Source organism: Rana temporaria, chromosome 4 (assembly GCF_905171775.1).
Source record: "Rana temporaria chromosome 4, aRanTem1.1, whole genome shotgun sequence".
Classification (NCBI taxonomy): domain Eukaryota; kingdom Metazoa; phylum Chordata; class Amphibia; order Anura; family Ranidae; genus Rana; species Rana temporaria.
The window spans coordinates 44,565,671-44,854,028 of NC_053492.1; the positions used below are offsets into that span (position 1 = coordinate 44,565,671).

The window sequence follows — 288,358 nt, forward strand, 5'->3', positions numbered from 1 at the left end:
CGACATACTTTTGATTTATTATGTTTTCAATTGGTTAACATTCATTCACATGCAGGAAGATGGAACCCTTTAGGTTCAGTAAAGCCTTGTACACACGGTTGGACTTTCCAGTCTTTTTGTGCCGGAATTTCCAACGGACTTAGATAGAGAGCAGGTTCTCTATTTTTCCGTTGGAAATTCCGACTGGGTTTTTCCTGTTGGAAAGTCCGGCCGTGTGTAGGCGGCATTATATTTCACTTATTAGTGGATGCTAGTGGCTCCCACTGTTTCTGAAAGATACTAAAATATACTGGCTGGTTTAACCTCTCTAGTGTCCACTCATAACTAAAATATATTGGTTGAGAAGCTTAACCCTTGAAGACAAATACCTTGACCATATTGGTAAAACATTCACAGAGAAAATGTCCGTGTGTATTTTATCCTGTGTATGCTGTTCTGTTACTTAACCACCATGAAAGGTTTAGGTTATCAAAATGTAAATATATGAGAGAGAAACCATGTTTCGATCATCCACAAGATAATCCACACTTTTTGCCAATGTGGACCTCTAATGTCAGCAACACATGGCAGCTCCTGGTAGATTACTGAACCAATTAAAGAAATGTAAAGCATTAAGGTCTTTCTCCAGTTTTCTGACAGATCTGATATTGGGAGCCTAGACAGTGAGATAGCAGTATTAACTGCTCCACAGATGAACTATCAAATCTGTTCCTGCAATTTGTTTCACAGGGTTGAATTTTTGCCATCTGCCTCTACAGATTAAGCTAGTGTGTGATGTATTAGACTATTAGTGGACATGTAGACATGCCATTGCCCATCATTCTTGGTGAGACACCGGTCTATAAGCTCCCAAACAGTCTGTTGTTAAATACTATCCTTAGATTTCCTCTATAAACATTATTACAGTATTTTCCTACTGTCCCGTCTTTACAGTATTATCTTACTGTCCCATCTTTACAGTATGTTCTGTCAAAAAGTGGGACAAGGTAGAATTACATGATCAGAATTTTGCGTGCACCAAATATATATATATATATATATATATATATATATATATATATATATATATATATATATATATATATATACTGTATAGAGCTAGCGAGTTGTTGTTTTTTTGTTTTTTTTGTATGTGGTAGCCTCATTGCATCTAGGCTATGTGTTCCAGTGCTGCCTAGAAGACTCAGCCAACCTCATTTTATACTGTCATTTTTAAAACTTTCAATATACATAAACATGTAAGAGGCATCTTCTGCCAGCACCAGTTTACCGTTTGTTAAGACAATTTGCGAATAAAATAGGCTACTTAAAACTTTAAAGAGTAAATGGAAAGCTTGAAGTCTTGGATCCACTGTTGAAAGTAAATGTGTATATATTGCCTCACAGCAACCAATCAGATTAAAATGTATCTAAGGCCAATATTTTTTCTTAGTTTTGGATAGAATGGTGAAGGAATAGAGTGTCCCCATTACGGAGACTCAATCTCTCTCTCTATTGGCCTTGTTGACCATTGTCACCATAGCTAAAAGTGAAGGAAAGTCCAAAAGTTTCAGATGCCACCACAACAGGAATAGAGGGTAAGTGCTACAATGGACATACTTGTTGACGTGGCAACTAAAAGGGGATTTACCCCATTTCATATTGTGTCTACAGGACAGGAAGTGATGGTAAATCTCCAAAATAGGACAAGAGTAAAAAATTAAAGAAAAAAAAAACTGACAGAGGTTGTAACCATTTTCTAGTCTATCCAAAACTAAAAAAAGTTTTGACTTTAGATATACCTTAACATTTTCATATTCCAAAAGCCATTTTACTTTGAAAGTAGAGCCACAAGAAGCCCTATAGTGATTACTAGGGTAATGGTGGAAACATTCCCAGTGCATTCCAAACAAAATTCATAAGCCTTTATAAATACAGCCACAGGTGCAGAATATATTTTGGGCTAAACTTGTAACGTATTTGAAAATTGTTAGTGACACGTCAGTCAATCTATGGATTAGGTTTTGACAAAAACCAAATGAATAAGGATTTAAGCTGGTCTTAAAAATGCCCGTATATTTGGTCATGTATGGCTAGCCTTAACCACTGCACCGAGCACCTCCCCACGTTTCTAATCTGCAGAAGTTGTGTGGCGTTGTGTGTTCTTTGCATTTGAAGAAATATGTTTTGCCTAAGATTACCTTCTTTAAATATGCTAACATTTTACTGGGAAAAATAAACAAGCCTTGGCAACCTATAATACCCATAATTAAAATAAAAGTGCATTAAATGTTTCCTTCAATAATGTTCAAGTTGTACTTTCTCACAAAAGTCACTTACTAGAAAAACTGTTTTAGGCAGCAAAAGAATCAAATTCAATTTTACATCCAAAACTTACTATTTGAGGAGTAAATAAATTAGTATCCCCTACATTATTAAATATAAGAAACATTTGAATAATTGAATTCTAGAAAGTTTATCATGTTCATTATAAGTCTTTCTTTTCCAATCTCTGCTTGATCCTTTCCCGGAGAAACACTGCAGTGATAGCACTGCATAGAATGAGAGCAAAGAACGAGACACAGGATACTTGGGTCAATTCTGGATTGTACCGTGTCAGGAAATGTTCTTGCCTGGTTTTAAAGTCCAGAAGCACAGCTTCAAGCTGGCAGAGAGTGCACAGGCCCAGAAACACGTGGAATATTTGATGGCCATGGCCAACTATGTCACAACCGCCTGGAAAAAATTTCTCTGGGACTGGGCAAGAGAAGAAGTAGGCACTGATAACAAAGAAAATTATTTGTAGACAGTGGAACCAAACAGCCCCGTCTGAGCAATCTTCTGCATGGCAGACAAGGATACGGTGTACAACTGGACTGATGTCCAACATATAGGCAAGGCCAGCTGGAAAAACCTGCCAGATCTTCCTCATGACTGGATAAGGTCTTTGGTAATGGTATTTAGCATAGCAGCAACCAAAACAGGACATCCAACCTAGAAAAGCAGCTCCTGGTAGGAAGTAGTACCAGGCATGATCATACCAGGCTTGGCTGGAACTGTAATAGTAGTGGGCAAGGGCACTGCCGTACTGATAAGTGCTAACTCCAACATAGTCAATGAAGTAGAATGTATAATGAGCCAACTCAGATTTGGACTGTAGGAGGTGTGCAAGCATACTGCATATGAGATAAGTCAATGACGCTATTATGTATATGACCAGTGGCATGGAAAGCACATCCCAAGAGAAGCTTTCTGTCTCCACAAATGCTCTGAACCTCAGAAGAACAGCAAAGGCCACCAGAAGATGTGTCCAGACATTAAGCGACTCGTTATGCTTCTGAAAAAGGCTTAGGAAATAATATTTCCAGTTCTGGTCAATAGGTCTATATCCACCCTCAATATATGGTTCCCTGAAAAGATTAGGAACATCAGAGTCCTTGACTGTAGAAGGCATCTTCGGAAGGCCACCCTCTAGAAGCTTCGGGAGGCGACGTAATTGCTGTGCACTGATGGACAATGTGCTGATACATTCCAGAATGGCCGTCGTCATTGTAGGACCAAGCTGATGATTACATTTGATGACTTTGCTTCGACCTATGGCATAGAAAATAAACACGTCAGGCAAGAAAACAGAGACATACCTCTAACTGAGCTCATGGCAAGAATTTTTCTTCCATTATTTCTTTATAGTAATCTGATTTATGACCATTGACTGTTATAGGATAACCCTAACAAAGACAAATGTCAAACAACAAAACCAATCATCTTATTTAATCGGATCTTAGATTTGTCTCCTGGCCTCAATCAATGTTTCTTATTATATTAATCCATAGATGGCTAATTCATCAAGGCAGTCTAGAATGGACACGTATCATTCAATTTCTTTGCTGGAACATCATGTGAAAAGTTATGAAAAATAAGATGCTACAAAGACCTAGTCACATAGCATTAGAGATAAAGATGTGCCTGGCCATTTTTGTTTGAGTTTTATTCCTTGAAAAGAACATTAGGCAGTGACCAAATAAGTGCAAGCATGTCATTGTTGAGGTCAAGTTCATCAATTAGATGTTGTACGAGTTAGCAGAGGATTGTGAACAGTGAGGCCGCGTACACACGGCCGGACATGTCCGCTGAAACTGGTCCGCGGACCAGTTTCCGCGGACATGTCTGACCGTGTGTACGGCCTAGCGGACAGGTTTCCAGCGGACAAAAGTTTCTTAGCATGCTAAGAAACTTGTCCGGTGGAAACCTGTCCGTCGGACATGTCCCATGGTTAGTACACCTAACCATCGGACCGAAATCCCCAGCATGCGTCGAAGTGATTCGACACATGCGTGGAAGCATTGAACTTCCTGGTTCGCGCACGTCGCTGCGTCATCGTCGCCGCCACGTCACCGCATTTTCTGTCCGCGGGGAATTTGGTCTGATGGTGTGTACACACATCAGACCAAAAGCTCCCAGCAGACATGTCCGATGAAAACGGTCCGCGGACCGTTTTCATCGGACATGTCTGATCGTGTGTACAGGGCCTGACAGGTAGTCACTCCCAATGAGGGATCGTCTCCAGACAGTATTTTGTTTTGTTTTGCCGATATTGTTTTAAAGGGTTGAAAAATGTAATCAACAATCACTGTCCTTCTATTACCATATTTAAAAAAAAATTCCAGGCAGAATCTCATAAGGTATCTGAGAAATAAAATCTAAGGAAAAACAAAATCTAGAGGATCAACTGCATGTACAAGTAATATCCCTTTCACTCTCATACCACTGTATAGGCAACACAAAGTTTTGGACCTGAACTGCTTTTTCTCACCTTGTCGTAGTTTTGTACTTCACCGCGTTCTTAACGCTTGAAAGTTCAGAGAACTTTGGTGTGACCTTGTGTATGCAAGCCAATCTTGAGCGGAATTCCATGGGAAAAACCATCCAACTTTTTTCCGACGGAAATTCCGCTCGTGTGTACAGGGCATAAGATATATAAGACATTAATCAAAGACTTGGCTCTCCATTACTTAACCACTTGCTGATTGCACGGCTTCCAGAGTTCTGTTCCTCTCTAATTGTTCTTGTACCAAGTTTTATTTTAAGTTCACCATTTCTTATGAGGTCATCTAAAAATAATTTTGGCAGCCCTACCTTTAGATTACACACCCAGCTTTTTACAATGCGAATGAATAGTAGGCTGTCAATAAATCAAATACAACTGGCTGAACAGGATGATCCTGAGGGTCTTGTCTGCAGCACTATGTAAAAGCAATCCTGTACATGTATCTCTGGCAAGCTGTACTCTTCACAACCCCGGCTTCACCGCAATGTCTTTACATTACATGTTCTCTGGTATGGCTCTGGAATTTGTAAACTATGTAAGATTCGATAAGATAAATTTATTCATAGAACAATTGCATTTTCTGATTTCCAGTCCGTCTGGAAATAACACAATGAAAGCTTCTAGGTTTCTCTAATAAAATGTTTCGTGGTTGATGGACACAATACAAAATCAAAGAGAGAACCCCAGGAAATGTGTAACATTAAAGTGGATGTAAACCCCCCCAAAAAAAAAAAAAAATTATGTCACAATGTAGAGTATAAGATTTCCTATCATCTGTGCCCAGTCTTGCCACACAGAGTTAATCCAGCTCTGAGCAATCCTCTTTTATTGTTCAGTGAAAATTAACAGACTTCCAGATTAAACCTGTCTAAATAAAAAGTCTTTTCTTCTCTCCTTGCTTTGAGTGACAGGTTATTTACATATCTAGCTTGGATGGTTTATCAGATGTTATGTTATGTTTATCATAATATGAGGTGATTCACAGTACATTGTATATTACCAGGATGTGTTATGTGGGAGAGGGGTGGATTTCTCACTTTTTTTTACTGTGGATCACCTCATATTATGATAAACATAACATAACATATGATAAACATGTCCAATATAACTTTATCCAAAATTTAAAACATGTTCTATTTTTTACACCGATGGAAAAAAGACCGATGGGGCCCATACACGATCGGTTTGTTCGATGGAAAAAGTCCATCGGACTGTTTTCATCGGATAAACCGATCGTGTGTACACGGCATTAGAGTCTACAAAAGATTTGAGACTGGGTTGAAGTACAGCTTTCAGCAGGACAACGACCCTAAACATACAGCCAGATCTACAATGGAATGGTTCAGATCAAAGCATATTCATGTGATAGAATGGTCCAGTCAAAGTCCAGACCTAAATCCAATTGAGAATCTGTGGCAAGATTTGAAAATTGCTGTTCACAGATGCTCACATGTTTATGCAGGACACCTGATTGTCTTCAAGTTCTACCCCTCCCTTTGCCAGTAGGAGTGTTGCTATAAAGAGGATCACAAAAGTTTCCAATCAATTTGAATTCAGATACTAAAGCAGGCTATAGTCGAGTTGAAAACCGAACAAAGATTCATGGTCGGTTGTAGATGAAGTTTTCTAGGTTGTGACCTTGAGGTTAATACTCCTCTTTGACCTCTTCCTTTTCCCCCCTCCCCTTTTCCCTCCCTGGTGGAGGTGGGACTACTGTTAGGTCGCCTTAATATAAGGAAATTAAACGTGTCAGCTGGTTTTATCATCTATTTGAACCTGAGGAGTTCCTAGATGGGCTTGCTCGTGGTTTCTGGGTTATACAACGCTGTTATTCGCAATGGTTGTTCTCTAATGTTTATGTAGCTACAAGATTCCTCAATCTCAAGAGGTGCGTCCATAAGGGGCTCATGGGCGCCACCCCCTCTTTCCTGGTACCGCTCTATCACCATAGATAGATTCATGCATTGCATAAATATATCTTTGGTCGCCGCTGACACCCCCTATTCAGGTGTATCCCCTTTTCGGGTGACGGCCACCTGAATTACAGCGGCGGGGGTGTTTTTTGGAAGCACCTGATTAGAGCCATGCTAGGCGCTCGCTGTTCACGCAGCGTTGTGTTAGGAAAGTGAAGTAATTTGCTTTGCTAAAACTAAACCGCCTCTCAGCCAATCAAGTGCTCGGGTTTGTTACCTGTCACCTGATTGGCTGAAACGACAGGCGCTGTGATTGGATGCCTGATAGAGAGGACGGGAGAAGACATCGAGGAAGAGTGGAGGACACCATCATGACCCGCTGCGAGACATGTAAGTACCGGGCGATGCGCACTGGCAGCATTTGATGGGCACAGTAGCAGCAATTGATGGGCACACTGGCAGAAATTGATGGGTACAGTAGCTGTGTTTAATGGCACAGTGGCGGCCATTTATGGGAACAGTAACTGCGTTTGATGGCACAGTAGCTGCATTTGATGGGCACAGTGGCTGTGCTTGATGGGCACAGTGGCTGTGTTTGATGGACACAGTGGCTGCGCTTGATGGGCACAGTGGCTGTGCTTGATGGGCACAGTGGCTGCGTTTGATGGACACAGTGGCTTCAGTTTATGGCACAGTGACGGCAATTGATGGTCACAATAGATGTGTTTGATGGGCACAGTGGCTGCAATTGATGTTTCTTTTTTTTTCCAGTTTGTTTGAGCCCCCCTAAAAATTTGGAGCACCAGCCACCACTGGCACCAATGCCTAGATCATCCAATCCAGGTTGCATAAAGCTTATCAATTTCAGAAGCATAGTGTGTACAGCTTCTCTGGGAGTTTTTAGCTCTATGGTGCCAAGTGTATATTTCTTACAACACTGAGAACACAGGTCAGCCTACAGAGCTATTTTCAGTTCGGAACCTTCATATGTTTCCTTACTAATTTCCAGTTGTTCCCCCAAGCACAACCTTTACTCTACATATGGCCTTCTCTGCTATTGTTATCTCATCAAACTCTCACCCTTCATCGTTGAACTATAAACTCAACTACTACATTCATTAAAACTTTATGTGCTAAATATGTCTTCACCCAATCCTGAGCAATTGTAGCACTGACCCCCTAAGGAGTTGCTGTAAATGTTGGGTTCTCTTATCACTATCCCCAACAATACACCAACAAACCAATATTGATATAATGGCCTTTATTTTTAGGCTGAAGTAAACCCTGTATTGAAGAAACTGATCAGACAGGTTTGGCATTAACAAGTTTAACACATTATCAACCACCAGGATATGCCACAATGCGGTAGCTATGGAAGACATTCCTTTCTGTTAGTTGTCCATGAATGGCTCTGTCAGAATGCACTGCAGTGAAGCAATAAACAACAGTAAATATCTCTGAACTATATTATAAATTGTAGCATGCTCCTAGTGTGGGATTCTAGGCAAATTTCGTTTTGGGCTCCTTTTGTAGTCAAGAGAGCAGTGATTGTTTGGTCTGGTCTGTTCGGGATTTCACAGGCTGGGAATTTGACGGCTTCCTCCTGCCTTTGGTAGAATCTTCCAGGATATAGGAAGGGAGATTCAAATGACCAAACCAGCCTGAATATTTATCATGTCCTAGCCAACTTCTTCAGCATTTCTAGAGCCATTTCATATTCTGTAAGGCTGCATTCACACCTGAGCGTCGGTCGTTGGGGCGTTTTTTCCGGCGTTTTGTCGCGCGTATTCATGCTTATTTGCGCGTTTGCATACAGCGTCGTCCGACGTTTTTGTACTTCGAAGTTTTTTATTTTAGCCAATAGGAAAAATGATCATCTTTTCATCACTTGTTGCTATGTTGGTAGATATTTTATGCCTGGGTGAAAAGTTCTATTGATTAAAGCGACAAAACGCCCATAGCAAACGCTCGTTGTCGCGCAAGTAGCTTGAATCGAGCGTTTCCATTACTTTCTATGGGAAATGGAAAAGCTCAAATACGCCCAAACCGCCCGATACGCGCGACAAAAAAGGGTCCGGGAACTTGTTTGAGCTTCAGTCGTTCGGCGTTAGGCGTATCGGCGTGCAGATGTGAACCATCTCCATAGGGTATAATGTATTTTTTCCCCTCTAGCGTATTTGAGCGTCGCGCTTCAGGCGACAAAACGCTCAGGTGTGAATGCAGCCTAAGCGAGTGAAAAGTTTTGAGGAGATGAAGTCAAAAACAGAACTGACAATTGCACTTTTCCTGAAGCCTCGTACACACGACCGAGGAACTCGACGGGCGAAACACATCGTTTTCCTCGTCGAGTTCCTTGTTAGGCTGTCGAGGAACTCGGAAAGCCAATTTTCTCCATTCCCGTCAAGGAAATAGAGAACTTGCTCTCTTTTTTGCTCGTCGAGTTTCTCGACAGTTTCCTCGACGAAAATGTACACACGACCGGTTTCCTCGGCAAAAAAATATCTCCCAGCAAGTTTCTTGCTGTTTTTTGCCGAGAAACTCGGTCGTGTGTACGAGGCCTGAGAGTGTCTAAAGCCCTGTACACACGATCGGTTTGTCCGATGAAAACAGGCCCATGGACTGTTTTCATCAGACAAACCGATCGTGTGTGGGCCCCATTGGTTTGTTTTCTATCGGTGAAAAAAAATAGAACATGTTTTAAATTTTTCCTATGGATAGAAAAATGATAGAAAAATCCGATCGTCTGTCCATCGGTCAAAAATCCACGCATGCTCAGAATCAAGTCGACGCATGCTCGGAACTTCATTTTTCTCAGCACGTCGTAGTGTTTTACGTCACCGCCTTTTGGCACGGTCGGATTTTTGACTGGTGTGTAGGCAAGACTGATGAAAGTCAGCTTCATCGGATATCTGATAAAAAAATCCATCGGATTAGATTTCATCAGATATCCGATCGTGTGTACAGGGCTTTAGAGAAGTATATTGGCTGCGATTGCTAGGCTATTTATGAAAATGCTAGTAGGCTGGCTGTTTTTGACTCTGTACTTCTCAGACCTGAAGCAATCATGCAACAAATAATCATCCGAGAAAATCATCAATCTGGTTCCTATGTTTTTTCTTAGGTCAGTGTCTTAAAGTGTAATCAAATGTAAAAATGAAATACTCCTAAAATAGTAGATGGCCCTTCACTTGTATCAATTGTGTCATCTGTTCTTGGGGGGTTTTCGTCAACCTTTTTGTTTTTAACCTGATTCTTATACCAGTGTCTTATCCTCTAGCCCTGGGATGGCAATGCTTCCTAAGCAGAAGCAGCGTTGTCACCCTAGCCTACACATTTCCTGTGGAAAGTACGTACAGCTCGGAGTCCACTAAGAGCACAGGACATCAAGGGACATCACATGTATACGACACAGGTGTACAAAGCTGAAGTCACTGAGAGGAAAGGTCTGGCTGCTTGTATTTTTAAAGCCAAAAAAGTAAGTGTTGTGAAAAAAAAAAGACTAAAGAATGTTTATGGGAGGTGTGTCAGGTAAATCTGTGGGTGTTGTCACAGACGGGACATACATTTCTGCCTTGTTTAGATAATACACCAATTGTTATTAGGCATCGGCTGAAAACGTAGCCAGAGAAGGTCTAAGGGCGTTGGAAGACTTTAGCTGTTCAGAATGAGGCAATTAAGGCCTCTATAAGTAGTCCAGAGGATTACCACTAATTTGCTGCATGCTGAGGCTTTCTGAGTGAAAGAGAGCAGTACTGAAAGTCTTCTGAGGAGGTGAGGAGAGGATTGATTTTTCTGTGTGATAAAAATAAAAAGACTATTGTTTTTCTGCTGTATGACCAGCAGTGTCTACCCAGCAGGAGGCTGTGCTAGACTCCATAGATAGGTTCCTATGTGGAAGGTAGACGCCCAAAGTGGCCAGGGTTTATTTTATGTTTGATTTTGTTTATGCTGTTTGGATGCTTGCACTTGTTTCCAGCAAGATGGACGAATAAACTAAAATCTTTGTTTTCAATCGTCTTCGACTGCCTGTCTGTATAAATTCAGTGTGTAGTGAACCCATCCAGGGGGTCACACATCCCGCTACCGAGCTAACCCCTTACAGAGGGTATAGTTATACGTTAAGCATTTGTCAAGACAAAATAATAAATAAAATACAAATATTTAGGACATCTCTGGAATGCATACACATTTTCCCATGCTGCAAGTACAGAAAAAGAACTGTGAATGTGCCAGAAATATAGTATGCTCATGCTTTCTCTTTGACATGACAACACAGCTCTGACTTCCACGGCATGTATTGTCAGCCCTGCCTACCTCCTTTCTGATACATTACAAATAACATAGGACTCTCCTAATCACCTTCCCCCTCTTCACTTCCATAAACCCTCCTGTTCTCCTCTCTCCTCCTCATCGACACCTCTCTTTACATCTCCAATTTCAATCCTCATCTCCATAGTCTCTCCTCATCTCCTTCTCATCTCCACTCCCCTTCTCATCTCCTCTCCCTCCTTTCCCCTTCTCATCTTCATAACCCCCATCACCTCCTACTCTAGAGCACCTGTTGCTATTTTTCTACACCCCAGTTCGACCCTAAACATACAGACGATGTCATTGGGAACTATCTTCAGCGCAAGGAAGAACAAGGCATCCTGAAATGGTGATGGTTTGGTCCCCACAGAGCCCTGATCTCAACATCATTGACACTGTCTGGGATTACATGAAGAGACAGAAGGATTTGAGGCAGCCTGCATCCACAGAAGATCTGTGGTTAGTTCTCCAAGATGTTTGGAACAGCCTATGCCGAGTTCCTTCAAAAACTGCAAGTGTATCTAGAAAAATGTATGCTGTTTTTAAGGCAAAGGGTGGTCACACCAAATATTGATTTGGGTTTCTCTTCTGTTCATTTACCTTCCATTTTATTAATTGATATACATAAACTATTTCTGAAAGCATTCTTAATTTACAGTATTTTCTTACACCTGCCTAATGCTGCGTACACACGATCGGAAATTCCGCCAAGAAAACCAAGGATTTTTTTCCGACGGAATTTTGGCTCAAACTTGTGTTGCATACACACGGTCACACAAAATTCCGACCGTCAAGAACGCGGTGACGAACAACACTACAACGAGCCGAGGAAAATGAAGTTCAATCTTTCCGAGCATGCGTGTTTTTTTTTGCACGTGAGAATTGCATACAGACGATCGGAATTTCCGACAAGAACTTTTCCCGTCTGAGAAATTGAGAACCAGCTCTCAAATTTTTGCTGTCGAAATTCCGATCAAAAGCTCACATCGAACTTTTCCTGACGGAAAATCGTGTGTATGCGGCATAAGACTTTTGCACTGTACTGTATAGCTAAACACTTTTAATGGTACACTCGGAAGACCAGATGGAAGAAAATAAGAGAAGTTCATGGTTGGGGATTAAATAGACTTTAAAGCATTGAAGATAACACTCCAGAAATGACAGCCAACACTCTAGCATTTGCAGACGGAGAGATAAGCAATGGCAGCCTACATATTTCCCTCTTGAACGGTGTACTTTAAAATGGAACTCCTGTTGAGACCTTTTGGATTTGGAAAACATTGAAAACATCTATAAAGTAGATATAATGTAGATATATAGCAGACGTTGGCAGCCTACATACAAGTGTAGGCTTCATGTTGTTCTAAGAACACGTATACGAATACGTATTGCACCTGCCCACCGCAATACGTACATACACGTTGTGGTTTGCAAGTGTTTTCCTGGGATTCTGGCTGAAGATATCAGCCATAACCCTGGTATAGTTTTTTGCTGCCAGCAACTGTTTTTTTCATGAAAGTGATCCGAGTGGCTCATTAGCTGCTGGAACGGTTTCCGAAGCAGCGATAGGGAACACCACCCATCCACTCTGTCACACCCTCCCTCCCATCGGTTTTTCTCTGGCTTACCGTTTTGGCTGGTCCTCCTGAGAGACTATCCAACAGTGCAGCTGGCTGCTCCCATAGGCAATCAAAGAGTAGATATTCTATGATCGCCTCTATGGCCTTGGAGGACAGGAGCGACGCCATGACCCCAGATCTCTCCATAAAGAGGACTTGTCATCCCTTCTTTCTATTGCAAGGATGTTTACATTCCTTGTAATAGGAATAAAAGTGATCAAAAAATGAAAATGGACAGTGTAAAAATAAAAAAAGCAAAGGCATACGTAGGTCGTGCACACATGTGAGGTATTGCCACGATAGAGCAAGAGCAATAATTGTAGCGCTAGACCTCCTCTGTAACTCTAAACAGGTAACCTGTAAAGGCGTTTAAAACATCGCCTATGGAGATGTTTAAGCACCGTATGTTCTCGCCTTTCCACGAGCGTGCGCCATTTTTAAATCGTGACATGTTAGGTATGTATTTACTTGGCGTAACATCATCTGTCACATTTTACAAAAAAATTGGGTATACATTTTTTTTTTAATTCATAAAAATGTATTTTTTCCCAAAAAATTGCATTTCAAAGCCACTGCACAAATACCGTGTACAATATAAAAATGCAACAATAACCATTTTTTTCCATAGGGCAGTGGTTCTTAACCTGGGTTCGTTCGGTGAGTGAGTCTCGGGGGTTCGGCGGAGGTCACACAGGGCCGCCGGTACAAGGCAGGGGCGGACGGGTGCCCTGGGCGATACCATTTCGTATAGGAGGGGGGGCGCAGCCGCAGGTGAAGCTCTGCCACGACCGCCAGCGCGGCCAGCGGCACTGTACAAATTGTGTGCCGAGTGCACTCCTGCATCCGGGACCGTCACCTCCCGGCTCCCTTTCCTGTCTGCTGCAGCCTGTTTACTCCCCCTATGAAGGAGTCTCTTGGTCCCTTCCAGCGGCGTGACGTCACTCCACTCACAGCCGGAAGGGGGGGACTCGGAGCGCTGCACAGAGAAAGCTGTGTGTCGGCGCTGCCTGTGACGAGCTAGAGAGGCAAGGACTAGTCTCGAGGAGCCTGCCTGACTAGTGGAATTTGAACCCAGCAGACAGTGTGCTAAAAAATATATACACATATTCGCCAGCACACCAAGGATCATTTAATGCATGTTAGCGATACATAAAAAGCAAAGTTTCGAGGTCGCGCAGGACCTCTTCGTCAGGCAAAAGATGAAGTGTGCTAAAAAGACTACTGAACTTGTTTAAAAGTAAGTAGAACCTGTTAAGAGCATACAATTAAATGGCTGGATTGGGGGGAGGGGAGGAGGCTGACTGAGGTGACCAGCACTTTTTTAATATAAAATGGCAGATAAAAAAAATGTTTTTGTGTTATTTTAAATGAGCCTTCTCTGACTAGCAAAAAAAATAAAATATATATACAGTATATATATAAATTGCAGCCTCACTATGCCATCACATGCAGCCTCTGTGCCATCAATTGTCGCCACTGTGCCCATCACACGCAGCCCCTGTGCCCATTACATGCAGCCACTGTGCCCATCACACGCAGCCCCTGTGCCCATCACACGCAGCCCCTGTGCCCATCAAACGCAGCCACTGTGCCCATCACACGCAGCCCCTGTGCCCATCACACGCAGCCCCTGTGCCCATCAAACGCAGCCACTGTGCCCATCACACGCAGCCACTGTGCCCATCACACGCAGCCACTGTGCCCATCACACGCAAAATCATATTTTATTTTTCCAATTAAGAAGGGTTCGGTGAATGCGCATATGAAACTGGTGGGGTTCAGTACCTCCAACAAGGTTAAGAACCACTGCCATAGGGTCTCTGATAAAAAAAAAAAGGGATAATGTTTGAGGGTTCTAAGTAATTTCCTAGCAAAAATGAATACTGATTTAATCTTCTAAACAAAAAGTGCCAGAAAAAGCCTGGTAGTCAAGTGGGTAGTTACTAACAACATGCTGTACACTAAATACAAGGGAGGACCATTCTGGCATCACCAAGACACCAGCCAAAGATTTCTGGAACTTGGTTGATAAAAGGGTCCTACAAAAACCTGAAACATGGATAATACTGTCTACCTCGTCTTGCAGTTATTGCTTGAAGTGTGAAATAGTCAAGATTCCAGGGACAAACATTTCTAGGGACCAATCATTAGCATAGGAGCTGTACCTGGAAATTACCTGGTAATCAGGTGTGAATGACAAGCCTATTCCTCAGATCCTAACCCTTTTAGAAATGCTCTGTGTCCTCCTCACCTTTGCTTGGCAGAGTTCATCTCCACAGCGGCAGCCAGCACCAGCCTGTCCCAAACCAGCCCGACTAGTGTACTGGGAAGACACGGCAGCCCTCCCCACCTTATCATTACCTCTGTTGTTACTAGGCAGGTCTGCAGTGTAGGCGTCCTAAACAATGAGTGACACATTATGTAAATCTGTCAGGTCACTAGAAGCCTCTACCATCACCTTGTTCCCAAGTTCCAGTCTTTCGACTATACAGTAAAACCTTGGCTTGCGAGTAACTTGGTTTGAGAGCGTTTTGCAAGACAAGCAAAATGTTTTAATACATTTTGCCTTGATATACAAGTGATGTCACAACAGAGTATAATGCCCTGCACACACAATCGGAATTTCCATCGGGATAAACTCCGACGGATTTTTTCGACGGGATTCCTTTCAAGCTGTCTTGCATACACACTGTCACACCAAATTCCGACCGCCAAGAACGCGGTGATGTACAACACTACGATGAGCCGAGAAAAAAGAAATTCAATGCTTCAGAGCATGCGTCGACTTGATTCTGAGCATGATACGCCTGAAATGTGGCTTCATCCGACCAACGTAAGTCTCCTACGCCGTCGTATCTTGGGCGCATATTTACGCTGGCCGCAAGGGGCGCTTCCATTGATTTACGTGTCGAATATGCAAATGACCGAGATACGCTGATTCACGAACGTACTTGCGCCCGTCACATGAGTATACGCCGTTTACGTAAGGCGTACGTCCGGCGTAAAGTTAAAACACCTATAGGGAGGCGCAACCCATGCAAAGGTATGGACGACGGAACAGCCGTCGTATTTTACTTTGTTTACGTAAGTCGTAAGTGAATGGGGCTGGGCGTAGGTTACGTTCAGTTCGTAGGCATCGAGCCGTCGTATCTTAGGGAGTAAATTCAACGTGATTCTGAGCATGCGCACGCATGCGCCGTTCGTTCGGCCCATCATTTGCATGGGGTCAAGCTTCATTTAAATACTTCCTTCCTACTTTGAATTAGGCGGGCTTACGCCGGACAATTTACGTTACGCCGGCGCAACGTTGGGAGCGAGTGCTTTGTGAATACTGTTCTTGCCTCACTGAGTTACGTCGGCGTAGCGCATATGAGATGCGCTACGCCGGTATAAAGATGTGCCGAGCTACGTGAATCCAGCCCAATATGTTCTCTTTCTAAGTCCGCCGGAATTTCTGACGCAAAAACTCAGATGGGGCACACACACGGTCAGAATATCCGATGAAAAAATTCCGTCAGACTTTTTTCCAATTGTTTATTTATATCGAGAGTGGGGTCCACAGTGACCACATTGACAGAACAAAGAGTAGGCAACGTGTTACATACAGCAAAGTTACATAGTTTATGCATAGATGGTATAACTATAGGATGTAATTATAGGCTATGGTGGCGCCCATTCAAAAACGTGTGAGTTACGGCATTGTTCCAGGTGAAATCAACCGGACTGGTCCTTCCTACTATATACCGTTGAGGGTTTCTGTAACAGTCCGGTTACTCCAGGCGGCCAACCGTCAGACTTTTTTCATTGGAAATTCCGATCGTGTGTACGCGGCATTAGTGTAGCAATATGGTTACATTTAATGAAGGTACAACATTTAGCAACTTATTGCTACACTTAGAGGTGCCTCTCTTCTCTTTTATACCCTGTAAAAAAAATGCTTTGATATACAAGTGCTTTGGATTACAAGCATGTTTCTGAAATGAATTATGCTTGCAAACCAAGGTTTTACTATACTTTCTTCAGCAGGTTGATCATACTAGCAACAAAAAGAGATGCTTCTGATTCAAGTTTGGCATCACCATTCCTAGACCTTCCTGATGGAAGTATCAGGTGCAGGCACAGGAAGAAAAGATAAATATATGCAAATATCATTTTTTTTTTTACTCATGTGAAACAGTACGAGCCGGTTCACACTTAGGCGGCACGACTTCGGGGGCGACTCCGCAAGGCGTCCTGAAGACGACTTCAGAGGCGACCTGCAAAATGACCTCTGTATAGAAGTCAATGCAGGTCACCCCGAGCCGCCCCCGAGGTCGTGCAAGAACCTTTTTCTAAGTCGGAGCGACTTGCGTCGCTGTTATTAGAACGGTTCTATTGCATAGAATGGGACACGACTCGTCAGGCGGAAGGAGAAAAAATAAAAAATAAAGCAGGAGGGGGAGAAGTGAGAAGTCCTGCAGATTGGGGGATTTACATGGCGGACCATAGGAGTAGGGTGACTACGTGTCCCGGATTGCCCAGGACAGTCCCGCATTTTGCAGGTCTGTCCCGGGTCTCTGGCACCTTCATTCTAGGACAATACAGTGTCTCGGAATGCAACTGACACAGCCACCCGATGAGTCGATGATGGAAACTGTCTGTTTCCCAGCCCAGGGTGTCCGCCCCGCCAAATGCACTGTGCACTGCGCCCAACCAGGGCACAGTAAAAGCTGGTTGTTAAGGAGCGGGGCAGAGAAGCCAGGGTCTTTATTAACTGATGAGTCGTCGGCTATCATCGGGCTTCCCCGCTGACAGCTGAATACAAAAAAAAGCTGCCAATAAAAAAAATAAAAAAAAAAAAACGCGTGGGGTTCCCCCTCCCCTAGTCCATTCTAGACCGTTTGGGTCCTTTGGGGGCTTCCAGATTCTGATAACTCCTCTGCCTGCATTCCACCACAACCACCGGCCAGGGTAAGATGGGCACAAGGTGCTTTGGGGTGGGGGGGTAGAGACCGAAGGGTCTGGTATGGACTGGGGGGGGCCACTACATTTTTGCTTTTTTATTTTTTTCCAATAGCCGGGTGCCATCAATTGCAACTGTGAGTCAATTTAAATGTGATTTGACTTGTTTTTTTTTCTTTAGGAATTTATTTTTGCTGCAGCATGTTCTATATATGGTACAGATGTGCCATTTTAAAGGCAGACTAAGGGGACCCCCTAGGCACTATATTTAGAGGAATTGTTCAGTTTTACTGTTGCACTTTAAGCATAATTATAATCACTGCTCCTGAAAAAAACTATCATTTTTAAAAACATTTTTTGCATTGATACATGTCCCCCAAGGCAGTACCCGGACTCCCATACCCCTATTATGGCCATTTACTTGCATATAAGCCTTTAAGATTGGCATTTTTTTGTGAAGGGGGGGTGTCCCTGAATGGCAGTTTGGAAATGTGGTCACCCTACTTAGGAGAGACCCAAACTGTCTGGACGCAGGGTTGGGAGAGCATAAGACCACCAAGGCGAGTATACTTAAAGGGGTTTTCCACCCATTTTTTAAGTTTATTAAAAGTCAGCAGCTACAAAAAGGAGAGGAGATTGCCCGGCAATCTCCTCGTCTGAGTCTGTCACTCAGCCAAAGTGGCCGAATGGGGTACGGCCGCTTGGGCCGCTCTGTCTTCTATCTGAGCGACAGGGAAATGTGATGGCATCCTCGCCAGGGAATACTAGTCTGTGCAAGGTGGTCAGGCTGCATTTCATGGGACTGTTAAGGATGCATTTTATGGGACTGGTAAGGCTGTATTTTTTGGGACTGTTAAGGCTGCATTTTATGGGACTGGTAAGTCTGTATTTTATGGGACTGGTAAGTCTGTATTTTATGGGACTGGTAAGTCTGTATTTTATGGGACTGGTAAGTCTGTATTTTATGGGACTGGTAAGGCTGTATTTTATGGGACTGGTAAGGCTGTATTTTATGGGACTGGTAAGGCTGTATTTTAGGGGACTGGTAAGGCTGCATTTTATTGGCACAGGTCAGGCTGCATTTCATGGGACTGGTAAGGCTGCATTTAATTGGCACTGGTAAGGCTGCATTTAATTGGCACTGGTCATGCTGCATTTCATGGGCACTGGTAAATATTTTAGTACATTCAGTAAAAAGTGTTTAAAAAAATAAATAAAAAATGTAGTACACCATTTGGCTCAGAATATTTTTGTTCTTGCTTTCCCCCAGGGCCCCGGATGGCAACCCCCCCCCCCTTTTTTATATAAAAAAATATATATATTTTTTAATATATTTTTATTTTATTTTTTATTAGGGACAATTTTTTTGGGGGGGTCCAGAGGTCCCCAGGGGCCCGGAGATCCCCCCCCCTCCCCCGGTTCTCTGCTCCAGGAGGGCCCATGCCTGAAGCTGTGTAAGGGGCCCCATAATTCCTGATGGCGGCCCTGCACTGATCTCTCAGTGTAACATACAGGGAGTAAAGGCAAGAAGGGTAACAGGGCAGCCATTGTCAGATTGCTGACCTCAGATCCCCTGACACTCAAGCTGAGTATCAGACTCAGGCTGGGCAAGTAAAGCTAAAAAAAGGAGAAAACATTTTTTTTTTACATATGTAAAGCAGCACCGTTATAATAATTTTATATTGAATATTCAGTTTCTTGCATAAGCCCAATCATGACCGGTTGTCTTTTAACCTGCTAGAGAGTATACGCAATAGCGTAACACAGATAACAATCAAAGAAGTTGATAAAAGTACAAGAAATCTATTTACAGACAGGATAAGCGATAATAAATCTGGGCTGGGCTCACACTCTATTTTCAGAACAAGGCGCTGTCATAAAAAGCTTAGCGAGAGGCGACAACCTACGGTCAGTTATTAGGTCAGATTTATGGTGCCTAAAACGGAAGTGATACTCCAGTTGAAGTCTCGTAGACGAAACGCATCGGTTTCCATGCCATTGTGCCTTTTTATATTTTATTCTTTTGTGATCACAGAGAAGATTTTTTACTTGATGCAGTACATCTTGGAATCTAAAGCCTTTTTATTCGAAATAAACCTGTAACCATATGGTTTTTCACTATGTGGTGGCTTTCTGTTGTTTTTTATGAATGCTGTTCACCATAAACCTACCAAACGGTTCTGTGGTGCAAGGAAGTTTTTTACCATCTGGGACATTGCCATCCTGATCCATATTCTCACATGCTGGGTCGAGGTTGCTTAAAGCGGAGTTCCACCTAAAAATGGAACTTCCGCTTAATCCACTCCTTGCCCCCTTACATGCCACATTTGGCATGTAATTTTTTTGGGGGGGGGGAGTGGGGGCTTCAGCAAGAGTGGGACTTCCTGTCCCACTTCCTCCTTCCGCCGAGGGGCTGGTAGGGTGAATAGCTTAATAGCCTTATTGCAGCCCCTCCCTGTAGGCGAGCGCCTGTCCAATCGGACGGCGCCGCGCCTGTTTTGTTAAAAAATTAACAAAACAGTAAAGTTAGCACAATTTTTTTTTAAAGTATGAAAGATGATGTTACACTGAGTAAATAGATACCTAACATGTCACGCTTTAAAATTGCGCACACTTATGGAATGGCGCCAAACTTCGGTACTTAAAAATCTCCATAGGCAACGCTTTGAATTTTTTTACAGGTTACCAGTTTAGATTTACAGAGGAGATCTAGTGCTAGAATTGTTGCTGGCACTCTAATGCACGTGGCGATACCTCACATGTGTGGTTTAAACGGCGTTTACATATGTCGGCGGGACTTACGTGTGCGTTCGCTTCTGCGCGCGAGCTACCGGGGACAGGGGCGTTTTAATTTTTTTTTTTTTACACTTTTTTAAAAAATATTTTTTTTTTTTCACTTTTATTCCTATTACAAGGAATGTAAACGTCCCTTGTAATAGGAAATTGTGTGACAGGTCCTCTTTATGGAGAGATGCGGGGTCAATAAGACCCCACATCTCTCCTCCGGGCTGGAAAGCATGAGATCGGTGAAAAAAAATTCACCGATCTCATGCTTAGTATTGCTTACTAGACGCAATCGCAGCTTTGTTTACTTACGGGTACCCGGGCGTGACGTCATCACATCTCGCCCGGGCCTCCGATGGTCACAGAGATGACTGGTGACCATCTGGCAGAAGAGAAGGATATCTGAATGATGCCTCTAGCTGCAGGCATCACTCAGATATCCCCCCACAAAGCCCGGGACGTCATAAGACGTCCACCCAGGATGGGAGATCCCATCTGTGGACGTCAAATGACTATGGGCCGGTATTGAAGTGGTTAAAGTGATAGTAAAGTTTTTTTTTTTTTTAAATAAAAAATATGTCATATGTGTGGCCCTGATCCTTGTGTTCTGGGGTCCCTCAGCTGCTGTCTCGGCTACTCCCCACTTCTGATAACCCCCTCTGGGAAGCGCTCTCCCAAGGGGGTTACCTTGCGGAACAAAAAAACGAAGCAAAGGTATGCGCTAGTATTACCACCTAGTGAAGTGTGTAATTATTTCATAAATAGATATGTGACTACACCCTTAAATTCCTAAAGGAAGAAAAAAGTATGCACAAATAAATAAATGAATAAATAAATTAATTTAGATGTCAATGTCCCAATCGGGCCAAGGCTGGCACACCTGGAGCAATTGCCAAATATAAATTATAAATTTATATATATATATATATATATATATATATATATATATATATATATATATATATATATATATATAAATCCTGTGTGAACAGGAATCAATATCACACCAAAGGCGTTAACCTTGTGCAACCGTGTGAAAGCAATCTGCAATAAAATTAATGTGACATCAAGTAAATCACAATAGTAAGCAAAGTGACATGTGTTTTTTTATAATAATTAAAGGACGTCTGTGAATCGGATAAGGAGTCCCAAAGACCACATATGTGGTGAAAAAACATATATAAAAGTCCTGATCCAACTGACATCCACTGCAGCAGGACGATTAGCAGAAGTAGAAATCCACCACTGATTAAAATTGAAGTTGGTATAGGAAAAAGGAAGGAATCCCAAAGATCACACCGACAGGACAAAGGTAAGTATATGCTCTTACCAGATCACCATGAGTTTTAGGCGTATCGATCCACCGATCGGATGTACCAGGAACTGTAAACTCCCACGCTTCCAGCTGCTTCTTGCAAGGTAACCAAACACCACCTCTCTCCACTCCACTCAAAGTCTCAACTCACAGGCTCCATCTTCCAATGGGGTACCCAGGAGGAAAAAATGAGGGCTCGAGATCGTGAGGTACCGTTAGGCAATTTTATTAAAAAATTTGTTGACAGAACACACTAAATGCATTTAAAAATTGCCGGCATAAAAACATATAAAACAGAGAACAAAGTAGAGCAAAATCGTGCTTCCGGGTCACGTACAGCGCAGTGACGTCAGTGCGTAGCTCCGCCCTGACATGTTTCGACGTAAAAGTCGGTATCAAAGGGCACCTTGCGGGCACGCTCCCGAGTCCTGTATTTGGCATCCATAGCTGCCAACTACAGGACTTGGCCCCGCCCCCGACAGCATCGATCCAATGAAGAGCCGAGAAGTCTGGGCCAAGAAGCCAGCGCGTTCACGACGCAGCACTTTTGAGGGCTCAGGTAAGTAAATAGTCCCACCCACCAGGGCTTAGTCAGCCACACCCTCTGACATGTTTCACCCCACCCACTGGGGCTTAGTCATTGAGGTAAGAACTCTATGACTAAGCCCCAGTGGGTGGGGCAAAACATGTCAATTGGTATGGCTGACTAAGCCCCCGGTGGGTGGGGTGAAACATGTCAGAGGGTATCAGATGATGTGGCTGTCAGATGGTGTGGCTTGTGAAGTGGTGCAAAGCTGAGGCCACCTTACAAATGTTAACCACATAGACTGGATAGGGTTGAGCGGCGATATTTCCAAGTATGCAACACACTACTGGATGCTGATATTTTAGTACCAGCAGAACTATTTACACTATCCTTCTTTGCTAAAAGTGGCACTACAAGCGTTAGTAGGTTACATGCAAGTGGGAATCCACCCACGGCCAATCACTGACAACCTACACAGGATCTCCTGCATGCAATTGCTAATGGCCCCATTCGCAAGTGTGAGTGGGGCCTAAGAGATAAGCTCTTGTGGCCCAGAAAGGTTTAATTCTACTTTAAAGCTGAACATCAGGAATTAACTTCTTTTGGTCCAGCTGGGTTATTTTTTTACATAGTTACATAGTTAGTCAGGTTGAAAAAAGACACCAGTCCATCCAGTTCAACCATAAAAAAATAAAAAATAAATAATAATAATATCATATGTAGGGCTCACCCCCAAAGGAGCCGCTGATTAGTTTGGGATGGGCTTACTGAGTTACCTTCCTGACTTGGTCTAGGGGTGATTTTTGTAAGTGTTAGTAAAGAGCAAGTGTCCAGACATCAATTCAGTTTTCAATGCTTTATTCCAAGGCCCAACACGGCCAACATCAACATGGCACATGACAGAAAAAGGTTGATGAGCGTAAGGAAACTCTAGTATCAGGCCATGGATATGAAGAGAGAGCAAGCCTTCTCTCAGCAATGATATAACTCAATTCGTCGCCACCCCACTCAGGGTGGGTAAAGTGCCCCCGGACAGGCAGTTATCTCAGGCCTGGCAGCCGAGGCGTCACTTGCGGATCACTGGGAGGAAACAGACCTCTGCCACAGGCCTTACTCATGGCCTCTGCCACAGGCCGGAAAACTTGGGATTTGTGAGATCAATTTGAGCAAATCCTCCCAGTTAGTTTAATCAGTGTCACCCACTGACAGCTGAGCATACCTGTCATATGGTGTGGTGACCGGATCCCCGATGGTTCGTCTAGGCCTCCTGGACAACCTCTAGTTCTAGGTTCCCCTGATTTGATCCCCCATCGCACAGCCTCCAGCTTAGGATCCTCTCAACAGAAGGCTGGGACCCAGCAAGTCGCTGGGGCACCTCTCAATGTCAGGAAAAGGCTCTGCATGGTGCACAACCTCAGCGAAGCAGGCCCATGGATGCGCGCACCCTGAAGGTGGGTACTGCACCTGGAACTCGGGCCCCGCATAGAACAACCCGCCAAAAGCGGCTGCCCCAGATATACCCTCCTCCCAGCATGCCCATTGAGGGAAGAACTCCTCTTATTGGCTGCTGGGAGAAGGTGGGTCTGTCAGAACCCCTCTAGCGCCAACTGCCGCCCAGGGGTGATAACATACCCCTGCAGTGCAGACTGACCTACAGGACCGATTCTGAAGTGGGCAGCAGCCTGAGTTTCCATAAATCACGAATGGAAGTAAAACTAACCCTTTCAAGGGGGGTGCTACATATACAACCTCATATACCCAATTCTATACCCACAGTTGATCCAGAGGAAGGCGAAAACCCCCAGCAAAGCATGATCCAATTTGCTACAGCAGGGGAAAAAATTCCTTCAACTTTACCTATAAATGTTAGTACAGTACCCAGTTATATTATGTACATTTAGGAAAGAATCCAGGCCTTTCTTAAAGCGGAGGTTCCATTACAAAAAAAAAAAAAAATTTAAGGTCAGCAGCTTCTAACACTGTAGCTGCTGACTTTTAATAAGGACACTTACCTGTCCTAGCCGCCAGCGATGTTGGCCCCCGCCAAGGCCGATCCTCGATCCTGGCAGCTCCAAGCGCCGCCATCCACAGTAAGGGAAACAGGCAGTGAAGCCGTACGGCTTCACTGCCCGTTTCCTACTGCGCATGCCCGAGCAGCACAGCGCTTTGTGAATGAGCCGGCTGCTTTCTGGGACACACACAGTTCCCAGAATGCAGCGCGCCCCATTCACAAGAAGACACCGAGTGTAGGAGGAGGAAGAGAATCCACCGCGGAGGATGAAGAGGTAGATTCGGCACTTCCGCATAGCAACAGCTATTTAGGGTAAGTAAAACACATTTTTTTTCATTTTTTTGGTGGAATTTTATTTTTTCAGGTGGAACCTCCACTTTAAAACAATCTACTTAGCTGTCCAGAACCACCTCTGGAGGGAGTCTATTCAACAGCTCTTACTGTGAAGAAATCTTTCCATATTTGGAGAGGAAATCTCTTTTCCTCTAGACGTTAAGGGCCAGATTCACAAAGAGATACGACGGTGTATCTACAGATACACTATTGTATCTCTGACTTAAACTGGTCCTATCTATGCACCTGATTCATAGAATCAGTTACGCATAGATAGGGCTTAGATCCGACAGTGTTACAATGTGTTACACTGTCGGATCTTATTTTCGATTTAAAAATGGCGCCGGGGGCGTTCCCGCTGATTTACGATAAATAATATGTAAATCAGCGAGATACGCAAATTCACGAATGTACGCGGACCCGACGCAGTCTTCTTACGACGTTTCCGTAGCGGCTTTCCCGTCGTATACTTACCCCTGCTTTTATCAGGCGCAGCCAATGTTAAGTATAGCCGGCGTTCCCGCGTCGAATTTGAATTTTCTAACGTCGTTTGCGTACGCCGATTCACAAACACGCGCGTCGCAAGTCACGCTCACGTCGAAACCACTGACGTCCTAGTGACGTCAGTGGGAGCAATGCACACCGGGAAATTCCCCGGACGGCGCATGCGCATTTAAATCGGCGCGGGAACGCGCCTGATTTAAATAGTACACTCCCCCTAGCCGCGGAATTTGAATTCCGCCGGGGGATTAACTCAACACCAAGTTCATTATATGAACCCCTTATATATTTGTACATGTTGATCATATCCTCCCTTAATCTCCTCTTCTCAAGAGTGAATAAATTCAGCTCCTCTAATCTTTCCTCATAGCTGAGCTCCTCCATGCCTCTTATCAGTTTGGTTGCCCTTCTCTGCACTTTCTCCAGTTCCCCGATATCCTTTTTTGAGAAATTTCTTCATATCCCACATCTGGAGGGCTGTTGGCAATGCAAAAATTTCCCATAGTGGTCTGTGCTACATACAGTCAGCACTGCTCAAGCGACTTGCCTTCTGTATAATGAACATAGGGGGTCACTCGCTTGGCACCTCTGCCATTCACAGAATGTTTTTTTTTTTTTTTCAATTAATACAAAAGAATTCTCTCATTGGATGCGGAAAATGTTGGATTTGCCTTCACTTTCTGTACCAGAGACATTAGTCACCAGTACCAGTAGTGTGCCTGACTCTCTCCAGTAGGGATACAGAGAGCAAATAAAAATCCTGAGAGAGAGTGTATTCTTCCACATTCTATCCAAACCCCCAAAAAAGGTTGGGCTGTACATACCTCTACAAAAATGTTAGGGTGCCCTACAAAGGGCATCATAGGCTGGATGGACATGCTGGGACATATAGGTGCTCTAAAAGTGCTGTTGGATTGTGCTGGGATTTGTAGTTCCTCTACTGGCTGTAACTTCTCTTAAATAACTCCTAGTTCATGCTGGGACTTTTAGTTCCTGTACAGATATAAAGCAGGAAATCTTATTAGTTCCCTATACAATCCTGAGGATAAGTGGAAGCCAAAGACACATTAACTCCTAGGCACACAGACAACACAACACTGATGTTACACAACAGCCTTTGGGTGTGACAGCACATTCCTGAAAAGAGTTTATATTGGAACACAACGTGAAGTGACCCAATAGATAGCCAAACACTACCGCTGAGGTTAAGAAAACGTCTGTGCTCTTCCAGAGAAAATATGGTTTATTTCGAAACAAAACCTTTTTTCTTGGCTGTCATGCTTGTAAAAAACCTCTGGAGAATAGCTAGTACTAAGTAAGTTCAGGAAAACAATGAACATTATCATTTATTACAACCCAAAAAAATCTGATTGTCAAAATACAATTTCCAGTTAGCAAAGTCCTTACAGTCTTGAAATAAAGAAAAGCTGTGTTCCCAGGTCTTCTTTCTCTGCATTGCATGAAGGTAAAAAAACGGATTGCGATTCAGCGATGTACACAAGAGCAGAAGCTCTCCCGGGTCTCTGCCTCCTCATTGGCTGAGACACGGCAGCGGGAGATATTGGCTGTCAATCACAGCCAGTGAGGAGGGAGCGGGGGCATGGCCGAGCCGTGCTTTGTGTGTCTTGGCTCGGGAGCGAGCATGCACGAGTACCCCAGAGAAAACAGTTTGCTATGGGGGCATTCAACAGGGCCAAGAGCGAAGGCAGGGGACCCAGGAAGAGGAGGATCTGGGCTGCTCAGTACAATAACATGTTTGTTATTTAGAAAAACTTTACAAACACTTTAACCACTTGACCTCCAGAAGGTTTTACCCCCTTCCTGACCAGAGCATTTTTTTGCTATTCGGCATGTGATAGATCTGGATAAAATTTATATTTAAAAAGTTGAGCTTATTCTTTTATTAGAACCACTGCATGTTTCTCGGTTTATATTCTTTTAATTTATTTTTATATATGCATATGTATGTATGAGAATGATCAATACTGCTTATTTTCCTAGATAAGTTTTGTCAAATATGTTTTTAGAGTATATTTCAACTTGGATGGACATACAGAGAGAGAACTATTGAAATCAAGAAGCAGCTCCATTCCCCTCACTCCTAAATTCCTCATGCCAAAACCCCCTTCTCTTCACCCCCACCAAAGGAATTCTATGTAAAATGCCGAATGAGTCTGAAAAAAGACACGAGGGGACTTTATGCCACATGACAAGAAGGGTGTGTGCAGCTAGTCTGGAATGAACTTGTGAGGAGAAACCACCCTTCTATATGAACTGACCAATGACAGACTCACGGGGGGCGTGTAATAAGAGACTGAATGGGAGTAATCAGTGGGTGTGAAATGTATAGGTTGACCAATGAGAATGCATTTTGTGATCTTGTGCTGATAATAAAACCAACTGCCCAGTTGGCAGCCATTCTCTCTGCTGGCTGAACGTTGGAAGGTGAGATGTAGATTCTGTGCCTGGATTGTACATGTCACCTTATATATATATTAATTTGGGTCAGTATCAGGAAATCAATTAATTAATGAGTCCTCATCAGGCACTGTGGTACTGTAACTGGCAGTTGCATGGTCATGCAACACTGTACGCAAATTACATTTATATACATTTTTTTCATACAAAGAGAGCTTTATTTTTGTGGTATTCCGCCATTTTGTTTTTTTGCTATACAAATTAAATAATAACAGAAATTTTGGGGAAAAATATTGTTTTTCTTGGTTTCTGGTATAAAATTTTGCAAACAAATGATCTTTCTTCATAAATTTAGGCCAAATGTATACTTTGGTAAAAAAAATAAAAAAATAACCCAAATTGGTGTATATTATTTAGTCTGTGTGAAAATTGTAGTCTGCAAACTATGGTATATTTGAAGATTGATCAATCCTGATGTACTGATGGCCGATGACAGTACAAATACCCCCCAAATGACCCCTTTTTGGAAAGTAGACAGTCTAAGTTATTAGTCAGAGGTTTGCGTCGCTCCTATTAGAATGGTTCCATTCACTACTGCGGACCGCAACTTGTCAGGCGGCTAAGTCGCTTGACAGGTCGCCCCTTTGTGAACCAGCTCCTAGGTGGGTGGGAACTCATAACTTGAGTGATTTGGAGACATCTGAGCAGACCACTAAGCCATTGTGCTAAGTACACTGAGACCTACATAATAGTGTAGTATGATTAAAGAATGAAGATAAATAATTACTGCTTTGAACTCTTATTTACCTGAAATGGGAGCTATTAGATGTAGAGAGCCCAGTACTTCCCGGACTCTTAGTAAATGAGTGAGTAGTAAAGGTGACACTTTTGACACTTTTTTGGAAACCAGTGACACTAATACAGTGATCAAAGCTAATAATATGCACTGTCACTGTACTAATGACACTGGCTGGGAGGGTGTTAACATCAGGGGTGATCAACAGGTTAACTGTAAGAATAGATGGTGTATTAGTGTAGTGGGGGAGTTGCTTTTAATAGGGGAAGGCATGGATCCATGTCCTTGCTTTGCAGGAACACAGGATTTATGGCTTCTGTACTTCTGTAACGGCAGACTGCTGTTCTGCCTGAGTGTCGAACGATCGGCGGGCGCTGGCGGACATCAGTCCGCGGGACCCGCTAATCAGCTTCCGCTGTGTAGCGGGAGTGAGCCACCGGTGGCGCACGCTCGCGTCCACTACCCGGAAGTGCGCAGCGTGGCTACCCTATAGCAGTAAAACTGCTATAGGGAGGTCGGCAAGTGGTTAATGATTACAGAGCTGCATTCATTTGTGTCTTATATTCTGGCTGGGGTTGAGCTTTAACACTTTGGTGACTCAGTCATGAAAAAAACAGATATTCTTCTTCCCTCCATATAAAATTGACCTTCTACTGACAGCCGTATTAAAGTTTAACTTGCTAATAATGACAATGAAATCACAGAGTAGTTGGCTCATTATAACAATATACCTAATCGCATATAATTAAAGGGATTGACAATGCAGGACTAAGCGAGGTCTGCGTTTCCTGTTCATCATATAAGCAAACAAGTAAAAATGTTTTGTAGCCTCACCTCCTGGGCATCTCAGGATAGCTTTTGTTACCAACTGCCATTTATTGGTGTTACATTGTGCTCTGGTAATAGACTATTGTTTAGGGGATCTGCATAGTTGCAAAGTGTGATAGACTCACTCTGGACAGAGGCTTTTGAAGGGGACTGAATAACAGAAGGCTTATGTGAGTACACATTCAGGCCCGGATTCTCGTACGAGTTACGCCGGCGTATCTCCAGTAACTCTGAGTCCGATCCGTCGTATCTATGCGCCTGATTCTTAGAATCAGTTACGCATAGATTTGTATTAGATCCGACCGGCGTAAGTCTCTTACGCCGTCGGATCTTAACGGCATATTTACGCTGGCCGCTAGGGGCGTGTACGCTGATTTACGCCTAGAAATATGTAAATCAGCTAGATACGCAAATTCACGAACGTACGCCCGGCCGACGCAGTACAGATACGCTGTTTACGTTAGGCTGTTCCCGGGTAAAGTTACCCCTGCCAATGTTAAGTATGGATGTCGTTCCCCCGTCGAATTTTAAAATTTTTATGTCGTTTGCGTAAGTCATTCGCGAATAGGGCTGGGCATCATTTACGTTCACGTCGAAAGCATTGGCTTCTTGCGGGTTAATTTGGAGCATGCACACTGGGATACTTTCACGGACGGCGCATGCGCCGTTCGTAAAAAAGAGTCATTTACGTGGGGTCACCTAAAATTTACATAACACACGCCCACATCTATCACATTTGAATTAGGCGGGCTTACGCCGGCCTATTTACGCTTCGCCGCCGCAACTTTCATTTGAGAATACGGCACTTGCCTGTAAAAGTTGCGGAGGCCTAACGTAAATAGGATACGTTACGCCGGCACAAAGATACGCGATTCTACGTGAATCTGGGCCTCAGTTTTTATACCACTTTTACATAATGTTGCACTTTCAGTGAAAACATAGTAGGATTAAACAATGCTTTTATTTTTACATAAAGCGACCCTTTCCCAACAATGTGACAATATATGTATTTAACATTTTGTGCGTGTCATTTACCAGTAAAAGCCTCCCTTATGTAAACTTCCAAAATGTCAAAGACTGCTGCTGAGTGCCGACATATTAGTTATGATGTCAGCAGCCCCAGCAGATTAAGAGCTGTCAGATTTGTCAGCAAGTTATTTATGATTGGAGCTTTCTAATAGTGGCCATACACGTTGCGATAAAACTGTTGATCAAGCAATGAATCACCAATCGTATCGGTTTAGATTGACCTAAGTCGTACAGGGTTGATTAATGGCATTTTTTGGTCCTGGGGGAAAGGGAATAAGGGACATATTTAGTAACACGTAGATCCAATTGTAAGGCATGAAAAAAAAAGGCATTGATCGACCTTGTACGATCAATTTTTTTCCCCACCATAATTAGCTTGGGTCCATCAAAGTTGTCACTATCTGTTGACCAGGCCAGACTTCAGTTGACATTTGGTACCTGTTAAGATAATTACATGTTACACATCAAAATTGGCTTGTCGATTGTCAATATGCAAAGGTCCAGGATAAGTCTATTTTCCACATCAAACCTGTAATTACATGTTACCAGGGCTTTTTTTCTCAGACAATAGGTGCAGGAACCCCCCCCTTTCCGAGTCACCCCCTTTCTCCGCCCCCTACCCACCTCCGAGCACTGTCCTTTGGTTCCATCCACCTACCCATCTCCCAGTGCCACCCCTTTTAGACAATACAGAACCAAGTATCATTTTTTTTAAGTAATTTGTATGGAATTTGGTAATGATATCAAGAAAAGCCGTATACCCGGCAGCCAGCAACAATACAATAGACCCTGCTAACAGCAAAGGATCAACACACAGTAAAATCCCCCCCCCCCCCAGCAACAATAGACTCCCGGCAGCATCAACAGATCTCTGCACAGCCAGCATTAATAGACTCTCCGGCAGCCATCAGCCAACAATAGACCCCTCCCCCCAACAGTAGATCTCTTTCAGCAACAACTGACCCCCCCCCAGCAACTTAAGATCTCCCACCAGCAACAATAGACCACCCCCTGCAAAAATAGATGCCTTCCAGCTAGAATAGATGCCCCAGCAGTGATCATCAATACCCTGCAGCACACCCCAGCACCCCTTGTCATTACATACAGTCAGTCCAGGAGGTGCCGGAACTGCGTTCCCCCGCATTTCTGCTGAAAAAAAGCCCTGCATGTTACACATCAAAAGACGCTTGTCAATTGTCAATAGGCAAAGAGACAGGATGAGTCTATTTTACACATCAAACCATTACTCAGGCCACATGTAATCTAATTACATATTAGAGGAAGCTTATTAGTATGCAAGAATGGAAAATTAGGAATAGGTGATGATTGAAGCCGTCTCCGGCTGGGGTCATTATCTGTCAAGACAGGATGTAGATCAAAGACGGCCAATCAAATTGCTCAGCTATTCAATGGATAGGGAATATAATTCTGGAGATCAATCTTGTTACTCAGAATATTCTCTGTATGAATATGGCACAGGTCTAGAAGTGAAGAGAATGTTCTCTGTGTATTCTCTGGGTATGGCACAGGTCTAGAGCTGATCTAGTCAGATGGGACTTTGAATTACTCTGTTGGATTTGTATCATCTGTGGAATGTGGACTTTATTCTGTATTGGAAGTCAAATAAATGCACTCTCTGGAGATCCTGGTGTGTTGCTGCGGAACAACATAATTTATAGTCATCATACTAATACCTAAATATCAATTACTGTATCTAACCGGACTCCAATATACATTATATCACTACAACATTTAGCGGGTGATACCAGAACTGAACAAGACCAATGGAAGTGTATAGGGCCATGCCATACCCGTGCATGTGACTGTGAGGCACCAGCCCTTTAGAAGGCACTACGTGTGTGAACAAACCCTTAGTTGTTAGGGGCCTCATGATGACAAGATGTATAGTATGAGTTGTCAATGCTTGTTTTCCCCTTTGTGGAGGAAGCTGGAACACAGCCGGTCCTCTAGATAAGGAAGAAAGTGGTAATAATTGCAAAAACGAAAGCGATGAGCTATACTAAAGCTAAAGCTAGAGGTCTGTGTTGTGTTCTTGGCTATATTATTGGAAGAAAACTATGGATGAAAATGACTGTCTGCTAAATGTTTAAAATGAAGCAAAGAAAGTCAGTAAACTATCTGCATTAATAAGTTCAGCTTGGTGTGGATCTACATGCAACCATAAAAACATTAATGTATTTTATTGGGATTTTATGTGATAGTCCAACACAAAGTGGCACATTATTGTGAAGTGGAAGGAAAATGATAAATGGTTTTCAACATTTTTTACAAATACAAATAAATGTCTGAAAAGTGTGGATTGCATTTGTATTCAGCCCCCTTTACTCTGATACCCCTAACTAAAATCTTGTGGAACCAATTGCCTTCAGAAGTCACCTAATTAGTAAATAGAGTTCACCTGTGTGTAGAGTTGAGCGAACCCGAACTGTAAAGTTCGGGTTCGGTACGAACTTTGGGTTTTTCCCGAACCCGAATAATTGCTGAAAGTTCGGGTTCGGAGGGAAAAAAAAATGCGCGGAGGTCCCCCAAATTCAATAACCAGACCCTTTAGGTCTGGTATGGATATTAAGGGGAAACCCGCCGTCAATTAAAAAAAAAAATGACGTGGGGTTCCCCCTAAATATCCATTCCAGACCCCTTATCCAAGCACGTTGACTTGGGGTAACCTTTGTTAAAGGGGTCTTCCAGATTCTGATAAGCCCCCTGCCCGCATACCCCCACAACCACCGGGCAAGGGTTGTGGGGATGAGACCCTTGTCCCCATCAACATGGGGACAAGGTGCTTTGGGGGGCACCCCAAAGCACCCTCCCAATGTTGAGGGCATGTGGCCTGGTGTGGTTCAAGAGAGGGGGGGGCCGTACTCTGTCCCCCCTCTTTTCTGCGGCCGGCCAGGTCAACGTGCTCAGATAAGGGGTCTGGTTATGGATATTTAGGGGGAACCCCACGTCATTTTTTTTTTAAATTGACGGCGGGGTTCCCCTTAATATCCATACCAGACCTAAAGGGTCTGGTTATTGAATTTGGGGGGACCTCCGCGCATTTTTATTTTTTTACTAAAAGTCTGTGTCCCTTTGACTTCATCCAGGTAATTTTGGCATTCATACATTAAAGGGAAAGCTTTATAATGCTGCTATAACTGCTGGGCTGGTCTCCTATTCTTTCTGAGAAGATAGCAGTGTAGCCAAAACATGGGGTGGTATAGCCAGGTGTTCAGCAAGACCCCCAAAGAAAATAGTCTGTAACAACCGGGGTCCCTTAAAAGTTTGTGAAGTATTTGTTTCCCATCATGGCCCATTTGTAGGCAGGTGCAGTCTGTACTCCCCACTGCAAGTGGCACTCGACCAAAGTGGGAGTGTAGGAGGGGTGTGCCTACCCGCCGGGCCTGAATAAGTTGCGATGAACCTTTCTACAATATAAATTCATTGCCTGACTTGTACTCTCGCTGCACCTTGTCACGTTGTCCAGGGAACATGCAGTCGGATGTTAGAATCATGCTTTTCAGACCTCCATTTCTTAGAATTTATGAACCATGGACCTTGGTGTGGGAACTGGTTTAACCACCCCTCTGTAACGGGGTACCACAACCGCTGTATAGGAGCATTATTTCTTCTGCCCACCATTGTAAGGAGCATTCCCCCCTCTGATCCCCAATAAATTGGTTTTAATAGAGGTTCCCTAAGATCTGAAAATTATTTTAATGGTTACTCTGGGGTAAAAAGGTTGAGAAGACAAATAAGTAAGCATTTGAAATCAGTGGCGGTGCATCCATAAAGGGCGCAGGAGCGCCGCCCCCCTCCTGTCTTTCTCTCTCTCACCATAGATAGATTCAGCTTTTGATAGCACAGTGGCAGCGTTTGAGGGCACAGTAGCAGCTTTTGATGGCACAGGGGCAGCGTTTTATGGCACAGTGGCAGCATTTGATGGCACAGTGGCAGCAATTGATGGCACAGTGGCTGCAATTGATGGCACAGTGGCTGCAATTGATGGCACAGTGGCTGCAATTGATGGCACAGTGGCAGCGTTTGATGGGCACAGTCGCAGCATTTAATGGGCACAGTCGCAGCATTTGATGGGCACAGTCACAGCATTTGATGGGCACAGTCGCAGCATTTGATGGTTTTTGTTTTCATTTTTTTTAGTTTGTTTGCGACCCCCCAAATTTTTTTTACCACCAGCCGCCACTGTTTGAAATACTTGATTTTCATGTGTTTAACTTGCATTTTTTTAAGTTTTCGACGGAGTCTCCTTAAGCTAATATTTATCCTTATCTTATCTTATTGAGATGTAAATGATGCCATCTTAAACTACTTTCACTGGTTTGCTGAAACTGACATTGGCATGTGGGATGTGGACTGAACTTGGTTTATTATTTCTATGCTCAGTATCAGCATAGCCCAGTGGAGCACAGTACAGGGCAGGGGAAGAATCTGAAGAATAAGCAGATACAAGGTGTGGTGTGTTTGTGTTACAGTGAAGTTTTCTGATAAGGAAGAGAAGGAATGTGTAGGAAATCTCTGCTCCTGTGTTTTATTCACCCAGCTTACATCACAGTAACAAACTTGTGCAGGCTCCAACAACACTAACACACCTTAATACAACCCCCTTATTACACAAAGCTAGTTACAAATTAAACCATATGAAAACCCAGTCACTAAAATATCACAACGTGTTACTGTAATTTCAAATGTTATTAATCCTGTTACAACAACCATAACAATTTGATAGAATTAACATAAATAAATAGATAAATATATCTCATAGTTTGTAGACACTGTGGGGCAGATCCTCATACAGCAGCGCAGCTGTACGCCGGGCGCAGCGTATCTAAGATACACTACGCCGCCGTAACTTATTTTTTTTATTTCGAATCCACAAAGAATTTGCGCTGTAAGTTACAGCGGCGTAGTGTATCTTGGGCGGCGTAAGGGCGCGGAATTCAAATGGTTGTAATGGGGGCGTGTTTTATGTAAATACGTTGTGACCCGACGTAAACAACGTTTTTTTTTAACTGCGCATGCGCCGTCCCTGGGGGCATCCCAGTGCGCATGCTCGAAATTTAACCGGAACAAGCCAATGCTTACGACGGTGACGTCATTCTACGCAAATTCCTATTCGCGAACGACTTACGCAAACGACGTAAAAAATTCAAAATTGTACACGGGAAGAACGGCCATACTTAACATTGAGTACGCTACCATATAGCAGCTTTAACTATACGCCGGAAAAAGCCGAACGCAAACGACGTAAAAAAATGCGCCGGCCGGACGTACATTCGTGGATCGCCGTAACTAGCTAATTTGCATACTCGACGCGGAATTCCACGGAAACGCCACCTAGCGGCCGGCGGAAAAAATGCACTTAAGATCCAACGGCGTACTAAGACGTACGCCTGTCGGATCGACCCGAGATGCCGTTGTATCTTGTTTTGTAGATACAAAACAAAGATACGACTCGGGAATTTTAAAATTACGCCGGCGTATCAAGAGATACGCCGGCGTAATCCTTTTGTGGATCTGCCCCTGTAACTTTTGCGCAAACCAATCAATATACACTTATTGTGGTTTTTTTTTTACCAAAAACATGTAGTAAAATACAAAAAAACGGGATAGGGAATTGGGATTATAACGGTGCCTAAACAATAGAAATTACAAATAATATTTAAAAAAAAATATTATATTTTACTACAGAGAAATTTGCAGCATACAATACATTCATAGTAACCACTATTGTATAAATGGCCATTTATACAATAGTGGTTACTACTATTTCACCTGAGGAAGCCAACGTTTGGCGAAACATGTAGGGATTGTTGACTTGTAACCTCAGTAGGCCTTAAATACCTTTCAAAATTGCCAGTCTTTTTTTGTTTATAGCGCAAAAAATAAAACACACAAAGGTGATCAAAATCACCGAAAGAAAGCTCTATTTGTGTGAAAAAAAAGGACACAAATTTTATTTGGGTACAGCGTTGCACGACCACGCAATTGTCAGTTAAAATAATGCAGTCCCGTAAAGTATGAGTGAGTGGTTCAAGTGGTTAAGGACCTAATACAGAGCCTTGAAGAAGTATTCATAACCCTTGAAATTTTCCACATTTTGTCACAACCAAAAACGTAAATGTATTTTATTGGGATTTTATGCGATAGACCAACACAAAGTGGCACATAATTGTGAAGTGGAAGGAAAATGCTAAATGGTTTTCAACATTTTTTACAAATACAAATAAATGTCTGAAAAGTGTGGCGTGCATTTGTATTCAGACCCTTTTACTCTGATACCCCTAACTAAAATCTAGTGGAACCATTTGTCTTCAGAAGTCACCTAATTAGTAAATAGAGTTCCCCTGTGTGTAATTTAATCACAGTATAAATACAGCTGTTCTGTGAAGACCTCAGAAGTTTGTTAGAGAACCTTAGTGAATGAACAGCATCATGAAGGCCAAGGAACACACCAGACAGGCCAGGGATAAAGTTGTGAAGTTTCAGGCTGGGTTCACACTAGTGCGTATTGAATGTGGGGTTCCTCCGCATCCAATTCGGATGACAGGAGATTGTGACCGGCTCTCAATGGAGTCTGTTCATACATCTCAGTGGCAGCCGCGGAACGAATTGCACAGGGGTCCTGTGCGTCTTTGGCTCAGTTTCAGGTCCAAATTCAGGTAAAAATTTGGTAATTTGTCACTGAAATGGAGAACAGGGACTCACTGGACCCCTGCTGTCAGCCGCATCAATTTTGAGCGTGAACCCAGCCTAAAACAGGGTTAGGTTATAAAAATATATCCTAAGCTTTGAACATCTCACGGTGCACTGTTCAATCCATCATGTGTTAGATAGACTAACAGATTTATAACTGGTTTCAGGTAGGGCGGCTCACTTTTGAAGCGGCGTAGCGTATCGCATATACGTTACGCCGCTGTAAGTCAGCGAGGCAAGTGCTGTATTCACAAAGCACTTGCCTCCTAAGTTACGGCGGCGTAGCGTAAATGGGCCGGCGTAAGCGTGCCTAATTCAAATGAGGATGAGGGGGGCGTGTCTTATGTAAATTATTCGTGACCCGACGTGATTGACGGTTTTTACGAACGCCGCATGCGCCGTCCGTGGACAAATCCCAGTGTGCATTGCTCCAAAGTACGCCGCAAGGACGTATTGGTTTCGACGTGAACGTAAATTACGTCCAGCCCCATTCACGGACGACTTACGCAAACAACGTAAATTTTTCAAATTTCGACGCGGGAACGACGGCCATACTTAACATTGACTAGTCCAGCTATTTGTTTGACTAACTTTACGCTGGGAATCGCCTTACGTAAATGGAGTATCTTTACTGCGACGGGCAAGCGTACGTTCGTGAATCGGCGTATCTCGCTGATTTACGCATTCTAGGCGTAAATCAGCGTTCACGCCCCTAGCGGCCGGCGGAACTAGACAGCTAAGATACGACGGCGCAGGCCGTCGTATCTTAGCCAGGTTTAAGTGTATGTCAGTTTGAGAATACACTTAAATGTACGACGGCTTAGATTCCGAGTTACGACGGCGTATCTACTGATACGCCAGCGTAACTCTTTGTGAATCTAGCTATTAAAGTATAACTATATAACTAAAGACAAAACTTTTTTTAAGTTTTGGATGGAGTGGAGAGGGATTGGAATGCTTGTTAGTTTTAATTGCTGTCTGTGCCCCCGTCAGGGACATTCACCCTCTCTGTTTGCCCTGTTTACCATCATTATTGAAAGGAAAAACAATTTTGGGTTGTCCCCAGAAAAGTAATAGAGGGGAAATCTTTCGATGGGGACACTAGTTCCAGTAACCTGGGGGGACCCCAAGGATATCCCTTAAATGGCAGGGATTTCCAATCAACTTCCTGTTTGACTATGGGACAGGAAGTGAAGGGAAATCTCCACAATAAGACACAAATTGGCGGAAAAAAAAAATCTGACAGATGAAAAAAAATAAAGTTTTGCCTATAGTTCTACTTTAAATGCAATAACCAATTGAAGCCAAACTCCAGCTCACACATTATAATCAGTTACAGCACCAGTTTTGATTTCCTTTTGGGATAAAGGTTTTACATACAGTAAATAAATAAAAGCTGGCCATTGTAAGCATCCCTGCCAGTGTCAAATAGTTTTTTTTTTTTTAACTGTGCAACTAATACATTCTACTAGGGAGCTTGCACTTTTGCAAATAAACAGAGGGCTAGATTCAGGTACCTTTTGCGTTTTTTTTACGGAGGCGCAGGGCAATGTTTTTGCCCTGCGCCCCCGCAAATTTTCTGCGCTAGCCACGATTCACGGAGCAGTAGCTCCGTAAATTGCGTGTGAGCTCCAGCAAAATGCCCGGCGTAAGCGCGCGCAATTTAAATGATCCCGTAGGGGGCGGGAATCATTTAAATTAGGCGCGTTCCCGCGCCGAGCGTAGAGCGCATGCTCCGTCAGGAAACTTTCCCGACGTGCATTGCGGTAAATGACGTCGCAAGGACGTCATTTGCTTCAAAGTGAACGTGAATGGCGTCCAGCGCCATTCACGATTCACTTATGCAAACTACGTAAATTTTAAATTTTGCGACGCGGGAACGACGGGTATACGTAACATTGGCTGCCCCTGCTAATAGCAGGGGCAGCCTTACGTGAAAACCGCCGTACGCAAACGACGTAAACTGCGTACGCAGGGCTCGCGTAATGTTGTGAATCGGCGTTAGTATGCAATTTGCATACTATACGCAGAGCACAACGGGAACGCCACCTAGCGGCCATCGCAAGAATGCAGCCTAAGATATGCGGGTATAAGAGCCTTATGCCACGCATATCTTAGGCTGCAGTCGGCGTAACGAGGTTCCTGAATCAGGAGCATTCGTTACGCCGGCGCAAGTAAGCAATTGCGCTGCGTAACTATGGTTACGCAGGCGCAATTGCTCTCTGAATCTGGGCCAGACTTACTGGCCAAATGAAAATAGAAGAAAGAAAGCCTAAAAAAGAAAATGAATGCAGCCAGCACATCTAAGAAACGATAAGCTACAATATAATAAATGTTTGCTTTTGGGTTTAATACAGCTGCATTGAAATATCACAAATGTCAGCTTTATGTTGCAACCCGTCCTGCATTTGTCAGCGCACACCATCATACTGAACTGAAGCAAAAGAACATAAGGCACATTGCCTTCTCTATACTTCGGAGGTCTGATGGACATCCCTTTTAGGAATAGGAAGCTGCTGACAAGAAGGGAACTTTCTCTAGAAGTATTCAGCGCGCTCTAAGGAAACTCACCCGTCCCCAGTAATGTGATCAGCAGGGCGGAGGACAATGGAATTTCTAGAAAGAAGTTTGTTTTAGCGGTGGAGGTAGTTGCTAGGAGACCATTGTTTGTCACTGTGACAGTGAACTTGATTGGGACCACAATGAAATCCAATCAACCGTTCTAGAACCATTTAACCCTTAGGCTCCATTTACACCAATGCGTTTTTTTTTTCCTGTTTTATGCTTTTTGAAGAAATGCAGGACTTTTTTTTTTTTAACATGGGTTCCTATGGAACACGTTCACATCAATGCAATTTTGTGCCTCTGCATTTTTGGAAAGGGTCAGGGACTTTTTTTCCTGCAGCATTCATCATTTACATCAAATAAACTTCAATAGACCCGCATTCAAAAAGTACTGCATTTTTACCGCGACTTTGCCCGCGATTTGCTGTTTGTTTTTTCTCATTACATTCACTTTATATAGACGGTTGCTAAGGAGCGGCCCGGGAAGCTGGCCACTGCGTCCTTAACAACTGATGAGTAATCATCTGTCAGTGGGGTTCCCTGCTGACAGCTGAATGTATAATAAAATACTGTATTTGCTGGCGTATAAGACTACCTTTTACACTTAAAAAAACTGGCCAAAAAGCAGGGGTCGTCTTATACGCCGGGTCAGCTGCTCGGATGCCTGCTGGATGTGCGGTAATACTGTGTGTAGCTTCGGCTACATACAGTATATACCGCTTAGCCAATCCCGGTGAACGATGTATTCAAATGAATACAGAGCCTGCTCGGATTGGAGTAACAACCTCTGCCAATCCGAGCAGGCTACATACAGTAGCCTGCTCAGAATTGGCTTTGTGAGTCAGAGAGGCGTGGGCTGATGATGTTACAGCCTCTGCCAATCCAAGCAGTCTTTGTATTCATTAATAGAATACATCGCTTGCCGTGATTGGCTCCAGCAAGAATGAAGAAGAATATGGCTCCAGAAGGAATAAATATGAAGCATCGGAAGCCTAGGAAGGGGGGTCGTCTTATACGGTGAGTACAGGCAAAAAATCTTAAAAAACTGTAAAGTTAGGGGGTCGTCTTATACGCCAGGTCGCCTTATACACCGGCAAATACGGTAAATAACGGAAAAAAAATTATTGTGAAAGAAATGGCTTGGAGTGTGCCCCCCCAAGCCCTTCGGGTCTGGTATTGATTTGGGGGGGATACCCCCATGCCAAAATGTAAGAAAAAAATGGCGTGGGGTCCCCCCAAAATCTATACCAGACCCACATGACGTCACAGGGGTGGGGTCTCTGGGTGACATCACCGAATGGCCATGCCCCATGGCTATATAAGAAATGTCAGACAACGAGAGGCGACACAACAGAGACAGCCAGCGTCGGAGGAAGATCATATTTTTAGCGGGCAGCGGCAGCAGAAGAAGAAGACATCACCGAAGAGCTAAGAGGAGGAAGAAACCAGCGAAGGGAGAAGAGAGAGAGAGAAAATGGAAAAGAAACAACAGAGGGAGGAAGAAGGCACAATTTTTAAAGCGGAGCTCCACCCAAAAGGGGAAGTTCCGCTTTAAGGCTGCATTCACGCCTAGGCGTTTTGTCGCCTGAAGGGCGACGCTACTAAACGCTGGAGGGGAAAAATAACATTATACCCTATGGAGATGGTTCACATCTGCACGCCGAATGCCGAAACGCCGAACGCCTGAAGCTCAAACAAGTTCCGGACCCTTTTTTGTCGCGCGTATCGGGCGGTTTGGGCGTATTTGAGCGTTTCCATTTCCCATAGAAAGTAATGGAAACGATCGATTCAAGCGACTTGAGCGACAACGAGCGTTTGCTACGGGCGTTTTGTCGCTTTAATCAATAGAACTTTTCACCCAGGCAGAAGATTAAACAAATCTACCAACATAGCAACAAGTGATGAAAAGATGATAATTTTTCCTATTGGCTAAAATAAAAAACGTCAAAGTACAAAAACGTCGGACGACGATGTATGCAAACGCGCAAATAAGCATGAATACGCGCAACAAAACGCCGGGAAAAAACGGCCAAAAAAAAGACCGACGCTCAGGTGTGAATGCAGCCTAAGTACTCCTCCTCCTAGTTTTGACAGGTACCTGCTCCGATTTTCCATTTGAGCCGTCTAGGCAGCTCGAGCGGAAGATCTCATCTTCCCCTCCCTCCTTGAAATCTTCTGAGACACGTCACAGGTCCCAGAAGATTACTTGACCAATGGGGAGGCTCTGCAGTGTGCACCCGGATGTCAGGTGCCCACACTTGCGATGCCGGTGCGGCGGAGAGGCGAGGGAGATGTGAATGTGTGTTTATTAAAAGTCAGCAGATACACTTTTTGTAGCTGCTGACTTTTAATAAACACAAACATTTGTGGAACTCTGCTTTAATGAAGGACTTGTGTTTTGTAACACTTTTTTTTTTTGGTGAATGGGTAGGGGCACAATGTTCCCTTATACTCATTCACAAGGGGGGGGGGGCGGGATCTGGGGGTCCCCTTGTTAAAGGAGGCTTCCGAATTCCAATAAGCCCCTTGTCCGCAGGCCCCCACAACCACCGCCCAGGGATGTCTGGAACAGCCCTTGTCCCCATCAACTTGGGGACAAGGTGCTTTGGGGCAGGGGGCAGAGCCCTTTCTGCCCCAAAGCACCCCCCATGTTGAGGGCATGTGGCCTGGTATGGTTTGGGGGGGGGGAGGGTGTGTGCTCGCCCATCCCTCCCTTTCCTGTAATACTGGGCTGCATGCTTGGATAAGGGTCTGGTATGGATTTTGGGGCTGCATACTCGGATAAGGGTCTGGTATGGATTTTGGGGGTGTCCCCTCGGTGTTTTCATTATTATTTTTTTGTCTGCAATTCTTTTTTGTTTTACATTCAGCTGACAGCTGGGAACCCCGTTGACAGCTGATGATTCATCGGTTGTTAAGGAGGCAGCGGCCAGCTTCCCGGCCCACTCCTTATCAACCGGCTATATAAAGTGAATGTAAAGCAAAAAAGAAAAACAAATCTTGGTAAAAAAAGAAATGCAGAAAGCACAGCAAAAAGCACTGCAGAAATGCTCAAAAGCAACAAGCATGGATGTGGGTCGAGCTTTAAGCCTGGTACACACTACATTTTTTTTTTGCGCATCTCTGGTCAGGAGCCGCTGTACTAACCATCCAAGGTTAGTCCAGCGATCTCCCCTGCTGAGCTGTTGTGTTCTCCCCCTGCCAGAACACTCTGATCAGCGCTCTCTGCCTTCGGCTGATTTTCCAACTGTGCATTATTTTTACCACTGATCACTGTATTAGTGTCACTGGTTCCCAAAAAGTGTCAGTTAGTGTCGTAGGGCCATATTCTGAGTAAAGTTACGATGGAGTATCTCAGGATACTCCATCGTATCTCTCTTTTTTGGCCAGTGTATCTATGCGAGTGATTCTTAGAATCATTTTCGCATAGATACACTGAAGATCCGACATGTGTAAGTCACTTACACTGTCGGATCTTAAATGTAATTACTCCGCCGGCCGCTAGGTGGCGTTTACGTTTAGGTCTCATTTGTTTATGCAAATGAGACTGAAACGCCGATTCCCGAACGAATTCGCGTTGCGTAACAGTCGCTTACGTCGTTTGCGTAGGCGTAAGGTTACCCCTGCTATATGAGGGGTAACCTTACGCCAGTCCCACATAGGCCATGTTAAGTATGGCGTCGGGTCCGCGTCGTGTTTTCCCGTCGGGTACGTCGTTTTACTAAGTCGTTCTTGAATACGACTTTACGTCAATGACGCACACGTCGGCGTCATTGACGTTTTACGCCGAGAACTGGAGCATGCGCACTGGGCTATTTTAAGCCCGGCGCATGCGCAGTTCGTTAGAATCGGGGGCGCGCTTCATTTAAATAGAAGCCGCCCCCTTGGAGATACGCGGGGATACGCCGGGCCAAATACACTCCGCCGCCCCAAACTACGGAGCAAGTGTTTGGGGAATACAGCACTTGCTCCTGTAGGTTGGGGCGGCGGAGTGTAAATGGCTTACGCGCCGCCCGCCGGAAATATACGATAATATGGCCCAGAATGTCCACCACAATATCGCAGTCCCGCTATAAGTCGCTGATCGCTGCCATTACTAGTAAAATTAAAAATATACTATAGTTTGTTGTTTCACCCTATAGAAAATGATGAAAAGTCTGCAAAATTAGATACAGACCTAAATAAAAACCTGACAGGGCTTTTAGCCCTTCCCTACACTGCTAAAAATAGAGTTCCCCTAGATTCCTGCCTTGTAAAATGTTTTCAGCAGGACGGGAAGTGAGAGTAAATGTTTCTAGTAGAGGCCCAGGTAGCAGTAAAAATCGAATAGAAAATCCCCCAGATGTATGCTTTTATTTTCTAACACACACTTGCAAACTGATAGACAAAAAAAATAACTGATTTTGTAAAATGTGGTCCAAAAGTACCCAACATATTCTTTTTGCATGTGACTGTATCAGCTGCATAACTTTGAGATTTTTGCAATGATCAAAGAGAGATACAGGAAGGAAAGGCATGCCGCAGAGAACATACTGAGATAAAAGACTGTTTTATGAAACTTTGCAGGACGGTCCCTAGACTAAGGGAGTATAAAACAGTGGTAGGCAACCCTGGAGAGGTGGAGATCTACCTGAACGCTATCAGAATCAAAGATTGCCTGGAAAAGATTAAAGATCACCAAGGTGCATTTTTTTTTTAAAGGAGATAACCTAGCAAAGCCTCATTAAAGAGTAAATAGGGTTTGAAGAGTTCAGGGGTCGGTAGTAAGTAATGCAGATTTTTAGGGCTCAGTAGTAATGCAGAGTTCAGAAGTATGTAATCCAGAGTGCAGAGGTCAGGAGTAACACAGAGTTCAGGGGTCAGTAAAAGGCAATGCAGAGTTCAGCGGTCAGTAGATGGCAATGCAGAGTTCAGGGGTCAGTAAAAGGCAATGCAGAGTTTGGGGGTCAGTAGAAGGCAATGCCGAGTTCAGGGGTCAGTAGAAGGCAATGCCGAGTTCAGGGGTCAGTAGAAGGCAATGCAGAGTTCGGGGGTTAGTAGAAGGCAATGCAGAGTTCAGGGGTCAGTAGAAGGCAATGCAGAGTTCGGGGGTCAGTAGAAGGCAATGCACAGTTCAGGGGTCAGTAGAAGGCAATGCAGAGTTCAGGGGTCAGTAGAAGGCAATGCAGAGTTCGGGGGTCAGTAGAAGGCAATGCAGAGTTCGGGGGTCAGTAGAAGGCAATGCAGAGTTCGGAGGTCAGTAGATGGCAATGCAGAGTTCGGGGGTCAGTAGATGGCAATGCAGAGTTCGGGGGTCAGTAGATGGCAATGCAGAGTTCAGGGGTCAGTAAAAGGCAATGCAGAGTTTGGGGGCAATGCAGAGTTCGGGGGTCAGTAGAAGGCAATGCACAGTTCAGGGGTCAGTAGAAGGCAATGCAGAGTTCAGGGGTCAGTAGAAGGCAATGCAGAGTTCGGGGGTCAGTAGAAGGCAATGCAGCGTTCAGGGGTCAGTAGAAGGCAATACAGAGTTCGGGGGTCAGTAGAAGGCAATGCAGAGTTTGGGGGTCAGTAGAAGGCAATGCAGAGTTCAGGGGTCAGTAGAAGGCAATACAGAATTCAGGGGTCAGTAGAAGACAATGCAGAGTTCGGGGGTCAGTAGATGGCAATGCAGAGTTCGGGGGTCAGTAGATGGCAATGCAGAGTTCGGGGGTCAGTAGATGGCAATGCAGAGTTCGGGGGTCAGTAGATGGCAATGCAGAGTTCGGGGGTCAGTAGATGGCAATGCAGAGTTCGGGGGTCAGTAGAAGGCAATGCAGAGTTCGGGGGTCAGTAGAAGGCAATGCAGAGTTCAGGGGTCAGTAGAAGGAATGCAGAGTTCAGGGGTCAGTAGAAGGAATGCAGAGTTCGGGGGTCAATAGATGGCAATGCAGAGTTCGGGGGTCAGTAGTTGGCAATGCAGAGTTCAGGGGTCAGTAGAAGTCAATGCAGAGTTCAGGGGTCAGTAGAAGTCAATGCAGAGTTCGGGGGTCAGTAGAAGGCAATGCAGAGTTCAGGGGTCAGTAGAAGGCAATGCAGAGTTCGGGGTCAGTAGAAGGCAATGCAGAGTTCGGGGGTCAGTAGATGGCAATGCAGAGTTCAGGGGTCAGTAGAAGGCAATGCAGAGTTCGGGGGTCAGTAGATGGCAATGCAGAGTTTGGGGGTCAGTAGATGGCAATGCAGAGTTCAGGGGTCAGTAGATGGCAATGCAGAGTTCGGGGGTCAGTAGAAGGCAATGCACAGTTCAGAGGTCAGTAGATGGCAATGCAGAGTTCAGGGGTCAGTAGAAGGCAATGCACAGTTCAAGGGTCAGTAGAAGGCAATGCAGAGTTCGGGGGTCAGTAGATGGCAATGCAGAGTTTGGGTGTCAGTAGAAGGCAATGCACAGTTCAGGGGTCAGTAGTATGTAACATCAAATGCAAAGGTCAGGAGTAAGTTATGAAGAGTGCAGGGATCAGGAGTAAGTAACTAATATTTCAGAGGTCATTAGTATGTAACAGAGTGCAGCGGTCATGAGTATGTAGATGTGAAGAAGTCAGTAGTACATATAACAGACTGCATGGGTCAGGAATACGTAATGCAGAGTGAAGGAGTCAGGAGTAAGTAATGCATCGCTCAGAGGTCATTAGTATGTAACATAGAGTGCAGTGGTCAGGGAAAAAAAAGTTTAGGGGTCATGAGTAAGTAGACAGTGTAGAAGTCAGTAGTACCTATAACAGACTGTATGGGTTAGGAATAGGTCATGTAGAGTGAAGGAGTCAGGAATAAGTAAAGCATAACTCAGAGGTCACTAGTATGTAACAGAGTGCAGCGGTCAGGAATAACAAAGTTCAGGAGTCAGGAGTAAGTAGACAGTGTGTAGAAGTCAGTAGTACATAACACAGACCGCAAGAGTCAGGAGTAAGTAATGTAGAGTGAAGGAGTCAGGAGTGACACAGAGTGCAAAGGTCAGGAGTATGTAACACAGTGCAGAGGTCAGGAGTAACTATTATACATCTCCCCATTCTCCCCCAACATGAAAACGGACTCTCCTTCTAATAGAAATATCCACCTCCTAAGCTAAATTTGCCCACAGCACAAATTTCCCTCTGCAAATAAATGTGAGGAGCTGGCCACTCCTAACATCCGTGTTCAAATGTGTATTTACTACAAGGTGATGACAGAGAAAAGCAACTTACGCGTTTCGCCCAATGGCCTTAGGTCAGAGACGATTACATTTTAGTTTTCCTTAGTCAGAGATGAGTACATTTTAGTTCTCCTTAGTCAGAGAGACAAATTCCCCCTACCTCTGTAAAATTACCTCAGATGCAGTGACACCTGGCATAGTGAGGGAAGTCCTCCCAGGTCTCCCCTTTTCTATGTCAAATGACCGATCCAAGGTTAGATATAGCCTAAATTCTGGCTCTTGGCTCTGCAATGCCTGTATCCACTCTGATCAGAGGTTTGAGGTCAAGATCTACCCATCACATAGCCACCAATCAATGGGTAGATCACAATTGACCCCCTGGGTTAACAACAAAATCTATGAACAAAAATAAAGGTCAGAATAGTGGGGTTACCTCTCTTCTATGGCTGAACTTATGCAGCCACTTTGGCATCTTTATCTAGGTCAGTGGTCTCCCAACTGTGACCCAGGGGCCAGATGTGGCCCTTTGCTTGCCTTTATCAGGCCCCTGAGACACTATTCCTCCCAGTGGTACAAGGCACTATTCCTTTGAGTGTATTGGATCCGTATTTTTATGTACTGCTGCTTTAAAAATGTTATTTTACTTTTTTTTTATATCTTTTTTACGTTTTTGGGGTAAAAAAATGTAAGATACGAGGACTAAACAGGAGCCTTTTTTGGAACAGGTCCAAGATAAATGGAAAGAACTTCTGTGATCCTCAAGGACCATTTAAAAACACATTGCACCCTCAAAAAAACACCAAAAAACACTTTGGCCCAGATTCTCAAAGGGCTTACGACGGCGCAGTGCCATGTTCGCCGTCGTAAGTCCTAATCTGGGCCGTCGTATCAATGCGACTGATTCTTAGAATCAGTTACGCATAGATATCCATTAGATCCGACAGGCGTAAGTCTCTTACGCCGTCGGATCTGAACTGCAATTTTTTTTTTGCCCGCTAGGTGGTGCTTCCGTCGATTTCCCCGTCGAGTATGCAAATTAGCTAGATACGCGAATTCCCGAACGTACGCGCGCCGACGCAGTAAAGTTACAACGTTTGCGTTAAGCTTTTCCCGGCGTAAAGTTGCCCCTGGGTCTATGAGGCGCAGCCAATGTTAAGTATGGCCGTCGTTCCCGTGTCGAAATTTGAAAAGTTACGTCGTTTGCGTAAGTCGTCCGTGAATGGGGCTGGACGCCATTTACGTTCACGTCGAAACCAATGACGTCCTTGCGACGTCATTAGGAGCAATGCACCCTGGGATATTTTACGGACGGCGCATGCGCAGTTCGTTCGGCGCGGAAACGTGCTTCATTTAAATGCTACACGCCCCCTACCCGCCGAATTTGAATTCCGCCGGGTGATTTACGCTACACCGCCGCAACTTTTCACGCAAGTGCTTTGTGAATAAAGCACTTGCCTGAAAAACCTGCGGTGGCGTAACGTAAATCAGATACGTTACGCCCACCCATTTTTACGCCGATCTACGAGAATCTGCCCCCAAAACTTCACTTTTCTTGTTGAATCCAATGCATTTTAACAACATTTTCCAACATTTGCTAACATTTCGGCAATATCTCTCATCCCTACTCTCCAGTAGTGATGAGCAATGTTTGGCTACCTGGATTTTTTCTGAACAACTGAAAACATTTTAGATCCCCTAACATAGCACCCAGACCCCACTATAGGTGACGAATCTGGGTGCTTTCATAGTAACGAGTATAGCATGCATACATTTATTATATTTGTACATTCCCTACGCTATACTTATTAGCTCAAGCACTGGCCTGTACCCAAATACAGCTGTGCACAGCCATTTATGTCAATGGACAGCTACACTGTCAAAGACATAATAAATGTAGTAATAATCACATAGGCATATTTAATATTCAAAATCCAGGACATGACTAATAAAAGCAATCACAATAAATTGACATACAGATACAGTGAACATGATTATCCAAAAAAATATGTAAAAGAGAACAGTTTGATGAAATACATGATTGGGCAAGCTTACAGGTAACCAATGATTCCTATATTAGGACCCATACTACACATGCCTTCCCTTCCCTTTAGCACACACATCCTCTCCTTTACACCCATTTCTTTCCCACCAGTATTCCCACCATTGCTGGAAAATACACTGGATCTCCATTCATTCATTTACCAGCCCAGGGATGGACTGGCCATTGGGACCACAGGGAGTTTCCCGGTGGGCCGATGTCTCAGTGGGCCGGCTTCAGTGACAGCGGACTGCTGCCCCCCTCCACTCCTCTGTCTCTCCCTCCCCGCAGCGCTCACCTGGGGGGGGGAACAAAGAAGGAGGGGGACGACAGAGGAGCATGGGGGAAGAGGACAGACAGCTGACTCAACAGCTATGGCCTGGGAGTTTCTCACTTCTGCCTAATCTTGTCCCATAAGGGGGGGGCACCGAACTGATTCTTTGCCCTGGGTGAATTAATGTCTAGCTTCCCCACTGGTACTGCCAATAAGAGTACCAGTACCAGCCATTCTACTCTAATAAAGTAGAATGGCTAGTGGCTAGTGAAGGGGGAGAGGGGGCTTGGGTGGCCGGGGGGGGGGGGGTGCGGGAGTTGTCTGGCCGCCATGGGAGAGACCTGTCAAAGTGGGCCAGTCTGGATGAAGTCCAGTCCATCCCTGCACCAGCCCCACTGCCATTTTTTGGCACAATTCCCACACTCACTTGATCACAGGCACTCACACGGCCCATTTAATTCTCCCCCCCCCCTTTTTTTCTCATTAACACTTTTGTTGGGCTCACAGCGATTGATATATTAATTTCTTATTCACCTTTTTTCTTTTACCAGCACCTAAATGTGTGTCGCATGTGTGCCCACCTCACCTTTTGGTATTGTGTTGTGGCTGTCCGACATTTTCCTTGGCTGATGTCCCACGCCATCCTATCTTTGGCTTTCCTCATGATTGGAGAGTCCTTGGATTGTGGGGGATCCATCCCGCCAATAGTAGTAAAAAAAAAAAAAATTTATAAAAATGCAATAAAACTATCCCCTATTTTGTAAACGCTATAAATTTTGCGCAAACCAATCGATAAACGCTTATTGCAATTTTTTTTACCAAAAATAGGTAGAAGAATACGTATCGGCCTAAACTGAGGATTTTTTTTTTTTATATATATATGTTTTTGGGGGATATTTATTATAGCAAAAAGTAAAAAATATTGCATTTTTTTCAAAATGGTCGCTCTATTTTTGTTTATAGCACAAAAAATAAAACCTGCAGAGGTGATCAAATACCACCAAAAGAAAGCTCTATTTGTGGGGAAAAAAGGACGCCAATTTTGTTTGGGAGCCACGTCGCATGACCGCGCAATTGTCTGTTAAAGCGACGCAGTGCCGAATCGCAAAACCTGGCCTGGGCATTTAGCTGCAAAATGGTCCGGGGCTTAAGTGGTTAAACGCCAAGAAACGCGTTGAGTCTATGCTCAGGGATGCCAAGTTAAGCTTGCCCAATCATGTATTTCATCAAACTGTTCTCTTTTACATATTTTTTTGGATAATCGTGTTCACTGTATCTGTATGTCAATTTATTGTGATTGCTTTTATTAGTCATGTCCTGGATTTTGAATATTAAATATGCCAATGTGATTATTACTACATTTATTATGTCTTTGTCTGCATGATCTTTGTATTATATATTATGATACATATTACATTATGAATTTTATATTTTACTCTTTGATTTTCATTTTTTGGATTGATTACTCAGCAATTCTTTTTGGCCACAGAGATTTCCCTGACGGGACGGTGACAGTTAACCTACCCTTGATATCCTAAAAAATTCTATACGCCCGTCCATGCCTCACTTAAAGCGGGGGTTCACCCAAAAAAAAAAATGTAACATTACATTCAGCCGAGTTGTCAGAATGACAATCGGCTGTTTTTTTTATTTTATCCCCGTACATACCGTATTTTCACCGCCGCTTCCGGGTATGTCTTCAGCGGGACTGGGCGTTCCTAATTGATTGACAGGCTTCCGACCGTCGCATACAGCGCGTCACGAGTTGCTGAAAGAAGCCGGACTGCGCGTCGGCTCTATACGGCGCCTGCGCACCAACGTTCGGCTTCTTTCGGCAACTCGTGACGCGCAGTATGCAACGGTCAAAAGCCTGTCAATCAATTAGGAACGCCCAGTCCCGCAGAAGACATACCCGGAAGCGGTGGTAAAAATACGGTATGTACGGGGATAAAATAAAAAAAAAAACAGCCGATTGTCATTCTGACAACTCGGCTGAATGTAATGTTAAAATTTTTTTTTTTTGGGTGAACCCCCGCTTTAAAGTCCCATGGCCCATTTCTTTTATTTTTTACTATAATAGGGATGGAGGCATGGTCCAGGTATTTATGGTTTCCAACAGGTCACTTGCTTCTTTTAAAACGGAAGTATTACTTCTTACCGTAGATAATTTTTTATAAAGCATGGGCTAGTAGGATAATATATACCTGTGTGTGTGTATATATATATATATATATATATATATATATATATATATATATATATATATATATATAGTTTTAGTTGTAGATTTTTTAGTAACAAATTTTAAAACCCATATTATTAAACCCATATTTTCAGCAAAAAAAGATGCAAAAGATGACACCTCACATATTTCCTTCCTGGTAGGTATATGTTAAATTGACTCGGCCTACCTAGTCAGTGAAAACAAACACACCACAATCTAGAGTAGGAACTAATGACTCACTGTAGGCAATATCAGTTCAATCTTCGGTATGTTACGAGGGCTTCCTGGCAACCTGAGAAGTTTTGTTTACACCCTCTGCACCCGCTTGAAGCTTTGTTGGGTGTCCCCTTTATAGAGGTGACACGCAAACATCAGCTAGGACAACGCAAGGCCTTACTGCAGCCCAGCTCTGATTCAAGGTTCATTATTAAACATTGTGCACCACACAGGTGGGTGGATTACAGGAACACAGGGGGTTATCCTCAAAAGAGATACTCCGACTTAACTGCTGTTCAGTCTGTGTGTAACTTTGGAAACGATCCTCAAAAGGCTTTTTCCAAAGTTACACAGAAGATCCGGCATGTGTAATTGAATTACACTGCCTAATTTTAGGATGCAGTACCGCATCCGCCGCTGGGGGCATTTCGAGTCGAAATGCCGTTGCTAGTATGCAAATTAGCACTTAAGGCGATCCACAAAGCTTTCTAGCTTCCTTTTTGCGCCGTAAGTGTTATTTTGCAAGTGTAAAATTAGGGCTCGTTCTACAAAGTGTAAAGTTAGTCACACCTTGTAAAGGCCCATTCCAGCGACGGCATTTGGTATGCTTTCCCGAGGGAGAACACCACGGCAATTTGTAAAAAACAAAACCGGCATGGGTTCCCCCCCAGGAGCATACCAGGCCCTTAGGTCTGGTATGGGTTGTAAGGGGACCCCCCCTACGCCGAAAAATTGACGTAGGGGGTCCCCCTACAATCCATACCAGACCCGTATCCAAAGCACGCTACCCGGCCGGCCAGGAAGGGAGTGGGGACGAGCGAGCGCCCCCCCCCCCTCCTGAGCCGTGCCAGGCCGCATGCCCTCAACATGGGGGGGTTGGGTGCTCTGGGGCAGGGGGGCGCACTGCGGGCCCCCCCACCCCAGAGCACCCTGTCCCCATGTTGATGAGGACAGGACCTCTTCCCGACAACCCTTGCCATTGGTTGTCGGGGTCTGCGGGCGGAGGCTTATCGGAATCTGGGAGTCCCCTTTAATAAGGGGCCCCCCAGATACCGCCCCCCCCCCCCTAAGTGAATGGATATGGGGTACATCGTACCCCTATCCATTCACCTGGAGGCAAAAAGTAAAATGTAGTAAACACACAACACAAGGCTTTTTAAAATATTTTATTATTCTGCTCCGGACGCCCCCCCTGTCTTCGTTATTAGCTCAATTACCAGGGGGGGCTTCTTCTTCCGCTCTCCGGGGGTCTTCTCCGCTCTCCGGGGGGGGGTTTCTTCTCCGCTCTCCGGGGGGGGGCTTCTCCGGACTCCGGGGGGCTTCTTCCATCTTCTCCCCTCTTCCGCTCTTGACTCGGCGAACCCCGGTTCTTCTGCAGCTCTCCGGTGCCTTCTTCTTCAGCGCTGGCTGCCTGCTATGTTTGTGTGTTAGCTCGATTTCAAACAGGCAGCCGGCGCGGTCTTCTGTGACGCCAGGGTCTTCTGGTCTTCTGTTCTTCCGATGTTGCCTCGTCGCCTCTTGTCGCTGCAATGATGGAAGCGCGCCTTGCATCACATTTATATAGGCATCACTGTCCCATCATGCTCCGGCAGGTACCCACGTGGTGGGTGCCTACCCACGTGCACCCACCACGTGGGTACCTACCGGAGCATGATGGGACGGTGATGCCTATATAAATGGGATGCAAGGCGCGCTTCCATCATTGCAGCGACAAGAGGCGACGAGGCAACATCGGAAGAAAGGAAGAGAAGACCCTGGCGTCACAGAAGACCGCGCCGGCTGCCTGTTTGAAATCGAGCTAACACACAAACATAGCAGGCAGCCAGCGCTGAAGAAGAAGGCACCGGAGAGCTGCAGAAGAACCGGGGTTCGCCGAGTCAAGAGCGGAAGAGGGGAGAAGATGGAAGAAGCCCCCCGGAGTCCGGAGAAGCCCCCCCCCGGAGAGCGGAGAAGAAACCCCCCCCCCGGAGAGCGGAGAAGACCCCCGGAGAGCGGAAGAAGAAGCCCCCCCTGGTAATTGAGCTAATAACGAAGACAGGGGGGGCGTCCGGAGCAGAATAATAAAATATTTTAAAAAGCCTTGTGTTGTGTGTTTATTAACTTTTACTTTTTGCCTCCAGGTGAATGGATAGGGGTACGATGTACCCCATATCCATTCACTTAGGGTGGGGGGCCGGTATCTGGGGGCCCCCTTATTAAAGGGGACTCCCAGATTCCGATAAGCCTCCGCCCGCAGACCCCGACAACCAATGGCAAGGGTTGTCGGGAAGAGGTCCTGTCCTCATCAACATGGGGACAGGGTGCTCTGGGGTGGGGGGGCCCGCAGTGCGCCCCCCTGCCCCAGAGCACCCAACCCCCCCATGTTGAGGGCACGCGGCCTGGCACGGCTCAGGAGGGGGGGGCGCTCGCTCGTCCCCACTCCCTTCCTGGCCAGCCGGGTAGCGTGCTTTGGATACGGGTCTGGTATGGATTGTAGGGGGACCCCCTACGTCAATTTTTCGGCGTGGGGGGGTCTCCTTACAACCCATGCCAGACCTAAGGGCCTGGTATGCTCCTGGGGGGGGAACCCATGCCGTTTTTTTCTTTGAAAATGGGCATGGAGTTCTCCCTCAGGAATGCATGCCGCTGTCATTTTTTTTATCCCCGACGCAACTTTAAGCCGTCGCGATCCTCAAAACTCGGCGTAACGTAACTTCGCGCATGCGCAGTACGGCCGGCGCGCATGCGCAGTACGGCCGGCGCGGGAGCGCGCCTCATTTAAATGGGACTCGCCCCATTTGAATAGGAACGCCTTGTGCCGGCGGAATTTTAGTTACACAGCCTGAAATTTCTAGATAAGTGCTTTGTGGATCAGGCACTTAGGTAGAAACTTTAAGGCAGTGTAACTTAAATTGGATTTTTTAAGTTACGTCAGGTTTTTGTGGATCTGGCCCACAGCTCCATGGCAAAACAGGCTTAGTACACACAAGATGGGGATACTGTTCTAAGCATTTTACTTCTGACTGCTGGTCATACTTAACCACTTTACACCCAGACCAATTCTGATCATTACCCCCAAACATTTTATATTTTTTAAGCAGAGGCACTAAGATTTTTTACCTTAAAGTGGAGCTCCACCCTAAAAAAAAAATAGCCAAAAAGGCTAAAAAAATTTTTTTTTATACTTACCAGAAATGGCTGTTACTAGGCAGATCTTCCTAATCTGCCCCTTCCTTGTCCGTGGTGCTCCTCGGTCTCGTCCTCCTCGCGGTGTCTTCTGGAGAATAGGGAGCGCTGACTTCTGGGAACTATGTGTTTCCCAGAAGTCAGCCGCCCATTCACAAAGCGATGCGCTACTTGTGCATGCGCAGTAGGAAACGGACAGTGAATCCGCAAGTCTCCACTGCCTGTTTCCCTTTAGTGAGGATGGCGATGCCGGGACCAGCCACGATCGACGGATCGGACTCGGGCGGCCGACATCGCGGCAACCTGGACAGGTAAGTGTGCTTATTAAAAGTCAGCAGCTACAGTGTTTGTAGCTGCTGACTTTTATTTTTATTTATTTTTAAAGCTGCACCTCCGCTTTAAACACTTCAGCTCCGGAAGATTTATCCCCTTCATGACCTGGCCATTTTTTGCAATAAATCACTGCATTACTTTAACTGACAATTGCACGTCGTGCAACGCTGTACCCAAATAAAATCTTTGTCTTTTTTTTTCCCCACAAATAGAGCTCTCTTTTGGTGGTATTTGATCAGCTCTTCAATTTTTATTTTGTTGTGCTAAAAACAGAAAAAGACTGGCAATTTGTTTTTTGTTTTTTTAAAGCAATATTTTTTACATTCTGCTATAAAACACATCCAATAAATAAATAAATAAAAAATGTAATTTCTTCATCAGTTTGGGCCAATATGTATTCTGCTACATATTTTTTGTCAATAAAATCTCAATAAGCGTATATTGATTGATTGGTCAGGCATCTCCTGCAACAAAAATGTCATTTTTGGTGAGATACTCCCAATAGGAACACATCTAAAGGGATGCAGACCCTGCAGCTTTCCCCATTAGTGCTCTGCAAGGTGCACAGCTGATTGATAATTATAGAACCACTCCCATTAGATTCACTTTCCCACATGGACACAAACCTACAGGGGTTTCTTCAGAATAACAGAAGGTAGAGATCTGCAACAAAGTTGGTAAAATTCTTGCAAAGAACGCCCCGGAGGAAAGGGAACCTAGGAGGAGGGGCCACATGACTGAGGGGGGGGGGGGGGACACTGTGTAGGTTGCACCAGGGAAGTGATGTAGGATGGGTGCAGTATTTTCTGTGCACAGGGCGGGCTGGCTAGCATTAGTATTTAGAGCATAAAATGTTAATGTGTTAATATATATATTTATTAAAAGATATATATATATATTATTAAAATGGTTATTTTTATAAGTTATTTTTTATATGTTATCTTTTGGATTTAATAACGGGGACTTTGTTGGCCATTTAATCCAGAAGGTGTCATGTTTTTAATCTAGTAAGCAATATTATGTATGGGGTGCTGTAGGGTGGTATATGATAGCAACCACACTAGCAGTACACCAGTCATGTATATAGATCACCCAGGGATTTGTTTTTTTCAACAAAAGTGGAGTTTCGCTTTAAGCACTTAAACAATAAAACAAAAAACTCTAAAAAACAGTATGGAGCATGCACTTTACTTTTGGTTCACACAGGGGCAACACGACTTCCAGCTTGACTTTGAGAGACAACTTCAGCGCGACTTCAGCGTGACTTGGAGCGACTTACAACGCGACTTCAAGTCACCTCCAGGACAGGCGAATTTGTAAGTGGCCAATCAAACAATAATCAGCTCTGTGGGAGGGAGGGGTTTGCCTGAGAAAACGATTTTCTCTTCTTGTAAAGTTGCTTCAGTTAAGACAGTTATCCGACTTTGGAGGCAACTTCCATTGAAATCAATGGGTACAAGTTGCCTACAAGTTGCCTAGAAGTCGCCTTGAAGTAGTACAGGAACCTTTTCTGAAGTCGGAGCGACTTCAGTAGTGTACATTAAGACGGCTCTCATTCACTGGGGTTATTTGAAACATACTCTCGCCAAATTTGGATTCCAAGGCAACATCATTTCAGCCTTTCTAGCACTATATTCCAACCCCACCACTCAAGTCCTCTCAGTTGGGGTCTTTTCAGACCCTTTTACTATCACTAACGGAACAAGGCAAGGATGTCCCCTGTCTCCCTTGAGTTTTACGCTAATGATGGAACCCCTTGCTCAAAAAATGTGTTCTTCAAATTCCATATCAGGAATCAAATTAGCAGATGACATAATTCTCACTTTGACTGATCCGGCTTCTGCTTGTTACTAAACCTACCAAATCTAGCATACAAACCAAAGTGCCCTTTCATGGGTATCTTAATCAATGTCCTATTTAGGCATATCTCTGACATCTCCATATTCAAACTTATATATTTGCAACTACCTTCCATTTCTCCAAACTTGCAGGAAAGACCTCCAAGAAATAGGCAAACACTACCTTTCATGGGCCGGTAGAGCAGCAGCTTTCAAAATGATCACCCTTCTGAAACTCCTGTACCTATACAGAGCCTTACCAATACAGATCCCCAAATCCTTTTTCAGCACCCTTAAAAGATTACTGTGTTCTTACGTATGGCTGGGTCGGAAACCTCGTTGTTCCTATACCACTATCGTAAAACACAAACTTGCAGGAGGCATGAGTTTCCCGGACACAAAAGATTATTATATGGCAGTGTTACTGGACCAAATCGGGTTTACGCCTTTGCTCAATAAACAATGGCAATTCATTGAACAACCATTTGTAACTAGGAATAGAGCTGGGCTAATGAAATGGACTTTAGACGGTACAGGTAGATATAGTAAAAATACTATGGGTATATTTATTCATAAAAGTAGAAAATTTACAGAACAAGAAATATACAAAACTTTGTGAACATGATACTATAATATCGGCATATTATTCACAGTACATGCATAGGAGAAATTTCATAAAAGTTGATACTAGTGCATGTATGTTAATGGAACAGAAATCATACAGCACCCGAAATTATATAAAAACTTTTAGATCCTTGGAACTGTATTGAATATGCGGAGTGATGGGGGTTGCTTTTACTCAACATGTTTCGCGTTGAAGAAACGCTTCATCAGGAGCATAACGGTAAGTACGATAAGTCTTCGCAGGAATGTGTGAAACAAACCATCGAGAATAGTCATATGGCATATATAATGATGTTCGCTGGCCTGCCTTGTAGGCTAATGACCGGTTGTTTAAAACATCAGGATATATGCGTGTAAAAAACTTTGGGCTAATGCACAAAAATATAAGATTAGAAAATGGTTTATGTCAGGCGACAGAAAATACCCCAAAAGTGGTCCCAATAGAAGTGGTCAAACAAGCGCCCAGAGGCGATTCAGTTCGCATGTGTAGCGCTATATAAATTTTTCACTCACTCACTCAATAGCGAGTCCGGAACTAGTAGCCAGCAAATCTGGATAGCTTGTAGGCTAAATATCCAGCAGGGCATGGGAAACCGGTCCGAGCGGGAACCAACTGGTGTATGCGGTGTCAATGTCGCACCAGACATGTGCATCTGCACTTTTTATAGCAAGACCCATCTATATGAACAATCATTTGTACCTGAAGGCAATTTAAGCTCCATTTTGCTAGCCCAGAATAATCTCTTGAGACCCCAAAAAAAAAATCACTCAATTATATCGGCCGCAGTTGAGGCATGATACTTCCTATTCCGAAACACGTCCCTGTCAGAACACACCTAAACTGTATCTCCCCCTGTGGAAGTATTCAAATTCATACTCCCAAAACTGTCATTCAAACACTGGTCAAAAAGTCTCCCACTGACATAAATAATACATAACAACCTACTTCTCCAATTCCAAACCATAAGATCTAGACACCTAATTTCATTGCAAGGTGCATACACATACAGGCGTATAGCCTCCTACTTGCAAAAAAATCCTACCTCAATAGTCACTATTGGTGACTAGTGGTCCTTCTAGACTTCCAACTCCCCCAAAACAAAAGGAATAACCCTTATGTACAACCTATTACAAAACAGACTTATTTATTAAGACATCTACATACAAGATATAGGAGAGGGATCTTCAGGCCACTTTCTCGGATTCCCAATGGCGTTCAGCCATACAATACAACCACAAAGCTTCCAACTGTATTAAAGTGGAGTTCCACCCTAAAAATTAACTTTCTATTAACAGCTTGCCTTTAATGTAAAAAATAAATACAAATTTACTCACTTCTATCTGGCTGTTACTAGGCAGATTTTGTAATCTGCCTAGTTCCTGGTCCTAGGTGATTCAACTTCCTGTCCTAAGACCCCATTGCCTCCTGGGAAATGATAACACTTATTTCCCAGGAGTCTCTGGGCATTACTGTGCCTAAAAATTGCCCAGCATGCACCTCTCCCTGAAAACCAGGAAGAAAAAGGAACTGGGCTTCACATTCCCACACATATTATGGATACGGCCACAACATGAGCTGGAAGATATAAGTCAAGTGTTTGCAATGATTTCTGGAATGATTGGGGAGCTATTATTATGTTTTAGGGACTATTTAAGGTGATTAATTTTAGCTTGCCAAAAAAAATGTATGCCCGGAAACCCGCTTTAACTATTGGGAACTGTCGAAACTATTGGGAACTGTCTTTGGTCACATATCCATCTATTGGGTTGCCTTTTTGGCTTAGTATGCTGCTCCTGTCTCTTTGACTTGCCATGTGTGCCTTATTAACAGTATACTACCAGAGTATTTGCTATGTTTATTTAGTCTGATGACCCCCTTTTTTCTTTCTGTATGACCGCTACTGAATGTTGATGCTGTATGTATTTTGTACCGGAAAATGAAAAGAAACTGCGTTAAAAAATACCAAAAAGATAAGAAAAAGGGGGGGAAAGATAACTGCAACGTGGTGACAGTCTAATCCCTCCAGGTGCTACGATTATCATGTAAACAATAACTACAAGAAATAAACATAAGAAAAATATAAATCGCGCTACCTCAACCACCCTTCTTGCCAGACACAAGCGTATGCAAGTGGGTGATCTATAGTGATATAAGTGAAAGGCTGGCTGCTATGTCGGGAGCGACCTATATTGGCCACTAGGGTGCAGCATGCAGCCACCCTTAAAATCCCACACCAGTGATGGTGATGGTGATTTACAAATGAAAACCAAAAACAGACGAAAAACACTTGGATCAAAAAGACATCAGCTAAATATAAACTTTGGCTATGAATGAGTTAATAGTCCAAAATATTAAAAGCAGAAAGTCCATTAGATAGCAGGTAGTGTGTCAAACACCCGTGCATCTGTCCCACATTACAGATTGATTATAAACGTGTCCAAAGGAAAACGTGATATCTCCTCCACCAGACTTATAGATTGGCCTCTGGCAAGAAGGGTGGTTGAGGTAGCGCGATTTATATTTTTTCTTATGTATTTTGTACCGGTTGTTAGCCGTACTATTTTTTCGTTTGGAAAATAAAGGAATTACAAAAAAAAAATATATGAATACACCTCTGCTTTAAAAAACAATACTCTTGCAAAATTTGCCAACGCCTGGAAGTATTGGCTGAGTCCACAAGTGTGATTAAAGCGGGGGTTCACCCTAAAAAAAAAAAAAAAATTGTCTACTATGCCATCCAGCATACTAGCGTTAGCAACAGTATGCCTTTATTTTTATTTTTTTCGCTGTACTCACAGTTTAATCCATTCAGACTCCCGCGGGGAGTAGGCGTTCCTATGGCGCGTCACGCTTCCCGAAAATAGCCGAAATAGGACTTGGCTCTTCACGGCGCCTGTGCAGTCAGCTCCTAGTCTGTGCGCAGGCGCCGTATATCGCCGTGAAGAGCCGAGTCCTACTCCGGCTATTTTCGGGAAGCGTGACGCGCCATAGCCGTCCGTCAATCATGTTCCCCTCTTCATAGGAACGCCTACTCCCCGCGGGAGTCAGAAACAAAACTAATGGATTAAACTGTGAGTACAGCACAAAAAAATAAAAATAAAGGCATACTTTAGCTGACGCTAGTATGCTGGATGGCATGGTAGAAAGTTGATTTTTAGGGTGAACCTCCGCTTTAAATATTGTAATTCATTGTTTTTTATTATTATTTATTTTCTTCAGAATTTTACCCAGCTTAGACTGACGGACTGTAACCCACTGTTTATTATCGTATGTACACGTTAGGCCCCTTTTACACGGGCGGACCGTGTACAGATGAAAAAGGGACATACATTGGTCCCTATGAGATTGCGGGTGTCAGCGGATGAACATCCGCTGACACCCAATCTCGCCCGCTTTCGCATTCCTCCGATTCTGCAGACATAGGAAAACCGTATTTTTCCTTCTGTCTGCGGATCGGATCGAGTGAACATGGACAGACGGACCGTGTTCATCCAATCCCCCCATAGGGAAGAGAGGAAAAAAGACAGGGCGGACCGCTGGCTCAGCTGGGATCTACAGAGCGATCCCCCCTGAGCAAGCCGAGGTTCACGGGTGGAACATTACTGATCCGCCCCGGGTGAAAGGGCCCTTACTCGTTTTCCAACACTGTGTTTCTTTGCCTGTATATGGAACATTTAATAAAAAAATATATTGGATTTTTTTTTTGCTGTGCGCCGCTAAAATGTTCGGGTTTGACTTTCAGAAAAGGTGGCAACCCTACATCCCAGGAGTGTTCAGGAGGGGAGAAAAGGAGGAGCAGTTCACTCAGCTAAGCACACCCTCTCCTGCATACATGCTTGAGCTAAGTGCAGATGGATTCCAGGAAGTAAATGCTACATGAATCATCTCAGTTGGTCATGGCTAGAAATGCTAGGGGGTGTTTTTCAAAGAGATTTCTCACCAAAATAAAGCACAGAGACATGGATGGATGGATGGGGGAGTTTGCTTTGAATATTAAACATGAATTAAATCATTTTTTTGGTTTGTTGCACTCAGATGCAGCGAAGATCCTCTTTAACCCCCGCACACCTGACCGCCTTCCAGTATCACCTAATAACTGCAGCAAGGGGATGCAGCAATGGGTTAAGCTACAGTAATGGGTAGCTGTGAGGTTCCCTAGGAGCAGAGTATGTTATTACAGAAGCTGTCCCTGGAGGCCGTCTGTCCCCATAGCTCCTCACACAAACACTGTTTACATTCAGCCTAAACAGATTGCTCTGTTATTCTGCACTCTTGTACATTGCACATCACAAACCACAAGCGGTTACCACAACAAATTACACAAACCTCCATGTCAGCTTGACCCACACACAGGAAGCAACGCGGGCTGACACTTTCTGGCTGTTCCAAATCCACCCAATACTGATGGGGGTTTAGATCATCCACTGGATCTTCCTGGAGATGATTTCCCTGTAGTTCCAGTATAGTCATTGCAGGCTGCTGGTGTTTTTTTCATGTAAAGTACACTATATAGCAGGGGTCTCCAAACTGCGGCCCTTTGCTTCCTTTTTTCCATCCCTTGGGGCACTACTGATACCAACAATGGGGCATAATTTCCCCTACTGTTACTAATGAAGGGGTTACATTTCCTCCCAAATACACAAATGATGGGGGACAATTCCTCTCACTGACACCAACAATGGGGCTTAATGACATCGACGATGGGGCATAAGTCCTCTCAATGATACCAACGATGGGTCCCAATGACATCAACAATGGGGCATAATTCCTCCCACTTACACCAATAATGAGGCTCAATTACTCTCACTGAAACAACAACGACGCTCTGACCTTTTCTACTCCCACTGGCCACAGTGCGGCCCTTCTAAAGTCTGAAGGACAGTTAACTGGTCCTTTGTAAAGTGTGAAAGTGTCTGCGCTGTAGGAAACCTGGACTGGGGGGGGTGGCAAGGAGAGGGGTGTGGGGTGAGTGATCGGAAATCCGTGGGTCAGTGGGATAATAAGTATATAAACACAGTAAGGGTGACCCACAATAAAAAGAAAATAGGTGTGGTCTGGCCTGACAGGTGTGGCGAAAAACACATAAAAAACTCTTGTCACTGATAAGTGAATATTACAAACAAATGAACTTGTGAGGTGAGTGGAGAAAATCAACAAATAGAGTGGGCGAAGCCCAAATGATAGTGGTAGAATCCAATGAGCAATGGTGAGAAACAGTCAAAAAACAAGGAAAATGGAGATTGACTGATGAGTAGGTAAGTGGTTAAGTGTGGGGGGATACCAAACTCCAGTGAGTCGTGGTGTGTGATCAGGTAGGTCCACACACCGTGCACCCTTCACCAGTAGTGAATCAAATGGCTTACCTCTCTACTCACGTATAAGCTCAAATCAGTCACTGTACCAGCTAGTTGTTGAATGTATATTTGCTTGTTATAGTCTCGGTGCATACATATAAAGACAGCGATACAAATGTTGTTGCTTGGACTTCTTGCAAACAGCAAGGAGACAGAATTTCCACAGTCAGGGGTGGCTAATTGTCCACTTACACAACTTACAGTGATGTATAAGGGGCGTGTGCCTATCTCCACGAGCGCCGAACTCGTATTCCAATCTTCCTACTACTGCCAGTTTCCTCTCAGCATCGAATGGAACCGTCCGCTCGTGATGAGACAAATAGGCAGGGATAGAAAGGAGAGGGGGGGCACATCGCGTGAACCAGGCAAAAAATGAATTTATTAAAACAAGTGTTAAAAATAAAAGACTCACATAGGGCAGTTTACAGGCGGTTCCGTAGCTACGAGCGCCGCGCTCGTCCACTGTCCGTCAGGTACTGCTCCCAATAAAGATCTTGTGATCCGGCCTTCAGACAAAGGTGGAGGAATAGTATTACTGACCACGGAACAATATCATATAGGGATGCTTAAACTCCTTAACGACACAGAGACCTACAGTCCAATGTTAAGTAATCCGATGTTCAAATGGAGAAAAGAACTTGAACAAGTTATACATCTGGGTCTTAAAAAAGGAGTCCTGGATAAGAAAGAGGCCAAATATTTGATCCCCGAAGCTTGCAGGACCCCCATCATCTACGCCCTACCGAAGATCCACAAAGATAAAGTAAACCCTCCTTTCAGACCCATTGTCAATGGCATAGATTCAATAACAGCTAGACTTGGCCAATACATAGACCGTTACCTACAACAGGCCGTGCAGCATACACGCGCATATCTAAAGGACACAAAAGAAATGCTGCAACTGTTAGCCGGACTGAATGACAGCGGACCTTTACTAATGGCCACGGCCGATGTCTCTTCATTGTATTCAATCATTCCTCACCACCTAGCCTGTGACGCCACCAAATGGGGACTTCGGAATTTCACCGACCTTCCCTGTGTACAAAGGAAGTACATCATCAAATGTTTAGACTTTTGTCTAAAACATAGTCACCTATGGTACAACGACCAGTTTTACCAACAACGGACTGGAGTGGCGATGGGGGCAAAATTTGCCCCGAGCGTGGCAGGACTTTTCATGTCCCAATGGGAGGAAGAAGGGGTATTTACACATCAATCTACAGATCTTTTGCTATATAAAAGATATATTGATGACATTTTCATCCTGTGGAGAGGCGACCACCAATCATTGGTGACCTTCCTGGAGAATTTAAATAAAAATACCAGAAATATCAAACTTACGTGGCAAATTGAAGAACAAAACATAGCCTTTCTAGATCTAGAAATATCCAGGAACAATGCAACCTTCGATACCAAAACCTTTTTCAAGAGTGTGGACAGAAACAGCTACCTCCCCCTCACCAGCTGCCATCATAAGAACTGGCTTTTTAATATTCCGAAAGGTCAACTAATGCGCCTACGACGCAATTGCACCAAGCAGGATGTTTTCCAGGAACAAGCGAAACAGCTAGGTGATAGATTCGTGCAGAAGGGGTACAATAAGACACACATCGAGCAAAAGATAGAAGAGGTATCCAGAATTCCCAGAGGAAAACTTTTGGAAAACAAAATTCCTACAAGCAGACAAGATGTAGTACCTATTGTATTGGACTATAATATACAACACAAGAAAATTGAAAAAGTTATTCAAAGACATTGGCATATCCTCAAAGGTGACAAAGACCTACGAGATGTATTACCTGACAAACCAAGGTTTATATACAAGAGAGCCCCCACTTTGAGGGACCAACTAGTGAAGAGCGTCATTAACCCACCCAAGAAACAGTTCACATTTTTCACTGGAAAAGGTTTCTTCCCATGCAAGAGATGTTATGCTTGCATGCATACTAAACGTCCAAATAAAAAGGTGTCTACTTTTAAGTCTAATAGCAATAACACGGAGTATGAAATAAGAGACTTCATTGGCTGCAACACAGAAGGTGCAGTATATGTACTCGAATGCAGCTGCGGACTTCAATATATAGGCCGCACGAAGAGACTCCTACGGATACGTATTAAAGAACACGTGAAAAATATAGAAAAAGGGTTCGCCAATCACAGTGTATCTCGCCACTTTGCCAAAGTTCATCATAAAGACCCCTCACATCTGAAATTTTGGGGGATAGTCCCATATTCTAGACCATGGCGGGGGGGCCATAAAGTTAGGGCACTCAGCCAACTAGAATCGAAATACATCTACAATATGGATACTTTCACACCCAGAGGCCTCAATATCGAGTTCGATCTGAACTGCTTCCTAAGTGACTTCTAGATCCTTTGCTCTATCCTACATTATTCTGTTCATGTTGGGTTAACCTTATGCACTTATCTATCCTACCTAGACCTGCTGTGCGTCATGTGCTGCTCCTATGGTTATTATACCATTACAGCCCCTTTCACACCAGGTGTCACACATTCTGTGCCTCACCGAATACATCATCCCACATACACCGGTTGTGTGTCAGGTACAGATCCATCTAGTTGTTACAGCATCAAAGCCCCTTTCACACCAGATGTTATATACTCCGGACTTTAACATCTGGATTTCTCCGACCACTTCACCATTCCCTATTTGGGTTCCTATTGTCCACCCCCTTTTATATGTTCGTTAACATATATTATATATGTATTTTAAACAATATATTTTTTTTTTATGTTCCTTAAACACTCTGCACAGCACATCTGCCACCGTGCCGCCGGCCAATGCGGTGTTTTGGCTTTGCGGCCTGATGGCACTCTGCAACACCATGCACGATAGCACATCATTTTTTGCAATATGTGTCCCCATTTCGACCGCCCCTATGGGCGTTCCATTGGACTCCCACTCTCAGAGTGTTGGGATCGTGCACATATAACAATTACTCTTCCCAGTAATTTATTTTAAAAGCTTCCCTCTCCGCTCTATTTGAAACCAATCGGTTTTTTATACATTTATATTTTCCATTTTTTATACTTTTATTATCTTCCCTTGTGGACACTTGCCCATGTCACTTGCCAACCGATGCCTGCTCCGGCTCAACACCCCTGATTACCCCGTCTCTGTCCCGTCTGTTCCACTGAGCGGAGACTAATACAAGAGAGGAGACTCAGGGAAAATGGCGCCGGCGCGGCACTCGCCAATATATGGCATAGACTTCAATAAAATGGCCGCTGCCAGTCCTATTACCCAGACGTTATTTAAACAGGACCCAGTACTCTAGTTAACCATCCCCTGATGAAGTCACGTGATGTGACGAATACGCGTCGGGAATACAGAGTACACACCAGGAGCAGTACCTGACGGACAGTGGACGAGCGCGGCGCTCGTAGCTACGGAACCGCCTGTAAACTGCCCTATGTGAGTCTTTTATTTTTAACACTTGTTTTAATAAATTCATTTTTTGCCTGGTTCACGCGATGTGCCCCCCCTCTCCTTTCTATCCCTGCCTATTTGTCTCATCACGAGCGGACGGTTCCATTCGATGCTGAGAGGAAACTGGCAGTAGTAGGAAGATTGGAATACGAGTTCGGCGCTCGTGGAGATAGGCACACGCCCCTTATACATCACTGTAAGTTGTGTAAGTGGACAATTAGCCACCCCTGACTGTGGAAATTCTGTCTCCTTGCTGTTTGCAAGAAGTCCAAGCAACAACATTTGTATCGCTGTCTTTATATGTATGCACCGAGACTATAACAAGCAAATATACATTCAACAACTAGCTGGTACAGTGACTGATTTGAGCTTATACGTGAGTAGAGAGGTAAGCCATTTGATTCACTACTGGTGAAGGGTGCACGGTGTGTGGACCTACCTGATCACACACCACGACTCACTGGAGTTTGGTATCCCCCACACTTAACCACTTACCTACTCATCAGTCAATCTCCATTTTCCTTGTTTTTTGACTGTTTCTCACCATTGCTCATTGGATTCTACCACTATCATTTGGGCTTCGCCCACTCTATTTGTTGATTTTCTCCACTCACCTCACAAGTTCATTTGTTTGTAATATTCACTTATCAGTGACAAGAGTTTTTTATGTGTTTTTCGCCACACCTGTCAGGCCAGACCACACCTATTTTCTTTTTATTGTGGGTCACCCTTACTGTGTTTATATACTTATTATCCCACTGACCCACGGATTTCCGATCACTCACCCCACACCCCTCTCCTTGCCACCCCCCCCAGTCCAGGTTTCCTACAGCGCAGACACTTTCACACTTTACACATTCAATTTTGCCTGTCTTGAGAGGACAACACCCCTGTTGTTTGCTGCAGTATCCACGTCCATCCACCCCATCGCCATCCATCTGGCCCACTCTCCCTCACCCATATCCTACACAGCGCAGGAGTCCACCCAACACATTTATTACGTAAATCTTTCTTTACTCCAGCAGCAGTAATGGATATTTTCACGTTTATCGAACAACGCGAGGTTAACCTCGACTTGGTCTTTAATAGCGATGACCCCAAAACAGACAGTAATGTGGAACACCTCACACGGAAATTAGGGCATGGCCTTGAGAAGAAAATTAACCTTTGGTGGGATATTCATACGTTTGAGCGTTACATCAAAGCCAATCTAGTCCCTAGACGACTTAGATGGGATGTACCCCCCAATGACGGTATTGGAGACCAGGAATCCAACGAAGAGTGGTTTAGATTCTTTAATGGTAAAGGCATTGAACTCCTACAGTTCCTTATTAAAAGGAAACAGAAAAAACTCAAGAAAACCGAACAGGCTCTAGCCGAACTTAAATTAAGATTAGACATACATAAAGACACAGAGGAATTCAAGCGCCTCACTGCCCTACTTAATAAAGACCTGGTAAAAAAGGATCTTGAAGTACAGTTAAGGAAAAGTAAAAAGTTTGCCAGAGACATTGGTGATTATAAAAACGAAGTAGTGTACAGATGGCAGGTCAATAAAGGCCCCCCTGACCCCATCTCTACATTCTCAACACCTGAAAAACTGGCGTGCCATGTCTCTCCATCTATGGAAGACATGACAACCAATATTCCTCCAGGAGCGACTGACACACATATAGAAACTAGACAAGACCCTCCTCAAAAGGATCAATCTAGAAAAACAGACCGAGATAAGAAACAGAAACATCCCAGTGGTCAGACTCCACGCAACTCATGGAGGAAACACTCTGAGGCAGTGGCCACTCCCCAACAAGGTTGGAAGAAAACAAAAAATCGGAAAAATAAAAGACCACATAGCAACTGGAATAAAAATAACCAAGGACATAAAGATGCAAGAGATCCACAATACGAACGAGGAAGAAGTCCTGAATACCCTGACAGACAATATGACAATCGAGACTATAGAGGAGACCAGCCATACTACCCTGGAACGTATAGAAGGAGCCCAGGACGGGACCACTATTACGAACAAAGAGAAAGACATGGCCCGCCACCTCTACTACCTAGACCAAGAGATAGGAGTCCAGTGTACTATTACAGTCAATACGTTCCCCCAAGAGAGTCTCGAGATTGGTATAGAGAAGATAGAAGGGCCCCGGAGTATCGCTATGAGGAAGGATATAGCAGATCTTTTTTAGATCGGGACAAAATCTACCACCCCCCAAGAAAAGCAGAGGAAATGAAGCAGAGAAGCCCCCCAAGAAAAGAGGATGCAGGGCAGGAAAAAGAAAACAAGAAAGAAACAGAGAGAAACTGAGAATAATAGGAGAAGGGATTTTTAATCTGACTGATATACCACTGACCCAAGAAGAAATTTCAGTATTAGATAAAGGACTAAAATACGCACCAGTCAGGAACTTGGATAAATTTCAGACCTACATAAACATTGAAAAATATGTTAGGAAACTGAACATTAAAAAATATATGACTGGCAAGACCTTTAAACCTGCTGGAAGAGAAAACGACACAGTGGTTCATAGTCAACTAAGAAACAAATCCACCTTCAACCCAAAAGTAAAAGATGGGAAACATATAGAAGTTTTTAGAAATATGGTGACAAATGAAATCAAACAACTAGTGATCAAGAAAATCGAGGAACCCAAATCCATGAAGATTGGCATCAAGAAACTTAGAGCCAATAAAGATCTTGTGATCCGGCCTTCAGACAAAGGTGGAGGAATAGTATTACTGACCACGGAACAATATCATATAGGGATGCTTAAACTCCTTAACGACACAGAGACCTACAGTCCAATGTTAAGTAATCCGATGTTCAAATGGAGAAAAGAACTTGAACAAGTTATACATCTGGGTCTTAAAAAAGGAGTCCTGGATAAGAAAGAGGCCAAATATTTGATCCCCGAAGCTTGCAGGACCCCCATCATCTACGCCCTACCGAAGATCCACAAAGATAAAGTAAACCCTCCTTTCAGACCCATTGTCAATGGCATAGATTCAATAACAGCTAGACTTGGCCAATACATAGACCGTTACCTACAACAGGCCGTGCAGCATACACGCGCATATCTAAAGGACACAAAAGAAATGCTGCAACTGTTAGCCGGACTGAATGACAGCGGACCTTTACTAATGGCCACGGCCGATGTCTCTTCATTGTATTCAATCATTCCTCACCACCTAGCCTGTGACGCCACCAAATGGGGACTTCGGAATTTCACCGACCTTCCCTGTGTACAAAGGAAGTACATCATCAAATGTTTAGACTTTTGTCTAAAACATAGTCACCTATGGTACAACGACCAGTTTTACCAACAACGGACTGGAGTGGCGATGGGGGCAAAATTTGCCCCGAGCGTGGCAGGACTTTTCATGTCCCAATGGGAGGAAGAAGGGGTATTTACACATCAATCTACAGATCTTTTGCTATATAAAAGATATATTGATGACATTTTCATCCTGTGGAGAGGCGACCACCAATCATTGGTGACCTTCCTGGAGAATTTAAATAAAAATACCAGAAATATCAAACTTACGTGGCAAATTGAAGAACAAAACATAGCCTTTCTAGATCTAGAAATATCCAGGAACAATGCAACCTTCGATACCAAAACCTTTTTCAAGAGTGTGGACAGAAACAGCTACCTCCCCCTCACCAGCTGCCATCATAAGAACTGGCTTTTTAATATTCCGAAAGGTCAACTAATGCGCCTACGACGCAATTGCACCAAGCAGGATGTTTTCCAGGAACAAGCGAAACAGCTAGGTGATAGATTCGTGCAGAAGGGGTACAATAAGACACACATCGAGCAAAAGATAGAAGAGGTATCCAGAATTCCCAGAGGAAAACTTTTGGAAAACAAAATTCCTACAAGCAGACAAGATGTAGTACCTATTGTATTGGACTATAATATACAACACAAGAAAATTGAAAAAGTTATTCAAAGACATTGGCATATCCTCAAAGGTGACAAAGACCTACGAGATGTATTACCTGACAAACCAAGGTTTATATACAAGAGAGCCCCCACTTTGAGGGACCAACTAGTGAAGAGCGTCATTAACCCACCCAAGAAACAGTTCACATTTTTCACTGGAAAAGGTTTCTTCCCATGCAAGAGATGTTATGCTTGCATGCATACTAAACGTCCAAATAAAAAGGTGTCTACTTTTAAGTCTAATAGCAATAACACGGAGTATGAAATAAGAGACTTCATTGGCTGCAACACAGAAGGTGCAGTATATGTACTCGAATGCAGCTGCGGACTTCAATATATAGGCCGCACGAAGAGACTCCTACGGATACGTATTAAAGAACACGTGAAAAATATAGAAAAAGGGTTCGCCAATCACAGTGTATCTCGCCACTTTGCCAAAGTTCATCATAAAGACCCCTCACATCTGAAATTTTGGGGGATAGTCCCATATTCTAGACCATGGCGGGGGGGCCATAAAGTTAGGGCACTCAGCCAACTAGAATCGAAATACATCTACAATATGGATACTTTCACACCCAGAGGCCTCAATATCGAGTTCGATCTGAACTGCTTCCTAAGTGACTTCTAGATCCTTTGCTCTATCCTACATTATTCTGTTCATGTTGGGTTAACCTTATGCACTTATCTATCCTACCTAGACCTGCTGTGCGTCATGTGCTGCTCCTATGGTTATTATACCATTACAGCCCCTTTCACACCAGGTGTCACACATTCTGTGCCTCACCGAATACATCATCCCACATACACCGGTTGTGTGTCAGGTACAGATCCATCTAGTTGTTACAGCATCAAAGCCCCTTTCACACCAGATGTTATATACTCCGGACTTTAACATCTGGATTTCTCCGACTACTTCACCATTCCCTATTTGGGTTCCTATTGTCCACCCCCTTTTATATGTTCGTTAACATATATTATATATGTATTTTAAACAATATATTTTTTTTTTATGTTCCTTAAACACTCTGCACAGCACATCTGCCACCGTGCCGCCGGCCAATGCGGTGTTTTGGCTTTGCGGCCTGATGGCACTCTGCAACACCATGCACGATAGCACATCATTTTTTGCAATATGTGTCCCCATTTCGACCGCCCCTATGGGCGTTCCATTGGACTCCCACTCTCAGAGTGTTGGGATCGTGCACATATAACAATTACTCTTCCCAGTAATTTATTTTAAAAGCTTCCCTCTCCGCTCTATTTGAAACCAATCGGTTTTTTATACATTTATATTTTCCATTTTTTATACTTTTATTATCTTCCCTTGTGGACACTTGCCCATGTCACTTGCCAACCGATGCCTGCTCCGGCTCAACACCCCTGATTACCCCGTCTCTGTCCCGTCTGTTCCACTGAGCGGAGACTAATACAAGAGAGGAGACTCAGGGAAAATGGCGCCGGCGCGGCACTCGCCAATATATGGCATAGACTTCAATAAAATGGCCGCTGCCAGTCCTATTACCCAGACGTTATTTAAACAGGACCCAGTACTCTAGTTAACCATCCCCTGATGAAGTCACGTGATGTGACGAATACGCGTCGGGAATACAGAGTACACACCAGGAGCAGTACCTGACGGACAGTGGACGAGCGCGGCGCTCGTAGCTACGGAACCGCCTGTAAACTGCCCTATGTGAGTCTTTTATTTTTAACACTTGTTTTAATAAATTCATTTTTTGCCTGGTTCACGCGATGTGCCCCCCCTCTCCTTTCTATCCCTGCCTATTTGTCTCATCACGAGCGGACGGTTCCATTCGATGCTGAGAGGAAACTGGCAGTAGTAGGAAGATTGGAATACGAGTTCGGCGCTCGTGGAGATAGGCACACGCCCCTTATACATCACTGTAAGTTGTGTAAGTGGACAATTAGCCACCCCTGACTGTGGAAATTCTGTCTCCTTGCTGTTTGCAAGAAGTCCAAGCAACAACATTTGTATCGCTGTCTTTATATGTATGCACCGAGACTATAACAAGCAAATATACATTCAACAACTAGCTGGTACAGTGACTGATTTGAGCTTATACGTGAGTAGAGAGGTAAGCCATTTGATTCACTACTGGTGAAGGGTGCACGGTGTGTGGACCTACCTGATCACACACCACGACTCACTGGAGTTTGGTATCCCCCACACTTAACCACTTACCTACTCATCAGTCAATCTCCATTTTCCTTGTTTTTTGACTGTTTCTCACCATTGCTCATTGGATTCTACCACTATCATTTGGGCTTCGCCCACTCTATTTGTTGATTTTCTCCACTCACCTCACAAGTTCATTTGTTTGTAATATTCACTTATCAGTGACAAGAGTTTTTTATGTGTTTTTCGCCACACCTGTCAGGCCAGACCACACCTATTTTCTTTTTATTGTGGGTCACCCTTACTGTGTTTATATACTTATTATCCCACTGACCCACGGATTTCCGATCACTCACCCCACACCCCTCTCCTTGCCACCCCCCCCAGTCCAGGTTTCCTACAGCGCAGACACTTTCACACTTTACACATTCAATTTTGCCTGTCTTGAGAGGACAACACCCCTGTTGTTTGCTGCAGTATCCACGTCCATCCACCCCATCGCCATCCATCTGGCCCACTCTCCCTCACCCATATCCTACACAGCGCAGGAGTCCACCCAACACATTAACTGGTCCTTTGTTTAGAAAGTTTGGAGACCCCCTGCTATATGGCTCTTGCTGCCCCTCTGAAAAGAAATCTATGATGGTTTACTTTTCAGGGGGCAATAGAGCATTGGCTGCCAGGCATCCAGGAAGCGATACTGCCATCTCCTGAATTCACCTTTTTTTTTTACAGTTGAATGGGCATTTTATATATTATTACCACCCACAACTGTGAGCTAAGCATTTGGCTTGTGTTTTTTGGCGCAGCCCCATTCACTTGAATGGGTCATGTTTAGCTGCGGTACTGCCATTGAACGCGACAGGGGTGTCATGTTTGCCACAGTCATGGCCTATGTACAGCCTTAAAGCGGGAGTTCACCCAAAAATCAACTTTCTGCAGTTAGATCCAGCATCCTGCTGACATCTGCAGTATGCTGGTCTTTTTTTTTTTTGGTACTTATCGTTTCAGCAGTAATTCTTCTATGCCTCAGAGCGGGGATTACTTCCTGGTATAGGCGTTCCCTTCAAGACAAGCAAGTTGATTGACAGCCTTCGATAGCGCATCACGGCTTCCGAAGATACACGAGTGACGCTCGTCAATTTACGGCGCCTGCGCAGTCAGCTCTACATGGCAGGCGCCGTAAACAGCCAAGTGTCACCTCGGCTGTTTTCGGAAGCCGCAACGCGCTATCGAAGGCCGCCAATCAACTTGCTTGCCTTCGGGAACGCCCATTCCCCGAAGGATTCCCAGCTCGGAGCCATAGAAGAAATACGGCTATAACGATAAGTACCAAAATAAAAAAAACAAGACCAGCATACTGCAGATGTCAGCAGTATGCTGGATCTAACTGCAGAAAGTTGATTTTTGGGTGAACTCCCGCTTTAAATAACTGCAGGTTATGATTTAGGTGGGTGCTCAGGGGGTGCAAAAACCACAGCTTAAAAGATTGTTTTTACCACTCCTCACCCACCCATATCAGCGGGGCCTATGGTTAAATGTTTGTTGATGCCTGATCATCAAGCCTAATGTAGTGACTGGACTACCCTTACTAGAAAGCTGGTAACCGAGAAGGACATTGGGAAAGGAGATAAATTTCACTGCTAATGGCGGGATCTTTCTCTTGAGACACCGGACCTGAGGCTACAGGAGTAAGAGGCTAGGCTCCTCTGGTCGGTGTGAGTGGAAGCTGTGGCCTGGTCGGTGCGTGGCCTGGTGAGCAGGTTTACAGCAAGGAGAAGTTAAAGTAGATGAGTGGATGTATGGAGTGGGCTGGAAGGTGGAGTAGATGAGCCGGTGTATAGCAAGGAAAGGGTAAAAAAAGATGAGCATTTATATACCGTATTTTCCGGCGTATAAGACGACTTTCTGGATGCAAAAAAATGCATCCAAAGTCGGGGGTCGTCTTATACGCCGGGGATGGTCTCCGTGCTGCCAGCGTCAATGATTTAAAAGACGCTCCTTCTCTTCAGAGTGTTCTGTGATAGGCGGAACACAAATCTTCCCAGCAGCGCCTCTGTTCTGTGTTCCTCCTATCACAGATGCCTTCTCATCCTCGGACAAGATGAGAAGACGTCTGTGATAGGCAGAACACAGAACAGAGGCGCTGCTGGGAAAATTTGTGTTCCGCCTATCACAGAACACTCTGAAGAGAAGGCGCGGCTTTAAAATCATTGACGCTCGCAACACGGAGACTGTCACCGCCTGCAGGTCTATTAAGAAAAAAGTGAGTGATTGCAGTGATTGCACTGGGGGGAAAGTTCAGGCACATTGGGGGCAAGTGATGACACAGTGAGGGGCAAGTGATGGCACAGTGAGGGGCAAGTGATGGCACAGTGGGGGCAAGTGATGGCATAGTGGGGCAAGTGATGGCACAGTGAGGGGCAAGTGATGGCACAGTGAGGGGCAAGTGATGGCACAGTGGGGGCAAGTGATGGCACAGTGAGAGGCAAGTGATGGCACAGTGAGGGGCAAGTGATGGTACAGTGAGGGGCAAGTGATGGCACAGTGAGGGGCAAGTGATGGCACAGTGGGGGCAAGTGATGGCACAGTGCGGGCATGTAATGTAATGGCACAGTGAGGAATGTAATGTAATGGCACAGTGAGATTTGAAAAATCCTGTTTCTGTCAGCAGTTCTGGCTACCCCTCAGCTTCCAGAAAGACTAATAAGAAGGGGGTAAATTTTTCCAGGAAAATTAGGGGGTCGTCTTATACGCCCAGTCGTCTTATACGCCGGAAAATACGATAGTAAGGGAGAAGGTGGAGGAGTTTAAAAGATGTATATTGAGGGGGAAGATGGAGGGGATGAGCAGATGTATAGTAAGGTAGGGTGACCAGACATCCCCGATTTCCGGGGACAGTCCCCGGATTGGATTTGGACAGGGACTGGGGCAATTTCAAAGACAGTCTGTGCAAAATTAAAAAAACGAAATCAGAATTACACAACCCAGGCCTACTAGCTTAGGGGATGTTTTGTTTTCTATTATCTGTGCCCCTTTCTGATGATCATGTGCTGGTCGGAGTAGAGTCGAAGTGGAGGGAATATTTCTTCCCGGCCAGCCGTCTGCCTGCTTATCTCCTTGCCTTCCCTGGTGAAGTGATCTTCCTCCGCTCCCCACCCAGTAGTAGCCAGGGCCCAGAGAGTGAGACTTGACAGGCTGTGAGGCGGGCGGCGACAGACAGAGAGTCGCTGATTGCCGCCATTATTAGTAAAAATAAAATAAGTCCCCGAATTTAATTTAAAAAAATCTGGTTACCTTATAGTAAGGACAAGGTGAATGAGATGAGCTGATGTATGATGTGGGGTGGAAGGTGGAGGAGATAAGCAGGTGTATAGAAAAGAGAAGTTGAAGGAAATGAGCAGATGTACAGTATAGTGAGGCGGAAGGTGGAGGAGAATAGCAGGTTTAATGCAAAAAGAAGGTGAAGAAGATGATGACGAGAGACGAGGTGAAGGAGATGAGTAGGCATATAGCATTGAGAAGGTGTTCCAAGAGGAGGAGAGTGGGTTAGGATAGATCTGCAGATAGGGCAAAAAGGGTAAGCACACTTTGTTTTAAAATGCATTTACCATTTAATTCTGCCTCTGCCCTTGATTCCAAGTAACCAAACTCCCAAAATTTTGAAATGAAAATTCGAATTTTCGACCATCCTACTAGATAACATGCAAGGGCATTGGTGAGCGGAAGCTGTGAAAGAATTAGAGATCTGTCTGCTTTGACAACCTCTGTGAAAAGACAATTGAGTTTTGTTCATTTTAATTTATTTGCTTTGGTACGGATAACAAACTGAACCGACACCTCAGCAAGAACATGAGGTCACCCTCCATTTACATAGAGACAATAGATTATTTTGTATTGCTGTTTAGCAAAGCTTCACTGCCAACGTAACCTTGTGTGCAAACACAGAAAAGGGAACAAACAGCATCATGGGTACAAAAGGCTATTTTTTTTACATGTAAAATCAAATTTAAATATGTCTAAAGCCAAAATCTATTTTGTATAGAGTAGGGAATAGTTAAAAACCGTATCAGGATTTTTTGCCAACTGTGTCCCAATCAGTGTTAATTTCGTCGACTAAAACATTTTAGTTGACTAAATAAAAAAATTTTTAGTCGACTAAATGAGAATTATTTTAGTCGACTAAAATGTGACTAAAACTAAAATGCCATTTTAGTCAAAAGACTAAAATGGGACTAAAACTAAAATGCCATTTTAGTCAAAAGACTAAGCCTAAAACTAAATTAAAATTTGACTTCAAAATTAACACTGGTCTGTAGTGCATGTTCATACCGCAATACCATAAGTAATAACATATTCGATTGTTCACTCCAGCAGTATATAATGAGTTTGGAAATTGTAGAGAAATGTTAACAAATGCATTACAATTTAATTACACCCATTCGATTTTAGACTACTAAAATTAGTTTTTGTCAACTAAAATGTACTGGAGATTCTTTCGACTAATACGATTAAAATTAAAACAATTGCAGAAGACTAAAATGGGACTAAAACCAAAATGCCATTTTAGTCCTAAGACTAATGCCTTGTACACATGACCGAGATTCCCGACGGGAAAAGATCCATCGGAAATCCCCGGGGGAAAACAGAAACTGCTCGGTAACTTTTCCCCCGTACATAGGAGAGGTTTTCCCGTTGGGAAAACTCAGATGAGAGCTTTGGTCGGGAATCCTGGCCTTGTGTATGCTCCATCGCAGTTTTTCCCATAGGAGCTGCTTCTCTTTTTTTGTCCTGCAATTTTTGGGCAGTTTTCCCATCGGAAAAACTGCGACGAGCATACACAGGGCTGGGATTTCCGGCCCAAAAGCTCTCCTCGCAGATTTCCTCTTGGGAAACCCGGTCGTGTGTACGAGGCATAAGACTAAAACGAATTTGAAATTTGCTGCCAAAATTAACACTGGTCCCAATTAAGAGATTTTTCTTCACTCTCTGTTCTGTACACACAACAAGAAGTGAAATGAAATGTATCCAAAGTGAAGTTAATCTACGCTTAGACAATAGTCACTGGAACAAGTGTCCCCCACCAAAAGATTTTCCCTCTATTCCTTTTCTGGTGACAACTCAAAATGTTGGAATTTCCCTCACACTTAAAGGGGTTGTAAAGGTATTTTTTTTTTTTTTATATAACAGACATACCATACTTACCTCTACTGTGCAGTTTGTTTTGCACAGAGTGGCCCCGATCCTCGTCTTCTGGGGTCCCTCTGCGACTGTTTCAGCTCCTCCCCGCAAGAGCTAACCCCCTTTTGGGAAGCACTCTCCCAAGGGGGTTAGCTTGCGGGCGCGCTCCCATGTGATACAGTGGCGGACATAGCCGCCAGGTGTATCACTCTGCCCGCCCCCCGGCACGCCTCGTCATTGATTTGATTGACAGCAGCAGGAGCCAATGGCTGTGCTGCTATCAATCTCCAATGAAGAGCCGCCTCAAGCTGGGGGAAACCATCGCGGGATCGCGCCAAGGAGTTTCGTGGCTGAGGTAAGTAAAACGAGAGGGCTGGGGGGCCCGAGAGTGCAAGGTGTTTTTTCACCTTAATGCATAGGATGCATTAAGGTGAAAACACTCGAAGCTTTACAATCCATTTAATGGTAATGGTCATCAGGTCAAAAACAGATGATCTCCCAATAGCATACACAGACAGCCATATACTGTACATACACAAACATAAAAAAAAAGGTTTTTCCTTTACATAAACTTTCAATAATGATTGTATGTATGTACTACATTCATGTAACAATTTACTCCTCAGGTCTGAGGTGGCCTGCCTTCTTCCTTTGCTACGCGAAGGCTTTGGATAAGTTCTTCAATGCAGAGGTTGTGAGACGCCCCGTACACAAGAGAATTCATTGGCATTTAAACAAAGACATTATAAGAACCCCTGTGGAATTACATCAATTCCACATACCTGTAAGGACGTCCTATTCCCCAAAGGTTCAAAGTTTATGTTGTGCTATCCGTGCAGGCGCTGCTGAATAGAATGGGTCCTCTCTTCTTTGCCCTGACCTTCCCAAGGGCATCAGCTCCTCAGAAACACCAGGTTGAATGTAAAAGCAAGTAAACACAGTGAAGCATGATAACTAATTCCGATTACCCAGTAATAGTGCTATATCAAAAGTAAAGTTGATAACCAAGAAAATGCCAATAAATTATAAATGGCGATAACACACATCAGCATACAAAATGGCTAACAGTTAGGCTAAGCATGAATTGACACATAGGCCCGGATTCACAAAGCACTTGCGCCGACGTATCTCAAGATACGCCGACGTAAGTACAAATGTGCGCTGTCGTATCTATGCGCCGACCCACATACTAAGATACGCCTGAAAATAGGCTTCCTACGACCAACGTAACTTGCCTACCCCGTTGTATCGTGGGCGCATATTTACGATGGGCGCATTTGACGCTCCCATTGATTTTCTATGCAAATATGCAAATGAGGGAGATACGCCGATTCACGAACGTACTTGCGCCCGGCGCATAATATACGCGGTTTGCGTAAGTCGTACGTCCGGCGTAAAGTTATTCCCCATATATGAGGCGCAACCCATGCAAAGGTATGGACCAGGGAACACAAGCCGTCGTATCTTTTGTCGTTTACGTTGTACGTGAATATGACTAGGCGTAGGTTACGTTCACGTCGTAGGCAGTGATCCGTCGTATCTTAGGGAGTAGTTCCGACGTGATTCTGAGCATGCGCACTGGATGCGTCCACAGGACGGCACATGCGCTGTTCGTTATTCGTATCTTTATGGCGCTCGGCCCATCATTTGCATGGGGTCACGCCTCATTTGCATGGCTCACGCCCACTTCCACTCACGAGGACTTACGCCTAAGAAACCCAGCGCAGATTTGGTGGCAAGTGCTTTGTGAATCCAGTGCTTGCTTCTCTGCGCTGCGTCGGCGTAGCGTAAAGAAGATATGCTACGGCGGCATATATATGCGCCGATGTATGTGAATCCGGGCCATAACGTCCAAGTTAGCTTAAGCAGTAGCAGCGCCACCTAAAGTGCAACAATGAGCAGCAATGAAACTTGATCTAATAAATTGTTGGGACTATACTTCTAGGCTATTCCTAAACTGACTGGGTAGGCAATGTCCATAGAAATTAAGGAAATAGAAGAAGGGAACAAAGGGGACATGCTAGGTGATTTTTAAGGGAGGGGCAATCCTTTGTTTGGTTCTGCTGGCTATCGTTGGGGCCCTTTAAAAAATGCTTGTGCACTTAATAACAGTTTTAGTAAACCAGCTTGTAGTACAAGTGTGGTACGCCCAGCCCCATTCACGTACGACTTACGTAAACGACATAAAATACGACGGCTTTTCTGACGTTTCAGACGTCCATACCTTAACATGACTTACCCCTGCTTTATGAGGGGTAAACTTACGCCGGACGTACGCCTTACGTAAACGGCGTAGCTTACTGCGACGGGCGCAAGTACGTTCGTGAATCGGCGTATCTAGCTCATTTACATATTCGACACGTAAATCAACGGAAGCGCCCCTAGCGGCCAGCGTAAATATGCACCCAAGATACGACGGTGTAGGAGACTTACGTCGGTCGTATCTTGCCAAAATTCAGGCGTTTCTGCTTTTCTGAATAAGCGTATAGATACGACGGCGCACATTTGGACTTACGACGGCGTATCTGGAGATACGTTGTCGTAAGTCCTTTCTGAATCCCGGCCAATGGGGGCAGGGTATGACATGTAGTTTGATGAAGGAATCACCTCCCTGTTTGTAAGAGAAGTGTCAGTGCGCTCCGGGCACACAGGTGCACGCACATGCGCACAAGGAACTCAGTAGTTCGCAGACACGCCCACGCTTTCCTTTGGCGCCAGATGGCCTATTTAAGGGGCACACCGACCCCAGTCTAATGCTGATGGATTTCAGCTGTTCCTGTACCTGTATCCTGTTGTTTACCTGCCTGTCACCTGTTACTGAACCTTGGCTGTCCCTGACCCTGCTGCTGGACTTCGCTACACTTCTGATTATCGGTTCCTGATCTCGGCTCCCTACTTTGACCTTGCTCCTGCCTGATGACTTTGTAACTTGCTGCCCGTCTGTTACCAAACCTGGCTATCCGTGTGACTACGCTCCTGTCTCCTGTTTGGCTCTACTCTACTTCCCGGGTATCTGCAACTTCATGTATCATGAATCAGATGTGATCAGAACTGCATGGACTGCAACAGAGGGAACCCAGACGTGTTTTAAGTGAAAATATGATTTATTAAGGATGGTGAAATAATATATTAAAATAACAACCTCCAAAACACTCCAACCAACACCAACAGAAACCACAAATAATAACAGTAATAGGGACAAACCGGAATCACAACAGGGCCAGGCCAGGATCGTCAACGGGAGGTCAGCAGCTGGGGAAAGGGAGCACAAACAGGACAAGGAGGGGATGGATGGATCACAGGGGGAACAGGTATAGGTACAGAGCACAGGGTACAGGATCACAGGATACCAGGTTCAGGTACAGGTTTCAGGTTAGGGCGCAAGAAAGATATCAAGGCAAGGTCTCATTGTCACTGCCAGGTATTTATACACATCTCCTGCAATCAGGCTTAGGTGACGCCTGATCGCAGGAGATGTAGGCCCCACACTGCCAAGAACCCCCCGCTGGTGGACGCCAGCACTGCAGCCCAAGGATCACGTAATACCACCAGGGGAGAGCTCCCCTGGCAGTTCCAGACTGCCAGGAGACACCTGGTGGTGGACCACAGTACTGCACGCCAAATACCAGGCAGTATCACCAGCAGGAGGAACCTTTCTTGACATCGTGCCTGCAACCTCCTGTGACTTGCTGCCTTCCAAGAGTCATCTGCTTCAGGCCATCAGGGCTACATCTGCAGGCACTCTTGTTCCTCTGGTCCCTTGGTTTCTCCTGTCTCCACTCTCAGTGGGACCAGGGCTGGAGATACAAGAGAGGCTGACCTCGTCACTTCAGACTCCGTCCAGGTACGTGACACTGTTATTCTAAGACACAGGATGGAGGGGCGTGACACCGCCAGGGGCTGGCGGAAATCCGACCACACCATGTTATTTCCACAAACTCATAAAGATTTGATTGCAAAGATTTATTTGTACGACAATTTAAAACAGTTTATTGATATTATTTATTTTGTTTTACTCAGTATTCCAAAGGCTGTTTTTTTTTTTTTTTTTTTTTTTTATCCCTGACCTGTCTGGTGTGTTCCTTGACTAGGACTAGAAGCTCCTCCTGCTTATGTTTCCCTGCAGACAGGCTGGGAAATATCTGGGTCATGTGACAGTTGTATATTTATCAGGAAGACGATACTTCGATTTTTTTTTTATATTAAGATAATTACAATGCCATCATCCATATACAAAAATGGACAATGTAAATTAAACAGCGTGTGTTTAGTATCACTCTAGGGGCCCAAAGCTCTAAAACATGCTGCTCACTGCTATCTGGATTGACAATATTGATTATTTTACTGGCCACAAATGAAGAAGAATTTGGCTCAGCTAAGGAAGGCAAAGGAATTATATGTCGCTTCTTCACTGCATGATAAAACCGTAGCTCAACCGCCTGGTATTACCACCCCCTGGCCATAGGTGTGAACTGAGCCGTAGGTTTTACATACTGTATACTTTAAGAGGTTATGTATGTTAACTGTTGTTCTCAGGATACAGATTGGAGTTAAGGTTAAGAGGTACTTTAAGGCCCCGTACACACGACCGAACATGTCTGCTGAAACTGGTCCGACGGACCAGTTTCAGCAGACATGTTCAGTCGTGTGTACGGCCGACCGGACAATTTTCCGGCGGATCGGACAGTTTCCAGCGGACAAATGTTTCTTAGCATGCTAAGAAACATGTCCGCTGGAAGCCTGTCCGTCGGACATGTTCGGTCGTCTGTACAGACTCACCGGACATGTCCGCTCAGCCCCAAGCCCTCGCATGCGTCAAAGTGATTTGACGCATGCGTGGAAGCATTTAACCTTCCAGGGCCGCACACGTCGCCGCGTCATCGTCGCGGCGACGGCGCGGCACGTCACAGCGTATCGTGTCCGGCCGGGTTTCTGTATGATGGTGTGTACAACCATCATACAGAAATCTCCGAGCGGACATGTCCGCTGAAAACGGTCTGGCGGACCATTTTCAGTGGACTGTTCGGTCTTCTGTACGCCGCCTAAGAGGTTAGTCTAAGGCAGCCTTTTTTAACCAGGGTGCTCAGGCACCCTGGGGTGCCTTCAGGTTTCTTCAGGGGTGCCTTCAGGTTTCTTCTGGGGTGCCTTCAGGTTTTTTCAGGGGTGCCCTGGCAAAATGCCTAAAAAATGCCCACAATTGTAAGCAAGCAGCAAGTTGATGAAGCCTGCCTTTTAGTTACATACACAAAGGCACAGGTTTTCATTGTGCACCATTGCAACCTTCCAGCCGCCAGGGTCCTAGCAACCATTGATGCCATCAGCTAATAAGAAGAACATAGGCACTTGCACAACATCCTTATGTGTCCCTCCCCTCCCCCTCTGTCAGTACTGGGATCACATTAGCTGAGTGAGGGAGAAGAGAAACATTGAATTTCTAGTCAGTACCAGTGGGAAAAGGTGTATTTGCTTTGGAAGAAGTCTCCTTTAATGCTGGGTGTCCTATGTGTGTTGATGTTGCTGTGTTATGTAAAACTATTTAGTTTAGTTTTTCACATTATAGAATGAGGTGCCTCGAGAGTGTGCATCATTTTAAAGGGTGAACAAAAAAAAAACGTTGAAAAACACTGGTCCTACGTCAAGGATGAATGTAATTGGCTGGTTTGATGAATGCACCATAATAACACGCACTGCATAAAAGAGCCAATGACAACTATCAACTTTATTAAGACAGAAGCATACCAGACACATAATGATAACTGTCAGTCAGTTTGAGATGATTCAGCAGTTGGGTTAATTATTGTGTTTAGTTACCTCAAGCCTAACTTCAGCCGAACTTTATTTTCATGTTGGATAGACTGAAAAAGGAGTAAACTCTGAGCACAAAAATGTTCATTTAAATACTGCAAGTACAGGGTGGGTCATTTATATGGATACACCTTAATAAAATGGGAATGGTTGGTGATATTAACTTCCTGTTTGTGGCACATTAGTATATGTGAGGGGGGAAACTTTTCAAGATGGGTGGTGACCATGGCAGCCATTTTGAAGTCGGCCATTTTGAATCCAACTTTTGTTTTTTCAATAGGAAGAGGGTCATGTGACACATAAAAAATAATTAGGAATTTCACAAGAAAAACAATGGTGTGCTTGGTTTTAACGTAACTTTATTCTTTCATGAGTTATTCAACTAGTTTCTGACCACTTACAAAATGTGTTCAATGTGCTCTCCAGTGATAATGCGGCGAGTGCTACGCTGTGGGCTCTTGCTGAATGAAGTTAGGACAGCCACTGATGTTTCTTCATTAGACCCCTTTCACACTGGATACGCCTATAGCGGAGCGTTAAAATCGCGATAAATTCACAGTAAAACACCGCTATTTTACCACGAATTTACCGCGATTTTAACACTCCGCTATAGGCGTATCCAGTGTGAAAGGGGTCTAATGAAGAAACATCAGTGGCTGTCCTACCTTCATTCAGCAAGAGCCCACAGCGTAGCACTCGCCGCATGTCACTGGAGAGCACATTGAACACATTTTGTAAGTGGTCAGAAACTTGTAAATAACTCATGAAAGAATAAAGTTACGTTAAAACCAAGCACACCATTGTTGTTCTTGTGAAATTCCCAATAAGTTTGATGTGTCACATGACCTTCTTCCTATTGAAAAAAACAAAAGTTGGATTCAAAATGGCCGACTTCAAAATGGCCGCCATGGTCACCACCTATCTTGAAAAGTTTTCCCCCTCACATATACTAATGTGCCACAAACAGGAAGTTAATATCACCAACCATTCCCATTTTATTAAGGTGTATCCATATAAATGGCCCACCCTGTACAATGCCTTGAAAAAGTATTTGTACCCCTTGAAATTTTCCACATTTTGTTACAACCAAAAACGTAAATTTATTTTATTCGGATTTTATGTGATAGACCAACACAAAGTGGCACATAGTTGTGAAGTGGTTTTTAAAATTGTTTACAAATAAAAGTGTGGCGTGAATTTGTATTCAGCGCCCTTTACTCTGATACCCCTAACTAAAACCTAGTGGAACCAATTGCCTTCAGAAGTCACCTAATTAGTAAATAGAGTCCAATTTAACCTCAGTATAAATACAGCTGTTAGGTGAAGCCCTTAGAGGTTGGTTAGAGAACCTTAGTTTTGTAAATTAAAAGCACAGGTCAGGGGTAAAGTTGTGGGGAAGTTTAAAGCAGGGTTAGGTTATAAAAAGATATCCCAAGTTTTGAACATCTCACAGAGCTCTGTTCAATCCATCATCCGAAAATGGAAAGAGTATGGCACAACTGCAAACCTATCAAAACATGGCCGTCCACCTAAACTGACAAGAAGAGCATTAATCAGAGAAGCAGGCAAGAGGCCCATGGTAACTCTGGAGGAGCTGCAGAGATCCACAGTTCAGGTGGGAGAATCTGTCCACAGGACAACTATTAGTCGTGCACTCCACAAATCTGGCCTTTATGGAAGAGTGGCAAGAAGAAAGCCAATGTTGAAAAAAAGCCATAAAAAAGTCCAGTTTTCGAGTCCAGTCAGTCCAGTTTGCAGTGTGGGGGACACACCAAACACGTGGAAGAAGGTGCTCTGGTCAGATGAGAATGTAAATTTTGGCCTAAAAGCAAATTGCTATGTGTGGTGGAAAATTAACAATGCATATCACCCTGAACACACCATCCCCACCGTGAAACATAGTGGTGGCAGCATCATGGTATGGGGATGATTTTCTTCAGCAGGGACAGGAAAGCTGGTCAGAGTTGATGGGTAGATGAAGCCAAATACAGGGCAATCTTAGAAGAAAACCTGTTAGAGTCTGCAAAAGACTTAAGACTGGTGCAGAGGTTCACCTTCCAGCAGGGAAATGACCCTAAACATACAGCCAGAGCTACAATGTAATGGCTTAAATCAAAGCATATTCGTGTGTTAGAATGGCCCAGTCAAAAATCCAGACCTAAATCCAATAGAAAATCTGTGGCAAGACTTGAAAATTGCTGTTCACAGACGCTCTCCGTCCAATCTGACAGAGCTTGAGCTATGTTGCAAAGAAGAATGGGCAAAAATGCCACTCTCTAGATGTGCAAAGCTAGCAGAGACAACCCCAAAAAGACTAGCAGCTGTAATTGCAGCGAAAGGTGGTTCTAGTATTTGCTCAAGGGGGAGGGCTAAATACAAATGCACGCCACACTTTTCAGATTTGTATTTGTAAAGAATTTTGAAAAACATTTATAATTTTCCTTCCATTTTCACAATTATGTGCCACTTTTGTTGCTCTATCTCATAAAAACCCGATAAAATACATTTACATTTTTGGTTGTAACATGACAAAATGTGGAAAATTTCAAGGGGTATGAATACTTTTTCAAGGCACTGTAATCGGAGTTCCATAGAATGGGAGAGGCTTGGGAAAAGTCCTGGAGGCGAGCATGGGAGGAGGTGACACGGGAGCTATAGAGCAGGAGGTCTTGGGCGGAACTAAGACAATGATCTGGTTGGTATTTTGAGGCTAGGTTAGTGATGTAGCTCGGGGCTGAGTTGTCCGTGGCTTTGTAAGTTCTCGTTATTATTTTGAATTTAATTTGTTGGGTGAGTGGAAGCCAATGGTGGAATTGGCAGAGAGGGGTAGCAGACACTGAGCTGCTGGTAAGATGGATGAGCCTGGTGACAGCAAGATTCATAATGGACTGACGGGAAGATAGTCTATGTAAGGGTAAATCAATGAGAAGTGAGTTGCAGTAGTCGAGATGAGAAATGACCAGAAAGTGAACTAGGAGTTTTGTGGTGCCATTGGTTAGAAAGGGGCGTATTTTGGAGATGTTGTGGAGGTTGAAGTGGCAAGATTTGAAAAGTGATTTTAATGTGGGGCCTAAAGGATAATTTAGAGTCCAGGATTACACCTAGAATCTTGGCATGCGGGGATGGGCTGAAAGTAGTGCCATCAATCTTGACAGAGAAATCAGGAGAAGGAGAACATGGGGAAGGGGCAATATATTACATATAAAATACTCATATCAGGAATTCAACTTTAAATGCTCTTAGAGGGCTAATGTGTTATACTTACTGTATTCTTCACTCTTTCCTTTTCTCCAATGATCTGGGTTGTGGTTGGGCCCTCACGTACACTGCCGGGCTATTGGTTCTGCATCGTCTTTGAAGATGAAAGCGTGTGACCTCTGGCCGGAGAGGAGCATTCAGCATGGAGGAAGCCTGTTGGAGAGAGGAATAAGGTAAGTATTTAACCCTTGCAGTCATTTTTTTCGGCCCTTTTAATGAACAGTGCCTTGAAAAAGTATTCATACCCCTTGACATTTTCCACATTTTGTCAGGTTACAACCAAAAACATGAATGTATTTTATTGGGTTTTTATGTGATAGACCAACACAAAGTGGAAGAAAAATGATAAATGGTTTTCAAAATGTTTTCAAATAAATGTGTGAAAAGTGTGGCGTGCATTTGTATTCAGCCCTCTTTACTCTGATACCGATAACTAAAATCTAATGGAACCAATTGCCTTCAGAAGTACCCTAATTAGTAAATAGAGTCCACCTGTGTGTAATTTAATCTCAGTATCAATACAGCTGTTCTGTGAAGCCCTCAGGTTTGTTAGAGAACCTTAGAGAACCAACAGCATCGTGAAGGCCAAGGAATACACCAGACAGGTTAGGGATAAAGTCATGGAAAAGTTTAAAGCAGGGTTAGGTGATAAAAAAAACATCCCAAGCTTTGAACATCTCATGGAGCACTGTTCAATCAATCATCTGAAAATTTAAAGAGTATGGCACAACTGCCAACCTACCAAGAGATGGCCATCCACCTAAACCAACAGGCCGGGAAAGGAGAGCATTAATCAGAGAAGCAGCCAAGAGGCCCATGGTAACTCTGGAGGAGCTGCATAGATTCACAGCTCGGGTGGGAGAATCTGTCCACAGGACAACTATTATGCCGCGTACACACGATCGGTCAAACCGATGAGAACGATCTGATGGACCGTTTTCATCGGACCAAACCGATCGTGTGTGGGCCCCTTCGGTTATTTATCCATAGGTTAAAAAAAGCAATCTTGTTTTAAATTTAACTGATGGATACCTAACCGATAGAAAAAAAACAATCGTTTGTAGGCACGTCCATCGGTTAAAAATCCAGGCAGGCTCAGAATCAAGTCGAAGCATGCTTGGAAGCATTGAACTTCGTTTTTTTCAGCACGTCATTGTGTTTTACGTCACCGCGTTCTGACACGATCGTTTTTTCAACCGATGGTGTGTAGGCACGACTGACCATCAGTCAGCTTCATCGGTTAACCGATGAAAACGGTCCATCAGACCGTTCTCATCGGATGGACCGATCGTGTGTACGTGGCATAAGTCGTGCTCTCCACAAATCTGGTCTTTATGGAAGAGTGGCAAGAAAAAAGACATTGTTGAAAGAAAGTCATAAGAAGTCCAATTTGCAGTTTGCAAGAAGCCATGTGGAGGCCACAGCAAATATGTGGAAGAAGGTGCTTTGGTCAGATGAGACCAAAACTGAACTTTTTGGCTTAAAAGCAAAACGCTACATGTGACAGAAAAGTAACACTTCACATCACCCTGAACACACCATCCCCACCGTGAAACACGGTGGTGGCAGCATCATGTTGTGGGGATGCTGTTCTTCAGCAGGGAGGGACAGGGAAACTAGTCAGAGCTGAAGAAAAGATGGATGGAGCCAAATACAGGGACATTTTTAAAGAAAAACTGTTATGCCTCGTACACACGTCTGTGTTTTCCGACGGGAAAACTGCAAGGAGAGCATTTGGCCGGGCCCTAGCAGTTTTTCCGACAGGAAAACTGACAAAATCTGCCAGCAAAAAAAAAAGAGAACCAGCTCTCTTTTTTCCCGTCGGTATTCCCGACTGACTTTTCCCGTCGGAAATCCCGAGCGTGTGTACGAGGCATCAGAGTCTGCAAAAGACTTGAGACTGGGGTAGAGGTTTGCCTTCCAACAGGACAACGGCCATAAACATACAGCCAGAGCTACAATGGAATGGTTTAGATCAAAGCATATTCATGTGTTAGAATGTCCCAGTCAAAGTCCAGACCTAAATCCAATTGAGAATCTGTGGCAAGACTTGAAAATTGACGCTCTCCATCCAATCTGATAGAGCTTGAGCTATTTTGTGAAGAAGAATGGGCAAGAATGTCACTCTCTAGATATGCAAAGCTCGTAGAGACATCCCCAAAAAGACTGTAATTGCAGCGAAAGATGGTTCTACAAAGTATTGACTCGGGGGGGGGGGGACTCTATTTACTAATTAGGTGACTTCTTAAGGCAATTGATTCCACTAGATTTTAGTTAGGGGTATCAGAGTAAAGGGGGCTGAATACAAATGCACGCCACACTTTTCACATATTTATTTGTAAAAAAATTGAAAACCATTTATCATTTTCCCTCCACTTCACAATTATGTGCCACTTTGTGTTGGTCTATCACATAAAATCCCAATAAAATACATTTATGTTTTTGGTTGTAACATGACAAAATGTGGAACATTTCTAGGGGTCTGAATACTTTTTCAAGGCACTGTACATTTATAATGGAAGGCTGATAAAATGTTGTTGCTCTGATTTCTCTGACATAACACGAAGCTCAATCCAATAAGACAGAAGTTGAAATTAGTCTTCATTAAGGTCCGGCCTGGTTCTCTAGGCCTGCTACCTCTGACTGCTAACATCATTCCTCTCATCTAGCAGTGCAGGATTAATTGCCACAATCACTTCAGCTTTTCCATGCACGTGGCAGCTGTAATCCACACGAGCAGCCTAAAACACGAGTCACCGCTGCAGAAAAGCACAGCAATCTCCTCATAAAAACATAAATATGAATTAGATCTAATTAGTTTTCCTCCGGCTGTGTTGGTGGTTTAGCTGATCGGTTGCTCAAAGAATGCCACTCCGAATGACAGAACGGATTTGACAGAAGAACATGGAGCTTAGCTGGAAAGAAACGTCTTTTGTTTTGGCTTTTTTTTTTTTTACAATTTTGTCTATTTTTCACGTTCCCCTCATACGAGCGGTGAGCAAAATTAATTAGTCTTATTTACCCCCAAATTTCACCATTTTGGCAAAATGCATGAAAGTCTACAGAGAAGATACAATTTAAGTAAATGTAATTTCATCCTCTTTCATTGTTTTTTTCTTTCATCTCAGTGTTAATGATCTTCTCCACCCTCTTTCTGCCACTTCCTGTCAACCTCTACTGGATTTTCTGGACATCATTGCTCTGGACCAGCTTCCTGCCACTGATGATGATGGACCATGTCAACACAATATGTGGCAGCATGGCCGCTTGTAGTCTCTGCCAGGGGGCACGTGTGACAGGGTGACAACACAGGAGCACATTTGGTAGATATAAATAAATAAATGTGCTAAGCTGCAAATGGTAACAACATCTAAGTGCAACCCAAACCAAACAATCAACATGGTGTATCTATTAACCACTACAGATCCGTGCTATAGACAAAAGACGTCTGCAGCGCGGACCTGAAGTGCCGAGTGGACGTCTTTAGAAGTCCTATTGTTTACATTACCCGCGCGCGCCGCTGGGGGGCGCACAGCGGGTAAACACTGTCCCGGCGCATCGTTGGGAAGCCGATGCATGTACCTGGCGGCCGCGATGTCCGCCGGGTACACGCGATCGGCGGGAACACAGCAGGGACGTGGAGCTCTGTGTGTAAACACAGAGCTCCACGTGCTGTCAGAGGAGAGGAGACCGATCTGTGTCCCTTGTACATAGGGACACAGAATCGGTCACCTCCCCCAGTCACCCCCCTACCCCCACACAGTTAGAACACACCCAGGGAATACATTTAACCCCTTCCTCACCCCCTAGTGTTAACCCCTTCCCTACCAGTCACATTTATACAGTAATTAATGCATTTTTATAGCACTGATCGCTGTATAAATGTGAATGGTCCCAAAATTGTGTCAAAAGTGTCCGATATGTCAGGCCTGACAAAAAAAATCGCAGATCGCCGCCATTACTAGTAAAAAATTAAAAATAAATCATAAATCTATACCCTATTTTGTAGGCGCTAAAACTTTTGCGCAAACCAATCAATAAACGCTTATTGTGATTTTTTTTAACAAAAATATGTAGAAGAATACGTATTGGCCTAAACCGAGGAAAACATTTATTTATTTATTTTTTTAAATGGGGTATTATTATAGCAAAAAGTAAAAAATATTGTTTTTTTTTTTTTTTTTTTGTCTTTTTCTGTTTATAGCGCAAAAAATAAAAATCGCAGAGATGATCAAATACCACCAAAAGAAAGCTCTATGTGTGGGTAAAAAATGATAAAAATATAATTTGGGTACAGTGTTGTATGACCGCGCAATTGTCATTCAAAATGCATCAGCGCTGAAAGCTGAACATTGGTCTGGACACGAAGGGGGTTTAAGTGCCCAGTAATGAAGTGGTTAAACGCCAAATCTATTAACCTATATAGCGATCAACAAGTAGTACCAACAATATGGCAAAAAATACATTAACAATGCATTCTGTACATAAAAAGTGAATACAAATGGTACTCAATGTTCATCACATATAGGGGTACAACGGATCCTCATTGATCCGTGATCCGTACGGATCAACACCTTCGGGTCAGTGCACACGCAATCTGCGGGCCTCCCGGTCCGGCATTGGCCATGGGAAGGGCCGCGGCTTCGGCCTAGCTCCCGGAGCGGCGCCCATCCAACCAGCGCCAACCACTGTCTCGTCACATCATTGCAGCCATCTTGCTTCACCCCACACTCCTGCACAGTAATGATAGAGTGAGAAGGGGGCAAGCGGACATCTTGTTACACCCACCGGAGTTTTAGATTTAATAGTTATAACACAAAACTGAGCTTATATGCTTAAATACAGTATTTGGAAATCCGACGGACTGTTTAAATGTGAAAATCAGAGGTGTTCTGTCACATCGGCAACCATTTAAGGTCAGCAGGTTTGCTGCTGCTTTTAAAATTTAACATCTAAACAGTCCGTCGAATTTACAAATACTGTATTTATTATTATTTTGCTGATCCAAAAAATTATCCGATCCGTGACTCTGATCCGAGGAACGATCCGAACCGTGAGTCTTTTGATCCGTTGCACCCCTAATCACATATAACTAGTGCTTCTGTGTGCTGAGAATCCCATACCTTTATACAGGGGTCAAGTCCTGGTGAAAAAAGTGTGAGAACTCCCACCCAAGATCCACTCCCCCACCAAAAAAAAAAAAAAATGATACGCTCATATGCATAATTACTAAACCGCATGTTTTTTTCCCCCGATCTACTGTACCTTAGTAATCCTTTATGTTACTGGCCGCTTCCTGTATATGGATTAATCGGGTAGTGTGCGGGTATTCCGTCACTTCCTTGATGTCGCAATGTCTCCTGGGAACAATGACAAAAGCTCCCAGGAGACATTGCGGCATCGAGGAAGTGACCGAATACCCGCACACTACCCAATTAATCCATATACAGGAAGCGGCCAGTAACATAAAGGATTACTAAGGTTCGCCTGCCCCTGACAGTGACTCGAGCTGGTCATCGCCGCTTAGTGAAGGATTGGCTCGGGCGGCTCGGCTGCTCTCTGCTGCTCTAGTCCTGCAAAGGGAACTGCGTTCCTGCTGTGAAAAAAGTGCAGGGACTCCCTTCCCACGCATTCCCACAGGATTTGAGCCCTGCCTTTATATCAATCACAGTGCTTCTGAAATAAATCCACTCATGCCACCTCAGTGCTCCCTAAACTCCCACCTTCCTGCTTATAGTAAGCGCAGAGCAACACTCATTCATCTGATTGAGGTTGTGATAGATGGTATGGATCTCCTGTCCACCTGGGACCCCCAAATGTCACTACTGATAATCCCAATATCAGTGGCGGTAGTCCCTTTAGGATCTCAAAATCTAGTGTAGATGTTATGCATGTGGGAAAGAAAGGTATAGATAGCTTCCTATAGTGTAGTATGATCAATTTGCTAATTTTATTTAGGTAACAATATGCATTTACAGGATAAAATGTGTAAAAACAACTTTAAACATTAAGAAACATCGGGATTAACACCCACCTACATCACTTTGAGTCTGGGACTGCCTCTGCCATACCCTACGCATTACGTCACCATCACGTGACTTCATCAGGGTAACCAGATTGGCAGCCAATGAAATAGATACACCAAGTTGATTGTTTGGTTTAGGTTGCACTAAAGCCTAGTACACACGACCGAGGAACTCGATGGGCGAAACACATCGTTTTGCTTGTCAAGTTCCTTGTTAGGCTGTCGAGGATCTCGGCGAGCAAATTTTCTCCATTCCCGTCTAGGAAAAAGAAGACATGCTCTCTTTTTGGCTCGACGAGATCCTCGACAGTTTCCTCATCGAAAATTGTACACACGACCGGTTTCCTCGGCAAAAAAAAACAAAACAGCAAGTTTCTTGCTGGTTTTTGCAGAGAAACTTAGTCGTGTGTACGAGGCCTTAGATGTTACAATTTGCAGCACAGCACATTTATTTATTTCTTTGTATCACACTGTGGGAACACATTTGTGTTTGCAGCAGCACTAGTTAACTATTAGCCCATACATACATAGGAATACACACTGGGCAGCGCAGGAGGACACCTATTTACTATTACAATTGGTATATAGTTGTCACCCCATAACAGGAAATGCCTGAACAAAGACCTTTTAAGCGGAATCACCAGATATTCTATTAAAGAAAGTTGCAGATTTAGGCTGGGTCCACACCTCCGATGGATTCGTCTTACAGCAGGGGTCCAGTGCGTTCCCGTTCTCCAGGGAGTTTTTTTGCCTAATTTTGTCCATGAAACTGAGCCAGACACGTACAGCGCTCCTGTGCAAGCCGCTCCGCAGCCGCACTGGAGATATGTGAACCAGCTCCATAGAGAGCCAGTCACAATCTCCTGTCATGCGAATTGGATGCTGGGAAACCCACATTCACTTTGCATAGGTGTGAACCCAGCCTCAAAATGGTTGAACACAATGGAGGAGATTTACTAACACTGATGCACACAGAATCTGGTGCAGCTGTGCATAGTGAACTCTGAACTCCCACGATTTTAAATCCGCATTTCAGTCTGACTCTGGGGGCGACCTGAAAGACATTTGTGCGGGTTCATGCACGGATGTCTATTGAAATCGCCCCAGACGTCGCCAAAGGTAGTGCAGGAACTACTTTAGGAAATCTGTGCGGCGCCGCAGTCGGCGTCGCACCGTTTTGGACGCTCCTATTGCCGGAAATAGTTTCCGATTTGACATGTCAAATCACGCTGATGTGAACAGGGGCTAAAACCCAGAAGCTGATTGGTTATGATGTACAGCTGCAACTAGATTCTGTGTGCCCCAGTTTTAGTAAATCTCCCCACATTGTTTAAAATAAGTAGAGTGTCATGAATCTGCACTATTAGGCCCTGTACACACGGGCGGATATCCGATGAAAACGGTCCGCCGGACCGTTTCCATCGGACATTTCTCCTCCGGATTTTGATCTGATGGCTGTACACACCATCAGATCAAAATCCCCACGGAAAACATACGCGGTGACGTGGCCGCGCCGTCGCCGCGGCGACGTGCGCGACCCTGGAAGGTAAATACTTCCACGCATGCGTCGAATCACTTCGACGCATGTGAGGGATGGGGATCGGTCGGACTTATCCGGTGAGTCTGTACAGACGACCGGATAAGTCCGACGGACAGGTTTCCAGCGGATAGATTTCTTAGCATGCTAAGAAATTTTTATCCGCTGGAAAAACGGTCGGCTGGACAAATGTCCGCCGAAAAATGTCCGCTAGGCCGTACACACGACCGGATTTGTCTGCTGGAACTGATCCGCGGATAAATCCCAGCTGACAGATCCGGTCGTGTGTACGGGGCCCAGTTAAGCCACACTTTTACTGCCCCTCAACTGCAACCCCTTTAGCTGCAGAGGCAGCAGCTAGGGGGGTGTACACATGTGGCAGGAATTAACCCCCCTATTGATTTTGGCACGCATAGCGTCTGTCATGTGTTTGGTACTCTTTCGGCAGGTTTGTAGTGTTGGCCCTATTTAGGCTGCATTCACACCTGAATGCGGCGTATTGTACCGCGATTTGCCGCGACAAATTGCGGTGTGTTGTCCCGAGATTTGATGCGACAATACGCGTCGTTTTTTAGCCTAAAATACGCCAGAGGGGTGATTTAACATTGTCGGCTATGCCGAACGCCGAAGCCGCCTGAAAAAAAGAGTCCGGGACTTGTTTTGAGCTTCAGGCGTACAGCGTTTCGGCGTTCGGCGTGGAGATGTGAACCATCTCCATAGCCGACAATGTTAAACCACCCCTCCAGCGTATTTCAGGCTGCAATAGCGTCGGGCGTAAAAACGCCTAGGTGTGAATGGAGCCTAAGTGACAAACTGTGACTCTCTGGGTGTGCCACTGTATCAACCTTAGTTACATGAGCATTTCTCAGTCTATAAAGAGATCACTTCATCCAAGTTATTTATGATCTATTATATGTGACAGCTTATAACTCATGCGGCATGCTTCTGTATAAACCTGTTTCACATGAGTCTCGTTCACATCATGAACTGGACTGTTTACTAGCATTATTGCATTCAAGCCATTTTTACAGGTGTGGTGGTCCTACCAAGGTTGGGGTGCCACCAGGGTTGCCAACTTTCGGTAAATTTACAAACAGTTTGTAAAACCTGTACTTTTTGCATCTGTCCTTGAATGTCTATTACGGACATGTAGGCTGCATGTCCGTAACTGACATTCGTGGACAGATGCAACAATTATGGATTTTACAAACTGTAAATTTACTGAAAGTTGGCAACCCTGGGTGCCACTATTCCAAATTCAGTGGACAGTTAGGCTGTAGCCAGCCTGAGCTCTGATTGTTATTGTTTTCTGCATTCAATTAGCCAGATTCACATACATGGCCGCAACTTTAAGGCGGCGTAGCTTAAGGCATTTAAGCTACGCCGCCGTAAGTTAGCGAGGCAAGTACATGATTCACAATGTACTTGCCTGCTAAGTTACGGTGGCGTAGCCTAAAGCGGGCGGGCGTAATGGCGCCTAATTCAAATTTAGCTAAGGGGGCGTGTTTTATGTTAATGGGGCTTGACCTGACGTTTTTGATGGTTTTTTTTAACTGCGCATGCGCCGTGCGCCTACATTTCCCAGTGTGCATTGCGGCTACGTCCGCCGCATGGGCCTATTGATTTCGACGTGGACGTAAACAACGTAAATCCCTATTCACGGACGACTTACGCAAACAACGTAAAATTTTCGAATTTCGAAGAGGGGAACGGCGGCCATACTTAACATTACTATTCCATCTATTTGATGGAATAACTTTAGGCGGCCTATCTCTTACGTAAATGACGTAAATGTACTGCGGCGGCAGGGCGTACGTTCGAGAATAGGCGTATCTACTGATTTGCATATTCTACACCGACCGCAATGGAAGCGCCACCTAGCGGCCAGCAGAAATATTGCAACCTAAGATAGGACGGCGCAAGCCGTCGTATCTTAAATATGTTTAAGCGTATCTCTGTTTGAGAATACACTTAAACATAGGTCGGCGCAGATTCTGAGTTAGGTCGGCGTATCTACTGATAAGCCGGCCTAACTCTTTCTGAATCTGGCTAAATGTGTTTTAACTAAAGCCTAGTACACATGGGCCGAATTTCCGCTGGCATCAGCCAGTTCAATAGAAAATGGCCGACATTTGGCCCGTGTGTATAGCAGCCAGTCCGACAGAAGCCGGCCAGGAGGCTCATGACTGAAAAAGGTCATCCAATGGCTGAGAGCGTTGGTCGGAGTGTTCTGGTGGGTGGGGGGGGCGATCCCCCTGTCAGAACACAATAGCTCAGTGGGGAAGATCGCTGTACTCACATTGGATTATTAGTACAGTGGCTCCGATCTGAGCTGTCTGTTTTTTTCCATTCAACACAGCGGTAAAAAAACTAGTGATGTGTACCAGGCTTAAAGTGGTTGTAAAGCTTTAAATTGAAACGCTTCTGGTAACCCCCCTGGGAAGTGCTCTCCCAAGGGGGTTACCTTGCGGGCGCGCTCCCGAGTCCTGTATTCGGCGTCCATAGCCGCCAACTACAGGACTTGGCCCAGCCCCCACGTCATTGGAGTTGATTTACAGCAGCGCAAGCCAATGGCTACGCTGCTATCAATCTATCCAATGGAGAGCAGAGAATACTGGGCCGAGATTAAGCGCGTTCTTGATGCGGGACTTTTGAGCGCTCACAAACCGGGGGGCCAGAAAACATCGGATGTTTTTTCACCTTAATGCATAGGAAGCATTAAGGTGAAAATACATGAACCTTTACAACCCCTTTAAGCCTAGGACATCGTGTAGTTTTAAATGCTTTTGGGGAGTATTCTTCAACAGACAGAGTAAGAAAATACGTTGTCATGGGTTATGAATATTTATTTAACCCTATTCAATCCCTAGAATTTTTTTTGCCAGTAATGCAGGCCAAAGAAGGAGATACATATTTGGGGAACCCTTACAGAAGGGTCGAGAGGGTATCATAGAGATAATGTGAGTTGAAGAACCCAGTTTTTGTCTCTCATGCCTACTGTCTGGGGAATCCAGTCCCAAGGAACTGAAAATGGGTCCATGTTAGGGCCTGGAAGATAGAAAGGTGGTGGCTAGAAAAGGAGATCGCCTTCAGAAAGCTTGCTCAAATGCTCACTCAACAGAGAAGCCCGGAGCATGGAAAGTAGTGGAATAGGCAGAGGGCGGGCATGACCAGCGTGCTTGGGACACAGGGGGTTAACCAGGCTGTGAGGAGAGGGGGGTAGGCGGTGCTGCAGGCAGTTTCCCGGGCTCTGGGAGTTTATTTAAGGGAGGGGCGGAGCTACGGGGCTCAGCAGCGTGTAGGGAGACAACAGAAGGAGGCAGATTTTTGCTCTGCGCCTTCAAAGCAACGGCTATGGCACAGGTAGACCTTTTATTAGCAAGGCTTAGGGCCAGGGCGGCGGAGCGAGGTCCGGAGTGGCTGGAGTGTCAGATAGGGGGGCTCATCGAGGACCAAGCGGGGGGGTCGCAGGAACCGCCGTCGCGCGCACGGCAATCGCGGCCGCCGGTGCGTTACTCGCCCGAGATGTCGGGGCGACTGAGGAGAGCAGCCAGGAGCCCAGTGGATGACCCGTCGCCCCCGCCGGCCAAGCGGTCGCAGCTTGCGGCCGGGGGGGAGTCCGGACGGTACCCTCGCACGCGGAGGAGCTCGGGAGGCGGGGCCTACGGCCGGGATGGAGCCCGGTCCTCACCGGGAAGAGGGAGACAGGTGCAGAGGCCAGCAACACCCAGCGCTAGTGTGGGTTCCAGTGGAGAGGCCCGGCGGGGGAATAGTGGGGCCAGGAACAGCGGGCCGTCCAGCCACACGGCAGCTGCATCAGGGGGTCGGGGGCAGCAGGCCCAGGACTGTGTGGAGGATCAGCAGGTGGCTAGGCCGCAGAACACGGGGGGGAAGGGGGGCCAAGCCAAGAAGAAGACTGCAGAAGTGCGATCCAGGCGTCCCCTGGGGTCTGCGGCTCCCAGATCTGCTTCGCCTGGGGGGCCACAAGTGCCGTGCGGTGCAGCAGAAGACCGATCGGAGGGCGAGGTGTCCGAAGACGAGGAGGAGGATGTGAGACTACCATCGGTGGATGTAGCGGCGGCGGCTGGTGGTGCGGTTCCCAGGCAGCCAGGTAGGACTACCTCCTTACCTACTCTTGATTTTACTAATGCTTTGTGTACCTTATTGGGGGTGGGGGGGGTTAACCCGGGGGCTGCTGGTGCGGTCACACAGGGACCGGTGGCGCCTGGGGCTGCGGGGGCGGTTCCCGCCGCTCCGGGGGTCCCGGGCCAGTTGCAGGACCTGCTGGGGGGGCTGCGGGACCTGTTACAGCGTTTTGCTGGGGGTCCTGCGGTGCCGCCGCAGGTTGCACCATAGGTGGGGGGGGCTGGGGAAAATGGGGGGGCAGCGGCTGCTCCTGCGGCGGTGGTGGTCGCCCCCCTCGTCAGCGCGGCAGCGGCTGTTCCGGCAGGCAGCGAAGCAGGGGACACCACAAAAGATAAAACAGCGGCTACCAGAGCAGATATAGTTAGGATTGCAGATGCAGCAAAATGTGAGGTATATGTATGTTTTGAGGGTCCCCTAGGTTCGCATCTGAAGCCGGAAGTGAGGGAGAAAATCGTAAAAGGTGAGTATGTGGAGATTTTTTCCTTGCTTCCTCTTGAGAAATTTAATTTAGATAGGGTTAAGCCCGATGATTCAAAAAAAGAGGACGAGGAGAAGAGGCGTTACCGCCTCATCCCTCGCACATTTGGAAATTGGCTGCAGGCCTATGCAATACTGGCCAGTGTTATTGGCGATAAGAAGCCAGAACACTGTGCAGCATTGTTCTGTTACATGGATGCGATCGGGGAAGCGCACCGAGTTTATGGTGGTACGGGGTGGCTGCGTTACGACGAGCAATTCCGGCAGCGTATGGCGGTACGGCCATCCATTAGGTGGGACCACAAGGATATCACCTTGTGGATGCGACTTATGTCTGCGCCGCGGGCGCCGGGTCAGTTTTTTCAGGGGGGGGGCCGGGGGGGCCGCAGCCTCGGGACCGTCGGCCGGAAAAAAGTGGGGAGTTTGCTGGCAATTTAACGAGGGGTCCTGCAAGTTTGGAGGATCTTGTCGTTTCAAACACGAGTGCTCGGGTTGCGGGGGTAACCACCCTCTGTCCAAGTGCTTTAAGCGTAGCAAGCGGGGTGGCGAGTCTGCGGGAAAAGGGGGTGACGCCGGTGAAAGTGGAAAGGATGCGTCCTTTTCTAGGTAGGTATCCCGACATCGCGGCCGCGCAATTGCTAACTTCGGGTTTTACGGAGGGGTTTCGCATACCGTGTACCTTGTCGACAGCGCCTCCGCTGGCAAGGAATTTGCGATCCGCTTTGGAACACCCGGAGGTAGTTACGGAAAAATTGAGAAAGGAGGTGTTGCTGGGGCGGATGGGGGGGCCATTTAAGGAACAACCGATACGGGATTTGGTGGTTTCCCCGCTGGGGGTGGTACCCAAGAAGGAACCCAACAAATTCCGCCTCATTCACCACCTCTCTTTTCCAAAAGGGGGGTCGGTGAACGATGCCATTGACCCGGAAGCATGTACGGTGTCATACACGTCATTTGATGCTGCGGTGAGCTGGGTGCGGAGGTATGGAAAAGGGGCACTTATGGCAAAATCGGACATTGAAGCCGCTTTCCGATTGTTGCCGGTACACCCAGACAGTTTTCGCCTGTTGGGCTGCCGGTGGCAGGAGGAATTTTATGTGGATCGGTGTTTGCCCATGGGTTGCTCCATTTCATGTGCGTTTTTTGAAACGTTCAGTTCCTTCTTGGAATGGGTGGTCCGGGATGTGGCTAGGGTGGACTCTGTGGTCCACTATTTGGATGACTTCTTGTGCGTGGGACCCCCTTCCTCCAGGGTGTGTGCGATTCTATTGGCGACATTGCAGCACATTGCGGGAAGATTTGGGGTCCCCTTGGCGGCGGACAAGACGGAAGGCCCTTCTACGGAGCTCAGTTTTCTGGGGATTGTGATCGATTCCCAGGCAATGGAGTGCCGGTTGCCGCCGGACAAGGTGGAGAATCTTAGGCTGGCGATTCGGGATTTTTTGGGGCGCAACAAGGTCACACTAAGGGAATTGCAATCATTACTGGGAAAATTCAATTTTGCGTGTCGGATCATACCCATGGGGAGGGTGTTTTGCCGACGGCTGTCGGCAGCCACCGCAGGGGTGAAATCGCCTAGGCATTTCATAAGATTGACCAGGGAACTGAAGGAGGACTTGAGAGTATGGCACACGTTTCTGGAAACGTTTAATGGGCGGTCGGTTTGGATGGAGGGGCCTGTTAGTAATTTCGACTTGGACTTAGTCACGGACGCGGCTGGGTCGACGGGGTACGGGGCCTTTTTTCGGGGCCGTTGGAGTGCGGAACCTTGGCCTGATTCATGGAGGAAGGCGGGTTTCCTCAAGAACTTAGTACTGCTGGAGTTGTTTCCGGTGGTTCTGGCAATGGAATTGTGGGGGGAAGAGTGGAAAAATTTGAAGGTGAGGCTAAATTGCGACAATATGGGGGTAGTGCAGGTCATCAACCGGATCTCCGCTTCCTCATTGCCGGTGGTCCGGTTGCTGAGACATTTGGTACTACGGTGTCTGCAGTTTAATGTATTTCTATATGCGGTGCACATACCGGGGGTAGACAACACGCTCGCTGACTCTCTGTCTCGTTTTCAGTGGGGCAGGTTCAGGGAGTTGGCTCCTACGGCAGAGCGGACCGGGGTGCCTTGCCCGGCGTGGCTTTGGGACACTGCTTTGGACTTGCCGCGCGTTGGATCCAACGGTCGGTGAGTGGGGCGACGTGGACGGCGTACTCCAGAGTCTGGGTGGAGTGGTTCGATTTCCTGCGACAGGTTGGGGTTGATTTGGGGGGTGGGGGGAAGGAAGGCAGTTGGTTAGTGCTGTATTTCGTTTCTAGGCACATGGAAGATGGGGGGTCTGTTTCCGCCATTGAACGCAAGCTGGCGGGGCTCGCATTCCTCTTTAAATTACAGGGGTTGCAAGATTTTACAAAGAATTTTTGGGTTAAACAAACGGTAAAAGGATACTGGCGGGGTAAGGTGCGGAGGGATTTGCGTAGACCGGTGTCGTTCGCAGTGCTTCAAGCGATCTGCGGCAAGCTGGGGGAGGTGTGTTCGTCGGGTTATGAGGGGATCCTTTTTCGGGCGGTTTTTGCGGTGGCGTTTTTTGGGGCTTTTCGGTTGGGTGAATTGGTTAGCCCGTCAAAATCGGTGGAGGGTGGATTCGGTTTTCAAGATGTGCGAGTGGAGGGGGACAGGGTGGTGATCATGTTGCGCCGGTCCAAGACGGACCAGGTGGGGAGGGGAACACGGGTGGTGCTTTATGCATTACCGGGTTCCGAGGTGTGTCCGGTTAGAACTGTTGGGGAGTTTGTGTGCGTTCGCCCGATAGGGCTGGGGGCATTTTTTACACACAGGGATGGGACGTTTTTATCAAAATTTCAGTTTGTACAGGTGTTCAGAAAATGCTTGTGTGCAGCGGGGTATGACGGAAAACGGTATGCTTCGCACTCCTTCCGCATCGGGGCGGCCACCGAGGCTGCGCGGTGCGGGTTGGATGAGGCGGCCGTTAGAAAAATAGGCAGGTGGGAATCTAGGAGATTCCGCTCCTATGTGCGTCCACATTTGCTGAATGATTAAGGGTGATGCGTGGGGAAGGGTAAGGTTAAGACGAAGGTTGGTGTTATATAGCTACAAAAAATTGTTTTTATTACAGATGACAGCTTCCCGTGCCTCGTATGGATTTTGGGGCACTCCTACGTGTTCTGGGGTGCCAGGAGAGCCGACGCCCGTCCGGATGGCAGGCAACTGGGCATTTCTAGGCGGGAGGCATGGGTTCGCTGGCTGGGTTTTCGGGGGATGGAATGGAGCAGGGTGGTTCCTGAAGTCGGCCATTACGCCCGGCTCGATCGCCCCCCGGATGTGCTGGTTTTGCATGTGGGGGGTAATGATTTGGGTGTCCGGCCGATGGGGGAGCTGATACTGGCAATTAAGGCGGACTTTATGTCCCTGAGAATGTCATTCCCAGGGTTAATCGTAGTATGGTCAGATATGGTAGTTAGGACGGCTTGGCGGACGGCTAGATCAGTGGATAGGCTGAACAAGGCTAGGATAAAGGTCAATCAAGTGGTGGGGAGGTTCGTGGCACGTAACGGAGGAATAGTTATTCGGCACTCTGAGTTGGAGAGGGATGTGGGTTTGTTTCACAGGGGAGACGGAGTTCACCTATCTGACATAGGGATTGATCTATGGACCTTGGGGTTGGAGGATGGAATCCGTAGGGCCCTGCGGGTGTGGGGTGGCCCTCGAGGATAAGGGGTTAACCTCTCAGGCTGTGGCGGTGTCAGGTGGTCCAGGAGGTCAAAGAAAGGAACAATTAAGACGGAAGTGTGGGGGTCCAGCGGTTATGGACCCCCTCCGTATTCCACCGGAATGGTGTCCGCTGGAACACGGGAATTGGTGTACTGCGGGATAAGGGGTGTTGCTATGCCTTTAAGGCTGGCGGCTGGGGTTTGTTTTTGTCCCGCAGGAGAATGGTGTAAAATGGTGTAAAATGTTAGGTGTGTTACTTCCTTGGACCACATGTCTGTGTATGGTTGCCATTTTTTATATGGCTGTTTGGAAATGTATTATATTTATATATTTTAAAATAATGAAAAGTTAACAAAATTCTTGTTATGTAAAATGTGTTAATAAAAGTTACGGCTGCTATGGCCAATTATTCTCCAATCTCAGGTGTTGCCTCAGTTTCTTTAATTTAGCATAAGAGGGGGTGGTATGGGTTAGTGTCGTTAATGGTCCAATTCAGGGTATCCAGGCTACCTGAGTCAAGAGAAGCCCGGAGCATGGAAAGTAGTGGAATAGGCAGAGGGCGGGCATGACCAGCGTGCTTGGGACACAGGGGGTTAACCAGGCTGTGAGGAGAGGGGGGTAGGCGGTGCTGCAGGCAGTTTCCCGGGCTCTGGGAGTTTATTTAAGGGAGGGGCGGAGCTACGGGGCTCAGCAGCGTGTAGGGAGACAACAGAAGGAGGCAGATTTTCCCACCCACCCTCCCCTGTTTTTGTCTCTTTTGTGTGTTGTGCGTGTGTGTTCTTCTTTTTCAGGTCACGGATGTGGGTCGTCATGGCAGCAGTAGTGGTGGCGGTGTCAGGTGGTCCAGGAGGTCAAAGAAAGGAACAATTAAGACGGAAGTGTGGGGGTCCAGCGGTTATGGACCCCCTCCGTATTCCACCGGAATGGTGTCCGCTGGAACACGGGAATTGGTGTACTGCGGGATAAGGGGTGTTGCTATGCCTTTAAGGCTGGCGGCTGGGGTTTGTTTTTGTCCCGCAGGAGAATGGTGTAAAATGGTGTAAAATGTTAGGTGTGTTACTTCCTTGGACCACATGTCTGTGTATGGTTGCCATTTTTTATATGGCTGTTTGGAAATGTATTATATTTATATATTTTAAAATAATGAAAAGTTAACAAAATTCTTGTTATGTAAAATGTGTTAATAAAAGTTACGGCTGCTATGGCCAATTATTCTCCAATATCAGGTGTTGCCTCAGTTTCTTTAATTTAGCATAAGAGGGGGTGGTATGGGTTAGTGTCGTTAATGGTCCAATTCAGGGTATCCAGGCTACCTGAGTCATGCTTTTTCTCGAGAGTGGGGCTGAAGTTATTAGCATTTCAGCAGAGAAACCTCTAAACTTCTGTCCCCTGGACACTAAGCCAAAGAAACTTGCAAACAAAGCTTTACAGCATGGATGTTGGTCATTTGGTCACTGTTGGTGGATCATTGAGGGCAATGGGGCAGCTGTAGGCCAGATCACCAATAGCAAGTGTCAAGAATCTGTTGTAGTGAGCTAATGTGGGAGCAGGTGACCTGGGATTCAGAGGCGCAGAGTGCAAGATTCAGTTGGCTTTCACCGGAGTTCCTGATGGTGGAGACAGATTGCACTGCGACTCCCAATTTGCACCCTCCTGCATAAATAGAGGCAAGCCATGCGAGAGGACGTGGGAGGAAGCAGTAGTACAGGAAGGCAGAGCAGGGCTGATCCTAAGGTCACAGACGCCTGGGTGCGGAAATATTTCTGGTGTCCCCACATGGGCGTGGTCATGTTACTAACTCCTCCCCTTTACACATGTTTCTATGACTATGACTCAAACACAGAGATGCTCCCCTAAGAAGTCTTCATTAGTGTCCCCTATCAGAGTCCCCCGCACAGCAGGTGTCCCCCATCAGAGCCCCTCAGCAGTTGCCCCCCATCAGTTTCCCCCCATCAGAGCCCCCCACAGCATGTGTTCCCCATCAGAGCCCCCCCACAGCAGGTGTCCCCATCAGAGCCCCTCACATCAGGTGTCCCCATAGATCAGTACTTGTCCAATAGATCCCTGTAGCTCGGGCGCGCTGGGAGCAGAAGCACATTACAGGGAGCGGGGCAGACGTGACATCTTTGGTTACTTGGAGGGTGGCACTCGGAGAGCATTTCTGGGAGTGCACGGGATGTTTGGCAGCAGTTCCAGCCAATCCAGAAGCCTCTCATCACACCGCCTATGGGAGAAGAGCCGATACACGCAGCGGGGGTGGGGCAGACAGAAGACTGCTTCATGCACACCGGACAGAATTAATTAGTGGAGCCCAGTGCCAAAACGTGTTCTGGGGACAACGGGAGATATGTGCTCTTGTCAGTTGCCAGCGGAGAGAGCAAGCGGGTTGGGGAACCGCAGCACCCGCTAGATGAGCTCTGCCTCTGGACACAGACAAGGAGGAGGGAGGGGAGAACTTTGAAGCTTCGGCGCCCCCACCTCTACGGCGCCTGGGTGCACCCTGCCTAGGATCGGCCCTGAGGCAGAGACAAAATAATTCAGGGTAGGCAACAGACAAGCAAATCTAACGAAGCTGGGGGTGGTACAATCAATCCAAAGAAATATTATATTGTTACTTTTATTTATTTTTATAATAATTTATAAAATTGTACACAGGTTATTATAGCTGCATGTGTCTCCATTAGAAAGAATTACTTTATTTTGCTGGTGACCACTGGCGGAGGACTAAAAACATAGGGAAACCAAAAATATTGGCCTGGATTCACAAAGCACTTGCGCCGACGTATCTCGAGATACGCTGCGTAAGTGCAAATATGCGCCGTCGTATCTATGCGCCGGACTGAGAAACTAAGATACGCCTGAAAATAGGCTTCATCCGACCGACGTAACTTGCCTACGCCGGCGTAGAGTGGGCGCATATTTACGCTGGACGTATTTGGCGCTCCCATTGATTTTCTATTCACATATGCAAATGAGGGAGATACGCCGATTCACGAACGTAAGTCAATCCGACACAGTGCGCGTAAAGTCATACGTCCGGCGTAAAGTTATGCCCCATAAAGGAGGACGGGAATATGACTAGGCGTAGGTTATGTTCACGCCATAGGCAGTGATCCGACGTATCGTAGGCAGTTGTTACGACGTGATTGTGAGCATGCGCACTGAGATGCGCCCACGGGACGGCGCATGCGCAGTTGGCGATTCGTATCTGTCTGGCGCTCGGCCCATCATTTGCATGGGGTCACGCCTCATTAGCAAGGCTCACGCCCACTTCCACTTACGCCGACCTACGCCTGAGAAACCCAGTGCAGATTTGTGAGGAAGTGCTTTGTGAATTCAGTGCTTGCCTCTCTGCGCTGCGTCGGCGTAGCGTAAAGGAGATACGCTGCGGCGGCATAAATATGCGCCAGTGTCTGTGAATCCGGGCCTTTGAGTTTACAGGATGATTAATTTTAAGACTAACTGGACTTTACGTCAAGTTATAATTTACCTGACCCCATATCCCTTTTACCACCCCCAAATCTCTACTCATTACTAGAGATAGTCCTTCTATTATGGATCCCAATGATGGATGGCCTTTCCATAGGAAAGCAAGTGCAGAAGAAGAAGTTGGCCAGCTTTGCATTTCATTTTCCTCAAGGTCTCAGAATTATGTTCTAGCCTCCAGTTGGTTTATAGCCTGTTAAATGTTAACCTGGCTAAAGGCCTGATGATAGTACAGATTAAAAAGAAAGGGCAACAGGTCCATGTGCTGCAGTATATGCCTTGAGCTGAACTTTTGTGCGTTGTGAAATACTTTGGGAATGATGTAGATCAGGAGTAATTGTCATTCTTGGTGAAGTTAATCCGTGATTGTTTAAACATTCAATCATGTGGAGTAAGTTCCTGCTATTTTTACATTCTCGTACATACAACAGGATGTTTGAAGTAAACACCTAGGATCCATTCATCAGTACTGGAAATGACTCCCTTGCATGTCCTCACTTTGATGTCTAGGGTGTGGAGTCCTGTGCTTCTTAAAGATTACAACTACCTAGAGCCACTTATAGCAGACCTTTACCCTCATTTTTGCCTGATCCCACTGTTGACTCCCTCCGTTATCCAAATTATAAATAATTTTAAAAAAAAATTCTATTCTAGGTTGCCATTTGCTTTCTCAATTCTCGCCTAGGTGGGAATGACGTTGGCTAGTGCAAATCCTTTGGCGCTTACGTTACAGACATTATGGCAATCTGTAAACTGAATGATTCCTTGGCAGACAAAATAGGAAAAGTCAGCAACTCCATATCCAAATGTAAAAGTTTATTGGTACATGTAAAAAGACACAAGTACTGACGCGTTTCGGCACACCACCTTGCTGTGCTGTGACCAAAGCGGTGTGCCGAAACACACCCCCCTTGTATCTTTTTACATGTACCAATAAACGTTTACATTTAAATATATGGACAGGGAGTTGTCGGCTTTTCCTATTTTGACTGTTGTCTAAGGCCCTGTACACACGATCAGTCAAACCGGTGAGAACGGTCTGATGGACCGTTTTCATCGGTTAACCGATGAAGCTGACTGATGGTCAGTCGTGCCTACACACCATCGGTTAAAAAAACGATTGTGTCAGAACACGGTGACGTAAAACACAACGACATGCTGAAAAAAAGGAAGTTCAATGCTTCCAAGCATGCGTCGACTTGATTCTGAGCATGCCTGGATTTTTAACCGATGGACGTGCCTACAAACGATCAGTTTTGTTCTATCGGTTAGGTATCCATCGGTTAAATTTAAAACAAGTTGGCTTTTTTTTAACCTATGGATAAATAACCGATGGGGCCCACACACGATCGGTTTGGTCCGATAAAAACAGTCCATCAGACCGTTCTCATCGGTTTGACAGATCGTGTGTACGCGGCATAAGTGTTGTCTGGAGGACACAACAGCCTGAGCACCTTATCGTGGACTCTACTTCCTTTTCATTTATCAAGCAATTCCTTGGCAGAGGTCTGATTGCGCATGTGCAGGATTACCATAGCAATGTATGTGCCTCGCCAATCCCATGTATGCGCCAAAGGTGCTCCAGTGTGGGTCATTTCATTTACGTGTTGCCACTATGACGATGTGTAAACCAAATCCATGAACAATAAACATTGTAAGGTTTTGTCCTTTAGATCAAAGAAATTAACTTTGGTGTGTAAATGAGGGAAGTTTAACCACTTAAAGACTAAACCTTTTTTCTGACCTTTGTTAGTTTCAAGTCAAAATCATTATTTTTTGCTATAAAATTACTTAGAACCCCCAAACATTTTATATATATATATATATATATATATATATATATATATATATATATATATATATTGGCAGAGACCCTAGACTAGAGGATAAAATGGTGATTGTTGCAATATTTTATGTCACACTGTATTCGCACAGCGTTCTTTCACATGCAATTTTTTGGGAAAAAAATACACGTTAACCACTTAAGGACCGCCTCCTGCACATATACGTTGGCAGAATTGCACGGCTGGACACAAGCACGTATCAGGAAGGTCACCTTTAAGTGCCCAGCCGTGGGTCGCGGGCGTGCACCCGCGACCCGGTCCGAAGCTCCGTGACCGTGGCTGCGGGACCCGCGGACCAGATCGCCACTGGAGTCCCGCGATCGGTCCCCGGAGCTGAAGAACGAGGAGAGCTGTGGTAAACACAGCTTCCCTGTTCTTCACTGTGGCGCTGTCATTGATCGTGTGTTCCCTGATATAGGGAAACACGATCAATGATGTCACACGTCCAGCTCGGCCCCCCTACAGTTAGAAATACATATGAGGTCACACTTAACCCCTTCAGCGCCCCCTGTGGTTAACTCCCAAACTGAAATTGTAATTTTCACAGTAAACAATGCATTTTTATAGCATTTTTTGCTGTGAAAATTACAATTGTCCCAAAAATGTGTCAAAATTGTCCGATGTGTCCGCCATAATGTCGCGGTCACGAAAAAAATCACTGATCGCCGCCATTAGTAGTGAAAAAAAATATATTAATAAAAATGCAATAAAACTATCCCCTATTTTGTAAACACTATAAATTTTGCACAAACCAATCGATAAACGCTTATTGCAATTTTTTTTTTACCAAAAATATGTAGAAGAATACGTATCGGCCTAAACTGAGGGAAAAAATCGTTTTTTTAATATATTTTTGGGGGATATTTATTATAGCAAAAAGGAAAAAATATTGAATTTTTTTCAAAATTGTCGCTCTATTTTTGTTTATAGCGCAAAAAAAAAAAAAAACGCAGAGGTGATCAAATACCACCAAAAGAAAGCTATATTTGTGGGGAAAAAAAGGACGCCAATTTTGTTTGGGAGCCACGTCGCACGACTGCGCAATTGTCAGTTAAAGCGACGCAGTGCCGAATCGCAAAAACTGGCCGGGTCCTTTAGCTGCCTAAAGGTCCGGGTCTTAAGTGGTTAAAAGTCCTCCATAGTTTGAGGACCCCTGCCCTAGAGAATAAAATGGTGATTGTTGCAATATTTTATGTCACACTGTATTCGCACAGCGTTCTTTCAAATGCAATTTTTGGTGAAAAAAATACACGTTAATGGATTTAAAAAAGGAAAACATTTTTTGTTGTATAATGTGAAAGATGATGTTACGCCACAAGAATTGTGAGAGCTTCGTGATCTTTATTCTAAGCTAAAAAATTGTGATTCTCATTTTTCCCAAAATGTGCAGTTCTAACCGGACCCCTGCTGTCAGCCGCATTCGTTTTTAGTGTGAACCCAGCCGCAAACGGCTGGTGTCAAAAATGATCACATGTGCAGCACCATGGCAGTTGAAGATCAAACATAGGCAAAGATGGCAGCTTCCTTGGCTGAAGAGGATAGGAGGGTTTAGATCCACTTTAACTATGACCAGAATGCTTGTTCCAGGTAGATGCATCAGAAAGAACTAAATCCACTGGATCAGCATGATAGCCAGGCAACTGGAATTTTCTGAAGTCAGCACAAGTTTCCGTTAACTTCTGGGGGTTTCAGAAATCTCTTGCCTACAGTAAACCCTTGTGTGAGCGGAATGCCCAATGATTACAGATACCCGCCGTCTCCTTCGTGCGCTCCCCCAGCCTGGGTTGTCACAGCAACTTCACAACTGTCACTTCAAAGGTGGTTGGTGCAGGAGATCCGGAGGAGAACTCCGGTGGAGATAATTAGGAGCAGAACAGGGACCTGTTGATGCTGATCTGTCTACACACCGCTGACAAGACCGAGCCGTGTTTAAAGAGACTCTGCCAACCTTTCATCTTAATATATACAAAAATAAAATCCTAAGGCCGGGAAATAGAAGCATAAACCTTTTATTTATGTGGCAGGATTGGTGCCCTCACCTATCACCAGAAATAGGTATTTCACTCTGTAAAAGGACTTTTATTTCTCTCTGGTCTCATTTCTCTTTCCATTCTTAATACTGGAGGTCAGAGTCAGGGGGGGCAGATATACAGGCTTAAAGAGAAGCTATTTCATCATCAGCAATGATGTGCTTCCTCATGGGTAAGGGCAGGGTCGTGTGAAGGAATTTGGGGGCCCCAAGCAAAATAGGGGCCCCAAAGCACCCCCCCCGCCCGCAAGCAAAGCCTACGTTAGCGCTACACTAATTTTTTTACACCCATGTTCTTACTCCCCCCCCCCCCTAGTCCCTGTGTTTTTCTATTCCTACACCCCCTTATTCCCTGTAGGCTGCCTGTAGCGTAGCCGATCTCCTCTTCCTCCTGTCAGTCCGGTGTTCTATCATTATGAGTCCCCCAGTCCCCTATCAGATAGTGCCCGGGCCGGGCACCGCGCGGTACAGGAGATTCAGTTTCCTGTGTTCCCGGCCGGACTGAAAGGAAGTGAGCACTCAGTGTGCACTTCCTGTCAGTCCAGCCGGGAACAGGAAACTGAATCTCCTGTACTGCGCGCGGTACCCGGCCGGACTGACAGGACTCCAGGAGGAAGGAGGAGGAGCTCGACCACGCTACAGCCTGGGAAGGGGAAGTTGGGGGCCCCAGGCCAGCTCGGGCCCCAAGCAATTGTTTGTTTTGCCTGACCTGTAGCGACAGGCCTGGGTAAGGGTTGGCATTGACGGGTGACAGAAGCAAGGGAAATGCATTTACAAGAACGCACACTTTCATGTACAGTCAGAAAAACAATAAATTTGATTTAAAGTAGAACTAAGGGCAAAATAAAACAAGACACAAATGTGCAGCCTGTCACTAGCATTATCATAGCAGTTTTTGTAACATGACTATGGTATTAAATACGGCTTGTTACCCGCTATACCAACAACCCCACCCTTTCATCTAATGACCACACCACCCAGAATTGGAGTAAATTGGCCATTTTATTAACCAAAATATAAATATCCAATAATTAACACATCAATAACATATCAAAACATAACATCCAGTATATTAACCACTTCAATACCGGGCTTTTATACCCACCTCAATATCGGGCCTATTCTGGCACTTCTCTCCTACATGTACAAATCATCATTCTTTTGCTAGAAAATTATGCAGAACCCCCGAACATTATATATGTTTTTTTTAGCAGACACCCTAGGGAATAAAACGACGGTCATTGCAACGTTTTAGCTTGCACGGTATTTGTGCAATAATTTTTCAAATGCCTTTTTTTTGGAAAAAAATGGTTTCATGAATTAAAAAATAACAAAACAGTAAAGTTAACCCAATTTTTTTGTAAAATATGAAAGATTATGTTACACCGAGTAAATAGATACCTAACATGTCACGCTTTAAAATTGCGCACACTCATAGAATGGCGCCAAACTTCGGTACTTAAATATCTCCATAGGCAACGCTTTGAGATTTTTTACAGGTTACCAGTTTAGATTTACAGAGGAGGTCTAGTGCGATAATTGTTGCTGGTACTCTAACGCACGTGGCAATACCTCACATATGTGGTTTTAACGGCCTTTACATATGTGGGCAGGACTTGTGTGTGCGTTCGTTTTTGCGCGCAAGCTACCGGGGACAGGGGCGTTTACATTTTTTTTTTTTTTTAATATTTTTTTTATTTTACTTATTTATTTATTTTTTTACACTTTTTTTTTTTTAACACTTTTATTCCTATTACAAGGAATGTAAACATCCCTTGTAATAGGAAATGTGTGTGACAGGTCCTCTTTATGGAGAGATGCGGGGTCAATAAGACCTCACATCTCTCCTCCAGGCTGGAAAGCATAAGATCTCATGATTAGTATTGCTTACTAGCAGCAATCACGGCTTTGTTTACTTTAGGGTAGCCGGGCGTGATGTCATCACATTGCGCCCAGACCTCCGACGGTCATAGAGATGACTGGTGACCAGACTTTCGCTTAAAACCCCCCAAGGTGGCACATTTGGCACCATTTAAGGGGAGGGGGGGAACGGGTACCTGTTTTTTACAGGTCCCCCTTCCCCACTTCCGGAGACGGCACCGCGGAAGTTCAGCCCCCTTCTCCCTCCTTCGCTACCGGGCCAATTAGAAAGCGCAGTGCGCTTCGCACATGCGCAGTTGGGAACCAGAAATGGCAGCGGCAGCACCCGACAGCCGAACAAAACATTGTGGGACCCCTGGACAGGTAAGTGTTCTAATTTTAAAAGTCAGCAGCCACAGTATTTGTAGCTACTGACTTTACATTTTTTTGTGGGGGGGCCGTAACACCTCTTTAACTACTTCAGCCCCGGAGGATTTGGCTGCCAAATGACCGGGCCACTTTTTGCGATTTGCCACTGCGTCGCCGATGTGGCTCCGAAAAAAATTTTACGTCCTTTTTTCCCCACAAATAGAGCTTTATTTTGGTGGTATTTGATCACCTCTGCGGTTTTTATTTGTTTGCGCTATAAATAAAAATAGAGCGACAATTTTGAAAAAAAAGCTATATTTTTTACTTTTTGCTATAATAAATATCCCCCAAAAATCTATAAAACTATTTTTTTTTTCCTGAGTTTAGGCCGATACGTATTCTTCTACATATGTTTGCTAACAAAAAAATGTTTATTGATTGGTTCGCGCAAAAGTTATAGCGTCTAAAAAATAAGGGATAGTTTTATGGCATTTTTATTAATAATTTATTTTTTTACTAGTAATGGCGGCGATCAACGATTTTTATCATGACTGCGACATTATGGCGGACACATCGGACACTTTTGACGCTATTTTGGAACTTTTCACATTTATACAGCGATCAATGCTATAAAAATGCACTGATTACTGTATAAATGTGACAGGCAGGGAAAGGCTTAACCACTAGGGTGCGATGAAGGGGTTAAGTGTGTCCTAAGGAGTGATTCGAACTGTGTGAGGGTGGGGCTTACTGTGACACGACACTAATCGCTGCTCCCGATTTACAGGGAGCAAACAATCAGTGTCCTGTCACTAGGCAGAACAGGGAGATGCTTTGTTTACACAGGCATCCCCCCATTCTGCAACTTTGTGAAACGATCGCGGGACACCGACGGACATCGAGTCCGCAGGTCCCGCGGCCACGGGCACGAAGCTCGCGGCCGGGGCACGCATGCCTCGAAATTCAAAGTGATGTAAATATACGTTACTTTGCGCAGCCGTACCATTCTGCAAATGGTAAAAGCGGAGTTCCACCCAAAAGTGGAACTTCTACTTATTCGTCTCCTCCCACCCTCCGGTGCCATATTTGGGAGGGGGAGGGGCAAATGGGGATCTGTTTTTGACAAGTGTAAAAAAAAACGTTTTTGAAAAATACCCTGCAAGATAAAAAGTTGCAATGACCACCATATTATTCTCGGGGGTCTCTGGTTAAAAAATATATATAATGTTTGGGTGTTCTGTGTAATTTTATTGCAAAAAAAAAATATGATTTTTACATGTAGAAGAGAAATGTCAGAATTGGCCTGGGTGGCAAGGGGTTAACTGACCAAAAAGAAATGAATAAGTTAGTTCCATTGGTAGCGTTTGCATCTACTTTCTGTATTTTGTAACTTTCGCTCCTTCTGCTTCCTGTATCTTCGGTCACATTCACACTTCTAGGGTAAGTCCGTGTTTGATAGGTGACTGTGATAAGTTTCTAAGAAAGGTTTTTACGCCAGTTTCTATATGAGAAACTGCAAGAAAACTACAGTATAAACCCAATGGAGTTAGGGCTGATCAAATGGTCTATCTAATTCTAGTCTATCACCTTTTATTTTTTTTTATTATTTTTTCATTTAAACCTTTTATGTAAGTTCAGATCTCCTTTCTCCGTTCTCTTCACAAATGTATTCTTTGGGCCAGATTCTCAAAGGCGTTACGACGGCGCAAAGCCATTTGCGCCGTCGTAAGTCCTAATCTGGCCCGGCCTATCTATGCGACTGATTCTTAGAATCAGTTACGCATAGATATCCCTTAGATCTGACAAGCGTAAGGCTCTTACGCTGTCAGATCTTAAATGCATTTTTTTTTTCCCGCCGACGTCGTTCTCCCCGTCGCTTATGTAAATTAGCAATTTACGACGATTCCCGAACTTAAGCGCGAACGACGCAGAGAATTTACAACGTTTACGTAAGCGTAAACTTGCCCCTGCTAATATGAGGGGCAAGTTTACGCCAGTCCGCTGTATGCCATGTTAAGTATGGCATCGGGTCAGCGTCGGCTTGTTCCGTCGGTTACGTAGTTTTCCTAAGTCGTCCGCGAATACGACTTTACGTCAATGACGCCCACGTCGGCGTCATTGACGTTTTCCGTCGAGAACTGGAGCATGCGCACTGGGCTATTTTAAGCCCGGCGCGGGGGCGCACTTAATTTAAATACAAGCCGCCCCCTTTGAATTACGCGGCCTTACGCCGGGCCAATTACACTACGCCGATGCAAATTACGGAGCAAGTGCTTGGAGAATACGGCACTTGCTCCAGAAAGTTGCGGCGGCGTAGTGTAAATGGCTTACGCGACACCGCCGCAGATTCTACAAGAATCTGGCCCTTTTTACTCAATATTACTCAATATTACCAGAATACTGGAAAGGAATAGGGTAGACTTGTGCACTCCATAACTTCAGCTGTGTAGGTGGGATGTGCTCCATATGTATTAATTTCAAGGTATGATTTTCAATTTCTACTGGAATATTTTATTAACGCAGAGGGTTAAAGTGTCTTTTTTTTCTGTTGACTATACTCATTCAGCAGGCCCGTCGCTACAGGACAGGCAAAACAAACAATTGCTTGGGGCCCCGAGCTGGCCTGGGGCCCCCAACTTCCCGTTCCCAGGCTGTAGCGTGGCCGAGCTCCTCTTTCTTCCTCCTGGAGTCCTGTCAGTCCGGCCTGGTACCACGCGTGGTACAGGAGATTTTGTTTCCTGTTCCCGGCCGGACTGACAGGAAGTGCACACTGAGTGCTTACTTCCTTTCAGTCCGGCCGGGAACACAGGAAACTGAATCTCCTGTACCGCATGGTACCTGGCCTGGCCCAGGCACTATCTGATAGGGGGTTGGGGACCCATAATGATAGAACACCGGACTGACAGGAGGAAGAAGGGCTCGGCCACGCTACAGCGGTAGCCTACAGGGAAGATGTGGAGGTGAGATTAGAAAAACATAGGGACAAGGGAGGGGGGGTAAGAACATGGGTTTAAAAAATTAGTGTAGCGCTAACGTAGGCTTTCATGCGGGGGGAGGTGTTTGGCGGCCCCCATTTTGCTTGGGGCCCCCAAATTCCTTCAAACGGCCCTGCTTATAGGGGGCCCATAGCATTACTTTGCCCAGGGGCCCATGATGCTATTAAGATGGCCCTGAGTGTTGTCAATCAAAGCCAGTGACGAGGGAGCAGGGGGCGGGGACGAGTCCTGCTGTCTGTGTCAATGGATGCAGCAGTGGGGCTCGGGTGCAAACACACACGAGTGCCCCCATGGAAATCAGTTTTCATTGGGAGCACTGGACAGAGGGGAGGGGCTAGGAGCACCGGCGCATTCAGTCACTATTTGTTTTCTGTATTCTGCAAAAAAAACTGTTCCTTTTTCCTGTCCATGTCCCTACTGCAGCTATGAATTTTGCAGAGCAGTGTTGGCAGCTCTGCACATGCTCAGTTTTCAGGGAGTTTCTATACTGAGCATTTCCCCTCTATTACAACTGAGCAGCCAATGTGACTACATAGTTGTCAACATTGTAAAAAAAATTATAGGGACACTTTTTTGTCTGTAGGCGGGGGTCTTATTATAATTAGAGAAAAATGGGCATGGTTTAAATGAATTGCGGGTGTGGCTTAATAGGGTGTGGCCCAATGGGGTGTGGTCCGAGTCTGAAATGAACGAGGGATGGAGGGAGAAAGAAAGAAAGAGATGGCGAGGGAAGGAGAGAGAAGGAAGGAAAGAAAGAGGGATGGACGGGTTAGCAGGCCCAGATCCTACACCACAATACAAATAACTGTATGCCAGAAAGTTTAACAATCAGCAGATAAAGATACTCCAAACACCTGGGGCCAGATTCAGATAGGTCAGCGGATCTTTAGATCCGCGTAACCTATCTGATTTACGTTACGCCGCCGCAAGTTTTTGAGGCAAGTTCTTTATTCAGAAAGCACTTGCCTCTAAAGTTGCGGCGGTGTATCGTAAATCCCGTGGCGGAATTCAAATTCCGCGGCTAGGGGCCGATCGAACAGCGCATGCGCCGTCCGCAAATTTTCCCAGCGTGCATTGCTCCAAATGACGTCGCAAGGATGTCATTGGTTTCGACGTTAACGTAAATTACGTCCGGCCATATTCGCGAACGACTTACGCAAACAACGTAAAAAATTCAAAACTCGGCGCGGGAACGACGGCCATACTTAACATAGGATACGCCGCACTTACCCCTCCTATAGCAGGGGTAACTTTCCGCCGGAAAAAGCCGAATGCAAACGACGTAAAAAAAATGCTCATTCGCATATTCGACGCGTAAAAGATACGGAAGCGCCACCTAGCGGCCGGCCTGGAATTGCAGCCTAAGATCCGACGGTGTAAGTCACTTACACCTGTCGGATCTTAGGCATATCTATGCGTAACCTGATTCTATGAATCAGGCGCATAGATACGACGGCCGGACTCAGAGATACGACGGCGTAACAGGAGATACGCCGTAGTATCTTCTTTCTGAATCCGTGTCACTTGTCACGTCCCCTGCCACCAGAAGGTGATTCCTGGGATATGTAGTCCTGGTGCCTAGTCATATGCCTCGTAAACACGACCGAGAATGTCGTCGTAAAAGAAACATTGTTTTCCTCGACGAGATTCTTGTCAAGCTTTCCTTGCATACACACAGTCAAGACAAAATCTCGTCATTCTCAAACGCGGTGATGTACAACACGTACGACGGCACTATAAAGGGGAAGTTCCATTCCACTGGCGCTATCCTTGGGGCTGCTTTTGCTGATCTCATGTTACCGCGTGTTAAGTAAAAGTTTGGTGAGAGACGATTCGCGCTTTTCAGTCTGTTACAGCGTGACGGATGTGCTATCTCCATTATGAACGCTACTTTTACCGAAGGTGCGCTCCCGTCTCATACTTTTTTCCGCAAAGTTTTGTTGTCGGAAAATTTGAGAACCAGCTCTCAAATTTTTGTTGGAAATTTCGGCAGCAAATGTCCGATGGAGCCTACACACGGTCAGAATTTCCGACAACAAGCTCCCATCGAACATTTGTTGTCGTAAATTCCGAGCGTGTGTACACGGCATTAAGGTGTCAGCATACCAAGATATTTGGTCAATTTCATGTTCCCAACTTTGTGGGAACAGTTTGGGGATATTCCAACATGACTGCGCACCAGTGCATAAAGCAAGCTCCATAAAGACACGCATGAGTGAGTTTGCTGTGGAGGAACTTGACTGACCACTGGTCCTGACCTCAACACGATAGAACACCTTTGGGTGGAGACTGCGAGCCAGGCCTTCTCATCCAACATCAGTGCCTGACTTCACAAATGTTCTTCTGGAAGAATTGTCAAACATTCCCATAGACACACTCCTAAACCTTGTGGACAGCCTTCCTAGAAGAGATGAAGCTTTTATATTACAACGCGTGGGCCAACTCAATGTTTAACCCTACAGACTACGAATAGGATGCCATTAAAGTTCATGTGCGTGTAACGGCAGGTGCCCCAATTAGTGTAGGTGCATTCATAGTGGGCACAGAAGCGCCACCCCCTCTCTCCTGCACATAGGTGTGCACCACAAAGCCCAAGCACTACCGATCGATCACTCACGATGTTCATTCAGAAAGGGAAGAGGCCGGTAAATAACATATTTACCGGTCCCTTCCCCCACTCCTAAAACATACCAGCAGCAACAGCCAATAGGAGAGGAGGGAAACTGGCAGCGCTGCAGGGAGGAAAGATGGTAGCCAGGGCAATAGGGGGAATCTGTGCTGCACAGGGTGATTAGGGTGTGCCTGGGCACACCCTGTGCGCACACCTATGCTCCTGCACCCGTCAATCAACAATAGATACGTTGGTGGCATTTGATGGGGCAAGCTGTCAGCACACTGGTGGCATTTGATGGGGAAAACTGGCAGCACACTTGCAGGAATTGATGGGCACACTGGCAGAACACTGGTGGTAATTGATGGGTCACACTGGCGGCAATTGATGGGGCACACTGGCAGCACAATGGCAGCAATTGATGGGCACACTGGCAGCATACTGGCGGCAATTGATGGGGCACACTGGCAGCAATTGATTGGGCATACTGGCAGCACACTGGTGGCAATTGATGGGGCACACTGGTGGCAATTAATGGGGCACTCTGGCAGCACACTGGCGGCAATTGATGGAGCACACTGGCGGCAATTGATGGGGCACACTGGCAGCAGTTGATGGGCACACTGGCAGCACACTGGCGGCAATTGATGGGGCACACTGGCAGAACACTGGCAGCAATTGATGGGCACACTGGCAGCACACTGGTGGCAATTGACGGGGCACACTGGTGGCAATTAATGGGGCACACTGGCAGCATACTGGCGGCAATTGATGGGGCACACTGGCAGCAGTTGATGGGCACACTGGTGGCAATTGATGGGGCACACTGGCAGCAATTGATTGGCACACTGGCAGCACACTGGTGGCAATTGATGGGGCACACTGGCAGTAATTGATTAGCACACTGGCAGCACACTGGTGGCAATTGATGGGGCACACTGGTGGCAATTAATGGGGCACACTGGCATCACACTGGTGGCAATTGATGGGCACACTGGCAGCACACTGGGGGAAATTGATGGGGCACACTGGCAGCACACTGGCAGCAATTGATGGGCACACTGGCAGCACACTGGTGGCAATTGATGGGGCACACTGGTGGCAATTAATGGGGCACACTGGCAGCACACTGGCGGCAATTGATGGAGCACACTGGCGGCAATTGATGGGGCACACTGGCAGCAATTGATGGGCACACTGGCAGCACACTGGCGGCAATTGATGAGGCACACTGGCAGCACACTGGCAGCAATTGATGGGAACACTGGCAGCACATTGGTGGCAATTGATGGGGCACACTGGCAGCAATTAATGGGGCACACCGGCAACAATTGATGGTTACAGTAGCTGCGTTGATGGCACAGTGGCTGCTTTTTTATTTTCAGTTTGTTTGATAATATAGTGTAAGTAATAGATTCCTTCATCCATACAAAGGGCACAGATGGACAAATCCCTTATTGTATTCTGACAGCCGCGGGTGCCATCGCACTGAGTGCCTACAGGCACTGTTTTGCTAACAATTTTTGGCCCAGCTCCTTTGACAAACGTTGTTTGCGGAGCCCACAGGACCACCCAACGTTCTTTAGACTAAACACAAGCACTACACAGCTTGACAAAACAAGCAGCACAGCATGCAAAAAAAAAAAAGTCAGCAAGTGAAATTGTCCCTTGTAAATAATAATCGCCTTCACTCTGACATCGTTATCTTGTTATATTTAATTCATCTGATCCATTGACGTGAGTTAGGTTATATGAAGTAAACTTGTCGTGAGGGAAACATGAAAGGCTGGCATTGCTGACCTTCCCCTGAACATGCTAGCTGCCCGGCTGTTATTCTCATCCTCTGGCTTCATTCTGAGTCACTGCCCTGGAACAAGCAGGCCTACAAGGAAAGTCGGGAGTCATTATCTACGTACTTGTTCCAGGTCAGTGACTCCAAGCAGTGAAGCAAGGGGATCACCATGACAGCCAGGCCCCTAGCATTTCCAGAAGACGAGGTCAGCCATGGCGGCCTCCAGTTCTCTCCGATGACAGGCACACATTCAATTATTTCAATAAAGTAGTCATCTAAAAACTGGAAAACAAAGAAATGCTGTATTTATCGGCGTATAACACGCACAGGCGTATAACACGCACCCTCACGTTAAGAGGGAATTTTCAGGAAAAACTTTCCTCAGCCCCCTGCGTATAACACGCAGGCACAGTTTATTTTATTTTCAGGGTAAAAAAGTGAGTGTTATACGCCAATAAATACAGTACATCACAAAGCCATAAATAAAACAGCAGGTAAAACATGCCCGGTGTGCAGAGACAATAATCAGCCCCCTTAGAACTTCTAGGGAGAGGCTGGCAAGTAAGGTGGCATTAAGCTTAAAAAACTCACATTGGATTCCGGGAAGCGAAGGCTTCAGATCCTCGGGAGTTTACTTCTCGGATCCTCGACCTGGGCTTGATTGACAGCTTAGCGGGCGAGGATGTTGTGGCAGTTGTGTAAGATGCTGGCAAGTCTTGATTGGATGAGGTCCTGGAGGATTACCAAAATGGGATGGGTTCATCTCTTTAAAAAAACTGTGAGTTATGGAGGTAATGAGATGTATGGGGTAACAAACAGGGTGCCTTTGGCAGCAGGCTGGGCTGATTCCCCCCCCCCCCCCCTCCCCCTTTTTTTTTTTTCTCTTTGCCTTTTCTTTGTTTCTTCTTATTTGATTATTGTTTATCTGCCTTGTATTTTTATCAGGCTTGTATTGCCTACAGAAGGAATACCAGGTTCATGGAAACACTGTTTTAGCACCGTCATCAGGAATGTGTATCATCCATAGGCTATGGGTTTGATTAGTTATATATTGTGAAGGTGCTTATCTTCTTTGTATTGTTTATCCGGGTTGTACATCCCTGGTATTCTGTACTGCTACTGTATCTTTTTTATTTTTTCAAAATAAAAACTTTTCTGATTAAAAAAAAAAAGATGCTGGCAAGTCACAAAAGTGACAGCAGAGGAGCAGAGCCAGGGGAAGCTGAGCTGGATCTCTTTCTTAGTGAGAGTGTTAGATAACAGCGAGAGTGTCACCATCAGATGTCAGAGTAACACAGAGGTATAGTACCTACCTGATCAGGGTGTCCCCGGAGTCAGGGTGTCCCCGGAGTCAGGCTATCCCTCCCTCTCTTCCTCGCCTCTCACACTGGGAAGAGCACAAGAGGCTGCTGAGTGTGCAGCCAAAGAGATCACAAACAGGGTGTGTTTATGAGAACAGAGACGAGGAGGAGGAGGAGGAAGGAGGCAGCACAGATCACATCGCTGCTACATACAATGTAACACAATACACAACTTCCATACTGCAACATCACTGCTACATACAATGTAACACAATACACAACTTCCATACTGCAACATCACTGCTACATACAATGTAACACAATACACAACTTCCATACTGCAACATACAATGTAACACAATACACAACTTCCATACTGCAACATCACTGCTACATACAATGTAACACAATACACAACTTCCATGCTGCAACATCACTGCTACATACAATGTAACACAATACACAACTTCCATACTGCAACATCACTGCTACATACAATGCAACACAATACACAACTTCCATACTGCAACATCACTGCTACATGCAATTCAACACAATACACAACTTCCATGCTGCAACATCACTGCTACATACAGTGTAACACAATACACAACTTCAATACTGCAACATCACTGCTACATACAATGTAACACAATACATAACTTTCATGCTGCAACACCAATGCTATATACAATGTAATGCAATACACATTTTCCATACTGCAACATCACTGCTACATACAATGTAACATAATACACAACGTCCATGCTACATACTGTGACATGAAGTCAGGTAAATCTGTGGGTGTTGTCACAGACGGGACATACATTTCTGCCTTGTTTAGACAATGCACCAATTGTTATTAGGCGTCGGCTGCAAAAGTAGCCGGAAAAGGTCTAAGGGCGTTGGAAAACTTCAGCTGTTCAGAATGAGGCAATTAAGGCCTCTATAAGTAATCCAGAGGATTACCACTGATTTGCTGCATACTGAGGCTTTCTGAGTGAAGGAGAGCAGTAGCTGAAAGTCTTCTGAGGAGGTGAGGAGGTGATTGATTTTTCTGTGTGATAAAAATCAAAAAGAGACTATTGTTTTTCTGCTGTATGACCAGCAGTGTCTGCCCAGCACTAGGCTGTGCCAGACTCCATAGATTCCTGTGTGGTGAAGGTAGACACCCCAAGGGGCCAGGGCTTATTTTATGTTTGATTTTTTTTATGCTGTTTGGATGCTTGCACTTGTTTCCAGCAAGATGGAAGAATAAACCAAGATCTTTGTTTTCAACCGTCTTCGACTGCCTTTCTGTATAAATTCAGTGTGTAGTGAACCCATTCAGGGGGTCACACACCCCGCTACCGAGCTAACCCCTTACACATGGTGGAGAATGCGGGCAGTTAAAGTAAACCCAAAATGGAGGAGATACTGAAACAGCTGGCTATAGCAAATGCAAATAAACAGCAGACGAATGCAGGTTTGCAGCGGAGCCTTGCAGCTCAACAACAGGCTCACCAAGAGGGCATGGCAGCTCAACAACAGGTTTACCAAGAGAGCATGGCAGCTCAACAACAGGTTCACCAAGAGAGCCTTGCAGCTCACCTGAGGGAGCATTGCAGGCTTGGAACAGAGACACCAGCAGCAAATGGAGGCCATCGTGACACAGCTTCAGAGACAGCAGACCGAGGCTGGGAGTCAGGCCAGTAACATACCGACTTTTCAGGTACGACACTTATTGCCAAAGATGACTACAGATGAGGACCCTGAGATGTTTCTGACCACGTTTGAGAGAGCAGCGGAAAGAGAGAGTTGGCCTAAAGCACAGTGGGCTGGACTAGTGGCCCCCCTATTATCTGGAGAAGCCCAAAAGACATATTTTGATTTGGAGCTGGCAGACGCAAAAAACTATGATCGATTAAAGGAGGAAATATTGGCATGTTTCGGTGTAACCCTGGATGTCAGTGCTCAGCAGGTCCACAATTGGAGTTATCAGCAGAGGAAGCCACCTCGGTTGCAGATGTATGGCCTCATCCATTTGGCTAGGAAATGGCTGCAGCCAGAAACTCTGTCCGGACCAAAGATTTTGGAGCGAGTAGTCATGGACAAATTTCTTAGGTCTCTTCCTAACACCCTGCAGAAATGGGTGAACCATGGTGGTCTGGAAACCGCAGACAAACTTGTAAACCTGGTCGAAAGGTACCTAACAACGGATAATTTGTCCTCTTCCACCAGAGACGCACAGACTTTTCACCCCAAGACCAGACCCTCCCCACCTATAGGCAAGGCTGCATCAAGGGATGGGGGTGGAGAGAGGGACCAAGGAGCAACTAGAGAAATTATCGGGACTACTGCTAATGTTTGGCGAGAGCGGCCTGGAAGACCCATCCCACAGGAGAGGACCAGAAGGTTGATTTGTTACCGTTGCCGGGAAGAGGGACATGTAGCAGCGGTTTGCCCAGCGGGTGATGAACCCATGTAGTGTGACTTTCTGACAGAGAGACGACAGTCCCTTTTTGCAACCACATGCACTGCAGTAAAGGAAAATGAGAAACCTTTATATAGAATGTGCTTAGATGGTAAAAATGTTGTGGTATTGTTGGATTCAGGTAGCCTGGTCACCTTAGTGAAAAGTGATCTAGTGGTGGGAAAAACCTTACATCCTAGGAAAATGGCTGTAGTTTGTGTACATGGGGACACTCGAGAATATCCGGTGACTACGGTCACCTCCCTCGGTAACTTGTGTCACCAGGTGGGTTTAGTTCCCAAACTGCCACATGACACCATTGTGGGAAGGGATTTCCCAAAATTCTGGGAACTCTGGGACTGCCCACATTCCTTAGTAGGTGGTTCTTCTAAGTCTGAACCATCTACTCCAGAAACCTCTAACTGTGAGGATTCTCCTGAGTTTACATTCTCAGTATTAGCAGGGGAAACACCAGTCCCTAGGGAGGAGTCTGCTACCTCAGAAGAGGAACAGCGGCCGATAGGGTTTGATGACCTTGAGGTGCACAGAGAAAATGTTGTCACTGAGCAATTGAGGGACCCCACATTGTTAAGAGCCCGGGAGAATGTAGTGAAGATAGATGGGGAGTTAGTTAACCCTGACGAGAGGGTTGCCCTCCCTTACTTCATTATTGAAAGGGACCTGTTATATTGAGTGTCACAGAGGATAGAGGACACCATTGAGCAACTGGTAGTGCCTTAACCGTACCGCAAGATGGTTTTGGAACTGGCCCATGGGCACATTCTTGGGGGACATTTGGGAGTGGAAAAAACCCGGGAGAGGATCACCCAGAGGTTTTATTGGCCTGGGATCACTAAGGAAGTTGAATTATACTGCTCTTCCTGTCCAGTGTGTCAGATTACTGCACCCATGCCACATCTCCGCAGTCCGTTGGTACCCCTGCCCATTATCGAGGTCCCTTTTGAGAGGATCGCCATGGACTTGGTTGGCCCCTTACTGAAGTCCACTAGAGGGCACCAGCACATCTTGGTAATAATGGACTATGCCACCCGGTACCCAGAAGCGATTCCTCTCAGAAACACCTCTGCTAAAACCATTGCCAAAGAGTTGTTTCAGGTTTTCAGCCGTGTGGGTCTTCCTAAGGAAGTCCTAACTGACCAGGGCACCCCGTTTATGTCTAGGGTGACCAAAGAACTTTGTAAACTCCTGAAAGTGACCCAATTACGTACATCAGTATATCACCCTCAGACAGACGGGTTAGTGGAAAGGTTTAATAAAACCTTAAAACAAATGTTGAGGAAGGTGGTGGATAAAGACAGAAAGAATTGGGATTATCCCCTCCCTTATCTGATGTTTGCAATAAGAGAGGTTCTCCAATCGTCCACAGGGTTCTCTCCATTTGAGCTACTGTATGGGAGGCACCCCCGGGGGCCTACTGGACATTGCCAGGGAAACATGGGAGAGTGAGAGTTCCCCTCATTGAAGTGTGATTGAACATGTGGCCCAAATGCAAGATAGAATTGCCCAAGTGATGCCGATTGTGAAGGAACATTTAGCCCAAGCCCAATTGGCTCAAGAAAGAATTTACAATCGTGGCGCCCAGGTCCGTTCCTTTGCACCTGGTGATAGGGTGTTGGTGCTGGTCCCCACAGTCGAAAGTAAATTCCTAGCCAAATGGCAGGGTCCATATGAAGTGTTGGAAAAAATGGGAGTGGTGAATTATAAAATTAGCCAACCGGGAAGACGAAAACCTGAGCAGCTCTATCACGTGAACTTGCTGAAACCATGGAAGGATAGAGAGTCCTCGGTCGCTAAGACTACCTGATTTTCTGCTCCATTTAACCTGGCTGTCCCTGAAGTTGGGATAGCGGAGACTCTATCCAAAACTCAGAAACAGGAGGTTAAAGAATTTAATAAGGAGAAGTTTTCAGACCTGCCAGGTTGGGTCTCCGGAGTTGAACATGACATTATCACCACACCAGGGGATAAGGTCAAGTTGAAGCCTTATAGAATTCCAGAAGCCCGGCAAGAGGCAATTCGCCAGGAAGTAAAAAAAATGCTTGAGCTGGGGGTGATAGAAGAGTCAAATAGTGATTGGTCCAGTCCCATTGTCTTAGTGCCCAAACCAGATGGAAGTTGGCGGTTTTGTAATGACTTTCGCCGCCTGAATCAAATCACTAAGTTTGACACCTATCCTATGCCCCGCATAGATGAACTGATTGATCGCCTAGGCACTGCCTGGTACATGGAGACGTTAGACCTGACCATGGGTTATTGGCAAATTCCTCTCTCGGAGTCGGCCAGCGAAAAAACTGCATTTGTAACTCTAGACGGATCTTTCCAATATCGGAGGATGCCTTTTGGGTTACAGAATTCTCCCGCCACATTTCAATGCACCATGGATAAGACCCTTCGGCCTCATCGAGTCTATGCTGCTGCATACCTCAATGATATTGTCATCCACAGTGAGGATTGGGAATCACACTTGCCAAAAGTTCAGGCTGTGTTGGATTCCATCTGGAAAGCCGGGTTTACAGCCAATCCAAAAAAATGTACCCTTGGGCTAGAAGAGGCGAAGTATCTGGGGTATACCATTGGAATATGTCTAATCAAGCCCCAAATAAACAAAGTTGAGGCTATTCAGGATTGGCCACGTCCCACCAACAAGAAACAGGTTCGTGCATTTTTGGGGATCGCGGGCTATTATTGTCGCTTTATCCCCCATTTTGCCTCACAGGCTGCTCCCCTGACCAATTTGACCAAAGGGAAGAAGTCTGTCATGACCAAATGGACTCCCGAAGCAGAAACAGCTTTTCAGGCTTTAAAACAGGCCTTATGTAGTCAGCCAGTTTTAAATTCGCCTGATTTTTCACAGTACTTTGTGGTTCAGACAGATGCGTCAAATGTGGGCTTAGGAGCTGTACTGTCTCAGATTATCAAGGGGGAGGAACACCCTGTTATGTACCTCAGCCAAAAGTTGAAGGCCCATGAGGAGAATTATGCCACCATTGAGAAAGAATGTTTGGCGGTGAAATGGGCTTTGGATTCTCTCCGGTACTACCACGTGGGTAGACAGCTTGAACTGGTGACGGATCATGCCCCATTGAAGTGGATGGCACAGAACAAAGAGACCAATAGGAGAATAAATAGGTGGTTCCTGGCCCTCCAGGAATTTAGTTTTGTGGTAACGCATCGCCCCGGTGCTAAAATGGGGAATGCAGATGGGTTGTCCTGAGTGCATGCCTGGCAACCTGTGTCCCAACCCTAGGGTTGAAACAAGAGGGGGGGGGGGGGTATGTGACAGGAAGTCAGGTAAATCTGTGGGTGTTGTCACAGACGGGACATACATTTCTGCCTTGTTTAGACACTACACCAATTGTTATTAGGCGTCGGCTTTAAAAGTAGCCAGAAAAGGTCTAAGGGCGTTGGAAAACTTCAGCTGTTCAGAATGAGGCAATTAAGGCCTCTATAAGTAATCCAGAAGATTACCACTGATTTGCTGCATCCTGAGGCTTTCTGAGTGAAGGAGAGCAGTAGCTGAAAGTCTTCTGAGGAGGTGAGGAGGTGATTGATTTTTCTGTGTGATAAAAATCAAAAAGAGACTATTGTTTTTCTGCTGTATGACCAGCAGTGTCTGCCCAGCACTAGGCTGTGCCAGTCTCCCTAGATAGGTTCCTGTGTGGTGAAGGTAGACGCCCCAAGTGGCCAGGGTTTATTTTATGTTTGATTTTGTTTATGCTGTTTGGATGCTTGCACTTGTTTCCAGCAAGATGGAAGAATAAACCAAAATCTTTGTTTTTTAACCGTCTTCGACTGCCTGTCTGTATAAATTCAGTGTGTAGTGCACCCATCCAGGGGGTCACACACCCCGCTACCGAGCTAACCCCTTACAGTCCAATGTAACACAATACACAACTTCCATACTGCAACATTACTACTACATACAATGTAACACAATACAATACACAACTTTCATGCTGCAACATAATCGCTACATGCAATGTAACACAATACACAACTTCCATGCTGCAACATCACTGCTACATACATTATAACACAATACACAACTGCAATACTGCAACATTACTGCTACATACAATGTAACACAGTACACAACTTCCATGCTGCAACATCACTGCTACATACAATGTAACACAATACACAACTTCCATACTGCAACATCACTGCTACATACAATGCAACACAATACACAACTTCCATACTGCTACATACAATGTAACACAATACACAACTTCCATACTGCAACATCACTGCTACATACAATGTAACACAATACACAACTTCCATGCTGTAACATCACTGCTACATGCAATGTAACACAATACACAACTTCCATGCTGCAACATCATGGCTACATACAGTGTAACACAATACACAACTTTCATGCTGCAACATCACTGCTACATACAATGCAACACAATACACAACTTCCATACTGCAACATCACTGCTACATGCAATGTAACACAATACACAACTTCCATGCTGCAAAATCATGGCTACATACAATGTAACACAATACACAACTTCCATGCTACATACAATGTAACACAATACACAACTTCCATACTGCAATATCACTGATACCGTAAATACAGTGTAATACAATACAAACCTTTCATGCTGCAACATCATCACTACATACAGTGCAACACAAAACAGAACTTTTAAACTGCAACATCAACCTTAGGTACAATGTAACACAATACACAACTTCCTAGTGCAACATTACCTCTAGGTACAATGTTACCCAATTGACAACATCCATGCTACAACATCATTAAAAGATACAGTGTAACACAATACACAAGATCTTCTCACATCATTGCTAGATACAATGTAACACAATAGACAACTTTCATTTCAGTTACTTCACCACAAGCTACAGTGTAACACAATACATAATATCTTATCACAATATCATTGCTAGATACACTGTAACACAATAAACACTTTTCATACAGCTGCTTCACCACAAGCTACAGTGTAACACAATATTCATCTTTTAAACTGCAACATCACCTCTAGATACAATGTAACACAATACACAACTTCCATGCTACAACATCATGGCTATAAACAGTGTAACACAATGTGCAACATCCTACTGCAATATCTCCTCTAGATACAATGTAACACAATGCACAACTTCCTACTAAAACGTCATCACAAGATACAATGTAACACAATCTTCATACAGCAACACATCATTGCTTGATACAGTGTAACACAGTCAACAATTTCCTATCTCAGCACACCATTGCTATCGCAACATCACATGATCTTTTCAGGAGGACAAACCACATGACCACAGTGGTGATTTACTTCTGCATTCCCCACCATAATTCATTGTAATTACAAACATGTGGATTGATGTAATAATGTTGTTCAAGCTACAATGAATTATCAGAATGTGCTCACTGCAACCAGAGATCTCCTCTTCTCTTCTGTCTCAGTGTTGTGAATACTCTATTCTGATACACCACCCTCCTACCAGTACCTGCTGGTGATATGTGGGCATGTTATTGTAGCCAGGAGCTGGCTAATATTGCCTGCATATTCAGAAGACACTCTGCAATATTGCTACATGGCAGCTGTTTTCTCCTAGTGCCCAGCCTGGACTCAGTGGGCTAGATTCACATAGATTAGCGGATCTTTAGATCCGCGTAATCTATGTGATTTACGATCCGCCGGTGCAATTTTGCGAGGCTAGTGCAGTATTTACAAAGCACTTACCTCGAAACTTGCACTGGCGGATCGTAACTCCCCCGGCGGAATTCAAATTCCGTGGCTAGGGGGAGTGTACAATTTAAATCAGGCGCGTTCCCACGCCGATTTAACTGCGCATGCTCCAAATGACGTCGCTAGGACGTCATTGTTTTCGGCGGCAATGTCAATTGCGGCCATCTGTATTCCAGAGCGACTTACGCAAACGATGTAAAAATGTGAAACTCGGCGTGGGAACGACGGCCATACTTAACATTAGCTACCCCTCATATAGCAGGGGTAACTATCCGCCGGAAAAAGCCGAACGCAAACGACGTAAAAAAAAAGCGGCGGGCGGGCGTTCGTTTCTGAATCGGCGGTTCTCCTCATTTGCATATCCGGCGTGTAAAAGACCGAGGCGACACCTAGTGGCCGGCGGGAGATTGCAGCCTAAGATCCGACGGTGTAAGTCACTTACACCAGTCGGATCTAAGGGAGATCTATGCGGAACTGATTCTTATGAATCAGTCGCATAGATCCGACCGTCGGATCTCAGAGATACGACGGCGGATCAGGAGATCCGCCGTCGTATCTCTTGATGAATCTGGCCCAGTGTCATCATATCCTGCAGTCAGGGTGAATGAGAATTAAGAATGGAGCAAAGTATCTTGGGACATGTAGTCCAAAGATCCAAGTTCTATACTCAGTCAGACTGTCATGGACTACAAATCCCAGCCGGCTAGGGAAGTAGAACAGAATACTGGGAGAGGATATAAAAAACTCTACGTAGGGACAGAATCACTGTCTTGGTACTACAGCCTGGATCTGCAAGCAGTGACTTGTTGACAGACAGGCCTGTGCAACAACGAGAAAGATAGTCATCGCGAGCAGGTGCAGCAGCATTCACTGCCAGCCACTTCTGGTCATTCAGCGGCACCTTGGAGGCCTCTCTCATCACAAAACCAGATACAGCCAGGCTGCAGCATGGTGTGACATGGGGTCAAGCGCCATCCCTCAAGCCAGACTCTGCGGAGGCCTGCTGCAGAACCCTCACACCGCTCTTCAATATTGCTGGGATTGGTGAGCGGGCACTTGCCCAACCTCATATGACAAAGGACACTGCATGCAGACATCGTTACCTTGTTTCTCTTACCAAACCTGTAGGACTTTGTGCTATACTTATTCTTTGCTGAGCAGCGAAAGGGTTCCCCTTGCTTGCCAGAACCTCACAAGCATACTTTGCATCACCCTGCTTTGCCAGGACACCTTAAAGGAGTTGTAAATAAAAAAAATATTTTTGCTGAAATGACTGTTTACAGGGTGTAGCGTATCTTTTTTACGCTACGCCGGCGCAGCGCGGAGAGGCATGCACTGCATTCAGCAAGCCATTGCTCACCAAGATGAGCCAGCGTAGCGTATTTTCGAAGGCGCAGGCCAGCGTAAGTGTAAGTGGGCGTGACCCCATGCAAATGATGGTCCGAGCGTGTCGCAGTGGTTTTCGTCTGGCGTATCTTAAACGGCGTATGCGCCGTGACGTGAACGTATGTCCCGCACCCCTCTGCGCATGCTCACAACTACGCCCGGCGTAACCCCTAAGATACGCCGGCCCACTGTTTACGCCCAGAGCATAAATACGCCCAGACATGCGCGCGTTCTGAGCAATGTCTGCTCCAGAGACTGAGAGGGAGAGGAGGGAAAAAAAATTCAGCTGGGGAGAAGGCAATCCTGATCTCTGCCATCTCAAGGTATGATGTGTACCTCCATGGGGCACAGAGTTGCATGACCAGCAAGGTCAGGAAAGAGGAGATCCTCCGGGAGGTCACCCTGGAGGTCAATGCCATTGGACATGAGCGAAGGACCTCGAAGGACATTGGTAAAAAAATCAATGACCTGCGTCGTCTGGTCAGAGATAAGCTGGCCAGGATGAAGAGGCACACCAGGGGAACGGGAGGCGGACCAGCCAGTACTATCAGGCTCGCTGCCGATGAGGAGGTGATTGCCAGATGTCTGGAGCGGGAGCAAGTGGAGGGCCTGGAGGGCTTTGACTCCGGTGACCAGGCCTTGAGGACAGGTAAGTGTGTTTTATCCCCTATCCGGTGTGTAGCATGTGAGGGGGTGGAAGCAGGGGTGTATTTAGGTTTTGTGCTGCCCTAGGCCTGACTAAACTTGTACACCCCCTAATTTAAATATGACCCACCCTTCCTGTCAAGGCCACACCCCTTGAATTTTAAGGCCCACCCTGAAATTTTCAAGTGGATACACTAGTTCTGATGGTCTGGGGGCAATGGATTACCTTAATTTGCATAGATTTCCTCTCACTTCTTGTTTGGCTATGGGACAGGAAGTGAAGGGAAATCTCTACAATGGGACAGAGATGGTAAAAAATTAGAAGAGACGCCCCCCCCCCCCCCCCACAGTTGCAGAATGCCAACCGCCCACATACTGGAAGCAGTGCGGCCGATTTATAGGGGCGCTAAACTAATTTGCCCAACAGTGTAGCGCAAGTCGGCGGGGACACTGTCTGTGCTGCCCCCCTGCAAAGTGCTGCCCTAGGCCTGGCCTTGTTGGCCTAGGCCAGGATACAGCATTGGGTGGAAGGGAACATGTGACAAGTGTGTGGGTCCACCAACATGTGAATGCTTTGTGTCATCCACAGGTGTGCTGGAGGGAGCTGGGCCATCGTCAGCTGCTGGACGACTCACGCTATCCCCGGAGGAGAGTGCGCACACCTCTCTAGAGGTAGTTGAGGAGGAGCATGTGGATTTTAAGGGATGTGTCTACCTCAAGAAGGATAACATCATCCCTGGACCCTCCCAAACCTCCTCCCCCATCAGGGAAAGCCCCTCAAGGGCCTCCCCGTACAGACTGGCCCAAGCCTCTCCATCCCCCAGGAAGGCTTTGCGTAAGACAAGGGGTGTTCCTGAATCCCTACAGAAAGGGCTTGCGAGGGCACAGGCCCGCCAGACGCGCCGCATGGGTGCTATTGCCTGTGACCTGCGCCGTGTGGCAGACAGCCTGGCCTCTTCAGCCAAGACCCAGGCTGAATGCACAGTGGCTGTGCAGGGCACCGCAGCCACTGTGCAGCAGTGCCTCACACAGCAAGCTGAGCAGAGCACCTCAATCTCTGACAGCCCGCAGGATGTGAGTGCTAACTGCGCTGCTATGGTGACCTGCATTGGGGAGCTGCAGGCCACAACAGCAGGCCTCGTGGCAGAGGTGAAGAGCCTGGGAGTGGCTATACAGGCCAACACTACTGCCATCAAGGCGGAGGGACGGCAGACCAGGCGCCACCAGCGACACACCACTACCCGCCAGCTGCGGATGCAGGCGCAGGGAACGCTGTCCTCACCCGCATTGCCCTTGCGTTGGAGGGCAGGCATCCAGCATCTGCCAGGAGTGACAGACCAGGGGATGATCCTCCTCCTGATGCCCCACCCCCCCACTCGAGGCTTCCCCCAGACAACTGAGGAGCCGGAGCCGTGGCACCATGCCTGGCCCACGACAGGGCAAATGAGTGCTTTTTTTTTTTAGGAGAGACGTGCATAGATGTATGTGCCGTCCTCCAGTAAGGGCATGCCATGTCGGCCAATGGCATGATCCCTTTTATTTTTATTTTTAGTGACTGCACACGGTCGGTAGTGCAGGCTACAGTGTGACTGGTGTGTGAATGTGGGTGACATTCCTGCCAGCAAGGTGTGTCACCTTGGGTCGTCAGGGAGAGGTTATTCCCACGACCGTGTGAATGTGGTATGAATGGACAGCAACACCATTGGGGCCTTGGTGTGGCGTTGCTGCTCCCAAGTCCTGCATGGTGGACTTGGGCTAAACCAATGTGAAGTGGATGTGGTGTGTGTGAGCACAGGACCCCAGATGGCAAGTCACCTTTTTTTTTACAGCTACGACGGCGCATATTTGAACTTACGCGGCGTATCTTGAGATACGTCGGCGCAAGTGCTTTGTGAATCCGGGCCTATTAGATTATCATTAAAATTATGAATTTCAAAAAAAATTCAATTTCTAATCGTTCACGGGGTCAAATCGACCTTCAATTTTGACCACAGTGACTTGTAAATTGGAAGGAGCAGGATAGAAATTTTTTTCTTAAATGAACACATTTCTAATAGTGAATGTGGCCTTTTGAATAACATTCGCCCATTCATCGAATATATAAAAACATTTTGTACAAATGTTCGTTTGAAAATCTACTAGTCTATAGCCAGCTTTACTATCCTGATGACAATTGTACAAGTTTGGATTCTCTATCACATAGGTCAGTGGCAGGGCCATCTTAATGCAAGGGCACTCCTGGGCACTGCCCAGGGGCCCCAGGTACATGGGGGGCCCCACAATAATCTTGCATTTCATCAAACTTGCCAAGTGCCCAGGATTTGCTGGGACTGTCATGCTTTTTACCAAACTGTCCCGATATGGTTGTGCCCTCCTCCCCCCCCCCCCCTCCATTGTACTGTGCCCTTTGTGTTAACTAGTCATTGATTTATGGAATGTTTTCCTTTTGTAAAAATAAATTTTATTAAAAGTACTAGATAATATATGTTTAATTCTATCAACTATTTATACTTAATTTCTAGAACGTGGGTGCGTAAATTGGGGCAATCTGGTAGGGGCCCCAGTGCATTACTTTGACCAAGGGCCCATGATGCTTTTAAGATGGCCCTGGTCAGTATTCCTCTAACTGCTGCCTGGGGGCTGGATATGCCCTTTGCACTGCCTTTATCCAGCTGTTAGGGCACTATTCCTTCAACTGATGCCAGTAATGGGGTACCATTTCTCCCACTGAAACCAACAATGGGGCACTATTCCTCCCACTATGATGAGGCATTGTTTGCTCTGACTTATTTTTTTCTAAGCTCCCCAGTGCCGTGTGTACATTTAAAACTAACACCAGGTGCAAAAAAAAGTAAAAACACAAAAAGTGAAGCCTACAAAAGTGTGCACAGGGTGTACACATGGTCCTCCTCCAAAGGACCATGGCCCTGATCCCCCAGGTTCGCAAGACTCCTGGCGGAGACTGGGTTACTCGTGGTCCACGTAGGCAAAGCCAGGAGAACCCAATTTTTTTGGGGGACCTGCTCAAGCAGGTACTTGGTGGCGATCCCCCAAAGAGAGGCCACGTTCCCTCCCCCATAAGACTTTTAGGGCAAGTCCGAGGACCTACACCCTACTAAGCAGGAGTGAATAACTAGCCACAGTCAGGCCGCTGTAAAGCCTGAAGGATAGTAAAGTGGCCCTTTAGAAAGTTCAGAGACCCCTGACATAGGTCATCAAGTCTAATAGAGAAGATGAATCTCCACAGTGAGTACCATAATGGTTCCCTGTTCTATCCAGAACCAATAAAAAAAACTTGGGGCTATATTCAGAGAGAAATGCCTATCTTTAGGCGGACGTAGCGTATCTCATATACGCTACGCCGCCGTAACTTTGACAGGCAAGTCCCGTATTCAGAAGGAATTTGCGCCCGAAGTTACGGCGGCGTAGCATATGTGGGCCGGCGTAAGCCCGCCTAATTCAAAATAGGCTGGTAGGGGGCGTGTTGTATGCTAATTACTCGTGACCCCACGTATTTGACGCTTCTAACGAACGGCGCATGCGCCGTCCGTGAAAGTATCCCAGTGCGCATTCTCTAAATTACGCCGCAAATAGTCAATGCTTTCAACGTGAACGTAACTTACGCACAGTCCTATTCGCGTACGACTTACGCAAACGACGTAAACGATGGAAAATTCGACGCTGTCCCGATGTCCATACTTAACATTGGCTACGCCTCATATAGCAGGGGTAACTTTACGCCGAAAAAAGCCTTACGTAAACTACGTAAATCAATGCCCCAGGCGGACGTACGTTTCTGAATTGGCGTATCTAGCTCATTTGCATATTCTACGTGGAAATCAACGGAAGCGCCACCTAGTGGCCAGCGTAAATATGCAACCTAAGATACGACGGCGTAGGAGACTTACGCCGCTCGTATCTAGGCAACAGTGAGGCGTATCTGATTCTATGAATCAGGCGCCGAGATGCGACGGCCCTCATTCGGAGTTACGACGGCGTATCTGGAGATACGCCGACATAACTCCTTTCTGAATCTGGCCCTTGAACTTTAGCTACACCTTGGATATCCAATGTACTGGTAAACCGTTATCTGTGAGTTCCACTTTTCTCTGACTAGAAAGTGACGGCACCTTACTGTAAGCTTTGTATACCGTTTCCTCATTTACACATCTATCGTATGTATTGTGAAGACACTTCCTATGGTTACCATAGAGATATCCTGTGTAGCAGGCACTTTGAACTTCCCTTTGTGATCTGGTAACCAATCGGAGAAGACACTGAACACACAAGTGGGCCCCATTTATTAAGCAATAATGAACTTCCCTCTCTCTTTTTGGTTTCTCTCTGAGGCAACAAAAAGGGTAAAATCCAGGTTTTAACTGTTTTTTTTTATGTGACCAGCAAACTGCACATATCCGTATTAGTTTTAAGCCATATTGGCTAATTACATATTTCGGCATTGCCTGTGCTCACCAGTGCAATCTATTGGCCTGCAGGGCCGGACTGGGAATGAACACCAGCGACTGGAAATAATTTCATACCAGCCCCAAAGCATTATTATACCAGCCCAACATCATACCGTCATGCGCTTTGCCGGCGGTATAGCTGCGGTGCCCATTCATTTCAATGGGCAGGAGCGGTGGAGGAGTGGGAGGAGGGGCCTTTTTCAGGGCGCTTTGCAGGCGCTATCTTTAGCGTTATAGCGCCTGCAAAGCATCTCAGTGTAAAAGGGGTCGAACTCTGATATAAACTGGTGACCAGAGACCCCAATTAGAGAATCCACTGCATTCCCCTTTACATCAGAGTGTCCCCTTGCACTGTAAGGTTGAATCCTGCAGACTATGATGTAAAGGGGAACTCTGGGAATGTGGGGAGGACTCTGGTGACCAGAGATCACCTTTCGCAGAAAGTGAACACTAAAGTAAGGGGGTTTACTGATATAAGGGGGAAACCTTTAGATCAGTGCCCCCTTACAATATTGTATTGACCCCCCCCCCCCCCTCAGACTGGCCTGGCGGTGCTGTCACTAACCTCCTCTCAGGTGCACCGTGCGGGGCTCAGTCAGTCGTCTCCAGCTTGGTGGCTCTGGTTTTATCCCATAGTTTCCTCTCCACAGTCCATACATGTCTGACTTCTCCCATGACCCTCATCCTGGCAGCACTCCCACTCTCGACTCCTCTCCAGACCTGATATAAGACAAGAGATGGTCAGAGGCTGCAGATGGTACAGGAGAGGTCAGAGGCTGCGGATGGTACAGGGGAGGTCAGAGGATTCGGATGGTACAGGGGAGGTCAGAGCATTCGGATGGTACAGGGGAGGTCAAAGGCTGCGGATGGTACAGGGGAGGTTAGAGGATTCGGATGGTACAGGGGAGGTCAGAGGATTCAGATGGTACAGGGGAGGTCAGAGGATTCGGATGGTACAGGGGAGGTCAGAGGCTGCAGATGGTACAGGGGAGGTCAGAGGCTGCGGACGGTACAGGGGAGGTCAGAGGCTGCGGACGGTACAGGGGAGGTCAGAGGCTGCGGACGGTACAGGGGAGGTCAGAGGCTGCGGACGGTACAGGGGAGGTCAGAGACTGTGGATGGTACAGGGGAGGTCAGAGGCTGCGGAGGGGGGACAGGAGGTCAGAGGTTGCAGAGGTCAGAGGCTGCGGAGGGGGGGCAGGAGGTCAGAGGCTGCGGGGAGGGGACAGGTCAGAGGCTGCGGAGGGGGGGCAGGAGGTCAGAGGCTGCGTGGAAGGGACAGGTCAGAGGCTGCGGAGGGGGGAACAGGAGGGCAGAGGTCAGAGGCTGAGGAGGGGGACAGGAGGTCAGAGGCTGCGGAGGGGGAACAGGAGGTCAGAGGCTGCAGAGGTCAGAGGCTGCAGAGGGGGGGGGGGCAGGAGGTCAGAGGCTGCGGAGGGGGAACAGGAGGTCAGAGGCTGCAGAGGTCAGAGGCTGCAGAGGGGGGGGCAGGAGGTCAGAGGCTGTGGGGAGGGGACAGGTCAGAGGCTGTGGCCCCTCCACAGCCTCTGACCTGTCCCCTCCCCACAGCCTCTGAGGTCAAAGGCTGCGGAGGGGGGAACAGGAGGGCAGAGGTCAGAGGCTGAGGAGGGGGACAGGAGGTCAGAGGCTGCGGAGGGGGAACAGGAGGTCAGAGGCTGCAGAGGTCAGAGGCTGCAGAGGGGGGGGCAGGAGGTCAGAGGCTGTGGGGAGGGGACAGGTCAGAGGCTGTGGAGGGGGGGCAGGAGGTCAAAGGCTGCAGAGGGGGGAACAGGCAGTCAGAGGCTGCAGAGGGGGGGCAGGAGGTCAGAGGCTGCGGGGAGGGGACAGGTCAGAGGCTGCGGAGGGGGGAAAAGGAGGTCAGAAGCTGCGGAGGGGGCAGGGGGTCAGAGGCTGCGGAGGGGGGGGACAGGAGGTCAGAGGCTGCAGAGGTCAGAGGCTGCGGGGGGGGGGGGCAGGAGGTCAGAGGCTGCGGGGAGGGGACAGGTCAGAGGCTGCAGAGGGGGGAACAGGAGGTCAGAGGCTGCAGAGGTCAGAGGCTGCGGAGAGGGGGACAGGAGGTCAGAGGCTGCAGAGGTCAGAGGATGCGGAGGGGGGGCAGGAAGTCAGAGGCTGCGTAGGGGGGGCAGGAAGTCAGAGGCTGCGTGGAGGGCACAGGTCAGAGGCTGCGGAGGGGGGGAACAGGAGGTCAGAGGCTGCAGGGGTGGCAGGAGGTCAGAGGCTGAGGAGGGGGGCAGGAGCTCAGAGGCTGCGGGGGGGGGACGTAGGAAGAGGCACGCACCAGACGAGACCTCACCTCACTGAGCGGCGCGCTATTGCTTCATTTTTTTTAAATGGCGCCGCTCCGCGCCAGCGTGTCACTGCGCATGTGCCCGCCTTTCCGAAAATTGACGAGCATGCACAGGCTTTCCCGAGCTGGGCTAACTTCGGAACTGCGCTGGCGCATGCGCAGCTGCATGTAGGCTGGCCCGGCCGCAGCCATATTTTTTTCAGGCGCCGCTGTGAGGCCTCCAGGAGTAGCCAGGCAGCCGGCCCACCAGGAGTTTTCCCGGGAACCCGGTGGGCCAGTCCGGCCCTGTTGGTCTGCCTAGGTGCGCAGTGATACTATACCATGCGGAAAAATTCAGGTAACTGTACCTACTCCACCCTAAAGTGGAACTCCCGCTGATCGGAACCCTCCCCCCCTCCGGTGTCAAATGTGGGGGGAAGAGTTAATACCGCCCGCCCACCGGCCGACAAAGGGTTAATACCGCCCGCAATGCGCCTCTGCAGAGGCGCATTGCGGGCGGTATTGCCGCGGTTTCCCATTGTTTTAAATGAGAAGGAGCGCTATACACGCCGCTCCTCTCACCGCTCCGAAGATGCTGCTTGCAGGAGATTTTTTTCTCTCTCGCCAGCGCATCGCCTCAGTGTGAAAGCCCTCGGGCTTTCACATTGAGTATGCAGTGCAGGAGTTTTTAAGGCAGTATAGCAGCGCTATGTTTAGCGCTGTACCGCCTGAAAAACTCCTCAGTGTGAAAGGGGTCTTAGTTTGGCCTTGTTGCACAAATCCCAATAAAATCCATTAATGTTTTTGGTTGTAACATGACAAAATGTGAAAAATTTCAAGGGGTACGAATACTTTTTCAAGGCACTGTAAGTGGTAGTGGTGATAGAGCTGCTGGTGTGAAGGAGCAGGAGGCACTGCAAAAACGCCCTAAAACGTTAGGGTCTTAGCGGTGCTTACCAGCACATTGGGATTGCAGATGAGGCTTCGCTCAAATATTGCTTGAAAAACGCTCGAAAAACGCTTGAATAATGCTCGAAAAATGCCCCAGTGTGAAAGGGGCCTAAGGGTTAAAAGGGTATGACCAAAGTTTGAAGGTAAGCAGAATCTTACCCAGGGGTCCCTGATGTTATGGAAAGTGGTCAGTCTGTCTGACTATAAAGCCATGAGCTTTTGCTAGTACATACAGCTGTTAGGGATGAGCCAAACACCCCCCTGTTCGGTTCGCACCAGAACCTACGAACACACCAAATGTTCATGTGAACTTTAGAACCCTGTTAAAGCCTATGGGACTCAAACGTTTGAAATCTAAATTGCTAATTTTAAAGGCTAATATGCAAGTTATTGTCCTAAAAAGTGTTTGGGGACCCGGGTCCTGCCCCAGGGGACATGTATCAATGCAAAAAAAACGGGGCCAGGGTTGTGGGGATGAGGCCCTTGTCCCCATCAACATGGGGACATCCTCCCCATGTTGAGGGCATGTGGCCTGGTACGGTTCAGGAGGGGGGGGGGGCGCTCTCTGTCCCCCCCTCTTTTCTGCAGCCGGCCAGGTTGCGTGCTTGGATAAGGGGTCTGGTGTGGATTTTTGGGGGAACTCCACGCCATTTTTTTTAAAATTTGGGGTGGAGTTCCCCTTAAAATCTACACCAGACCTGAAGGGTCTGGAATGGATAATTGGGGGGAACCCCACGTAATTTTTTTTTTAAATTGACGGCGGGGTTCCTGTCATGAATTACCTCTGCCACCAGATGGCGCTAGCGGCGCATCGGTGCGCGGGGCACGCGCAATCGCGGCAATGGCGCTCGTGCACGCGCGTTCACGGTACCACGGCGGGCGCGCGCACCGGCGGCAACGGCGCGCGGGCACAAGCAAACGTCAATCTGGCGCCAAAACGGGGTACTTAAAGTGTCCTGGGAGCCTGGCCTCTTGCTGTCCAGTCTATAGCGTTTCCTGAGTCTTCCAGTACCAGTTACCCCTGCTTGATCCAGATCCTGATACCCGGCTTGTTCCTGTTGACCCTGTCTTCCGCCTGCCCTGACCTCGGCTTGCTCTGACCATCCCTTTGCCTCATCCCTGGTACTCTGCCGCCCGCCTGTTACCGACCCGGCTTGACGACCTCCCTACCATCTTGGCCTTCCTGTGCCTGATCGGCTGGTCCAGCTTCTCACTGTCTTCTGGGACTCTTCACTGTCTTCTGGGACTTGTTGCTGCCTGATCTACGGGACACCTTCCCTCCGGTCTGTTACCTGCCAGCTTGCACCTGTCTTCCAGAGACTCTCTCAGATCCTTCAGAAGCATCAACCAGCCCCTGCATCAGCGTCACTCCTGGCGCTTGTGCGACTCTGTATTCCCGTTCCCCCTGTCCACTCTACCAGGGGTCCCGGGATCAGAGGAGTAACGGCTGCCACTTCCTGCACGACGGGCTCATCCTCCAGGTACGTGACAGTACCGGACAGACAAGTCCGAGCCCGCGCAGGGAGTGGATCCTATGCAGGAACTCTGCCGCCATCTTGAAGGATTGACCCAGGCCGTCCGAACCCTGCAAGAAGGCTACACGCGTTTGGAGAATCGTGTCCAGGCTCTATCCACTCCTGCCTCCACTTCAGCGGCTTCTGGGGTGTCCGCTTCTCCATCCGTGATCATGCTGCCACCCGAACCTCAAGTTCCTATGCCTGAGAGGTTCTCGGGAGAGCGTGGTAAATACCGAGCCTTCCACAATGCTTGCGAACTGTACTTTGCTCTCCAACCACGGACCTTTTCATTAGAAGTCACTAAAGTGGGCTTCGTCATCTCGCTGCTGTCTGGCGAACCGCAAGCTTGGGCCCATCGCCTCATGGAAAACAAGGACCCATCACTAGATAACTTAACTACCTTCCTCCAAGCCATGTCTCTGCTGTATGAGGACCCTCACCAGACCGCCACCGCTGAAGCTGCTTTGCACGCCCTGCAACAGGGTCGCAGACCAGCAGAGGATTATGTGACTGAATTTCGTAGGTGAATGAATGAATGAAAAACTTATAAAGCGCGGCGCATGCGAACTGAATCGCTTCTGGGCGCTAGTTGTTCGGGTCTCATGACATCAAAAGAGCAGAGTTTTGATCTGTCTTCTGAAAGTCAGGTGGTTTTCCTCCAAGCGAATGCTGGTTGGTAAAGCGTTCCATAGTCTAGGACCCTGAAAAGCAAACCTTCTTTCTCCTTTGGACTTGTATTTGGTTTTTGGTACCCTGACCAGATTTTGGTCGGTGGATCGCAGAACGCGATTCGAATTGTGAGGTTCTATCTTGTCGCAAAGATATTGCGCAGCCTTCCCATGGATGCACTTATGTGTCAGGCAGAGTGCTTTAAATGCAATTCTGTCTTTTACTGGCAGCCAGTGAAGGGTTCTCAACGAAGGTGAGATTGATTCCCATTTTTTTTTCCCAGTCACCAGTCTGGCGGCCGTATTCTGAACGACTTGCAGACAGGAGATTTGGTACTTTGGGAGTCCGAGGTACAGGGCGTTAGCATAGTCCAGTCTGGAATTCACGATTGTTCCCACCACGACTGCTACGTCTTCTTTGGGGATAAATGGAATAAGTCTGCGTAGTAGGCGCAACAGATGGTGCGCTCCGCTGACTACTGACCCTATTTGTGCGTCCATTGTCATGAAGGTGTCGAAGATGACCCAGAGACTTTTGACTTTGGAGCTAGGGGTGATGATTTGGCCCAGAATGGGCGGGGGTGTCCAGGTTGTTGCCAGTTGACTCTTTCGGCTGGCGTGAAACATAAGGAGTTCTGTTTTTGAACTGTTGAGTTTAAAGCGGATGTGCCACGGGAAAAATATATTAAAAGCCAGCAGCTACAAATACTGCAGCTGCTGACTTTTAATATAAGGACACTTACCTGTCCTGGAGTCCAGCGGTGATCGCAGCAGATGACGAGCCGATCGCTCGTCACCCTGCTGCTCCCCCCTCCATCCTCGGTGAGGGAACCAGGAAGTGAAGCGCTCCGGCTTCACTGCCCGGTTCCCTACGGCGCATGCGCGAGTCGCGCTGCGCCCGCCGATTGGCTCCCGCTGTGTGCTGGGAGCCGAGTGTTCCCAGCATACAACGGGGGGACGGACGGGAAGGAAGGAAAAAACCCGTCCTTTGCCCGTATCGTAGGGCCGGAAGTGGGTGCAGATACCTGTCTGTAGACAGGTATCTGCACCCCCCTCCCCCCTAAAAAAGGTGTCAAATGTGACACCGGAGGGGGGGAGGGTTCCGATCAGCGGGACTCCACTTTAGAGTGGAGATCCGCTTTAAGATAACTCTTTGTCATCCAGTTTTCTATCAAAGAGAGACATTTCTCTAAACTGGGATGATGATCCTTTTTGTTGCATATGCGAAAATACAGTTGCGTATCGTCTGCATAAGAGTGATAGAGTAGTTCTTGGCTACTGATAATATCAAAGAGAGGGCGAAGATAGATGTTGAAAAGCACCGGTGACAGGGGGGATCCTTGGGGGACTCCACATGACACCGTGCGCTTTTCCGACGTGAAAGAACCCAATTTAACTGTTTGTGATCGGTTTTCAAGAAAGGAAGAAAACCATGGTAAATCACCTTCTGCGACTTCTGCTACCTTGGCTAGTCGCATCAGTAACAGTTTGTGGTCTACCGTGTCAAAGGCTGCGCTTAGGTCCAGCAGAACCAGGAGACAAGATTCTCCTTCGTCTGCGGCCTCGAGGGCATCGTCCCATATTTTGAGTAAGGCCGTTTCTGTCCCGTGTCCGGGACGGAAGCCTGATTGTAATGGATCCAGTAGATTGTGGGTATCTAGATGCTGTTGCAGCTGTTGTACCACTACTTTCTCCATTATCTTGGAGAGAACATTTAGGCCTGTTATGGGACGGCGGTGAGTTGGGTCCTTGGGATCCAGGTTAGGTTTTTTCAAGATGGGCTGGATTGTGCCCTCTTTCAACAGGGATGGCACTGTGCCTTCCTTAAATGACTGGTTTATAAGCTGTGTGATGGGTGGTGCCAGGATGTCGGCACATTCCTTCAGCAGCTCTAACACAAGTTGGAATGACTCGGCCCTCTGCTACCAGTTTCGCCTTGGCCTTTCTGAACCGCTTAAAGACGAACTGGCCCGGGTAGGGGTCCCAGGGACTTTGGGTGCATTAATTAACCTGACCATCCAGATCGATCGTCGCCTGAGGGAGCGCAGAACTGAAAGGGCCAATGCCCCATCTCGTCCGGTCTGGATGATGCCACGGGTGCCTCCCGTTTCCAGTACAGCTCCACCGGTTCCCTCAACCTCGTCTGTTCCTGACACCTCAGAACCTATGCAGCTAGGTCTTCTCCGCCCTTCCCTTACGCCCGAGGAACGACAACACCGCAGGGCCAACAACTTATGCCTGTATTGCGGGGAGGCCGGGCACTACGTGAGGACCTGTCCTGCGAAGCTTCGTAAGTGTCTGTCCATGTCTTCTGTCCACTTACCTGTTCTGCCAAGCAATTCTACTCACCTGGCTATCCCTATTTTCTTCCAGCTTCCAGGAGGGACTATCCAAGTCAGCGCTATAATTGACTCAGGGGCGTGCAGCTGCTTTTTGGATCAGTCCTTTGCCACCAGACATCAGATCCCTCTTCGCCCTAGGACTATTGGACTTTCTGTTTATTTAACTGATGGCTCGGTGTTAAGATCTGGACCAGTCACCCAAGAAACCCAGCCTCTTGCTACCACCATTGCTGTTAACCATCATGAACTGCTGTGCCTGGATGTGATTTACTCTCCCCTGTTTCCTGTCATACTAGGGGTACCATGGCTTCAGGTTCACAACCCACAGATCGACTGGGCCACGGGCAAGGTCAGCTTCAGTTCTCCGTTCTGCCGACAGCACTGCTTGCAGGTGCCACCTCCACCTCTGCCTTTGCTTTGCATGGACTCCGATGTTGAGGCCCGTCAATCTGTTCCAGAAGCCTACCACAACTATCTGGATGTTTTCAGCAAAAAGGGGGCTGAGACCCTTCCACCACACAGGGCCTACGATTGCCCCATTGAACTCCTTCCAGGTGCCGAAGTCCCCTTCGGTAGGATCTTCCCCTTAACAGGACTTGAACTGGAAACTTTAAAAACATACATCGATGACAGCCTGAGGAAGGGGTTCATCCGTCCATCCACGTCACCCGCGGGAGCAGGCATCTTTTTTGTTGAAAAGAAAGACCATTCCCTTCGCCCCTGTGTGGACTATCGGGAACTCAATAAAATAACTATTAAGAACCGGTACCCTCTTCCCTTAGTACCTGAACTGTTTCAACGTCTTGGGTCCGCGGTTATCTTTACCAAATTAGACATCCGTGGGGCCTATAACTTAGTCCGCATACGTGAAGGGGATGAGTGGAAGACCGCTTTTCGTACCCGCTTCGGGCACTTTGAGTATTTAGTCATGCCCTTCGGGCTCTGCAACGCCCCAGCAACATTCCAACACTTCGTGAATGACATTTTTAGAGACTTTCTGGACCTCTTTGTCATCATTTATCTGGACGATATCCTAATCTTCTCCCCTTCTCTGGAAAAACACCGGGTACACGTCAGGAATGTGCTTGAGCGACTACGAACTCACGGACTGTATGCCAAACCCGATAAATGCGAGTTCGAGCGCTCAAGTATACAGTTCCTGGGACTTATAATTTCTGTACAGGGCGTTGAGATGGACCCCCAGAAGGTTTCCGCAATTCTTGACTGGCCAGCACCTACAGACAGAAAGGGCGTTCAGCGATTCGTCGGTTTCGCAAATTTTTATAGGAAATTCATCAGAGCCTTCTCCAACATCATTGCTCCTATAACGGATTTGACCAAACAGTCTGCTCGGTTCCGTTGGACACCAGAAGCCCAAACAGCCTTTGAAACCCTGAAGGACTTGTTCACTTCGGCATCCATTCTCAGACACCCCGACGCAAGCTTGCCCTACATTCTCGAGGTGGATGCATCTGAAACCGCGGTTGGGGCAGTTCTCTCTCAACGACAGGGTCCCAAGGCTCTGTTACATCCCGTTGCTTACTTTTCCCGTAAGTTATCCGAAGCTGAAAAGAACTATGACGTTGGGGACCGAGAGCTGTTGGCAATAAAGGTCGCTCTGGAGGAGTGGCGGTACCTCCTGGAGGGCGCAGCGCACCCAATTTTGATTTACACGGACCACAAAAACCTTGAGTACCTAAAGGTGGCTAAGAGACTTAAACCACGCCAGGCCAGGTGGGCACTTTTTTTTACGCGATTCTCTTTTCACATCACATACAGGCCAGGGTCAAAAAACACCAAGCCGGACGCTCTCTCCCACGTAGTTCGGAGTCTCTCAATCCCCTGGATACCATCTTGTCATCAGGGAACTTTTTGCTATTACAAAGGGACTTATTACCCCAAATCAAGCAAGCCTCTGCTGGAATTTCCCCTTCATCTGGATCGGAGCTGCAGTCCAGGGACGGTTTGCTATGGCATCAGGACAAGATCTTTGTGCCTGAGGGTTTACGAATTAATGTCCTGGGATCTTGTCACGATCACAAGCTGGCTGGTCACTTTGGGGTACAAAAAACTTCAGAACTTTTGCAACGCACCTTTTGGTGGCCTCAACTTTTGAAAGATTGCAAGGACTATGTGGAATCGTGCACCACGTGCATTCGCAACAAAGGAAGCAAGCTTAGAGCCTGGGGGCTCCTTAAACCCTTATCAGTACCAGAAAGACCATGGAGAATGATCTCCATGGACTTCATCGTGGAACTTCCCCCGTCAGAGGGCTTCACCACTATCTTTGTGGTAGTGGACAGGCTCTCAAAGATGGCACGCTTTATTCCTTTGAAAGGCACACCCTCTGCCCCGGAAACGGCCAAAGTTTTCATCAGGGAAATTGTTATGCTTCACGGCATCCCCGCGGACATTGTGTCCGATCGAGGGGTGCAGTTCACTTCCAGGTTCTGGAGGGCACTCTGCGGTAGTCTCAAGATCGGCCTCTCTTTTTCATCAGCGTACCACCCACAGTCAAATGGGCAGACGGAGAGAACGAATCAAACGCTTGAACAGTATCTCTGCTGCCTTTGGCGGAATTCGCTTACAATAATTCCATTCATTCTGCCACCAAACAGTCTCCCTTTTATGCCAATTACGGTTTTCACCCATTGTTCCTGTCCAATTCTGTTCCGGAGAGTACGGTACCCGCCGTCCAGGACACTTTGAATTTTTTTAACACAAACAACAGGATCCTGCAGGAGACAATGACTAAGACACAGGAACGTAATAAAGAAATCTATGACAAGAGAAGAAGAGGGGAACTCAACCTGGAGCCCGGAACCAAAGTTTATTTGTCCACTCAAAATTTAAGACTTGCATGCCCCATGCAAGTCCCCATGCAAAAGCTAGGTCCTAAATTCGTGGGCCCCTTTTCTGTTAAAAGGAAGATAAATGAGGTGGCCTACGAACTTGATCTACCGGAAACCTTCCGAATTCATCCAGTCTTCCATGTTGCCTTGCTCAAGCCAGATGTTCCTAACCCCTTTCCTGAACGAGATACTGGTCCTCCAGAACCGGTATTAGTCAATGGGGAGGAAGAATTAGAGGTGGAATCCATCCTTGACTGCAGGAAGAGACGCAACCAAATTCAGTTCCTCGTCAAATGGAAGGGGTACGGGCCCGAGGAGAATTCATGGGAACCAGAGGACAACATACATGCTGAAAGGCTAATCCAGTCATTTAAAGACTCACATCCACTGGAGATATCTCGGTTGGGCATCCGGAGGCTGCCCATTGGAGGGGGGCAATGTCATGAATTACCTCGGCCACCAGATGGCGCTAGCAGCGCATCATCGCGCGCGGGGCACGCGCAATCGCGGCAATGGCGCTCGTGCACGCGCGTTCACGGTACCACGGCGGGCGCGTGCACCGGCGGCAACGGCGCGCGGGCACGAGCAAACGTCAATCTGGCGCCAAAACGGGGTACTTAAAGTGTCCTGGGAGCCTGGCCTCTTGCTGTCCAGTCTATAGCGTTTCCTGAGTCTTCCAGTACCAGTTACCCCTGCTTGATCCAGATCCTGATACCCGGCTTGTTCCTGTTGACCCTGTCTTCCGCCTGCCCTGACCTCGGCTTGCTCTGACCATCCCTTTGCCTCATCCCTGGTACTCTGCCGCCCGCCTGTTACCGACCCGGCTTAACGACCTCCCTACCATCTTGGCCTTCCTGTGCCTGATCGGCTGGTCCAGCTTCTCACTGTCTTCTGGGACTCTTCACTGTCTTCTGGGACTTGTTGCTGCCTGATCTACAGGACACCTTTCCTCCGGTCTGTTACCTGCCAGCTTGCACCTGTCTTCCAGAGACTCTCTCAGATCCTGCAGAAGCATCAACCAGCCCCTGCATCAGCGTCACTCCTGGCGCTTGTGCGACTCTGTATTCCCGTTCCCCCTGTCCACTCTACCAGGGGTCCCGGGATCAGAGGAGTAACGGCTGCCACTTCCTGCACGACGGGCTCATCCTCCAGGTACGTGACAGTTCCCCTTAATATCCATTCCAGACCTGAAGGGCCTGGTAATTGAATTTGGGGGAAGCCCACGCTTTTTTTTTTTCTTTTTATGAATGAATTCTCTCTGTATTGCTGGGAGCCGACAATTCATTATAGCCGCCCCTTGTGACCACATTGACTGAGGGCGTGCTGGGTCATTGACATCGCAAGGGGGGGTTTCATCGATATTCACTGGTTGTTAGGGACGCTGGCGGCCCTGCTCCTGAGTCAGGGTTCATACCGCTGCCTAAGCACAGCAGCGTTAAGGTCCCCCTGTGCCCCAAACCTGGGGTAATGCATTGTGCAAATTCGGTGGCCGCCACGCCCCTGTTAGTGCGAGGCCTTAGGCGACCGCCTAATTTGCCTAATTAAAGAGCTTCCTCTGCCGACTGGTATCTGTTGCCTGCCTTGTGATCGCCATATCTATTTAGTCATAGGTCCCCCTGATTATCAGCTATATCCATGGGCGTCCGCTGAAATCTTTTCGGGGGGGGGGGGGGCGCTTCCGCAGCGGCGATACACATTTAACCCTTTCTTCAAACGCTAGCAGGGGTTAAAAGCGCCCGGCTAGCGGCCAAATAGCGCAGCTAAAACGATGGTAAAGCAGCACTTTTTAGCCACGCTTTACCGATAACGCGGCCAGTTGGCAGTGTGAAATAGCTCTTGAGATAATTCCGCTTCACTCCATGCTCATATAAATATAGCCTAGAGAATGTACAGACCCCCCCCTTCAGCACAGACTCCCCCCTTCAGCACAGACCCCGCCATTCAGCACAGATGGACCCCCCTCTTCAGCACAGGCCCCCCATTCCACACAGACCACCCCTTCAGCACAGACAGACCTCCCCTCCCCCCATCCCATTCAGTACCTCAGATCAGCCATCAGCACGTCCGGGTCACAGCAGGTTCCCTTCCCCTGTGTACACATAAACACTGGAGGGGGAGGCGGCTTCACTCTGTTCGCTGTGTCTGTGTGACATCCGGCCCGGGACCGCTCAGACAGCCCGCGGCCGCGAGACTCTTCAACACCTTCTCGATTTTCCAGGGGGGGTCAATTGCCCCCCCCCTGCCCTATGGAGCGGACGCCCATGGCTATATCTTTATTATTATTTCATTATTCATGCCAACTTTATTACCCTATTGTTTTTCTACTACATTCTTCTTGTCTTTAAACCATTATCACCACTACTTTAATACCAGGCTTCGGCCTTCCTGCTTACACAGTTTCCAGCTACGATTATAGAAAGCATCCTTCTCTTCCTCCCCATATTCCTCAGTAGGCACATGAATATTAATAATGGTTATATTCTTATCTTTATTCATCCTTTCTTCTGACGTACACAATCTCTTTCATCTGCGGTCTCGCAGTCCACCATAACCTGTTTCCATGTATAATCGAACAGAAATTCTGTTTCAAATTCCTTTCTATTACCAGCAACATAAAGTCGTATACCGTCATTACCTGTTTGCAATTGTCCTTCTCTCCTTATGCGAAGCTGCCTTTCCAGTATTGGATTGCTTATTTGATCTATACCTTTTTTGAGTGTTTCATTGCTGTTTTTAAGCTCAGCACATTCAAGCTTGTTATCATTTTAAGGCTTCACAGGTTTTTTTTTCAATTGGAAGGATCATTAGCGCTATGCCCTAGCACAGGCTTTTTCAATCTTTTCAATACAGAGGAACTCTTAAAAAAAACTTTCTCAGGGAACCCCTACTAAAAATGACTATGGCCCAGATTCACGTAGGAGATACGACGGCGTATCTCCAGATATGCCGTCCTATCTCCAGATACGCCGTCGTATCTCTTGAGTGTGAGGCGTCGTATCTTGGCGCCTGATTCAAAGAATCAGATACGCCAGAATTTGTCTAAGATACGACCAGCGTAAGTCTCCTACGCCGTCGTATCTTAACTGCATATTTACGCTGGCCGCTAGGGGCGTGTACGCTGATTTACGCCTAGGATATGTAAATCAGCTAGATACGCCTATTCACGAACGTCGCAGTACAGATACGCCGTTTACGTTAGGCTTTTTCCGGCGTAAAGTTACCCCTGCTATATGAGGCGCAGCCAATGTTAAGTATGGACGTCGGGCCAGCGTCAAATTTTCCGTCCATTACGTCGTTTGCGTAAGTCGTTCGCGAATAGGGCTGTGCGTCATTTACGTTCACGTCGAAAGCATTGGCTTTTTGCGGGTAAATTTGGAGCATGCACACTGGGATACTTTCACGGACGGAACATGCGCCGTTCGTAAAAAGCGCCATTTACGTGGGGTCACAATAAATTAGCATAAAACACGCCCACATGTTCCACATTTGAATTAGGCAGGCTTACGCCAGCCTATTTACGCCGCCGCAACTTTGCTTTGTGAATACTGCACTTGCCTGTTAAAGTTGCGGAGGCGTAGCGTAAATAGGATACGTTACGCCCGCTCACAAATACGCGCTCCCTACGTGAATCTGGGCCTATATCTTCAACTCATGATTCATTAATGTGATGGTCAGTGGAAAGAATGCTTCTAATGCCGCATACACACCATCACTTTATGTGATGAAAAAAAAATTAATTTTCTGTGAAAAATGACGTTTTTGAAACTTCAATTTTCAAAGACGAAGTTGCCTACACACCATCGTTTTTCTCACAATGTTCTAGCAAAGCGAGGTTACGTTCTCACCACTTTTTCCATTGAAGCTTGCTTCATAAGTAGCTTCTGGGCATGCGCGGGTGAAAAAACGTTGTTTTAAACAACGTTTTTTGCTACACACGGTCAATTTCTGTGAAGTAAAAAATGACGTTTTGAAAAACGACACATAAAATTGAAGCATGCTTCAATTTTTTTTGGTCGTTTTTTACAAGACATAAAATTACGTTTTCCCCCACACACGGTCAATTAAAGTGACGTTTTTAAAAACGTCGTTTTTTTTCATCACATAAAGTGATGGTGTGTACGGGGCATTATGCCGCGTACGCACGACCGTTTTTCAGGTTGTAAAAAATTACGTTTTTAATGGTCTAGAAAAACAACGGCCCGGATTCAGAAACAAGATACGACGGCGTATCTCCTGTTACGCCGTCGTATCTCTGAGTGCGGGCCGTCGTATCTATGCGCCTGATTCAGAGAATCAGTTACGCATAGATATCCCTAAGATCCGACTGGTGTAAGTGTCTTACACCGTCGTATCTTAGGCTGCATAATCACGCTGGCCGCTAGGTGGCGCTTCCGTATAGTTACGCGAGGATTATGCAAATTAGGTATTTACGCCGATTCAGAAACGTACGTACCGCCCGTGCATTTTTTTACGTCGTTTACGTTAGGCTTTTTTCGGCGTATAGTTACCCCTGCTATATGAGGCGTAGCTAATGTTAAGTATGCCCGTCGTTCCCGCGCCGAGTTTTGAAATTTTAAGTCGTTTGCGTAAGTCGTTCGCGAATAGGGCTGTACGTCATTTACGTTCACGTTGAATCCAATACGTCCTTGCGGCGTACTTTGGCACAATGCACACTGGGATATGTTACGGACGGCGCATGCGCCGTTCAAAAAAAACGTCAAAAACGCGGGGTCAAGTAAAATTTAAATACAACACGCCCCCAACATCCCCATTTGAATTAGGCGGCCTTACGCCGCAACACATACGTTACGCCGCCGTAACTAAGGGCGCAAGTTCTTTCTGAATACAGAACTTGCGCCCAAAGTTACAGTTGCGTAACGTATCGAAGATACGTTACCCTGGAAGAAAGATGCGCTCATCTTTCTGAATCCGGCCCAACGTTTTTTTCAACCCGATCATTAAAACGACCTTGCCTACACACGATCATGAAAAAAAAAAAATGCTCTAGCAAAGCGCGGTGACGTACAACACATACGACGGCACTATAAAGGGGAAGTTCCATGCGGATGACGCCACCCTTGGGGCGGCTTTTGCTGAATTCGTCTTAGTAAAAGACGATTCGCGCTTTTCAGTCTGTAACAGCGTGATGAATGTGCTTACTCCATTACGAATGCTAGTTTTACCAGAACGAGCGCTCCCGTCTCATAACTTGCTTCTGAGCATGCGTGTTTTTTTCACATCGTTAAAGCCTACACACGACCATTTTTTACGACGTTAAAAACGACAACGTTAAAAACATTGTGAAAAATTAGAGCATGTTCTACATTTTTAATGGCCATTTTTTACATCGTGAAAAATGCTCTGGAGCCCACACACGATCGTTTTTAATGACATTAAAAAAAAAACGTCATATTTTACAACCCGAAAAACGGTCGTGTGTACGCGGCATTATACTTGTGGTCATTGGGAAGAATTACCCCCTTAAAGCTTAAACTAAAAAGATCAATGGTGTCAGTAGAAACTTATCTGAGAGGCAGAAATTACTTAACCACTTCCATACCTTCCTGCCCAAGCCAATTTTCAATTTTCAGCTCTGTCGCAATTTGAATGACAATTGCGCGGTCATACTACACTGTACTCAAACAAATTTCTTATAATTTTGTTCCAACAAATAGAGCTTTCTTTTGGTGGTATTTAATTACCTCTGTGGTTTTTATTTTTTGCGCAAAAAAAAATAGAACATTTTGAAAAAAAAAAGTTTTCTATTTCAATGACGGGCACTGATATGACTGCACTAACGGGCACTGATAAGGCGGCAACGATGAGCACCGATGAGGTGGCACTGATGGGCACTGATGATGGGCACTGATGGGCACTGATAGGTGGCACTGGTATGTGGCACTGATGGGCACTCATAGGCGGCACTGAAGGGCACCAATAGGCGGCACTGATGGGCACCAATAGGCAACACTGATGGGTACTTATGGTGGCACTGATGGGTACTTATGGGTGGCACTGATTGGTGGCATAGATGGGCACTGATGGTCACTGATAGGTGGGCACAGATGGATGGCACTGATGACACTGATGGGTGGCATTGCTGGGCATCACAGATTTAAGGTGTTTCACAATGGTGCCAATCAGTGCCCATTTGTGACACTGGCACATATTTGGCATAAATTTGCATATGTGGATGGCCATGGGGGATGTACCTGGCCATCCACATGCTTGGGTGGGGCTTCCCTGGTGGTCCTGGCGGCTTCCCTGGTGGTCCAGTGTGGTCATCCGTGGGGGGGCTGCGCTGATAAACAATCAGTGCTAACCCCCCCTGTCAGGAGAGGAGCAGCCGATCGGCTCTCCTCTACTCACGTCTGTCAGCCAGCGGCGCGCTCACGACCCGGTCCGAAGCTCCGTGACTGCACCCGCGGGACTCGCGGACCCGATCGGGTGTCCCGCGATCGGTCACAGGAGCTGAAGAACGGGGAGAGGTGTGTGTAAACAAATCTTCCCCGTTCTTCTCTGTGGCAGTGTCAGTGATCGTCTGTTCCCTGATATAGGGAACAACGATCAGTGATATCACACGTCCAGCCCGCCCCCCTTCAGTAAGAAACACACATGAGATCACACTTAACCCCTACAGCGCCCCCTAGTGGTTAACCCCTTCACTGCCATTGTCATTTTCACAGTAATCAGTGCATTTTTATAGCACTTTTCACTGTGAAAATTACAATGGTCCCAAAAATGTGTCAGATGTGTCCACCATAATGTCGCAGTCACAAAAAAAAATCGCTGATCGCCGCCATTAGTAGTAAAAAAAAAAATTATTAATAAAAATGCCATAAAACTATCCCCTATTTTGTAAACGCTTTCAATTTTGCGCAAACCAATCGATAAACGCTTATTGTGATTTTGTACCAAAAATAGGTAGAAGAATACGTATCGTCCTAAACTGAGGAAAAAAAAAGTTTTTTTTATATTTTTTTTTGGTATATTTATTATAGCAAAAAGTAAAAAATATTGAATTTTTTTCAAAATTGTCGCTCTATTTTTGTTTATAGCGCGAAAAATAAAAATCGTAGAGGTGATCAAATACCAGCAAAAGAAAGCTCTATTTGCAAGAAAAAAAGGACGCCGATTCTGATTGGGAGCCACGCCGCAGGACCACGCAATTGTCAGTTAAAGCGACACAGTGCCGAATCGCAAAAAGGGGCAAGGTCCTTAACCTGCATAATGGTCCGGGTCTTAACCAGTTAAGGTTGAACCGTTTCCCCTCCAATTTCATTGAGTGCAATTTTGTTGCGTTTTCTATTTATTTATTTATCTGTTCTATTGGTTGAACTAAATGGACTTGTGTCTTTTTTTTTTTAACTTGACTAACTATGTAACTATTCATCATCATTAAAGGACCAGCGAGTTATTGCTCCCACGCCAGCAGCAGATATCCCCCACATGATATAAGCATTACCATTGGACACAACAAATACTTCAACTCGTCCCACAAGCACTGCAAAACAACATCAGTAATGGCAGGGGCGGACTGACAACTCATGGGGCCCACGGGCAATAGAAGATTATGGGGCCCCTGGGCTTACAGATGGCCACCAAGCCAGGAGGCAGTGCAGACATCAAAAGCATGTCGGTTTTCTGACATATCAGGGACAGATGTAAAAAAAAACATACTGTCCCTGGTTTTACTGAGCCTGGCAACCCTGATGGGCCCCCCTAGTGGCATGGGGCCCTCGGGCAGTGCCTGAGTGACTCAATGGTCAGTCCGCCCCTGAGTAATGGACACTATTTAGAAGTCATTATCACATTGAACTAGTATTAGATTTTGTAGAAAAGTGGAGTTCTACTTTGAGTCTGAGCAAGCCAATAATCTCTCTGGTGGGAGGAAAATACAGTTGAAGTTGCCTAAACTGGCAACAAAAGCTCCATTGAGGGAGCATTATGGAGGTGCTTATTCCCAGAAATCTTTTGTTGGGACAAGGAGGGAAAGTGGAAGGTACTGTGTTTTAGCCAAGGCCTTTCTCCTCTTCCCACACTTCATTCATTCACAACAAACCCTGGCCACCCTCCAAGTCCATTCTGGTGTGCGGCATCAATGCGGAAAGCGCTGAGCGGCCTTTTATTTCAAAGTGTACTAGAGTTCAAGCCCGTGAAGATCCCTGACAAAAGTTCACAACTCTTTACGACATCATGCCAGCTTTTTTCTTTCTTTGTCAGTTTTCAGCCTTAGTGTGGATGCAAGTGAAACTTACTCAGATGTGAGATGGGATTGGCGTAACATCAAGAAATGTCAGCGGTCCAAAGTTCCCCCGAATCTCCTACACTGACTTCATTGTCACTTCTGAAATGTGAAAGATTAGGACATTCCGATCAGTGCAACGAAACAAAACACAACGAAGGCCGTGTAGGGGAACTTGGAAAAAATGCCTTTATTGTCCACAGAGGACCAACCAGAATACATAAAATACATAAAAATACTTCCTTAAACTTAAAACTTCACCTCAAATGTATTAAAAGAACGTCATACGGGAAAATGGGACTAAATTATCCATACAATCATCAATTTGTGCTACAGCCGAACGTCAGGCAAATAGATGAAATACACACTGTACAGCATATCTGAACATTTTTACCTGCTAAATGATTTGTTTTATTATCCATCCAAATTTGAGATTTACAAAGCCCTGCCAAATAGCACAGTCAGGCTGGTGACCTGACTTTTCCCTGCTGAAGTTTATCTATAAAGCTAGGTCAACTCCCTGGCCCAGATTCAAGAAGCAATTGCGCCCGTGTAACCATAAGTTACACGGCGCAATTGCTTACTTGCTCCGGTGTAACGAGTGCTCCTGATTCAGGAACCTCGTTACACCGACTGCAGCCTAAAATCTGCGCGGCATAAGGCACTTATGCCTCGCAGATTTTAGGCTGCATTCTTGTGCTTGCCGCTAGGGGGCGCTCCCATTGTGTATCAGCGTGTAGTATGCAAATTGCATACTACCAACTGATTCATAAACTTGCGCGGCCCCCGTGCAAGCCAGGTACGGAGTTTCCGTACGGCAACTTTAGCGCAAGGCTGCCCTTTCTAATAGCAGGGGCAGCCAATGCTAAAGTATAGCCGCCGCTCCCGTGCCGTGAAATTTGAATTTCACGGCGTTTGCTTAAGTGCTTTCACGTTCACTTTGAAGCAAATGACGTCATTTGCGACGTCATTTGCCGCAATGCACGTCGGGAAAGTTTCCCGACGGAGCATGCGCTGTACGCTCGGCGCGGGAGCGCGCCTAATTTAAATGATTCCCGCCCCCGGCGGGATCATTTAACTTGCGCGCGTTTATGCCAGGCAAATTTGCCGGCACGCCCTCGCAGTTCACAGAGCTACTGCTCCGTGAATCGAGGGCAGCGCAAAATATTTACGGGGGCGCAGGGCAAAATCGTTGCCCTGCTCCCCCGCAAATGTCGCGCAAGCTATGCTGAATCTGGGCCCCTGTCCCCAACCTGTGATTGGACAGTGAAGGAGCAGCTTACCCCTCTGCCCTCTCCTCCTCCCTTCCCATTTATTTATGTTATCTTATACACAAATAGATATATTTGATCGCCGCCATTAGTAGTAAAAAAAACTATATATTAGGGTTGTGGAAATTAAAGATTAATTCCTCGATTAATCGTTAATTTTTTTTTGCTTGATCAAAATTCTTTTGATCTGTACTAGCAGTGCAACAGATCGTAAATGATCCGTGATCCGAACAGGTCCGAACATGCGGATCGGCACACCACGTGATCTGCGAAGCTCCGCTGCTGCCTCGTCCACAAGAAAGGTCGTGGCTTCGGCCTAGCTCCCGGAGTGTTGGCCATCTTGGTCCACCCGGCGGTGGCCTAGGTGAGCCTAGAGCGGCGTGCTGACGTCATCACCCGGCCTCAACTGCTCGTGTTCGGCTGGCTTCTCTGGTAAGACTAAGCAAGCACTAATCTTCCTATACAGTGGGGGAGATGTGGACCATATTACAGTGGGGAGATGTCTGTGGATATTACAGTGGGGGAGATTCTGTGGATATTACAGTGGGGAGATGTCTGTGGATATTACAGTGGGGGAGATGTCTGTGGATATTACAGTGGGGGAGATGTCTGTGGATATTACAGTGGGGGAGATGTCTGTGGATATTACAGTGGGGGAGATGTCTGTGGATATTACAGTGTGAAGATGTCTGTGGATATTACAGTGGGGAGATGTCTGTGGTGATTACAGTGGGGAGATGTCTGTGGATATTACAGTGGGGAGATGTCTGTGGATATTACAGTGGGGAGATGTCTGTGGATATTACAGTGGGGGAGATGTCTGTGGATATTACAGTGGGGAGATGTCTGTGGATATTACAGTGGGGGAGATGTCTGTGGATATTACAGTGGGGAGATGTCTGTGGATATTACAGTGGGGGAGATGTCTGTGGTGATTACAGTGGGGAGATGTCTGTGGATATTACAGTGGGGGTGATGTCTGTGGATATTACAGTGGGGAGATGTCTGTGGATATTACAGTGGGAGAAATGTCTGTGGATATTACAGTGGGGACTATATATGGTGGTGATCCGAAAAATGTATGTGCGTTATAATTAATCAAAATTAGTCGATTAATCGATTAAAAAATAAATCGATTAATCGAACATGAAAATTTTAATCAGTAACAGCCCTAATATAGATAGATAGATAGATAGAGATATTTCTCCTTTCCCCCATCCTCCTTTCATTCCAAAATTGGTATATGCTAAGATGAACTGTTTTTTATTCACTTTGTTATATGTTATACCTTTTGTAATTTTGAGACTGTTTAAAATGTTACAACAATAATAATTTCTATAATTTCTATATGTATTGTTACAGCACTTTTACATTTCAGATCCCAGGTCCTGATGAAGGGGGGTTCCCACGAAACATGTTAACTTTCTTAGGTTGATCTCAAGGCCATACATACAGTAAAATCAGGTGGCTGATATAGATGACTGTTTTTAAGATGTTTTCATTTGATGTCTCCAACATGTTGAAATAAAGTGATAGTATATATATATATATATATATATATATATATATATATATATATATACTAATTTATCTCTTTTTTTATATCACACCATTGGAGGGATATTCAAAGTCTCATGTTCAGTGTATTCTTACTTCCTTTCCTACTGTCAGCATGCTTCTTGTCAACCTATGTGTGAGCAAAACATTTGGTTGGCCCTCTAGTGCTGCTCCTCCCTCTCCCAGTCTGAATGCTGTTGACAAATTCAGATACTTGCTGCGTTTATTGATTACTGTACTGCTATAATTTATTTAGAAGCTGGGCAGGTGAGAAGTTTTTGGAAGGTACCACATCCCTATAGAAAATAATTTTTTTGAAGAGGATGAGGGGACTTTAAAAGTACCAAAATAATATTTAAACATAGTTTCTTTAAAATAACATTACATGTTCATAAAAAACATACTGTCTGTATAACACGTGCAACCACTTCTTACTCTACATGTTTCGCTCAAAGAGCTTCCTCAGGATTCCTAGGAATCAGCAAAAGATTTATGATGTTTTAAAGCAACTGGTAGGCATTCATTTTCAGCGTGTCATATATATCTGGAAAATATATTCTAATTTTTTTCTAAAAAAAAGTGGTGTGTAATAATACTATATAATTAATGTGATATCACATTATTACAATCAATGTGTAATGCCCCGTACACACGATCCGAAAATCGTACGGAAAATGCCGCTTTTGAAACGATCGTACGATAATCGGATCATTAGTACAGCGCTTCCGAGAGCCGATCGGGACAGTTCATCCGATTTTATTTATCGGACATGCACGAAAAAAAATTTCGTACGATGCCAGATCGTCCGATTTTCGTATAATCAGTACAGCTGTCGTTCGAAAATGCAATACAAATGCATTACAACACATGACATCACTTCCGATTTTTTATTCTGCCGTACGAGAATTTTCGTGACTTTAGTAAACTCCTCAGATTCGATGTGAGATTAACATACAAATGTGTGTACGGGGCATTAGTATAAGATTTCTCACAATTATTGTTTCTTTTGTAGTATTTAAAAACTACTTGCAACACTGTAAAAAGCTCCTGAGGAAGCTCTTTGAGCGAAACATGTAGAGTAAGACGTGGTTGCATGTGTTATACAGACAGTATGTTTTTTTTTTGAGCATGTAATGTTGTTTTAAAGAAACTATGTTTATCAATAAAATGTATACTTTTTTATACTTTGTTTAAATATTGTACTGCTGTAATGTTTTTTAAAGGAGGATCTTAAAAATCAGCTGGATGGACATGGTCATGAATGAAGAGGTGCTGCAAAGAAGCCAAACCATGTCTGTTGGAAGGAATATTGAAGAGAAAAGAAGTGTAACGCAACATCTGTATAAATACTCAAATCAACAAATTTCATGTTATAAAAATGCAAATAAAGTCCATATTTTATCTTCAATCACCACTGTGAATAAAATGCCTTAAAGTGGAGGTCTGGTTTAAAAAAAAATACAAAATTAAGTCAGCAGCTACTGTAGCTGCTGCCTTTTAATAAGGAGACTTACCTGTCCAGGATGCCCACGATGACGGCAGTGGAAGCCGAGCAATTGCTCGGGTCTCGGCTGCCTCGCCGCCATCCTCGGTGAGGGAATCACCGCCCGATTCCCTACTGCGATTGTGTGAGCTGCGTGGCGCGACGTGAATTGGTAATGTCTCCTGGGACACACACAAAGTCCCAGAAGACACCGCTCCCCCATTCCACAGGAGGCAGCCGAGGAGCAGAAGAAAGAAGACGGACCACGGATCAGGAAGTGGCATGTTAGGAAGATCTGCCTAGCAACAGGCACTTTAGGTATGTATAAAACATTTTTTTTTTTGCAGCATTTTAGATTTTTTTTTTTTCTTGGTGGAGCTCCGCTTTAAATCGTCAAGATTTCACAAGACAAGCAATACCAAACGTGCCTCTACCACATGTAACATATAACTGCTCACCTCCCAAATTGACCTCTAAATATGAAATGAGGTCAAATAACACCAGATCTCCTTTGCGCTGCAGGATGACATCATGAAAGTGGCTCCCCCCATATGCGTTACGTCTGTGGGCAGGGCTTCCTCAGTAGGATCTTCCTCAAGTACAACTGAAGATAAAATACAATTTTTTTTTGGCCATATCACAATAAACTTGGCTGGAGAGGAGCTATGCAATACTGTGGAAGGGAGAAAAGTAAAGCAAGGGAAAATGAGAAGAAGAACATGATGGAGGGATGACATCCAGGAAAATAAAGAACAATAACCCAGCAAAAAGACAAGGACAAAATGAAAGAGATTGGGGAAGCAAGACTCCGGGTTTGAAGTTCACTGAAAACAACAAGATGTCATTCGTAGTTTAGTACTTTGAAAAACTAGATTCTGGTTATAACTTATTTATTTATTGGCAGAGAGCTTCCTGCTTAGTAATGCTACATAATGGTCGTACTTTATTGATTGAACACTCCCACACAGAGCTTTACCGCGTTTTGAGTAAAGAAACTTAATGTGAGATTGTGAGATGATGTGAAAGATTACACACGATTGATGATATGGTCCTCCGACAACAAAACCGTGGATTTTTTTCCGAACGTCAAGAACGTGGTGACGTACAACACTACAACAACCGAGAAAAATGAAGTTCAATGATTCCGAGCATGTGTCGAATTGATTCCGCGCATGCGTAGGATTTTTGTGCGTCGGAATTGCATACAGACGATCGGAATTTCCGACAAGAACTTTTGTTGTCGGAAAATTTGAGAACCAGCTCTCAAATTTTTGTTGTCGGAAATTCCCACAGCAAATGTCCAATGGAGCCTACACACGGTCGGAATTTCCGACAAAAAGCTCACATGGAACATTTGTTGTCGGAATTTCCGATCGTGTGTACGCGGCATAAGCCTTCAAAAATGCATTTTTAGATTCAAGCAACACAGACAATCAAATCTTTTTGCTGCTGGGGGATTTAGCTACTTACTGTATTGGCAATCATCTGTAACATCTTGAAATTAATAGGATGCTATTGTACATTTAAAAGTCAAAACTTTGTTTCATAAATGTTTTGCAGGATGAGCCCCGGGGTTCTTCTGTGCTACAAAGACAGCTGTCAATGAACAGTTAATTTTTAAATTGGCAAAGAGATTTATTATCAGTGTATTTTTTCTTCTTTACCGAGTTTATTGTGCTTGTCGAAACCCTGTGAAAAAAAAAAATGACCTGTGAAATCACAGCACACAAAAAACTGCATAACTGTACAGTACTGATGTGCAGTGGCGTTGCTAGGGGGGGTGCTGGGGGGTGTGGTCCGCATCCGGGTGACACCCGCTAGAAGGGTGACACCATCCCGACGACATTGAGGATTTTTTTTTTTTAGCTGACATGCCCAGTGATGTGATCTCTGAAGAGGAAGGCCCTCAATCCCTAAACCCCCAGGGGCACAAGGCTCCTGACAGGGGCAAAGCACTCTGGTCTACCTATGCCAAAGCCAGGTGGACCCCACTCCTTGGGGACCTGCCAAAGCTGGTCTTTATCCCTGACCTGTCTGGTGAGGGCTTTCCCAAACAGAACTCCCCAGTTGGGGGAGAGGAAAAAGACCCAAAGGCCACAGATCCTCTCCCTGACATGAGGAAAAACCTGCACCCTTGATCTTTGTAAGAGACAAAACCATCTTCCCATCAGCTCTGACCATTTTCCCTGTCACTGGTGAACTCCATGCCCAAGAGGGTTAAGGCAGTGCTGGAAAATAATGGTGGCCACACAAAATATTGACACTGGGCCCAATTTGGACATTTTCACTTACTTTACATTGTAGCAAAGTGTCATTTCTTCAGTGTTGTCACATGAAAATATATAATAAAATATTTTAAAAAATGTGAGGGGTGTACTCACTTTTGTGAGATACTGTAACTCTACAATATGTGATCTAAGAATCATGGGAGAGATGTAACATTTTTCCTTTAGGTATGGCCCGCTGTTTAGCTGGCATGGAAAAGTGTACAATAATAATAGATAGCTACTTTAGTACCAAGATTATTTATTTTCCCCCTGCAATTAATTCTCTGTTGGCGCAATAGGAACAACCCAGAGAGCAGAAGCTACAAACAAGTAATGGAAAATGGAAGCCTGTGGGAGTCCGGTCTGTTTATTCCTGTGCTTTTATTACAGTAGATATGTCTAAAGACGCAGACCAGTTTCCTCTGTAGGGACACGGGAGGTTTGGCAAAGACTCTATTACTTGTGTCCTCATTTGATGTGGTTGTTATTTAACCACTTGCTTACTGGGCACATAAACCCCCTTCGTTCCCAGGCGAAATTTCAGCTTCCGGCACTGCGTCGCTTTAACTGACATTTGCGCGGTCGTGCGACGTGGGTCCCAAACAAAATTGACGTCCTTTTTTCCCCACAAATAGAGCTTTATTTTGGTGGTATTTGATCACCTCTGTGGTTTTTCTTTTTTGCGCTATAAACAAAAAAAGAGCGACAATTTAAAAAAAATATATATATATTTTTTACTTGTTGCTATAATAAATATCCCATTTTAAAAAAAATATATATTTTTTTTTTCTCAATACGTATTTTTCGACATATTTTTGTAAAAAAAAAAAAAAAGCAATAAGTGACTGGTTTGCGCAAAAGTTATAGCGCCTACAAAATGGGGAACAGAATTATGATTTTTTTTTATGATTTTTTTTTTTTACTAGTAATGACTGTGATTTGCGATTTTTTTGTCAGACCTGCGATATTGCGACGGACGTATCGGACACTTTTGACACAAATTTGGGACCATTCACATTTATACAGCGATCAGTGCTATAAAAATGCACTAATTACTGTATAAATGTGACTGGCAGGGAAGGGGTTAACACTAGGGGGCGAGGAAGGGGTTAAATATGTATCCTGGGTGTGTTCTAACTGTGTGGGGGGAGGGGGTGACTGGGGGAGGTGACCGATGCTGTGTCCCTATGTACAAGGGACACAGATCGGTCTCCTCTCCTCTGACAGCACGTGGAGCTCTGTGTTTACACACAGAGCTCCACGTATCTGCTGTGTTACCGACGATCGCGTGTACCCGACGGACATCGCGGCCGCCAGGTACACGCATCGGCTTCCCAGCGATGCGCCAGGACAGTGTTTACCCGTCCAAAGACGTCCACTTGGCACCTGAGAGCCGCGCTGTTGACGTCTTTTGTCAATAGCGCGGGTCTCAAGTGGTTAAAGAAGAACCATCATTCTTTACAACTGAACTCTGTAAATATAAAAGACACATATTGAAGTTGAACTAGAGGTCAAACTTTTTTGGGGTTTTGACAGGTTCCTACCCCGAAATGTACCACATGTGGCAGCAGAGGGGGAGGAAGCAAACAAGTGGAGCTTCCCCTTTTGGGTGGAGCTCCCCTTTAAAATACTTTAACCACTTAAGACCCGGACCTTTAGGCAGCTAAAGGACCTGGCCAGTTTTTGCGATTCGGCACTGCGTCGCTTTAACTGATAATTGCACGGTCGTGCAACGTGGCTCCCAAACAAAATTGGCGTCCTTTTTTCCCACAAATAGAGATTTCTTTTGGTGGTATTTGATCACCTCTGCGGTTTTTATTTTTTGCGCTATAAACAAAAATAGAGCGACAATTTTGAAAAAAATTCAATATTTTTTACTTTTTGCTATAATAAATATCCCCCAAAAATCTATATAAAATTTTTTTTTTTCCTCAGTTTAAGCCGATACGTATTCTTCTACCTATTTTTGGTAAAAAAAATCACAATAAGCGTTTATCGATTGGTTTGCGCAAAATTTCTAGCGTTTACAAAATAGGGGATAGTTTTATTGCTTTTTTTTACTACTAATGGCGGCGATCAGCGATTTTTTTCATGACTGCGGCATTATGGTGGACACTTTTACACATTTTTGCCATTGTCATTTTCACAGCAAATGCATTGTTTACTGTGAAAATGACAATTGCAGTTTGGGAGTTAACCACAAGGGGGTGCTGAAGGGGTTAAGTGTGACCTCATTTGTGTTTCTAACTGTAGGGGGGTGTGGCTGTAGGTGTGACGTCATTGATTGTGTTTCCCTATAAAAGGGAACACACGATCAATGACGGCGCCACAGTGAAGAACGGGGAAGCTGTGTTTACACACAGCTCTCCCCGTTCTTCAGCTCCGGGGACCGATCGCGGGACTCCATCGGCGATCGGGTCCGCGGGTCCCGCGGTCACGGAGCTTCGGACCGTGACCCATGGCTGGGCACTTAAAGAGGACGTACCTGTACGTGCTTGTGCCCAGCCATGCCATTCTGCCGACGTATATGTGCAGGAGGCGGTCCTTAAGTGGTTAAACACTTTAAGACTAGGCCTTCTTCTGACACTTTTTGTTTACAAGTTAAAATCAGTATTTTTTTGTTAAAAAAATACTTATAACCCCAAAACTTTATAGATTTTTTTTTCAGCAGAGACCCTACAGAATAAAATGGCAGTTGCAGTTATTAATGTCACAAGGTATTTACGCAGCATTTCTTTAAAGCGGAGTTCCACCCTAAAAATATACTTTCTATTAACAGCTTGCCTTTAATGTAAAAAAAATAAATACATTTTTTTACTCACTTCTATCTGGCTGTTCCTGGTCCTAGGTGATTCAACTTCCTGTGCTAAGACCCCATTGCTTCCTGGGAAATGATGACACTCATTTCCCAGAAGTCTCTGGGCATTTCTATGCCTAAAAATCGCCCAGCATGCATCTCTCTCTGAAAATCAGGAAGAAAAAGGAACTGGGCTTCACATCCCCACACATATGATGGATACGGTCACAACATAAGCTGGAGGATATAAGGAAAGTGTTTGCAATGATTTCTGGAATGATTGGGGAGCAATTAAAGTAAAGCTCCACCCTGAAAAAAAAAAATCTAAATGCTGCAAAAAATATATATATATACATACCTGAAGTGCCTGTTGCTAGGCAGATCGTCCTAATCTGCCACTTCCTGATCTGCGGTCCGTCTTCTTTCTTCTCCTCGTCGCGCTGCCTCCTGGGGATTGGGGAGCGGTGTCTTCTGGGACCTTGTGTGTGTCCCAGGAGACATTGCCCATTCACTTAGCGCCGTGCGGCTCGCGCATGTGCAGTAGGGAATCGGGCAGTGAAGCCGCAATGATTCACTTCCTGATTCCCTCACCGAGGATCGTGGTGGGGCAGCCGAGACCCGAGCGAATGCTCGGCTTCGGCTGCCATCATTGCGGGCACCCTGGACAGGTAAGTGTCCTTATTAAAAGTCAGCAGCTACAGTGTTAGTAGCTGCTGACTTTAAATTATTATTTTTTTAACCGGACCTCTGCTTTAATATGTTTTAGAGACTATTTAAAATAGCGCTGCTATACCGCCTGAAAAAATCGTGCCCTGCAGTCTTCAGTGTGAAAGCCTGAAGATTTTTACACTGAAGCGATGCGTTAGCAGGACCGCTCCAAAAGCCCTGCTAGCCGCATCTTTGGAGCGGTATAGGAGCCGGGTGTTTACTGCTCCTATACCGCTCCTTCCTATTGAAATCAATGGAAAACCGTGGTAATACCGCTGGCAATGCGCCTCTTGCCGGCGGTATTAACCCTTTTTCGGCCGCTAGTGTGGGTTAAAACCGCACCACTAGCGGCCGAATATCGTGGTAAATATGACGGTATAGCGGCACTAGAAATCGCGCGGCTATATCACCACCACACCTCCCCTGCCCCGTGTGAAAGGGGCCTAAAGAGACCAAATAATATAATTGCATTTTTAGGGGTTTACATACACTTTAATAAACAGGACATCTTCTTGAAGAAACAGTTTAGCATACAAGGTCAGCTTTCCGCAGTATACAAACACTGAACATATACATACAGTACATTATTATGAGCAGGTTGTACTGTTTAATGCTGTCCTGTAGTATACTGTATGTGTTTGCATATGCTGCCACCTAGTGGTCAATGTCTGTTTAACACATTGAAGCATTATTTAACCCAAAAGCAAACATGAATTATTTTGCAGCTTACCAATTCTTATGCCGCGTACAGACGGTCGTTTTATGCGATGTAAAAATAAAGGAAAATTTATTATCATACTTACTGTAATTTTCCTTTCCTGATGGACTCCATGGCAGCCTACGTGTGGGTTAATCCCGCCTCCTCTCCATTGATAGGACCCCATACCCATAAAGGTTTACTCACCGCCCAGTACTGGTGTTCCGTAACTATCCCGACTCCATAATTTCAGGGTGGGAACTCCGTCTGCCATGGAGTCCATCAGGAAAGGAAAATTACGGTAAGTATGATAATAAATTTTCCTTTTTCCTGACTGACTCCATGGCAGCCTACGTGTGGGAAATAACTAGCCAGACCACACGGGTGGGTATGCTGAACAAAAATAAATTTTAATTTGTCCCGTCAACTGACAAAACTGATAAACCAAAATTCACAGAGGAAAGAGATGCAGGCTCAACACAGTAATGGGACATAAAGGTATGTATAGAAGACCAAGAGGCCGCTCTGCAGATGACATCTGGAGCCACGTGACGAGCTGCCGCCCAGGAGGCTGCCATCCCTCTGGTAGAGTGAGCTGTCACCGCCTGCGGAGGAGCCAAGCCCTTCGCCCTATAAGCCTGCTGTATTGTCTGAACGATCCAGGCCGCGATTGTTCTGGCAGAAGCCTTTTTCCCCCTGTTACTGCCTGAGTGCAGGATAAACAAATGATCGGAACGTCTAAAGGGGGACGTCATCTGGATGTATTCAGAAAGGATCTTGCCCATGTCTAGAGGGTGAGTCTCAGTTGAATCCGAAGACCTGAAAGTAGGGAGGACAACTTCTTGATTCTCATGAAAGACAGAAGAAACCTTCGGATTTGAACCCAGCATGGGTATCAAAACCACTCGATCCGGGAAGAAGGTAAGGAATGGCTCTTTGTGACCAAGAGACCCGATCTCCGATACTCTTTTGGCCGAGGTGATGGCGACCAAAAATGCCACTTTACCTGAAAAGTCCTTTATAGAGGACGGGGAAGGCCCCGATGTACTGAGCCCACTCAGAAAATCCAGGACTAGTGGGAGATCCCACTTGGGAAATCTTGGCTTCCTTTGAGGTCTCAACCTTGATGCCCCTCGAAAAAACTGTTTGACTAGTGGGTGTACTGCCCACGAAATTCCAGAGAAGGCCGACAGGGCCGAGATTTGAACTCTCAATGAACTTACGGATAGGGGAAGATCTAACCCCGTTTGGAGAAAACTCAATACATCTTGGATTTCTGGATTCCTAAAGGACCTGCCCGAGGCCGTAGAGAATTCTACAAATTTAGCCCAAATTCTTCCGTAGACTCTATTCGTGCTTGCCCTTCTCAAGCTCATCAGCGTGGAGATCACCCCAGAGGCGCAACCAAGGGACTCCAGCCTCTCCCTCTCAAGAACCAGACCGTCAGTTTCATCAGAGCCGGACAGGGGTGTAGGAGTGAACCCTGAGAGAGAAGGTCCGGTCTGACTGGTAGAGGTACTGGGTCCCGATAGCTCAGTTGGACCAGGAGAGGGAACCATGGCCTGTTCGGCCAGTAGGGAGCCACTAGCGTCACCTCGACCTCTTCTGCTTGAAGTCTCCGTAGAAATCTCAGTATTACTGGGATCGGGGGAAAAGCATATGCCCTCTGGAAACTCCACCGATCCGTCAAGGCATCCATCCCGACTGCAATGACCTCTCGAGTAGAACTTCTCCATCTTGGCATTGTGCTGTGAAGCAAAAAGATCTACTTGGGGACTGACTCCCAGAGACAAGATCCATTGGAATGATTGGATATGGAGAGACCACTCGTTGATATCCACCTGAGTGCGTGAAAGAAAGTCTGCCTGGGAGTTCTGTACTCCGGGAATAAAGACTGCTGTCAGGTTGACCAGGTTTTCCTGTGCCCACTTCATGATGGGTTCGACTTCCCGTAGAAGAGATGAACTCCGTGTCCCTCCTTGTCTCTTGACATAGGACACCGCTGTGGTGTTGTCCATCCTCAACAGTACCGACTCTCCCTTCAGGAGTTGGGAGAAGGACTGGAGGGCACACCAGGCTGCTCGAAGCTCTAGGATGTTCGAGCCCGGATTGCGGAGGCGAGCATCCCATCTGCCTTGCGCCATGTTTGTACCACACAGGGCCCCCCAGCCGTAGCCACTGGCATCGGTCGTCACTGTGACCCAGGAGACCGGGGCGATAGAATGGCACTTCCGTAGGTTTTTTGGCTGAAGCCACCAAAAGAGGCTGTTCCTCATAGAAGTTGAGATGCGAATCTGCTGATTCTTGTTGCCTGACTTCCACTGCCTGAGGAAGCCGGACTGGAAGGGACGTAGTCTCCACAATGCCCATTTCACCATGGGGGCTGTGGAAACCATTGTTCCGATGATCTTTAGACATTGGAACGCCTTCAGATGGCGGGTGTCTAGAGCCCGAGAAATCCTCTCCTGAACCACAGGGATCTTTTCCATCGGAAGAGAGATGGTTTTCTTCACTGTGTCGAACTGGGCCCCCAGATATACTAGGCATTGAGTTGGTTCCAAATGGCTTTTCGTTAGGTTCAGGAGCCAACCGAATTCGGACAGGATCGAGATTACCTGATCTCTTTGCGCTAAGAGCTGAGTCTTGTCCTGGGCTAGGACAAGGAGGTCGTCTAGATAATGATAAAGTCTTATCTTTTTCAGTCTGATGAAGGCCACCACTGCCAACAGGGTTTTGGTGAAGACTCGCGGTGAGGTTGTCAGTAGTGTTGAGCAGAATATGCCATATTCGATTTTGCGATATATCTCGAATATATAGTCGAATATTCGAGATATATTCGCTAAATTCGAATATTCGTGATATTTTATCGAAATGAAATGATTGCGAATTTTCGCTATTGCGAATGCGAAAATAATTGCGAATTTTCGATAACTGCGGTAGGAGCACTCTGATTGGCTCAGAATATTCTTGATATTTTTTCGAAATTTCGCAAAATGCGAATGCGATATTTACTGCGCAATTTCGACAAATGCTGAGCACTCTGATTGGCTCAGAATATTCGTGATATTTTACAATACAAAATAATTGCGAATATTCGGCAAATGCGGAGGGAGCACTCTGATTGGCTCAGAATATTCTTGATATTTTACAATACAAAATAATTGCGAATATTCGGCAAATGCGGAAGGAGCACTCTGATTGGCTCAGAATATTCTTGATATTTTACAATACAAAATAATTGCGAATATTCGGCAAATGCAGAAGGAGCACTCTGATTGGCTTAGAATATTTTTGATATTTTACAATACAAAATAATTGCGAATATTCGGCAAATGCAGAAGGACCACTCTGATTGGCTCAGAATATTCTTGATATTTTACAATACAAAATAATTGCGAATATTCGGCAAATGCAGAAGGAGCACTCTGATTGGCTCAGAATATTCTTGATATTTTACAATAGAAAATAAAAAGTGTTTTGCATTGGTGGTGATTCTTTACTCTATCCATCTGTCACAGCCGTTTGTCAATCAAACACCTTGAAGATTGAACACGTTCATGCTGCATGCTTTGGACTTTTTTCACTTCACATATCAAAGACATTTTTATGAAAGATTATTTTTCTATTATTGGGACTATATTTCTTTATATATTTGTTTCACTGAGTATTTCACAAGTTATTTGCGCTTGCTTATTTTATAATTTGCCCACATGTCTTGTCACTAGACATATTTTTTATTCTTGTAGAGCGACTCCATTTTCTGTCTTGTATTAATTTATGTTGTATAACATTTTTGAGTTGCTGCTGTATTCTCCCCTTTTTTTAAGGTATGCGCAATTCTTTCCTTCTTACAAAAAAAAATAATATCAAACATACAAATATTCATAACAGAAACATACACAAAGCCCCCCCCTTTTGCATCAGAGACAATCAGAGTTCTCCTACCACAGTTATCGAAAATTCGCAATCATTTTCGCATTCGCAATAGCGAAAATTCACAATTTTTTTTTTTTCAATTTGGCAACATAAAAGGATCGCCTCAGCTTAGCTACTCGGCCCAGGGTCTCTAATCATACCAGCAATGCTTTTAGACATCGATAGGATGTGATCTGTTTTAAAAATCAAATTGAAAAAATGCGAATATTCGGAATTGCGAATATTCACCGCGAAATTCGAAATATATCGCGAATACTCGAATATGCCATATTCGAGCCGAATATTCGCAATACGAATATTCGTGAGCAACACTAGTTGTCAGCCCAAAGGGTAGGCACACAAATTGAAGGTGTTCTTGTCCAACGTGGAACCTGAGATATTTCTGTAGCTCGATTGCCACCGGAACGTGGAAATAAGCGTCCTTCAAATCTATCGAGATCATCCAGTCGCCTGGCTGTATGGCTTGCTGGATTGTCGACAGAGTTTCCATCTTGAACCTTCTGTGTTTTATAAATTTGTTTAGATAGGTCAAATCTATGACTGGACGCCAAGCACCGCTTTTCTTCTGCACCAAGAAGAGGGGGGAGTATACTCCATGAAACTGTTCGTCCTTTGGGACGCATACTACTGCTCCTTGGGATTTGAGTAGATCCACATAAGTTAGAAGAACCTGTCTCTGTTCCGCTGACCTTGGGAGAAGGGTGGAAATGAACCTGGGAAGAGGAATGCTGGAGAACGACCATGCGTGGCCTGATGTTATTGTCTTGATGACCCAAAAGTCCGTGATCGAGGCCGCCCAAACGTGCCGAAAGAGGAGCAGTCGAGCTCCCACCCGATCCGCCTGGGCGGGCGTTGTTTCAAAAGGACTTCGCCTGATCGCGTCCACTTGACGCTTGGTTAGAAAACGCTGGTTTGCGAAAAGATGCACGACCTCTACCCCAGTTTCTTCTGAAGTTCCCGCCAGGTCTGTAGGCGCGAGCTTCCCTAGTGCGGTCCGGGCTATACCTTCGGAATTGTGGTTTCTTCTTACCGGACTGACGCCTATCCTGGGGGAGAAAACCCAATTTACCACCTGTAGCCTTAGCAATGGCGTCATCCAGCTTGTTGCCAAACAAGGATGATCCCTCAAAGGGAATCTTACACCAATTTTGTTTGGACGATGGGTCAGCGACCCAGGGGCGCAACCACAAGGCCCTCTTGGCTGTAACAGAGGACAGCATAATTCTTGCCAATAGGCGAATTAAATCGACGGATGCCTCCCCCAGAAAGGCAACTGCTAGTTTAAGTTCTGACGTAGCAGAACTTCTGGCCAGATCTTCAGAGACACCCTTAAGGAAGGAGTCCACATTCTCCGTCCAGGCCTCCATTGCTTTGGATAAAGCTGCCAAGGCCAAAGCAGGTTTGCAGGCTGTACCAGCAAGACCGTAGATTCTTTTGAGGTCTTGATCCATCCTCCTATCAAGACCATCCTTGAAGGACACTGAATCAGCCAGTGGCAGTGTAACGTGCTTGGTCAGTCGTGTTACTGCTGCGTCTACCACAGGAATATTCTCCAGGTGCTTAACGTCATCTGCTTTGAAGGGATACAGTCTGGAGGCCTTTGTTGGCCATAGAGGACCTCTTGTCTACTCTACTCCATTCTTCTTCAAAGATGCCCTTTAGTTCGGTTAACAACGGAAAACTTGGGCGCTCCTTCCCCAGGCGTTTAAAATATTTCTTTTGCTTAGCTGGAGAAGTAGATTGCTCTTCCCACAAGAGAGCCTCTTTGATTGCTTTGATAAGCGGTGTCACTTGGGAGAAATCGAACTCTAGACTCTCCTCATCGCTTTCCAGTTCACCCTCCTGGGAATCTGGGGAAGCAGCGCGAGGCTGGGAAGGACCAGGATCCTCATGGACCTCAATGGCTGGAGAACCAGACCTGATGGTACCGGTTTGACTTTGTGTGTGGGAGACATTTTCTCTCAAAGATTTTTGCACCACACGTTCCACAAGAGACTCGATACGACGATCTTCAGTCTCCTTTTCCCCAACCGCCAGGGCGTAGCATCGGTCACATAATGATTTGCCCTCCGGGACATAAGTGTCACATCCCCAGCAGGCTCTGTGATCAGAGCGGCTTTCGTGGCGGTGGGAGCGGTGTCTGGAGGAGGAATGGGAACTTCTCCTCTGATGGGAAGATGTAGATGGAGATCTTCGTTTACTCTTTGATTTAGAAGAAGAGGAATGTTGATGCGGCCTGGCGAGGTCTGCGGACTGGATAGCGGCATAAGGATCAGGACCGGAAGGGCTAAGAAAAAATGAGATATATACAGGGGGAATAAGTCAGACAAAACATACAAAGTGTGACTTCCACCCCTACGCCCCCCCTCACCCGCACATACCTTGTGCGTGAGGGCTGGCCACCTGTAGACGGTGACTGGTCCATAGTTTCTTGGACCTGCATAGTACTGTGACACTTATCCAAACAACGGGAGAGATCCTATGGTGCCGGATAAAAACAAAAATATAAGAACACTGCCCCTTTAAGAAGAGAAAAATTTTCAAATACAATATAGAAAATTAAATATGACTTTTAAATTGCTAGGCAAAGAGAGAAAATACATTAAAAATTAATAATTATGCAGACTAATTATTATGCAGTATTTAAAATAACCCAAAAATAAATGCAGGAGAAAGGAATACAAAAGGGGATCTATGCCTATAACACAGGCAGATCCCCCACACTAACCTGGCACAGTATCACAGGGTCAGCTGCTCGCCTGTCAGGAGAATCCCAATGTACACAGGCGAGCAGCTGATTTTTAAAACCCCCGCCGGTGACGTCAGACGCTGCCCACGTACGCGCCTGCGCAGTGGTGAATGACTCAACGGCGCTTGCGCGGCCGTCGCGAGTCCCGTCCGACTGCGCATGTGCGAACCAAGCCTCACTCTGAGAGTGGGCATTGCGCATGCGCGAGGGGCTCTGGTGCTCGCACCAGGAAGAGAAAAACGGCGCTGGAACGCAGGAGCGCTCCAGCCGCCATACAGGCAAAAATACATACAAAATACACACAACACATAGGTGACTGCCATGGAATAGAGATAAGACCTTGCCAGCCAGGAAGTCCGGATCTTCAGCACACACAGCAACGACCGCACAGCGGAGGGGAAGTTGCTGCAAAGCTCTCCACCCGCCCATGGCTGGGATCCGAGCTGCACCGCTTAAAGTGTGCTATCCATCCAAGTACCGTATTTTCCGGCGTATAAGACGACTTTTTGGATGCAAAAAAATGCATCCAAAGTCGGGGGTCGTCTTATACGCCGGGTACGGTCTCCGTGCAGCTGCGATCGTCATCATTTCAAAGCTGCGCGCCGTCTTCTCAGCGCGTCCTCGCTGTCCTGTGATAGGCGGACCAGAAATCTTCCCAGCAGCGCCTCTGTTCTGTTTTCCGCCTATCACGGATGCCTTCTCATCCTCGGACGAGATTAGAAGGCATCCGTGATTGGCGGAACATAGAACAGAGGCGCTACTGGGAAAATTTGTGTTCTGCCAATCACAGGACGCGCTGAGAAGACGGCGCGCGGCTTTGAAATCATGGACGCTCGCAGCAGACGCATGTCACCGGCCTGCAAAACGTGAGTGATGGCACAGTGGGGGGGAAAGTGGGGGCATGTAATGTGATGGCACTGTGGGGGCATGCAATGTGATGGCACTGTGGGGGCATGCAATGTGATGGCACTGTGGGGGAAAGTAATGTGATGGCACTGTGGGGGAAAGTAATGTGATGGCACTGTGGGGGCATTTAATGTGATGGCACTGTGGGGGCATGTAATGTGATGGCACTGTGGGGGCATGTAATGTGATGGCACAGTGGGGGCATGTAATGTGATGGCACTGTGGGGGCAAGTAATGGCACAGTGGGGGCATGTAATGGCAAAGTGGGGGCATGTAATGGCACAGTGGGGGCATGTAATGGCACAGTGGGGGCATGTAATGGCACAGTGGGGGCATGTAATGGCACAGTGGGGCTTGGAAAAAAAGGGGGTAGTCTTATACAGTGAGTATATCCCAAAACCAACATTTTTCCTGGAAAATTAGGGGGTCGTCTTATACGCCGAGTCGTCTTATACGCGGGAAAATACGGTATGTCTTTGTTTGAACAACTCTGTATTTCCTAGATCCATGGAGGAGGACAAAAAAGGAACACCAGTACTGGGCGGTGAGTAAACCTTTATGGGTATGGGGTCCTATCAATGGAGAGGAGGCGGGATTAACCCACACGTAGGCTGCCATGGAGTCAGTCAGGAAACGACCTTTTCTGTGAAGTAAAAAACGACGTTTTTGAAACTTCAATTTTCAAAGACGAAGTTGCCTACACACCATTGTTTTACTCACAATGTTCTAACAAAGTGAGGTTACGTTCCACCACGTTTTTCCATTGAAGCTCGCTTCATAACTAGCTTCTGGGCATGCGCGGGTGTAAAAACGTCGTTTGAAACGTCGTTTTTTGCTACACACGGTCAATTTCTGTGAAGTAAAAAACAACGTTTTGAAAAACGACACATAAAATTGAAGCATGCTTCAATTTTTTTTGGTCGTTTTTCAGAAGACATAAAACGACGGTTTCTCCCACACACGGTCAATTAAATTGACGTTTTTAAAAACGTTGTTTTTTTTACATCGCATAAAACGACCGTCTGTACGCGGCATTAGAAGTGATGGCTGCCTTAGTTTTCTTTGTTTTGGGCAGTGGCAGGTACAGCCCCACTGCATGGGAAAACGGAGCTGGGGCTTTAACCGCTTTGGCCCCCGGAAGGATTTACCCCCTTAAAGTGGAGGTTCACCCAAAAAAATCAATTTTTAACATTAGATTGAGGCTAATTACGGGAAGCAGAATCGGGTGTTTTTTTTTAAATCAATGCAGTACTTACCGTTTTAGAGATAGATGTTCTCCGCCGCTTCCGGGTATGGGCTGCGGGACTGGGCGTTCCTTTTTGATTGACAGCCTTCCGACGGTCGCATATAGCGCGTCACCAGTTTCCGAAAGTAGCCGAACGTCGGTGCGCAGGCGCCGTATAGAGCCGCACCGACGTTCGGCTTCTTTCGGCAACTGGTGACGCGCTGTATGCGACCGTCGGAAGGCTGTCAATCAAATAGGAACGCCCAGTCCCGAAGATCATACCTGGAAGCCGCGGAGGACATCTATCTGTAAAACGGTAAGTACTGCTGATTTTAGAAAAAACACCCGATTCCCCTTGACATAATGAGCATCAATCTAATGTTAAAAAAAAAATTTCGGGTGAACTCCCGCTTTAATGACCAGAGCACGTTTTACAATTTGGCATTGTGCTGCTTTAACTGGTAATTGCGCGGTCATGCAATGCTGTACCCAAACAAAATGTGCTTCCTTTTTTTCCCACAAATAGAGCTTACTTTTGGTGGTATTTGCTCACCTCTGGGATTTTCATTTTTGCGATATAGATGAAAAAAATAGCGATTTAAAAAAAATATATATATATATTTTCTACTTTTTTGTTATAAAAAAACTCCAATCATACATTGAGGTCAGGCACTGATGTTGGATGAGAAGGCCTGGCTCGCAGTCTCCGTTCTAATTCATCCCAAAGGTGTTCTATCGGGTTGAGGTCAGGACTCTGAAGTAGGGTGACCACATTTCAAAACTACCATTCAGGGACACCCCCCCTTCCCAAAAATCAGCTTGTGCTGTAACGAATCACAGCACAGTGATTGGACACAAGAGGCGGGATTTATGATTTCTCCAATCACAAGCAGGGGGCGGGATTGTGCTTCTTCGGCATTCCCGGCCCGGACAAGTACTGTCAGTGAGTAAATCGGTGATGTGACGGCCTTTTTTGGGGGCATCAGATTGGCCCGGGGGGTGGCTGTGTCAGTTTCATTCTGGGACACTGTATTGTCCTGGAATGAATGTGCCCGGGACAGACCTGCAAAATGCTGGACTGTCCCGGGCAGGGCCATCTTAATAGCATTATGGGCCCCTGGGCAAAGTAATGCTTGTGTCAGCGTGTCACTTGCCACTGTCACCTGACCTGCCTCCAGATTCAGTGTGTCAATTGCCATTGTCACCTGTCTTCAGATTCAGCGTATCAATTGGCACCCGTCCCCTGTCTGAGAGGCAGAGGAGAGGGGTCTGAGATGCAGATAGGCAGAGGAGAGGGGTCAGAGAGGCAGAGGAGAGGGGTCTGAAAGGCAGAGGAGGGGGTCTGAGAGGCAGAGGAGAGGGGTCTGAGAGGCAGAGGAGGGGGGTCTGAGAGGCAGAGGAGGGGGGTCTGAGAGGCAGAGGAGGGGGGTCTGAGAGGCAGAGGGGGTCTGAGAGGCAGAGGAGGGGGGTCTGAGAGGCAGAGGAGGGGGGTCTGAGAGGCAGAGGAGGGAGGTCTGAGAGGCAGAGGAGGGGGGTCTGAGAGGCAGAGGATGGGGGTCTGAGAGGCAGAGGATGGGGGTCTGAGAGGCAGAGGATGGGGGTCTGAGAGGCACGCTCTGCTGGCACGCTCCCGCTGAACTCCCGCTGCATAAAAAAAGTGCCGATGCCAGAGAGCGGCGGATTACTGCTTGAAATGTCTGGCCCTGATTGGGCCCCAGGCGAGCGTGGGGCCCCCGGGCTGTGCCCAGGGGTGCCCGCTCGGTAAGACGGCCCTGGTCCCGGGCAATCCGGGACACGTGGTCACCCTACTCTGAAAGCCAGTCAAGTTCCTCATCCATGTCTCTATGGACCTTGCTTTGTGTCAGGTTGGAACTGGAAGGGGCCATCCCCAAACTGTTCCCACAAAGTTGGGAGCATGAAATTGTCCAAAATGTCTTGGTATGCTGACACCTTAAGAGTTCCCTTCACTGGAACTACGAGGCAAAGCCCAACCCCTGAAAAACGATCCCCCTTCCATTAAATGATTTGGAGGGATGACCCAATACTTTTGGCAATATAGTGTGGACGAGTAACTTGAATACTGTACCTCCCAACTTTTTGAGATGGGAATGAGGGACACCTATCAGCAAAAGCATGAAGACATAGGACACACCCTTTGCCACGCCCCCTTAACGGAGAATTGTACAAAAAAACAAGATTGGTTAAACCCGCAAGTGATTTATTTACCACTACTGTTCCTTTATATTGGCTTTTATCATTTACAAATGCAGCAATTTACAAATCAGATTACAGGTTTAGCTCTGGGAAACACTTTTTGATAGTTAAAAGTGCATTTTATATACAACTATATAGATCAGATCAAAATGAGGGACAAATGAGAAGGAATGAGGGACAGAGGGACATTGCTCCAAATCAGGGACAGTTGGGAGGTATGTGACTGGCCTGCACAGAGTCCTGACCTTAACACAACAGAACACCTTTGGGATGATTTAGAGTGGAGACTGGGAGCCAGGCTTTCTCATCCAACATCAGTGCCTGACCTCACAAATGCGCTTCTGGAAGAATGGTCAAACATTCCCATAGACACACTCCTAAACCTTGTGGACAGCCTTCCCAGAAGAGTTGAAGCTGTTATAGCTGCAAAGGGTGGGCCAACTCAATATTGAACCCTATACACTAAGGCCCCGTACACAGGAGAGGATCGATCCGCTGAAATTGATCCGCGGATCGGTTTCAGTGGATAGATCCGCTGGTGTGTACGATCCAGCGGATATTTATCCGCGGATATATTTCGGGCCGACCGATTTCCAGCGGATAAAAATTTCCTAACATGCTAAGAAATCTATCCGCTGGAATCGGCTCCAGCAGATCGATCCGGTGGTCTGTACAGACTCACCGGATCGATCTGTCCGAACCCATCCCTCGCATGCGTCGTAATGATTCGACGCATGCGTGGAATTCCTTATATCACCGCGCCGCGTAAGTCGCCGCGTCATCATCGCGGCGACGGCGCGACGCATCACCGCGGATGGAATTCCGCGGGGATTTTGATCTCCGGACCGTTTCCGCGGATAAATCCTCTCGTGTGTACTAGGCATAAGACTGGGATGCCATTAAAGTTTATGTGCCCCCCCACCTGGCGCCAGCTCACTCACCCTGTGTTGACAGGTGGAGACGGCGGCTGCAACTTCCCCCTTTAGACTCCTCCGTTGTCTTGGGCTTCCCATGCGTCTCCTCCTCCTCCCTCCTCATAGGCCAATAGTATGGCTTCTCCTGTCTGCCAATCGGGAAATGGGTCTAACGATCTGCTTCCTTGGCCAGGAGGAGAATCAGTGTCAGTGCTATTGTCACACAACTGGGTGGGATCAGGGAACAGTGCTCTGCGCCCCGAGCCCACCCTTTCTTGAAGCCTTTTAGAGCCTCTGGCTCTAATCCCGTGCTTAAAAATACCCCCCCCCCCCAATTGGAACCCATGCGTCCAGCACACTCCATGTTGATTAGGGGACCAGACGTATTGATGGGGTGGCGGCGCCCGTGCGCCCCTAATGGACGGTCCACCATTGACATTCCTGTGTGAAGCTTTGATGTTCATTTAAATAAAAGTGGGCAGGAAAGCCCTGAAAACGATACCTGGCGTGGAGTAAACTCACTGGGCCAGATTCATCAAGGGGATACGACGGCGTATCTCCTGATCCGCCGTTGTATCTCTGAGATCCGACGGTCGGATCTATGCGACTGATTCATAAGAATCAGTTCCGCATAGATATCCCTTAGATCCGACTGGTGTAAGTGACTTACACCAGTCGGATCTTAGGCTGCAATCTCCCGCCGGCCGCTAGGTGTCGTTGCAGTTTTTTACGCGTCGGATATGCAAATGAGGAGAACCGCCGATTCAAGACCGTTTTTTTTTTTTACGTCGTTTGCGTTCGGCTTTTTCCGGCGGATAGTTACCCCTGCTATATGAGGGGTAGCTAATGTTAAGTATGGCCGTCGTTCCCGCGCCGAGATTCAAATTTTTACGTCGTTTGCGTAAGTCGATCGGGAATACGGATGGCCGGAATTTACGTAGCCGCTGAAAACATTGACGTCCTAGCGACATCATTTGGAGCATGCGCACTGGCAAATTTCGCCGGCGACGCATGCGCAGTTAAATCGGCGCGGGAACGCGCCTGATTTAAATTGTACACTCCCCCTAGCCGCGGAATTTGAATTCCGCCGGGGGAGTTACGATACGACGGTGCAATTTTCGAGGTAAGTGCTTGGTGAATCATGCACTGGCCTCGCAAAATTGGACCGGCGGATCGTAAATCAGATAGATTACGCGGATCTAAAGATCCGCTAATCTATCTGAATCTACCCCACTGTTTTGGCACTACCAGCAAGCTAAGAAACCCAGACGTCTCACACCGGGTACCAACAACGCTCAAGGTATCAGCCATTTGAATAGCAGAAAAGGAACGTTGTCAGCCTGGCACAGGAATACCAGTTAACCACTTAAGGACCAGCCCATGTACATATACGTCCACAATATGGCACGTACAGGCACATGGGCGTATGGGTACGTCCTCGCCTATTAGCGGGTGGGGGGTCCGATCGGGACCCCCCCCCGCTACATGCGGCGGTCGGGTCCGCTCGGGGAGCGATCCGGGACCACGGCGCGGCTATTTGTTTATAGCCGCTCCGTCGCGATCGCTCCCCGGAGCTGAAGAACGAGGAGAGCCGTGTGTAAACACGGCTTCCCCGTCCTTCACTATGGCGGCGCATCGATCGCGTCATTCCCTTTATAGGGAAGACACGATCGATGACGTCATTCCTACAGCCACACCCCCAAACAGTTGTAAACACATACTAGGTGCACCCTAACTCCTACAGCGCCACCTGTGGTTAACTCCCAAACTGCAACTGTCATTTTCACAATAAAGAATGCAATTTAAATGCATTTTTTGCTGTGAAAATGACAATGGTCCCAAAAATGTGTCAAAATTGTCCGAAGTGTCCGCCATAATGTCGCAGTCACGAAAAAAATTGCTGATCGCCGCCATTAGTAGTAAAAAATAAATAAAAAATAAAAATGCAATAAAACTATCCCCTATTTTGTAAACACTATAAATTTTGCGCAAACCAATCGATAAACGCTTATTGCGATTTTTTTTACTAAAAATAGGTAGAAGAATACGTATCGGCCTAAACTGAGGAAAAAAAATGTTTTTATATATGTTTTTGGGGGATATTTATTACAGCAAAAAGTAAAAAATATTGCTTTTTTTTCAAAATTGTCGCTCTATTTTTGTTTATAGCGCAAAAACTAAAAACCGCAGATGTGATCAAATACCACCAAAAGAAAGCTCTATTTGTGGGGAAAAAAGGACGCCAATTTTGTTTGGGAGCCACGTCGCACGACCGCGCAATTGTCTGTTAAAGCGACGCAGTCCCGAACTGTAAAAACACCTTGGGTCTTTAGGCTGCATATTGGTCCGGGGCTTAAGTGGTTAAAAATTGGAGCACATTGTCATGATTCCTAAGCCTAACAAGGATAAAACCCTTGTTTCCAATTACAGACCCATTTCCCTCTTAAATAACGACATCAAATTATATGCTAAAATCATAGCTAATCGCTTACTTCCCTTATTACCTCGAATAATATCCCTCGACCAAACGGGCTTTACGCCGGGAAGAGAGGCTAAGGACAACACCATAAAGGCTATACATGTTCAACACTGGCTCATCAAATCAAAATCTCCGGGTTTTCTCTTATCCCTCGATGCGGAGAAGGCCTTTGACAGGATAGCCTGGGACTATATGTTAGATGTCCTTAAATCCCTGGGCATACAAGATCGAATGTTGGGATTCATTAACCTCTTATATTCATACCCTACGGCTAGAATCAAAGTTAATGGTGTCCTGTCGGAGGCCTTCTCCCTGTCGAATGGCACTCGTCAGGGTTGCCCTCTGTCACCCATAATTTTTATACTTATCCTGGAGCCTTTCTTATGTAGACTAAGAGAGAATGTGGATATTAGTGGAGTTAAGATTAATAACACAACTTATAAATTAGCGGCTTTCGCAGACGACATTCTACTATTTCTTACCAACCCAATAATTACAATTCCGAACCTACTTAAAGATTTCTCCATGTTTAGAACCATCTCAAATTTCAAAATAAACTTCTCCAAATCTAAGGCCTTAAATATTTCCCTTTCCACTGACACGGTAAACCAATGCAAACTTAATTTTCCATTTACCTGGGAGAATGAATCTATACCTTATTTGGGAATCCACTTACCGTCCAACATGGATAATCTGTACACTATCAACTTTGTTCCCCTGCTGAACACCATAAAAAAAGATTTGCTTGAATGGAACAAAGGCATTTTCTCGTGGTTTGGGAGGGCTAACGTCATAAAAATGTGTATCTTGCCTAAAGTCTTGTATCTCTTCCAGACCATTCCTATTACGATCCCTGCCACATTCTTCAAATCTCTAAACCGTGTCTGCTTGAAATTTATCTGGAATGATAGGCAACCCCGTATCAAATGGGACAAGCTTACTATCCCGAAATCTTTGGGTGGAATTGGTCTACCAGATTTTAAAACTTATTATTGGGCCTGTCATATGTCCAGAATTATTAATTGGCACCTACACAGTGGCTCCAAGGACTGGATCCAACTGGAGGAATCTTTAATCTCTCCACCAATCCCTCTGAAAAACCTTCCATGGATTGATCCTAGGAAGGTTCCGCACCTTGCAAACACACATCCCATTACGGGAACTTCATTGAAAATTTTCAGGTCTCTCTGTAAAAAATTTAAAATCTCTTCAATATATGGACCTATTACCCCAATATCCTTTAACCCTGAAATATCACGGAAACACCATATCATTACCTCCCCCGACTTGGATTCAGACACGACTTGCAGGGCTGAAGCCTTCTTTGAAAAAGGGAATCTCATTTCTCTGGTTCATTTCTCCGCTAAATTCCCGAATCTTACTGTCTCTCCTCATAACTTTGAACTAATCACTCTTTTTTTGAAAAAATTTGGTTTCACTAACATTTGGCACAGGCCTAAGACAACCTTTGAATCCGTCTGCATAGGAAAGGCTCCCCAAGGCCATTTAATTTCCCTCATGTATTGTGTATTGAGCTCAACATCAGACCCACAATCAGACAACACCAACAAGAAATGGGAAAGGGATCTACGTATAACAATCTCTAATGACCAGTGGACTTCAGTCTTCCATCGCCTACACAAGGGCTCACTAAACGTCCTGATACAGGAAAACAGTTACAAAATATACTCAAGGTGGTATAAAACCCCTTACATTATTAATAAATTTAGCCCAAACGTCTCTCCCTTGTGCTGGCGATGCGGACTAGAGGCTGGCACTCTCCTCCATATATGGTGGGAATGTTCAGCTATCACGACTTTTTGGAAATCAGTCCATGATCTCATTGTGTCCATTACCACCTACACCCCAGACTTTACAGCTGGACAGTACCTATTACACCTCTCCTCTCTACCCAATTCAGTCTACAAGAAATCTATTATTGTGTTTCTTATCAACGCGGCAAAGCTGTGTATTCCAGTTAAATGGTCGCAAGCAACCCCTCCAAAAATTTCAGAGTGGATACGCAAAGTGGATCACATTGCATATATGGAGGAATTGATATCCCATTCTAGAGATTCTTCTAGGAATTTCCGAGATAAATGGGCATGCTGGCACCACTTTGCGGATTCTTCTGAATACCGTACTTTGTTGGATTCCTGATGAGTCCCGGAATCTGATTAATCTCCTCTGTTGTTCCTATTTTCTATAACTTTGTCAATTTGAATCACACCGCTTATAATAGGATGGTTTCCTCAACCCTCCCTCTACCTTGCCTTCCCCTACCCCTTCCTTTCCCCCCTAAATACTCGAATTTTATCTTGACTGCTTTGTTGTGACTATGATGGATCACTAACTTTAAATATTGATCCTTGTTTTATGTTCTTAAATGTAATGTCACTTATTCGACTTATTGCATACATTGTAACAAGATCGCTTTGTATACTCTTACATGTTTTAAAAACCCAATAAACATATTTGAAAAAAAAAATTGGAGCAGGCAGGATCTTTAGGAAATTAACTCACATTAATTAACACTTTTAACCACTTAAAGCGCATGTCCGCTGAAAAAAAAAATATTGAAAACCAGCAGCTACAAATACTGCAGCTGCTGACTTTTAATATTAGGACACTTACCTGTCCTGGAGACCAGCGCCGTCCGCAGCAGAAGAGGATCGATCTCTCGTCACTCTGCTACCCCCCCCCCCCGCCATCCTCGGTGAGGGAACCAGGAAGTGAAGCGCTCCAGCTTCACTGCCCGGTTCCCTATGGCGCGAGTCGCGCTACGCCTGCCCATTGGCTCCCGCTGTGTACTGGGAGTCGAGTGTTCCCAGAACACAACAGGGGGGGGACAGGAGGTGATATCATGCCCGCAGTTTACCCAAAACTGTGTGGCCGGAAGTGGGTGCGAATACCTGTCTTTAGACAGGTATCTGCACCCCCCTCCCCCCTCAAAGGTGTCAAATGTGACACCGGAGGGGGGGAGGGTTCCGATTAGCAGGACTTCACTTTAGGGTGGAGCTCCGCTTTAAGACCCGGACCAATATGTAGGTTAAGGACCTTGCCCCTTTTTGCAATTCGACACTGCGTCGCTTTAACTGACAATTGCGCGGACGTGCGACGTGACTCCCAAACAAAATTGGCGTCCTTTATTTCCCCACAAATAGAGCTTTCTTTTGGTGGTATTTGATCACCTCTGCTGTTTTTATTTTTTGCGCTATAAACAAAAATAGAGCGACAATTTTGAAAAAAATGCAATGGCCCAGATTCAGGTAGATTGGAGCAATATTTGCGTGGGCAAAGAGCAAAGATTTTTCTCTGCGCCCACGCAAATATTTCGATTTGCCCAGCGATTCACGGAGCAGTAGCTCCGTAAATTGCGCGGGCGATATGCTAAACAGCCGGGCGTAAGGCTGCCTAATGTAAATGATCCCGCCGGGGGCGGGAATAATTTAAATTAGGCGCGCTCCCGCGCCGAGCGAACAGCGCATGCTCCGTCGGGAAACTTTCCCGACGTGCATTGCGGCAAATGACGTCGCAAGGACGTCATTTGCTTCTAAGTGAACGTGAATGGCGTCCAGCGCCATTCACGAATCACTTACGTAAACGACGTGAAATTTAAATTTCACGAGCGGGAAGCGCAGCTATACTTTAGCATAGGTTGCCCGTGCTATAGCAGGAGCAACCTTGCGCTAAAGTCGCCGTACGGAAACTCCGTACCTTGCGTGCGCAGGGCCCGCGCAACTTTTGTGAATCGGTGGTAGTATGCAATTTGCGCCCCCCTAGCGGCCAACGCAAGAATGCAGCCTGGGATGTGAAGGCATAAGGAGGCTTATGTCTGTCAGATCCTAGGCTGCAGTCGGTGTAACGAGGTTCCTGAATCAGGAGCACTCGTTACACCGGAGCAAGTAAGCACTTGCGCCGCGCAACCTATGGTTGCGCGGGCGCAAGTGCTTCTTGAATCTGGGCCCATATTTTTTACTTTTTGCTATAATAAATATCCCCAAAAAATATATATAAAAAACGTTTTTTTTTCCTCAGTTTAGGCCGATACGTATTCTTCTACATATCTTTGGTGAAAAAAAATCGCAATAAGCGTTTATTGATTGGTTTGCGCAAAATTTATAGCGTTTACAAAATAGGGGATAGTTTTATTCATTTTTATTAATATATTATTTTTACTACTTGTGGCGGCGATCAGCGATTTTTTTCGTGACTGCGACATTATGGCGGACACATCGGACACTTTTGACACATTTTTGGGACCATTGTCATTTTCACAGCGAAAAGTGCTATAAAAATGCACCGATTACTGTGAAAATGACAATGGCAGTGAAGGGGTTAACCACTAGGGGGCGCTAAGGGGTTAAGTGTGCCCTAAGTGAGTGATTCTTACTGTAGGGGGGCGGGGCTGGACGTGTGACATCAGTGATCGTTGTTCCCTATATCAGGGAACAGACGATCACTGACACTGCCACACAGAAGAATGGGGAAGGTATGTTTACACTCACCACTCCCCGTTCTTCAGCTCCTTCGGATCCTGCAGGCGTGGTCACAGAACTTTGGACCGGGTTGCGAGCGTGCTACCAGCGGTGCGCGCACGACCCACGGTTGGGCTCTTAAAGGCGACGTACCTGTACGTGCCTATGCCCAGCCGTGCCATTCTGCCGACTAGCACAATACAAATGTTAAAGTAGTATTAAACCCAAAAGCAAAAAAAATTATATATTGCAGCTTACCAATCATTGGTTGTGGTGGCTGCATGTGGTGGCTGCATTCGTTTTCCTTTTTAGGCTTGTTTTTCCTTCCGTTTTCACCTGGTGATCTGGCCAGTAACACACCTCCTGTATTACATTGCCCTCACTCTGAATGAAGGAGCACCTATGGACAGTAGCATTGTTAATCTGGGGAGAGGGGAGTGTTCGGTGTATCAGCAGATTTAGATATACTAACAAATTAAAGCCAAATTCCAGCTCACACTGTCGTTTCACAAGCAGTTACAGCAACAGTTTATTTTCCTTGTGGGATAAAGTTTTTTTTTATATGTATAAATACAAGCTGATCATTGTAAGCATCCATGTCAGTGAGAAACGGTTTGTCTTAACACTTTGAACTGATACATTTGCAGGATAGCTTGGTCTGTTAAAAAAAGAGCAGATTTACTTGCTATATCGCCAGGTGAAAATAAAAGAAAGAAAGCCTAAAAAAGGAAACAAATGCAGCCATCACTTGTTTCGGTTATAAAATGTTGTGTTCTCCTTCTCTGACAGGCACTGATGTGGCGGCACTGATGGGCACTGATGAGTAGGGATGAGCCGAACACCCCCCTGTTCGGTTCGCACCAGAACCTGCGAACACACCAAATGTTTGTGTGAACTTTAGAACCCAATTTAAGTCTATGGGACCCGAACGTTAGAAATCTAAAGTGCTAATTTTAAAGGCTAATATGCAAGTTATTGTCCTAAAAAGTGTTTGGGGACCTGGGTCCTGCCCCAGGGGATATGTACCAATGCAAAAAAAAAAGTTTTAAAAAAAGGCAGTTTTTTCGGGAGCAGTGAATTTAATAAAGCTAAAAGTGAAACAATAAAAGTGAAATATTCCTTTAAATTTCGTACCTGGGGGGGAGGGGGCGGGGATGTAAAGTTTGCCTGTGAAATAGCGCATGTTTCCCGTACTTAGAACTGTCCCTGCACAAAGTGTCATTTCTGAAAGCAAAAAAGTCATTTAAAACCGGACTTGCGGCTCTAATGAATTGTCGGCTCTGGCAATTCAGAGCGAATTCATTCATAAAAAAACGTGGGGTCCCCCCAAATTATTTACCAGGCCCTTCAGGTCTGGTATGGATATTAAGGGAAACCCCGCCGTCAATTTAAAAAAAAAATGACGTAGGGTTCCCCCCAAATATCCATTCCAGACCCTTCAGGTCTGGTGTGGATTTTAAGGGGAACTCCACCCCAAATTTAAAAAAAAATGGCGTGGAGTTCCCCCAAAAATCCACACAGACCCTTATCCAAGCACGTTAACCTGGCCGGCCGCAGAAAAGAGGGGGGGACAGAGAGCGCCCCCCCCCCTCCCGAACCGTACCAGGCCACATGCCCTCAACATGGGGAGGATGTCCCCGTGTTGATGAGGACAAGGGCCTCATCCCCACTACCCTTGCCCGGTGGTTGTGGGAGTCTGCGGGCGGGGGGCTTATCAGAATCTGGAAGACCCCTTTAACAAAGGGGACCCCCAGATCCTGCCCCCCTATGTGAATTGGTAGTGGGGTATACTGTACCTCTACCATTTCACAAAGGAAGTGTAAATAGTTGTAAAAAAAACACACAGACACCGTGGAAAAAAGTCCTTTATTAAAAAGAAAAAAAAAATTCCAGCGGTTGTAATCCACTCTCGATCCTAGGGGCTCCAATGTTGTCGGTATCCAGCGACGGGTGATCTCCTCTCTCCGGTCCAGCGATGAAAAGATCATCGGCCGTTTTTAAAACTTTTTTTTGCATTGATACATGTCCCCTGGGACAGGACCCAGGTCCCCAAACACTTTTTAGGACAATAACTTACATATTAGCCTTTAAATTAGCACTTTAGATTTCTCCCATAGACTTTAACAGGGTGTTCCACGGCTTTTCGAATTTTCCGCGAACACCCCAAATTGTTAGTTGTTCACCGAACAGGCAATGTTCGAGTCGAACATGACATGGGCGCAGTGTAGCATGACCGCGCAATTGTCATTTAAACAGCGACAGCACTGAAAGTTTAAAATTGGCCTGGGCATGAAGGGGGGTCTAAGTGCCTGGTATTGAAGTGGTTCAATTTTCAAATGCAGCAATTTAAGAATTTGAAGAAACGCATGCCGCATGCGCAGTAAGCATTTTTTGTTGGCAACGTAAGTTCTGTTAGCAAATCTGACAGAACACAAGCGCTGTTTGCTTTTCTCACTCTTGAAATACCATGGAATGCTGGTGCTTACACTTATTTGTAGCAGTAAAGACTGAGGGCTAGATTAACGTAGGGGGACGCAAGTTTGTGCGGGCGTAGCGTATCCTATTTACGCTACGCCTCCGCAACTTAGACGGGCAAGTGCAGTATTCACAAAGCACTTGCTCCGTAAGTTGCGGCGGCGTAGCGTAAATCTAACGGCGTAAGCGCGCCAAATTCAAATTGTTAAGAGGTGGGCGTGTTTTATGTAAATAAAACATGACCCCATGTAAATGACGTTTCTCACGAATGGCGCATGCGCCGGCCGTGAACGTATCCCAGTGTGCATGCTCCTAATCACTTCGCAAATAGTCAATGCTTTCGACGTGAACGTAATTTACGCAAAGCCCTATTCGCGAACGACTTACGCAAACGACGTAAAATTTTCAAAATTCGACAGGGGGAACAACGTCCATACTTAACATTGGCTATGCCTCATATGGCAGGAGTAACCTTGCGCCGAAAAAAGCCTTACGCAAACGGTGTAAAAAAATCCGCCGGGCGCACGTACGTTTCTGAATCGGCGTATCCAGCTCATTTGCATATTCTACGCTGAAATCGACGGCAGCGCCACCTAGCGGCCAGCGTAAATATGCACCCTAAGATACGACGGCGTAAGAGACTTACGCCAGTCGGATCTTAGCCTAAATTCGGTGTATCTTGCTTTGTGAATACAGAAAGAAGATAAGCCGGCGCAGATTTGAATTTACGAGGCGTATCAATAGATACACAGCGTAAATTCTTTCTGAATCTAGCCCTGAGTTTTCTTCTTTCTCTAGATCAAATCAAATGCTAACAGCTTTTCAAATCATATCATATCATAACAGAAATGCTGTAGGCTGCCCTTAACAAACATGGCCACCTCGGGATTTGACGCAAAGCCATACGCTTGCGGACGTTCACTTCCGCTTCCCCGCTGCACGCTTTCAGTTACCACACCCACCCATCTTTCTCGCCCCAGCTCCTCCCCCAGGCTCCTGAATGCCCTCTCCTCTCGCTTGTAGTTACGAAACCCCGTCTCCTCAAAAAAAAGCTTTCCTTTCTCGCCCGCCCCTAAAACTTCACAACCCCGCCCCTTCTTTGTATTCTAGTAGCTGATTGGGCTGCGGCAGTTCGCGCCAGCTCGCGGCCCAATCGGAAGTTTAGTAAGGTAGCCGGTTTGGCGGGAAAGCTAGAGTTTTCGCGCCATTGACGGTGGTGGAAGAAGGACGCGGTTGATATTGTCCGCACGGAGCTTTAGAGTCACAGGAAGACATGGCCGCCTCGGGGATCGCAGAGATGGAGGACCTGGAGATCAGGGAGGCTCAGCGGGAGTATCTGGACTTCCTGGATGATGAGGTGATGCATGGGACAGGGAGACATGTGCTTCTTCTCCCCGATACCGGAGGGAGGACTTGTACCTCATTGGGGCTCATCTGCTCTAAACGCTTTAAAGTTGCCCACGTGTTCCGATTTAATGGTGACCATACACTGTGCAATCTGATTGTACGATCTGCCACCATCTCTGTACTCAAGAGCCTGCCTGATGGAAGGCACTGGGAATGGTTTAGGTCTGTCCTCCATTATTGGTGTTGGTAAAGCTAAAACGGTGTACAATCCGGTTGTATAGTGTATGGCTGGCTTTAGGTAAAACGTTGATTGTAGGCTGTATAATGTATGATCAGCCTTGCATCTACAATCAGATTGCATAGTGTATGATCAGCCTTGCATCTACAATCAGATTGCATAGTGTATGATCAGCCTTGGGTCTACACGCTATACAACCAGGGTAAGATATAAAGGATGATCATACACTATGCAATCTGATTGTAGATCCGAGGCTGATCATACACTATACAATCTGTATAATATAATGTATGATCAGCCTTGGGTCTACACACTATACAACCAAAGTAAGATATAAAGGCTGATTGTAGATCCAAGGCTGATCGCGCACACACACTATACAATCTGATTGTAGATCCAAGGCTGATCACACACTATACAATCTGATTGTAGATCCAAGGCTGATCGCACACACTATACAATCTGATTGTAGATCCAAGGCTGATCACACACTATACAATCTGATTGTAGATCCAAGGCTGATCACACACTATACAATCTGATTGTAGATCCAAGGCTGATCGCACACTATACAATCTGATTGTAGGTCCAAGGCTGATCGCACACTATACAATCTGATTGCAGATCCAAGGCTGATCGTACACACTATACAATCTGATTGTAGATCCAAGGCTGACCGCACACTATACAATCTGATTGTAGATCCAAGGCTGATCACACACTATACAATCTGATTGCAGATCCAAGGCTGATCGCACACTATACAATCTGATTGTAGATCCAAGGCTGACCGCACACTCACACTATACAATCTGATTGTAGATCCAAGGCTGATCGCACACTATACAATCTGATTGTAGATCCAAGGCTGATCGCACACTATACAATCTGATTGTAGATCCAAGGCTGATCACACACTATACAATCTGATTGTAGATCCAAGGCTGATCGCACACTATACAATCTGATTGTAGATCCAAGGCTGATCACACACTATACAATCTGATTGTAGATCCAAGGCTGATCACACACTATACAATCTGATTGTAGATCCAAGGCTGACCGCACACTATACAATCTGATTGTAGATCCAAGGCTGATCACACACTATACAATCTGATTGTAGATGCAAGGCTGATCGCACACTATACAATCTGATTGCAGATCCAAGGCTGATCACACACTATACAATCTGATTGTAGATCCAAGGCTGACCGCACACTCACACTATACAATCTGATTGTAGATCCAAGGCTGATCACACACTATACAATCTGATTGCAGATCCAAGGCTGATCACACACTATACAATCTGATTGTAGATGCAAGGCTGACCGCACACTCACACTATACAATCTGATTGTAGATCCAAGGCTGATCGCACACTATACAATCTGATTGTAGATCCAAGGCTGATCGCACACTATACAATCTGATTGTAGATGCAAGGCTGATCACACACTATACAATCTGATTGTAGATCCAAGGCTGATCACACACTATACAATCTGATTGCAGATCCAAGGCTGATCACACACTATACAATCTGATTGTAGATCCAAGGCTGATCATACACACTATACAATCTGATTGTAGATCCAAGGCTGACCGCACACTATACAATCTGATTGTAGATCCAAGGCTGACCGCACACTATACAATCTGATTGTAGATCCAAGGCTGACCGCACACTATACAATCTGATTGTAGATCCAAGGCTGATCACACACTATACAATCTGATTGTAGATCCAAGGCTGACCGCACACTCACACTATACAATCTGATTGTAGATCCAAGGCTGATCGCACACTATACAATCTGATTGTAGATCCAAGGCTGACCGCACACTATACAATCTGATTGTAGACCCAAGGCTGATCACACACTATACAATCTGATTGTAGATCCAAGGCTGATCACACACTCACACTATACAATCTGATTGTAGATCCAAGGCTGACCGCACACTCACACTATACAATCTGATTGTAGATCCAAGGCTGATCACACACTATACAATCTGATTGTAGATCCAAGGCTGATCGCACACTATACAATCTGATTGTAGATCCAAGGCTGACCGCACACGCACACTATACAATCTGATTGCAGATCCAAGGCTGATCACACACTATACAATCTGATTGTAGATCCAAGGCTGATCACACACTATACAATCTGATTGTAAATCCAAGGCTGATCACACACTATACAATCTGATTGTAGATCCAAGGCTGACCGCACACTATACAATCTGATTGTAGATCCAAGGCTGATCACACACTCACACTATACAATCTGATTGTAGATCCAAGGCTGATCACACACTATACAATCTGATTGCAGATCCAAGGCTGATCGCACACTATACAATCTGATTGTAGATCCAAGGCTGACCGCACACTCACACTATACAATCTGATTGCAGATCCAAGGCTGATCACACACTATACAATCTGATTGTAAATCCAAGGCTGATCACACACTATACAATCTGATTGTAGATCCAAGGCTGATCACGCACTATACAATCTGATTGTAGATGCAAGGCTGATCGCACACTATACAATCTGATTGTAGATCCAAGGCTGATCACGCACTATACAATCTGATTGTAGATCCAAGGCTGATCACACACTATACAATCTGATTGTAGATCCAAGGCTGATCACACACTATACAATCTGATTGTAGATCCAAGGCTGATCACACACTCACACTATACAATCTGATTGTAGATCCAAGGCTGATCACACACTATACAATCTGATTGTAGATCCAAGGCTGATCACACACTATACAATCTGATTGTAGATCCAAGGCTGATCACACACGCACACTATACAATCTGATTGCAGATCCAAGGCTGATCGCACACTATACAATCTGATTGTAGATCCAAGGCTGATCATACACACTATACAATCTGATTGTAGATCCAAGGCTGATCACACACTATACAATCTGATTGTAAATCCAAGGCTGATCACACACTATACAATCTGATTGTAGATCCAAGGCTGACCGCACACTATACAATCTGATTGTAGATGCAAGGCTGACCGCACACTATACAATCTGATTGTAGATCCAAGGCTGATCACACACTATACAATCTGATTGCAGATCCAAGGCTGATCGCACACTATACAATCTGATTGTAGATCCAAGGCTGATCACACACTCACACTATACAATCTGATTGTAGATGCAAGGCTGATCACACACGCACACTATACAATCTGATTGTAGATCCAAGGCTGATCACACACTATACAATCTGATTGTAGATCCAAGGCTGACCGCACACTATACAATCTGATTGTAGATCCAAGGCTGACCGCACACTATACAATCTGATTGTAGATCCAAGGCTGATCGCACACTATACAATCTGATTGTAGATCCAAGGCTGATCACACACTATACAATCTGATTGTAGATCCAAGGCTGATCACACACTATACAATCTGATTGTAGATCCAAGGCTGATCACGCACTATACAATCTGATTGTAGATGCAAGGCTGACCGCACACTATACAATCTGATTGTAGATGCAAGGCTGATCGCACACTATACAATCTGATTGTAGATCCAAGGCTGACCGCACACTATACAATCTGATTGTAGATCCAAGGCTGACCGCACACTATACAATCTGATTGTAGATCCAAGGCTGATCACACACTATACAATCTGATTGTAGATCCAAGGCTGATCGCACACTATACAATCTGATTGTAGATCCAAGGCTGATCACACACTCACACTATACAATCTGATTGTAGATCCAAGGCTGATCGCACACTATACAATCTGATTGTAGATCCAAGGCTGATCGCACACTATACAATCTGATTGTAGATCCAAGGCTGATCACACACTATACAATCTGATTGCAGATCCAAGGCTGATCACACACTATACAATCTGATTGCAGATCCAAGGCTGATCGCACACTATACAATCTGATTGTAGATCCAAGGCTGATCGCACACTCACACTATACAATCTGATTGCAGATCCAAGGCTGACCGCACACTCACACTATACAATCTGATTGCAGATCCAAGGCTGATCGCACACTATACAATCTGATTGTAGATCCAAGGCTGATCACGCACTCACACTATACAATCTGATTGTAGATCCAAGGCTGATCGCACACTATACAATCTGATTGTAGATCCAAGGCTGATCACACACTATACAATCTGATTGCAGATCCAAGGCTGATCGCACACTCACACTATACAATCTGATTGTAGATCCAAGGCTGACCGCACACTATACAATCTGATTGTAGATCCAAGGCTGATCACACACTATACAATCTGATTGTAAATCCAAGGCTGATCACACACTATACAATCTGATTGTAGATCCAAGGCTGATCGCACACTATACAATCTGATTGTAGATCCAAGGCTGATCACACACTATACAATCTGATTGTAAATCCAAGGCTGATCACACACTATACAATCTGATTGTAGATCCAAGGCTGATCACACACTCACACTATACAATCTGATTGTAGATCCAAGGCTGACCGCACACGCACACTATACAATCTGATTGTAGATCCAAGGCTGATCACACACTATACAATCTGATTGTAGATCCAAGGCTGATCACACACTATACAATCTGATTGTAGATCCAAGGCTGATCACACACTATACAATCTGATTGTAGATCCAAGGCTGATCACACACTCACACTATACAATCTGATTGTAGATCCAAGGCTGATCGCACACTATACAATCTGATTGTAGATCCAAGGCTGATCACACACGCACACTATACAATCTGATTGTAGATCCAAGGCTGATCGCACACTATACAATCTGATTGTAGATCCAAGGCTGATCACACACTATACAATCTGATTGCAGATCCAAGGCTGATCACACACTATACAATCTGATTGCAGATCCAAGGCTGATCGCACACTATACAATCTGATTGTAGATGCAAGGCTGATCATACACACTATACAATCTGATTGTAGATGCAAGGCTGACCGCACACTATACAATCTGATTGTAGATCCAAGGCTGATCACACACTATACAATCTGATTGCAGATCCAAGGCTGATCACACACTATACAATCTGATTGTAGATCCAAGGCTGACCGCACACTATACAATCTGATTGTAGATCCAAGGCTGACCGCACACTATACAATCTGATTGTAGATCCAAGGCTGATCACACACTATACAATCTGATTGTAGATCCAAGGCTGATCACGCACTATACAATCTGATTGTAGATGCAAGGCTGACCGCACACTATACAATCTGATTGTAGATCCAAGGCTGATCACGCACTATACAATCTGATTGCAGATCCAAGGCTGATCACACACTATACAATCTGATTGCAGATCCAAGGCTGATCGCACACTATACAATCTGATTGTAGATCCAAGGCTGATCACACACTATACAATCTGATTGTAGATCCAAGGCTGATCGCACACTATACAATCTGATTGTAGATCCAAGGCTGATCACACACTCACACTATACAATCTGATTGCAGATCCAAGGCTGATCACACACTATACAATCTGATTGTAAATCCAAGGCTGATCACACACTATACAATCTGATTGTAGATCCAAGGCTGATCGCACACTATACAATCTGATTGTAGATCCAAGGCTGACCGCACACACTATACAATCTGATTGTAGATCCAAGGCTGATCACACACTATACAATCTGATTGTAGATCCAAGGCTGATCACACACGCACACTATACAATCTGATTGTAGATCCAAGGCTGATCGCACACTATACAATCTGATTGTAGATCCAAGGCTGACCGCACACTATACAATCTGATTGTAGATCCAAGGCTGACCGCACACTATACAATCTGATTGTAGATCCAAGGCTGATCACACACGCACACTATACAATCTGATTGTAGATCCAAGGCTGATCGCACACTATACAATCTGATTGCAGATCCAAGGCTGATCACGCACTATACAATCTGATTGCAGATCCAAGGCTGATCGCACACTATACAATCTGATTGTAGATCCAAGGCTGATCACACACTATACAATCTGATTGTAGATCCAAGGCTGACCACACACTCACACTATACAATCTGATTGCAGATCCAAGGCTGATCGCACACTATACAATCTGATTGTAGATCCAAGGCTGATCACGCACTATACAATCTGATTGTAGATCCAAGGCTGATCACACACTATACAATCTGATTGTAGATCCAAGGCTGACCGCACACTATACAATCTGATTGTAGATCCAAGGCTGATCACGCACTATACAATCTGATTGTAGATGCAAGGCTGACCGCACACTATACAATCTGATTGTAGATCCAAGGCTGATCACGCACTATACAATCTGATTGCAGATCCAAGGCTGATCACACACTATACAATCTGATTGCAGATCCAAGGCTGATCGCACACTATACAATCTGATTGTAGATCCAAGGCTGATCACACACTATACAATCTGATTGTAGATCCAAGGCTGATCGCACACTATACAATCTGATTGTAGATCCAAGGCTGATCACACACTCACACTATACAATCTGATTGCAGATCCAAGGCTGATCACACACTATACAATCTGATTGTAAATCCAAGGCTGATCACACACTATACAATCTGATTGTAGATCCAAGGCTGATCGCACACTATACAATCTGATTGTAGATCCAAGGCTGACCGCACACACTATACAATCTGATTGTAGATCCAAGGCTGATCACACACTATACAATCTGATTGTAGATCCAAGGCTGATCACACACGCACACTATACAATCTGATTGTAGATCCAAGGCTGATCGCACACTATACAATCTGATTGTAGATCCAAGGCTGACCGCACACTATACAATCTGATTGTAGATCCAAGGCTGACCGCACACTATACAATCTGATTGTAGATCCAAGGCTGATCACACACTCACACTATACAATCTGATTGTAGATCCAAGGCTGATCACACACTATACAATCTGATTGCAGATCCAAGGCTGATCGCACACTATACAATCTGATTGTAGATCCAAGGCTGACCGCACACTCACACTATACAATCTGATTGCAGATCCAAGGCTGATCACACACTATACAATCTGATTGTAAATCCAAGGCTGATCACACACTATACAATCTGATTGTAGATCCAAGGCTGATCACGCACTATACAATCTGATTGTAGATGCAAGGCTGATCGCACACTATACAATCTGATTGTAGATCCAAGGCTGATCACGCACTATACAATCTGATTGTAGATCCAAGGCTGATCACACACTATACAATCTGATTGTAGATCCAAGGCTGATCACACACTATACAATCTGATTGTAGATCCAAGGCTGATCACACACTCACACTATACAATCTGATTGTAGATCCAAGGCTGATCACACACTATACAATCTGATTGTAGATCCAAGGCTGATCACACACTATACAATCTGATTGTAGATCCAAGGCTGATCACACACGCACACTATACAATCTGATTGCAGATCCAAGGCTGATCGCACACTATACAATCTGATTGTAGATCCAAGGCTGATCATACACACTATACAATCTGATTGTAGATCCAAGGCTGATCACACACTATACAATCTGATTGTAAATCCAAGGCTGATCACACACTATACAATCTGATTGTAGATCCAAGGCTGACCGCACACTATACAATCTGATTGTAGATGCAAGGCTGACCGCACACTATACAATCTGATTGTAGATCCAAGGCTGATCACACACTATACAATCTGATTGCAGATCCAAGGCTGATCGCACACTATACAATCTGATTGTAGATCCAAGGCTGATCACACACTCACACTATACAATCTGATTGTAGATGCAAGGCTGATCACACACGCACACTATACAATCTGATTGTAGATCCAAGGCTGATCACACACTATACAATCTGATTGTAGATCCAAGGCTGACCGCACACTATACAATCTGATTGTAGATCCAAGGCTGACCGCACACTATACAATCTGATTGTAGATCCAAGGCTGATCGCACACTATACAATCTGATTGTAGATCCAAGGCTGATCACACACTATACAATCTGATTGTAGATCCAAGGCTGATCACACACTATACAATCTGATTGTAGATCCAAGGCTGATCACGCACTATACAATCTGATTGTAGATGCAAGGCTGACCGCACACTATACAATCTGATTGTAGATGCAAGGCTGATCGCACACTATACAATCTGATTGTAGATCCAAGGCTGACCGCACACTATACAATCTGATTGTAGATCCAAGGCTGACCGCACACTATACAATCTGATTGTAGATCCAAGGCTGATCACACACTCACACTATACAATCTGATTGCAGATCCAAGGCTGATCACACACTATACAATCTGATTGTAGATCCAAGGCTGACCGCACACTATACAATCTGATTGTAGATCCAAGGCTGACCGCACACTATACAATCTGATTGTAGATCCAAGGCTGACCGCACACTATACAATCTGATTGTAGATCCAAGGCTGATCACACACTATACAATCTGATTGTAGATCCAAGGCTGATCGCACACTATACAATCTGATTGTAGATCCAAGGCTGATCACACACTCACACTATACAATCTGATTGTAGATCCAAGGCTGATCGCACACTATACAATCTGATTGTAGATCCAAGGCTGATCGCACACTATACAATCTGATTGTAGATCCAAGGCTGATCACACACTATACAATCTGATTGCAGATCCAAGGCTGATCACACACTATACAATCTGATTGCAGATCCAAGGCTGATCGCACACTATACAATCTGATTGTAGATCCAAGGCTGATCGCACACTCACACTATACAATCTGATTGCAGATCCAAGGCTGACCGCACACTCACACTATACAATCTGATTGCAGATCCAAGGCTGATCGCACACTATACAATCTGATTGTAGATCCAAGGCTGATCACGCACTCACACTATACAATCTGATTGTAGATCCAAGGCTGATCGCACACTATACAATCTGATTGTAGATCCAAGGCTGATCACACACTATACAATCTGATTGCAGATCCAAGGCTGATCGCACACTCACACTATACAATCTGATTGTAGATCCAAGGCTGACCGCACACTATACAATCTGATTGTAGATCCAAGGCTGATCACACACTATACAATCTGATTGTAAATCCAAGGCTGATCACACACTATACAATCTGATTGTAGATCCAAGGCTGATCGCACACTATACAATCTGATTGTAGATCCAAGGCTGATCACACACTATACAATCTGATTGTAAATCCAAGGCTGATCACACACTATACAATCTGATTGTAGATCCAAGGCTGATCACACACGCACACTATACAATCTGATTGTAGATCCAAGGCTGATCACACACTCACACTATACAATCTGATTGTAGATCCAAGGCTGACCGCACACGCACACTATACAATCTGATTGTAGATCCAAGGCTGATCACACACTATACAATCTGATTGTAGATCCAAGGCTGATCACACACTATACAATCTGATTGTAGATCCAAGGCTGATCACACACTATACAATCTGATTGTAGATCCAAGGCTGATCACACACTCACACTATACAATCTGATTGTAGATCCAAGGCTGATCGCACACTATACAATCTGATTGTAGATCCAAGGCTGATCACACACGCACACTATACAATCTGATTGTAGATCCAAGGCTGATCGCACACTATACAATCTGATTGTAGATCCAAGGCTGATCACACACTATACAATCTGATTGCAGATCCAAGGCTGATCACACACTATACAATCTGATTGCAGATCCAAGGCTGATCGCACACTATACAATCTGATTGTAGATGCAAGGCTGATCATACACACTATACAATCTGATTGTAGATGCAAGGCTGACCGCACACTATACAATCTGATTGTAGATCCAAGGCTGATCACACACTATACAATCTGATTGCAGATCCAAGGCTGATCACACACTATACAATCTGATTGTAGATCCAAGGCTGACCGCACACTATACAATCTGATTGTAGATCCAAGGCTGACCGCACACTATACAATCTGATTGTAGATCCAAGGCTGATCACACACTATACAATCTGATTGTAGATCCAAGGCTGATCACGCACTATACAATCTGATTGTAGATGCAAGGCTGACCGCACACTATACAATCTGATTGTAGATCCAAGGCTGATCACGCACTATACAATCTGATTGCAGATCCAAGGCTGATCACACACTATACAATCTGATTGCAGATCCAAGGCTGATCGCACACTATACAATCTGATTGTAGATCCAAGGCTGATCACACACTATACAATCTGATTGTAGATCCAAGGCTGATCGCACACTATACAATCTGATTGTAGATCCAAGGCTGATCACACACTCACACTATACAATCTGATTGCAGATCCAAGGCTGATCACACACTATACAATCTGATTGTAAATCCAAGGCTGATCACACACTATACAATCTGATTGTAGATCCAAGGCTGATCGCACACTATACAATCTGATTGTAGATCCAAGGCTGACCGCACACACTATACAATCTGATTGTAGATCCAAGGCTGATCACACACTATACAATCTGATTGTAGATCCAAGGCTGATCACACACGCACACTATACAATCTGATTGTAGATCCAAGGCTGATCGCACACTATACAATCTGATTGTAGATCCAAGGCTGACCGCACACTATACAATCTGATTGTAGATCCAAGGCTGACCGCACACTATACAATCTGATTGTAGATCCAAGGCTGATCACACACGCACACTATACAATCTGATTGTAGATCCAAGGCTGATCGCACACTATACAATCTGATTGCAGATCCAAGGCTGATCACGCACTATACAATCTGATTGCAGATCCAAGGCTGATCGCACACTATACAATCTGATTGTAGATCCAAGGCTGATCACACACTATACAATCTGATTGTAGATCCAAGGCTGACCACACACTCACACTATACAATCTGATTGCAGATCCAAGGCTGATCGCACACTATACAATCTGATTGTAGATCCAAGGCTGATCACGCACTATACAATCTGATTGTAGATCCAAGGCTGATCACACACTATACAATCTGATTGTAGATCCAAGGCTGACCGCACACTATACAATCTGATTGTAGATCCAAGGCTGATCACGCACTATACAATCTGATTGTAGATGCAAGGCTGACCGCACACTATACAATCTGATTGTAGATCCAAGGCTGATCACGCACTATACAATCTGATTGCAGATCCAAGGCTGATCACACACTATACAATCTGATTGCAGATCCAAGGCTGATCGCACACTATACAATCTGATTGTAGATCCAAGGCTGATCACACACTATACAATCTGATTGTAGATCCAAGGCTGATCACACACTATACAATCTGATTGTAGATCCAAGGCTGATCACACACTCACACTATACAATCTGATTGCAGATCCAAGGCTGATCACACACTATACAATCTGATTGTAAATCCAAGGCTGATCACACACTATACAATCTGATTGTAGATCCAAGGCTGATCGCACACTATACAATCTGATTGTAGATCCAAGGCTGACCGCACACACTATACAATCTGATTGTAGATCCAAGGCTGATCACACACTATACAATCTGATTGTAGATCCAAGGCTGATCACACACGCACACTATACAATCTGATTGTAGATCCAAGGCTGATCGCACACTATACAATCTGATTGTAGATCCAAGGCTGACCGCACACTATACAATCTGATTGTAGATCCAAGGCTGACCGCACACTATACAATCTGATTGTAGATCCAAGGCTGATCACACACGCACACTATACAATCTGATTGTAGATCCAAGGCTGATCGCACACTATACAATCTGATTGCAGATCCAAGGCTGATCACGCACTATACAATCTGATTGCAGATCCAAGGCTGATCGCACACTATACAATCTGATTGTAGATCCAAGGCTGATCACACACTATACAATCTGATTGTAGATCCAAGGCTGACCACACACTCACACTATACAATCTGATTGCAGATCCAAGGCTGATCGCACACTATACAATCTGATTGTAGATCCAAGGCTGATCACGCACTATACAATCTGATTGTAGATCCAAGGCTGATCACACACTATACAATCTGATTGTAGATCCAAGGCTGACCGCACACTCACACTATACAATCTGATTGTAGATCCAAGGCTGATCGCACACTATACAATCTGATTGTAGATCCAAGGCTGATCGCACACTATACAATCTGATTGCAGATCCAAGGCTGATCACGCACTATACAATCTGATTGCAGATCCAAGGCTGATCACACACTATACAATCTGATTGTAGATCCAAGGCTGATCACACACTATACAATCTGATTGTAGATCCAAGGCTGACCGCACACTCACACTATACAATCTGATTGTAGATCCAAGGCTGATCGCACACTATACAATCTGATTGTAGATCCAAGGCTGATCACACACTATACAATCTGATTGTAGATCCAAGGCTGATCGCACACTATACAATCTGATTGTAGATCCAAGGCTGACCGCACACTATACAATCTGATTGTAGATCCAAGGCTGACCGCACACTCACACTATACAATCTGATTGTAGGTCCAAGGCTGATCACACACGCACACTATACAATCTGATTGCAGATCCAAGGCTGATCACACACTATACAATCTGATTGTAGATCCAAGGCTGATCACACACTATACAATCTGATTGTAGATCCAAGGCTGATCGCACACTATACAATCTGATTGCAGATCCAAGGCTGATCACACACGCACACTATACAATCTGATTGCAGATCCAAGGCTGATCGCACACTATACAATCTGATTGTAAGTATAATGGAGATTTTACAGGCAGCTACCTGATTGGCTAATGCATGCATTGTTTACTTTACATTGTTTTTGTAAATCTAAAAGGAAGCAGATTGCTTGATTAGATTGTATAGTGTGTGGCTGTATTAGAGGAGTTTGCATGGTCAGATTGTATAGTGTAGGATTTCCTTAGTACATTGTACAGTGTGTGGCTGCTGTAAACAGGAGATTACTCGGATTGTATAGTGTGTAGGTGTCTTAAAGAAAAGTTCCAGTCAAAAGTGGAAGTGCTGCTTTAAACCCCTTGCCACCCAGGCTGATTCTGACACTTCTCTTCTACATATAAAAATCAGAGTCCCTAGATCAGTGATGGTGAACCTTGGCACTCCAGATGTTTTGGAACTACATTTCACATGATGCTCAACTACAATGCAGAGTGCACAAGCATCATGGGAAATGTAGTTCCAAAACATCTTGGAGAGAAAAGAGGCCAATCATGGCTGATTACGATGTAAACAGGAAGAGCCATAGATCTGACAGATGCGTGTGGAGGAGAGCCGATCTCCTGACGGGGGTCTGTGCTGATTGTTAGAACAGCCCCCCCTCAGATACCCACCCAAGACCACCAGGGATATCCATCACACTGGACCACCAGGCAGCTGCCAATCAGTGCCCATCCCCAATGCCTGCCAGTGTTGCCTATCAGTGCCCGTCAGTGAAGGAGAAAACATACTTATTTACAACATTTTATAACAGAAACAAAAGATTTTTTTTTTTTCAAAGTTCTTTATTTACTCACAACAAAGAGCACGTCCACATGGATCACAGCAACAGCATGTAAACATTAACATCTTCACACGTACAAGCATAAACCAGTAAAGTGCGGCAAAATAGTGGGTATAACAAAGTCAGTGGGCCGTTAGCTCTGTGCCCGTGGCACCGAGCCTGCCTAATCCCCTCCCGATGATCTTGCCACTAAAAGATCGTCCATTCGCGGAGTGCGGGCATGAAGTCAGAGATCCGCAGACACGCCCTCCTTTTTCCAATATCAAGAAAGAGGAAAATAAGGAAAGAGAGTAAAGCGGCAGGGAGTATCCCTTCCCGCCACTCATTCGAAGATTAGAGAAAGGCTGCCGCCTCGGGAGTTGGGGTCAAAAGACATTTTATAACAGAAAAAAAAGAACCCCCCCCCTTTTTTTTTTTATTTATTTGGAGTGTAAAAACTAAAAACCGCAGAGGTGATCAAATACCACCAAATTAAATGCTCTATTTGTGGGAACAAAATATAAAAAAATCTGTTTGGGTACAGTGTAGCATGACCGCGCAATTGTCATTTAAACAGCGATGAAAGCTGAAAATTGGCTTGGGCAGGAAGGGGGTGTAAGTGCCCGGTATTGAAGTGGTTAAAGCGGTAGTAACCCGCTGTAAAAAAAAACCTGCAAGGCAATGGCATTGCATACTAGCACATTATGAAATACTCACCTTAGAAAGAAGCCCCCACAGCAGAGTCCGGTCACCGCTGAGGGGGCTGACCTGCTTATTCCAGGTTCATGGGCTCTGGCGCTGTGAGTTGCCGGAGCCGCAATGATATCTCCCCGCATGCGCGGGCGGAGCACTTGGTTCTGGCAAGAAGGTGTGCCGGTCCTTCAGAGCTCATGCGCAACTGACGTCGGCATCCGGAGGGAATATCTCCTAAATGGTGCAGGTTTGGGAGATATTAATTTTACCTACAGAGAAGCCTTGCGGCTTCACTGCCCAGTTCCCTACTGCGTGAGTAGCCGCGGCGTGCCGTCACTGGTCCCCGCTCTCTCCTGAGAACAGTGTTACCCAAAAAGACAGCGGTGGGGTGACACGAAGGGGCGTGACTCCCGCGGGAGTCGATACCGGGAAGTGGGTGCAAATACCTGTATTATACAGGTATCTGCACCTCCCTCCCCCTGAAAGGTGCCAAATGTGACACCGGAGGGGGGGAGGGTTCCGAAAAAGCGGAAGTTCCATTTTTGGGTGGGGCTCTGCTTTAAAGGAAAAGTATGGGTTTCTTTTTTTTTTTAAGATTCATACTTTCCTCGGTGGATGGAGCAGACCGATGCTCCATCTGTTTCCCGTCGTGTCTGCACTGAAAACCGAGCCACCGAACATCGCCGCTGGCTCGGGTCCCGCAGATCCCCCGACAGGGGTGTATTTAGGTTTTGTGCTGCCCTAGGCCTGACTAAACTCGTGCACCCCCTAATTTAAATATGACACACCCCTTGCGGTTTAAGACCCACCCTGAAATTTTCAAGTGGGGACACTAGTTCCGATGGCCTGGGGGGGAGGCAATGGATTCCCTTAATTTGCATAGATTTCCTCTCACTTCCTGTTTGGCTATGGAACAGGAAGTGAAGGGAAATCTCTGCAATGGGACAGGGATGGTAAAAAATTAGAAGCGACGCCCCCCCCCTCACAGTTGCAGAATGCCAACCGCCTACATACTGGAAGCAGTGCGGCCGATTTATGGGGGCGCTAAACTAATTTGCCCAACAGTGTAGCGCAAGCCGGCGGGGACACTGTCCGTGCTGCCCCCTGCAAAGTGCTACCCTAGGCCTGGGCCTTGTTGGCCTAGGCCAGGATACAGCATTGTCCCCCGAGAGGAAAGGGGCTGACTGTCAGTCAGCCTCTCTCCTCTCTGCTTCTCCACGCTCATTGGAGAGCTGAGCCGTGGAGGGGCGGGGAGAGGCTGTCTCAGTGGCTCGCTGAGACTGCCATCAATCAGGGCAGCTGGCGGATCCCGACTTGGGGAAGTCGTGATGATGCGCTGCCCCGACTGATGGCAGTGACGTCAGCTGAAAACGGGTCACAGGACCGCAAAACGAATTACACTCCTGTGACCCAGAGGAGAAGCCCAGCCTAAAAAGCTCAGGCCGGACTTCTCCTTTAATCAGTACAGTTGTCGTCTGAAAATACAATACAAATACAACACGTGATGACATCAATTTGATTTTGTTTTAAAAAAAAATATTCTGTCGCACAAGAATTTTCGGAACTTTAGTAAACTCTTGAGGTTTGATATACGACTAGCATGCACACAAACAGGCGATCGGTCGTCCAATTTTTCAGATTGTGTGTACTTGTGTCTTGATGGCACATTTACACCACAATCTCCATGGTTGCATTTGCAGTATGTTGCACGTGTTTTGTTGAATTTGCATGTGTTTGTGGTGTTTACATGTGAAAATGCAGCATTCTCTACTTGTTTTGAAATGCAGATGAAATCCCCACAATATGTGTTTGCACAGCGCCTGGTGTAAACGAGCCCCCGAGGGTTGGTGGTCGGATTAGAATGAGGATACAGGTCACCTGGCACCGTGTGAATTGCGGCAGGAAATCAAGTTTTTGTACCATATGCATTCATTACCTGGGTTACACTCATTTTACCAGTCTGGGTGCGGATATTAATCATTTGAACCCCACTCATGCAAATGCTCCGATATCTAAAATACCTTTTGTGGTGCGATTTGAGTCCATACAAAATGAATGGGCTCAAATTTCACTGCAAAGAATCAAATGCAATTTGAACAGGAGTCGGTAGATAAATGTTTAGACTCCTAAATGTTCCGACACTCTAAATTTAGTAGGAGTCGGAGTCGCTGCATTGTTTGCTGACTCCGACTCTAGGTACCCAAAATTTCCTCCGACTCCACAGCCCTGGTTTCCTGTCCAAATCGCGTGCGCTTTCCTGCACCGCTCCTTGTCATAAGCCTGGTACACACGATCAGATTTTCCGCGGACAAAGAGTAGGACTTTAGTCCGAAGGGCATTGGCCATGAACTTGTCTTGCATACAAACGGCACATAATTGTTTGCCAACAAACACGAAACAACTTGGTTTTTCAGCTCTTCAGCGCCATCCTTTGGGCAACTTCTGTAATGTTGTGTTATGGTGAGCATTGCTTCTGAGCATGCGTGTTTGTACTTAGAATTTTTTGACTTCTGATAATCCGACAACACACATTTTTGTTGACGGAAGGTTTTAAAGCGTGCTATCCCACATTTGTTGGTGGATAATCCGACAACATGGAGCGTACAAACGGTTGCATTTTCCAACAGCCTGTCGTCACACAATTCTCGATGGAAAATCCGATCGTGTGTATGAGGCTATGGTGACTTCAGCCTGGCCTCACACAGTGGGGGAAATCTGATTTGGACAGGAATCGCACCGCATTCTTGCTCAAATCGTATGCGATTGTTTGCAGTGCAATTTGAGCCCATTCATTTTGTGTGGGCTCAAATCACACCAGAAAGGTATTGGTATTCGGCGAGTATTTGACCGAAAGTGTCAGTACTTTTAGTCGCTGATTTAAAAAAAACGGTAAGGGTTCCACCTTTTTCATTACCATCAGATTGCAGGATGTGTGCAGATTATGGTAAGCTTAAGGACCGCCTAACGCTGATATACGTCGGCAGAATGGCACGGCTGGGCACAGGCACGTACAGGTACGTCGCCTTTAAAAGCCCAGCCATCGGTCGTGCTCGCGACCCGGTACAAAGCTCCGTGATCGGATCGCCGCCGGTGTCCCGCGATCGCGTCACAGGAGCTGAAGAACGGGGAGAGGTGAGTGTAAACAAACCTTCCCTGTTGTTCTGTGCGGCAGTGTCAGTGATCGTCTGTTCCCTGTTATAGGGAACGACGATCAATGACGTTACACCTACCTTTCAGCATTTATCAGGTAATTGTGGTATACAGAACAGCCAAAAAGTTATTTAGTGGCAATATTTTAATGTAAAAAGATTTATAAGCTGTGGGCACTGTGGAGGGGGAGGGCGCAGATTAACTATTTGCATATTATCTGAAGGAATGATCCTTGTGAGGAATAAAGGTGCGAGTAAAGGAAGGAGATTTAATGTTCCAATGTATTTCCCTCCTATTCAGGAAGATCAGGGGATTTATCAGAGCAAAGTCCGAGACATGATCAGCGATAACCAGTGTCGTCTCATTGTCAATATCAATGATCTCCGGAGGAAGAATGAGAAGAGAGCCAGTCAGTGAGTACAGCCTGGAAATTGGGTACCTCTCTGGTAAATGGGGGGGGTTGCTGGGACATGTGATCTATAGATTGTCAGCAATCATCACTTGGAAGGATCATCGGGTATCTATTGCTCTTCTCAAACAGATGCAACTTAAAGCGGATGTGCCACGGGAACATAATATTAAAAGCCAGCAGCTACAAATACTGCAGCTGCTGACTTTTAATATTAGGACACTTACCTGTCCTGGAGTCAAGCGCCGATCGCAGCAGAGCACGAGCGATCGCTCGTCTCTCTGCTGCTCCCCCCCGCCATCCACGCTCAGGGAACCAGGAAGTGAAGCGCTGCGGCTTCACTGCCCGGTTCCCTACGGCGCATGCGCGAGTCACGCCGCGCCAGCCGATTGGCTCCCGCTGTGTGTTGGGAGCCGAGTGTTCCCAGCACACAATGGGCGACAGACGGGATGTGACGGAATGCCCGTCTTTTGCCCGTAGCGTGTGGCCGGAAGTGGGTGCAAATACCTGTGTCTGCACCCCCCTCCCCCCTGAAAGGTGTCTAATGTGACACCGGAGGGGGCGGGACTCCACTTTAGGGTGGAGAACCGCTTTAAATGCCAAGCCTGGAGTTGGGCCTTGTTAGGGACCCCTCACCCATATATATTGCAGCAGGGTGGCCCTCCTGCACAAAATGTCTCCCAAGCCCACCCCCCCCCCCCCCCCCCAGGGCTGGACTGGGACAAAAACGTGGCCCTGGACTTTTTCCAACCCAGGGCACAGCACATCAGGAAACAAGAACGGTTCAGGGCACATTGTTTACCTGCCAGCATGCAGAGTAGCGCATGAAGCGTGTATGATAAGTTCTCTCTAATGTCACGCTGCGGTTGCCCCCCGGCGGCCCCTCCTTCTCGTCCATCCCAGATGATGTCACAAGCAAATGGGGATGGACGAGAAAAGAGGAGTCGCCAGCGGGGAGCAGCCGCAGCGTGACATTAGAGAGAACTTATTATACACGCTTCCTGCGCTACTCTGCATGCTGGGTAGATCGCCGCGGACCTCCGACCGGCCCACAGCCATCGGCCCACCGGAAGTCTCCCCCCCCCGGCAAAGCATCCACCACACAGTTAGAAAGCACTCCCTAGGAGCACATTTTACCCTTTGATTGCCCCTGATGGTAACCCCCTCCCTGCCAGTGTCTTTAGTACAGTGGTCCCCAAAAAGTGTCAGATTTGTCCGCCACAATGTCGCAGTCCTGCTTAAGATCGCTGCCATTAAAAAATACAAATTCAATAAATCCCATAGTTTGTAGACGCTATAGCTTTTTAAATCAATTAACAATATTGATTTTTAAATCAATATACAATTATTTGTACAAGTTTTTATATATATATATATATATATATATATATATATATATATATATATATATATATATATATATATATATATATATATATATATATATATATATATATATATATATATAATTTTATTTTTTTGTTGTGTATAAACATTTTTATATTGTAGCACACAAATTGATCCAATAAACTCTTCATTAAAAGTTGCCCTAGCATGTTAACCAGTTAGAAACGCAACATTAGCATATAAGCACTAAGTAGTGTGTATGTGTGTGTGTGTGTGTATATATATGTATATATATATATATATATATATATATATATATATATATATATATATATATATATATATATATATACACACATTGTATATATAATTACTAATTTTTTTTTCTCCATATCTACACCTAACATTAAATGTCTCTTTAGCTATGCAGCCCTATTATATACATTTTCTGACTTCTCCCCCAGGCTTATGAATCAGGCCTTTGAGGGTCTTATTGCCTTCCAGAGGGCTCTGAAGGATTTTGTTGCGTCTATCGATGCGACGTACGCCAAGCAGTATGAAGATTTCTACATCGGTCTGGAAGGAAGCTTCGGTTCTAAACATGTTACTCCACGCACCCTCACGTCACGATTTCTGGGCTCTGTTGTCTGTGTGGAGGGCATCGTTACCAAGTGTGAGTATATGGATTTATATACATGATTGCATAGCAGTTGAGGCTGAAAAAAGACGCAAGTCCAACCTATGAGACACAGATCTATATACTTGTAAAAACATAAGGAGCTGCACTTCTAATAAATGAACAAATGCGATTAAATGAAATCAGTAAGTGAATCCAGTTGAGTTGGAAAAACAACAAATAGATAAAATAATGTGAGATAAATTGGCCTTTAAAAAAAACGTACAAAAAGAGAAATGTTTGTTAAGACGCCATGTGATAGGATCTTCAATGATATGAAAGACCACGTGAATCCACCACCAGAGTGCAGGCTTACCAGCTGTTAGAGCTTGTAGCCAATACCCAGCCAGGGCCTTTGATCTCCCCCACACCTCCGGTGGCTAACGAGCCGATCGTTCCTGGAGGCTTAGCATTTAACCCAGGAGTCGGCAAACGGGAAATTACCTTGGTAGGTGAATTATACCAGTAGAGAATAAAAAATTGCCATCAATAAAATCAAGTGGTAGTGTATAAAAGTCTTTGCTAACAAGCAGACTATACAAGAGTAAAATTCCATAAAAACAAGAGCCAGCCGGCAAGTAGTACACACGCCCGTTCTAGCGGAACGTGAGAACAGCACGGTGACGTCAGCACGACGCTCCTCCCTACGCATTTTGTCACTAAGCGGACGTCGTCCTGGGGCACTATATACTTTTAACTGCTTTAAAAAGCTGGACTCCGTGAAATGGCTAAATTAATACACAAGCTCTTTTGCCTGTCAAAGAATTAGTATTTTTATTCTTGCATTTCTAAAACTGAGTGTTGACAGACACCCGAGAGTCCTTTTTCTGCCCTTTAGTAACACAATAGTTGCCCCAATCCTCAGCCTGTGATTACAGAAGAAGCTGAAGACTGATGAGCTCATATGTAAGGATGAGCTCAGGCGTGTGCGCAAGACGCACATGCAGAGCCCGCCAGGAAGTCGGCAATGCACAGCGCTAATCGCAGGCAGTGAGATATTTTCCTGATGCGTGGCTGCAGAGATCGAGGAATGTCTCACTGCCTGTGAATTGGCACTGTGCAGTGCCGACTTCCTGGCGCGTTCTGCACGTGTTGGTTGCGATCATGCCTGAGCTCATCCTTACTCATCTGTCACTCTTTCCTCTTATCAGAATGTTGCTCCTCAGCACATGAGCTGTGGTACAATTGATTGGCACTTTATGCTGTTTTTCCATCTCCCAGCCAGAGCTCTGTTCTGTTTAGGAAGTTAATGCCAAGTCTGATTATTTGCCACCTAGTGGGAGACTTACGCCACTGCAGCCTGAAAACCATCCATTCCCAAAAATTGATATTTTCATAGCTTGTCCAGGACAGCACATGAGAACATGAATCCTCAACCCCCATCCCCTTCATAGGCAAGGGTCTTTAAAAAGGCATCCTAGAGAACGCCTTGTCTGTTTTTTTTGTTTTTTTTTGCAGCGGGTGGCTGTGTTATCCTGGAACTCTGAAAGAGGGAGGCAAGCTCTCTTATGCGGTTGCCTCCATGCTTTTTGGATGGGAGCAGACCCTTCTTTAAGTTTAAGTCTGTGTGTAATGGATCCCCGTCGCACTCTGCTTGAGTGCTTCCGTCCGTACACAGCTTCCTCCAATCTAGACCTTCAGAGATCGGATTTTTATAGCCAAATATTGTAACATCAATATAGCTCAGTTACACAGCTTTAACATGGACTGTTTATTTTGAGCTCTTGCACAAATATATACACCAGAATGACAATACAAACTGTAACCAGAAACCTAATTAACATGAGCTAATTAACTAATTGTTTAGACAGCCTAGGTGACTCCGAGGCATGATCTGTTCTGGACAGACTTGCCGTCTTTTAGCTCAGACACAATCAACATTATCATAAATATAAACACAGCAAACCTCACAATAGCAGAAGCTACATTACAATTAACAATATAAACAGTGATCTCCCCCTCCTCGGCCTAGGACTGTGGAGAACTGTGATCAGCTCTTTCAATTAACATGTCCAGTTCAGAATCAAACAAACCTAGTATAGTCTCTCTCTCTCATATAATTACATTTTCCAGAGATATTGTGGATTATTGTTACTGTCCCATTTTAAGTAATTCAAGACACATTTTCTCAGTCACCCCGTGCGCCTAATGGACAGAGGGTGACTTGGACCCTCCCGTCACACTGGACCTGCTCCTCCGTTTCATAATCTGAGATTCAGGATCTTCCCAGGCTCAGCCCCTTAGAGAGAAGTAGTTAGGTGGATTTTGGGGAGTTTCTACTCTGCATACTTTCTACAGTCAACTCGGGGTCGGGGGGCCACAGTGCTGCTGTTTTTCTCAGTGCTCTAACACATCAGCATAGTTTGTTAAATTACTAACGTCTTAAAAAAAATAGTACATTCTAACATTTGTCTATATTTAGGTTCTTTGGTACGCCCTAAAGTGGTCCGCAGTGTTCACTACTGTCCGGCCACAAAGAAGACCATCGAACGCAAGTATACAGACATGACCAGCCTGGATGCCTTTCCCTCAAGCGCTATATATCCCACTAAGGTAAGTTGTCAAGAACTGAAGCCTTGGTGTGTCTGTTACAATCATTTATAGTGCCGACAGCATTGTGCAGGGATTTACGTACTGTATGCTTGATTTCCTACCTTCAAGAAGCTTGGTCTAAGGTCCCTACTTCGTGTGTGTGTGTGTGTATATATATATATATATACACACACACACACACACACACTATTAGGGCTGCAACTAACGATATCTTCATAATCTATTAGTTGGCCGATTTGTTTTGATCAGATAATAACCTTAAAGTGTGGTGTATAATTATATAAGGGAGGGATATATACATCCCTTAAATTTTCCACTTGAATTTTGCGGAGTGGGGTTGAATAGGAGCTCTTCTCCCAGTGATCGCCCAGAGAAAGAGAGAAGAGCGAGCCAGTCGGATCATCAAAGCGCAGAACATCGTTGTAGCAGCTTTCATTTTGATTGCTGTGTGTTGCCCGCCCTCGCTGTCACATACAGCCCTGCCTCCTGGCCTGGGTACTTTGATAGACAGAAAACCCATCCAATCCTGGGACGTGTGACATATCAAAGTCCCCGTGCCAAGAAGTGGGGGCTGTATGTGACGAAAAAACGTGGGTAACACGCAGCAATTTAAAGCTGTTTGAGCGATGTTCCTTGGTGCTCTGATGCGGCCAGTAATCCTCTTCCTTGCCTCTTTTCCCTTAGCAGGTGGGCTGCATTGTTGGGCACAGGTAAGGCAGCATTGCTAAAGTTATTAATTTTATAACCTAATTCTGCATAAAACAAATATCATTTCATGAGATAATTTGAGGGCATATTTAGGGGCAGAGTAGTGGTTGGGGCAACTGGTGGCAAGTAAGGCCTGGCTAGTAGCTCAGGACTTGAACTTTTGAGCCCTGTGTGTGTGTAATATATATATTTCTCACAAAAGTGAGTACACTCACAATTTTTGTAAATTATTTTATATCTTTATTTGACAACACTGAAGAAATTACACTTTGCTACAATGTAGAAGTGGCGTAGTTTTCTGATGTCTCGCTGCTCTTGATTGCAGGATGAGGAAAACAATCCGCTGGAGACGGAGTTTGGGCTCTCCCTGTACAAAGATCATCAAACAATCACCATCCAGGAGATGCCAGAAAAGGCCCCCGCTGGTCAGTTGCCACGATCTGTGGACATCATTTTAGATGATGACCTTGTCGACAAGGTGAAGCCCGGGGACCGCGTGCAGATTATTGGAACCTATCGCTGTCTGCCTTCCAAACAAAATGGCTACACTTCTGGCTCTTTTAGGTAATGTCTTTATGCTTTAGTTTCCCTTTGGGTTTGAATTCTTGTGCTTTTGGTTGAAAGATTATTTTTATTACAGGTACTTGTATAGCACTGTAAATTTTCACAGCACTTTGCACATACATTGTACATTCACATCAGTCCCTGCTGTCACATAGCTTACAATCGAAGGTCCCTAACTCACATTCACACATACTTGGGTCAATTTAGACCGGAGCCAATTAACCTACCCAGCATGTCTTTGGAACGTGGGCACAGGGAGAACATGCAGACTTGGGTTTCGAGCCGGTGACTAGAGTTGTCCCGATACCACTTTTTTTTTTATCAAAACAAAGTTTTATCTATAATCAAAAGTAACAGTCGTACAATCATACTAGCATTTGTACATGAATTTTAGCATGAAAAATGTGACATTTAACATATCCGGATTCAGTAGGGGAGTGTTCTTTTCCCTTTTTTTTTTTTTTTCCCCCTTTTCTTCCCCTTCCCACACAACTTTATTGTAACAGAGAGTGCATACATGTCATTACATAGATCTAAAGTGTCAATGATGATATGAGGGTGTGCAGCATTCAGAATACCAACAGTTCAAAGCCGGTGTCATGGCCAAGAGGCAGTCTGGTGCCCACCATGCAGGTACTCTAGACCCTCACCGGAGCGCCCAGCCAGGCGCAGGCCACCCATCTGGCAACATAGACCTGTGGTGACTCACATACAAGTATCAGGGTCCTGTAACCAACGGTCCCAAATTTTATCATATTTGGTCCGGCATTCCCTGTTAATATACATAATCTTTTTGTATGGAAGATTATTATTGACCTCCACCTCCCACTCCACAAGTCTAGGGGGTACGGGTCGCATCCAGCTCCGAGCAATGACCTTCCGCACCGAGAACAAGGTCTCATGCAGGAACGTCTTCGTGTATTTGTCTATAGTATCCGGAAGCACCGCAAGTAGGCACTGTTTTGGGTCCAGCGCACCCGGAGCCCGATACCACTTTTTAAGACCGAGTACAAGTACCGATACTTTTTTTTTTTCCAAGTACTCGCCGATACCGAATACCGATACTTTTTTTTAATCTCATGTGACAGTGGCACATGTGTCAGTATTTTATTTATTTTTTATCTTTAACAATTTGTGTTTAATTTTTTACAATTTTTATTTATAATGCTTTCTTTTTTTTTTTAAGGGGTGTCAGTGTTTTTTCTTTAATTTTTTTTTTTTTTTTCCCAGCCCTGTTGGGGGAGCTTTGGTGATTATATCAAGGGTCTTAACAGACCTCTGACATCTCCCCTCTGAGACAGGGAGAGGGACTAGGGACACATGTTCCCCTGTCCCTTTCTCAGCAGCATCAGCTGCGCTGAAAATGAAAGGAGTGAAGACAGCGTCTTCTCTTCATAAACTGAAACATTTGTAAACACAGGTTACAATGTTTCAGTTGTGGGAATGGACAGAGTCGGTGATCACTGACTCTGTCCATTCGGAGCAGTAAGGAGCCGGATTTACCGGTTCCTACCCCGCTCTCCATCCTGACATTTTCAGGGGGCGGAGGAGGAGCACGGAAGGGGAGAGAAACACGGCGGGATACATGGAGGGAGGGAGACAGACTGCAGCAAAACGGAGGAGGGCTGGAGGAGGAGGAGGAGGACACGGGACAGTCAGCGGTGATCGTGTGTGGGGGAGTTTCAAGCACCGATCACTGCTGATTTTAAAGCAGCTGAAAGCCGCGCGGGGGGGGGGGGGGGAGGGGAGTAGAGAGAAGCGGAGAATTTAATTTTAAATCTATACATCGGTGATCGGTGCTTGTAACTTCCCCACGCACTGATCACCGCCGACAGTACAAGTATCGGGTGAAGCATCGGGAGCATTTGCATGTGTACAAGTACTCGGGCAAATGCTTGGTATCGATACCGATACTAGTATCGGTATCGGGACAACCGACGCTGACGTGACGCTAGTGTTGCCAGGCAGAAGTCCTAAACACTCACTAAGTGAAGTCCTAAACACTTCATTAAATGAAGTAGTGATGATTTTTTGTGAGCCCCTGTTTCTGTTTTTAATTGTCGTTTTTTCTTTGTAGAACAATTTTGATTGCTTGCAATGTGGCTCAGATGAGTAAGGAAGTGTCGCCGGTCTTTTCAGCAGATGACTTGGCTAAGATCAAGAAGTTCAGTAAAACTCACTCTAAGGTACTTGTAAAACCATAGCTTTGTAACATTGCTACATATTGTATGTTCTGTGGAAACTGAGGAGTTATCTTTAGTACATGTGATTGGAACATCATTATATGCATAGTCAGACATTGGTACCCTTTTTTAGTCTGTTATAGAGAAACAGAACCGTGGAAGCTGTCATTTCATGTAAACTGAATAAAGCCACCCAGCCCTACAGCCCAACAGAATTCCGGTGACCGCTGTGATTGCCAGTCTCACAAGTCATGATGGTAAAGCTCCTAATCTCTATACATCGGGAGCTTTCCAGGACCCTCTCGTTACTGTGCTGTGCGCTCGCTCCCAGCACGGTATTTGCCTAGCAGTGCATATATGCTGCCGCTGGGCGTTAAAGCCCACACGCCGACAAGCCACATATATGTGCCAGGTTGGCGGGAAGTGGTTAAAGCATTCCCTCTTGAGCTTTAGGAAGGGAAATGTCTGATCCAGGTGTCCTTTGGAAATCCAGCATGAGATCATTTTGATAAGATGAATTTCTCACTTCCTGTTTCTCAGTAAGCTTGCCCCCATCATCTGGCTGGGGGTTAGTCAGCCAGAACAGCTTACTGAGGAGGAACAGGAAGTGAAAAATTCAGTCAAAGAAAAAAAACCTTTAGAAGGGAAATCAAAAGCTAGTGCATTGTTGGTTCCTATTTAGAAAATAAAAAATGAACCTTTACAACCCCTTTAACTGTAGCACCTGCTATTTATGAAAAAAGTTTTACAGTGACCTGTCCTCTAAAGCCTGCATTCAAGAGCTACTAAAACTACATATTTCAAGATTTGGCACAACTCTGCATAGAAACCAGTCGGCTTCCAGGATTTATTAGGAGGATACATAGAGAAAATAGACGAAATGGCATGACTGAAATGAAATGCAAAAAGTTGTGTATAAAGATTAACCACTTCCCGCCCGGCCTATATCAGAATGACGGCTGGGCGGTGCTTCAGTTATGCTGACTGGACGTCATATGAAGTCTCTCAGGATAACAGCCGGCGCACGCCCGTGGGGCGTGTTAGTCTGATGCACCGCAACATGCATCTCGGTAAAGAGCCTCTGACGGAGGCTCTTTACCATGCGATCAGCCGTGTCCAATCACTGCTGATCAGTGTAAACGGGAAAAGCCGTTTATTTGCTTTTCCTCACTGGCGTCTTGACAGACGCAAGTAGAGGAGAGCCGATTGTCTGCTTTCCTTATGGAGGGGGGTCTGCGCTGATTATCAGCGCAGTCCCCCAGAGGATGCCCACACTTCCAGAGATACCACCAGGGATGCCCAGAATGGATGGCCACCATGTATGTCAACCTGGACCACCAGGGACGACAATTAGTGCCCATCAGCAATGCCTGCCAGTGCCACCGGTGATGCATATCGGTGCCGCCTTATCAGCGCCCGTCGGTGAAGGAGAAAATGTATTTACAACAATTGATAAACGTTTTATTTTCTAAATACTGTATGCATGTAAACTCAGAGGTGTGTTGTGTGGCTCTTGCTTTGCAGGTTGCTGTACAAATTTGTAAAGTTCAAGCTAAAAGGCAGCAATTACTTGGTGGTGGTCATTTTGTATCTTCAGTTAAGCTGGTGATCTTGATAAATTAATTTTAGGATTATTATAAGATGGCTTTATGACTCTTAAGCCATGTAAATGCTTGGTCACGTTACATTTTATAATCGTGTGCCTTCTCTCCACAGGATGTGTTTGAGCAGCTGTCCAGGTCTCTTGCTCCGAGTATACACGGGCACCAATACATTAAGAAGGCGATCCTCTGCATGCTGCTTGGTGGTGTGGAGAAGGTGCTAGAGAATGGGACTCGTATCAGAGGAGATATCAACGTTCTGCTGATAGGTTTGTTGCTTACATTTTTCATGTTCTGTAGGGTTTATACGTAGGATACAGATTAACCTACACCTTGAGTAGCATGTTTTGGTGGGGGCAGGTATTGAGCCTATCAGAATTCTAGCAAACGTGTACCCTACTAACTCCCCTGTGAGGAGAGTTGGTTTCCCATAACCGGATTCCCTGTTCCTTCCCTCTGGTGTAGCATAGTGCCAAACGGCATTTATTTGCTATTGGTAATTAACCACTTAAGGACCGGACCAATATGCAGCTAAATGACCCAAGGGGTTTTTACAATTCGGCACTGCGTCGCTTTAACAGACAATGTCGTGCGACGTGGCTCCCAAATAAAATTGGCGTCCCTTTTCCCCACAAATAGAGCTTTCTTTTGGTGGTATTTGATCACTTCTGCGGTTTTTATTTTTTGTGCTATAAACAAAAATAGAGCGACAATTTTAAAAAAAAATCAATATTTTTTACTTTTTGCTATAATAAATATCCCCCAAAAACATATCTAAAACATTTTTTTCCCTCAGTTTAGGCCGATACGTATTCGTTTACCTATTTTTGATAAAAAAAATCGCAATAAGCGTTTATCGATTGGTTTGCGCAAAATTTATAGCATTTACAAAATAGGGGATAGTTTTATTGCATTTTTATTATTATTATTTTTTTTACTACTAATGGCGGCGATCAGCGATTTTATTTTTTTTTTTTTTTTTTTTTTTCGTGACTGCGACATTATGGCGGACACTTCGGACAATTTTGACACATTTTTGGGACCATTGTCATTTTCACAGCAAAAAATGCATTTAAATTGCATTGTTTATTGTGAAAATGACAGTTGCAGTTTGGGAGTTAACCACAGGGGGCGCTGTTGGAGTTAGGGTTCACTTTGTGTGTGTTTACAACTGTAGGGAGGTGTGGCTGTAGGACTGACATCATCGATCGAGTCTCCCTTATATAAGGGATCACTCGATCGATACGCCGACACAGTGAAGCACGGGGAAGCCGTGTTTACATACGGCTCTCCCTGTTCTTCAGCTCCGGGGAGTGATCGCGACGGAGCGGCTATAAACGAATAGCCGCGCCGTCGTCCCGGATCGCTCCCCGAGGGGATCCGACCGCCGCATGTAGCGGGGGGGGGGGGGGTCCCGATCGGACCCCCGACCCAAGTCTAGGCAGGTCCGTGCCATTCTGCCAACGTATAGCTACATGAGGCGGTCGGGAAGTGGTTAAAGTAGATATTCGTTAGAACCGCTCTAGCCTTCAGTAATGATGGGTACTGTCAATCGCACATTAATTTTTATTATTTGCATCATATGTGCAGTATATATGTAAAATCATTTTTTGTTTTACCAGGTGATCCCTCTGTAGCCAAGTCTCAGCTTCTACGATATGTGCTTTCTACGGCACCCCGTGCCATCACGACCACAGGCCGGGGCTCCTCTGGGGTGGGTCTGACTGCTGCTGTCACAACTGATCAAGAGACTGGTAAGTTCGCAATAGGAGGCTCAGATGACTCTTAGAAGCCTGTTTCAGCCAGCTATGTGTAAAATATGTGTACATGAAGGTTGACAATCGCTAGGGTTAAAGTGGATGTAAACCCTCACATATACCCAGTGAAGTGTCTGGCCTCAGATGATACACAGAGCTAAAACAAACCAGTGTCATTGGCACAGGGAACGTGTATATTAGCACTACTCACTGTTTTGGTGTCAGTGTACCCCCCCAGCCAGCATCAGATGGTGTCAGATTGCCCGCCACACTATCACAGACCCACTATGAGTCAGATTGGTGCCCTTACTAGTATAAAAAATTCCAATGTATACCAAGTGAGTAAATCCCACCAAATGAAAGCTGTATTAGTGTGAAAAAAAATGCTAAAAATGTAATTTCGGTACAGTATTGCTTGACTACGCAATTGCCAGTTAGACCTCTTTCACATTGAGGCGTGGAGCCGCGGTGACGGTATAGCCGCGCTATTTGTAGCGCGGCTATACTGTCGTATTTACCGCGATATTCAGGCGCTAGCGGTGAGGTTTTATTACCACGCTTTCCCATTGATTTCAATGGGAAGGAGCGGTGAACACATCGCTCCTATACCGCGGTAAAGATGCGGCTAGCAGGCGCTAGATGCGGCTAGCAGGACTTTTGGAGCGCTCCTGCTAGCGCACCGCTTCAATGTGAAAGCCTTCGGGCTTTCACATTGAACACTACAGGGCAGGTTTTTTCATGCGGTATAGCAGCGCTATTTTTAGGGCTGTACCGCATGAAAAACGCCTCAATGTGCAAAAAATTACCTGGTCCAGAGGGCAAGTGGTTGCTAGAAAATTTGACAACTCCAGAAGTTCTTTCTTTAGCACAGCTCCCTTCACCTTCCTATATGACCTATTATGTAACTTCAGGGGGCGTAGTAGGGAATATTATGGAGTTACAGCTCTGACATCTCATCCAAGATGGTGGTTCCCAGCACTTTTGGCATTATTTTGGGACCATTGTCATTTATACAGCGATCAGTGCTATAAAAATGCACTGATTACTGTGTAAATTTCACTGGCAGGGAAACACTAGGGGTTGGATCAAGGGGTCAAGTGTGTCCTTGGGAGGGGGGGGATTATGGGCTACATGTGACATGACAGATCACTACTCCTTATGCCAGGGAGCAGTAGATCTGTCATGTTGGAGCCCATTCACATCTAGGCGACAAAACGCCCGACGCCGGGCGCTTGTGCCGCTAGAGGGGAGAATTCCCATTGCTGTCTATGGAGATGGTTCACATCTCATAGACGCCGTACGCCTGTCGCCTGAAAAGTCCCGGACCCTTTTTTTCAGGCGACATTGGCGTTCGGCCATTGACAGCAATGGGAAGGATTTAAAAAAAAAAAAAAAAGATACACTATTCGCGGCAAAATACGCCGCGTACGCGGCGTTGCATGTCGCGGAGGTGTGAATGCAGCCTAACTAGGCAGAACAGGGAAATCTCCCTGTTCTGCAGCTCCGTCGCACGATCGTGGGACAACGGCGGACATCGAGTCCGAGGGCACGTGGCGCCTACTATGCTGTGATTTAAAGGGGACGTACTTGTAAGCCCATTTGCGCAGCCGTGCCATTGTGCCGACGTCAAGCATTGGTCGGCAAGCGGTTAAAGTACCAAAAAAGAGCTCCACACTTCCATTATTTTGTAGAATCTGACCATTTCTGCTCTCAAAGTTACCTGTCATGTGATATGGCCAGTATTTTTATGTACTTTTGGCAATGCAAGTTTTATGGCTTTTAAACTGATCAGTCACTAGATTACTCAGCAGGTGTTCTGATTTGCATTCTTGGTCCAAGTTGGTTGCACAGAAAAGAATAGTGTGCTTGCTAACATTAGTAAGTCACCAATGGTGTCATTTCGTGTTTTCTACAATTGGTATATCATTTTGACGGAACATTCTTTTTCTAGGGGAGAGAAGACTGGAAGCTGGTGCCATGGTGCTGGCTGACCGCGGTGTGGTCTGCATTGACGAGTTTGACAAAATGTCTGACTTGGACCGCACAGCCATCCATGAGGTCATGGAACAAGGTCGTGTCACCATCGCCAAAGCCGGTATTCATGCCAGACTCAACGCCCGCTGCAGTGTGTTGGCTGCAGCCAATCCAGTCTATGGAAGGGTGAGTGATTCTATCATTCTAAAGTGCCGTATGTACAAAATAAGATGACCTGTGCTGTAACTTTGCACATCAAGCTGGCTTTTCAGTCTACCTTATTATACTGCAGCCTTCACTTTACTTGTGCTTTAAATCAATATCAAGGATATGGTGTTGGTAAGAGCTATTTTATCTAAGAAGTTCACGAAACATGGTCCGTTGGGTGTACATATGAGGATTGAGGTGGAGAACCACTGGTCTAAATGTGTACATTTTTGAGGAATTTTTCTTTATTGCACAGTGATTTTTGATCATGTACTGGGGCTCCTTGGATTCTTTATAAAGTTACAACAAAGGTGAATTAATTCTTTAAAACATTCATGGTTGCTTCTGAGTCCTTGAGGAGATGGGGGGTTGAAGTCCTTGAGGAGATGGGGGGTTGAAGTCCTTGAGGAGATGGGGGGTTGAAGTCCTTGAGGAGATGGGGGGTTGAAGTCCTTGAGGAGATGGGGGGTTGAAGTCCTTGAGGAGATGGGGGGTTGAAGTCCTTGAGGAGATGGGGGGTTGAAGTCCTTGAGGAGATGGGGGGTTGAAGTCCTTGAGGAGATGGGGGGTTGAAGTCCTTGAGGAGATGGGGGGTTGAAGTCCTTGAGGAGATGGGGGGTTGAAGTCCTTGAGGAGATGGGGGGTTGAAGTCCTTGAGGAGATGGGGGGCTTGAGGAGATGGGGGGCTTGAGGAGATGGGGGGCTTGAGGAGATGGGGGGGCTTGAGGAGATGGGGGGGCTTGAGGAGATGGGGGGGCTTGAGGAGATGGGGGGCTTGAGGAGATGGGGGGCTTGAGGAGATGGGGGGCTTGAGGAGATGGGGGGTTGAAGTCCTTGAGGAGATGGGGGGCTTGAAGTCCTTGAGGAGATGGGGGGCTTGAGGTCCTTGAGGAGATGGGGGGCTTGAGGAGATGGGGGGCTTGAGGAGATGGGGGGGCTTGAGGAGATGGGGGGGTTGAAGTCCTTGAGGAGATGGGGGGTTGAAGTCCTTGAGGAGATGGGGGGCTTGAGGAGATGGGGGGTTGAAGTCCTTGAGGAGAGGAGATGGGGGGGCTGAAGTCCTTGAGGAGAGGAGATGGGGGGGCTGAAGTCCTTGAGGAGAGGAGATGGGGGGGCTGAAGTCCTTGAGGAGAGGAGATGGGGGGGCTGAAGTCCTTGAGGGAGATGGGGGGGCTTGAGGGAGATGGGGGGGCTTGAGGGAGATGGGGGGGGGGCTTGAGGGAGATGGGGGGGGGGCCTTGAAGTCCTTGAGGGAGATGGGGGGGGGGGGGGCTTGAAGTCCTTGAGGAGATGGGGCTTATGATTAGGTGTCAAAAGTGAAATGTATTTTAGATGGAGTAGGGCTTGTAGAGCAAACAATGGTTTGATCTTATTTTAATGCTTCTCTTTTGTTTTCCAGTATGACCAGTACAAAACTCCTATGGAGAACATTGGCCTCCAAGACTCCTTGTTGTCACGTTTCGATCTGCTGTTCATCATGCTGGATCAGATGGACCCAGAACAGGACCGAGAGATCTCTGATCACGTGCTGCGCATGCACCGCTACAGGGGTGTAGGAGAACAGGATGGCGATGGTGAGTTTTTGTCACACCGTATTTGCGCAGCGGTCTTACAAGCGCACTTTTTTTTGGAAAAAAAACACTTTTTTGAATTAAAAAATAAGGCAACAGTAAATTGGCCCAATTTTTTTATATATTGTGAAAGATAATGTTACGCCGAGTAAAATGATACCCAACATGTCGCGCTTTAAAATTGCGCCCGCTCGTGGCATGGCGTCAAACTTTTACCCTTAAAAATCTCGATAGGCGACGTTTAAAAAATTCTATAGGTTGCATTTTTTGAGCTACAGAGTAGCTCTAGGGCTATAATTATTGCTCGAACGATCGCGGCGATACCTCACTTGTGTGGTTTGAATACCGTTTTCATATGCGGGCGCTACTCGCGTATGCGTTCGCTTCTGCGCGCGAGCTCGTCGGGACGCTTTAAAAAAAAAATTGTTTTTGTTTTCTTATTTATTTTTTTATTAATTTTATTATTTTTTACACTGAAATAAAAAAAAAATGATCACTTTTATTCCTATTACAAGGAATGTAAACATCCCTTGTAATAGAAAAAAGCATGACAGGTCCTCTTAAATATGAGATCTGGGGTCAAAAAGACCTCACATCTCATATTTAGACTTTAATGCAAGAAAAAAAAAAAAAAAAGGAAAATTTGTCATTTAAAAAAATGACAACAAAAACATTGTCTCTTTAGGAGACCGCCATTATCGTTTACATGGCCGCCCACTGTAAAGCTGGATACCTTGGTTGTGGCAGCAGCTGCTACCGTTGCCGAGATATTCAGCTTTAAAAACAGGACGTACATATACAGTGGGCGGTCGGTAAGTGGTTAAATATCATGAATTTGAAAATCAATAATATTGTTGGCTATTGGCACCTTCAGTGCAAGAAAAGTTCAAGAAAAATGCATGCCTTTAAATTCTATGTATGTCTTCTCATTGGTCCTTTGTGCTTCCATTGTGTTAAATATCTTACTGCATTTTTGGCCAGTTCAAAAAATGCAACTCCCCGTTGAAATGTATTGATAACGCACCCGTGTTACATTGTTGATGCGGTGTTTGAGTCGTGTGACCTATGAAAAACACGCCATAAGCACAGTAAAAATGTGGCAAAATCGTGCGCGTGTTCCGCGCTGTTAGCACTTTTTTCTCAATTGGCAAAATGCAGAAAACACCATTTTGACCACCTAAATTTCAGTGCATCTCTATTGGCGAATGCAATCTATTTTTCATTAACTGAAGGACTCGGCTGCATTATTACCAAGACCTTAAAGATTTCAAATGTGGGGTATCTGAATGACTTGCTCCTACAAGCCAAGCGTGCTTTAGACCTGGAACGTGATGTCACAATCATGATTCAAGCGCCGAGGTCTCGTTCTAATGATCCGGGTGTGTTCAATGATCTCCAGAGAGATTTTATTTTACGGCGTGTGTACAAAAACCCCAATTTTGTGCTCCACAATAGCTCTGAATGGTGTCTGACCTCACCTGTAAGACGGCATATTGATTGTATTAAGTAATGTTCTGTACCTAAATGTTAATCTTTCGCTCTCTAGCCATGCCACTGGGAAGCGCTGTTGATATTCTGGCCACTGAAGACCCCAACGTTACCCATGAGGAGCAGCAAGAACTGCAAGTGTACGAGAAACACGACAACCTTCTGCATGGGTCCAAGAAAAGGAGGTAAGTGTCCCCCCTCATAGTGGTCCTGAAATAAACCTTGTCCTTTTTTCAAACTGAACACGAGACCTAAACCTGCACATTTCAGTACATCTGCACATCAACATGATTAATAGAGCTGAGATTTTAGCAGCTGAAGTTTTGGGCAAATCAACTTTTATAAGGCTAGTGTGGCCTTTTTTCTATTCTCTGACCTCTGTTGGTACTCTATGCAGTTGATGGACTCGCAAACCAGTGGGCTCATGAAGTTGTAGGTCGGTTTATTAGGAAGAGTTGAAATACATTTTATGTATAGAATTTTTTTTTTTAAAACCTTGTCTGAGTCTACTGATGGATTTAACCACTTAAGGCCCGGACCATTTTGCTGGTCAGACCGGGCCACTTTTTGCGATTCGGAACTGAGTCGCTTTAACCACTTTAGGACGCCTCCTGCAGATATAGTCGGCAGAATGGCACGGCTGGGCACAAGCACGTACCTGTACGTCTTTAAGTGCCCAGTCGTGGGCGCGCGCCCGCGACCCGAAGCTCTGTGACCGCGGGACCCGTTAGCCGCTGGAGTCCCGCGATCGGTCCACGAGCTCAAGAACGGGGAGAGCTGTGTGCAAATACAGCTTCCCCGTTCTTCACTGTGGCACTGTCTTTGATCGTGTGTTCCCTGATATAGGGAAACCCGATCAATGATGTCACACGTCCAGCCCCGCCCCCTACAGTTAGAAACACAGATGAGGTCACACTTAACTCCTTCACCGCCCCCTAGTGGTTAACTCCCAAACTGCAATTGTCATTTTCACAGTAAACCATGCATTTTTAATGCATTTTTTGCTGTGAAAATGACACTGGTCCCAAAAATGTGTCAAAATTGTCCGAAGTGTCCGCCATAATGTCAGTCACGAAAAAAATCGCTGATCGCCGCCATTAGTAGTAAAAAAAAAATTTTTTTATAAACATGCAATAAAACTGTCCCCTATTTTGTAAACGCTATAAATTTTGCACAAACCAATCGATAAACGCTTATTGCGTTTTTTGTGTTTTTTTACCAAAAATATGTAGAAGAATACGTATCGGCCTAAACTGAGGAAAACTATTTTTTTTTATATATATGTTTTTGGGGGATATTTATTATAGCAAAAAGTAAAACATATTGCATTTTTTCAAAATTGTCGCTCTATTTTTGTTTATAGCACAAAAAATAAAAACCGCAGAGGTGATCAAATACCACCAAAAGAAAGCTCTATTTGTGGGGAAAAAAAGGACGCCAATTTTGTTTGGGAGCCACTTCGCACGACCGCGCAATTGTCAGTTAAAGCGACGCAGTGCCGAATCGCAAAAAATGGCCAGGTCCTTTACCTGCTTAAAGGTCCGGGTCTTAAGTGGTTAACTGAAAATTGCGCAGTCGTGTGACGTGGCTCCCAAACAAAATTTACCTTTTTTTCCCACAAATAGAGCTTTCTTTTGGTGGTATTTGATCACCTCTGCGGTTTTACATTTTTGATTACTGTGAAAATTACACTGGCAGTGAAGGGGTTACCCACTAGGTGGCACTGTAGGGGTTAAGTGTGCCCTAGTTAGTGATTCTTACTGTAGGGGGGATGGGCTATGTGTGACATGACACTGATTTCCGATTACAGGAAGCGGTGATCACTGTCCTTGTCCCCAGGCAGAGCGGGGAGATGCTTGTTTACATCAGCATCTCTCTGTTCTTCCTCACCGTGAGATGATCGCGGGTATCCCTTTGGCGATCGAGTCTGCGGGACCTGTGGTCGGGTTGCGATCTTAAAGGGGACGTGTGTGTATGTGTGTATATATATATATATATATATATATATATATATATATATATATATATATATATATATATATATATATATATATATATATATATACACACACACGTCGTCCTGCCTGTCTGTGCCATCCTGCCGACGTATATAGTCGTGCGCTGGTCGGAAAGCAGTTAATATGTGCTTATTCACTGAAGATCTCTTCCTGGCCAGTGCTTTTATCTTGTAGATGTTTGACATGCTTAATTATTATATAGCTACTATTATCCCCTTAATGCAGAGAATGCATTAACGTAAAAATCCTTTTCCCTTTTTATAACCACTGAAGAATATGAAGCTGGTTTTTGGGGGAATCTTTAAACTGCGTCAGTCTTTATTTCATAAGACCTGCTGTGTCTCTTCAGCAATGAAACAAACTTGCCTGGCTGTTTTCAGTCTTTAGAATGTATACTAGGCTGTGCATGTACAGCTCAGTGTAACTTCTCAGCAGACTTCAACCCATGCACTTACGTGGGAGTTGCGTCGTTGTGGCCCAGCCAATGAATATGGTCAGAGATCCAGCAAGGGCTGGGGTTATATGCTGGCACAGGTGAGGGAAGGCAAGTAATGTTTAGCTACCTGTAATTTCTCTTGAATCCTCATGTTGACTTTGTCCCATACAGAGACAAGACTGTTAGCAAGGAGTTCATGCGGAAATACATCCATGTGGCAAAGCTGTTCAAACCCCTGCTCACATCAGAGGCTGCCAATTACATAGCTGAAGAGTATTCCCGTCTAAGGAGCCAGGAACAGTTGACCAGTGATGTGGCCCGGGTGAGTTCCAGTATTATTGCCGCTTGTTTGAAAGTGTTTGCCTTGCAATGACCGCATTCTAGCTGCAGGTCTGTTCTCCTGGTAGTGTGATAAGTACAAACTAACCATTCTGCTTTTTGCTTCCAGACATCTCCCGTAACGGCTCGTAGTCTGGAGACTCTGATCCGTCTGTCCACAGCTCATGCCAAAGTGAGGATGAGCAAGACCGTACAGCTGCAGGATGCGGAAGCTGCCGTGGAGCTCGTCCAGTACGCCTATTTTAAAAAGGTGAGGGTGCTGAGCACATTAACATGCACCTGTTGTGACTTGTAGGCTGCCATTGCGGAGTTCATCTTCTGAGAGTGAATTTCTTTGCTTTCAGCTTCCTCGCCCCATCTAACCTAGAGCGATTTAATCGTGATCTCTATTCAACCCCCTAAAACGGCATTTTCCGGCTTCAGTGCAGAGGCTTCAGTGCAGAGGCTTCAGTGCAGAGGCTTCAGTGCAGAGGCTTCAGTGCAGAGGCTTCAGTGCAGAGGCTTCAGTGCAGAGGCTTCAGTGCAGAGGCTTCAGTGCAGAGGCTTCAGTGCAGAGGCTTCAGTGCAGAGGCTTCAGTGCAGAGGCTTCAGTGCAGAGGCTTCCCTAGCATGACCATAAACAAAAGTTTGACGCTCAGTAGGTTCATTACAGCTCGATTCTAAGGTATGCATTAATACACAGAAGTCTCATGAAATCACATGTCTACACACTAATGCATGTTGGTGCATGTAAACAAGCCTGTCAACTTGCAGTGCAATTTAAAAATGCATGGATAAGTGAACCTAGCTCCAGAAAGACAGCCTGAAAAGAAACTAGCCACCATTGTGGTCCTGAATAACATCCCAGAATTGCTTTTAATGTTGGTCTTTTTATATCTGAGATGGAAGGTGGTGAAATAAGGTTTGCCACTGTGTCGCTGTGAAGCAGCTGTCAGCGCTCAGTTGTGAACTCCGGCGTGTTCGCACAGTCTATGTGCAGAGCCCGCCATGAAGACGGTGCTGCGCGATTCACAGGCAGTGAGACATTTCCCGATCTCTGCAGCCGAGCATCGGGACAATGTCTCCCTGCCTGTGATTAGCGCAGCGTCGACTTCCTGGCGGGCTCTGCACATGGAGTGTGCGAACACACCGGAGCTCATCCCTACTCGGCATGCTGAATTTTTGGGTTATTTTGAGCTGTGCTGATACTACAATGCATTTTCAGGAAGCTGTGTTTTCTGCTTGGTAGTGTATAACGTGCTTAAAGGGAACCAGTCAGTTTTTCATTTAACCTCTTCCTGACCACCCTATAGCAGGTTTACTGCACATAAGTGTATGTGTGTGTATGTGTGTGTATGTGTGTGTGTGTATGTGTGTTTATGTGTGTATGTGTGTGTGTGTGTGTGTATATGTATGTGTATATATATATAATGTGTGATAGAGATAGATATCTCTCTGTGTGATTCTGCACCTCTGGGTTTCAAGCGCAAACGATTTTTACACAGCGGAACCAGCGATCCATGTCTTCAAGCAGCCAAAGCACCTCCCTCACAGCTTGCTGCAGCTTTACAATTGGTTGCCCAATGCGTATGTCGTGCTGTGAATGGTCCCATAGTCTTCTGGAACATGTGATAGGTGCTTGGGGACGACGACGACTTTCCCTTTGATCGCCTAGGCCAGTGATGGCGATCCTTGGCACCCCAGATGTTTTGGAACTACATTTCCCATGATGCTCAACTTCACTGCAGAGTGCATGAGCATCATGGGAAATGTAGTTCCAAAACATCTGGGGTGCCAAGGTTCACCATCACTGGCCTAGGCGGCCGTAGCAAAAGTGGGATCAAGTACCCACCCTGCCCCCCCTCCCCAAAAGTGCCATTCTTGAAAGTGGGGGGTCTCTTAAAGTGGAACTTCCCTTTTGAGTGTAGCGCACTGCTTTAAGTCCAAATTTATTGTTTTCAAAGGAACATAAACTACACTTTTTTGGACCTCATGCCGTTCCTCGGGCCAAATGACAGATTTGAATAGATTTTACTAACATATACAAAACAACATAAGTATTAGTATAACTCGAGGCAAAACTTTAAAAATAAAATGTTTTAAGTTTTGAATAAAGTGGAGATAGATCAGAACACCTAGGATTTTATTGATGTCTGTGCTCCCATTAGAGATTCTCCCTTTTTGTACTGTTTTTTTTACCTTGATCACTGCCATAGAGTAAAAAAAAATCCTTAATTTTGGGTTGTCCCCAGAAAGCTATGAGGGAAATGTTCCAATGGGGCACACTAGTTCTGGTGACCTAGGGGGCCCCCAATAGATTTCTTTAATATGGAGGGAATTGCTCTTCCTGTTTTGGCTAGGAGACAGGAAGTGGAGGGAAATATTTCCATTGGGACCCAGGTAGCAACAAAACTGTCAGAAGTTATAACCTTCCTGTACTGTATTAAAAATGAAAGTGTCTTGTCCAAGTCTGAAAATGGCGTAATACAAATGTGAAGCATTTCATTGATACAAAGTGACAAACATTGCTAATAAGTGAGATGTATTCGGATCTGTACTCCTATGAAAGGTCTTGTAGACATAATTTAAAAAGTTGCCTGATACAACTTCTGAAATACAGCTAGCTGTTCGATGCACAATCTATTAGTGGTGCAATCATCGAAAATGAGGCGTATCGAAATGTTAATGCTTTTTTGCAAACCTTTCTATAAAATCCACTCTAGTGAAACTCGTAGAGCATGGGTTACATCGGGATATTCTAGGGTGGGAGGTGACCCATTACTAGGACTAAACTTGCCGTCTCATCTTAGGTTCTGGAGAAGGAGAAGAAGCGGAAGAAGAAAGATGGGGCTTCTGATACTGAGGAAGAAGAGGCGCAGACAGAAAGGAAGACCAGGAAGAAAAGGTCAGTAGCCTTGTACCATCTGTAGGGAGTGGTTGTATACCTTGTTTATCAAAGTGACTTTGTGTAGGTGGATGGCTAAGTACAGTGTTACTGCCGAGGCCAAAAGTTTTGACAATGCCAAATATTAATTTTCTGCGGGTTCTTCAGTGTTTTTACATATTTCTCTTTCGTTCATGGACGGACACAGCATCCCTTGACAGTAGGGTTATGCACCTTCCGCCTAAACTCTCCTGGAAGGAAGGTGCATAAACCCTACTGTCAAAGGATGCTGTGTCCGTCTATGAACTCAGAGAAATGGATTTTACGGTGAGTACAAAAATCCTATTTTCTCCTTCGTTCATGGACGAACACAGCATCCTTTGACAGTAGGGTTATGCACCTTCCTTTCAGGAGAGTTTAGGCGGAAGGTGCATAACCCTACTGTCAAAGGATGCTGTGTCCGTCCATGAACGGAAGAGAAAATATGATTTTACGGTGAGTACAAAAATCCTATTTTTTGTGAGATGTTACTATGGTATACTGAAGTATAATTACAAGCATTTCATAAGTGTCAAAGGCTTATATTGACAATTACATGACGCTTATGCAAAGAGTCGATATTTGGAGTTTGTCAGAATCTTTTTTGGGGGGGGGGGGGTTTGGTCACCCGCTTCCTGAGGATTGACCACAAGTTCTCAATGGGGCGTTTCCTGGCCATGGACCCAACATTTCAATGTTTTCTTCCCCAAGCCACATAGTAATCACCTTTTCCTTATGACAAGGTGCTCCATCATGCTGGAAAATACATTGTTCCTCACCAAACTGTTCTTGGATGGTTGGGAGAAGTTGCTCTCGGAGGATGTTTTTGTACCATTCGTTCTTCATGGCGGTGTTCTTGGGTAAAACTGTGAGTGAGCCCCCCACTCCCTTGGATGAGAAGACACCCCACACATGAATAGTCTCAGGATGCTTTACTGTTGGCATGGCACAGGACTGATGGTAGCGATCACCTTTTCTTCTTTTCAGGACAATGTTTTTTCCAAATGCCCCAAACAATTAAAAAGGGGATTCACCTGAGAAAGTGACTTTACCCCCAGCAGTCCAATCCCTGTACCTTTTGCAGAATATCAGTCTATCCCTCATGTTTTTCCTGGAGAGAAGTGGCTTCTTTGCTGCCCTTCTTGACACCAGACCATCCTCCAAAAGTCTTCTTCTCACTGTGTGTGTAGATGGACTCACACCTGCCTCCTGCCATTCCTGAGCAACCTCTGCACTGGTGGTGCCCCGATCCCGCAGCTGAAAAAACTGTAGGAGACGGTCCTGGTGCTTGCTGGACTTTTGGGTGCCCTGAAGTCCTTCACAAATGCAGTGGATTATTTTTTTTTTTTTAAATATGGGATTAAGTTTATTTTCGTGGCAAAGAGGGACTTTGCAGTTCACCTGATCACTCTTCATAACATTCTGGAGTATAGGCAAATTGCCATCATAAAAACTGAGGCAGCAGACTTTGAAAATGTAATATTTGTGTCATTCTCGAAACCTTTGGCCAGGGCTATACATTTATATGAACTGTTCGGCCAGTCTTGTGTACTGATCAGCCTCGTGGATAGGAAAGGGACACAGCTGAATTGGGTAATAGTGGAGTATCTTGGCAGTACAGGGCGGTAACTGAATCGCATGACTGGCCTAGTAGAGTTACAAACTTTTGCCTACAATATTTAGCCTGAGTCTGCCATGCACTAATCCTTTTTGCTTCTACTGCATTGGCCCTTCATGTTCACACGCAAGTTGCTGTTGGATTACTTGTGCTTTATCTGCTTTGATTTGTATTTTAGAAAATCCAGCACTGCTGAGGGAGAGACACATGACCCCTACGACTTCAGTGATACAGAAGAGGAGACCCCTGATGGTTAGTATTGTTTAATTTGATTTAAAGTGATTATAAAATGTCAAGGTGTTCTATTTTTTTATTTTTTTTGTGTATTAAAATAACAAACTAATTTTGCACAGAGCAGTTCCGATCCTTCTCGGGTCCCTTGTTGAGTGCCCCCATAGTGAGCCGCATGCTATGGGGGCACTCGCTCCCGAGCCCTGCTTTGTGTCCTCCGCCAATGACTCCCACTGCTGTACCTAAGCCAGTTAGGAGGGAGAGAGCCTTCGGCTCTCTTGCACAATGCTGGATCAGGCTCTGGTAAATATAATATTTAGGGGGGGGCTGCATGCAGAAGGTTTTTTACCTTGATTGCAGTAAGGTAAAAAAAACTTTTTGACTTTGAAACCACTTTAATGTTGCTTGTTAATTGTCAAATTTGTAACACTTTTTTTCTTTTTTTACCCCTGCTACAGTTCAGTCACATGCACCAGAGACCCCGGCAGACAAGGAGAAAGAGACCGGGCTGTCTGGAGACAGGTGAGTCTGGTGTGGTGTCTTAAGTTAATATTCCTGATTTTTACTTTCCAGACTTTAGCTGAGGGGTCACTCCAACCACAAGTGGTATTACAGCTTCAAGGCAGGTGGCCGTCCTCCTTGGAGTCTTCAATCTCTATTCAGTAAAGGAGTTGGAGCAGGTTGGAGTCCTCCAGGTGTCTGTGTCCTCTGGTTAGGAATTCCTGCAAGCAGTGGATTCCTATTGATTGCCATGACGGGTGTGATGACAAAAATTCAAGGTTCCAGAGACCAATAAAAAAAAGATTTAAAGTGACCCTGTCTCTTTTCAAAGCTTGCTATATGTGGAAATTGTATGGAGCTGCCAAAACACTGATCCGATCCTTAGAAATCTTCTGTTGAAGTTGGAAGTGAAACCCAATAGTTTGGGATTGTCAGAGTTCCCTGGTTCCTTCTTCTGACCTTCCATGTCATCACTATCTTTATATTGAATGAGAGGTCAAGAGGAAGATCCAGTGAGAGCTGCAGAGGACCCAGGAGATAGAAGTGTCAGTTTATTTTTTAGTTTTAGATCAGTGATTCTCAAACTGTGCCACGTGATTTTTTAATTGGTAGCGTTTTGAAAACTTAAATGGTAAATCAATTCTGCAAAAGTTAAATGCGAGACTTGTGCGCGATCTCTGGAGAACTCGATCGATCTATTTATATTATAATGGAGAGACCGCTCTTATAAAGTTTGTTCGTTGTATAGCGATGGAGAAATAAATAATTGTGGGCATGTGCGTATGTTTGGAAAAAATCTGCCGTGCACACGCATGTTGAAATGTGACTGGATCATGTAATTGAAAAATATACAGTTTGATATTTCGATAATTAGGCGACCTGTGTCGATACAATGAGGGCAGTATCGCATGCAAGTTCTACAGAGCTTTATAAATCCAACCCTTTTTTTGGGGGGGTGGGGGGGGGGGGGGTAGAATTATTTTTTAACCGTTTATGGCCAGCATTACTCTTTAAGCCCAGGTTGACACTGGGCCGAGGGAATGAAGCCGTTCAGCCGAACTCGCACAATTTCACACAGATGTCAATGAAAATCATGGAGCCGAAAACGCAAATAGTACAGAAACTACTTTTTGAAATCGGTTCAGCGCCGTCGCACTGATTAGGACGGTGCTATTGCCGGCAAATTGCATCGATTTTATGCGTCAAATCGCACCAGGGCTAAGAAAGGGTTTAGTATTGCACTCTTTATTTATGACATGATGTACAAATCCTGATTCTGTACCAATCCTGATTGTTAAATTTCTGTTTTGTTCACAGGCTGAAGACTTTCAAGGCCGGCCTTTTGGATGCCTTCAAATCTGCCCACGCACAATCCATCGCTATGCCAGCCCTCATGGATACCATCAACAAGAACAATGACTCTCCATTCTCACCGGGTGAGGTGAAGGCTGCTTTGGAGCTTATGGAGGAAGCAAACCATATAATGGTTTCAGAAAACATTGTATTCTTGATCTAATGGACAATGGTGGACTTAAACTTGTGAAAGACCTGAATATGGATGCCTCTGGCTAAAATGACTTTACACCTTCCCTTCATAGGGGAAAGCTTCTCGGTAGTGTCTATCCTACATTTCTGCAAGCGTTTTATACTTCTCATCAGGGCTTATTTTAATTTGTACAATTTTAGAAACTCCCGCAACTTCTAAAAGATTTTGTAGCTCAATTTTTATGCCAGACTGTAAATATACATCAAGATTGTATCATGCTTTGTCTAGGGGCAATGACTTTTAAAGTGTTTTATAGCGGTATGTTACCCCACGGGACTGCTTTGTTGCAATGTTTTATTTGTATAGCGATTTACCCTGTTCATAGGGTACTTTCAATGTAAAGTTTACTTTGTTTTAAATATGTTGAATATTGCTCCCTGGTTTTACGTTGATAAACATCTTTTGCCTATATGTAATATTGGAAATGTTTTATTCATTGTAGTTTTTAATATTGCTATTAAGATGTTCAGACATGTGAAAGCAAATACACAGGCATGCACATTCTTTGATTTTTGTGTTGTGCATTTCTTCCAGATCTGTGCTGTAATCCAGTGTGAGACTTTGTGGGAGCTTCCTGCAATAAAGTCTTCCCTATATTCCTATCCATAGATGTGCACAGCCTAATGCATTTGGTTGTGCACCCCAAAACTCAAACACACACTCTTGTCTGCAGCCTCATCTGCATCGGACAGTAAATGAGCGGTGCTGAGTGGCTTCCTGTTCATTCACAAACCTTGTTTACTAGGCTTCAGTTATAAGTAGGGGTGCAACGGATCAAAAAACTCACGGATCGGATCGATCCTCGGATCAGGAGTCACGGATCGGATCATTTTCGAAACAGTAAAAAAAAAAAAAACACAAGACAAACAAGTTTTTTGTCTTTTTACATTTTTATTAATATTTTTTTTTTTTTTTTTTACTACTAATGGTGGCGATCAGCGGTTTTCGTGACCGCGACATTATGGCAGACACATCGGACAATTTTGGGACCATTACAGTGGGAAAAATGGCAATTACAGTGTTACTGTTTTACTAGTGTGGGGGCAATGTTGGCTATGGCTATTATTAATAGCCATAGCCAACATTGCCCCCACACTAGTAAACAGTAAAACTGTAATTGCCATTTTTGCCACTGTAATAATAGTCATAGCCAACATTGCCCCCACACTAGTAAACAGTAACACTGTGTGTATAGCCATTTTTCCCACTGATTACAATGGGGAAAATGGCTATACACACATTGTTACTGTTTACTATGGTGGGGGCAATGTTGGCTATGACTATTATTACAGTGGCAAAAATGGTAATTACAGTGTTACTGTTTTACTAGACCGAGTACATCAGTACAGTGAGTTGGCTAATGGCTATTAAGCCATTCGCCAACTCACTGTACTGATGTACTCGGTCCGTCTCCAGGTTACATGCAGAGTCAGCGGCGCAGCGCGCTCTTGCAAAATAGAAAAAATCCACGAGCAGAGGGAGGGGTGATGACGTCAGCGCGCACCGCCGCCGAGTGTACCAAGATGGCCGACCGCTCCGGAGCTAGGCCGAAGCCGCGGTCTTTCCTAAGGCCGCGACGGCGGTGCGTTCCGCGGACCGCATATTGTTCCGATCCGAACCGGTCGACCCGTTCGGATCGAGCACGATCCGTTGCACCCCTAGTTATGACTGAACACAGTGAGTGTGTTCATTTAGAAAAGGAAGTCGCTGGTAAATGACATATTTGCTAGCCCCTTCCCTCGCTCTTGATCCTAAAACATCCTCCACAGCAGCTAGGGGGAGAGGAGGGAGGCTAGCAGCACTTACAGGGTCAACATGGAGGAAGCCTAGGGAATCGGCACTGCATGTAGTAATTTAGGGTGTGCCTAGGCACGCCTATGTTTGTATCGCACACGTTCCTGGCAAATTATGTTTATAATTGGTGGGTGCTGCAGCAGTTACCAGCTGGGTCCTGGAAACATCAAGCAAAGTGTACGTGTTGATCCATGGTGTGCTGGCAAATAATTGCCATCTAAAGGTTTTTTTATTGGCAAGAGATCACATCACAGAGACAAGTGCAACATCTGTGAGCTATGCAGGACCCCTTTGTCAGGCATGGTGATGATCACATGCCTGACAAAGGGGTCCTTCATCACATGGCCGACGAAGGGGTCCTGTGTGGCTTCGAAACGTTGCACTTGCCTCTGATATGATCTAGAGCTGCACGATTAATCGCGGAGAGAATCGCAATCTCGATTCTCCCCGCCCGCGATCTCCCCGTGGGATGACCCGCGATTCTTCTGTGTCACCGCCGGTTCCACGTAACCAGCGTGGAACGCAAATGGCGCCGATATCGGAACCGCTGGATGGATGCCTGGGCTTCTCTCGCAGTTCTGTACAACTGTAGTGTGTATCCATGCGCCACCCAGTGGTTGCCAGCGGGACTGCTTCTGATGTATTCATCTTTCTCACAGTTCTGTACAACTGTGTGTATCCATGCGCCACCCAATGGTTGCTGGCGGTACTGCTACTGATGTATAAAAAACAGACCAGTGATATGTCTAATATTAAAGACCACATAACTCCTATGGGAAAAAAGCAGAATCAAAGTTTGATTCTGCTTTTTTCATAGGAGTTATATGGTCTTTAACATTATAGACACATCACTGGTCTTTTTTTTTATATATTCATATTTTCAGATAAATCACAGGTTTATTTATTTTGGGGGGGGGGGGGGGTTCTGGCATTCAGTTTTTGAGAATCGTGATCCTTAGTCTAAGCAAAAGAATCGTGATTGTCATTTTGACCAGAATCGTGCAGCTCTAATATGATCTCTGCAATAATAATAATAAAAAAAAACAGCCTTTGGACGGTGATTGTTAATCCATGGTTTGCTGGTGAATATGTACACTTCCTGTAATAAAGACCATGCATTGTTTTTTCTCTCTCTGTGCAGGGTGACTGATTTCATATCTGTCCCTTTATGACGTTTTCTGCAGGCAGCCTGTAGTGCGGGGATAAGCAATTAGCGGACCTCCAGCTGTTGCCAAACTACAAGTCCCATCATGCATCTGCCTCTGGGTGTCATGCTTGGTGCTGTCAGAGTCTCGCTATGCCTCATGGGACTTGTAGTTTGGCAACATCTGGAGGTCCGCTAATTGCTTATCCCTGCTGTAGTGGATGCGGCCTACTGGGTCCCTCCCATGGCTCTGTACAGTGATGTCACCAATACTTTTTCAAGCTAATATCTGGGTTTTTCATCTGTTTGGGGCACAGTGGATTAGGGTTGTCCCGATACCGGTATCGGGACCGATACCGAGTATTTGCGGGAGTACTCGTACTCGCGCAAATACCCCCGATACCTAAATAGAATACTCCCCCCCCCCCCCCCCCCCCGCAGCTGCCGCATCGAAAGCCGCCGCATGGGTTAAACGGCGTGCGGGAACATCACGGCTTTCATTTGAATAGCTGTAGTGTTCCCGCGCGTATACACTCCCCCTTGCTTGGGATTGGATGGGTGATCGTGAGCTGTCCAATTCTGAGCAAGGTGGAGTGTCTATACGCGCGGGCAAAACAGCTATTCAAATGAATGCTGTGATTTTCTCCATGCGGCGGCTTTCGGCGGCAAAGGTATGGGGGACATGGCTGCATATGTGAGGGACATGGCTGCATATGTGAGGGACATGGCTAGAGGGACATGGCTGCATATGTGTGGGACATGGCTAGAGGGTCATGGCTGCATATGTGAGGGACATGGCTGCATATGTGAGGGACATGGCTAGGGGGGGACATGGCTGCATATGTGAGGGACATGGCTAGGGGGGACACATTTTAAAAAAAGTATCGTATTCGGTATCGGCGACTACTTGAAAAAAAGTATCGGTACTTGTACTCGGTCCTAAAAAAGTGGTATCGGGACAACCCTACAGTGGATATATACACTCATTGGCCACTTTTAGGTACCCCTTGCTAGTCCCAGTTTGGACCCCCCTTTTGCCTTCATTCTTTGTGGCACAGATTCAACAAGGTGTATGGTCCATAGTGACATGATAGCATCAAACGGTTGATGTAGATTTGTCAGCTGCACATCCATGATGTGAATCTTGTTCCCCCGACATCCCAAAGGTGCTCTGTTGGATTGAGATCTGGTGACTGTGGAGGCCATTGGAGTGCAGTGCTTTCATTGTCATGTTCAAGAAACCAGTGGTTATATGATTTGAGTTTTGTGACCTGGTGCATTATCCTGCTGGAAGGAGCCATCAGAAGATGGGGACACTAGTCATAAAGGAATGGACATGGTCAGCAACAATACTCAGGTAGGCTGTGGTGTTTAAACGATGCTCATTTGGTACTAAGGGGCCCAAAGTGTGCCAAGAAAATTTCCCCCACACCATTACACCACCACCAGCCTGAACCATTGATACATGCCAGTATGGATCCATACTTTCAAGTTTACACCAAATTCTGACCCGACCATCTGAATGACGCAGCTGAAGTCGAGACTCATCAGACCAGGCAATCCTGTGCAAATTGTAGCCTCAGTTTCCTGTTCTTAGCTGACAGGAGTGGCACCCGGTGTGGTCATCTGTGTCAAGGTTCGATATGTTGTGCATTCAGAGACTGTATTCTGAATACCTTGGTTGTAACGAGTGGTTATTTTAGTTACTGCTGCCTTGCTATCATCTGATTAATTCATGTCTGACCTCAAAGTGGTTGTAAACCCATTACAACCACTTTAACCTACAGGTAAGCCTAGATTAAGGCAAGGCTTACCTTTAGGTGCAACAAATCTCCCAAACCTAAAAGGTTTGGGAGATATTTGCAGAAAATACCGGCACCAATGTCTACGGCGCATGTGCACTGAGTGTGCCACTTCTAACGGCAATAATGTCGTTTGTGGTGCCGCAGGCATGATGTCATCGCTGCTCCGGCCAGTCACAGCGCCGGAGCAGCGATACCTGGAAGTGACTCTGGGTATCATTGCGGGACGGAGGACGTCACCCAGGACCGCTGCAGGGGCTTCGATCTCAGGTAAGTACTGTATTCATCGGGGTATAACGCGCACCCCAAACCTAGAAAGGTAGTTTAAGGAAAAATATAAAAACTTAAATTTTTGCCCTGCGTCCATCGGCGGCCTTGCACGGGGGCCGTCCAGCTTTGTGGGTGTCTGTCTGCGGCTTTGAAAATTTGTCCGTCTGCGGCTTCCTCGCGGGGTCCGTCCAGCGTTGAGTGTCCGTTTTTGGATTTGGCGCCTTGGCCGAGAGGAACAGGATTTCCTGTGTGTTTGGCTCCTCTCGCGTGGCTGCGGGCGGAGTCGAGCGCGCAATACACTCGGCTCTAGGCTGCGCCTCTCGGCTCCTCGAGCGTGGCCGAGCCTAGCCGAGTGCGCAGTACACTCGGCTCGGTCTATTTTGGTGGCGCCCGGAAACAGCAGTATCGGCGTATATCGCGCACCCACGATTTCCCCCTGATTTTAAGGGGGAAAAAGTGCACGGTATACGCCGATAAATACGGTACTACGTAATGAGCTAGTATGCTAGGTATACTAGCTAATTATGCCTTGCAGGGTGTTTTTTTTTATTTTATTTTTTAGAGATGGTTTACTACCTCTTCAACAAGGCGTTTTCCTCCACGCAACTGCTGCTCAATGGATTTTTTTATCTATTTTTTTCTCTGTAAACCCTAGAGACTGTTGTGTATGGAAATCCCAGTAATTCTCAGATCAGCTCGTCTGGCACCAACAACCATGCCACGTCACTTAAATACTCATTATCATTCTGAACTTCAGAAAATCTTCTTCACCACATCTAGATGCCTGAATGCATCGAGTTGTTGCCATGTGATTGGCTCATTAGCAATTTGTGTTACCAAGCAATTAAACCAGTGTACCTAATAAAGAGGCCGGTGAGTGTGTGGCCTTTGCTTTTCCAGGAGTATATTTAAATGAGTTTTGTGCCCAGAGCATAGCTTTAAAGAAATATAAAATCCGAAATCAAACATTGTATAGCTTACCCATTCTTCAATGTGGTGCAGTTAAATTTTTTATTTTTTTGCTCGTGCCCCCCTCCTATTTTCATCTGGTGATCCTGCCAGCAAGTCTGTTTTTCAATAGAACAGAACATGCTCTTTCCGATAAAGTAGTTGGAGGGATTAGTCAAGCCGTTTACCTTTCACAAGGCTGCTGAAAATGATCAGCTTGTAATTATGTAAAACCTTTATTGCAAGGGGGAAAAAAAACAAATGTAACTACTTATAAAGTGTGAGTTGGAGTTTTTCTTCAACTTGTTCCAGAGTGGGGGAACTCTAATACAGGAGGTGTGCTACTAGCCAGATCCCCAAATAACATGGAAATAAAAGCAAATGGATGCAGCCACCTCATCTAACAATTGGTGAGCTGCAAAATATTATTAGTTTTATTTATTCCCTAAAGTGGAACTCCCGCTGATCCGAACCTTCCCCCCCCTCTGGTGTCGCATTTGACATCTTTCAGGGGGGAGGGGGGTGCCGGATGCCGGAGCGCTTCACTTCCTGGTTCCCTCACCGAGGATGGCGGGGGGGCAGTAGAGTGATGAGTGATCGCTCTTCCTCTGCTGCGGACGGCGCTGGACTCCATGACAGGTAAGTGTCCTAATATTAAAAGTCAGCAGCTGCAGTATTTGTAGCTGCTGGCTTTTAATATTTTTTTTTTCAGAGGACATCCACTTTAATGGTTAGTGATGTTTTCCTTCATCCCACCCACCATACATACTCTCCTTGCTTCACGACATGCAACTGCCAGAAGCAAAGTTAGACACCGGACACTTTGGAAACTACAACATCTATCTGAGAATTGATAATCATTTAAACCCCTTTCACACTGAAGCGTTTTTACAGTGTTTTAGCGTTTAAAATATCGCTCATAAAATGCTCTCCATGCATCTCAATGGACCCTTTCACACTGAGTCCTGCAAGCAGCTTTTGGGCGCTGAAAAAAATGCTCCAAGACCTCCCCTTTCCATTGAAATGAATTGAAAGCGCTGTAAAAACGCCTTACCCTTTCACACTGAGGCGTTGCACTGGCGGGGCGTTGAGAAAAGTCCTGCACACAGCATCTTTGGAGCAGCTTTTGGGCGCTGAAAAAAACGCTCCAAAAATGCCCCTCTTCATTGAAATGAATTGAAATGCGCTGTAAAAATGCCTTGCCCTTTCACACCGAGGCACTGCAAAAATGCCCTAAAACGTTAGTCTTAGCGGTGCTTTACCAGCAGATTGGGATTTCAGATGAGGCTTCGCTCGAAAAAGCGCCCCGGTGTGAAAGGGGCCTTAGAGATGCTCAAAAAATTGCACGGAGAAATATGAAGGTTCCCATTACTGATGATCTTAAAGGGGCTGTAAAGGAATTTTTTCCCCCCCTAAATAGCTTCCTTTACCTTAGTGCAGTCCTCCTTCACTTACCTCATCCTTCCATTTTGCTTTTAAATGTCCTTATTTCTTCTGAGAAATCCTCACTTCCTGTTCTGTCTGTAACTCCACACAGTAATGCAAGGCTTTCTGCCTGGTGTGGGGAAAGCCTCTTGAGGGGGCGAGCAGGCAAGTCGGGACACTTTAATTTGCAGATAGAGAAAGGAGCTGTGTGTTAGTGGGCGTCCTGACACTCCTGCGCGCCCCCTCAAGAGGCTTTCTCCACACCAGGGAGAAAGCCTCGCATTACTGTGTGTATTTACAGACGGAAGAACAGGAAGTGAGGATTTCTCGGAAGAAATAAGCACATTTAAAAGCAAAATGGAAGGATGAGGTAAGTGAAGGAGGACTGCACTAAGGTAAAGGAAGCTATTTAGGAAAAACAAATGTTTTCCTTTACAACCCCCTTTAAAAATATCACTGTCCTGCAGAAACCCACACGCACACGTTCCTATGGATCCAATGCTGGACACTCAGTCCTGTGCCACTATCTTCTCTGTTATCAGGTGTCTGGTTGTTTTTATATATACAGTTGGTATGGAAAGTATTCAGACCCCCCTAAATTTTTCACTTGCTGCCATTTGCTAAAATCATTTTAAGTTATTTTTGTCCTCATTAATGTACACACAGCACCCCATATTGACAGAAAAACTGAATTGTTGACATTTTTGCAGATTCATTAACCACTTGCTTACTGGGCACATAAACCCCCTTCGTTTCCAGGCGAAATTTCAGCTTCCGGCACTGCGTCGCTTTAACTGACAATTGCGCGGTCGTGCAACGTGGCTCCCGAACAAAATTGGCGTCCTTTTTTCCCCACAAATAGAGCTTTATTTTGGTGGTATTTGATCACCTGTGCGGTTTTTATTTTTTGCGCTATAAACAAAAAAAGAGCGACAATTTAAAAAAATATATATATTTTTTTTACTTGTTGCTATAATAAATATCCCAATTTTTTTTTAAAAAAACTATTTTTTTCTCAGTTAAGGCCGATACGTATTTTTGTAAAAAAAAAAAATAATCGCAATAAGCGACTGGTTTACGCAAAAGTTATAGTGCCTACGAAATGGGGGGATAGATTTATGTTTTTTTTTTTTATTTTACTAGTAATGACGGCGATTTGCGTTTTTTTTTGTCAGGGCTGCGATATTGCGACGGACGTATCGGACACTTTTGACACAATTTTGGGACAATTCACATTTATACAGCGATCAGTGCTATAAAAATGCACTAATTACTGTATAAATGTGACTGGCAGTGAAGGGGTTAACACTAGGGGGTGAGGTAGGGGTTAAATGTATTCCCTCATTGTGTTCTTACTGTGTGGGGGGTGACTGGGGGAGGTGACCGATGCTGTGTCTCTATGTAAAGGGACACAGCATTGGTCTCCTCTCTCCCTCACAGCACGTGGAGCTCTGTGTTTACACACAGAGCTCCACGTCCTGCTGTGTTTACCGACGATCGCGAGTGTCTGGCGGACATCGCGGCCGCCAGGCACTCGCATCGGCTCCCGAGCGATGCGCCGGGCACGTTGTTTCCCCGCTGCGCGCCCCCAGCGGCGAGCACGGGGAACAACAACAGCAGGACGTCCATAGACGTCCACCCGGCAGTTGAGAGCCGCGCTGTGGACGTCTTTCGACCATAGCGCGGATCTCAACTGGTTAAAAAAGAAAAACTGAAATATCACATGGTCCTAGTATTCTGACCCTTTGCTCAGTATTTAGTAGAAGCCCCTTTTGATCTAATACAGCCATGAGTCTTTTTGGGAAAGATGCAACAAGTTTTTCAAACCTGGATTTGGGGATCCTCTGCCATTCCTCCTTGCAGATCCTGTCAGGTTGGATGGTAAACGTTGGTGGACGGCCATTTTTAGGTCTCTCCGGAGATGCATAGTTGGGTTTAAGTCAGGGCTCTGGCTGGGCCATTCAAGGACAGTCACGGAGTTGTTGTGAAGCCACTCCTTTGTTATTGTAGCTGTGTGCTTAGGATCATTGTCTTGTTGGAAGGTAAATCTTTGGCCCAGTCTGAGGTCCTGAGCACTGTGGAGAAGGTTACTATGAAAATGACAATTGCAGTTTAGGAGTTAACCACTAGGGGGCGCTGTAGGGATTAAGTGTGACCTCATATGTGTTTCTAACTGTAGGGGGCAGGGCTGGACGTGTGACGTCATTGATCGTCTTTCCCTATATCAGGGAACAGACGATCACTGACATTGCCACTGTGAAGAACGGGGAAGGTGTGTTTACACACACCTATCCCCATTCTTCAGCTCCTGTGACCAATCGCGGGACACCGGGCACTTAAAGGCGATGTACCCTTATGTGATTGTGCCCAGCCGTGCCATTCTACCAGCATATATCGGCTTTAGGCGGTCCTTAACTGGTTAAAAGAAAATGGAGTAGTTGTAAAGGGATTTGGGTCCAAAGAGTGGCAGCTGTGGTCAAGACATTGAGAAATAACTGTTTGGTAAAGGCCTTTATTTTATAAGTTTAATAAATATACTTTACAAATATCAAAGCGTGCGTTCTTGTTTAGTAATACAGTTGAGTTTATGCAGTAGAAGAGGGTGACAACCATGATTTAGACTTTAGATCCCTACACACAAAACTCTACATCTACATGAATGCTGGGGAGGGAAGGGGCTTTATTTTTATTTTTTTTACAAGAGCAATTGAGCATCTAATAGTAAAATCCGACCTTCAGACTTTATGATCAGCTTGAGTATATTTGCAGGAAGGCATAAACTAGTATCTGTGACACTTGTTCAAAAATGGGGGTGGTGGTTGTCATGTGTCAAGAAGGCTCAGATAGCAATAAATACGTTTTCTACAGTTCTAAACCTTTCTCCTTGTATTTAAATATGAATTCCAGGTATGGATATTTTTACATAATTAATTTGTATGTATGCGCCACACCTGGCCAATCAATAAAGCTGTAAAATCACTGTAGGTAGGCAACACTACAGCATTCTCCACTAGAGTATGGATCCTGCGCCTGAGCATCTTTCCTGCTGCTTACTGAACACAGGAGGTTTCTAGCTCAGCACAGGCACCATTCAAAGAATGTTCGATTTTGCATTTTTTTAAATAATTTCAAAGCATTCTCTGGAAGAGGTGGAAATTGTGATGTCATTGTCCCACCTCTCCATCTTATCCAATCAGAGAATGGTTTGCACTCATTGAGCCGATACAAAGTGATCTTGGAAATGGTGTCCATGCCCAGCAGGCAACCTCCTGTGTTCACAATGCAGCAAGCAACTGATCAGCACGGTACACGTTACCTGGAAGCAAGTGGAGTTCACTGGGGTAGATTTACCTACTACAGTGATTTCTAGCTTCTACAAGGACCTTGCCCCCCCCCCCCCCAATCCATGCGTCCAGCCCCTAATCTACTTGCAAAGCGCTGGACGCATGAGTTTCAATGGGACTTTTTTTTTAAGAAGCACATGATTAGAGCTGAGGCTCTAATTGGCTTCAAAAAGGGTGGGCTTGGGGCACAGAGCACTGCGCCCTGAGCCCATCCTGTTGTGTGACATCAGCGAATTAATATTTGCTAATATCTTCCTGTTTCTTCTCCTGGGCCAATCAAGAAGCAGGTCCTGAGACCCCATTGCCCGGGAGTAGAAGCAACGGCCAGGACACGGAGGAGGGAGTCTGAAGCCGTGTCCTGCACAGGGTAAGTGCAGGGCTGATGGGGTGCCTGGTGGGCCAGAGGGCGAGTCGGCGGAGGTTAGGAGTGGGGTTTTGGTGCGTGGTGGCGGGCTTGAACGCCGGGGGGAGGGTTAGTTTGGGGTGGTTGGCTGGAGCGACGGGGGATGTCTGCAGTCAGGTCTGTGCCTGACTGCAGACAAAAACATGGACAGGCGTTTTTAAGCTGTAAAAAGGCTAACAACAGTGGCTGTAAAAACGCCAGTGGAAATGAAGCCTAAAGGACAGTAATTTGAGCTATTGAAGTTTACATATATTACATTATATTTCAGGTATAGCTTTAGTAACATAATTTGATTTCTTATATTTACAAAAGTAATGAATGTGGAGAGGATATTCTTTTCTAGGAAGGTGGCAGTGTTTGCCAGGGACTGCCAAGAAGCCTTGTGACTGAGCCGTCTGTAGACTTACACCAAGCTCAAGCCACCAACCATTCATTTGAGAACATACTTCTACCTGTATAGTATTGCAGCTACCTGCTTGCCCCTCACATTGTGGTTCACAGTTGTTTCACCTACAAGAACCAATGTTATAAACTTAGATTCTTATAACCGTCAGAGGCGTTTGAGGGCTAATTTTCCACTAGTATCATCCCAGTCCTCAGTTCATGTCATCTTCTGTTCTGTGATGTCTGGGTAGACACATGTACAGCCGACTGTCACAGTTATCTCCTTCAGAACATAGATCTTTTTTTCTTTCTTGAGATAATGAATTGTCCTTTCAATGGGGACGGCGTTCATGTCCATCTCCTGGCCTCGGCATGTTTTGGAACATTTTACTTCCTGGATCCGGTTGGGAATTCCACCAGGGTTGGGGATGGTGCTGCAGAAACAGTGGGGAATGCAAAAAAGTTATAAAATTTGCTGGTGAGAATCAGAGATGGTGGAAGTCCAGCTATAGAAGACAATACAGTACATGTTCCAGGACAGTAAAGTATTGAAAAATGGTAGCTATAGTTGGCAATACCCTTAGATGGATAACTGAATATAGTTTGTTGTGCAAACTTCGCTTCTTCAGTAGTCATGATGGCCTACAAATAAAGCACTAACTTAACCACTTCTCTACTTTGGGTGTTTTTCAGATTTGGCGTTTACAAGACTAAAACATTTTTTTTTGCTACAAAATTACTTAAAACCCACAAACATTATATATATTTTTTTTCTAATACCCTAGAGAATACAATGGCGATCATTGCAATACTTTTTGTCACACCATATTTGCGCAGCGGTCCTACAAGCGCACTTTTTTTTGGAAAAAAAAACACTTTTTTGAATTAAAAAATAAGACAGCAATACATTTGGCCCATTTTTTTTATATATTGTGAAAGATAATGTTACGCCGAGTAAAATGGTACCCAACATGTCACGCTTACGCCCAGCCGAGCTATGGGGATGGGCGAAGGAGATTTTTCCTTCAGTCTCGTCCCCGCTCAGCTCCCGAACGGTCGCGATCTCCTCTGCCGCTACCGACGGCTCCGGTAAGCGGCGGAGGGCGCGGGAGAGCGGCGGGAGGGGGGGGCCCCTCTCCCACCACCGATAACGGCGATCTCGCGGCGCATCTGCCGCGGAGACCGCCGTTATCGTTACCAGAACCGCTGACAGTAAAGATAGATACCTCGGTTGTGGCAGCAGCTGCTGCCGTTACCGAGATATGTATCTTTAAAGTGCCGCCGTATAAAGTCGTACAGCGGTCTGGAAGTGGTTAAAGGGGAGGTTCACCCTAAAACGACTTTCTAGTATTACAATGTCCCGACACATTACAATACAATTATGCCTATTTTGATTTTTTTTATGCTGTACATACCTCGGTACAGCTAATTCACCCGCGGCTTCCGGGTTGCGAATCCGGGGATTGACGTGATGACCAAAAACGAGCTCCCCCCGTCGCATAAGCTGCGTCACGATTGCCGAAAGGAGCCGAACGGCGAGTTGGCGCTATACTGCGCCTACGCACTGCCGTTCGGCTCGGCTTCGGCAATCGTGACGCAGCTTACGCGCCGGGGGGGGGGGGGGGGAGCTCGTTTTTGGTCATCACGTCAATCACCAGCAAGTTAGGAACGCCCACTCCCGCGGGATTCGCAACCCGGAAGCCGCGGGTGAATTAGCTGTACCGAGGTATGTACAGCATAAAAAAAAAAAAAAATAGGCATAATTGTATTGTAATGTGTCGGGACATTGTAATACTAGAAAGTAGTTTTAGGGTGAACCTCCCCTTTAATTATAGGTTATTACAAGGGACATCCTATTTAATTAAAGCAGAGGTCTGTTTATTCAATAGCAGACCTTCCTCCCATCTCTGTATTTCACATGTAAAAAAAAAACCTGTAAGGCCCCGTACACACGAGAGGATCTATCCGCTGGAATTGATCTGCGGGTCAGTTTCAGCGGATAGATCCCCTGGTGTGTACAACCCAGCGGATCTGTTTCCGCGGATTTTTATCCCCTGGGATGGATTTCAAGCAGATAAAAATTTGAAGACATGCTTTCAAATCTATCCGCTTGAATCCATCCCAACGGATTGATCCGCGGGTCTGTACAGACTCACCGGATCAATCCGTCCGAATGGATCCCCCGCATGCGTCGTAATGATTCGACGCATGCGTGGAATTCCTTATATGACCGCGTCGCGCACGTCGCCGCGTCATCATCGCGGCGACGGTGCGACACGTCATCGCGATGGGATTTCAGCGCGGATTTCGATCCTATGGTGAGTACACTCCATCGGATCCAAATCCGCGGAAATCCTTGAGAGGATTTATCCGCGGAAACGGTCCGTTGGACCGTATCCGCGGATAAATCCTCTCGTGGGTACTAGGCCTCAGAGATCCTGGAAATGTGAGTATTCCAAATCTAGTGAGAAGTATCTCCAGCATGCTGCAGGAATCTCTTCCCCAGAAGATTTGGGAACCTAAAGCCTCATACACACGATCAGACTTCCATTAGACAAATCCGTGAATTTTTGTTCGAAGGGCGTTGGCCGTGAACTTGTTCTGCATACAGACGGCAGAACTTTTTCATCCAACATTCACAAAACGATGTGGTTTTTCAGCTCTTTAGTGTCACCCTTTGGGCAACTTTTGCTAATGTTGTCTGATGGTTAGTATTGATTCGGAGCATGCGTGTTTGTACTTTGGATTTTAGTTAGACGGATTTGTGTACACACAATCGGATAATCCGACGAAACACAATTGTTGTCGGACAATTTGAGAGCATGCACATTCAACATTTGTTGTCGGAAATTCCCACAACAATTGTCTGATGGAGCATACAGACGGTCGGATTATCCAACAAAACACGTCCCTCGGACAATTGTTGTCGGAATATCCGATAGTGTGTACGGGCCTTTAGAGTTCCCAGGATCTCAATGGAAGGATTGGGATGTCACCCTCGCTTAGGTAATGTTAATGGGAGCCAAGTGAAAAGTTTGAATATTTTTAAACTTTTCTTAACAGGGGGATGCTGAATATTTATATTGGAAGGATGACCACTTTTTAAGCAATTGACCCTGGAATGTTTAAATACCATGTTTGTTCCACTCTGCGTCTGTGAGGCACAGACAGTGGCCCATTGTGAATGAAGCATTTAAACCTCAAGATGTTCCCTCCTGAATTCCAGTCTTCCATACCAGTTGAAATGTCCACAATACTATACATAATAGAGAATATAGGAAAGAAGGCATTGGGGTTTATTTGCTAAAGCTGGAGAGTGCAAAATCTGGCTAATTTCTCCTTAGAAACCAATCGGCTTCTAGGTTTTATTGCCAAAGCTTAATTGAACAAGCTGAGGTTAAAAGCTAATTGGCTACCATGATGGGGCACAGTAGTCGCATTTGATGGTGCACAGTGAGCCTGGAATTGATGCAGGTTTTTTCAGTTTGTTTGCACCCCCACGAAACTGTTGAACACGAGTGGATGCATATGATGGGGGCACAGTGGCCGCATTTGATGGCACAGTGAGGCTGCAATTGATGGGTGGTCTTTTTCAGTTTGTTTGCATCCTCAAAAATTTTGAGCACCGGCCACCACTGAACTATGTGATGCACAAGTCTCAAAATAAACACAATTCTTCCTTTTCCCTAACTAATCCAAATCATCCTTCATTTGTATCACACACGATCCCTCTCCCAGACACTGCAGCTCTCATAGTGGGAGGGTATCAATACAGAAAGCAGTGGCCAGGTGCTGAATGACAAGTTACAGGCTGCAACATCATCTCAGTCTTCTGTGGTACAAGCATGCACATGAAAGTGATAACTCCAAATTTGGGAGCAGTGCAGCATTGTTGCTACCATTTCACAGTACGCTGCATTAGGTGGACTTCACTGGCATGCTCAACATGTATTTCTGGGACTTTGCAGGGGGAACTAGAAGACTAAGCACATTTTTTTTTAATGAGAGGCCATAGATCTGCTTTAAATTATTCTGTTAGAACGTTAGCACCTTTTGATACCCTGCTCAGTGTGAGAATAAATTTGTATTGTGAGAAGTAAATATTGTAATAAGTATTGCGATCCCAGATCAAAACTCAGTGGACACAGAGATGTGAAGACTGAGCAAATTCATATTTGGCATCATTCTCTAAGCCAGGGGTGCCCAACCTTTTGAAGATCAAAGGCCACTTAAGCGACTTGGTAACCCGGTTGCGGGCCACAATGAGCTGAGAGGGTGGATAGCAGCCCACTCGGCTCTATAGAACCCACTCTACTCTCAGCACACCAAACTCGCAGGTAATAGAAGTCTATGGCTCAGTGCAGTTAACCCACATGTGCACTTCTCTGCAATCAGTTTGAAAGCAGCCCAGGAATCACTGCAGAACAGATATGCCCAAATATACACTGTGATTTTAGTAATAAACATACCTTTTAATAACAGTATTCTATTTTATTCCATCCCAGAGCAGGAGGTCGCGGGCCACATCAGAGGGCTCCACGGGCCACTGGTTGGGCACCCCTGCTCTAAGCAATGAAAGAGTAGGACCTATACCTTGGCATACATTAAGAATAAAAACGTCATCTATGTATCTTGGGCATTTGCAATATGCTCTGGTCTTTTCCTTCTACCGCATTTGCCACTAAAATCAGCATGAGAATGACAGCCAATCAAATTTTACATTGATAAAGGCTGGCCTCTACAAAAGTTTTACTGCTCCATATGGAATCCTGCATTTTCTCCTTGCTCTGTATTATTTGCAGTAACAAGCCTTTAAAACCATAATTAACCATCTCTCTTAGGGGGATAAACATTCAACACTTACTGGTAGTCAAATTTGACGATGGCTCTTTCCTTTAAACCTCTAGTGCCAAATACAGATGTGTCGGCACATAATGGATTATCTACCCGGACTTTGATGCAGTCTTTACATCTCTCGCCCCCTGATTTCTTCTGCTTTTGATTGGAGGATGTAGTATTTTTCTTCTGGTAGGTGAGCAGTACAAGGGCCATAATGAGCATCATCTGAAAACAGAGCCTTCAGTTAGAAAATTACATAAATCTGTCTCTCTAAGGGCCCATGTATACACAATGGATCTAAAGCAGTATCTGCTGCATTTCCCAAAGAATATGCTATTTTCTGTACAATTACTAACACACAGGAATTTGTAGCTCAGTCAATAAGCAATTATGTTTTAGTGGTTTATGTTGGCGATGAGCTGGCCAATGACAATCGCACTTCATTCAACTTTGTTTCTGAAGGAGAATGATTTGTAGCTGCAAACACCGATGTTATGATGTAGCTCAGGTTTGGCATGTACTGTAGCTGTGAAAAATCATGGCGACAATTTGACAGCAACTACAGGGGGTCCCCGACTTACGAAAGCCCGACTTACGAACAACTCCTACTTACGAACGGGACGCTGCGGGGACTATCTGCCGTTCTGCACATGCGCGGCCAGACGGAACATCGGAAAATTATGGAAATGTTCATAATTGCTGTTCTGCACATGCGAGGCCATTCGACGGAACATCAGAAAATGTTGGAAATGTTCGTAATTGCCGTTCTGCAAATGCGCGGCCCGACTTACGAACATTTCTGACTTAAGAACAACGCGAAAGTCCCTAATGCGTTCATAAGTCAGGGACCCCCTGTATAGCAATTGCTTTGTTAGCTAGATGCTGGCTAGTAGCAAAGAATATCTGCTACAAAACCTCCCGCGTAAAATAAGCCTTTCACACTTGAGCGTTTTTAATAGTTTTTACTTTTATTTAACGTTTTTGAGCATTTATGCTGGTGCTTAAGCATTTCTTATTTTTATTTTTTGGGTGAGAGCAAGGAGCACTCGGGGGTCCAAAAAAATGCCTCTCCTGTTGTAGGGTCCACAAAACGTTTAGTGGAGTGGTACAACATAGACATCAGGGCAACACGTTTCTGGAGAATAGACTACCCCTTCTAGAGAGCTGACATATAAACTTAAAAATTATATACAATTAGTGGCCTCAATAAGTGTGCCTAGTGACTTAAATATATTGAATTATTTTAGCCAGAGGAAAGCTAGTTAATAGAAATATTTGTATTCATTTTTGGGCATTTTTGTTTTAGCGTTCTCATTAAAGTCTGTTAAGTCCAAAACCACTTGAAGCTCAAAAGTAGCTGATGTACTTTTTCAAGGTTCAAGCGCCTTATGCTCAATTGAAAACCATGGGATTTCTGAGGTTGAATGTTTTTTTGACTTCGAGCATGGGCTACTTTCACACTGATCCACTGAAAATGCTGCAATTTTACCGTGTTTATAAAGGACATGTGACTCAAAACTTGCACCAAAAAACGCATTCCATGTACGCTTTTGCAACATTTTCTATTGCTTTCAATGGGAAGGTGAGTGAAAATATTGCAAAGTCTAGGGGCCATATTCCCGTAGATTTTGGGCGGGCGGCGCGTAAGCCATTTACACTCCGCTGCCCCAACCTACAGGAGCAAGTGCTGTATTCCCCAAACACTTGCTCCGTAGTTTGGGGCGGCGTAGTGTAATTGGCCCGGCGTATCCCCGCGTAAATCCAAGGGGGCGGCTTGTATTTAAATTAAGCACGCCCCCGATTCAAATGAACTGCGCATGTGTCGGGCTTAAAATAGCCCAGTGCGCATGCTCCAGTTCTCGGCGTAAAACGTCAATGACGCCGACGCGTGTGTCATTGACGTAAAGTCGTATTCAAGAACGACTTAGAGAAACGACGTACCCGACGGGAAAAGACGACGCGGACCCGATGCCATACTCAACATGGCGTACGTGGGACTGGCGTAAGGTTACCCCTCATATAGCAGGGGTAACCTTACGCTTACGCAAAGGACGTTAGCGACGGTTACGCGACGCAACTTCGTTCGGGAATCGGCGTATCAGGCTCATTTGCATAAACAAATGAGACCTGAACGTAAACGCCACCTAGCGGCCGGCTGGGTAATTACATTTAAGATCCGACAGTGTAAGTGACTTACACATATCGGATCTTAAACGTATCTATGCGAAAATGATTCTAAGAATCACTCGCATAGATACGCGGGCCAAAAAAGAGAGATACGACGGAGTATCCTGAGATACTCCGTCGTAACTATACTCAGAATATGGCCCTAGATGCGCAAAGTTAGTAGAGACAATTCCCAACAGACTAAAGGCTGTAATTAAAGCAAAAGGTGGTCCAATAAAATACTGACATAAGGGGGTGATCCTTTTTCCAACTCAATGATTCTGTTTTTGTTTTTTAGTTTTCCCTGACATGTTGGTGTTATATCTTTCACTTGGATGTTATAAGTTGCACTAGTAAATACAGCTGGATAAAAATAAAATAAAAAATGTGTGTCTTCATTTCAGGCTGCAAAGCAACAAAATGTGATTATTTTAAAGGGGGTGATTCTTTTCTGTGCCCACTGTATTCGTGAAAAATATGTACATTTTTATATGGAACTTTTTAATATTTTGCACAAATTAAGTTTACGCTAATTGTTTTGTTACACATTATATGCTAGTGATTGTATGATATATAGCAATTTATATAGTATTTTGCAATCTGTATACGACTTTTTCATGAATAAAAAAGATCAACTGGAATTACAAGGTATACAAACACTTTTTATGGATGCATCCAGTATGGAATGAAAATGTTTTATGATTTCTTGTATTACATAGTGTTGGGTGGCTAGTTACTGTAATTTATTGAGCATTGTATTTCTGTTGTGTGTATGCTCATTGGACTCTCTCTCTCTCTCGTGGTCTTAGTAAATGTTGCAGTATTTATCAAAAGGTCAATGTTACATTCACTGGTCTTGGCTTCCTTTATAAATTCACTGGCGAATCGTTAATTTTATTCACAATAATCCGATGATTCACTGCAGAACCTGGTACATTTTTAAGGCTTCATCTACACTTGGCCGTCGCTTACCGTGGCCGCAGGAAAATGCGTTTTGCGTTCTCCCAGGGCTGGCGGCCAAAACATTCCTATGCTGAACGCAACTTTTCCGTGTTCAGGAGAGGGAGGTTGAACCTCACCTAACCACAGCAGCTCCTAAACTGGACACTTTGGGGAGATTTACTAAAGCCGGAGCACTCAGAATCTGGTGCAGCTGTGCATGGTACCCAATCAGCTCTAACCTCAGCTGGTTCAGTTAGGCCCCGTACACACGACCGAGTTTCTCGGCAGAATTCAGCCAGAAACTCGGTCGGAGCTGAATTCTGCCGAGAAACCCGGCCGTGTGTACACTTTCGGCCGAGGAAGCCGACGAGGACCTCGGCGAGGAAATAGAGAACATGTTCTCTATTTCCTCGTTGTTCAATGGGAAATTTCGGCTCGCCGAGATCCTCGGCGGCTTCACAAGGAACTCGACGGGCAAAACGATGTGTTTTGCCTGTCGAGTTCCTCGGACGTGTGTACGGGGCCTCAGGGTTTGGCAATAAAACCTGTAGCTAGATTCAGAGAGAGTTAGGCCGGTGTACCAGTAGATACGCTGACCTAACTCGGAATCTGCCCCGTCCTAAGTTTAAGTGTATTCTCAAACTGAAATACACTTAAACCTAGCTAAGATACGACAGCCTGCGCCGTCGTATCTTAGGGTGCAATATTTAGGCTGGCCGCTAGGTGGCGCTTCCGTTGAGTTCCGCGTAGAATATGTAAATGACTAGATACGCCTATTCACGAACGTACGTGCGCCCGTCGCAGTAAAGATACACCGTTTACGTAAGGCGTTTTCAGGCGTAAAGTTATTCCATCAAATAGCTGGAATAGTCAATGTTAAGTATGGCCGTCGTTCCCGCGTCAAAATTTAAAAATTTTACGTCGTTTGCGTAAGTCGTCCGTGAATAGGGCTGGACTTAATTTACGTTCACGTCGAAACCAATACGTCCTTGCAGCGTACTTTGGAGCAATGCACACTGGGATATGTACACGGACGGCGCATGCGCCGTTCATAAAAAACGTCAATCACGTCAGGTCACCCCCCCATTAACATAAAACACACCCCCTCAGCCTAATTAGAATTAGGCGTGCTTACGCCGGCCCCATTTACGCTACGCCGCTGTAAGTTAGGAGGCAAGTACTTTGTGAATACAGTACTTGCCTCTCTGACTTAAGGCGGCGTAGCGTAAATACGATACGCTACGCTGCCTTAGCCCCCATTCACATCTAGGTGTTTTAACGCCTGTAGTGCTACGCCGCTGCCGCCAGAGGGATGAAAACACATGTCCCTCTATGGAGATGGTTCACATCTCCACGCCGAACGCCGGACGCCTGACGCCTGCCGCCTGAAAAAAGGTCCCGGACCTTTTTTTCAGGCGGCTTTCGGCGTTCGGCTAGGAGATGGGAAGCATCTCCATAGAGGGGGTCAATCTGGGGCACATCTAGGCGGACAATACTGGCGTTTTGTCGCCGCAAATCGTGGTACAAAACGCTGCTATTTGTACCGCGATTTGCGGCGACAAAGCGCCGCAAATTTGTCTGCCTAGGTGTGAATGGAACCTTAAAGTTGCGGCAGCGTCTCTGAATCCAGCTACTGGTTTCTATGCAGAAGTGAGCTTGATTTTACACTCTCCAGCTTTAGTAAATAAACCCCATAGGCTTTTATGGGGTTGAGTTTAGGAGCTATGGCCAAAAAACGGCAAAAGCTCCTAAACTGAAGTTTGGGAGCTGCCTAGTGTAATTGAAGCTTAATAGTGCTCCACCTAAGTCCATATTTGTTGCAAATTCTGTTTTACGCTTGCCATCATTACGCCGCCTCCACCATCCGCAGATTCGCATTATAACACGCGGGGCACATGTCATGAAAACGTTGATGAACCCCCAATGAGAGATGTCAAATCTAGGCAAACCAATGTGTTTAATTGTGAGCATTTTTCATTAACATGCCCCGTTATAATGATGCATCTTTACGTTTCTTGTTTACTGACTCTTTAAGCGAACAACGAAAATGAAAAACAGACGTTGGTATTTGTGGCTTTGACATGACAAGATAAACTACTGAAAAACTGACTCATTGTAAATTTGAATGTAAACCTGAGTAAAAACTATTTGAGGTTCTGGAGTTCTGAAATCAGCTTTGAAATGCAGTACAAAACATCAAAAAACCAACACACGGGAACTATGAGAAGCGGGTACATGGTGGAGCTGGTGGGTGACTCAGCTCTCCTGAATGGGAACAGTCACATTGAGTGTGCTATCTCTTTAAATTTACAGTAGAAGGGTCTTTTTTTTAAGTGACAGCTGAGAAGGAAGAATCTGTTCCAGGGGAACAAAATGGATTTACGACTGAGTGTGGCACACGTTCTAATTGGTCTACTATGATCTGTATGAAAAATAACAGGCAACAATGACATTGGAAATATTTAGAAAGAACTTCTCAGGACAGACATATGGCATCTCTAACTGCTGACTTGTTCTTCAAGGTGCTTGGTCCAGAGCTGCCCAGTGCCACCCATATCCTTGCTGAACCAGAATACATACTGTAAATCTATATCAGCCATCCCAATACTTGGTTGGTTGTATGCAGTGGCTCTAAGCAATGACGTATTGATTAGGATGGCAACTTTCAAGATACCCATGTCAGCTATCAGATTTGTGTCATAATAGGCTCCCTCTAAATATTTTTTTTTCTCCAATAAAGTCTCAGGTATAGTGAAAAGCATCTTTTTGTCTTACCTGCAGTAATGTTGCCTTTTGCAGCTGCTTCATTTTCATGTATTGCAGTGATGAGGTTAGAGACGGTGTCTTCTAGATGTGTGGCTTTATTAGTAATCGGGCTAAGCCACACCTTTCATGTGGCTAAGTAAGACACCTACCTCATACGTGTAATTGGCCGCATTCGAGGTTGGGTGCAGTTACACAGCAGCAAGACGCATTCTGCAAGTTTGTCATTTTGACCTCAAAAGCTACCACATGAACAGAATAATCAAGAGACTTGTGAACTTTCATTTCCACTACAACAGAAGGAAAAAAAATCCAGGTGGTTAACATTTTCCTGTTGATGTACTTTCCCTATATTATGTGAGAATTAGGTACCTGTCATGTAAGCCAGGCTGAGTACCTGGCATCTTAGCTTTGTAATGTCAACTTACGCATGCTCTGGGCATGACTAGGGTATTATAGATGGTGCACCATGTCTGCCCAAACCACATTTTTTTTTATCTCAGCCTTGCCCAGAAAAAACAGACAACATATTACTTGCAATTTAAAGTGTTAGTTCACTGAAGCACTACCCCGTGCCTCCGTTTAGGATGGGTCCTCTGTTCTCAAACTCTTAGGCCCCGTACACACGAGGGGATCTCCGCTGGAAACGGTCCGCCGGACCGTTTCCAGCGGAGATTCCTCCTCCGGATTTGGATCCGATGGCATGTACACACCATCGGATCAAAATCCGCGCGGAATTCATCCGCGGTGACGTGTCGCGCCATCGCCGCGACGATAACGCGGCGACGTGCGCGACGCTGGAAGGTAAGTACTTCCACGCATGCGTCGAATCATTACGACGCATGCGAGGGAGGGGAGCGGATGGATTGATCCGGTGAGTCTGTACAGACCACCGGATAAATCCGCTGGACCCGATTCAAGCGGATAGATTTCTTAGCATGCTAAGAAATTTATATCTGCTTGAAATCAATCGGCCCGAGGAATCTCCGCGGATAAATATCCGCTAGGCCGTACAGACGACCGGATTTGTCCGCTGGAACTGATCCGCGGATCAATCCCAGCGGATAGATCCGGTCGTGTGTACGACGAGGCCTTAAAGAACTTCGGGCCAGATTCACGAATAATTGCGGCGGTGTAACGTAACCCGTTTACATTACACCGCCGCAAGTTTTCAGTGTAAGTGCCTGATCCTCAAAGCACTTACCTGGAAACTTGCGGCGGTGTAACGTAAAGTCGTCTGGCGCAAGCCCGCCCAATTCAAATGGGGCGGGCACCATTTAAATTAGGCGCGCTCCCGCGCCGGACATACTGCGCATGCTCCGTTTTGAAATTCCGCCGTGCTTTGCGCGAAGTGACGTCATTTTTTAGAATGGCGACGTGCATAGCGTCCATTCGTATTCCCGGACGTCTTACGCCAAAACAAAAAAAAATTGAAATTCGACCCGGGAACGACGGCCATACTTTAACATGGCTCGACTAAAATTAAGCCATGTTAAAGGAGGCCTAACTTTGCGTCGGGAAAAAATTACTAGCGACGACCTAACGAACGCGAAAACCTTCGTGGATCGCCGTAAATGCTCATTTGCATACCCGACGCTGGAATACCACGCAAAATCCCCCCAGCGGCGGCCAAAGTATTGCATCCTAAGATCCGACGGTGTAAGTCAATTACACCTGTCGGATCTTAGGGCTATCTATGCGGAAATTATTCTATGAATCAGCCGCATAGATACGACAGGAGATACGACGGTGCATCAGGAGATACGCCGTCGTATCTGTTCTGTGAATCTGGCCCTTCAACCCCTTTGACACTAGGTTGAGTGTACAAAGCATGCGATATCACAGAAAACAACTAAAAGTAATACTTGGTATCCATTAGTAGTACTATATAAAAAAAAAAAACATGCACTGAACCAGTTAATAAAGGCAAACTTAATATATTGTCACCTAATATGGTTGGTAATGAAGTAAGCGTAGAAATGGATTAACAATGACAACATTTTACATACAGGGTGATTAGTAATAAGTACTAGGCATACTGTTAGAAGATACTTGGCATCCAGTGCAGCATAAACAGTGGCAAGGCCATCTATAGTGTAGCGGTGAATAGTAGTAAAGCTTGATTTACCAGACCCAGGAACTGTACTGCAAAATGCAATAATGGTGATTATGCTAGGCTTAGACTGACTGGATGTGCACTTTCCATAGAAAAAAGGAAAGGAGAGAACAAAGGGGTGTTTTACACGAGGGGCAGTTCTTTATGCTGTTCTTCTTCCGGCAAGCACTTTAAGAAGTGTTGGTGCACTTAACAACAGTTTCAATAAACCTGTATGCATAAAGATGCAGTAAAAATGCATCAAAGATGCAGTATAAATGCATTATAGGCAGGGGCGTACTGACCATTGTGGCACTCGGGCACTGCTCGAGGGCCCCATGCCACTAGGGGGCCCCATCAGGGTTGCAAGGCTAAGTAAAACCAGGGACAGTATGTAAAAACATTTTTTTTTTTACATTTGTCCCTGATATGTCTGAAAATGACATGCTTTTGATGTGCAATTCCTCAGATTTTAGCTGTCCTGCCTCCGCACTGCCTCCTAGCGTGGTGGCCATCTGTAAGCCCGGGGGCCCCATAATCTTCTATTGCCCGGGGGCCCCATGAGTTGTCAGTCCGCCCCTGAATAGAGGTGCACTATAGTTGTAGTAAACCTAATGTCTCGCCTCCAGTAACTCAGTCCCTGTTAGTAGTGTGAACAATAGGCAGCGCCTTCTCAGCAGTCCCTGTGGTGCAGTTGTGAACTCTTGCTGTAGAAAACGGTCTGCTTAGTCACTCCATGGTATGCCTCTGGAGATTCGGCGGTGGGAAGTAGAGGGTGAGAAGATGCTCTGATCTCCTTGTGGCAACGGTGCAAATACGATCGCTGTGGTCTGTGCTGCGCTGCCTCATGTGTCTCCACTGGTTTGGCCTCTCAGCAGTCTAGTCCGTGTGCAGCAGATATGCTCTCTTCAGTTCCCTCGATGGCAAGAGGAAGAACCTAACTGAGCAGTCTCAGAACTGCTCCTCCTTTCCCCAGTGCATCTTAGGAATTATAGTGCAATTCTTTTGTGCACTATAGAATGCATTAAGATAAAAAACCTTCTGACTTTACAACCCCTTTAAAGTAGCGCAGTGCCGAATAGCAAAATATGGCCTGGTCATGGGGGATAAAATCTTCTGAAACTCAAGTGGTTAACAACACAAAAATCAACTTTCTTTCATAATACAAGAGAACATTTTTCTATGCATGCTGTATCCCTCACAATACATTTGATTGGGAAATCCCAATGTGAGTTTTTAGCAGTGACGTTTTTCTTATCAATGTTGTGTAAAGCCCAGCTTTATGGTTGTCGCAGTCCCATAGATGGTTTCTCCCATCTCAGCGGTGGAGCTCTGAATGCTCCATCGGTGCTACCATTGGTTGCTTCTGCTACTACAGTGGGGATCGAAAGTTTGGGCACCCCAGGTAAAAATTTGTATTAATGTGTATAACGAAGCCAAGGAAAGATGGAAAAATCTCCAAAAGGCATCAAATTACAGATTAAACATTCTTATAATATGTCAAAAAAAGTTCGATTTTATTTCCATCATTTACACTTTCAAAATTACAGAAAACAAAAAAATGGCGTCTGCAAAAGTTTGGGCACCCTGTAGAATTTATAGCATGCACTGCCCCCTTTGCAAAGCTGAGACCTGCCAGTGTCATGGATTGTTCTCAATCATCATCTGGGAAGACCAGGTGATGTAAATCTCAAAGGTTTTAAATGCCCAGACTCATCTGACCTTGCCCCAACAATCAGCACCATGGGTTCTTCTAAGCAGTTGTCTAGAAAACTGAAACTGAAAATAGTTGACGCTCACAAAGCTGGAGAAGGCTATAAGAGGATAGCAAAGCGTTTTCAGATGTCAATATCCTCTGTTCGGAATGTAATTAAGAAATGGCAGTCATCAGGAACAGTGGAAGTTAAAGCAAGATCTGGAAGACCAAGAAAAATATCAGACAGAACAGCTCGCAGGATTGTGAGAAAAGCAATCAAAACCCACGTTTGACTGCACGATCCCTCCAGAAAGATCTGGCAGACACTGGAGTTGTGGTACACTATTCCACTATAAAGAGATACTTGTACAAATATGGTCTTCATGGAAGAGTCATCAGAAGAAAACCTCTTCTACGTCCTCACCACAAAAATCAGCGTTTGAACTTTGCAAATGAACATATAGACAAGCCTGATGCATTTTGGAAACAAGTTCTGTGGACTGATGAGGTTAAAATAGAACTTTTTGGCCGGAATGAGCAAAGGTACGTTTGGAGAAGAAAGGGCACAGAATTTAATGAAAAGAACCTCTGTCCAACTGTTAAGCATGGGGGTGGATCAATCATGCTTTGGGGTTGTATTGCAGCCAGTGGCACAGGGAACATTTCACGAGTAGAAGGAAAAATGAATTCAATAACATTTCAGCAAATTTTGGATGGTAACTTGATGCCATCTGTGAAAAAGCTGAAGTTAAAGAGAGGATGGCTTCTACAAATGGATAATGATCCTAAACACACTTCAAAATCCATGGGGGATTACATCAAGAGGTGTAAACTGAAGGTTTTGCCATGGCCTTCACAAATTTCTGACCTCAACATAATTGAAAATCTATGGATAGACCTTAAAAGAGCAGTGCGTGACAGACAGCCCAGAAATCTCAAAGAACTGGAAGACTTTTGTAAGGAAGAATGGGCAAAGATACCTCAAACAAGAATTGAAAGACTCTTGGCTGGCTACAAAAAGCGTTTACAAGCTGTGATACTTGTTAAAGGGGGCAGTATAAGATATTGACTCTGCAGGGTGCCCAAACTTTTGCAGACACCATTTTTTTGTTTTCTGTAATGTAACACTATAACGAGCCTAGAAAAATGTTCAATGCTTCCGAGCATGCGTCAAATTGTTTCCGAGCATGCACGTTTTTTTCTCCTTCTGAGTGCCATACAGATGAACGGAATTTCCGAAAAAAGAAGAGAACATGTTCTCTTTCTAAGTCCGTCAGAATTTCCGACGGAAAAAATCAGATGGGGCATACACACGGTCGGAATATCCAATGAAAAAATTCCGTCTGAATTTTTCCATCGGAAATTCCGACCGTGTGTACGTGGCATCAGGGCCGTCTTTACCACAGGGCAAACGTCACTGTTGGGGGCCCAAAGCAACCCCCTTTGAAAAAAAAATAAAAAATGTTTTATTTATTTTTAAATACATTTTTTTTTTTTTAATATATTTTTATTTTTTATTAAAAGGGACAATTTTTTTTTAGGGGCCCCAGATGGCAACCCCCCTTTTTTTATTTATTTTTAAATAAAAAAAAATATATATTTTTTATATATTATTATTAAATTTTTATTAAAAGGCCAATTTTTTTCTTTAGAGGTCTGGGGGTCCCCAGGGGCCCATAGTTCCACAGGGCCCCGGATGACAACCCCCCTTTTTTTATAAAAAAAAATAATTTTTTATATATTTCTTTTATTTTATATATATATATATATATATATATATATATATATATATATATATATATATATATATATATATATATATATATATATATCATATAAATGTTATTATTATTATTATTATTATTAAAGGACCCAGAAGTCCCCCAGGGCCCTGGATGGCAACCCCCCTTTTTTTTATAAAAACATATTTTTTTATATTATTTTTTTTCTTTTTATTTCTTTTTTCTATATATATATATATATATATTTATTAAAGGGCTCAGAGATCCCCAGGGCCCCATGTGGCAAACACCCTTTTTTATTTTTTTATAAATGTTCATTTTTTTTATTTTTGTTTATATATTTTTTTTATTTTTATTAAAGGGCCCAGAGGTCCCCAGGGCCCTGGATGGCAACCCCCCCCCTTTTTTTATAAATGTTTCTTTTTTATATATTTTTTTTATTTTTTATTAAAGGGCCCAGAGGTCCCGGATGGCAACCCCCTTTTTTTTGTATTTTTTTTTATAAAAAAAATTATTAAAGGGCCCAGAGGTCCCCAGGGCCCCAGATGGCAACCCCCTTTTTAAAAAAAAATATATATATTTTTTTATATATATTTTTTATTTATTTTCTTCTTTAGGGCCCCCCGCTTCTAAATTCGCAGCAGCCCCCCCCTGCTACTCAATTTCAGGCAGCAGCACCCCCCCCGGTTCTCTGCTCCAGGGGGCCCATGCCTGAAGCTGTGTAAGTGGCACCATAATTCCTGATGGCGGCCCTGCTGCCCGTTAAGCCCCTGTGCTGCCCACAAATCAGGCTGAAAATCATCAGCGGCACACAGCCAGTGACAGTACTGCTTCCCTTCCCAGTGTTTTAAAATGTACAGCACCCCTGGCTTCCCTTTAGACGTGCACTTCTCCCTTCCTGCCACTGGGTGCTGCTTGTATATAAAAGTGAATTAGAATGTGATTTTATAACATCCCCAGTTTGCTCTTCCCGAGGCTGACTTCTTCATGTCCTGCTCCTCAAGGTATGTCACTGTTTGCTAATCTATATTGTAAATAGAAGTTTTCTGTAGAGTGTGCCCAAAGTCTTTATAACATTTGATGATTCACTGCAGGTCTGGTCAGTGTTTTAAAAAGTTCTTCTATTTTACACATGGCATGGCATGGGGTCACAGCACTGTCTGTCCATTCTGCTTTAGCACCATGGGACCCCATGCCATGCCATGTGTAAAATAGAGGAACTCTTTAAATCACAGACCAGACAAGATATTCACTCACTCAGTTAATTTTTTAATTACCACACCAGATATAATCAGGCATGTTCTTCTCTTTCAAACATAAATTATTCTGTATATAGCCATAGCATTAAAGGCTATGAGCTTATAGAATGTTTTGAAACATTGCGCAATTACCAAAATGACCTGAGTAGACATAAGGGCCCAGATTCAGGTAGATTTGCCCATTAGTTGCACATGTGAAGAGCAGCTGATTTGCTCTGCGCTGGGGCAAATTGGAAAGATTGCCACCTGATTCAGGATTCCTTTTGTCTGCTAATTTGCTCCTTTGTAAGGCAAAAATCAGGGCGTAAGGCAGCGCAAGTGAAAGTGGGTGTGCCCTATGCAAATGATCTTTTTTCCACTCAGCAGTGGTTTGCGCCTATTTTCAGGGCAAATTTTGCCCACCTGCTTGCACTGAGCAAATAAATAGGGGCAGACCTGCGCAGGTCCTGTGCAAAATTACATCCTGCTTGTTCCACCCCCCCCCCCCTGAGCAAGGTAATTTTGCCCTTTGCTGCGAGATGGCACCTCCCGGCCCAAAAAAAAAGAGGAAGGCTAATTTTGTGGCAGCGGAGATGGAGATCATGCTGGAGGCACTGACGCGCCATACTGCTGTTCTGTATGGCGCTGAACGCCAAAATACTACTGTAGCCCAAAGGAGGGCAATATTTGAGGCGATAACCTTAGACATCAATGCCCTGGGCTTTGAGGACCGGACTTGGATGGACATCCAGAAAAAGTTCACGGACATGCGGACAAAATTGTCCTCATTAAAAAGCACAGCAGGGGCACCGGAGGAGGACCAGCCTGTTCTGTGCGACTCAATCCGGAGGAGGAGGTCATCTCTCAGAGTCTATCGCTGGAGCAGGTGGAGGGACTGCCAGGCTATGACTCCACTGTTGGGGACTTGGGGACTGCAAAGTTTTTTGTTTCTCATATCTGCTGTGTATCATGGGAGGGGGTAGAAGTGAACATATGAGGGGGTAGAAGGGAACATGTAACAAGTTTTTGTTTCTCATATCTGCTGTGTATCATGGGAGGGGGTAGAAGGGAACATATGATAAGTGTGTTGCTCCAGCAACATTTTTGTTTTGTGTCATCCACAGATGTTGATGATGAGGCTGGGCCGTCGTTGGCTGTAGGGCGACCCACGCCATCCCCAGAACATCATGGGGTGCAGTCAGGCCCTCTGCAGATCCTGGACATGTTGGTGGAGGAGGATATCGGCCAGAGTCCATCTAGGGAGGAGGAAGTGGTGGAGGAGGCCGTTATCCTCAATCTGGAGGAAGCAGTGTCCCTCCAGGAGGATCCCACCATCCCTGACCGACCCACCCCCCCCCCCCCGACCATAACATCATCCCCCTCCAGGGCAAGCCCCTCCAGTGTCCCTCCCTCCAGTGTCCCCCCCTCCAGTGTCCCTCCCTCCAGTGTCCCTCCCTCCAGTGTCCCCCCCTCCAGTGTCCCCCCCTCCAGTGTCACTCCCTCCTGTGTGACCCCCTCCCCTTCTGCTCCCTCAGTTCGTGCCCCAGCCTCTCCTCCAAGGAAGGCTCTTTCTAAAACTAGGGGTGTACCCTCCAGCCTCCGTGAGGGTCTGCAGGAGGAGCAGGCCCGGCAGACCCACCATATAGGGGAGATGGTGGGAGACCTGAGGCGGGTGGCGGACAGCCTGGCATCCTCCTCCTCCTCTGTCCAGCAGGCCCTCACCCACCATGCTGACCGGGGGGACCGACAGAATGAGACCCTGGAGGATGTTAGTGGCAACTGCGCAGCCATTGTGACCTGTCTGGTTGAACAGCATGATGCCACTGCATTATTAACTTCGGAGGTGAGCAGGTTGGCAGGTGCGGTGGAGGCCAACACTGCTGCTGTGCGGGAGGAGGGGAGACTTACCCGACGGCAGTTGAGGATCACCACCACATGGCAGATAAGGATGTTGGGACAGACCAACACCGTCCTCAACCGCCTGGCCAACGCCATGGAGGGCTTTCAGGCACCACCTGCCAGGAGAGATGAAGTAGGGGTTGATGCTCCCCCCCCTCCATCCCCACCCCATGCTCCACCACGGCGTCTGAGGAACCAGAGCCGGGGCACCCTTGGGCCAAGGATGTCCAAAAGAAAAAAATAATTTATGACCATTTTTTTTTTTTTTTGGTGGCTCAGATTATGAGCTTGTTTTTTGGTTATGCTCAGATTTTGACTTTTTTTTTTTTATTGATGCTCAGATTATGAGCTTTTTTTTATTTTGTAGCTGCCCCTGGCATGTTGGCACACATATGTGAGATCCAGAAAGTGTGGGTGCTCTGCTTGTTCAGCTCGTCCGTCTTGGTGCTGCTATAGTTGCTCTCCAGCTGACCTGTGGCCATCTGTTGCTAACTTGCCCCTGCTTTTATAAAGTGCTAACTTGCCCCGGCCAAACAGCTTGCGCGCTTTGGGAGCAAAATGCTCCTCACACACGCAAGTTTATGAATCAGTGGCAGTTCCTCATTTGCATATTTGCTGAGGGAAAACCATGAGAGCGCAAGTTGCTCCCTGAGCAAAATTGCCCCTTAATTGCGCCGGGGCAGAGAAACTGCCTCCGTGCAAAAATGGCACATTTCAGGCTTAGCTTGCTTTCTGGGTCACCCGCAAATTTGCCTGGGAGTAAATCCGTACTTGCGCGGCGCAAATCACACTTGCTCCCGCGCAAGTCGTACCTGAATCTGGGCCAAGATGTATTAGACAACAATGATCAGATTTGTTGTCTTTGTTGAACTTTTGCCTCTCATATCTGTAAGTCTTTCTACAGCAATAACCACTCGCTGAAGTAACCTGACCGATTTTCTGATTTTGGGTTAGATATTATCTGATCACACTTGAACTCACTACCTACTCACATGCAGAAAGGAAGAAGGATTTTTTTTACATCAGATTTTATTTAAAACCGAGACAAATCGCCACACAAGGCATAAGACAAAAAAAGAAAAAATATATGACAATATCAATAATACATAATATTGATATTAATATCAAGTTCCCTTGGCGCTAGGCTGTGAATACTTATGTACAGTGCTTTGACAACGTATTCAATCAAAAAGACAAAGAAAAAAACAGGGACGGGGAGAGCACTCACATGGGCCACATCCGTAAATTTAGTAAACAAAAAAGGAACAATTGCTCGAAAAAAGTAATTGATGATCGGATATTGAAGGCAAGGCGGAAGTATATAAAAAGTGTAAATTTATTACAAAAATATATAGTTTTAACAAACAACAGTAGAGATAGTAAAAAAAAACATATAAATGAATAAATAAATATGGACAATACCCTCTGTACATCGTCAAGGATATTGTCCATATTTATTTATTCATTTATATGTTTTTTTTTACTATCTCTACTGTTGTTTGTTAAATCTATATATTTTTGTAATAAATTTATACTTTTTATATACTTCCGCCTTGCCTTCAAAGTCCGACCATCAATTACTTTTTTCAAGCAATTGTTCCTTTTTTGTTTACTTGAAAAAGTATTCATACCCCTTGAAATTCTCCACATTTTGTCATGTTACAACCAAAAGTGTAATTGTATTTTATTGGGATTTTATGTGATAGACCAACACAAAGTGGCACATAATTGTGAAGTGGAAGGAAAAGGATACAAATAAATATGTGAAAAGTGTGGCGTGCTTTTGTATTCAGCACCTCTGAGTCAATACTTTGTAGAACCACCTTGTGCTGCAATTACAGCTGCAAGTCTTTTTATGGGATGTCTCTACCAGCTTTGCACATCCAGAGAGTGAAATACATTTTTGCCCATTTTTCTTTGCAAAATAGCTCAAGCGCTGTCAGATTGGATGGAGAGTGTCTGTGAACAGCAATTTTCAAGTCTTGCCACAGATTCTCAATTGGATTTAGGTCTGGACTTTGCCTGGGCCATTCTAACACACGAGTATGATTTGATCTAAACCATTCCATTGCAGATCTGGCTGTATGTTTAGGGTCATTGTCTAACTGGAAGGTGACCCTCTACTCCAGTCTCTTGCAGACTCTAACAGGTTTGCTTCTAAGATTGCCCTTTATTTGGCTCCATCCATCTTCCCATCAACTCTAACCAGCTTCCCTGTCACTGCTGAATGGTGTGTTCAGGGTGATGTGCAGTGTTAGTTTTCTGCCTCACATAGTGTTTTGCTTTTAGGCCAAAAAGTTCAATTTTGGTCTCATCTGACCAGAGCACCTTCTTCCACATGTTTGTTGTTTCCCCCACTTCTTTGTCCCCCACATGGCTTCTCGCAAACTGTAAATGGAACTTTTTATGGCTTTCTTTCAACAATGACTTTCTTCTTATCACTCTTACATAAAGGGCAGATTTTTTTTTCTTTTTAGAGGTCCGGGGGTCCCCAGGGGTCCGAAGGCCCCCAGGGCCCCGGATGGCAACCCCCCTTTTTTTATTTATTTTTTATAAAAAAATATATATTTTTTCTAATATATATATTTTTTTATTAAAGGGACAATTTTTTTTCTTAGGGGTACGGGGGTCCCCAGGGGCCCGGAGATCCCCAGGGCCCGGGATGAAAACACCCCTTTTTTTTATAAAAAAATAAATAAATTTTTATATATTTTTTTAATATATATATATATATATATATTTTTTTTATATTTTTATATTATTAAAGGTCCCCAGGGCAATCCCCCTTTTTTTATAAATTCTTTTTTTTTTTCATATTATTTTATTTCATTTTTTTTCTTTTTATTCCTTATATATGTATATATATATATATATATATATATATATATATATATATATATATATATATATATATATATATATATTAAAGGGCTCATGAGGTCTCCATGTGGCAAACCCCCTTTTTTTTTTTTTGTGTAAATGTTTTTTTTTTTTTTAATTAAAGGGCCCAGAGGTCCCCAGGGCCCTAAATGGCAACCCCCCCCTTTTTTTATAAATGTTTATTTATTTATTTTATATATTTTTTATTTTTCATTTTTCATTTTTCATTTTTATTAATAATTTGTAAAGGGCCCCCCTCCGCTTCTCAATTCGCGGCAGCCTCCCGCTTCTCAATTTTAATTTCAGACGGCAGCCCCCCCCCCCCCAGTTCTCTGCTTCAGGTGCCTACCAATGCCGCCAATCCCGTAACGTGCTGCAGAGACAGTTTCAAGGCGGGGCCAGGGGTGGAGCTAAAGGCGGGACCAGGGGTGGAGCTGAAGGGGGCCCCGTCAGGTAGGCTGTACGGGGCCCCATGATTTCTATCAGTGGCCCTGAGCACGACTAACAGTTGTCCTGTGGATAGATTCTCCCACCTGAGCTGTGGATCTCTGCAGCTCCTCCAGAGTTACCATGGGCCTCTTGGCTGCTTCTCAGATTAAGGCTCTCCTTGCCCAGGTGGACAGACATGGTAGGTTTGCAGTTGTGCCATACTCTTTCCATTTTCGGATGATGGATCAAACTCCGTGAGATGTTCAAAGCTTGGGATATTTTTTTATAACCTAACCCTGCTTTAAACTTCTCAACGACTTTATCCCTAACATGTCTGGTATATTCCTTTGCCTTCATGATGCTGTTTATTCTCTAAGGGTCTCTAACAAACCTCTGAGGGCTTCATAGAACAGCTGTATTTATACTGAGATCAAATTACACACAGGTGGACTCTATTTACTAATTAGGTGACTTCTGAAGGCAATTGGTTTGACTAGATTTTAGTTAGGGGTATCAGAGTAAAGGGGGCTTAATACAAATGCACGCCACACTTTACATATATTTATTTGTAAGGTATGAATACTTTTTCAAGACACTGTACATGTGATTTATTTTTTCGTTTTTTATTTTTAATAAATTTGCTAAGATTTTCTTTCACGTTGTCATGTTTGTAGAATTTTGAGGAAAATAATAAATGTACAGTAATACATTTTGGAATAAGGCTGTAACATAACAAAATGTGGGAAAAAAATGAAGCATTGTGAATAATTTCTGGATGCACGGTATCATGATCCTGAGCATTCTGCATTGGAATCCATAGGCTTTTCTTTCTATATTTTTCTCTCTGCAACACAACATCCAGCATAACAGCAGAAAGGGAAAGTAAGCTGATTGTAGAGAGGAAAATGTGTCCTTCTCCATGTTTTTGTAGTCCAGCACCTGGCTACATCCTCTTTACCAAAAAACTGCCTATGCAGATAGGATTGATTAAAAAAAACTGTGCAGCTTTGACCAAAGTTTGATAATGCCTTTGCTATAGCTGCAGGTCCAGTGGCGGCTGGTGCTCTAAATTTTTGGGGGGGGCGCAAACGAAAAAAACAAACAATTGCAGCCTCACTGTGCCCATCAAATGCAGCCACTGTGCCATCAATTGTCACCACTGTGCCATGCCATCAAACGCAGCCACTGTGCCATGTCATCAAACGCAACCACTGTGCCATGCCATCAAACGCAACCACTGTGCCATGCCATCAAACGCAACCACTGTGCCATGCCATCAAATGCAGTCACTGTGCCATGCCATCAAACGCAGCCACTGTGCCATCAATTGTCACCAATGTGCCATGCCATCAAACGCAGTCACTGTGCCATGCCATCAAACACAGCCACTGTGCTATAAATTGTCACCACTATGCCATGCCATCAATTGTCACCACTGTGCCATCAATTGTCACCACTGTGCCCATCAATTGTCACCACTGTGCCCATCAATTGTCGCCACTGTGCCATCAATTGCTACCACTGTGCCTATCAATTGTTACCACTGTGCCATCAATTGTTACCACTGTGCCCTCAATTGTTACCACTGTGCCCATCAATTGTAGCCACTGTGCCCCGCAATTGTCGCCACTGTGCCCCGCAATTGTCTCCACTGTGCCCCACAATTGTCGCCACTGTGCCCAGTAAAATGCTGCCACTGTGACCTGTATGTGCCATTAATTGTTACCACTGTGCCCATCAATTGTCACCACTGTGCCATCAATTGTTACCACTGTGCCCATCAATTGTTACCACTGTGCCCAGAAATTGTAGCCACTGTGCCCTGCAATTGTCGCCACTGTGACCTGTATGTGCCATCAATTGTTACCACTGTGCCCAGCAATTGTAGCCACTGTGCCCCGCAATTGTTGCCACTGTGCCCAGTAAAATGTTGCCATTGTGACCTGTAAAATGCCCCCCCCCCCCTGGCACTTACCTTTCTGGGGTCAGCCGTGCTTCTACCGTCCCTCGATGTCTTCTCCCGCCCTCAATGACGCTTCAGCCAATCAGGTTACCGGTAACCAGAACCGGTGAACCTGATTGGCTGAGACGCCTGTCAGTCTTATCCAAGGAACGCACCGCCGGTACGTCCCGAGGATAAGCATTCAGGAAGCCGACTACAGCCTGAGGGCTGTACTCTGAAAGCCTATCAGAGCTACTGGCTCTGATAGGCACTTCCACACAGCCAACCAGCTGCCGTTATTCAGATGGCCAGCGCTCAGCATCCGGCCATCTGAATAGTGGGCGGCAGCGCCGAAAATACATAGATTCATGCAATGCATGAATCTATGTATTTCAGTGGCTGTGCGAGAGCCAGAGGGGGCGGCGCTCCAGTTCCCTCTATGGCCGAACCGCCACTGTGCAGGTCATTTATGTACCTCCTAAACTCTGGTCATAAAACCCAGAGATGGCATCCACCCATCCTGTTTTGTTGCTTGTGGTAATGTCCTAGCAACAAGGCAGGATGGGATAACGACATTCCTGAGAGGCCAGGTTTCAGGAGGTATGTGGCCGTGATCAAACCCTTCATAGACGATGCCCATACAATATTGTTAATTATATGCATGTGAGAGAAAGAGATAGATGCCAAGTTAGATTGTGCTTGTTTTGCATGCCTCAGTTGAAGAAACTGGTAAAACAATTTAGAATTAAGTGTAAATTCCTCAGCTGTACAAAAGACTTCAGAGACTTATTGTGGTATAGCTGGAACAGAGTATGAACAGCTTTCTGCTATCTTTCAGGCCTCGTACATACGACCGAACATGTCTGCTGAAACTGGTCCGCGGACCAGTTTCAGCGGACATGTTCGGTCGTGTGTAGGGTCGACCGGACAATTTTCCGGCTGACCCGACAGGTTTCCAGCGGACAAATGTTTCTTAGCATGCTAAGAAACATGTCTGCTGGAAGCCTGTCCGTCGGACATGTCCAACTGTCAGTACGACTCACCGGACATGTCCGCTGGCCCAAGAACCCGCGCATGGCGTCGAAGTGATTCGACGCATGCGTGGAAGCATTGAACTTCCGGGTTCGCGCACGTCGCCGCGTCATCATCGCCGTCACGTCGCCGCCATGTCACCGCGCTGTCTGTCCGCAGAGATTTTGGTTTTCATCGGACAGGTCCGCTCGTCTGTACGAGGCCTCAAAGCCCTGCAGGCCATTATGCCAAATGGGAGTATACCTAGTGAAAGAGGATACCCCTAACAGTTTCTTTGCAGTGTCCAAAACCTTTCTTATCAAAAGTGGGATAAACTGAGGAGATTGTGACTTCTTATCATCACATGCCTGACGAAGGGTCCCTGCGCGGCTCCGAAACGTTGCACTCTCTTTGTGTTGTGATCATGCAATAAAACATCCGTTTGGACGCTATTAATGTCGTTCCATGGTGTGCTGGCAAATATCTCTACTGTAACGTGTACCAGTATCCAGCTGGTTGTTGCTACGAGCACCCAAACCCAAGAGCGGATCTAGGAAAGTGCGCGATGGGAATATGAAGTATGTATTTCTTATCAATAAGTGCCTTGAGTACACAAAGTGGATGCCTGCCTTGAAATAGAAAAACAAGTACGACAAAGGAAGAACTAGAGCAATACACACACAGTACTATCTAACTAGATCAGTGGCTCTCAACCTTTCTAGTGCCGTGACCCCTTGATAAAATTTCCCAAGTTGTGGGACCCCTAACAGTAAAATTATTTTCGTAGCGTAGTTTGTCAGCATTTAAGGGAAGACAGATAATTTGCACCTCTAACCCATGGACATTTAGTGCTCCCTTCCACTCGTACAGTATTAAAACCCCTTATGGTACATTTTAGGATATACCACTCTCTCTCTTTGTTCTCCTTTTATCTCTCTCTATCCTAATTTCTTGTTTTTTTTTCCCCCATCCCTCTCTTTAGCCATCTTTCTCTTCTTCCTTCTCTCCCTTTTTCTTTGTTCCTCCCCTCTTTTGCTCTCCCTTCCATGTATTCTCTATTTTTATTCCTTCTAATACTCCTTGGTGGTGGGGGGTTGGGTGATTTGGGATGAGTGGCAGTACTGGCAAAAAACTAGGAGAGCAGCGTGGGCTTCAGGAACAGCCCAGGATTCGGTGACCCTTGGAAAATCGTCATTCGACCCCCGAGGGGGTCCTGACCCCCAGGTTAAGAACCACTAAACTAGATGCTGCAACTGGGCCGCAATAAAATATAATGAAGGATTGGGAACGCCTAACATTTAAGGATTAGGAACACCTAAACCTCCTGCATTTTAGAGTATTGCAATTGGCCCGGAGCATCTGAACCAGTAATGGGGATCCAGTGAGCGACTGGGTTCCCTCCTTTGAAGATCCCAAGCTGTGTGCCGTTCGGTGGGGAGTCGGTCTGAGGAGCGCCATTGAGAGGCTGGCGGTCCAATAGGGCTTGTACGAAACCACCGGGGATCACAGGTAGCCGGACACTGCGGGACTGATCACTTGTCAGTCGGTACCTGGGCGACAAGTTGAAGGAGATCCAGATGTAACTCAACCAAGGAGGCATATCTCCAAGAATTCTACCCAGAGGGGACCTGTGGCAGAGGTATTTTCTGAGGCTCTTTGAGAGGGGTCTGTGGCAGAGACTTATTCCTAGAATTGTCTGAGTGATACTCCAGCTGCCAGGTCAGTGAGAGAGGCCTGACTGGGTACACTAAACCCACTCCGGCGGGAGTGGCGCAGAGAAGTGTTACGTTTGGGAGCAGGACTGTTTCCTATCATTACGGCTGAATCTGCTGTTCTTCCTCCTTTCAACTTTACTTTCCTCACCACAAGTTTTATTGTTTTTACCTGGCTGGGTAATAAAGAGCACAGCAAAAGAGCACCTGTTGTGGACATTCCTTTACTTCTGTTTATGCACATATGCATCATTCACCCCTAGAGAATTCGGAGGAGCCACGAGGTAACACGCCGCCCAAAAATCCAGCAGCTCCAATGGGGGTAATACTACATGTGGGGGCTCGTCCGGGATTGGCTGTTACCTCAAAATAACAGAATACAGAAGTTCAATCTACGGCTGAATAAAGGAATTGCCGTGTGTCAAAATGTGCCTGGTGAGGAAGGAGTTAATGTCGCCATTAGAGTTGGGCGCATGTGCGGCGAAGCCATGTGCGCCTGCCACGTGTGAAGAAAATAACTCAGGTGGGAGGAGTTACCCACCCCTGCGTGAGATGCAGAGTGAGTTTGGCGCCAAAGGACAGAGCGATTGCCCACCCATGAGAGAAGGTCCTGTAGCCTTGTCTGTGCCATCAACGCCATTTGTGAAGCTGCGATCCCCGATGTCTGTGCCGGGAGTCAACGCTATGTCTGCTACCGCTGGAGTCCCCCTAACAGATACCGGGAAATCCGGATGCAGACCCAGCGGAAGTTTGTCCTATATTCCAGTGGTAGCGTGGAGGCCTTCGGACTGTCCTGCCCTCGCTGTTCGGAGTTGGCCGTCTGTCTTCTGCCATTTGCTAGATGCAAGAGATGCCGAAGCTACCTGTTCCAAGTAGAACCACCGAATGAATCTCCCCGGGAGTATAAGGTGGATTGGATCACCGGGACTGTGACCGCGGAGGAAGAGGGCCCATGACCGGAACCCTCCCTAACTCCAGTAGTCGCTGATGCGGAGGTGGTGACTGTATCATCCACACTGATCCTGCCATCGGCTGCAACCCCAACCGTATCGGCTGAGGTAAGCGATGATGACCAAGTGTGTGTGCCCAGTGTGGGAGCGGATGTCGTGTGGTCTCAGTGTGGCACACTATTGCTAGGATGGGCCCCACTCAAGCCTAACATGGCTGTGGTCGAGGCCTGCCTGTGAGCAAGGAAGACGCTGCTGATTCCCTTGCCGAAGGGTGTGTATGCCTGCCTGCGGAAGAGTGTGACACAACGGTCTTGGATTTTTTGTCTGATGATGGGGATGATCGGTGGTTTGAGCCGGAGTTCCCGGAGTCGCAGTGGGGTAAAAGCTCCCGCACCAACAAGTCCCGTAGATGCAGGAAACGCTCCAACCAGGTTGCACCAACTGCAAATGTCCCGCAACTGACATGGGGAGTTGGAGCGCCAAGCACCAGTGTCACTAACCCCATGCCCACTCTTCTGCCTGTAGTGAGGAGAGCTCTTAAAGCTATCGTGTTACAAGGCCGCGGAGACCCCCGTACTTTACCAAAGTTGGCCTGCTTACAGCATATATTTATGAGAAGAGTGGCCACCGACTACGGGTGGGAATACCTATACATGCCTCCAGCCCTTCTGCCCGAACTCGAAAAGATGAGAGAGGACTGGTACAAGGATGCAGTCTGGGAATGTCTAAATGTCCCCAAACTTGCCCGTGGCATGGAATATGCGTTCATCTGTGTTGGCCACAGATTTGAAGATTGTCTGAGAGACTGGAGTCCTGGCAGGTACATTTTTAGCAATAGAGTGGTGCTTAAATGTCCCAGGAAGGTGGACCAAGTCTTCTCTATTACTACTACTGACCACAGAGGGGACATTATCGCTCTGCCGGATCCAAGATGAAGTTACGGACAAGAGTTGTTTTCCCTTTCCAGTTTTCGCTTTCATCCCACCGGATCCACACTTTACTGTTTGTGCAGAACTTTGGAGGGTTTGATCAGTTAGATGGGGATAGTATCTTGCCGGCTTCTTCACAGCACCTGGTAAAAAGAAAGAAGGGAGAGAGACAGTTTTTATTTTATCTCTCTTTTCCTGCTGATCGCTCTGAGTGAGCGGTGGACTGCCTTATCCTGTTAGTGCCACCGCGCTGACCACTAGGGCCAGTGTTCTGCAACGTCTACCAGCGCAGAAGAAAGGCACTGTTGTACCTAACTATGTTTTCTCCTTTAGCCTTGCAGCAGAGAGAAAAAAAAAGTGCATAATATGATTACTGTTGGTTTATGTATCTCAGCACTTACTGTTGTCTACTTAGGAGGAAGGGAAATTTCGTCCTCTGACGAGAGGGTGCAGTTTCAACTCCAATCTTGGTGAATATATGTATATAGTTGTTTTAATGTGTCTCCCTGGGAGAAAAGGGGATTTTCACCTTAAGTTGGCAGAGGTGTGGCTCCCGTTCATCCCTTGGGGACCACGAAACAAAATGTATATTCATACATGTGTTTTTTTTGGGGGGTTTCTTCCAATTTTATTCTGCAGGTGGCTCGACCAGCTATCAACGCTGTATATAACTGTTTGTGTAATAATTTTTAGGATGTTTGTATTTTTCTATTCTCTTCTTTCTACTGTCCTTTTCTGTTGTTGTGCAGATTCAGGTCGGGTATTCAGGATTGAATGCCCTCTTTTGGGACACTGGGGACAGTGTCTATTCAGGTAGGGGGAGTGTGTAGAGCTGTACTTTATAGTACTGGTGCTAGTCAAATTTAAGTATAGATCAGAGTATAGTTAGACTCTGATCATGATTGTTAGGTGTGAGAATAGGGCTCCTGTCTCAGCTTGGCTGTGCTGTGGGTCATTCTGCTGTACCGGGGTGTTCTTCCAACCCCGGTGCTGCAGGTGGCAGCAGTGGAGTCGAGGTTTGGTTGCTCTTCCCAGCAGTCAATCACGAGGGTTTGTCCTCGCTGTGCATGCTGGGGAGGGGTATTTATGGGACAGACGTCATTGTTCTGTGTTCTTCTTCATCAAGTGTGGCACCCACCTTTAGGGTGGCCACATCACGGTGGCCCGGCGTTATTGCCTACCTGGCCGGGGCGTGCGTGCCACGCAGTGTTCCTGGCTCTGGGACTATGTTGGCCCGGAGCATCTGAACCATAGCCGCCGACTGTATCACTCGGCCCCGCCCCCCGGCGCACCGCGTCATTGGTTGTGATTGACAGCAGCGCAAGCCAATGGCTGCGCTGCTTCAATCGACCAATGAATGAGCCGGAAAGCCGGCCAAGATGCCTACGCATTCACGGCGCAGGACTTTCAAGGGATCAGGTAAGGCCGGTATTGCCGCAAGTTTTTTCACCTTAATGCATAGAATGCATTAAGGTGAAAAAACGTTTACCTTTACAACCCCTTTAAGGAATGAGCTGAGGAGGGGGCAGGAGGGTCAGTGGGCGGCTCTCTGCTCTCCCCTCCAGCTCTCACTTAAAGCGGTCCTCCACCCTAAAGTGGAGTCCCGCTGATCGGAACCCTCCCCCCCTCCGGTGTCACATTTGACACCTTTCAGGGGGGAGGGGGGTGCAGACACCTGTCTAAAGACAGGTATTTGCACCCACTTCCGGCCACACGCTACGGGCGAAAGACGGGCATTCCGTCACATCCCGTCTGTCGCCCGTTGTGTGCTGGGAACACTCGGCTCCCAGCACACAGCGTGTGAGCCAATCGGCGGGCGCAGCGCGACTCGCGCATGCGCCGTAGGGAACCGGGCAGTGAAGCCGCAGCGCTTCACTTCCTGGTTCCCTCACCGTGGATGGAGGGGGGAGCAGCAGGGTGACGAGCGATCGGCTCATCCTCTGCTGCGATCACCGCTGGACTCCAGGACAGGTAAGTGTCCTTATATTAAAAGTCAGCAGCTGCAGTATTTGTAGCTGCTAGCTTTTAATATATTGTTTTAGTGGCACATCCGCTTTAAGTACTGAGCTGTGGAGGGGGCAGATCACTAATAACCTGAGCCAGGTGCCAATCCAAGCATCTGGGTGGATCCAGACTATATGGTCGTGATCTAGAGTTCGCTGTCGACTGAAAACAGGTCACAGGAGTGAAGACTGTACACTGCAAAAAAAATAATTAGTAGGTGTAAAAAAAGGGGGGTACATATAAATAGGCTAAAAGGCACAATAAATATTGTTGCCCAATGTGAACACAATGAATACATTTAAGCATTTAAAAACAACGGTGTGGTCTAAATGAAAATTACCTGTAACCCATGAAGATATACCGGCAAAAGGGTAAACATATAACTCTCTCTCAGGTTCTAAAAAGTCAGTGTAAAAGCAAATCCAATTCAACAGAATGAATAGGTTGAATTGAGAACAGGAGTCCCAAATCGAACAGGTGCTGATCCCAAGGTGGGAAAAGGAGTATGAAGAAACCACCGTGCTCAAAAATAATAAATTTGGCTGCTTACCAGACCCACAAAGGTCACAGAGTGTGTGTGCTGATCCACAGCTTAGAGATGCAATCCTCTGTCTACCAAATCATGGCGATTCATGTAGGACAACAGCTCCCAGCAGTTCCTGATGAATTGGTAAGTGTGAATGCTCATATGCAGCTGATGGAATGGGTTCCTCTCTACCGTCTTACAAGGGCTTGAGTGGATCCTCAATTAACAGCTTATGATGGATAATGAAAAAATCAAGAGGAAGACTAATAGTACATTATCTATTGATAGCCGATGGCCGCTAGGTGGCGTTCCCGTTGTGCTCAGCGTATAGTATGCAAATTGCATACTAACACCGATTCACAACATTGCGCGAGCCCTGAGTACGCAGTTTACGTCGTTTCCGTACAGCGTCTTTTGCGTAAGGCTGCCCCTGCTATTAGCAGGGGCAGCCAATGTTACGTATACCCGTCGTTCCCGCGTCACAAAATTTCAAATTTCTGTAGTTTGCGTAAGTGATTCGTGAATGGCGCTGGACGCCATTCACGTTCACTTTGAAGCAAATGACGTCCTTGCGACTTCATTTGCCGCAATGCACTTTGGGAAAGTTTCCAGACGGAGCATGCGCTCTACGATCGGCGCGGGAACGCGCCTAATTTAAATGATTCCCGCCCCCTACAGGATCATTTAAATTGCGCACGCTTACGCATTTTGCCGGCGCGCCCACGCAATTTACGGAGCTACTGCTCCGTGAATCAAGGGCAGCGCAGTAATTTTGCGGGGGCGCAGGGCAAAAACGTTGCCCTGCGCCTCCGATAAAAAAAATGCGCAATTGTACTTGAATCTAGCCCCTAGCTGTTAAAAGTTTACCTTGCTTGGTCACCTTTCCTCCAACAGCCTACTGACGGGACAGTGAAGGAGTATCAGTACATTAGTGAAGTCTCTGCATTCCTCTGAGACTATTTTCTGTGTTACATTGATAGCACTATGCAAAGCAATCAAGAATAAAGCTCATACTACTGCCACTTCCCCTTCTAGTCTAAATACTGCTGGACAAGGGGTTGCAGGAAGCTAATATAGTGACAGATTTCATATACAGGCATACCCCACTTTTAAGTACACAATGGGACCAGAGCATGTATGTAAAACGAAAATGTACTTAAAGTGAAACAATATATTTTTTCACTTCTAGGGTGTAGTGGGGGGTCAGTGGCTATAGTGGGGGTGTCAGGAGCTGTAGTTTAGGTCTCAGGGTCTGTATTGGGGGTGTCAGGGGCACACTGGAACAAGACGGGCTATGCTCTCGGAGCTTTAGCTCCTTCTACTGTGGCTGCAAAATGTCTGTACAGTACTTGTAAGGCACTTTACATGCACTCGTGGGTATGTCCTTACTCGCGAGTGTATGTAAAGTGAGTGTACTTAAAGCGGGGTATGCCTGTACTCATACTGGTTGCACATAGTATTATTTCTATTAACATATCCCTAGAGTTCTTTTTTAAATTTCCTGAAATTTTGAAACCCATAAGTCATATCTCGTACATCTTATTTATTTATCGCATCTGCCATTCTCCATTGCTTGCAGGTTTATATCTAACTTTAGACTACTGGCCGCCTACTTGTTCTCAGAATGAATATTATATGTTGCGTGTCTGATTGTGGTCTGCTGAAGAGACTTCAAATTTAATATGGTACTTAGATGTGGCGCGACTAATGTAGCTACTGGTACCGTAAATAACTGTACCATAAAATACACATCAAAAATCATATACAGCAAGGGAAGACGTAGGAAAGGTCATGGTGGATAACACTCAATTCATTCCACCTAACCCTTTGCCTGGGTATATATTAAAGATAGGTACATACACAAAAACTCACTTTTCTTAAAAATAATAGAAGTTCTGCAATTGCAGTGGGGCAGGGGAATAAGGATTTCACCAAACAGAGCAGCTACTAGTACAAGGTACACTTCTCATTCAATGTAGATACTGTCCCTTGGGCTGATTAAAAAGTAACAAAAAATAACGAAATTTAAGCTGTAATGAGGTTGAGAGAAAATTCTGGACACTGTAAAAATTAGCCTTTATTTGTAAAAAATGGGATCAAAAATACATGTCATAGCAGAACGGACAGAAGAGATGACGCGTTTCACACTATCAAACAGTGCTTAATCATAGCACTGTTAAAGCGGAGTTCCACCCAAAAATGGAACTTCCGCTTTTCGGAAACCCTCCCCCCCTCCGGTTTCATATTTGGCGCCTTTCAGGGGGGGGGGGGGTGCAGATACCTGTCTAAGATGGGTATTTGCACCCACTTCTGGGCATAGACTCCCGCGGGAGTCACGCCACTTCCCACCCCCCCGCTGTCTCCTGAGAGCTGGGACCAGTGAGGGAGCGCCGCGCTACTCGTGTATGCGCAGTAGGGAACCGGGCAGTGAAGCCGAAGTGCTTCACTTCCTGATTCCCTCACCCAGGATGGAGGCAGGGGGCAGCCGAGAGACGAGCGATTGCTCGTCTTCGGCTGCCGACATCGCGGGCGCGCTGGACAGGTACGTGTCCATTTTTTAAAAGTCAGCAGCTGCATTATTTGGGTGGACCCCCGCTTTAAGCAGCGTTTTATAGTGTGAAACGCGTCAACTCTTCTGTCCGTTCTGCTGTGACATATCTTTCATCCCATTTTTTACAAATAAAGGCTAATTTTTGGCGTGCGGCCGTCCAGAATTTTCTCTCAACCTCATTGCTATACGCATTGCCACCACCTGTGGCTTCTTATCTGGAGGAGAGGTCTGTTTCAATTTGATCCTGGAGCGGTGATATCCTTAAACTTAAGCTGTAAACAGAAACTAAACCTAAGAACAAAAAATATGATATATTACAGCCTAGATGCAGTTCTTAGATGTGATGGCTGCATTAGTTTACTTCTTTCAGTTTTTTTAATCATTTATTTTCACCTGGTGATGCGGCCAGTAATACACTTCCTGTCCTAGGGTGACAACACTCACTTACCATACTGTGGTGGAGCACCGATGTTACTCTAGGAAGTGTATTGGAATACCTCCCCTCATTTCCGTAATATGGGACAGGAGGAGATGTTCTGCAGTCCACAGGGATACTTGGGAACAATGTGTAGTACCCTCCTAGTTATGTGCTAGGCTGTCAAGTAAATGTAGTCCTTTTTGAGCTGCTCTGTAATCAGTGGAGCAGTTGCTAATTGTGCTGGACTGATCAGGGTCCCACAGGCTGCAGGTTTGACTGCTTCTCCCTGACTTCTGGAAGGTTCTAGAACATAGGAGTTTAGTAGGCCAAATACCTGGGGAGGCATACCCAGTAGGTAGCGGCAAAGCACATAAATAACCTGGAGCTGGAGCCGTCAGGGTCTTGTCCAGAAGGAGAAGTTCCCAGCCTGAAGGACTACTGCCCCCCCCCCCCAGCTGACATCTACCAGGAGCTCATTGAAATCCAAACTATGGTAAAGCTGGGGGGGCCTCTTTACAACTCTGAAGCTAAAGAAGGGGGATTTCACCTACTAGTTGGTCTAGAGAGTTCACTAAGGAAATGTCTGCCTGACCCGAGAGGGGGACATCCAAGTACCCAAGGACTTGTGAATGCAGACCTGAGAGCAGGATCTGGGTGACTGATCTTGCTGTTGACCCCTAGTACCCTAAGGGGTTAATACTAATGCCTTGTACACACAATCTGAGTTTCCGATGGAAAAGGTCAGACAGAATTTTTTCATTGGATATTCCTCTTTTTTTCAGATGGAAAAATTTCGGAAATTCCGTTCGTCTGTAGGGAACTCCGACGGAGAAAAAAACATGCATGCTCAGAATCAAGATGACGCATGCTCGGAAGCATTGAACTTAATTTTCCTCGGCTCGTCGTAGTGTTGTACGTTCGGAATTTGGTGTGACAGTGTGTATGCAAGACAGCTTGAATGGAATTCAGTCTGAGTTTATCCCGACGGAAAATCGGATTGTGTGTACAAGGCATTAGGCTTGCCTGGCCTGGAATATTGCTTAAGGTGACCAGTGCTGTCTATTCTCTGAGCTTTTGTTTAACCACTTAAGGACCCCTTTATGCCGATATACGTCGGCAAAATGGCACGGCTGGGCACAATCACGTACCTGTACGTGTCTCTTTAAGCCCAACCGTGGGTTCGCGAACGCGCCGCTGGCGGTACGCTCAATTAATTCAATTAAGTAAATGTGTGGGGATCTCTATCAACGATCCTCCTATTCATGTATAATGATTTTTATTGCAGTAAGCAAAGCAAGCAACATGACAACTGATCACCCACACAGAGGGTACACAACAAAGGACATGGCATAAAGGCATGAGTAAAGCCTTGTGCAGCTAAATATTTTAGTAATACAAAATGTCCACTGAACGACCTAACGGTATGGAACGAAAGTCTGCGTACGTTGCCTGAGGGCCTAGAGGAGGAGTCCATTTTTCAGGTGCAATAGGTTGTATTGAAGGATCCACATTAGCAAACCAACTGGACACCCACTGAGGGGGATCAGAGTGAGAAGGTGAAAATTAGAAACATTAATAAGTACAATGGGCCAGATTCAGGTACAATTGCGCCCGTGTAACGTAAGCCGTTTACGTTACACCGCCGCAAGTTTTCAGTTTTAGTGCCGGATCCACAAAGCACTTACCTGGAAACTTGCGACGGTGTATCGTAAACACGTCCGGCGCAAGGCATTCCAAATCGAATGGGGCGGATACCATTTAAATTAGGCGCGCTCCCGCGCCGGACCTACTGCGCATGCTCCATTTCGAAATTCCCGCCGTGCTTTGCGCGAACTGACGTCATTTTTTCGATCGGCGACGTGCGTAGCGTACTTCCGTATTCCCGGACGTCTTACGCAAACGACGTGAAATTTTAAATTTCGACGCGGGAACGACGGCCATACTTTATACAGCAATACGTTTGCTGTGTAAAGTTAAGGCACCCAAAACGACGACTAACTTTGCGACGGGAAACTAGACTAGCGGCGACGTAGCTAACGCGGAAAACCGTTGTGGATCGGCGTAACTCCTAATTTGCATACCCGACGCTGGTTTACGACGCGAACTCCCCCCAGCGGCGGCCGCGGTATTGCATCCTAAGATCCGACAGTGTAAAACAATTTCACCTGTCGGATCTTAGGGATATCTATGCGTAACTGATTCTATGAATCAGGCGCATAGATACTCTGAGAGAGATACGACGGAGTATCTGAGATACTCTGTCGTATCTCCGCTGTGAATCTGGCCCAATGATCCTCCTATTCAGTAGAAATGTAGTCATTTTGAAAATATATCTTCACTTTAAATTCTCAAAATAGTACCATTTCCAGTTTACAGAAAGAATTGCAATAAATTCTCAGAAAAGAAAAAGCAAGGAAATAAAATCAACAGATGAATCTAAGATTTTGTTTCTAAATTGATTACTTTGTGTTACATCTTACTACATGACAGTCATAATGTAGTCTACATGTCTGACTATTTATGATGATGAAACATTTGTCTAGTGTTGCACCAGTGGCGTCTGGTGCTGAATATTTTGGTGGGGGGCAAACTAATGCCATACACCCCCTCGGGGTCAATTGACACAAGCAAGCCCCCCCCCCCGCGTGAGATGGACGGCCGATGGGAAGGTGGCTAGACTAACCTTAACATAGGAGGCAGGGGGAATAAAGAGCCGGGCCATTGCTTCTCCTCTGGGCTGAACAGGAAGTGTGTCCTGAGACACACGATTGGCCAGTGTGTCCTGAGACACGATTGGCCAGTGTGTCCTTATGCCGCGTATACACGGTCGGAATTTCCGACAACAAATGTTCGATGTGAGCTTTTGGTCAGAAATTCGGACCGTATGTAGGCTTCATTGGACATTTGCTGTCGGAAATTTCCGATCACAAGAGCTAGTTCTCAAATTTTCCTACAACAAAAGTTCTTGTCGGAAATTCCGATCGTCTGTATGCAATTCCGACAAATAAAAATCCTACGCATGCTCGGAATCATTGAAATTTATTTTTCTCGGCTCGTCGTAGTGTTGTACGCCACCACGTTCTTGACGTTCAGAATTTCCGACAAGATTTGTGTGACCGTGTGTATGTTTGAGACAAAATTCTGTCTGAAAAAAATCCACGGTTTTGTTGTCGGAATTTACGATCGCGTGTAAGCGGCATAAGACACGATTGGGAGTCCTAAGACTCCCTGGCCAATCTGGTCTCAGTACCTGCTAACTGATTGTCCGGGGGGAGAATCAAAAGACAATAGTAAATATTAAGCTGCTATTGTCACACAAGTGGGTAGGAGCATTGCACCCCGAGCCCACCCTTTTCTGAAGCCACTTAGAGCCTCAGGCTTTAATCATGTGCATAAAAAAAATAAAAAATAAACATTGGAATCCATGCATCCGGCACCCTGCATATAGATTAGGGGGGCGGTGCCCCTGCGTCCCGTATGAATGGGCCACCACTGGGTTGCACTGATAACGTTTTTCTACTGGTGAGTACGAGTAAATTGCATATCCACCAAATCAAGCCAACGCGTTTTAACATATACAAAGTTAATAAGTCAATAACGTATTATGTATTTCGGTACAGCAAAATGAATTTCACTTTGGATGAAAATTTCTTCTCCTTTTTTCCTTGTCCCTCTATATGTAGGATTGCTTCCAATTCTAGAGTCCCCCTATGGGCGGGCCGCCATTGCTTCACATAAAGAAAGGCTTCTTCACAGTTATGCCGCGTACACACGATCGGTTAAACCGATGAGAATGGTCTGATGGACCGTTTTCATCGGTCAAAGCCGATCGTGTGTGGGCGCCATCGGTTACTTAGCCATCAGTTAAAAAAAAAGCCAACTTGTTTTAAATTTAACCGATGTATTCCTAACCGATGGGAAAAAAAGATCATTAGTAGGCACAACCATCGGTTAAAAATCCACGCATGCTCAGAATCAAGTCGACGCATGCTTGGAAGCACGTCGTTGTGTTTTACGTCACCGCGTTCTGACACAATCGTTTTTTTAACCGATGGTGTGTAGGCGCGATGGACCATCAGTCAGCTTCATCGGTTAACCGATGAAAAGGGTCCATCGGTCCGTTCTCATCGGATGGACTGATCGTTGTTCGCAGCATAAGAGCTATGAAAATGTGGAATATAGTCCCTCAAGAGCTGGTTCTAGCCAGCTCGGTAGATTCTTTAAAAAAAGAGCTTGATGCATTCCTAAATACACAAAATATAACTGGATATTAACTTTTATGTGTAGTAAAGCCTGGTGTAGTTGATCCAGGGAATTTTTGATTGCTTCTGAGGAACAGGAAAGGATTTTTTTGCCCCACTGCAGCACATAGGATCATGTATTATATATATATATATATATATATTTTTTGCCTTCCTCTGCATCAGGTTTTCTACTTGTCCTTTTTTTCTAATAAATTAAGTAGATAGATTTGTGCTTTTTTTCAACCAGATTAGCTATGTAACATATAACTCTTTGCCGCTGAAAAAGCAGTAGGGGAGAAGATTATTGCGTGGTATGTGGAATTGCTGGGCAGGTACTCACCATAGATATAAATGATAATGTACAGAATGATTATGAAGCGGGTGGAAGGGCTGAGAGTCCTATCTTTGCTGGTCATCGATTGATATACGCTGTGTATATCAATCGATGACCAGCAAAGATAGTTATAGCTGGTTATAGCGTTTGCTATAATGAAGCAGTTTACTACAACACAACCAAAAGCATTTCCTGCAGAAGCAGATAACTGCCACCGATGGGAAACCTTTACATCTCACAACAGATTTACTTGAAAACTTTACTGGGGTTTTTTTTCACTAATGTTACAGTAAACATAACTTGCATAACTTTCTTAAAACCAGGAAAACAAACTTGCATTACAATTTTAATATAACACCAATGCGGTTTGTGGAATCTTCAAAACGTATAAATTGCCAGTAAATGTAGATGAGGGTTCTGTTGTGTGCTATTGTTGATTATTGAAATCCTCCACATTGTTGCCCCTGACACACAAATCCTTTTGTTTTGTGTTTCCATGTAGTGAATATACAAAATCACATTTGGAGTGTCAACTAATTCTTATAAAAACGTTTCTTAATTTGATAATTTGCCTAAAAGCTTAACTCTGGACTGGCACAAAATATGAAATGTAAGTATCCACTTCCCTTGCATATTCAGGATTTAATGCTCATTTTAGGGGAATACCTTAATTTTTATAGAATTACTATAACCAAAAAAATTAAGAAAATCTTTGTGATAAATAGAATTCATATTTCAGTAGAGTTTAGAATCAAACCCATATAATGTTCTACGACAGGAGTAGTGTGTACCTACTACAGTGCCCATGCGGGTTGTAATATGTGGTGGGCAGGACCAATCGGGCCCTGCAAGTTAGGTTAAACGGACATATTAATACTATCAGAAAATGGTTCAGAAACCGTTCTGTATCCAAACATTATGCCAATTATCATATTAGAGATCCTGCCAAAACAATTTTTTTGGACATTGATAAATATACAGTAGCCCACACTGGAGAGGCAGCTCGTTACTCAGAGAAATCTAAAAATTAGAGATGTCGTGGATACATAGGATTAAGTCCTACGTTCCCCATGGCTTGAATGTAGATGTTGCCGTAAATGCGTTCGTAGATAATTATTGATGTTAAGAGTTACTTGGTATTTTGAAAAATATGTATAAAAAGATTGTAAACTCTGTTTGAATCTCGGATAGGATCTGCCAGTTTTCAATTCTTAATGGGCCTTTGGCAGGGGAGGGCTGGCAGGGGGCGCAGGGTGGAAATCTCCCCCCGCGCTGGTGACCCTATGCACAGCCACCGACCGCCACTACCAAATGCTGTTTTTGCAGAGCAGGAATATACCTGCTGGAGCTTTGTTAACACAGGTCATGGACGCTGCTCGCCTCCCACTGTGCAGCTCCGAGGTAGATGGCTGCAGAGCTGAGCTATGTCTCGTCTCACACATAGCTCAGCCTCAGAGCACACCAGCGCTGACATTCCCTTCTCTCTCTGCACAGACATGAGGAGAGATAGAGCTCATCTGCTCCTCCTCCTTCTGAGTCTGCCCTGCTTACACTCCCCGGGCATGTGTGGGCACTGGACAGGAAGTTTGAACCCAAAAAAGCATCAGACAGCCTGCCTGCGCCTCCATCCTGGCAAGCTCACCCTCTCTAGTCTCTCCTACCTCCCAGTGTATAAAAAGGGGTGCTCTGTGGACTTTGTTAAAGGGGAGGGGGGCAGGCTTTGGTGAGCAGAGACCCTCTTTACACAATAGGCCACAGCATGCACCCTTAAATCAAGTTCCCCAGAACACCCCTTACTTTAGATCTAATGTATATGGGGTCTGTGCGGACTCTGATGTATATGGGGTCTGTGCAGACTCTAATGTATATGGGGTCTGTGAGGACTCTGATGTATATGGGGTCTGTGCGGACTCTGATGTAAGGGGAGGCTCTGTGCGGACTCTGATGTAAGGGGAGGCTCTGTGCGGACTCTGATGTAAGGGGAGGCTCTGTGTGGACTCTGATGTAAGGGGAGGCTCTGTGTGGAATCTGATGTAAGGGGAGGCTCTGTGCAGACTCTCATGTAAGGGGGGCCTCTGTGTGGACTCTGATGTAAGGGGAGCCTCTGTGCTGACTCTTGTGATCATGAAAAATCTTAGACTGTTTTCCTCGATCCATCACTTTTCCACGCTCTATGGGCCACTTGACTGGACTTGCCCCCCAGGACTAAGGCTGCCAGCCCTCCCCTGGCCTTTGGCCAATATGGTTACTACTATTCATTGGGATGACCACTAGAGGTTGCTTCTTATATTTTTAGATAAGGACTCTTTTGAGTCCTTTCCCCCATTTTTTTTATATATTTATTTATTTATTATCTAAACTTTATTATAAATCAATCCCATTAATAAGATTTTGTACTGTAATCCTTAACGCAATGCTACCTAAATGTTAATCATCAGCAAACTATATAAAGGCACCTCAGTGAATGTGGCTGCAGCCGCAGCGGATTGCTGATAGAGGAGGATTGATAGAAGACTGTCACTGACTCAATGCTATCTAAATGCTAGCCAAATGCTAACCATCAGTCAACTATAAAATTGCACTCCAGCGAGTGATGCTAAGTGTTGAAGCGGTTTGCTGATTGAAGACTGTCACTAACTAAATGTTAAATAAATACTAACTATCAGCTAATCATAAGCTAATTATATAGCAATTGCATGCAACTATAAGTAACGATAAGTTACTATAAATGATTACAATTATAGGCGATTGAGTTGTGATTAGCGTGTCAGGGTACAGCGCACTACAGTGCACTATAGTGAGCGAGGCTGAAGCAGAGTGGATAGTGGACTGCCACTTTAAGTGATTACAAGGGGTGTGGGGTGTGTGGGGAATAGTGTGCCAGAATAGTGCGCGGGGAAGCGTGGCTTTCTTTTCCTGCCCCCTACCACCTTCCAGCTCAAGCTCACTTACCAGCTCATATTGCTCCCACAGTTCGTTGGTTGTCACTACACATTAAATATTAAAGGTTGGGAGACGCCTGAGCAGGAGACATGAGATAAAGGAGAAGAAGGAGAAAAAATAAGGAAAACAGAGGACATCTTTCTATCTTCAGAGGTTCACCAACTGGTAACTATAGTCATAACTTTAAGTTCTGGTAAATGCTCCGGTAATTAACTGCAACAAGCGTATATCTATCTAAGATAGGACTTTTCAACTGTAAATCTACCATTTATTGCCACTCGACTGCCGAATTTTTTTTTTTTTGAGGGGAAATAACAGCCCCACTACTTATCCGCTATTCAACTGTTGAGCTGCCTGAGGGGTCAATAGTGGAATAACTATTCAGAATTGAAAGTCCTTATAGTCGATCAATTGGCCGTGTCAAGGGTATTTGGGGGGTCCCCCGATCTTTTTATTTTTTTTTTATTTTTTTTCTGTGTACTAACAGAATATAAGAAATGAGAGGTCGCCCAGTTAGGGGTGCTGTGGCCAACGCCCCCAAAATAAGTGCTAGCCCTGGCACTATAAAAAAATACATGACACAAGACACTTCCAAAGACTGTCCTAGTGAAACATCTGGGGCAAAAAGCAGACTATCAATGGGCCAACAAAAAAATGGACAGAGAAGGTACTCTGAAACAGTGACAATCAGAGAGTCTGAGGAGGTTGTTGCGGATCCACACGGTGCCACCCATAAAGATTTACCTCCATCAAAAACAGAGCTATTAGAGATGTTTTCGCGACTAGAACTATCAATCTCACGAATGGAGCTCTCGTTAAAAAATGAGATAACGATTGTACACGATGACATGAGTCATTTATTGAGAAGAGTGGAAGAAACTGAAGAAAAACTGGATAGTCAAGCAGCTGAGGTGTCAGAGTTAAAAATGCAAATGAAGGAATTACAAATAGAACAAAGGAACTTGAGGTACCGAATGGAAGATCAAGAAAATCGGAACCGGAGGAAAAATTTGAGGATCCGTGGTTTACCCGACCTGGAAGGAGAAGACCTCCAAGTAAAACTTGATAAATTATTCGGCCACATTTTGGGTAAAATAGAAACGGAAAAAATCAAATTCGAAAGAATTCATCGGATTAGAAAACCGGCGGAATTGGCAGCGGGAATACCCAGAGACGTAATCGCAAGATTTCATAATTTCCAAGATAAAGAACAGATTTGGCAGCGTCTTAAAACCATTAAGCCGGTAACATTCAATGAGACTGAATTACAGATCTTTCCGGACCTTGCCACCGAGACCCTCTCTAGAAGGAGATTATTAAAACCACTACTCGAACATTTAAAAATACATGGTATCCAATATTCTTGGGGTTACCCAGCGTGTTTAATCGGGAAGAAGGAGGGCAGGTCCGCGACCTTAAGGTTCCCTGAAGAGATGACTAAGTTCTGTAAGAGACTGGACATCCCATTGATAGAGATACCTGGTTGGAATGAACCACAAGAGAAGATATCACCTATACCGGGTAATCAGACATGGAACCTTATCCCAGGAAATAAAAGAGGAAAATAATTAAGAAAAATATCCACACAAGATGAATAACAAAAAACGAAGATGATGAAGTGGGGGGCTGGGGGGTGGGGGGGGGTCGATGGGGGTGGGGGGGGGTCGGGGGGGGGTGGGGGGGGTCGGGGGGGGGTGGGGGGGGACCGGCTGGTGTGAGCCCGGGGTGTTCCAGGGTCCTGGGGCTACTCATCCACCCCCAGCCTTTTGGTTGGGGGGAGGGCGGTGGCAGTTCGGATGTAGTCACACTCGCAGAGCTCAACCTCTGGGGCGAGAACCGTGGGCCGGGTGGAGTAGGTTGGCCACGGATCCAGGTGCCTATATAAGGCCGTAATGCCCCTATTGGTGGGGGAAGGGAGGGAGGGGGGGTGGGTTAGGGTGAATGGAGGGGTCATAGTACAGAGTAAATGGGGGGAGGTGGGGGGGCGTGGGAGAGGGTTTGGGGGGGAGTATCTCCGGTTATCAGTTTTAGAAATAAGCTGCCTGTTGTGGTTTTGCCTTGATGCTTATTGGAAATCCTGTCTATGCAAGATGACGAGTGACATGACTCAACTTATAGCAACCGAATACAATAATAACAATGTAACGGGAGTGGTCGGGGGGCGAGTGACTATCTAGTAGATATTATGGGAACCTTAAAAATACTCTCATATAATGTAAGGGGATTAAATTCCCCGTTAAAAAGGGGTAACATTTTAAGAGAAATTAAACATCTTAAAGCAGATATAGTACTCATACAAGAGACACATATCTCGCAGGAATCAAATCTTAAAATAAGCTCACCGGATTACCCATTATGGTACTACGGAGACTCACCGACTAAGCTGGCAAAGGGGGTTGCCATAGGGTTTGCTAAGGAAGTTAGATTCGTCCTGGTAGAGAGAAAAGCAGATCCCGAGGGGCGGTATCTCCTACTTAGAGGAAAAATAAATGAAGTGGATTATTC

General features: G+C 45.5%; 2 protein-coding genes across 6 annotated transcripts; one reads left to right on the top strand and one right to left on the bottom strand.

Annotated features, from left to right (window-relative positions):
• Positions 1-1,130: 1,130 nt before the first annotated feature.
• Positions 1,131-120,728, bottom strand: PAQR8 (progestin and adipoQ receptor family member 8). Of its 5 annotated transcripts, none has more exons than XM_040348346.1 (3): positions 120,608-120,728; positions 86,409-86,554; positions 1,131-3,573 (listed from the first exon to the last, which is right to left on the bottom strand). In XM_040348346.1, exon 3 carries the CDS (start codon positions 3,527-3,529, stop codon positions 2,468-2,470), a length of 1,062 nt encoding a protein of 353 aa, XP_040204280.1. In that variant the 5' UTR covers positions 3,530-3,573; positions 86,409-86,554; positions 120,608-120,728; the 3' UTR covers positions 1,131-2,467. The 5 variants fall into 5 exon arrangements, with proteins under 5 accessions (XP_040204280.1, XP_040204279.1, XP_040204282.1 ...); XM_040348345.1 differs by lacking the exon at positions 120,608-120,728 and adding an exon at positions 119,886-120,004; XM_040348348.1 differs by lacking the exons at positions 86,409-86,554; positions 120,608-120,728 and adding an exon at positions 15,009-15,031.
• A 66,758-nt stretch (positions 120,729-187,486) lies between these two features.
• Positions 187,487-232,595, top strand: MCM3 (minichromosome maintenance complex component 3). The gene is made up of 17 exons (XM_040348349.1): positions 187,487-187,681; positions 205,758-205,870; positions 207,678-207,886; positions 210,312-210,442; positions 211,476-211,714; positions 213,792-213,900; positions 215,614-215,767; positions 217,121-217,252; positions 219,207-219,415; positions 220,836-221,010; positions 222,554-222,680; positions 225,121-225,271; positions 225,398-225,538; positions 228,078-228,172; positions 229,987-230,060; positions 230,498-230,561; positions 231,858-232,595. Exons 1-17 carry the CDS (start codon positions 187,598-187,600, stop codon positions 232,054-232,056), a joined length of 2,406 nt encoding a protein of 801 aa, XP_040204283.1. The 5' UTR covers positions 187,487-187,597; the 3' UTR covers positions 232,057-232,595.
• Positions 232,596-288,358: the final 55,763 nt, after the last annotated feature.

What these genes read in the sequence shown, in the direction of transcription:
- MCM3 (XM_040348349.1), top strand. Translation starts at nt 187,598, where the DNA reads ATGGCCGCCTCGGGGATCGCAGAGATGGAGGACCTGGAGATCAGGGAG. An exon ending in TGGACTTCCTGGATGATGAG is followed by an intron (nt 187,682 to 205,757) that starts GTGATGCATGGG and finishes CCTCCTATTCAG; the next exon opens with GAAGATCAGGGGATTTATCA. An exon ending in GCGCTATATATCCCACTAAG is followed by an intron (nt 210,443 to 211,475) that starts GTAAGTTGTCAA and finishes TCTTGATTGCAG; the next exon opens with GATGAGGAAAACAATCCGCT.
- PAQR8 (XM_040348346.1), bottom strand. Translation starts at nt 3,529, where the DNA reads ATGACGACGGCCATTCTGGAATGTATCAGCACATTGTCCATCAGTGCA.